Here is a 260,587-nt window from a genome sequence, read left to right as displayed (position 1 = left end):
GGCTAAGGACAATTCTTTACTTCTGGTTCTGACTGTGACCTCCAACTTTGTCTTCCCCACTTTGTCTTCCGCATAACCTATTCAGCACCACTGAATCGTTTTTCTGACTATAAATGTCCTCTGATACTACTCCTTTGTGGATGCCATTTTCCCACTACCCCATAATCTGTAAAAACAGTTCATTGGTGTTCCACTCTTTGCCAATTTTGTCACATGGTGGAACCTCCTGCCTTTAAACTCTGGACTCTGTGTTGTCTCTTTCGATTTCCTGTTTCATTTATTTAAAAAAAAAAAAAAAAATTTTTTTAATTTGCTGGTGCTCACACCATTCTGCAGGGAGAGGGACATTTTGTATTGATGGCTCTAGACCTAAGCCCATTATTTATTTATCCTCCCCCTCAGACTCTCCGATATTGCAAATTTCCCCCCTTTTGTGGCACCTCTATATGGCTCTTGCCATCAAAATCACACCCTGGACCATTACTCCTCTGGTGCTTTCTCCTTTTGAACATCTTCTCTTACTCCTTTCACCATTGCTCACTGTAGTACCAATCTGATTGCAATATTTTCACTTTCTCCTGTAGCCAAGCAACTTGTCTATCTTGACTCGTGCTCTCTTTTCTTTTCTACATGCCTGTTCTACCTTGATCTTTCCCTCCATAAAAACAACTGCATAGTTAATTTGGTTCACTCTGATTGTTGGTTCACTCTGACATGAAATTGTTTAGTGCAATGGATTCCTGGGTAAGACAATCCTGAAGGCCTGTGAGTTCCACACACCACAGACTTGGAGAAGACATTGAACAAAAATCTGTCACTTTTTTTGAGCATTTCACCACCTACCAGAGTAGGCTCTGGGTGGCAGTCAAGCATCCTTGAGCTTATTTGCAGTTGAGCATTGTTGAGCTTCTTTGCTCCACAATGATTTGTGTTGGCAAACAAATGGGTGGAAGTCATCTAGTGAAACTTCCTGGAATGCATTAACTATAGTTCATGTACAGCATGACACTGACCCTTTATGTTCCCTATCCAAAGGTAGGTCCCACCCACAGGACCAGGAAGTCCTCCACCAGTAGGGCATAGTGCAGGTCCCAAATTCATTCCAGTTAGAATGGGGACCCAACCTTCTGCTCCTGGCACCAACCTGATTCCTCACCCCAGCATCTGCCATGCTTTTGTATTGGTGCAGGAGCAATCTGTGGACTTGCTCTGAATGATTTGGGGCACAAACCTGTGTGGGGAAGAAATGGATGATCATTTTAATTAGTTAAATGGCGTACATTTTGATTGGATTGAAAGGTCCTTCACCGCAACATACATACTGATTGGTTTGAGTGGATCACCTATGGTTTGAGTGGATCGCCTATAGTATTGCTCTCAGCAAATTAGATGATCAATTCCCATAACGGCCTCCCCGAACAGCTGTCTGAACGTGGCGGCTAGGGGCTTTTCACAGTAACTTCATTGAAGCCTTACTTGTGACGATAAGTATTATAAGGAGAATCAAGCTACATAATGCACATGGGCCATAATCTTCTCCCATTCCCCCATGGCAGGTTTGATGGTGGGAGAGAGCATTGTCAGACAAGAGGTTGATGGGCCCCCTTCCCCACTCTTATTAGGCCCATGGACCCCTTTCCTGCCCTGCTGCCAATGGGATATTTAAATTGCTAATTAATGCTTACTTAAGTACCTCCTCTTCTACTGCTAGTATTAGCCCCGTAGCAAATGGGAGGGTTCACCACGCAGGAGCATAGCGAGTAAACTTGTGGAGGATTGGTTCTTGCAGAGTGGGGGCTTGTTCAAAGCCACTCAGCTTTATCAGGAAGGGGGATACCCCGCTATCAGCCGACCACTCTTGTAGCACAGGATATAGGTTGGGGTAGTGCCAAAAGCAATCACTTCCACCCTGGTGCCACTGCCATTCAGTAGCTGTCAGTGGGTGGTGCTTCAAGGGCTTTTGATCCTGGGGTCAGCCACTAGATTGTTCAAGCACCTTTGTCCTGCAAAGTGGCAACACAGGGCTTTGGCTCCAGTGGGTGGCTGCACCCTTGTCACCTAAACAAATTCTAATTGCTACCATCTCAGGGTGGCAAACTCCAATTCCAGTAAATAATGAAGGGAAACCCATAAGAATAAAGTTAATTACGACAAAGTGGGGAAGCTTTTTACACAACATCAAAACAATACATCCCACCAAACACCCTTCTCTTTCCTCTTCTCTCTCTCTCTTTCCCTCCACCCAGCCCCTTAAGCAACACTCTTTACCCCCCCCCCCCCCCGACCCCTTAAGCAACTAACAGTGGCCTGGCCTGCTCTTTGAAATACATAATAAATGGTTACCGTCTTTGAAGAGTCCCTCACTTGCGCCCCCCCCCGAGCTATAGGATCTCCATCAAATCTCCCAGGCACTGGGTGGATATGTTCAGCTCCAACCCATCAGCACTCCCCTCCACACAATCAGCGACGTGAAGGCCTGGACATTGGCCCCTACATTCGTCTGCAGCTCTGGCAAGTCGGACAGCTGAAATATGGCCACTAAGTGACATGGTTCCAGTTCGATTTTCCGAATAGCTGAGCTGATGCTAAAAAAAGGAAACTCAGAACTCCACAAGCTTAAAACACGATCTGAACATGTGCACATCATTGGCCGGACCCCTCCCACAGTGCTCGCAGTTGTCCTTCATTCCTGCAAAAAACCTACCCCTCCTGGACCTAGTCAAATAATATAATCTTTTATTGTCACCAGTATGAAGTTACTGTGAAAAGCCCCTAGTCGCCACATTCCGGCACCTGTTCGGCTAAGCTGGTATGGCAATTGAACCTGTGCTGCTGGCCTTGCATTACAAATCAGCTGTCTAGCCCACTGAGCTAAACTGACCTATACAAGGTACCTGTATCAACTTCTTTGCCGTGGGGAAATCAGTGCTTCCAGGAATTATAGGAGCGGAGTACCCTGCGATAGTCATCTCTGACCATTCTCCGCACTACGTGGATGTGAGCTTGGAGATAAGCCATGCCCAGCGCCCCACATGGAGGCTCGACATGGACCTCCTGCCCATCAAGACCTTCTGCTAGAAAACATCTCCGGCCATAGTCGATTACGTGATTAACAACCGGAATGGGGAAGTCTCACTTTCCATGTTCTGGGAGGCACTGGCAGGAAGGCCAGGCAACAGCTGATCGACTCCATCTTGGAGGTCAACAGAAAGTACTCCGGGACACTGACCGTAGAGCTGCTGGCAGAGAGGAAAAAGCTACAAATGGACTTTAAATTGCTATCCATCAGGAAAACAGTGCACCAACTCCGCCAGACACGGGGGACCTTTTACGAACACGGAGAAAAGGCTGGCCTACTGGCTCGCCAACAGAGAAAGCAGGCAGCCACGAGGGAAATAGTGCAGGTGAGGGACAACAGGCAGACTGGTTGTGGAACCAGAAGAGGTCAATTGGGCATTTGAAGCCTGCTATCGAGGGCTGTACACCTCCAAGCCCCCCCAATGGGGACTTGGGGATGATACACTTCCTAGACAGAATAAAAATCTTAGTTATGGGGGAAGATAGGCGGGGGGAGCTGGAAGCACCAATAGATCTGGGAGAAATCATGTGGAGCATCAGCCCCATGCAGGTGGGGAAGGCACCAGGACCAGACGGGTTCCCGGTGGACTTCGACAAAACGTTTGCACCAGCCCTGGCCCCATATCTAAATGACCTGTTTGCAGACTTGCTGGCAAGGGGCACTTTGCCTCCTACGCAAGCACAGGCCACAATTTCATTGATACCCAAAAAAGACAAAGACTCGATGGAATGTGGATCATACAGACCCATGTCAGTGTTGAATGTGGATGCAAAAATACTCAACGGTCCTGGCTAAAAGACTGGAGACTCCGTACCAGAGGTGGTCGCTGAAGACCAAACGGGCTTTGTCAACTGTAGGCAACTCACTGCGAACATCAGGCGACTGATGAACATAATAATGACCCCCACCCCTGGGGAGAGAACACCAGAGTTCATCGTCTCCCTGGACGCAGAAAAGGCCTTCCACAGAGTCGAATGGAAGTACCTCCTCGAGGTACTGGAACGGTTCAGGCTAGGTGCAGGATTCACCGCCTGGGTCAGGTTCCTGTACAACACTCCCAAGGCAAGCGTTCAAACTAATACTTCCAGCTATAAAGAGGCACAAGGCAAGGATGCCCATTGTTCCCGCTCCTGTTTGAATTAGCAATCAAACCTCTGGTGATAGCCCCATGGGGCACAAAATACTGGGAGGGCACCCAAAGAGGAGACGGAGAGCACAGAGTCTCACTCTATACAGGTGACCTGCTCCTGTACGTCTCAAAGCCACTGGAAGGACTGAAGGCAATCATGAAAGAGTTCAGAACCTTCTCGGGTTACAAATTCAACCTGGACAAAAGTGAGGCATTCCCTGTGAACCCAAACGGGGGAGGGACAGAGCTGGAGGGACTCCTCCTGTTCAAAATAGCCCAAAACAGAATCGGATACCTGGGGATCCAAATGGCCAGGGGCTGGACACAGATCCACAAGTGGAACCTGACCAGCCTGGTGGAGGAAGTCAAAAAGGACCTACAGAGGTGGGACGCACTCTCTCTCCCTGGCAGGGAGAGTGCCGACGATCAAAATCCACGTGCAGCCGAGTTTCCTTTTCCTGTTTGGGTCCATACTGATCTTCATCCCCAAAGTCTTCTTCCAGAACCTCGACCGCTTAATTATGGCGTTTGTGCGTGGGGAGGGAAACAAGAATCCATGAGTCCCCAAATCAACACTACAAAGGAGGAAAATGAACGGAGGCCTGGCAGTGCCAAGCCTGCAACATTACCTCTGGCCAGCAACAGCGGAAAGAGTAAGGGAATGGGTGCACGAGCCCAACCCGGGGTGAGTACAGGTGGAGGAGGCCTCCTGCAAGGGAACAATAGGGATGATAAGGGAATAGTGTAGATGGGCACCTACAAATAAAACACTTCCTCCGCAAAGAGACAGTGGGATACCCCAGAGACCACACTATTAGAGGACCTGATCACCACGGACAGTAAGGAGGGGGAACTCTGTAGGGAAATATACGGACAGCTACTGGACTGAGCCCGAACACCACTGGATGAGACCAGATGGAAATGGGAGACGAACTGGGGACAGAAATGGGGTGAGGACTCTGGAGTGAAGCACTGAGCAGGGCCAACTCCACCTCCTCCTGCACAAGGCTTAGTCTCATCCAGTTCAGAGTAGTGCACAGCGCACACCTAACCAGAACCTGAATGAGCAGGTTCTTCCCGGAGGTGGAGGATAAATGTGAACGGTGCCAGAGGGGCCTGGCCAACCACACCCACATGTTCTGGGCATGTCCTAAACTTGCTGGGTTCTGGACAGCCTTCTCCGAGTCAATGTCCAAGGTTGTGAGGGTGAAGCCATGCCCAAATGTGGCAATCTTCGGGGTATCAGAGCAGCCGGAGCTACACATGGGGAAGGGGGCCGATGCCCTAGATTTTGTTTCCCTAATCGCACGCCGGAGAATCCTGCTCAGATGGCGATCGGCAGCACCACCCACAGCTGCAGACTGGCTCGCTGACTTTTCGGAATTTCTCCACCTGGAGAAGATCAAATACGCCATCCGAGGTTCGGAGGAAAGCTTCCTAAATGCATGGGGGCAATTTGTCGGCCTGTTCCAAAACCTGTTTGAGGTCAACAACAGCCAGTAGAGGGGGAACTGGAAGGATTAGGGAAGGAAAAAATAAAAGACAAGGAGGAACGCCAGGGACACACAACCTGGGGGGGGGGGGGGGGGGAAGGAGACAGAGAGTCTGAGATGGACAAAGAGGGACAACAAAAATAACAGCTGAAGCCCACAAAGGGATAAAAGAGGGGGAGGGGCAGGGGGAAACAAGGAGAAGGGGAAGCACCAACCCCTTATCGACCAGGGAGGAAAGCAAGGGGGGGGGTGAGTGCCGGGAAGATGGGGAGGTGTTAGGGAGTACACGCCCAACTAAGCGGCAGTAATCTGTAAAAGTAATCTCAGACAAAGGCCTTTTTTCCTAACACTGTACAATAAATAAACATCGATGTACATGATGTTGAAAATGCCAATAAAAATAATTAACTTTAAAAAAAAATCAATGGTGGCATCCTCGGAGATCTCCAAGGTGGTCTCATGGGAGTCAAGCGTGGTGACCACCCCGGATGAGTCGGAGCCATCGGCTTGCAGGTCCTGCGGGAGAATGGACATGTGGTCAGTGGGAGGGATGGGTCAGTCTGTATGGCAATAACAACTCGTGTGACAGTCCATCTGGGTGGGGCCCGGTGGATCCTCACCTCTGTGCCGTGCGCTGAACTCCACGTTGGTGACCTCTCTGTCCTTGCCCACGCCCGTAACCTCCAGGGCCCGTTCCTCGATAGAACATAGAACATTACAGCGCAGTACAGGCCCTTCGGCCCTCGATGTTGCGCAGACCTGTGAAACCACTCTAAAGCCCATTTACACTATTCCCTTATCATCCATATGTCTATCCAATGACCATTTGAATGCCCTTAGTGTTGGCGAGTCCACTATTGTTGCAGGCAGGGCATTCCACGCCCTTACTACTCTCTGAGTAAAGAACCTACCTCTGACATCTGTCCTATATCTATCTCCCCTCAATTTAAAGCTATGTCCCCTCGTGCTAGACATCACCATCCAAGGAAAAAGGCTCTCACTGTCCACCCTATCCTATCCTCTGATCATCTTGTATGCCTCAATTAAGTCACCTCTTAACCTTCTCTCTAACGAAAACAGCCTCAAGTCCCTCAGCCTTTCCTCATAAGATCTTCCCTCCATACCAGGCAACATTCTGGCAAATCTCTGCACCCCCTCCAATGCTTCCACATCCTTCCTATAATGCAGCGACCAGAATTGCACGCAATACTCCAAATGCGGCCGCACCAGAGTTTTGTACAGCTGCAACATGACCTCATGGCTCCGAAACTCAATCCCTCTACCAATAAAAGCTAACACACCGTACGCCTTCTTAACAACCGGGCAGCACGGTAGCATTGTGGATAGCACAATTGCTTCACAGCTCCAGGGCCCCAGGTTCAATTCCGGCTTGGGTCACTGTCTGTGCGGTGTCTGCACATCCTCCCCGTGTGTGCGTGGGTTTCCTCCGGGTGCTCCGGTTTCCTCCCACAGTCCAAAGATGTGCAGGTTAGGTGGATTGGCCATGATAAATCGCCCTTAGTGTCCAAAATTGCCCTTAGTGTTGGGTGGGATTTATGGGTTATGGGGATAGGGTGGAGGTGCTGACCTTGGGTAGGGTGCTCTTTCCAAGAGCCGGTGCAGACTCGATGGGCCGAATGGCCTCCTTCTGCACTGTAAATTCTATGATATCTAACCCTCTCAAACTGGGTGGCAACTTTCAGGGATCTATGTACATGGACACCGAGATCTCTCTGCTCATCCACACTGCCAAGAATCTTACCATTAGCCCAGTACTCTGTCTTCCTGTTATTCCTTCCAAAATGAATCACCTCACACTTTTCTGCATTAAACTCCATTTGCCACCTCTCAGCCCAGCGCTGCAGCTTATCTATGTCCCTCTGTAACTCCTAACATCCTTCCGCACTGTCCACAACTCCACCGACTTTAGTGTCATCTGCAAATTTACTCACCCATCCTATGCCCTCCTCCAGGTCATTTATAAAAATGACAAACAGCAGTGGCCCCAAAACAGATCCTTGTGGCACACCACGAGTAACTGGACTCCAGTCTGAACATTTCCCATCAACCACCACCCTTTGTCTTCTTCCAGCTAGCCAATTTCTGATCCAAACTGCTAAATCACCCTGAATCCCATGCCTCTTTATTTTCTGCAGTAGCCTACCGTGGGGAATCTTATCAAACGCTTTACTGAAATCCATATACACCACAAAAGAACAAAGAAACAAAGAACAAAGAAATGTACAGCACAGGAACAGGCCCTTCGGCCCTCCAAGCCCGTGCCGACCATACTGCCCGACTAAACTACAATCTTCTACACTTCCTGGGTCCGTATCCTTCTATTCCCATCCTATTCATATATTTGTCAAGATGCCCCTTAAATGTCCCTATCGTCCCTGCCTCCACTACCTCCTCCGGTAGTGAGTTCCAGGCACCCACTACCCTCTGCGTAAAAGAACAAAGAACATCAACTACTTTACCCTCATCCACCTGTTTGGTCACCTTCTCAAAGAACTCAATAAGGTTTGTGAGGCATGACCTACCCTTCGCAAAACCGTGTTGACTATCTCTAATCAAATTATTCCTTTCCAGATGATTATACATCCTATCTCTTATAAACCTTTCCAAGATTTTGCGCACAACAGAAGTAAGGCTCGCTGGTCTATAGTTACCGGGGTTGTCTCTACTGCCCTTCTTGAACAAGGGGACAACATTTGCTATCCTCCAGTCTTCTGGCACTATTCCTGGAGACAAAGATGACTTAAAGATCAAAGCCAAAGGCTCAGCAATCTCCTCCCTAGCTTCCCAGAGAATCCTAGGATAAATCCCATCCGGCCCAGGGGACTTATCTATTTTCACACTTTCCAGAATTGCTAACACCTCCTCCTTATGAACCTCAAGCCCTTCTAGTCTAGTAGCCTGAATCTCAGTATTCTCCTCGACAACATTGTCTTTTTCCTGTGTGAATACTGACGAAAAATATTCATTTAGCACCTCTCCTATCTCCTCGGACTCCAAGCACAACTTCCCACTACTGTCCTTGACTGGCCCTACTCTTACCCGAGTCATTTGTTTATTCCTGACATATCTATAGAAAGCTTTAGGGTTATCCTTGATCCTACCTGCCAAAGACTTCTCATGTCCCCTCCTGGCTCTTAGCTCTCTCTTTAGGTCCTTCCTAGCTAACTTGTAACTCTCGAGCGCCCTAACTGAACCTTCATGTCTCATCTTTACATAAGCCTCCTTCTCCCTCTTGACAAGTGTTTCGACTGCTTTAGTAAACCACGGTTCCGTTGCTCGACCACTTCCTCACTGCCTGACAGGTACATACTTATCAAGGACACGCAGTAGCTGTTCCTTGAACAAGCTCCACATTTCCATTGTGCCCATCCCCTGCAGTTTTCCTCTCCATCCGATGCATCCTAAGTCTTGCCTCATCGCATCATAATTGCCTTTCCCCCAGATATAACTCTTGCCCTGCGGTATATACCTATCCCTTTCCATCACTAAAGTAAACTTAATCGAATTGTGGTCACTATCATCAAAGTTCTCACCTACTTCCAAATCTAACAGCTGTCCTGGTTCATTACCCAGTACCAAATCCAATATGGCCTCGCCTCTCGTTGGCCTATCTACATACTGTGTCAGGAAACCCTCCTGCACACATTGGACAAAAACAGACCCATTTAAAGTACTCGAACTATAGCGTTTCCAGTCAATATTTGGAAAGTTAAAGTCCCCCATAACAACTACCCTGTTGCTTTCGCTCCTATTCAGAATCATCTTTGCAATCCTTTCCTCTACATCTCTGGAACTTTGCGGAGGCCTATAGAAAACCCCTAACAGGGTGACCTCTCCTTTCTTGTTTCTAATCTCAGCCCATACTACCTCAGTAGACGAGTCCTCATCAAACATCCTTTCTGCCACCGTAATACTGTCCTTGACTAACAATGCCACCCCTCCCCCTCTTTTACCACCTTCCCTGAGCTTACTGAAATATCTAAACCCCGGCACCTGCAACAACCATTCCTGTCCCTGCTCTATCCATGTCTCCGAAATGGCCACAACATCGAAGTCCCAGGTACCAACCCATGCCGCAAGTTCACCCACCTTATTCTGGATGCTCCTGGCTTTGAAGAAGACACACTTTAAACCACCTTCCTGCCTGCCGGTACACTCCTGCAACTTTGAAACCTTACTCATGACCTCACTACTCTCAACCTCCTGTATACTGGAGCTACAATTCAGGTTCCCAAGCCCCTGCTGAACTAGTTTAAACCCTCCCGAAGAGCATTAGCAAATTTCCCCCCAGGATATTGGTACCCCTCTGGTCCAGGTGTAGACCATCCCATTTGTAGAGGTCCCACCGACCCCAGAATGAGCCCCAATTATCCAGAAATCTGAAACCCTCCCTCCTGCACCATCCCTGTAGCCACGTGTTCAACTCCTCTCTCTCCCTATTCCTCGTCTCGCTATCACGTGGCACGGGTAACAACCCAGAGATAATAACTCTGTTTGTCCTAGATCTAAGTTTCCACCCTAGCTCCCTGAATTCCTGCCTTACATCCCTATCCCTTTTCCTACCTATGTCGTTGGTACCTACTCCCCCTCCCCCTTAAGGATCCCCGAAACACGATCCTAGACATCACGTACCCTGGCACCTGGGAGGCAACACACCATTTCTCTTGTTTCCACTGAATCTCCCTCGTTCCCACAGAATCTCCTATCTATCCCCCTAACTATGGAGTCTCCAATGACTAATGCTTTACTCCTCTCCCCCCTCCCCTTCTGAGCAACAGGGACAGACTCTGTGCCAGAGACCTGTACCCCATGGCTTACCCCTGGTAAGTTCCCCCCCCCCCCCCCAACAGTATCCAAAGCGGTATACTTGTTACTAAGGGGAACGACCACAGGGGATTCCTGTACTAACTGCTTCCTCCCAGCCCCTCTCATCGTCACCCATCTATCTTGATTCTTCGGAGTAACTACATCCCTGAAGCTTCTATCTATGACCACCTCTGCCTCCCGAATGATCCGCAGTTCATCCAGCTCCAGCACCAGTTCCCTAACACGGTTTCTGAGGAGCTGGAGATGGGTGCACTTCCCACAGATGAAATCAGCAGGGACACTGACGGCGTCCCTCACCTCAAACATCCTGCAGGAGGAACATTGCACTACCTTCCCTGCCATCCCCTCTAGATAAAAAGAAAGAGCTTACCTGTTATTCACTCCCCTTCTCAGCAAGCACTCATTCGATGGTGGTGAGGATGCTAATGTCTGGCCCCCCACTACCCATTTGACCCCTGTCCTAATGGTTGTGGGACAACCTCTCCTGTGGAGACACAGAGGGGGCATCGTGAGCTGCACATGTGGTTCACCATGGAGGTGGGGATGGGTGGGAAAAAGGAGGTTTGGTGGGGGGTTGGGGAGGGGGCTTGGGTTGGAGGGGTGGTTCAAATGGGGGGTGGGGGGAAAGAGATTTAAAGGAGAGTTGGGAAGTGGGCGGCATTAGTGGACCAGGGCATGGCATAGTGTTGGGCAGGGGCGGTTCCAGGAGCATTCCCGTGAGGGGGTGGGCCGTGCCAACTCCCCATTGCAGCCTGGTGTAGGTCATTGACCTTCTTGCAGCACTGGGTGCCGGTCCTCCTGGTCACGCTGCCCAAGCTGCTGGCTGCTGTCACGTCCTTCCAGGTGGCACTGGCTGCCCTGTGGCTTACTGTCCAGGACCCTTGGGGGAACAGGATATCCCTCCTGGCCTTGCCCGGCTACAGGAGCCTCCCCACGTCTGCATCCCCAAATCGTGGGGCTGATCATCTCGGAGCCATGGCTGCGAGCTGCTTGGGGTTGGCTGTGCAAGTGCAGCTTAAGTGCTGCACTACCTTTTAGGAGGGGCACAGTAAGAAGTCTTACAACACTAGGTTAAAGTCCAACAGGTTTGTTTCAAATCACTAGCTTTCGGAGCACTGCTCCTTCCTCAGGTGAATGAAGAGGCAGGTTCCAGAAACATACATATAGACAAAGTCAAAGATGCAAGACGATACTTTGAATGCGAGCATTTGCAGGTAATTAAGCCTTTACAGATCCAGAGAGAGGCGTAATCCCAGGTTAAAGAGGTGTGAATTGTCTCAAACCAGGACAGTTGGTAGGATTTCGCAAGCCCAGGCCAGATGGTGGAGGGTGAATGTAATACAACATGAATCCAAGGTCCCAGTTGAGGCCGTACTCGTGTGTGGAACTTGGCTATCAGTTTCTGCTCGGCGATTCCGCGTTGTCGCGCATCCTGAAGGCTGCCTTGGAGAACGCTTACCCGAAGATCAGAGGCTGAATGTCCTTGACTGCTGAAGTGTTCCCCAACTGGAAGGGAACATTCCTGCCTGGCGATTGCCACGAGATGTCCGTTCATCAATTTAGGTGGGGGGGTTGGCGAGCACGGTCCTGCCGAATCGGCTGACGAGACATGATTTATGACATGAAGCCCTTGGCACCTCCTTAAATTGACCAATCAATGTTGAACTGCAGTGCAGACTGAGCGGCAGGAAGCTCGTGGCAGTTCCCGCTCACCACCACACTTAGGAACATTTTCATTGAATTGAGCCCTTAGGGCGTGATCCAATTGCCATGCTGCAATTGAAGGTGTGCTTGCCGCGTGACCGATACAACCCAGGAGACTCCACTCCCAGGATCTACCCGCTTGTAATGCCCCATGGGACCTAACACATTGTGGGCGGGATCACCTTTTGGCTAATTTGCATATTAAAGCGAGACAGCCAGTCTCACTGTAATGTGCAGGTTTCCGAGGTACCTTAGGCTTTGGGATTTATCCCCTTTGCCTTGGAGACCTTAGGTGAGTGCTGTTTGGTATGGGTCTCCACAAATGGGGACCAGATGGAATGGCACTTGTGGGGTCTCCAAGGAGATTGCAGGCCCTGAGCTGCAAGCCCTTTGGGTAGGGTGGTGCCATCTGGGTACCAGTCTGGCACTGCCAAGGTGCCCATGTAACACTGCCAGCTGGTGTGGGCATTGCTAAGGTGCCAGGCTGGTATTTGTTGCACATGTATGATCTGGCCTGGGGTGTCCTGCATGGGTTTGAGCGGGTTGGGCTGGGGACTCTCCCATAGTGTGTTGGGTTGGAGGGATGGTCAGTGGTTGCTTTGGGGAGATTGGGGTGACATTTAAAAATGGGTCCCAAACTCTCGTTACATGGTGGAGTTCTGGTGAGTGGAACTCCTCAGTGTACAAAATGGGGTTATGTGCGACCTTGGCTGCGTGTTCCCCATTGAAGCCCCTTATACAACGCGAGTAGCTGTGAGCGCCAAGAAACATGCGGCTAAACACACTCTCTATGGGACTTTGTTCGCACCCATAGTCTTCCCCATGTTTTTCTGTCCTCTGCCACTATTTCCAATATCTTCCTTCAATTCTCAAGCCATGCTACACAGATATGTGTCTCTTACTTTCTGAAGATGTCCCTTGACTGGTCTGTGTGCCTTTTCCTAATTACATTCAGCAAATTTCTTTGTCCGTCCATTTTCCTCATGAAGCCATGGGTTACAAGTGCATTGTTGTAAAAGATGAAAGAACGGAAATAATAGAAGACTATCAATGCTGAAGAAGGCAAGCGGCAAGACAGACACTTGAAAAACAAGAAGCGTAACAGAAAAGGCATTAGAACAATGATTAAACAAGCAGTGTCAGGGGAATTAAATTTCTAGAAATCTCTGAGAATCATTCTCAGTTTCCCCTCTTCCTGCCTCAGTATTCCCTCTTCCCTGCCTTCGGTCTGCCTTCTCTCCCTCCTGTTCACAAGTAGCCTCCTGATTTGCAGAACTTGTCAAACGACAGCTGCTAAAATAACAAACTGCAGAGGAGCCAACCTTTCTCAAGTAAATGGAACAATATTTGTTGAAGCCAAATGATCAGATGCCATGTGGCACGGCATCACATGGTCGGATAACATGTGATCAGAATGTCACATGGTAAACCTTTCTGGAATGCCTCCAACCAGAGTTGACATCCTTACATTTCTGTGAATGCCTCCATAGCCCTCCAACCTGCTAAGTTACATATGAAGAAGGAGTCGGCCATTGAACCCCTCCGCTATTCAATAGGATCATGGCTGCTCGGATAGTAACCTGAAATCTGCATCCTGCCTACTCCCGCTAACCTATCACCCTGTTGCTTACCAAGTATCTATTCATCACTGCCTTAAAAATATTCGAAAACTCTGCTTCCACTTCCTTTTCAGGAAGAGAGTTCCAAAGAGTCACAATCCTGAGAGAAATGTTTTCGCTTCATCTCTGATTGAAATCATAGAATCATAGAAGTTTACAGCATGGAAACAGGCCCTTCGGCCCAACCAGTCCATGCCGCCCAGTTTTTTACCATTAAGCTAGTCCCAGTTGCCCGCACTTGGCCCATAACCCTCTATACCCATCTTACCCATGTAACCATCTAAATGCTTTTTGAAAGACACAATTGTACCCGCTTCTACTACTACCTCTGGCAGCCCATTCCAGACACTCACTACCCTCTGAGTGAAGAAATTGCCCCTCTGGGCCCTTCTGAATCTCTCCCCTCTCACCTTAAACCTATGCCCTCTAGTTTTAGACTCCCCTACCTTTGGGAAAAGATGTTGACTATCTACCTTATCTATGCCCCTCATTATTTTATAGACCTCTATAAGATCACCCCTAAGCCTCCTACGCTCCAGGGAAAAAAGTCCCAGTCTATCCAGCCTCTCCTTATAACTCAAACCATCAAGTCCCGGCAACATCCTAGTAAATCTTTTCTGCACTCTTTCTAGTTTAATAATATCCTTTCTATAATAGGGTGACCAGAACTGCACACAGTATTCCAAGTGTGGCCGTACCAATGTCTTGTACAACTTCAACAAGACGTCCCAACTCCTATATTCAATGTTCTGACCAATGAAACCAAGCATGCCAAATGCCTTCTTCACCACCCTGTCCACCTGCGACTCCACCTTCAAGGAGCTATGAACCTGTACTCCTAGATCTCTTTGTTCTATAACTCTCCCCAACGCCATACCATTAACTGAGTAGGTCCTGGCCTGATTCGATCTGCCAAAATGCATCACCTCACATTTATCTAAATTAAACTCCATCTGCCATTCGTCGGCCCACTGGCCTAATTGATCGAGATCCCGTTGCAATCCTAGATAACCTTCTTCACTATCCACTATGCCACCAATCTTGGTGTCATCTGCAAACTTACTAACCATGCCTCCTAAATTCTCATCCAAATCATTAATATAAATCACAAATAACAGTGGACCCAGCACCGATCCCTGAGGCACACCACTGGTCACAGGCCTCCAGTTTGAAAAACAACCCTCTACAACCACCCTCTGCCTTCTGTCGTCCAGCCAATTTTGAATCCAATTGGCAACCTCACCCTGGATCCCGTGAGCTTTAACCTTCTGCAACAACCTACCATGCGGTACCTTGTCAAAGGCTTTGCTAAAGTCCATGTAGACAACGTCTACTGCACTACCCTCATCTACCTTCTTGGTCACTCCCTCAAAAAACTCAATCAAATTTGTGAGACATGATTTTCCACGCACAAAGCCATGCTGACTGCCCCGAATCAGTCCTTGCCTCTCTAAATGCTTGTAGATCCTGTCTCTCAGAATACCTTCTAGCAACTTACCTACTACAGACGTTAGGCTCACCGGTCTGTAGTTCCCAGGCTTTTCCCTGCTGCCCTTCTTAAACAAGGGCACAACATTCGCCACTCTCCAATCTTCAGGCACCTCACCTGTGGCTGCCGATGATTCAAATATCTCTGTTAGGGGACCCGCAATTTCCTCCCTAGCCTCCCACAACATCCTGGGATACATTTCATCAGGTCCCGGGGATTTATCTACCTTGATGCGCTTTAATGGGCATCCCCCTATTTTTAAACAGTGATTCCTCGTTCTAGATTTTTCCACAAGAGGCAACATTGTTTCTATATCCACCCGGTCAAGAAAGACCCATCAGGATCCTATATGTTTTGGTCAAGTCACCTCTTAATCTTCTGAACTCCAGCAGATACAAGTCTAGCCTGTCCAAGTTTTCCTCATATGTTGGTTCATAGGAAGGTCAAACAGCAAATTGGAAGACGTACTGGTGCCTAAAATGCTCTGAAAATGTTGTGTACTCTTTTTAATCCCACTGATCTGCCCGTCGCCACACCAGGAAGTCTTAAGGGACTCACCCAAAATAAGTAGGAGCCTCATTAATGTCCAAAGAAGCAGACATACTTTTTTTTAGATTTTAGCTGATGTTGGTGGCTCTGTTGAGCCTTGTCCATAATACAAGCCAGAAATGTCATCAGGTCTTTTGCATTGATAAAGAGCCTTTCATGACCTCAGGAATCAAGGTTATGGGGAAAAGGCAGGGAAGTGGAGTTGAGGATTTTCATTTCAGATCAGTCACAATCTCATTGAATGGCTGACCAGACTCAATGGGCCGAATGGCCTACTTCTGCTCCTACGTCATATAGTGGCCCCAAGTGTATTACTGGCAATTAAGTATTTCTGAAGTGTAGGAAACGCAACACTCAATTTGTGCACAGCAAGCTCCCACAAACAGCACTGTGATATTGGAGTCCTGTAAGGACTCCATCCCAATCTCTCAGTTCCTTCACCTCCGTCGCAGAGAAACGGTTCTTATGATATTAATTGAGGGATAAGTATTGACCGGGTCATCAGGGATAATGCACTTGCTGTTCGTCAAAATAATACAACGGGGTCTTTTATATGCTGCTGATATGTTGCCAATATACTGTGCAAGGAAAACATCATTTGTTGGTAGCACAGTGGTTCGCACTGTTGCTTCACAGCGCCAGGATCCCAGGTTCGATTCCCAGCTTGGGTCACTGTCTGTATGCAGTCTGCACATTCTCCCCGTGTCTGCGCGGGTTTCCTCCGGGTGCTCCGGTTTCCATCCACAAGTCCCAAAAGACGTGCTTGTTAGCCAATTTTGACATTCTGAATTCTCCCTCGGTGTACCCGAACAGGCGCCGGAGAGTGGCGACGAGGGAATTTTCGCAGGAGCTTCATTGCAGTGTTAATGTAAGTCTACTTATGATACTAATAAAGATTTGTATTATTATTCTCCCAATCACATCCTCTCAACCCTTGCCATCAGGAACCAAGGCCATAAACTCTACTGTAGCCTTCCTAAACATTTTGCCCTTTTACCACTTCCATCTCCGTTCAGACATTGATTAAAACCTATCTTGGCAACTATTCTAATATCCATATGTGGCTCTGTGCCAAGATTTGCTCGATAGCAGCCCCGTGACATGCTGTGGGAGTTAAAGACAATATGTAAATGTAAGTTGTTGCTGAGGTAACTAACTCAGGCCAAATTACATATCAAATTTGGATAGTGCTAGTTACAGTATGCAACCCCATTGCTCTCTAAACGAAGGAATTTCTGAAAGAACAAGTGTATAGTCATAGAATTATTACTACATCTCTGTAGGCCATTCCGCTAATCTTGTCCAAGCAGACTCTCTGCAAGAACAACTCAGCTTGTTCCATACCACTACCTTTCCCCCCTCCCCGTCCTGAAATTATTTTCCTTCAGATAATTATCAAAATTCCTTTCGAAAAAGCCAAGATTGAATTTGCCACTACCACATTCTCAGGCACTTAATTCCTGATCTTACGCACACAGTGGATGAAAACGTTTTTCTTCATGCCACAAAAACAGAAAATATTGGACAATCTTAGTAGGTCTGACAGCATCTATGGAGAGAGAAGGGAGCTGACATTTTGAGTCTGGTTGACTCTTTCTCAAAGTTGGAGAGAACTGGATCAGGTTTATAGTGGGGGGAACGCGGGTGGCGGGACTGGACAGGAGGCCAGCGATAGGTGGAGATTGTCACAGATGTCGAGGATAGAAGACAAAGGGAATGTAAATGGGGGTGATTAAGGCTAAGAAGGGTGCTGATAGTGGCACATAAAGAGATTAGAATGTGGGAATGGTGAACAAAGGTGAAGTGTACAGGTACAGACGGGAACATGAAGCGACACTGAAACAGTCGTCGATGTACCAATAAAAGAGTTGTGGGAGGGGGCTGGAGTAGGACTGGAACAAGGAATGTTCCACATACCCCATAAAGAGACAGGCAAAACTGGGGCCCATGCGGGTACCCATAGCTAAACCTATGGTTTGGAGGAAATAAGACAAGTTAAAGGAGAAATTTTTGAATGAGAGGACAAGTTCAGCCAGACGGAGGAGAGTGTTGGTGGATGGGGATTGTTCAGGCCTCTGTTCGATGAAGAAGCGGAGAGCCATCATACCATCCTGGTGGGAATGGAGATATGGAGGGATTGGACATCCATTGTAAAGAGGAGGCGGTTAGAGCCGGGGAACTGGAAGTAGTTGGTATGACGTGGGGCATTGGAGGAAGTACGAATGTAGGTAGGAAGGGACTGGACAAGAGAAGAGAGTATGGAGTCAAGATAGGAAGAAATGAGTTTGGTTGGGCAGGAACAGGCTGTCACATTGGGCCTCCCAGGACAGTCCTGTTTGTGGATTTGGGGGAGGAGGCAGAAGTGGGCCACCAGGAGATTAGAATGTGTGAATGGCACAACAAAGGTAAGCAGAGTGTCAAAGGGCAACTAGGAACAGTTGGCCCAGGTGGAGTGAGGGGATGGGGGACAACAGTGAGGGACCGTGCGACATGGCGGAGTCGCACCGCGGACCTTGATGCAAAAAGAAGGTCCCCCTGAGATTGCACGTGCCCGCGGATCGGTGCCACCGATCGCATGCCTGGCCGTCCATGAGGACCCTGCCTGATGAAGGAAACCACCGCCACCTCACCAGGGCGGCAGCGGACTGAGTCCTCAGCCGCCACCAGCCGTTCCCGACAGACAAACATGGTTAGAACCATGCCGTCGGGAACTCGGCCAGTTTTCCTCAGAGAATCATGGGGGGGGGGGAGCGGGGGGCCTCCGCCAATGGCATAGATCGCGTACGCGGGATTCGTGGCGATTCTCCGGGGATCGGACCGGATATCGGCGGAAGCGCCCAATTCTCCAATCGCGATTTTGGCCTGGAGGCTCCGAGAATCCAGCCCACGGCGTCTGGAACTCCTCTCCCCGGAGTCACTGTGTCTGGAACTCCTCTCCCCGGAGTCACTGTGTCTGGAACTCCTCTTCCCGGAGTCACTGTGTCTGGAACTCCTCCCCCCGGAGTCACTGTGTCTGGAACTCCTCTTCCCGGAGTCACTGTGTCTGGAACTCCTCCCCCCGGAGTCACTGTGTCTGGAACTCCTCTCCCCGGAGTCACTGTGTCTGGAACTCCTCTCCCCGGAGTCACTGTGTCTGGAACTCCTCTCCCCGGAGTCACTGTGTCTGGAACTCCTCTCCCCGGAGTCACTGTGTCTGGAACTCCTCTCGCCGGAGTCACTGTGTCTGGAACTCCTCTCCCCGGAGTCACTCTGTCTGGAACTCCTCTCCCCGGAGTCACTGTGTCTGGAACTCCTCTCGCCGGAGTCACTGTGTCTGGAACTCCTCTCCCCGGAGTCACTGTGTCTGGAACTCCTCTCCCCGGAGTCACTGTGTCTGGAACTCCTCTCCCTGGAGTCACTGTGTCTGGAACTCCTCTCCCCGGAGTCACTGTGTCTGGAACTCCTCTCCCCGGAGTCACTGTGTCTGGAACTCCTCTCCCCGGAGTCACTGTGTCTGGAACTCCTCTCCCTGGAGTCACTGTGTCTGGAACTCCTCTTCCCGGAGTCACTGTGTCTGGAACTCCTCTCCCCGGAGTCACTGTGTCTGGAACTCCTCTCCCCGGAGTCACTGTGTCTGGAACTCCTCTCGCCGGAGTCACTGTGTCTGGAACTCCTCTCCCCGGAGTCACTCTGTCTGGAACTCCTCTCCCCGGAGTCACTGTGTCTGGAACTCCTCTCGCCGGAGTCACTGTGTCTGGAACTCCTCTCCCCGGAGTCACTGTGTCTGGAACTCCTCTCCCCGGAGTCACTGTGTCTGGAACTCCTCTCCCCGGAGTCACTGTGTCTGGAACTCCTCCCCCCGGAGTCACTGTGTCTGGAACTCCTCTCCCCGGAGTCACTGTGTCTGGAACTCCTCCCCCCGGAGTCACTGTGTCTGGAACTCCTCACCCCGGAGTCACTGTGTCTGGAACTCCTCTCCCCGGAGTCACTGTGTCTGGAACTCCTCTCCCCGGAGTCACTGTGTCTGGGACTCCTCCCCCCGGAGTCACTGTGCCTGGAACTCCTCACCCCGGAGTCACTGTGCCTGGAACTCCTCCACCCGGAGTCACTGTGTCTGGAACTCCTCCACCCGGAGTCACTGTGTGTGGAACTCCTCTACTGTGTCTGGAACTCCTCTCGCCGGAGTCACTGTGTCTGGAACTCCTCTCCCTGGAGTCACTGTGTCTGGAACTCCTCTCCCCGGAGTCACTGTGTCTGGAACTCCTCTCCCCGGAGTCACTGTGTCTGGAACTCCTCCACCCGGAGTCACTGTGTCTGGAACTCCTCCACCCGGAGTCACTGTGTGTGGAACTCCTCCCCCCGGAGTCACTGTGTCTGGAACTCTTCTCCCCGGAGTCACTGTGTCTGGAACTCCTCTCCCCGGAGTCACTGTGTCTGGAACTCCTCTCCCCGGAGTCACTGTGTCTGGAACTCCTCCCCCCGGAGTCACTGTGTCTGGAACTCCTCTCCCCGGAGTCACTGTGTCTGGAACTCCTCTCCCCGGAGTCACTGTGTCTGGAACTCCTCTCCCCGGAGTCACTGTGTCTGGAACACCTCTCCCCGGAGTCACTGTGTCTGGAACTCCTCTCCCCGGAGTCACTGTGTCTGGAACTCCTCTCCCCGGAGTCACTGTGTCTGGAACTCCTCTCCCCGGAGTCACTGTGTCTGGAACACCTCTCCCCGGAGTCACTGTGTCTGGAACTCCTCTCCCCGGAGTCACTGTGTCTGGAACTCCTCTCCCTGGAGTCACTGTGTCTGGAACTCCTCTCCCCGGGGTCACTGTGTCTGGAAATCCTCTCCCCGGAGTCACTGTGTCTGGAACTCCTCTCCCCGGAGTCACTGTGTCTGGAACTCCTCCCCCCGGAGTCACTGTGTCTGGAACTCCTCTCCCCGGAGTCACTGTGTCTGGAACTCCTCTCCCTGGAGTCACTGTGTCTGGAACTCCTCTCCCCGGAGTCACTGTGTCTGGAACTCCTCTCCCTGGACTCACTGTGTCTGGAACTCCTCTCCCTGGAGTCACTGTGTCTGGAACCCCTCTCCCCGTACTCACTGTGTCTGGAACTCCTCTCCCCGGGGTCACTGTGTCTGGAAATCCTCTCCCTGGAGTCACTGTGTCTGGAACTCCTCCCCCCGGACTCACTGCGTCTGGAACTCCTCTCCCCGGAGTCACTGTGTCTGGAACTCCTCCCCCCGGAGTCACTGTGTCTGGAACTCCTCTCGCCGGAGTCACTGTGTCTGGAACTCCTCTCCCCGGAGTCACTGTGTCTGGAACTCCTCTCCCCGGAGTCACTGTGTCTGGAACTCCTCCCCCCGGAGTCACTGTGTCTGGAACTCCTCCCCCCGGAGTCACTGTGTCTGGAACTCCTCTCCCCGGAGTCACTGTGTCTGGAACTCCTCTCCCCGGGGTAACTGTGTCTGGAACTCCTCTCCCCGGAGTCACTGTGTCTGGAACTCCTCTCCCCGGAGTCACTGTGTCTGGAACTCCTCCCCACGGAGTCACTGTGTCTGGAACTCCTCTCCCCGGAGTCACTGTGTCTGGAACTCCTCTCCCCGGAGTCACTGTGTCTGGAAATCCTCTCCCCGGAGTCACTGTGTCTGGAACTCCTCTCCCTGGAGTCACTGTGTCTGGAACTCCTCCCCCCGGAGTCACTGTGTCTGGAACTTCTCCCCCCCGGAGTCACTGTGTCTGGAACTCCTCTCCCCGGAGTCACTGTGTCTGGAACTCCTCTCCCCGGGGTCACTGTGTCTGGAACTCCTCTCCCCGGGGTCACTGTGTCTGGAACTCCTCCCCCCGGAGTCACTGTGTCTGGAACAGCTCTCCCCGGAGTCACTGTGTCTGGAACTCCTCCCCCCAGAGTAACTGTGTCTGGAACTCCCGGAGTCACTGTGTCTGGAACTCCTCCCCCTGGAGTCACTGTGTCTGGAACTCCTCTCCCCGGAGTCTCTGTGTCTGGAACTCCTCTCCCCGGAGTCACTGTGTCTGGAACTACTCCCCCCGGAGTAACTGTGTCTGGAACTCCTCCCCCCTGAGTCACTGTGTCTGGAACCCCTCCCCCCGGAGTCACTGTGTCTGGAACTCCTCCCCCCTGAGTCACTGTGTCTGGAACCCCTCCCCCCGGAGTCACTGTGTCTGGAACTCCTCTCCCCGGAGTCCCTGTGTCTGGAACTCCTCCCCCCGGAGTCACTGTGTCTGGAACCCCTCCCCCCGGAGTCACTGTGTCTGGAACTCCTCCCCCCAGAGTCACTGTGTCTGGAACTCCTCTCCCCGGAGTCACTGTGTCTGGAACTCCTCTCCCCGGAGTCACTGTGTCTGGAACACCACTCCCCGGTGTCACTGTGTCTGGAACTCCTCTCCCCGGAGTCACTGTGTCTGGAACTCCTCTCCCCGGAGTCACTGTGTCTGGAACTCCTCCCCCCGGAGTCACTGTGTCTGGAACTCCTCTCCCCGGAGTCACTGTGTCTGGAACTCCTCTCCCCGGAGTCACTGTGTCTGGAACTCCTCTCCCCGGAGTCACTGTGTCTGGAACTCCTCTCCCCGGAGTCACTGTGTCTGGAACACCACTCCCCGGTGTCACTGTGTCTGGAACTCCTCTCCCCGGAGTCACTGTGTCTGGAACTCCTCTCCCCGGAGTCACTGTGTCTGGAACTCCTCCCCCCGGAGTCACTGTGTCTGGAACTCCTCTCCCCGGAGTCACTGTGTCTGGAACACCACTCCCCGGTGTCACTGTGTCTGGAACTCCTCTCCCCGGAGTCACTGTGTCTGGAACTCCTCTCCCCGGAGTCACTGTGTCTGGAACTCCTCCCCCCGGAGTCACTGTGTCTGGAACTCCTCTCCCTGGAGTCACTGTGTCTGGAACTCCTCCCCCCGGAGTCACTGTGTCTGGAACTTCTCCCCCCCGGAGTCACTGTGTCTGGAACTCCTCTCCCCGGAGTCACTGTGTCTGGAACTCCTCTCCCCGGGGTCACTGTGTCTGGAACTCCTCTCCCCGGGGTCACTGTGTCTGGAACTCCTCCCCCCGGAGTCACTGTGTCTGGAACAGCTCTCCCCGGAGTCACTGTGTCTGGAACTCCTCCCCCCAGAGTAACTGTGTCTGGAACTCCCGGAGTCACTGTGTCTGGAACTCCTCCCCCTGGAGTCACTGTGTCTGGAACTCCTCTCCCCGGAGTCTCTGTGTCTGGAACTCCTCTCCCCGGAGTCACTGTGTCTGGAACTACTCCCCCCGGAGTAACTGTGTCTGGAACTCCTCCCCCCTGAGTCACTGTGTCTGGAACCCCTCCCCCCGGAGTCACTGTGTCTGGAACTCCTCCCCCCTGAGTCACTGTGTCTGGAACCCCTCCCCCCGGAGTCACTGTGTCTGGAACTCCTCTCCCCGGAGTCCCTGTGTCTGGAACTCCTCCCCCCGGAGTCACTGTGTCTGGAACCCCTCCCCCCGGAGTCACTGTGTCTGGAACTCCTCCCCCCAGAGTCACTGTGTCTGGAACTCCTCTCCCCGGAGTCACTGTGTCTGGAACTCCTCTCCCCGGAGTCACTGTGTCTGGAACACCACTCCCCGGTGTCACTGTGTCTGGAACTCCTCTCCCCGGAGTCACTGTGTCTGGAACTCCTCTCCCCGGAGTCACTGTGTCTGGAACTCCTCCCCCCGGAGTCACTGTGTCTGGAACTCCTCTCCCCGGAGTCACTGTGTCTGGAACTCCTCTCCCCGGAGTCACTGTGTCTGGAACTCCTCTCCCCGGAGTCACTGTGTCTGGAACTCCTCTCCCCGGAGTCACTGTGTCTGGAACACCACTCCCCGGTGTCACTGTGTCTGGAACTCCTCTCCCCGGAGTCACTGTGTCTGGAACTCCTCTCCCCGGAGTCACTGTGTCTGGAACTCCTCCCCCCGGAGTCACTGTGTCTGGAACTCCTCTCCCCGGAGTCACTGTGTCTGGAACACCACTCCCCGGTGTCACTGTGTCTGGAACTCCTCTCCCCGGAGTCACTGTGTCTGGAACTCCTCTCCCCGGAGTCACTGTGTCTGGAACTCCTCCCCCCGGAGTCACTGTGTCTGGAACTCCTCTCCCCGGAGTCACTGTGTCTGGAACTCCTCTCCCCGGAGTCACTGTGTCTGGAACTCCTCTCCCCGGAGTCACTGTGTCTGGAACACCTCTCCCCGGAGTCACTGTGTCTGGAACTCCTCTCCCCGGAGTCACTGTGTCTGGAACTCCTCTCCCCGGAGTCACTGTGTCTGGAACTCCTCTCCCCGGAGTCACTGTGTCTGGAACACCTCTCCCCGGAGTCACTGTGTCTGGAACTCCTCTCCCCGGAGTCACTGTGTCTGGAACTCCTCTCCCTGGAGTCACTGTGTCTGGAACTCCTCTCCCCGGGGTCACTGTGTCTGGAAATCCTCTCCCCGGAGTCACTGTGTCTGGAACTCCTCTCCCCGGAGTCACTGTGTCTGGAACTCCTCCCCCCGGAGTCACTGTGTCTGGAACTCCTCTCCCTGGAGTCACTGTGTCTGGAACTCCTCTCCCCGGGGTCACTGTGTCTGGAAATCCTCTCCCCGGAGTCACTGTGTCTGGAACTCCTCCCCCCGGACTCACTGCGTCTGGAACTCCTCTCCCCGGAGTCACTGTGTCTGGAACTCCTCCCCCCGGAGTCACTGTGTCTGGAACTCCTCTCGCCGGAGTCACTGTGTCTGGAACTCCTCTCCCCGGAGTCACTGTGTCTGGAACTCCTCTCCCCGGAGTCACTGTGTCTGGAACTCCTCCCCCCGGAGTCACTGTGTCTGGAACTCCTCCCCCCGGAGTCACTGTGTCTGGAACTCCTCTCCCCGGAGTCACTGTGTCTGGAACTCCTCTCCCCGGGGTAACTGTGTCTGGAACTCCTCTCCCCGGAGTCACTGTGTCTGGAACTCCTCTCCCCGGAGTCACTGTGTCTGGAACTCCTCCCCACGGAGTCACTGTGTCTGGAACTCCTCTCCCCGGAGTCACTGTGTCTGGAACTCCTCTCCCCGGAGTCACTGTGTCTGGAAATCCTCTCCCCGGAGTCACTGTGTCTGGAACTCCTCTCCCTGGAGTCACTGTGTCTGGAACTCCTCCCCCCGGAGTCACTGTGTCTGGAACTTCTCCCCCCCGGAGTCACTGTGTCTGGAACTCCTCTCCCCGGAGTCACTGTGTCTGGAACTCCTCTCCCCGGGGTCACTGTGTCTGGAACTCCTCTCCCCGGGGTCACTGTGTCTGGAACTCCTCCCCCCGGAGTCACTGTGTCTGGAACAGCTCTCCCCGGAGTCACTGTGTCTGGAACTCCTCCCCCCAGAGTAACTGTGTCTGGAACTCCCGGAGTCACTGTGTCTGGAACTCCTCCCCCTGGAGTCACTGTGTCTGGAACTCCTCTCCCCGGAGTCTCTGTGTCTGGAACTCCTCTCCCCGGAGTCACTGTGTCTGGAACTACTCCCCCCGGAGTAACTGTGTCTGGAACTCCTCCCCCCTGAGTCACTGTGTCTGGAACCCCTCCCCCCGGAGTCACTGTGTCTGGAACTCCTCCCCCCTGAGTCACTGTGTCTGGAACCCCTCCCCCCGGAGTCACTGTGTCTGGAACTCCTCTCCCCGGAGTCCCTGTGTCTGGAACTCCTCCCCCCGGAGTCACTGTGTCTGGAACCCCTCCCCCCGGAGTCACTGTGTCTGGAACTCCTCCCCCCAGAGTCACTGTGTCTGGAACTCCTCTCCCCGGAGTCACTGTGTCTGGAACTCCTCTCCCCGGAGTCACTGTGTCTGGAACACCACTCCCCGGTGTCACTGTGTCTGGAACTCCTCTCCCCGGAGTCACTGTGTCTGGAACTCCTCTCCCCGGAGTCACTGTGTCTGGAACTCCTCCCCCCGGAGTCACTGTGTCTGGAACTCCTCTCCCCGGAGTCACTGTGTCTGGAACTCCTCTCCCCGGAGTCACTGTGTCTGGAACTCCTCTCCCCGGAGTCACTGTGTCTGGAACTCCTCTCCCCGGAGTCACTGTGTCTGGAACACCACTCCCCGGTGTCACTGTGTCTGGAACTCCTCTCCCCGGAGTCACTGTGTCTGGAACTCCTCTCCCCGGAGTCACTGTGTCTGGAACTCCTCCCCCCGGAGTCACTGTGTCTGGAACTCCTCTCCCCGGAGTCACTGTGTCTGGAACACCACTCCCCGGTGTCACTGTGTCTGGAACTCCTCTCCCCGGAGTCACTGTGTCTGGAACTCCTCTCCCCGGAGTCACTGTGTCTGGAACTCCTCCCCCCGGAGTCACTGTGTCTGGAACTCCTCTCCCTGGAGTCACTGTGTCTGGAACTCCTCCCCCCGGAGTCACTGTGTCTGGAACTTCTCCCCCCCGGAGTCACTGTGTCTGGAACTCCTCTCCCCGGAGTCACTGTGTCTGGAACTCCTCTCCCCGGGGTCACTGTGTCTGGAACTCCTCTCCCCGGGGTCACTGTGTCTGGAACTCCTCCCCCCGGAGTCACTGTGTCTGGAACAGCTCTCCCCGGAGTCACTGTGTCTGGAACTCCTCCCCCCAGAGTAACTGTGTCTGGAACTCCCGGAGTCACTGTGTCTGGAACTCCTCCCCCTGGAGTCACTGTGTCTGGAACTCCTCTCCCCGGAGTCTCTGTGTCTGGAACTCCTCTCCCCGGAGTCACTGTGTCTGGAACTACTCCCCCCGGAGTAACTGTGTCTGGAACTCCTCCCCCCTGAGTCACTGTGTCTGGAACCCCTCCCCCCGGAGTCACTGTGTCTGGAACTCCTCCCCCCTGAGTCACTGTGTCTGGAACCCCTCCCCCCGGAGTCACTGTGTCTGGAACTCCTCTCCCCGGAGTCCCTGTGTCTGGAACTCCTCCCCCCGGAGTCACTGTGTCTGGAACCCCTCCCCCCGGAGTCACTGTGTCTGGAACTCCTCCCCCCAGAGTCACTGTGTCTGGAACTCCTCTCCCCGGAGTCACTGTGTCTGGAACTCCTCTCCCCGGAGTCACTGTGTCTGGAACACCACTCCCCGGTGTCACTGTGTCTGGAACTCCTCTCCCCGGAGTCACTGTGTCTGGAACTCCTCTCCCCGGAGTCACTGTGTCTGGAACTCCTCCCCCCGGAGTCACTGTGTCTGGAACTCCTCTCCCCGGAGTCACTGTGTCTGGAACTCCTCTCCCCGGAGTCACTGTGTCTGGAACTCCTCTCCCCGGAGTCACTGTGTCTGGAACTCCTCTCCCCGGAGTCACTGTGTCTGGAACACCACTCCCCGGTGTCACTGTGTCTGGAACTCCTCTCCCCGGAGTCACTGTGTCTGGAACTCCTCTCCCCGGAGTCACTGTGTCTGGAACTCCTCCCCCCGGAGTCACTGTGTCTGGAACTCCTCTCCCCGGAGTCACTGTGTCTGGAACACCACTCCCCGGTGTCACTGTGTCTGGAACTCCTCTCCCCGGAGTCACTGTGTCTGGAACTCCTCTCCCCGGAGTCACTGTGTCTGGAACTCCTCCCCCCGGAGTCACTGTGTCTGGAACTCCTCTCCCCGGAGTCACTGTGTCTGGAACTCCTCTCCCCGGAGTCACTGTGTCTGGAACTCCTCTCCCCGGAGTCACTGTGTCTGGAACACCTCTCCCCGGAGTCACTGTGTCTGGAACTCCTCTCCCCGGAGTCACTGTGTCTGGAACTCCTCTCCCCGGAGTCACTGTGTCTGGAACTCCTCTCCCCGGAGTCACTGTGTCTGGAACACCTCTCCCCGGAGTCACTGTGTCTGGAACTCCTCTCCCCGGAGTCACTGTGTCTGGAACTCCTCTCCCTGGAGTCACTGTGTCTGGAACTCCTCTCCCCGGGGTCACTGTGTCTGGAAATCCTCTCCCCGGAGTCACTGTGTCTGGAACTCCTCTCCCCGGAGTCACTGTGTCTGGAACTCCTCCCCCCGGAGTCACTGTGTCTGGAACTCCTCTCCCCGGAGTCACTGTGTCTGGAACTCCTCTCCCTGGAGTCACTGTGTCTGAAACTCCTCTCCCCGGAGTCACTGTGTCTGGAACTCCTCTCCCTGGACTCACTGTGTCTGGAACTCCTCTCCCTGGAGTCACTGTGTCTGGAACTCCTCTCCCCGTAGTCACTGTGTCTGGAACTCCTCTCCCCGGGGTCACTGTGTCTGGAACTCCTCTCCCCGGAGTCACTGTGTCTGGAACTCCTCTCCCCGGAGTCACTGTGTCTGGAACTCCTCCCCCCGGAGTCACTGTGTCTGGAACTCCTCTCCCCGGAGTCACTGTGTCTGGAACTCCTCTCCCCGGAGTCACTGTGTCTGGAACTCCTCTCCCCGGAGTCACTGTGTCTGGAACACCTCTCCCCGGAGTCACTGTGTCTGGAACTCCTCTCCCCGGAGTCACTGTGTCTGGAACTCCTCTCCCCGGAGTCACTGTGTCTGGAACTCCTCTCCCCGGAGTCACTGTGTCTGGAACACCTCTCCCCGGAGTCACTGTGTCTGGAACTCCTCTCCCCGGAGTCACTGTGTCTGGAACTCCTCTCCCTGGAGTCACTGTGTCTGGAACTCCTCTCCCCGGGGTCACTGTGTCTGGAAATCCTCTCCCCGGAGTCACTGTGTCTGGAACTCCTCTCCCCGGAGTCACTGTGTCTGGAACTCCTCCCCCCGGAGTCACTGTGTCTGGAACTCCTCTCCCCGGAGTCACTGTGTCTGGAACTCCTCTCCCTGGAGTCACTGTGTCTGGAACTCCTCTCCCCGGAGTCACTGTGTCTGGAACTCCTCTCCCTGGACTCACTGTGTCTGGAACTCCTCTCCCTGGAGTCACTGTGTCTGGAACTCCTCTCCCCGTAGTCACTGTGTCTGGAACTCCTCTCCCCGGGGTCACTGTGTCTGGAAATCCTCTCCCTGGAGTCACTGTGTCTGGAACTCCTCCCCCCGGACTCACTGCGTCTGGAACTCCTCTCCCCGGAGTCACTGTGTCTGGAACTCCTCCCCCCGGAGTCACTGTGTCTGGAACTCCTCTCGCCGGAGTCACTGTGTCTGGAACTCCTCTCCCCGGAGTCACTGTGTCTGGAACTCCTCTCCCCGGAGTCACTGTGTCTGGAACTCCTCCCCCCGGAGTCACTGTGTCTGGAACTCCTCCCCCCGGAGTCACTGTGTCTGGAACTCCTCCCCCCGGAGTCACTGTGTCTGGAACTCCTCTCCCCGGAGTCACTGTGTCTGGAACTCCTCTCCCCGGGGTCACTGTGTCTGGAACTCCTCTCCCCGGAGTCACTGTGTCTGGAACTCCTCTCCCCGGAGTCACTGTGTCTGGAACTCCTCCCCACGGAGTCACTGTGTCTGGAACTCCTCTCCCCGGAGTCACTGTGTCTGGAACTCCTCTCCCCGGAGTCACTGTGTCTGGAAATCCTCTCCCCGGAGTCACTGTGTCTGGAACTCCTCTCCCTGGAGTCACTGTGTCTGGAACTCCTCCCCCCGGAGTCACTGTGTCTGGAACTTCTCCCCCCCGGAGTCACTGTGTCTGGAACTCCTCTCCCCGGAGTCACTGTGTCTGGAACTCCTCTCCCCGGGGTCACTGTGTCTGGAACTCCTCTCCCCGGGGTCACTGTGTCTGGAACTCCTCCCCCCGGAGTCACTGTGTCTGGAACAGCTCTCCCCGGAGTCACTGTGTCTGGAACTCCTCCCCCCAGAGTAACTGTGTCTGGAACTCCCGGAGTCACTGTGTCTGGAACTCCTCCCCCTGGAGTCACTGTGTCTGGAACTCCTCTCCCCGGAGTCTCTGTGTCTGGAACTCATCTCCCCGGAATCACTGTGTCTGGAACTCCTCTCCCCGGAGTCACTGTGTCTGGAACTCCTCTCCCCGGAGTCACTGTGTCTGGAACGCCTGTCCCCGGAGTCACTGTGTCTGGAACTCCTCTCCCCGGAGTCACTTTGTCTGGAACGCCTGCCCCCGGAGTCACTGTGTCTGGAACTCCTCCCCCCGAAGTCACTGTGTCTGGAACTACTCCCCCCAGAGTCACTGTGTCTGGAACTACTCCCCCCGGAGTAACTGTGTCTGGAACTCCTCCCCCCTGAGTCACTGTGTCTGGAACCCCTCCCCCCGGAGTCACTGTGTCTGGAACTCCTCCCCCCTGAGTCACTGTGTCTGGAACCCCTCCCCCCGGAGTCACTGTGTCTGGAACTCCTCTCCCCGGAGTCCCTGTGTCTGGAACTCCTCCCCCCGGAGTCACTGTGTCTGGAACCCCTCCCCCCGGAGTCACTGTGTCTGGAACTCCTCCCCCCAGAGTCACTGTGTCTGGAACTCCTCTCCCCGGAGTCACTGTGTCTGGAACTCCTCTCCCCGGAGTCACTGTGTCTGGAACACCACTCCCCGGTGTCACTGTGTCTGGAACTCCTCTCCTCGGAGTCACTGTGTCTGGAACTCCTCTCCCCGGAGTCACTGTGTCTGGAACTCCTCCCCCCGGAGTCACTGTGTCTGGAACTCCTCTCCCCGGAGTCACTGTGTCTGGAACTCCTCTCCCCGGAGTCACTGTGTCTGGAACTCCTCTCCCCGGAGTCACTGTGTCTGGAACTCCTCTCCCCGGAGTCACTGTGTCTGGAACACCACTCCCCGGTGTCACTGTGTCTGGAACTCCTCTCCCCGGAGTCACTGTGTCTGGAACTCCTCTCCCCGGAGTCACTGTGTCTGGAACTCCTCCCCCCGGAGTCACTGTGTCTGGAACTCCTCTCCCCGGAGTCACTGTGTCTGGAACACCACTCCCCGGTGTCACTGTGTCTGGAACTCCTCTCCCCGGAGTCACTGTGTCTGGAACTCCTCTCCCCGGAGTCACTGTGTCTGGAACTCCTCCCCCCGGAGTCACTGTGTCTGGAACTCCTCTCCCCGGAGTCACTGTGTCTGGAACTCCTCTCCCCGGAGTCACTGTGTCTGGAACTCCTCTCCCCGGAGTCACTGTGTCTGGAACACCTCTCCCCGGAGTCACTGTGTCTGGAACTCCTCTCCCCGGAGTCACTGTGTCTGGAACTCCTCTCCCCGGAGTCACTGTGTCTGGAACTCCTCTCCCCGGAGTCACTGTGTCTGGAACACCTCTCCCCGGAGTCACTGTGTCTGGAACTCCTCTCCCCGGAGTCACTGTGTCTGGAACTCCTCTCCCTGGAGTCACTGTGTCTGGAACTCCTCTCCCGGGGTCACTGTGTCTGGAAATCCTCTCCCCGGAGTCACTGTGTCTGGAACTCCTCTCCCCGGAGTCACTGTGTCTGGAACTCCTCCCCCCGGAGTCACTGTGTCTGGAACTCCTCTCCCCGGAGTCACTGTGTCTGGAACTCCTCTCCCTGGAGTCACTGTGTCTGGAACTCCTCTCCCCGGAGTCACTGTGTCTGGAACTCCTCTCCCTGGACTCACTGTGTCTGGAACTCCTCTCCCTGGAGTCACTGTGTCTGGAACTCTTCTCCCCGTAGTCACTGTGTCTGGAACTCCTCTCCCCGGGGTCACTGTGTCTGGAAATCCTCTCCCTGGAGTCACTGTGTCTGGAACTCCTCCCCCCGGACTCACTGCGTCTGGAACTCCTCTCCCCGGAGTCACTGTGTCTGGAACTCCTCCCCCCGGAGTCACTGTGTCTGGAACTCCTCTCGCCGGAGTCACTGTGTCTGGAACTCCTCTCCCCGGAGTCACTGTGTCTGGAACTCCTCTCCCCGGAGTCACTGTGTCTGGAACTCCTCCCCCCGGAGTCACTGTGTCTGGAACTCCTCCCCCCGGAGTCACTGTGTCTGGAACTCCTCCCCCCGGAGTCACTGTGTCTGGAACTCCTCTCCCCGGAGTCACTGTGTCTGGAACTCCTCTCCCCGGGGTCACTGTGTCTGGAACTCCTCTCCCCGGAGTCACTGTGTCTGGAACTCCTCTCCCCGGAGTCACTGTGTCTGGAACTCCTCCCCACGGAGTCACTGTGTCTGGAACTCCTCTCCCCGGAGTCACTCTGTCTGGAACTCCTCTCCCCGGAGTCACTGTGTCTGGAAATCCTCTCCCCGGAGTCACTGTGTCTGGAACTCCTCTCCCTGGAGTCACTGTGTCTGGAACTCCTCCCCCCGGAGTCACTGTGTCTGGAACTTCTCCCCCCCGGAGTCACTGTGTCTGGAACTCCTCTCCCCGGAGTCACTGTGTCTGGAACTCCTCTCCCCGGGGTCACTGTGTCTGGAACTCCTCTCCCCGGGGTCACTGTGTCTGGAACTCCTCCCCCCGGAGTCACTGTGTCTGGAACAGCTCTCCCCGGAGTCACTGTGTCTGGAACTCCTCCCCCCAGAGTAACTGTGTCTGGAACTCCCGGAGTCACTGTGTCTGGAACTCCTCCCCCTGGAGTCACTGTGTCTGGAACTCCTCTCCCCGGAGTCTCTGTGTCTGGAACTCATCTCCCCGGAATCACTGTGTCTGGAACTCCTCTCCCCGGAGTCACTGTGTCTGGAACTCCTCTCCCCGGAGTCACTGTGTCTGGAACGCCTGTCCCCGGAGTCACTGTGTCTGGAACTCTTCTCCCCGGAGTCAATTTGTCTGGAACGCCTGCCCCCGGAGTCACTGTGTCTGGAACTCCTCCCCCCGAAGTCACTGTGTCTGGAACTACTCCCCCCAGAGTCACTGTGTCTGGAACTACTCCCCCCGGAGTAACTGTGTCTGGAACTCCTCCCCCCTGAGTCACTGTGTCTGGAACCCCTCCCCCCGGAGTCACTGTGTCTGGAACTCCTCCCCCCTGAGTCACTGTGTCTGGAACCCCTCCCCCCGGAGTCACTGTGTCTGGAACTCCTCTCCCCGGAGTCCCTGTGTCTGGAACTCCTCCCCCCGGAGTCACTGTGTCTGGAACCCCTCCCCCCGGAGTCACTGTGTCTGGAACTCCTCCCCCCAGAGTCACTGTCTCTGGAACTCGCTCCCCGGAGTCACTGTGTCTGGAACTCCTCCCCCCGGAGTCACTGTGTCTGGCACCTCTCCCCCGGAGTCACTGTGTCTGGAATTCCTCTCCCCAGAGTAACTGTGTCTGGAACTCCTCTCCCCGATTCCCCGGAGTCACTGTGTCTGGAACTCCTCCCCCCGGAGTCACTGTGTCTGGAACTCCTCTCCCCGGAGTCACTGTGTCTGGAACACCACTCCCCGGTGTCACTGTGTCTGGAACTCCTCTCCCCGGAGTCACTGTGTCTGGAACTCCTCCCCCCGGAGTCACGGTGTCTGGCACCTCTCCCCCCGGAGTCACTGCGCCTGGAACTCCTCTCCCCAGAGTCACTGTGTCTGGAACTCCTCTCCCCGACTCCCCGGAGTCACTTTGTCTGGAACTCCTCTCCCCGACTCCCCGGAGTCACTGTGTCTGGAACTCCTCCCCCCGGAGTCACTGAGTCTGGAACTCCTCTCCTCGGAGTCACTGTGTCTGGAACTCCTCTCCCTGGAATCACTGTGTCTGGAACTCCTCTCCCCGGAGTCACTGTGTCTGGAACTCCTCTCCCCGGAGTCACTGTGCCTGGAACTTCTCTCCCCGGAGTCACTGTGTCTGGAACTCCTCTTCCCGGAGTCACTGTGTCTAGAACGCCTCTCCCTGGAATCACTGTGTCTGGAACTCCTCTCCCCGGAGTCACTGTGTCTGTAACTCCTCTCCCCGGAGTCACTGTGTCTGGAACTCCTCACCCTGGAGTCACTGTGTCTGGAACTCCTCCCCCCGGAGTCACTGTGTCTGGAACTCCTCTCCCCGGAGTCACTGTGTCTGGAACTCCTCTCCCCGGAGTCACTGTGTCTGGAATTCCTCTCCCCGGAGTCACTGTGTCTGGAACTCCTCTCCCCGGAGTCACTGTGTCTGGAACTCCTCTCCCCGGAGTCACTGTGTCTGGAACTCCTCCCCCCGGAGTCACTGTGTCTGGAACTCCTCTCCCCGGAGTCACTGTGTCTGGAACACCTCTCCCCGGAGTCACTGTGTCTGCAACTCCTCCCCACGGAGTCACTGTGTCTGGAACTCCTCCCCACGGAGTCACTGTGTCTGGAACCCCTCTCCCCGGAGTCACTGTGTCTGGAACTCCTCTCCCCGGAGTCACTGTGTCTGGAACTCCTCTCCCCGGAGTCACTGTGTCTGGAACTCCTCTCCCCGGAGTCACTGTGTCTGGAACTCCTCCCCCCGGAGTCACTGTGTCTGGAACTCCTCTCCCCGGAGTCACTGTGTCTGGAACTCCTCTCCCCGGAGTCACTGTGTCTGGAACTCCTCTCCCCGGATTCACTGTGTCTGGAACTCCTCCCCCCGGAGTCACTGTGTCTGGAACTCCTCCCCCCGGAGTCACTGTGTCTGGAACTCCTCTCCCCGGGGTCACTGTGTCTGGAACTCCTCTCCCCGGAGTCACTGTGTCTGGAACTCCTCTCCCCGGAGTCACTGTGTCTGGAACTCCTCTCCCCGGAGTCACTGTGTCTGGAACTCCTCTCCCCGGAGTCACTGTGTCTGGAACTCCTCTCCCTGGAGTCACTGTGTCTGGAACTCCTCTCCCCGGAGTCAATGTGTCTGGAACTCCTCTCCCCGGGGTCACTGTGTCTGGAACTCCTCCCCCCGGAGTCACTGTGTCTGGAACTCCTCTCCCCGGAGTCGCTGTGTCTGGAACTCCTCTCCCCGGCGTCACTGTGTCTGGAACTCCTCCCCCCGGAGTCACTGTGTCTGGAACACCTCTCCCCGGAGTCACTGTGTCTGGAACTCCCGGAGTCACTGTGTCTGGAACTCCTCCCCCTTGAGTCACTGTGTCTGGAACTCCTCTCCTCGGAGTCACTGTGTCTGGAACGCCTGTCCCCGGAGTCACTGTGTCTGGAACTCCTCTCCCCGGAGTCACTTTGTCTGGAACGCCTGCCCCCGGAGTCACTGTGTCTGGAACTCCTCCCCCCGAAGTCACTGTGTCTGGAACTCCTCCCCCCGGAGTCACTGTGTCTGGAACTACTCCCCCCGGAGTCACTGTGTCTGGAACTCCTCCCCCCGAAGTCACTGTGTCTGGAACTCCTCTCCCCGGAGTCACTGTGTCTGGAACTCCTCTCCCCGGAGTCACTGTGTCTGGAACTCCTCTCCCCGGAGTCCCTGTGTCTGGAACTCCTCCCCCCGGAGTCACTGTGTCTGGAACCCCGCCCCCCGGAGTCACTGTGTCTGGAACTATTCCCCCAGAGTCACTGTCTCTGGAACTCGCTCCCCGGAGTCACTGTGTCTGGAACTCCTCCCCCCGGAGTCACTGTGTCTGGCACCTCTCCCCCGGAGTCACTGTGTCTGGAACTCCTCTCCCCGGAGTCACTGTGTCTGGAACACCGCTCCCCGATTCCCCGGAGTCACTGTGTCTGGAACTCCTCTCCACGATTCCCCGGAGTCACTGTGTCTGGAACTCCTCCCCCCGGAGTCACTGTGTCTGGAACTCCTCTCCCCGGAATCACTGTGTCTGGAACACCGCTCCCCGGAGTCACTGTGTCTGGAACTCCTCTCCCCGGAGTCACTGTGTCTGGAACTCCTCCCCCCGGAGTCACGGTGTCTGGCACCTCTCCCCCCGGAGTCTCTGTGCCTGGAACTCCTCTCCCCGGAGTCACTTTGTCTGGAACTCCTCTCCCCGACTCCCCGGAGTCACTGTGTCTGGAACTCCTCCCCCTGGAGTCACTGAGTCTGGAACTCCTCTCCTCGGAGTTACTGTGTCTGGAACTCCTCTCCCCGGAGTCACTGTGTCTAGAACTCCTCTCCCTGGAATCACTGTGTCTGGAACTCCTCTCCCCGGAGTCACTGTGTCTGGAACTCCTCTCCCCGGAGTCACTGTGCCTGGAACTCCTCTCCCCGGAGTCACTGTGTCTGGAACTCCTCCACCCGGAGTCACTGTGTCTGGAACTCCTCGACCCGGAGTCACTGTGTCTGGAACTCCTCTCCCCGGAGTCACTGTGTCTGGAACCCCTCCCCCCAGAGTCACTGTGCCTGGAACTCCTCTCCCCGGAGTCACTGTGTCTGGAACTCCTCTCCCCGGAGTCACTGTGTCTAGAACTCCTCCCCCCGGAGTCACTGTGCCTGGAACTCCTCTCCCTGGAATCACTGTGTCTGGAACTCCTCTCCCCGGAGTCACTGTGTCTGGAACTCCTCTCCCCGGAGTCACTGTGCCTGGAACTCCTCTCCCCGGAGTCACTGTGTCTGGAACTCCTCCACCCGGAGTCACTGTGTCTGGAACTCCTCTCCCCGGAGTCACTGTGTCTGGAACTCCTCTCCCCGGAGTCACTGTGTCTGGAACTCCTCCCCCAGAGTCACTGTGTCTGGAATCCCTCCCCCCGGAGTCACAGTGTCTGGAACTCCTCTCCCCGGAGTCACTGTGTCTGGAACTCCTCTTCCCAGAGCCATGTGTCTGGAACTCCTCTCCCTGGAGTCACTGTGTCTGGAACTCCTCTTCCCGGAGTCACTGTGTCTGGAACTCCTCTTCCCGGAGTCACTGTGTCTGGAACTCCTCTCCCCGGAGCCACTATGTCTGGAACTCCTCCCTCCGGGGTCACTGTGTCTGGAACTCCTCTTCCCGGAGTCACTGTGTCTGGAACTCCTCTCCCCGGGGTCACTGTGTCTGGAACTCCTCCCCCCGGAGTCACTGTGTCTGGAACTCCTCTTCCCGGAGTCACTGTGTCTGGAACTCATCTCCCTTGAATCACTGTGTCTGGAACTCCTCTTCCCGGAGTCACTGTGTCTGGAACTCCTCTTCCCGGAGTCACTGTGTCAGGAACTCCTCTCCCCGGAGTCACTGTGTCTGGAACTCCTCTTCCCGGAGTCACTGTGTCTGGAACTCCTCTTCCCGGAGTCACTGTGCCTGGAACTCCTCTTCCCGGAGTCACTGTGTCTGGAACTCCTCTCCCCGGAGTCACTGTGTCTGGGACTCCTCTCCCTGGAATCACTGTGTCTGGAACTCCTCTTCCCGCAGTCACTGTGTCTGGAACTCCTCCCCCCGGAGTCACTGTGTCTGGAACTCCTCTCCCCGGAGTCACTGTGTCTGGAACTCCTCTTCCCGGATTCACTGTGTCTGGAACTCCTCCCCCCGGAATCACTGTGTCTGGAACTCCTCTTCCCGGATTCACTGTGTCTGGAACTCCTCCCCCCGGAGTCACTGTGTCTGGAACTCCTCTCCCCGGAGTCACTGTGTCTGGAACTCCTCTCCCCGGAGTCACTGTGTCTGGAACTCCTCTCCCCGGAGTCACTGAGTCTGGAACTCCTCTCCCCGGAGTCACTGAGTCTGGAACTCCTCCCCCCGGAGTCACTGTGTCTGGAACTCCTCCCCCCGGAGTCACTGTGTCTGGAACTCCTCCCCCCGGAGTCACTGAGCCTGGAACTCCTCCCCCCGGAGTCACTGTGTCTGGAACTCCTCCCCCCGGAGTCACTGTGTCTGGAACTCCTCACCCCGGAGTCACTGTGTCGGGAACTCCTCTCCCTGGAGTCACTGTGTCTGGAATTCCTCTCCCCGGAGTCACTGTGTCTGGAATTCCTCCCCCCGGAGTCACTGTGTCTGGAACTCCTCCCCCAGGAGTCACTGTGTCTGGAACTCCACTCCCCGGAGACCCTGGGCGCGATTCTCCACTCCCACGCTGGTTGGGAGAAGCGCCTGGGCCGCCAAAATTTCCGGGGACGCCGGTCCGACGCCCTCCCGCGATTCTCCCAAGAGGCGGGAACGGCCCGGTCGAGTTTCGCGGGCCGCAGGCCGGAGAATCGCCGGAGGCACCCAAAATGGCAATTCTCCGGCACCCCCGCTATTCTGATGTCCGGCTGGGCCAAGCGGCCTGGCCAAAACGGCGGGATACCCCCGGCGCCGTCCACACCTGGTCGCTGCAGTCGTGGGCGGTGCGTGAACACTGGGGGGGTGGCCTGCGGGGGGGCGAGGGGGGATCCTGCACCGGGGCGTACCTCAGATGTGGGGTGGCCCGCGTTCGGTGCCCACCGATCGTCGGGCCGTCCTCTCTGAAGGAAGACCTCCTACCTTCCGCGGTCCCGCAAGATCCGTCCGCCATCTTCTTGCGGGGCGGACTTAGAGAGGACGGCAACCGTGCATGCGTGGATGACGTCCGTTATGCGGCGCCACCGCGTCATCTATGCAGCGCCGCTTTTACGCGGGCGACAAGGCCTGGAGCGACGCGGCTCGATACTGGCCCATTGTCAGGGCCTGAATCGGTCGGGACCGGGGCCGTTGCGCGCCGTCGTGAACCTCGACGGCATTCACGACGGCGCGGCCACTTCGGCGTGGGGGTGGAGAATCCCGCCCAGTGTGTCTGGAACTCCTCTCCCAGGATTTTCTGTGTCTGGAACTCCTCTCCCCGGAGTCACTGTGTCTGGAACTCCTCTCCCCGGGGACACTGTGTCTGGAACTCCTCCCCCCGGAGTCACTGTGTCTGGAACTCCGACGCCCTCCCACGATTTTCCCAAGCGGCGGGAACGGCCCGGTCGGGTTTCGCGGGCCGCAGGCCAGAGAATCGCCGGAGACACCGAAAAATGGCGATTCTCCGGCACCCCCGCTATTCTGAGGCCCGGATGGGCCGAGCGGCCAGGCCAAAACGGCGGGTTCCCCCCGGCGCCGTCCACACATTGTCGCTGCAGTCGTGGGCGGTGCGTGAACGCTGGGGGGGCGGCCTGTGGGGGGACGAGGGGGGATCCTGCACTGGGCTTCACCTGGAATGTGGGGTGGCCCGCGATCGGTGCCCACCGATCGTCGGGCCGTGCTCTCTCAAGGATGACCTCCTTCCTTCCGCGGCCCCGCAAGATCCGTCCCCCATCTTCTTGCGGGGCGGATTTAGAGAGGACGACAACCACATATGCGCGGATGACGTCCGTTATGCGGCGCCGGCCGCGTCATCTATGCGGTGCCGCTTTTACGCGGGCGACAAGGCCTGGCGCGTGTAGATGACGCGGCCCCGATACTGGCCCATTGTCAGGGCCTGAATCGGTCGGGACCGGGGCCGTTCCGCGCCGTCGTGAACCTCGACGGCATTCACGACGGCGCGGCCACTTCACCGTGGGAGTGGAGAATCCCGCCCAGTGTGTCTGGAACTCGTCTCCCCGGAGTCACTGGGCGGGATTCTCCGATATTGCATGTCCGCACCGTCGGGAACGCCGCCACGTTTCATGACGGTGCGAAACGGCCGCGGGCACGATCGATTCAGGCCCTGAAACGGGGCCAGCAGCGGGGCCGCGAGAAACGCGGTGAGCATGGCACCACCGCAGCGGCGTCATCGCACGACGCGTCATTTAATGTGCGCGATCCGCACATTGGACCCGAAGGATCGAGATGGCTGAGCCCCGCCCTACCGCTCCCAGTTTCCAGGACAGTGATCGCGAGACGCTGCTGGACGCTGTAGAAGACGCGGCTGGCGTGAGGTGGGCACTGCGGTTAGCGCTGTGGGCACACACCCCGCTCTGGAGACCACTGCGGAAAGAAGCTCCACGACCTCACGGGGGCTGCCAGGGTAAGTACCCCGAGAGTTCCCCCGGGCCACACCCCACCCCTCCCTCCACCCCCACCATGTCTCGCGGGACCACCCCCGCCCACACAGGAGGGGGGGGTGGTTGGGGACACGATCCACATGGGAAACACCCCCCCTTGAGAGCTGCCATGGTGCCCAGTGTCCACCACTCAGTCATAATGTTGCCAACATCTGCGCGTCTTGATGCTGACCGCCTAACTCTGGTGCTCCCCCCCCCCCCCCCCGGTGCCCCCCCCCCCCCCCCCCCCCGCAGGATAAGACTGCTCACAACCAATGTGAGCGTGTAAGAACCGGAGGGTGATCACCTGTGATGCACCCCCTCACCGTCCATGAGCAGAGGGCTCTGGACCTTGCTGGGGGAGCCGCCACCCGGGAGGTAGCGCCATGCCAGGTTGGACCCACAGGAACAAGTGAGACTCCCCTGCCTGGCTGCACCCCCTCAGCCCATCATCTCCTCCTCCCCTCACACTGCACCCCCTACCACTGCCCCCAAGCCCCCTCTTTCAACCCACCCCATGACACATACCCCTCCACCCCCTAACACCCCCCTGACACTCCACCCCCTCACAATACCACCTCCACCCCCTAACCCCCACTGACACTCCACCCCCTCACACTGCCCACAAGCCCCCCTCTTTCAACCCACCCCCTCACACTGCCCCCTCCATCTCCTAACCCCCCCTGACACTCCCCCCTCACACTGCCCCCAAGCCCCCCTCTTTCAACCCAACCCATCACACTGCCCCCTCCACCCCCTAACCCCCCCGACACTCCACCCCCTCACAATGCCCCCTCCACCCCGTAACCCCCCGACACTCCACCCCCTCACAATGCCCCCTCCACCACCAAACCCCCCGACACTCCACCCCCTCACAATGCCCTCTCCACCACCTATCCGCCCCCCCCCCGACACTCCACCCCCTCACAATGCCCCCTCCACCCCCTCCCACCCGACTCCACATGTCTAACGATACATGCCTCATTGTCTTCCCCAGGGCCAGGAGCCGATCGTCCAGGGACGTCTCGCACAAGCCCCCTCCATCCAGCTGCAAGCTCATCCCCCCCCCACGGATCCACGGCAGAGGGGGGAAGGAAGACGGACAGGAGGGCCCTCCTCGGAGGCCAGGTCACTGGAGGGGGATGCACAGAGGACGGACAGACACGACACGGACGAACACAGGATGGACAGTCTGGACACTGATGGCCGTGAGTCGGACAAGGAGAGGGCTGCGAGCCAGGACAGTGACGGAGAGAGGATGGGGACTCTGGACAGTGACGCACAGAGGACGGCCAGACTGTCGACGGACACACCGAACATGGGCCGCGGACTAGTTGCATTGGTCCAAGGATTGACACAGGATCCCCCAAACCTGGGGACAGATGAGTGTCATGATATGCAGACATGCAGCTAATGATATACAGACAGGCACAGACAGGCAGCTAATGAACACAGAGAACAGGACATGACCAATGAGCAGGCAGGACACTCAGGGGTGGTATCTCACTATAAAAGGCACGAGGCACTCACACTCCGCCTCTTTCCACTGATGAATATCTACAGAGTGAGTCAGGGTGTATGTACAGTATCACACTCCAAGCACGTAGCTACGAGCTAGTCTGGTTCAATCAGACAGAGTAACCACACTTAGGTTAGCAGAGAGTCGAACTCATAGAGAACTGTGCTAACTGTGCTACTGGTTCAATAAATCAGATTCAACTAACTTCAAGGTCTGGAGTATCTTTTGGTTAAAGCTGCATCCAGTTGCAGCCGGTGTTATCCCAGAGTACATAACACAACATGCTACCAGGAAACTGCTTAATCTAGTTGGTTTACCTCAGTCCGTTCCATGACGACCAGCGAATGTATCCCGGCACAATGGAGAAGATTCAGACTCCACACCAGCTCAGGACCTCCAGCAATCTCAGTGCCAACTGGCGGACATTCAAGCAAATGTTTCTGCTGTACCTCGAAGCTTCAGACCTCGTGGGTGCGTCTGATGCAAGGAAGATTGCGCTTCTCCTCTCAACAGTGGGTGATCAAGCCATCGAACTCTTCAACTCTTTTCACTTCACCGATGGTCAGGACAAGATCAAGTTTCAGACCATCCTGGACAAGTTTGACAGTCACTGTGAAGTGGACACCAATGAAATCTTCGAGCGCTACATATTTAAACAGCGTCTACAAGGTAAAGATGAATCTTTCAACTCCTTAACTAACCTCCACCTGCTAGCGCTGTCCTTCAACTTTGGTAATATTGCTGATTCCATGATCAGAGACCAAATCGTTTTTGGAGTTCACTCTGATCCTCTGAGAGAGCAGCTACTGAAAATCAAGCATATGACCCTGCCAGTCACGATTGAAACATGCACAGTGCATGAGCACGCCACAAATCGCTATGCCCAGTACAAATCAGCTGAAAATGAGAAACTTGCCTCCCACGAGGCAGAGAGTGTGCAGGCCATCTCCCGGATGCAGCACCTCAGCATTGATGAAAGCGGCCATTTTGCGCGCTTTTCCCGGGACCCCACGCATGCGTAATGTGAATGGGATAACGAAGCGGCTGACACCCGCACTGAGCATGTGCGACGACGCGCGGAGCGTCAGGACGCCAATGCCATGACGTGCTCGAGCTGCGGCAATGCCCACTAAAAGAAACACTGCCCTGCAGGAGGCAGGCAATGTTTAAACTGCGGGAAGCCTGGACACTATGCAGCCTTGTGCAGGTCTGCACCACCAGTCAGGGGCCAGCGCTTCCAATTCCGACAACGCGCATTCAGAGTGTGCAACAACGATTAGAGGATTCGATCCTGGCAGCACAACGGATCCAGAGGAAGAATGTCTGGACTCTGCCTACTGTGTGGGCATCATTACCAAATGTGAATATGCCACATCCAACTCATCACAAATTCAAACCATCCGCGTTGTGGATTCTGCGGACGAATGGAGTGCGGTGATGCAGGTCAACCACTGCTCCATCCAGTTTAAGCTGGACACAGGTGCTTCTGCCAACCTCCTCTCACAGGCAGATTTCAAACGCATCAAGAAGCCCCCTAAGGTGCTTCCAGCAGCCTGCAGGCTCCTGGACTACACCGGAAATGCCACCACGGCACTGGGATCCTGCCAACTCCTTGTCTCCAACCGGAGCACCCATGCACGGTTACGTTTTGAAATTGTCAAGCTAGACAGGGCATCCCTACTTGGCGCGCATGCCTGCAAGCAGCTGAACCTCGTGCAGCGGGTTTACACAACGACATCCTCCAATGTGGAACTTCAAGCCGGCATTGACAACATCCTCGCTCAGTATCCGGATGTGTTCGACGGGATGGGCACGCTGCCATATCGATACAAGATTCTGCTACGACCTGATGCCAAGTCAGTGGTCCACGCACCACGCCGGGTCCCGGCTCCGCTGAGGGAGCGCCTGAAGGCACAGCTCAAGGATCCTAAGGACAAATCCAGCTGGATGAGTCCAGCAGAAGGCTCTGCACCTTCAACACACTGTTTGGCAGATATTGCTATAATCGCATGCCGTTTGGCATTGTCTCGGCATTGGAGATCTTCCATCGCATCATGGAGCAGATGATGGAGAGCATTGAAGGGGTTCGTGTGTACGTGGACGACATCGTCATATGGTCGGCGACCCCTGAATAGCATGTTTCCCGTCTCCAGCAGGTATTCCGCCGTGTCCATGCCAATGGCCTGAAGCTTAAACAGGTCCAAATGTTGCTTTGGCATGTCGACACTCAAGTTCCTAGGAGATCAGATCTCTCAGCAGGACATGCGCCCGGACACAGACAAGGGCAAGGCCATCGAAGCCATGAAGGTCCCTGATGACAAGAAGGCGGTGTTGCTCTTCCTGGGCATGGTTAATTTTCTGGGCAAGTTCATCCCAAACCTGGCCTCACACACCACGGCCCTACGAAACCTGCTGAAAAAGTCCACTGCCTTTGAGTAGAAGGCAGCACATCAGGCAGAGTGGTTGGAGCTGAAAGCCAAGCTTACCACTGCACCCGTCTTGGCATTTTTCGACCCAGACAGGGAGACAAAGATCTCGACAGATGTGAGCCAGGATGGCGGTGCTACTTCAACGCGATGACACTTCATCCTGGGCATCGGTAGCCTACGCATCGAGGACCGTCATGACGTCCACCGAAACAAGGTATGCGCAAATAGAGAAGGAATGCCTGGGTCTTCTCACTGGCATTCTCAAGTTTCACGACTATGTCTGCGGCCTGCCGACATTCACTGTCGAGATGGATCATAGGCCTCTGGTCCACATTATCCACAGGACCTGAACGACATGACGCCTCGGTTGTAGCGCATCCTCCTCAAACTCAGAAGGTATTACTTTGACTTAGTGTACACGCCTGGCAAGGAGCTCATCACCGCTGATGCATTGTCCCGCTCCATCACATTGCCTAGTGAACCGCTGGAAATCATCCAGCAGATTGAATCACAGGTGCAGCTGTGTGCTAGCACCCTCCCGGCGTCTGATGAGAAGGTGGTTCGTATCCGTGGGGAGACAGCCAAAGACCCCCTCTTGCAGCGTGTCATGCACCACCTCGCCAATGGCTGGCAGAAATGGAAGTGCCCTCAATTTTACAATGTAAAGGATGACCTGACGGTGATTGATGGTATCCTCCTCAAGCTGGACAGGATTGTCATTCCACTCAGTCTCCAGAGCTTGGTGCTCCGCCAAATCCATGAGGGACACCTGGGCATCAGGAAGTGCAGATGCAGAGCCAGGCAGGCTGTCTACTGGCCCAGTATTAGCCAGGACATCCCGAACATGGTCCTTAACTGTGCGACCTGTCAACGCTTCCAGCCAGCGCAGAGCATGGAGACGCTCCAGCAGCATGAAATCGAGACCTCCCCGTGGTCCAAGGTTGGCATCTACCTCTTTCGTGCGAATGGTCGTGACTATGTGTTGATTATTGACTATTTCTCCAACTCCCCTGAAGTCGTGAAGCTCTCAGACCTCACATCTCGGACCGTCATCAAGGCCTGTAAGGAGACGTTCTCCAGGCATGGTATCCCACTCACTGTCATGAGTGACAATGGCCCGTGCTTCAACAGCCACGAGTGGTCTGTGTTTGCCAAGTCATACCATTTCAAACATGTCACTTCCAGCCCACACTATCCGCAGTCCAATGGGAAGGTTGAAAAAGGGGTGCACATTGTGAAACAGCTCATCTGCAAGGCCGTGGATTCTGCTTCTAACATCTACCTCGCGCTGCTTGCGTATAGGGTGACCCCACTGTCCACTGGCATGTCGCCGGCTCAACTCCTGATGAACAGGGACCTGCGGACGACACTTCCAGCCATACTCTTGCCCAACCTGAATCACCACCCGGTGCTGCAGATGGTGCAGCAGCTCCGAAACCAGCAAAAGCAGGGCTATGATGCTCATGCCACCGATTTGCCCGTGTTATCCCCAGCAGACACTGTCAGGATCAAGATACCGGATGGTGGCTGGTCTGCTCCAGCTGTCGTTGTTCGACAGGCTGCGCCCCGCTCGTATGTTGTACGTATGGCTGATGATTCTGTTGTGCGACGAAACAGACGGGCACTGCGCAAAGTTGCCTGCCCACAACCACTTTCTTCTCCGTTTCCGTCCGTTGTTTTGCCACCTCCTGATACCTCGAACTACGAGGCCACCAGTCAGGCTACCATCCTGACTGTCAAGGTGCTGTCGTCCCCACTACCATCTCTCCGGCGGTCGACAAGGATCAGACGCAAGCCTCAGAGACTGGACTTATGAACATTTGTTTTGTTTGCTATGTTCTGTTTTCGCACATTAGACAGCTGTTTTCACATGTACATATGTTCCCATCTGCCATAGTATGTAAATAAGTTAGTTTTTCGTCCTACATATGTAAATACTTCCACATATGCTACAGAAAAACATTTCAAAAGGGGAGATGTCATGATATGGAGACAGGCACATAATGAGATACAGACAGGCAGCTAATGAACACAGAGAACAGGACATAACCAATCAGCAGGCAGAACACTTGGGGTGGTTTCCAACTATAAAAGGCACAATGCACTCTTTCCACTGGGGACATCTACAGAGTGAGTCAGGGTGTATATATCACATAACACCTCCAGCACATGGCTAAGAGCTAGTCAGAGTAACCACACTTAGGTAAGCAGACAGTCAAACTCACAGAGAACTGTGCTAACTGTGTGACAGGTTCAATAAATCAGATTGAACTAACTTCAGGGTCTGGAGTGTCTTTCGGTTAAAGCTGCATCCAGTTGCAGCCCGTGTTATCTCAGTGTGCTTAACACGACATTTGTAATGTCATCTGCAAATTTGGATATATGACTTTCTATTCCATCATCCAAGTCATTAACGAATAGTGTGAATAATTGAGACCCCAACACAGATCCCTGTGGTTCACCACTAGTCACCTCCTGTTAATTAGAGTAATTACCTATTATTCCCACTCTCTGCCACCTGCTATGCAACCAGTTTCCTAACCATGCCAAGAATTTGCCCTCCACTCTGTGGGCGGCACGGTGGCACAATGGTTAGCATTGCTGCCTCACAGCTCCAGGGTCCCAGGTTCAATTCTGGCCTCGGGTTACAGTCTGGTTGGAGTTTGCACGTTCTCCCCGTGTCTGCGTGGGTTTCCTCCGGGTGCTCCGATTTCCTCCCACAGTCCAAAGATGTGCAGGTTATGTGGATTGACCATGCTAAATTGCCCCTTAAGTGTCCAAAAGGTTAGGTGGGATTATTGGGTTATGGGGATAGTGTGGATGTGTGGGCTTCAGTAGAATGCTCTTTCCAAGCTCTGGTGCGGAATTGATATGCCAAATGGCCTCCTTCTGCACTGTAAATTCTATTTTATGATTCTTAGTTAACAGTCTCTTGTGTGGGTCTTTATCAAATGCCTTCTGGAAGTCCATATAAATAACATCCATAGACATTCCTCTATCAACCACCCTAGTCACCTCCTCAAAAAATTCAACAAGGTTAGTCAGGCATGACCTTCCCTTCACAAATGTGCTGGCTTTCCCTGATGGACCAACATTTTTAAAGGTGTTCAGTTACCCCATCCCTGATTCTAGACTCCAGCAATTTCCCCACCACAGATGTTGGGCTGACCGGTCTGTAATTCCCTGGTTTACCCCTTTCACCCTTCTTAAAAAGTGGAGTGACATGCACAATTTTCCAATCCAGAGGGACTACACATGAACCTAGGGAACTCGGAAAGATTATAGTTAGGGCATCTAAAATTTGCATCCCTACGTCCTTGAACACCCTCGGATGGAAAGAGTCAGGTCCTGGGGATCTGTCACTCATTCTTTTGGGACTTCCGGCAAGTTCCATAGATGCATTGATACATCGAAGATAGGAGCACAAGGAGGCCTTTTGGCCCTTCGAGCCTGCTCCGCCATTAATCACGATCATGGCTGATCATCCAACTCAATAGCCTAATCCTGTTTTCTCCCCATAGCCTTTGATCCCATTCTCCCCAAGTGCTATATCCAGCCGCCTCTTGAATATATTCAAAGTTTCAGGATCAACTACTTCCTGTGGTAATGAATTCCACAGGCTCACCACTTTTTGGGTGAAGAAATGTTTCTTCGTCTCTGTCCGAAATGATTTACCCTGGATCCTCAGACTGTGACCCCTGGTTCTGGACACACTCATCATTGGTAACATCTTCCTTGCATTCATCCATTTTGCAGCTGCCAGCAGTGCTGGTGTGAATTCCTGAACCTCTGAGGGGGCACACGTGCACGGAAAGCAATTGCACCGTTGGGCACTTCTTCCTTTGATTGGGAACACCACAGCGCATGGCCCCGTGATCAGGAATGTATGGCTCTACAACCCGCCCGCGACCCACCTGCGGGTCGCAACCCTGGGTTTGAAAATGACTTCTAGCGGAAAGGATAAACGTGGTGGTCACAAGGACTTTAAACTAGCAAATGGGGGGTGGGGGCGAGAAGCCTCAGGGGAACTCAATACGGTTCCAAAAGCAAGTAGCAGGTCATAGAATTAAATATTCAGAAGCTAAATTTCAAGAACTGCAGCTAATGGCAAAACCATAGGAATTATACTGGTTAAACCAAAGGTGAAAAATAATAAACAAGCAAATAAAACATCAGTGCTAAGGGACAGGTCAGGGGGAAAGGCCATATTAAGAGTTATATGTACTGTAAGGAATGAAATAAATGAGTTGCAGGTGCTGATTCAAGTTGAAGATTATGATGTAATTGCTATAACAGAGACATGGCTGCAGGATGGTCAGGACTGGGAACTAAATATACCGGTTACAAAGTTTACAGGAGGGGTTGAAAATATGACAGAACGGGTGGAGTAACCTTACTGATTAGAAATGCTATCACTTCAATGGTGAGGGAGGATATAATGAGGGGAGAGTATCCAGTGGAAATCTTATGGGTGGAACTGAGGAACAAAAAAAGGATCTAAAACTGTAATGGGTCTTGTGTATCGACCCTCTGGTAGCATTTCTGAGGTGCTAGATTGTATCAAGGCAGAAATTAGGCAAATGTGTAGCAAAGCCAGAGTAGTATTAATGCGGGATTTTAACTTGCACATAGATTGGGCGCAGGAGACAAGCAGCTGTCAGAATTGTAGTGGGCTAGATTCTCCACCCCGCCACGCCACATTTCCGTTTCCGGCGGGATGCTCTGTTATGCCGGCCATAAATGGGGTTTCCCATTCTGGTACAGCCCCACGCCAGGCTGCCAGCAAATGCGCCCAGAACACATGGCGTCAGTGTACGAGGAGCGTGACCTGCTCTCTGCTGCCACTCCAGGCAGGAAGACTCCAGCGATTTAAAAAAAAATCTGCCCTGGGTCAACATGCTGACGTCAGGAGGAGGCAGTCTGCCTCGCTGGGCCCTGGGCCTGCGCACTGCTGAGGGGGCACTCATGCGCGGAAAGAGGGTTAACCTGTTGATGTGTACATGGACCTGAAAAAACATTTAATAAAGTGCCACATTACAAGCTTGTTAGCAAAATTAAAGCCCATGGAACTTAAGGAACACTGGCAGCATGGTTACAAAGGTGGCTGAACAACAGGAAATAGGTCAGTGGTGAATGCTTGTTTTTCAAGAGTGGAGAAAGGTTTATAGTGGGGTTCATCAGGGGTCAGACCAGGACAACTACTTTTCTTGATCAATGTTAACATCAGACTTGGGGTTCCAGGGCACAGTATCAACATTTGCAGACGGCACAAAGGTTGGAAGTATAATGAATTGCGAGGCTAGTGATAGGTTTCAAGAGGACATAGGCAGACTGGGGAATGGGCAGACATGTGGCAGTTGAGATTTAACGCAGAGGGGTGTGAAGTGATACATTATAGTGGGAAGAACAGGCAGAGGCAATATAAAATCAAGGATACAATTCTAAAGGAATTGGGCACACTGGCGCCCAATTCAACCCTTGATATTCGTCAGCGGAAAGATCACACAGGGCAGCGCACAAGCAGTTACACTGTTTTATTTGTCATACGGACAACTTTAGAAAAAAACAAAAGAAAATAAAGAATGTCATGAAAACACGTTCTGTTGACAACCCAATTATGTCACTGGCTAAGGTTTTCTTCACAGCTGGACAAAGATTGTGGAAAGACCTAAAATTCACTTGCTCCTTTTCTCTCGTTTGTTCATTTTTCCCTTAAGGAGGAAAAAATAATAATCATTGCACAATTCAAAGTACATGGCCCACACAGTACATTTGCTTCCCTTTTCTTGTAAACTGAGCATTCAGGTCATTTTGTTTAATAGACAAGGTGAACATCTGGACTTCAGCTCGCTGACACAGTCAGGGCTCGTCTGTTGGAATGTGTCGTAAAATGAGAAGAAAAATCAAAAAGCTTTTTTTAAAATTTGGCATCTGCAACTTCTCAAAATTTTGACTAGCTCACTCACGGTTCATAATTAACTACAGTACAATACTGAGCGCACGGTTTAGGAATGGCATAAGAACTATTATATCTGTAAGGCATCTGGCAAGGTCGAATAGTGTTCACTGCAATTGCAGGTTCTTCAGACGGATGTCCCCTCTTTCAAACCATCCTCTGTTACCGCCCCGTCCTCTTCCTATAAAAGAAGAGCCCAGTAAACACACAAGCAAAAGCTAAGTCAACTACAGCAATTACAAAACTGGTTCACATCTTTGAAAGTTAATGCAATTTTCATTTTTAAATTGATATGATAACATGAGTTACACATGAACATGTGGAATATTTGGCTAATGGAAAAGTTCTTGAAAGTGTGGATGAGCAGAGGGATCTAGGTGTCCATGTACATAGATCCCTGAAAGTTGCCACCCAGGTTGATAGGGTGGTGAAGAAGGCCTATGGAGTGTTGGCCTTTATTGGTAGAGGGATTGAGTTCCGGAGTCAGGAGGTCATGTTGCAGCTGTACAGAACTCTGGTACGGCCGCATTTGGAGTATTGCGTACAGTTCTGGTCACCGCATTATAGGAAGGACGTGGAGGCTTTGGAGGAGATTTACCAGGATGTTGCCTGGTATGGAGGGAAAATCTTATGAGGAAAGGCTGATGGACTTGAGGTTGTTTTCGTTAGAGAGAAGGTTAAGAGGAGACTTAATAGAGGCATACAAAATGATCAGAGGGTTAGATAGGGTGGACAGTGAGAGCCTTCTCCCGCGGATGGAAATGGCTAGCACGAGGGGACATAGCCTTAAACTGAGGGGTAATAGATATAGGACAGAGGTCAGAGGTAGGTTCTTTACGCAAAGAGTAGTGAGGCCGTGGAATGCCCTACCTGCTACAGTAGTGAACTCGCCAACATTGAGGGCATTTAAAAGTTTATTGGATAAACATATGGATGATAATGGTATAGTGTAGGTTAGATGGCTTTTGTTTCGGTGCAACATCGTGGGCCGAAGGGCCTGTACTGCGCTGTATTGTTCTATGTTCTATGTTCTATGAGTGTGAATAAGAAGGCAGAGAGTACATGTATACAGAGATACACATATACATATATATATATAATGCACACAGGTATATGTGTATCCACTGATGTTAAACAGCCATTTAGCACACAAGTACTGGCGAAATGCTATCAAATTCTATCCTGGTGGATCCTATTGGAGTACAACACCAAGAGCACCAGCACTGCATCTTACTAGAGTGCAGATCGATGACTAACAGACCACCTTACTAGATTAAAATCTCACAGACCCCAACAGTATAACATACTAGTGTCCAGCTCCAGGGATGATGGTACAGTTTCATTGCACATCATTTACCACTGAAAGGCGAGGCCTACTCAGTATCCCATTTGTCTGCCATGTAACGATGTGCCCAAAAGACCCAACGCAACACAAAACAACTCTCATGCCCCTAGATTATTTATTTCTACGTGTGATATTGTGGATGGCGCACCTCAAGAAAGATCCAAATCAAACAAAAGCATTTTATGCCTGTAGGATAGTCCTTCACAGCTATATAACCTTAAAATTGGAGCTAGGCTGGACAGCACAGTAGAGCAGTGGTTAGCAGTGTTGCCTTACTGCGCCGAGGACCTGTGTTCGGTCCGGCCCTGGGTCACTGTGAAAATGGGAGTTTGCTCATTCTCCCTGTGAAAAGATGTGCATGGTGGGTGGATTGGCCACGCTAAATTGCCCTTTAATTGGGAAAAAGAATTGGGTACTCTAAAAAAAATTTTTTTAATTCTTTTTTAATTGGAGCTAGGCTATTTAAGAGTGATGCCAAGAAGCACCTTGTTCTCACATGGGCAGTGGAGATCTGTCAGTCTCCTTCCCCAGAGAGCTGCTGAGGATGGTTAATTGAACATTTCAAACCGAATATTAATAGACTCAGCCCAAAATAATAAATGTTAGAGAATCAGGGTGGTGAGGTGGAGTGAAGATACAGGTTGGGCAAGGGGCAGGATTATCCGGTCCCAGGGTGGCACAGTGGTTAGCACTGCTGCCTCACACCACTGAGGACCCGGATTCGATCCTGACCCCGGGTCACTATCCATGTGCAGTTTGCACATTCTCCCCATGTTTGCATGGGTCTCTCCCAAAGATGTGCAGGGTAGGTGAACTTGGCACTCTAATTTGGAAAAAAAAAATAATTGGGTACTCTAAATTTATTTTTTTAAAAAGCATTCCCCAGTCGGATGTTTCTCAGTGGCACATCGTTTACTGCCGGTGGAATTCCCTCCTTTCGCCGCTTCTCAATGGGATTTCCCATTGAAGGCACCACATGCCGTGCGGAAACCCACGGGTGCGCTGCCAACGGGAAAGGAGAATCCCAATGGCCGGAGAATTCCGGCTCTGATTTGACTGAATGGTGGAATTGGCTTGAGGGGCTGAATGGCCTCTTGTTTCTAACTACCATCATTGGTCAAGGAACAAAAGGCATCATCATGCCTGTGGTGGGATAAAGTGAACTTATAGATAGTGCAGAGTCAGCTCGGAGTGTCCATGAGCCAACAGATCATAATTAAAATTGTAGCTTTTCGGTCTTAAAACCAAAGTCGGTATCAATGATTTGTTTTAAAAAATGTTGAGGGTTGCACTTCCGGTGACGGCGGGCGGGAGGCGGCCGCACAATGGAGGGCTCCCGTTCGGCAACGGCATTTTCGGGGCTTTAAGCCCGGTCCCAGGGTCCATGGAGGTGGCAGAAGCAGGGAGAAGGCACGGAGGAGGCACAGTGAAGACACAGGAGGAAAAAAAGAACAAAAAAAAATGTTGAGGGTGAGCAAGAAAACGGCCGAAAAAAAAACAGCTGAAGGTCCGTCGGGGAGTGGAAAGGTCACCGCGGGGTCACCAAGGAAAATGGAGGCTGGAGCACCAGGGAAGGCCGCACTGCTTACGGCTGAAGAAATAACCAAGGTGATGGCTGCGGAATTTGAAAAGCAGTTGGCGCAGATTGTGAAATGCATGGAGACGGTGAGGAAGGAGATGAGGGAGGTTTTGAGTGTGCTGGTGGAGGAGGTGGTTTCCCCGGTGAGGACGGAGGTGGCGAGCGCAGTGGCGGAGGTGCGAGAGCAAGGGGAGGCGCTGAAGGAAGTGGAGGAGACGTTATTGCAGCGCGGTGATCAACTTGCCTCGATGGGGAAAGGGATGCGGAAGGTGATGGATACTAACAAGGATCTGCAAGGAAAAATGGAAGACCTGGAAAACAGATCCAGGCGACAGAATTTGAGGATTGTGGGGCTGCCCGAAGGAGTTGAAGGACCGAAGCCGACTGAGTATTTTGCCGCGATGTTGGCAAAACTATTGGGGGAGGGGGAGGGTCCCTCCCGATATGAACTGGATCGGGCTCATCGGTCGTGGAGGCCTGTACCAAAGGCGAGTGAGCCGCCAAGGGCAGTGACTCTGTGCTTCCGTAGGTACAGGGTGAAGGAGAAGGTCCTGAGCTGGCCAAGCAGAAGCGGGTGGTGCAGTCGGCTGGAGCTGGTATACGTGTATACCAGGACTTTACGGTGGAGCTGGCAAGGAGGCGGGCTGCCTTCAACCGGGTGAAGAGGGCACTGTACTTTAGCAAGGTGCGGTGCGGCATTGTATATCCAGCGAAGCTGAGGGTGACTTACAAGCTCAGGGACTTTTATTTTGGAACGGCGGAAGCAGCAGAGGAGTTTGCGAAAGCAGAAGGACTGTGGCAGAACTGACAAATTGAGGAATGGCCATGTGCTGATGTAACCTCATGACTGTATTTTCTTCTTTTTTGTATCACTGCGTGCGGTGTAGAGGCTAAAGGAGCCAATGTTGCATATATTTGGACAAGGGAAGGGACGGGACTTTCACTCGAAATGAGGGTTCTTTGGGGTGTAGGTGGGTATGCGGGGTTTGTGTGCTAAAAGGGGATCTTTGGGCTTTCCTAGGGCCGGGCAAGGGGGAAAGGGACCCCGGGCGGGGGCCTCCACGCTGGCCGGTTTCAGCCGGCCAGTGAACGGGAGGTGGGGGAGGGGCTGCGGCCATCGGAGCCTGGCAGAACAGGGTCCGAGTGGTCTAGCCGGGGTGGAAGGTTGGGGGGAAGGAACCGAGGTTGGGAGGAGGAGATTTACAAGAGGCAGTGGACGGGAGGAGCTAGAGACCTGGGCGGGGGTTGCTGTGTAAGATTAAGGGTGACTACGGGTAATCCCTGATTCCTTTTTGTCATTTGTTTATGTAAACATGCGGGTTGAGGTTTGGGGGTTGGTTGTTATTATGGTGACTGACCTATCTTGCTGATTATTGTTTATTGTTGATGGATGTAAATGTGGGAGAAAAATGTGAAAAAGGAGAATAAAAAAAAATTTTTTTTTTTTTTTAAATGTTGAGGGTTTAGTTCAGTGGTTGTGAAAACACAATCTCGGGGTTATTCGTGGTTGCCACCTTTTCATTTCTGAAAGAGAAAATGCGTGCTTGAAAGAGAGAGAGAGAGAGAGAATGAATATGCAGGTTTACATTAAAGAGATGTGTTAACTGGAATGGATCAGAGTTAGATAAAGGTGGGAGGAGACTGGTGTGGAGCACAAACACCACCATGGACCTGGATAAAATGGGCTGTTTCAGTATTGTGAGTACTATTTAAGATACGTCAAACAGAAGAGAATACACACACAAGAAAGAGAGGCAGAGGGGGAGATACATGTTTTTAAATAAATTCAAAGTTTGCAGGAGGCATGGCCTATCGAAAGGATCTAGATGAATGGGAGGTGGAGCACGCAAGAAAGAGAGGGAGAGAGGTATACACATATGGAGGGGGAACAAACCTTCTCACAAAACATCATCAGTAACTAAAGTGCCAGGGACCCGGGTTCGATTCCGGCTTGGGTCACTGTCTGTGTGGAGTCTGCATGTTCTCCCTGTGTCTGTGTGGGTTTCCTCCGGGTGTTCCGATTTCCTCCCACAAGTCTCGAAAGACGTGCTTGTTAGGTGAATTGGACATTCTGAAATCTTCCTCTGTGTACCCGAACAGGTGCCGGAATGTGGCGACGAGGGGCTTTTCACAGTAACTTCTTGGCAGTTTTAACGTAAGTCTACTTGTGACACTAATAAAGATTATATTTTTAAAAATTGCAGATGACTGTTTGTTATCAACTTTTTGTTATTGTACCTTCTCCTTTCGCTGTGCTTGTAGCTTCTCAACAGTTTCCTTTTCCTTGTTAAGTTGTTCCTGGGTAGCCTTTAGCATCTGCTGTAGCTTTGCAGCTGCTTGGCCCAAGTCCTTGGTCATCTTCTTTTCCTTGTTAAGTCTTTCCTGTAAGTAAAAACATGACAATGATGACAGTGTTATGTTACGATCCCTATAAAGACCATTAACTTTTAAGAATACATTTGAACTTCCAGTTAATAACTGAAAGAATTACATGTCAATATGTTAGATCGTAAAACTTTTACTGTCACAAATGACTAAAAGAAAATAGACTGAACGCTATTTTCCTTTTGCAGGCAACTTATACTTTATAGAAAGTGACGTTCCCCTTTTATATTTATCGTCCAATACACCCTCCATGATATTACAGTCCATTTAGTGAACTGTCCTCAGTCACATCCAGCTTCCAATAGGTTTCCATATCTCAGTTTCATAGAATTTACAGTGCAGAAGGTTTCACCGAGTAATAACTTCAAGTGACCTTTCCTCAGTTTTCGGAGAGTTCCTTTAATCCACCACCAGCAATAAAGCCACTTCTCCTGGAATCTTTAGAAGGCTGCAGGCTGAGTCTCATTAACTTGAGACTGTCTCCCTCTCATGTTTGACTGTGGTAGCTTACAAAACCAAGCAGCTTTTCCCTTAGCTGACCACACAGAAGCTGCTGTCTGTCTGTGATATTTGTTGATCTGTAGGGAAGCCAGTAATAAGGGGCGTCATTCTCCGACCTCCCGCCGGGTCGGAGAATGGCCGTTGGCCGCCGTGAATCCCGCCCCCGCCGAAGTCTCCGCTCCCGGAGATTGGGCGCGGGCGGGAATCGGGCCGCGCCGGTTGGCGGGACCCCCCGCTGGATTCTCCGGCCCGGATGGGCCGAAGTCCCGCCCAGGAATTGCCTGTCCCGCCGACGTAAATCAAAACAGGGGCGAAATTCTCCCCCAACGGCGGGATGTCCGCCGACTGGCGCCAAAGCCGGCGCCAATCAGACGGGCATCGCGCCGGCCCAAAGGTGCGGAAGGCTCCGCATCTTTGGCAGCCTAGCCCCAACATTGAGGGGCTAGGCCGACGCCGGAGGGATTTCCGCCCCGCCAGCTGGCGGAAATGGCGTTTGTTTCCCCGCCAGCTGGCGCGGAAATGCGGCGCATGCGCGGGAGCGTCAGCGGCCGCTGTCAGTTTCCCAGATAATGCGCGGGAGCGTCAGCGGCCGCTGTCAGTTTCCCGCGCATGCGCAGTGGTGAGAGTCTCTTCCGCCTCCGCCATGGTGGAGGCCGTAGCGGAGGCGGAAGGGAAAGAGTGCCCCCACGGCACAGGCCCGCCCGCGGATCGGTGGGCCCCGATCGCGGGCCAGGCCACCGTGGGGGCACCCCCCGGGGTCAGATCGCCCCGCGCCCCCCCACCCCCCCCCCCAGGACCCCGGAGCCCGCCCACGCCGCCTGGTCCCGCCGGTAAATACCAGGTTTGATTTACGTTGGCGGGACAGGCAATTCCTGGGCGGGACTTCGGCCCATCTGGGCCGGAGAATCCAGCGGGGGGTCCCGCCAACCGGCGCGGCACGATTCCCGCCCCCGCCCAACCTCCGGGAGCGGAGACTTCGGCGGGGGCGAGGGCAGGATTCACGGCGGCCAACGGCCATTCTCCGACCCGGCGGGGGGTCGGAGAATGACGCCCCTGGTATTTACCGGCGGCACCAGGCGGCATGGGCGGGCTTCGGGGTCCTGGGGGGGGGGGGGGGGCGCGGGGCGATCTGACCCCGGGGGGTGCCCCCACGGTGGCCTGGCCCGCGATCGGGGCCCACCGATCCGCGGGCGGGCCTGTGTCGTGGGGGCACTCTTTCCCTTCCGCCTCCGCTACGGCCTCCACCATGGCGGAGGCGGAAGAGACTCTCCCCACTGCGCATGCGCGGGAAACTGACAGCGGCCGCTGACGCTCCCGCACATGCGCTGGGAAACTGACAGCGGCCGCTGACGCTCCCGCGCATGCGCCGCATTTCCGCGCCAGCTGGCGGGGAAACAAACGCCATTTCCGCCAGCTGGCGGGGCGGAAATCCCTCCGGCGTCGGCCTAGCCCCTCAATGTTGGGGCTAGGCCGCCAAAGATGCGGAGCCTTCCGCACCTTTGGGCCGGCGCGATGCCCGTCTGATTGGCGCCGGCTTTGGCGCCAGTCGGCGGACATCCCGCCGTTGGGGGAGAATTTCGCCCCTGATCTCCAGAATGAATTCCTTGGCCCTTTCCCCATGGTGATGTGGAACACATTAACGTTGTATCTAGGTAAAAATGCTAATCAGCTATTCTTGACCTCAACTCCCTTTCAGCTTAACAGTAGATGGGCAACATACAGCTCATCTGTTTACACCTTTGTACTTTCAGCACCTTTCTGGGTCTTGGGGGAATCAGAGTCAAAGTATTGTAAACTCAGAGGCTGCTGCCATCGGGCTAGATTCTCCGCTGGCAGCAGTGCACTCACGCCCGCGGATTTCATTTCCAAATGGCGTGGGGATGCCCACAATGCAAAACCTCATTGGCCAGCTGCCAGGATGGAGAATCCTGCTGCCGGCAGGAGCGTGCCGCACCTGAAAACGGGTGCGCAGGATGGAGAATCTTGCCCTCTGTCTCCAAACGTGAATATCTTGCACCTGCTTCTCAATAAACAATCTTCTTTTGATTGCGAACAATCAAACCAGTCAGGCTTACTGTCCAGGCTGTAGCACAGGTTACATAATCCCCCTGCCCCCTCATCCCCGCACCCCTCATTCAGCTAAATTTAAAACTACAGTCCCAAAATATAATAATCTTATAAACCTCATAGTTGAAGCAGTTATCAAAAACAATCGGGGTGGGGTACTTCCTCCCGCCGCACCAGGGGCGGGAAACTCCCCTAACCGGCGGGGCAGGCTGTACTGGCGCCGAAGAGTGGCTTGAACCACTCCGGCGTCAGGCCGCCCAGAAGGTGCGGAATCCTCTGCACCTTCAGGGCTAGGCCGGTGCCAGCGGGGTTGGCACCGCGCCAGCCAACGCCGAAGGGACTCCGCCAGCCGGCGCGAGTTGGCGCATGCGCGGGAGCACCAGCGGCATCATCCCAGCGCATGCGCAGGGGGATTCTTCTCCGCGCCGGTCATGGCGGATCGTTACACTGGCCGGCGCGGAGGGAAAGAGTGCCCCCATGGGAACATGCCTGCCCACGGATCGGTGGGCCCCGATCGTGGGCCAGGCCACTATGGGGGCACCCCCCGGGACCAGATCCCCCCGCGCGCCCCTGAGGACTCCGCAGGCTGCCCGCAGAACCAGGTCCCGCCGGTAGGACCTGGTGTCATTTACGCTGGCGGGACCGGCCGGCCACTCGGCCCATCGCGGGCCAGAGAATCGCCGGGGGGGGCCACTGCCAATGGCCCCCGACCGGCATGGCGCGATTCCCGCCCCCGCCGATTCCCCCCCGGCAGGGGGTTGGAGAATCCCGCCCCAGATTTCCGGTTCAGCACGCCGTCGGGATTCTCCGTTTCGACGGCTGGTCAATGGGATTCATCATTGTGGGGCATCCCCACCCCATCGGGAAACACCCGGGCTGCTGCAAAATGTATGCCAGTAATGTAGTCCGACAGGTAAGCTAGTCACTAGTTTCCATTTGTCAGCCCCATGAAAAGACAAGACGGTCACAATTTACTGGTCGCATCCCGCTGGAATCAGACGTAGTCTGTAGATCCCGCGAGAGGCCTCTTCCGGAGTCCCAATGGTCGTTACGCCATAAGATCTCACAAGACGTCGTGATCGGGCTCCTGTCCACAATAGGCAGAATCCAGACTTGCATAGTTAAGTGAGATCTAACCAGCGCCAGGATCTACTGGTCTCACTGAGGAGTACCCAGCTTGGCACCGTTTAACACTGGTCCCCACAAACAGTGAAGAGGCAGAACGGCACTTGGGTGGGGGGTGGGGGGTTCCCAGCCGATTGGAGGCCCTGGGTGGTTGGCCTCTGAGCAGGGTGGCATCCTGGTATTGCTGATGCCACCTGGGCACCTTGGCGCTTATAGCCTGCCACCATGGCAGTGCCACCCAGGTGCCACCCTGACATTGCCAGGGTGCCCAGCTGGCACTGTCAGAGCGTGCCACGGTGCCCAGGTGGAATTTTTCCTGTACCATTAATCAGGCCCAGGGGTGCCCTGCCTGTATGAGATGGGGTGTGGGGTCTCAAGGACCTCCCAACAGGTGCATTGGGGTGTTGGGAGGGGGGTCCGGGGTCAAGGGATCGGGGTACCAAGCTGGAAGCGGAACTCCTCAGTGCATGAAATGCAATAGAGTGCAGCTTCGGCAGGGCGTTTCCCGCTGAGGACCAGAAAAATAACAGTGTGCCGTTCGAGACCGGCGTTTTACGGGACTCGTAGATGACGCCCGTCATCTTTGTCCATTAACTAACCTGAGGATTTAATGATAAATGTCACGGCCTTTCTGACTTAAACCGTAAAAATGACCTTCCTCTGACATCAGCTGATACCGTCCACTGGTCACTACACTTAAAACTAGTTATTGTCAAAGTTGCTATTGTTACGACACTCTGGCCTAGTGCACAGTCAATTCCAGCCCCATAGACCCCGCAGTCCCAACATAAGTGAATTAACTAATAATTTGTGCACTTTCCTGAAATCTTTCACCCTTGACTGCTTCAATGACTTACAGGCACCAGATTTGTAAGTAAAACATTAAAAAACTGTTTATTTATAAAAGTAGAGATAAACATATATTGGAAATAATAGAACAATGGTATACTAATCTAACTATTCCCCAAACTCCGTCCCGGCCTCCAGCCAGGCAAACACAAGGCAAAGACATGGTGGGCGGGAAGGAAAGGTTAAAAAATAAGTGTTAAAAGGGCTGAGATGAATCTTTGCTGCTGAGGTAGTAGGCTTTGTATTCGGCGATCTTGTATTCGATTGGTTGGGATCTTCTAATGTTTGTCTCCAACTAGAAACTCTCAGGCTGTAAGGCTTCCTCTGGGAAGTTACCTTCACTTCCACTGATCTGGGTTTTCACGAGAAGATTCTCCTCCAGCCGTGCAATTCAAACTGGCGTCAGCCTCACTGAGTCAAACTGCAGTTCTCACCGTGAGAATTTACAAAAGAGATTTCAGTTCACTCTGCCTCTGGAACGCTTGTCTGCTCATTCTGCAGATCGAGATTAACTTTAGTGAAGAGAAAGTTAGAGGCAGTGGGCGGGATTCTCCCAACGGGAGTCTAAGTGCCGACGCCAGAGTAAAAACCGGAGTGTTTTACTCCAGCGTCGGCGCCCGTTCCCAGACCCCTATTCTCCCCCCTCCGTGGGGCTAGCAGGGGCGTCGTGCGATTTATGGGGCCGGGGCCTCAGTGTGGCATCAGAGACCCGGCGACGCGAAAAGACGCGGGGCCTTGGGTCCCGCGCATGCGCAGTTGGGCCGGCGCCAACTAACGCATGTGCGGTGGTCATCCTCCCCCAGGCCGACCTGCACAAACATGGCAGATGGATCCAGGCTCGCCGGCGGAAGAAAGGAGGCCCGCCGACAGAGAGGCCGGCCCGCCAATCGGTTGGTCCCGATCGCGTACCAGGCCACTCCAGAGGCCCCCCCCCCCCCCCCCGGGAACAGGCCGCCCTCCCCCCCACAGGCCGCCCCTCAAGCCTTTGCGACGAGTACCCGCCAGCAGTAACCAGGTGTGGATGGCGGCGGCGGGAGAGATATTTAACAGGCTCCTGACTCAGCTACTTCTCATAATCTTCTGAAAAGTTCTACCAATCCCAGTTAAAAACAGAAAATGTCCCGGAATTCAAGGAGAGGTTTGGCTGCTAGCCAAGTCCATCAAAATAACATCACGAGTTATGCTTCACAGCACACTGCATCAAGAGGTGTGCCTGAGCCAGTTCAAATAGCAGCTTGCAGCGGTTTGGGGGTTTCAGTTCAAAATCAAATGCCTGTAGTTTTAAAACAGCCAGCAGGACAGGCATTAAAAGGAAACCAGGATCAGAAAAGGATTTAAAAGAGGTTCCCATGTACATCAGGCGTACACCAGGATAGATTTCTTCATTCTAGATAAAACACTGTTAGCAGGGGTTGAGGACACTGAGTACTCAGCAATTGTGGTCTCAGAACATGTACCACACTGGATAGACCTACGGGCAGACACGGGAATGTTCCAGTGCCCACAGTGGAGACTAGACACCGGGCTGGTAGCGGATGAGGAGATCTGTGAGCGAGTAAGAGAGGCCATTCGGGGGTACATAAAGATCAATGTCACGGGAACGACTGCAGCTGGAGTGGTCGGGGAGGCACTGAAAGCGGTCATTAGAGGGGAATGTATTTCGATTCGAGCCCACAGGGATAAAACTGAGGGGTCGGAGCTGGACAGGTTGATAGGAGAAATCTTACAGGTGGACAGAAGATATTCGGAGTCTCCAAATGCGGAGCTCCTGAAGGAGCGTCAGAGACATCAAATGGAGTTTGGGCCCCTTTTCACAGGTGAGGCGGAGGGTCAGCTGAGGAGGGTAAAATGGGCAATATATGAACATGGGGAGAAGGCTAGTAGGATGCTGGCACATCAGCTGAGGAAACAGGAGGCAGCGAGAGAAATAGGGAAGATAAAGGATTTGAGGGGGAAGACGGTGACAGACCCGGGGGCGGTGAATGAAGTGTTCCGGGAATTTTATAGCGAGCTATACGAGTTGGAACCCCCGGATGGGGAGGAGGGCATGAATCAATTCCTGGGGAGGCTAGCGTTCCCGAAGGTAAATGAGGACCTGGTGGAAGCCCTGGGGGGCCCGATTGGGCTTGGGGAGGTGATAAGAGGGACTGGGGGCGATGCAATCGGGTAAAGCCCCGGGACCTGATGGGTTCCTAGTGAAATTTTATAAGAAGTTCTCTGGGTTACTGGGGCCGCTCCTGGTAAAGGCTTTCAACGAGTCCAAGGAGCTGGGAGTACTCCCCACAACGTTATCACAGGCATCAATCTCTCTCATCCTGAAGCGTGACAAGGATCCGGAGAGATGTGGATCGTACAGGCCAATCTCCCTCTTGAATGTAGATGCCAAATTATTGGCAAAGGTCCTGGCCACTCGAATTGTGTCCCGGACATAATTTGGGAGGATCAGACGGGATTTGGAAAGGGCAGGCACCTGACATCCAACATTAGACGGCTTCTTAATGTAATTATGATGCCAGCTGGAGGGGCACGAGGCTGAGGTGGTAGTTGCCATGGATGCGGAGAAGGCGTTTGACCGAGTGGAGTGGAAGTATCTATGGGATATTTTACGCAGGTTTGGGTTGGGCAGGGATTTGTGGAGTGGGTCCGGCTACTGTACCAGGCCCGGTGGCAAATGTAAGAACTAACCGAGTTTGGTCAGAATACTTTAGTCTTTGTCGGGGGACAAGGCAGGGATGCCCGCTCTCCCCATTACTGTTTGCCATGGCCATAGAACCCTTAGCAATGGCCCTGAGAGCAGCGACTACCTGGAGGGGTATAGTGAGAGGGGGGGGGTGGAGCACAGGGTCTCTCTCTATGCGGACGATTTGTTGCTTTATATCACGGACCCGATGGGGGGGATAACCGAAATCATGGAGGTATGAGGAAAATTTGGGCGATTTTCAGGCTATAAGTTAAATATGGGAAAAAGCGAGATGTTCGTGATCCAGGCACGGGAGCAGGAAAGGAGCCTGAAGGAGCTGTCTTTTAAAGTGGCTGGGAAGTGTTTTAGGTATCTGGGGATTCAAGTGGCAAAGGATTGGGGGCAGCTTCACAAGTTAAATTTGGGCAAAGCAGTGGATCAAATGAGAAGGGATTTTAGTAGGTGGGACATGCTCCCACTGACGCTGGCGGGGAGGGTTCAGACGGTGAAGATGACTGTCCTTCCGAGGCTGCTTTTCTTTTTTCAGTTTCTCCCGATTTTTGTCCCAAAGGCTTTATTCAGAAGTATGAATGTGGCGATATCGAGGTTTATATGGGCGGGTAAAACGCCGAGAGTAAAGAGGACACTCCTGGAACGGGCCCGCGGAGAAGGGGGATTGGCTCTCCCGAGCTTTATTAACTATTACTGGACTGCCAACATATCGATGGTCAGGAAATGGGTAGTGAGGGAGGGGTCGGTCTGGGAGTGGATGGAGGCAGCATCCTGCAAAGGTACGAGTCTGGAGCCTTTACTGACGGCGCCCCTGCCATTCTCGCCGACTCGGTACTCCACACGTCCTGTGGTGGTAGCAGCCCCGAGGGTGTGGGGGCAATGGAGGCAGCATATGAGACTGGAGGGGGGGTCAGTGTGGTCACCGATCTGTGACAATCACCGCTTTGTCCCGGGGGGGGGGGCTGGATAGGGGCTTTAAGGAATGGCAGCGGGCAGGGATTGAGAAGTTTGGGGATCTATTCATACAGGAGGGCTTCCCGACCTTGGAGACATTAGAGGAGGAGTTTGATTTGCCGGGTGGGAATGGGTTTCGGTATCTTCAAGTGCGGGACTCTGTACGGAGGCAGCTTTCCTCGCCTCCCCCTGAGGGGACTACAGGATAAAGTGCTGTCAAAAACAGGGGTTGGAGGTGGGAAGGTTTCGGACATATACAGGGAATTGTTAGAGTGGGAAGGGCCCCTATCAGAGAGATGAAGAGAAAGTGGGAAGAGGAGCTAGGAGGGGAGCTGGAAACTGAACTGTGGGAAAAAGCCTTGAAAAGGGCAAATGGATCCTCGTCCTGTGCTAGACTTAGCTTGATTCAGTCCAAGGTAGTCCACAGGGCCCACATGATGGTAGCTCGGGTGAGTAGGTTCTTCGAGGAGGTGGAGGACAGATGTGGACGGTGTGGGGGTAGCCCGGCCAACCATGTTCATATGTTTTGGGCATGTCCGAAACTGAAGGAATTCTGGCAGGGATTTGCAGATGTTATGTCGGAAGTCCTGGAAGGTAGGGTAACTCCAAGTCCAGAATTAGCAATATTTGGGGTGTCAGAAGATCCGGGGGCAAAGGGGGGAGGGAAGCCGATATCCTGGCCTTCTCCTCCCTGGTGGCCCGGAGATGGATCTTGCTGAGATGGAGGGACTCGGAGTCCCCAAAATCAGTAGTGTGGGTCAGCGATATAGTAGAGTTTCTCAGTCTGGAGAAAATCAAGTTCGCTCTAAGAGGATCAAAGAGGGATTCGCCCGGAGTTGGCGGCCATTCATCGATTTCTTCAACAAAAACTGAACGTCAGCAGTAAGGGGGGAAAAGGGAAAAAGGGGGGGGGAGAAAAATTGGAGGCATGGTAATATTAAATAAGGACAGGGAATTTAGTAAACGGGTAATTGGGGATAGGAGAAGTGGGGTATGTGGTCTATTGTTTGATGTTATTTTAGGGGGTATTTTGTGCGTCGACCCGCGCGGTTGTTTCAGAAATGTCAATATGTTAAACTGTGAAAATTACAAATGGTTCAATAAAATATTTTTTAAAATTTTTTAAAAATTGGTCCAATTAATGAGGCCCTACAGGATTCACACTGTGAATGAAGGCTCGCCAACTGATTCGCCGGGACCGTGCTCACCAGCCCCCCACTAAGAAGGTCGAGCAGCACTTAAACAGCACTTGCACAGCTGACCCCACTCAGCTTGCAGCCATGCCGCTGAGACGTCCGGTCCCAAGGCCAGGAGGGATTTCCTGTTCCCTCGAGGGTCCCAGAGGGTGAGGTCCCCAGAGGGCAGCCAGTGCCACCTGGAACGAAGTGGCAGTGGCCGACAGCTCTTTCCGCCCCCACGCGAGTATCCACCCCCCGAACCGCCATGTGCCCCCCAACCGTCCCTTCACCCCTCTCCCTCCTCTCCCTTCAACTCCCCCAAGCCTTTCTTCATCACAACCCCTCCCCATCACTGTGAACCACGCGTGTGAATAAATATGCCCTCTCTGTGTCTCCGCAGGAGAAGCTCTCCCACAATCGCCAGGAGAGGACCCAGATTGGTGAAGGCATGTCGGACATAAGAATCTTCACGACCTTTGAGGAACGGACCTTAGAGAGGATTAGGGTGGCCAAGGACAGAGTGGTCACAAAGCGAAAATTGACGCACGTCACAGAGCCCCACCTGGTGGATCCTCATTACCATACAGACTGACCCATCCCTCCCACTGGCCACATGTCCACTCTCCCGCAGATCCTCCAGACGATTGCGCTGGCCCAAATGGTGGCCCCATCCCCTCCCTCCGATGTGACGACCTCGGAGAAGAGTTCCGAGGAGGATCATCCCCGCCCTCCACCAGCGCAATACACACACCTCTGTGGGCAACATTAGTGGTCAGGCTTCTGGGGCACAATCTGGTGAGCACCTCACAGTTGCTGATGCACATCAGGTGGAGGCAGAAATGCCCAGACGAGACAGCAGTCGGACGTCTGCTGGATCCCAGGACCCGCTGGGTCCCAGCCTGATGCTGAGCGTCTGGAACAGGCTACTGATAGAGATGCTAGGCAGCGGCCGGGACATTCAGAGGGAGATGTCAGGGTCACTCAAGCAGGTCTACAGCTGATTGGAGTCCCAAAGGCTAGGGGTGCAGGAGTTTGGACCGGCAATGCGGGCACCGAGGCCAACACTGCTAGGGTAGCGACCGCAGTGGAGAGCCTGGTGCACGATGTCAGCACCATTAGTAGAGGGGTCCAAGGCGTGGCGCAGTCAGTGAAGGCCATAGCTGAGGGCTTTGGCAGAATGTCCGATTCCCTGGGGGACATGATCCAGTACCAGGCTGACCTTGATGAGGTTCTGCGGGACATGTCCCGCTCTCAGGTGGAAATGGCTGAGGTGCTGCGGAGCTTGCTCCAGTCGCAGGTGGTCATTGCTGAGGCACTGCAGGGCATGGCCCAGTCACTGAGGAGCATCGCCACGGGCGTCGACACCATGGTACAGACCATGGGGAATCGACAAGGCTGCCAGAGCCAGATGATGCAGGGGCAGCCAGGTCTCGAAACAGCTGCCTCTCCGTCCCAAGGTGAACCATAGGGCCCAAGGGGCACCGACCGGAGTAGGGGGTGCTGGGTGCCAACCTGGATCCATCTCATGGGGTGGGGATGGTGACCACCAACTCCCCCGAGTTCCACCCGCTGATGAGGCCGCGACTCGCAGTCAGCACATGGGGCAGGGCTGCGTGGTGCCGCCGTCAAGTGCGTTGGGGCTCTCCGGCCTCAGAGCCCCCTGAGGACACCTGCCAAGGGCATCGAAGACCACAGGATGTGGTAAGCAGTTGGCTGACTCCACCTCTGATGTGCATCCTGGGGACGCCGAGATGTAGCGGTAGAGCCAGGAAGGCTAAGCAAGTCGAGGATCACGGAGGGTGCTGGGGGAGGGGCATAGGTAGGGGTTGAGGGGCGGGTGAGTTGGGTGGAGGGGAGTGTGGGACTACACCATCGGGGGAGTGGGACATTGTTGGACATCTGTGAAACATTAAAAACCCTTCACCACAACCGGTATGACGCCTCTGTCACTTCCTTCCGAAATACCGGCTGACCTCGGAACCCTTGGCCCTTCTTTCAAGGCATTACCCCCACCCCACCGGGCACACCACATGCAGGTGATGGGTGTGAGCGAGCACTCGGCAGATAGGCAAAGGTCAGACTATCGCATAGTCTGGCATTGAGGAGCACTGGTGCTCAGCTCTCTGCTGTTATTATGCCCCTCCCACCCCTCGACAGTGACCCGTTGATGCCGGCACAGTCTCAGCACCCTGGAGTGATGTTACACAGACCCTGGGAGAGTGGGAAATGGGGAAAGGGAGGGTTGGGAAAGGTAGTGATGACAGACCAGGCCACGTCCTATGTGAAGCGGGCGAGTATGACGGCCTCCCTGACCTTCAGGGCTTGCCCGAACCTTGCCTCTGCCGTCTGTCCTGCAGCCTCCGGCTGGTTCTCCGGTTCCTCCCCTAGATCGTTATCCAGCCCCTGCTGGTCCGGCGCCTCCTCATCACCCTCATTCCCATCCTCCTCCTCCTCCGAGTTGGTCACATGTTCCTCATCCATCACCTCCAGCACGTCGCCCCGCTGCTGTGCCAGGCTGTGGAGGACATTGCAGATCACCACAAGGCGGGCGGCTTTCCAGGGGGTGTACTGCAGGGCACCACCGGAACGGTCGAGGCATCGGAAGCACATTTTAAGCGGTTCAATGCATCACTCAATGGCAGCGTACACACACTGATCTGCATGTTGTGGGCACGAGCTGGATGTTCGGGGGATGGAACCCTGTTGATGTAGGGCACTCCCAGCTGGTCTGGTGCGTGCAAGGCAACGTATCTACAGTCTATCAGCTCCTGGACCTGGGGCATCCTGGCAATGGCGGAGAATCCTGCTGCCCGGGCATCTTTCTGGGCTTAGCCCATGTCAAAGTTGATGTAGTTTTCCATCCGGGAAAACAGGGTATCCATGACCTGTCGGTGGCACCGTCAGGGTGGCAGGCTGGCATGTCTGTGCTCAGGTGCCATAAGAAGTGCAAGGGTTCCACCCTGCCTGGTCCCCAACCACATGAGGGTCCCCAATGACCTGGGAGACCCCCCTCCCACCCCGGTACTGTTAAGCTTTGCCCATGTTTGTGTGGACCAGTACTAAATGGTGCTCTAGCGAGGTCTCCCAGGCGCGACCGGGAGTCTTGGGCACTGGGGGAATCCGCTGTCCAGGTGAACGAGGCGGGTGACTCGGGATAGTCCCGGTGCCCGGCGGAGCCTGATTTGGGGCTCGTACGCGATGCACCCACTGGGCCCAGATCTGCGCCGGGTGCAATGGGGTTGCTGAATTATGCCAGGGAGTCTGAAGGTCTACTGATTTTGAGTTTCAGGTTACTCAAACAATTAGCAGATGCAAATTCCACAAATAGTTGTAAATAGTCCGCGTGTGCCAATCAAGGGGCAGGCCTCATCCACGTTTAGTCAAGCATGAATTTTTCAAAAGGTTTGAAGCAGAAATTTCCAAACATCCCTTGAGACTTGGCGGCCATCTTAGCCACCATCTTAGTGTCCATTTAAAAAATAATAAAAGACAGTTCCAGAAGCTTCTATACAAGCACAGTCCAGGTTTGAAGTTATGAATGTGACATGCCTTCCCTGGGCATGTCACACTGAACAAAGATACTGGAGGACTACAGGAATTCCTGCACCTGTTCTCTTGGCAGGAGCCAATAGTATCAGGATAGCAGAGGGAAAAATGGCAACAGAGCAAGCCCTGAACATGACACTTTAGTTTTAACCTCTGGGTCATTTTTAAGTGGGTGCTTCATGTCGCTCTGCAACTTCTGCGGTTGGTATGACCAGGTGACTTCACCCCACCGTAACTGTGTATGATGCTTCACATTTGTAGGGTGGTACAGCACAGAGGAAAGCCATTTTTCCCATCGTGCCAATGCTGACTCACTGGTAGAGCTACACAATTAATTCTGCCTCACTTGATCCTCCCCATAGTCCAATAAATGTTTCACATCTAGTATTTATTCAATTCTATTTTGAAATCCACTATAAAATCTGCTTTCACCACTCTTGCAGGCAGTGCATTCTGGATCACAACAAATCACTGCAAACAAAATGTTTTCTCGGGTCACTTTTGTCTTTTTGCCAATCAGCTTAACCGACGTCTTCTGATGACTTACCCGCCTGCAGCTGGAAGCAGCTTTCCTTATTTATTCTGTCAAGACCATTGATGATTTTGAGCACCTCCATCCAATCGTCTTTTGACTTGCTGTTTTAAAAGAACAACCCTAGCTTCTCCAGTCTCTCTGTGTAACTAAAGTCCCTCAGCCCAAGCAAATGAGCCATTCCAATCTTTTGACTTCACATCCTTCCTCAAGGGTGACAATAAAAGACTCAATTTAATTGGGTCTCTGTTCAATCTCAGCCCCTCAGCTCACACAGAGAGATGAACAGACAAAATTCAAATTGCGAACTGCAATGGCTAGAATTTATTTTTTCATTTATCCTTTCACCAGAACGCGAGTGTTGCTGGCTAGGCCAGCATTTGTTGCTCATCCCTCATTGCCGTTGGGAAGGTGGTGGTAAACTGCCTTCTGGAACCGCTGCAGTCCACAGGTGTAGGTACACCCACAGTGCTATTTGGAAAGGAGGATTCATTGTCCTGTGTTAGGGCCTTCAGGAAAGGAGGGGTGAAATGATATGAAAATGCATGAAGTAGGCAAAATAAAAAGAAAGCAACATCATGATGACCTGAAACTTTAAGAGGGGTTAAACAACCTTAAAGTCATGAGGTGTCCTACCTTTGAATAGCATAAGTCAGGTAATATATTCAGCATATACAATAGGTGGCACCGGTAACTCTTTTTTTGCAGGGATAGTAAAATACATTGAAGAGTACACATGTAGAGTAGAAACTACACGATGCATCAAGACTACCTTTAGTTGAACAATGTCGTCTCCATCAAAGGTGATACTGTCCCCAGCTGCTCTCAACTTGTCCAGCTCTTCCTGCAAACTGAATGCTGATGTCTGGGCCTAAGATAGAGAATTGTACAGGCTCAGTTAGAAATCACTGATATAAGATATGCAGCACACAAGTGAACGCATCAGATAATTTTTTTGAAGCACATTACATAACACATGGTATGGAAATCATCTGTCCCACATCGGGGGATAGTACAGTTCAGCACCAGAGATTTACAGAGGCTACTAATCAAGTGGCTGCTGGATGGCATTCAGTTTCTTGGTGGAGCTACACACATCCAGGCAAGTGGGGAGACTTGTGCCTTTTAGGTGGGGAAAGTGTTTGGGGAGTCAGGAAGTGAGTTACTCGTTGCGTGTTTCCCAACCTCTAACCTGCTCTTGCAGCCACAGTATTTATATGGTTGGTCCAGACTCCAGTTAAACATCTGGTCAATGGTAAACCCCAGGATGTTGATGGTGGGGGACCCCAGCAGGGTAATGGATATCGAACATCAGGGGTGATGGTTTCGCCCTTGTTGTCATTTTGTGGCACTTGTGTGTTATTTGCCACTAATCAGCCCAAAGCTGAATGTTGTCCAGGTCTTTCTGCATTTGTACATGGACTGCTTCAGTATCACAGCAGTATCAAACGGCAGATTAGGTGGCGTTACAGGGATAGGACAGGGGAGTGGACCTGGGTGGTTGTTCTTTCAGAGGATTGGTGCAGATTCAATGGGCCAAATGGCCTCCTTCTACACTGTAGGGATTCTATGGCACTGACCACTATACAATGATTAGCAAACACTTCTAACCTCATGATGGATGGAGAGTCATTGAAGCAGCTGAAGATGGTTGGGCCTAGGACACCACCCTGAGGAACTCCTGCAGAAATATCCTTGGGCTGACATGATTGGCTTCCAACAACCACAACCATCTTCCTTTGAACCACATATGACTCGAGCCAGTGGAAAGTTTTCCAACTCCTCCGATTCCCATTGACTCAAATTTTGCTAGATCTCCTTGATGCAGCACTTAGTCAAATGCCACCTTGATATGAAAGACAGTAACTCTCACCTCACCTCACCTCTTGAATTCAGCTGTTTTGTTCTGTTTGAATCAAGAGGTCTAGAGCCATGGCCCTGGAGGAACCCCAAAACTGAGCAACAGTGAGCTGGTTATTGCGGATTAAGTGCTGTTTGACAAGTTGTTGACGACAGCTTCCATTACTTCATTGATGATCGAGAGTAAACTAATTGTAATTGTCCAGATTGGATGTGTCCAGCTTTTTGTGGACAGGAGATATCAGAGAAATGTACTATTTTGAGTAGGTGCTGCACTGGAACAGCTTAGCTAGGAGCATGGCTAATTCTGAAGCACAGCGAGGATGTTGTCAGGGACCATTGCTTTTGCTGTATCCAGTGCATTCAAACCTTACTTGATAACACTTTGAATAGATCAAATTGGCATCTGTGATGTTGGAACCCTTAGGAGAAGGTTGAGATGGGTTACCTTCTCAGCACTTTTCGCTGAAGACAGCTGCCAATGCTTCAATGTGCTGGGCACCCCTATCATTGAGGTTGGGGTTATTTCTTTTTAAAATTTAAAGTGCCCAATTCTTTTTTTCCAATTAAGGGGCAATTTAGTGTGGCCAATCCATCTACCCTGCACATCTTTGGGTTGTGGGGGCGAAACCCACACAGACACGAGGAGAATGTGCAAACTCCACACGAACAGCGACCCAGAGCTGGGATCGAGCCCGGGTCCTCGGCTCCGTGAAGCAGCAGTGCTAAACACTGCGCCACCGTGCCGCACCCAGGTTGGAGTTATTTGTGGAGCCTCCCCCTCCTGTTAGTTGCTAAATTGTTCACCCCTATTCAGGACTGGACTAGATCTGTTCTGAATCTATCCCATTTAGCACAGTGGTAGTGCTACACACCGCCCTCAGTGTGAAGATGGAACTTTGTCGCCACATGTCTGTGCAGTGGTCACTCCTACCAATACGGTCATCTGCGACAGGTGAGGCTGAGGTCAGGTTATTCCCTCATGCTAGTTCTCTTACATTTTGTCACAGGCCCTGTCTGGCTGATATGTCCTTCAGGACCTAGTCAGCTCAGTCAGCAGTCGTGTTAGCGAACCATTCTTGGTGATGGACATTGAGAACTATGTAAAGGGGTTAGCAGTGGTTAGCACTGCTGCCTTATGGCGCCGAGGACATAGGTTCGAGCTTGGACCACGGTCACTGCCCATGTGGAATTTGCACATTCTCCCCACGTCTGCCTGGGTCTCAACCCAACAACCCAAAAAGGTGTGCAGGATAGGTGGATTGGCCATGCTAAATTGCCCCTTAATTGGAAAAAAAGAACTGGGTACTCTAAAATTTTTTTTTAAAGCACTGTGTAAATGCATGCTATTGTTGATTTCTTCCGATGCCAACATGCACAAACTAAACTCATGATTAATTGAGTAGGATGTCCATATCCTGACGCACAACCATTGTACTGCTCCAGGTGAGGACCTGACTGATTCTTGAGAAATAGAGTGTCGTTTCTTCAAGAAGATATGAGCACTACAGTATCTGCCCACAATCTGAGGGGTGAATATTAAGCTTGATTCCAGCTTCAATGATCGCCAGATCTAATCAAGTCTAGTCAAGATAAAGCCATGATGACCCTTCATCAGGAGGAGGAAACAAGGGAGTCAAAGGTCCCTAAAATCTTTTGCTGACCAGGCAGAAGAGTGTTGTAGAAAGTCACAGTGCAGGCATACCTCTCGTAAACTCCCCCCCCCCTCCCAAACACCCACATAGCTCGGCTGCCCCCACCCCCATTGCCCCCACCCCATTCGCCGCATCCCCTCTCCAGCAGAGATGTCTCAACCAGGTAGGCCGACAACAGGAAATAATTTACCAGGGGAGAAATAAACTAATAAAATATTGTCAGAGTTTTGTTTTTTTTAAAAACTCATCACCTTTTCAAATTCTTCAGCCAGCTTCTGTCTCTGTGTCAGCTCATTGATCACAGTTTCTTCCAACTGGGTTTTAAGCTGCACCAAAAAATACAGAAGAGTGGAATTATTTACCACAGAAGTCAGAGGTGCAGAATCATAGGCAGTCAACTCAGAGATTGAAAATTGGAGGTGGAATAAATGATTGAGGTTTAGGCAATGAAAATGGTTATTTTCAGTAGGGGAGATGTTGCGCAAACAAACATTAGACACATGGACGCAAATTAAAACTTTGGCTGTGCATGGAGGGCTACCACAGAGTATGGACATACACAATACAGCAGTGTTAAAGAAGCGTACGGTGTTAGTGATGAACTTTAAAGACCCCATGTGCTCTTTGCAACCATGCATGAGTGCCTCACTACCCAAACCTTGGCAGGCTCCTGCTCAACTTGATCAGTCAGTGACTCAATCAACTCTCCATCACGCATATGGGTCTCCATTTCACACAGGTGCTGCCTCACCTAGAATAGGGAAATTAAAACGCACTTATAATGTACAAAAGTACACCCCTTGAATAAAGAACACCCCTCCTTCCTGCCCATAACAAAATACAGCACAAAATAAGTTGAGTGTATTTTCCCAATCAAATACAAGCAAAGGCTTAAGGAGAAACAAGGGCTGTTCTTAAGTAAGCCCAACCAACCCTGACAGATCAATCCCAGCCTCTGACTATATCCCTTCGCTCTCCAGAAACACACCTTTACAAAGGGAAGAAGTTGAGGGCTACACATGCCAAACAGGCATCATTAATGAACCTCGGCAATCAGGACCTGACAAATTTAGAATAGGGTATCAGATGGACCTTGGGCCTTGGGAATAAAATGGGGCTACTGAGGGCAACGCCTACCAACAATGCCATCCCTCCCCCTCAAATCCTGGTTACACAGTTTTTAAGTGGAAAACGGGCAGTTTGAATTGAATTTCTCCTCCACAGTCTCTTGAACTCATTTATATTACTTTACTGAATGACTATCACCAGGATTTAGGGATATCATCTGATAATTTAATGAGTGTCAGACCTGGTTGCATAGGTTGCACCCGAGTCTGAAGGTTGTGGGATTAAGGCTCGAACACATGTAATCTAGGTGAAAGTTACCAATGCCAAAGGGAGTGCTGCACTGTCAGAGGTTCCATCGTTCAGACGAAACATTAAATCGAGGCCACATATGCCCTTGTAGATAGGTTAAAGATCTATGGTACTGGGTCTAAGAGTAGGAAGTTCTTCTATTCCTCGACCAACAACACGAAGAACAGATTATCTGCCAAGGTCACAGCTTTGTTTGGAGGACCTTGCTGTGTGTAACTTGGCTACTCCCTGTCCCTACAGCACAACAGTGACTAAATACTTCATTGGCGACAAGGTCCTTTGGAATGTCTCGAGATCATGAACAAAGTTTGGTAAATGTATGTCCTTTCTTTCTGATTCCACAATTCGATCGAGGGAATTTTATCTCGGGCACAATGTTTTCAGCCTTGCTCCAAGGTTGCTACCTGCTTTCTCCTTTAATTGGCATTGTTTTTAACATGTTCCCTGCATTTACAGAATTAATAGTTTGTCTCAATTAATTCTGTTAGTCCCCCTTGTAATCTAGAAACCCTTCAAAGCAAAATCAAAAAAGGGAATAAGACAAATATTTGTGTAGTGATTGGGTGCGGGATGAGGGCGATGGATGCTGACAGTGTCTGTTTTTGAAGTTCAATAAAGAGCTTCACTCACGAGTGGACAAAAGTGACTAAGGAGCAAAAACCTGACAGATGTTTTACTACATTCAAGGTACTATGCAAATGCAAGTTTTGTTTTTGTTGTTTGACAGCCTGGCATTTAAAATGGTACCTGGGTACGAGTTGCAGACAGGGCGGACAAAAGGGGTGCTCTCTGGTTTGTTTCAATTGATTTCAGCACCCCGGGGGAAGGGGAAAAGAAGAAAGAGTCTCTGTGGCTGAATTGCCTACTTAGACTCACTGGAAGAACTCTGCATTGGGCAATGTACTTTAAGGTTGCCAACATTCTGAACTACAACCCCTGCAAGAATTGTGGGCAGCACGGTAGCATAGCGGTTAGCGCAATTGCTTCACAGCTCCAGGGTCCCAGGTTCGATTCCCGGCTGGGTCACTGTCTGTGCGGAGTCTGCACGTTCTCCCCGTGTGTGCGTGGGTTTCCTCCGGGTGCTCCGGTTTCCTCCCACAGTCCAAAGATGTGCAGGTTAGGTGGATTGGCCATGTTAAATTGCCCTTAGTGTCCAAAATTGCCCTTAGTATTGGTTGAGTGGGGTTACTGGTTTACTGGGTTATGGGGATAGGGTGGTGTGGGCTTGGGTAGGGTGCTCTTTCCAAGAGCCGGTGCAGACTCGATGGGCCGAATGGCCTCCTTCTGCACTGTAAATTCTATGAATTTTTATGAAGAACTGATCCAATTCCAGAGAGAAAGGCAGAAGAGGGAATGATCTGTGAGATGGACAGAGTAACAAATCCGGAATCCCATTAGATAATCTTGGAGTTCCCTTAAATTTATACCCCTTCTTCATTTAATAATTGATCAGTTGCTTCTTAAAATATTAGTCATGTCCTTCTTAGATAAAAGTTGTGGTTTTACAACTGCATTCTCACTGTGACTACGGAGTTTGTCAACTTTTCTTGGTTGCTCTTTTTTTCTCCTTTCTGATTGGTGAGTAACAAAAGTAGAAACTAACCAATCAAATTATGCAAAACCCAAATTTAAATTCTCTGTCCGATCAAGCTCCACTAAAAGCAATCACACTTCTCCTGCAAAAAATATTGTTCCCCCTATACATTTCTATACATAGAAAATCGTAAGCTTCCCGATAATTGCCCTTTCATCTCATTTCACAAAGCATAGGATCCACACCACTCCAGGTAATGGCTTCCCTCTCTCTCTGGTCGAACTGCATAACTGATGAACACCCATTATTTCTGTGTCCCAGCGAGTGATCGAAGGCATCTTCTTTCGAAAGAAGGAGTGGTTAGATTTTAAAATGTGAATTTGGGCAGTGTTTAAAGCAGAACCTGCCCCAGCCCCACTATAAGGTGCATGAGGACAGTTAATAGTGTAGGGGTCTACAGAAGAACGAAAACCATGTTACCAGAGAGTCAAGTTGTGCACAGTTTCATTATTGAAATGCCTTCAAAACTTTCAGACCCGGAATACACCACCTTCTGGGAGATGGTCAGACTGTGGAGCAGAAATGCTCCCATTTCCCTGTTTAACTTGCCTATTACCAGGCTATGCAAGTCAGCTCAAGTTAAGATCAGGGGCGAAATTCTCCGGTATCGGCGCGATGTCCGCCGACTGGCGCCCAAAACGGCGCAAATCAGTCTGGCATCGCGCCGCCCCAAAGGTGCGGAATGCTCCGCATCTTGGGGGGCCGAGCCCCAACCTTAAGGGGCTAGGCCCGCGCCGGACGAATTTCCGCCCCGCCAGCTGGCGGAAAAGGCCTTTGGTGCCCCGCCAGCTGGCGCGGAAATGACATCTCCGGGCGGCGCATGCGCGGGAGCGTTAGCGGCCGCTGACGGCATTCCCGCGCATGCGTAGTGGAGGGAGTCTCTTCCACCTCCGCCATGGTGGAGACGTTGGCGAAGGCGGAAGGAAAAGAGTGCCCCCATGGCACAGGCCCGCCCGCGGATCGGTGGGCCCTGATCGCAGGCCAGGCCACCGTGGGGGCACCCCCCGGGGCCAGATCGCCCTGTGCCCCCCCCCCCCAGGACCCCGGAGCCCGGCGCCACCGGTAAGGTGGGTGGTTTAATCCACGCCGGCGGGACAGGCATTTTAGCAGCGGGACTTCGGCCCATCCGGGCCGGAGAATCGGGGCGGGGGGGGGGGGCGCCAATCGGCGCGGCGCGATTCCCGCCCCCGCCGAATATCCAGTGCCGGAGAATTCGGCAACTGGCGGGGGCGGGATTCACGCCAGCCCCCGGCGATTCTCCGACCCGGCGGGGGGTCGGAGAATCTCTCCCCAGAAGTTAGAACCATTTTATTTTGATTGGAGCATCCTTTAGCTGACTTTTAAATGACTGTAGGTGAGTTTTTAAGTGCAGGTTGTAAATTTAAAGACTTAAATAAGTGAAAGAGATCAATGTTACAAAATGAATTATCCTCACCTGTGAAAGTTCCTCACTGTACTTCTGTACCTCTTTATTGGCTGTTTCGAGCTGGCTTTGTGATTCTGTTAGTAGCTCACTCAACTGCAAAGGAAGGAGAAAGCACAAGCCACAACCTTCAATTTATCACAATCTAATCATAGAATCCCTACAGTGCAGAAGGAGGCCATTCAGCCCATCAAGTGTATACTGGCCCTCTGAAAGAGCACCCTAACGAGTCCCACTCCCCCCACCCTAGCCCCATAACTCCACCTAACCTTTGGACACTAAGGGCAATTTAACATGACTAATCCACCTAACCCGCACATCTTTGGACTGTGGGAGGAAACCAGAGCACCCGGAGGAAACCCACGCAGACACGGGGAGAAAGTACAAACTCCACACAGTAGAGATGCTCTCTGAAGACTTCAAAAAAAATTGTTGAACATAAGTGTGGCTACAGATGTCAGAGCGCTCCAATGGAAAGTGGTGTAATTGGATGCCCGCCTCCTTGATCGGGCTGTTCACATTCTTCCCTGTAACCCCAGGAAGGCCCCTGGAAACATAACTGTGTCAGGCAACCATCCTGATGCAGATCCCCTCAATCCTCCTGGTCTGCTGCTTCCAACCCCATCCCCGCAGGGGTGGGAAAATGAAGCACTTAGTCACAAAATCTAGTCTGACAGTCCAGTGCAGTAGAGGATGTTCTGCACTGTCAAAGGTGAGGTCTTTTGGATGAGACATTAAACTAAAGCCTCATGAGTCTTTTCAGGTGAACACAGAAGATCCCATCACACTACTTTGAAGAAAAGTAAGGGAGTTCTCCCCGGTGCCCTGGGCAATATTTATTCCTCAACCAACATCACAAAAAACGATTAACTGATCATTATCACACTGCTTTTGTGAGAGTGTTGCGCACAAATTGCCAACAGGTTCCCTATATTAACAACAATGACCAAACTACAAAAGAAATACCTCATTGGCTATAAAGCTCTTTGGGATTCCCTGAGGTTGTGAAAGACACTCTGCAAATGCAAGCCTTTCTTTTGATGCTGGTTTAAATGTATTCATGACCACGGTAGCATTGTGGATAGCACAAATGCTTCACAGCTCCAGGGTCCCAGGTTCGATTCCGGCTTTGGTCACTGTCTGTGCGGAGTCTGCACATCCTCCCCGTGTGTGCGTGGGTTTCCTCCGGGTGCTCCGGTTTCCTCCCACAGTCCAAAGATGTGCGGGTTAGGTGGATTGGCCATGCTAAATTGCCCATAGTGTCCAAAATTGCCCTTAGTGTAGGGTGGGGTTACTGGGTTATGGGGATAGGGTGGAGGTGTGGACCTTGGGTAGGGTGCTCTTTCCAAGAGCCGGTGCAGACTCGATGGGCCGAATGGCCTCCTTCTGCACTGTAAATTCTATGATATTCTATGACCAGGGAACAGAGTTCACTCATTAGTGCCCATACACACTGGCTACAGCGGCAGCATATCCTGGGCCTGTTGACTGCACACCACACTGTACATAGACCAATGAGCAGATGTCATTTATGTCCTAATTCACCCACAGTTGCTGGAATTCTGGAAAACGCTCCCTCAAATGGCTGCAGGGCCAGCATCACTTGTAACTTTTTAATACTAATATCAATGATTTTTGTTAAGGATACCAGAGGATATGAAAATGAAATGAAATGAAATGAAAATCGGGAACAAAGGTGAGTATATGGGATTTAGATTGTTATCATGAATGTTTGAATTGACTGGGAGAAACCCTAAATCCTCTTGGTCTGTGCTAGGTCAGCTGATTACGACACAATAACCTTGCGAGAAACACACAGGGACGGCAGTCAGGCCAGGCAAGGGTCAAGCTCGGCAATGTCACTCCTGGGGTGTGTCATAATATACACCAGTATATCATGGTGCAGACACACACACTGATGGACACACAGCGGGACCAATCAGCACACACAACACCGCAGCCAATCACCAGTTAGAGCACACACACTATATAGACAGAGGGCATCAGAGTTCCCGCTCATTCGGGATGCAGCCTCTCAGAAGGACAGAGCTTACAGCACAGATCCTCACCATGTGCTGAGTGCATAGACTGGTTAAGACAGGCATAGGTCTTTAGTTTAATCTGACATCGTGTTAACCCACAGTGAAAGTATGTTCAACAGTTTCTAACTTAATTAAATAGTGTTGCACTATTTTAAGTGTTGGTGGCCTGTATGTGTTCCACGGATCCAGAGCACCCAACACATCAGGTGGATTCCGCTCTGCTCTGCCCGCCGGAATATGGATCCCATCCTCGCTGATATAATCCAGATCAGCACATTTAAATGAGCCAATGGGCTCATTTAAATAACCGGATGCCACTTTCACCAACGCCTGGGAGTCAATGGCCGTGCCTACGAGGTCTTGCCAGGGTGCCGTTTAGTACTAGTTTCCACAAACATGGACCAGGTGCAATGGCACCTCGGGGGTCTCGCAAATCATTAGAGACCCCCGGGTGGTCGGGACTGGGCAGGGTGTTAGCCTGGCACTCCCCCTGGTTATGAGCTTGGTTATGAGGAGCAGGTACTTGGACGAGGTATTAACGGATGGCAAGGATCTACAAACATGTTCCCCAGTGGGGTTTTCACCCTAGAATAACACTCAGCATCTCCCTGCCAACTGCAGGGATAGGGCAGGGGAGTGGGCTGAGATATGGTACTCTTCCAGAGGTCGGAGCAGAACTGATGGGCCGAATGGCTTCCTTCTGCACTGTTAGAATTCTGCTGGAGCGGAAACACCCACATTTTACCGTCACATGTTTTTACCTTCAACTCCGTGACTGTCATTAACGGTGGAGCTCCGGGCCAGGGAATAAATAACAATTTGCCTTTCAGGTAAAGTGTCTCTAAGGGGCGGTACGGTGGCACAGTGGCTAGCACGGCTGCCTACGGCGCTAAGGACCCAGGTTTGATCCCGGCCCCGGATCACTGTCAGTGTGGAGTTTGCACATTCCTCCTGTGTCTGTGTGGGTTTCACCCCCACAACCCAACGATGCGCAGGGTGGGTGGACTGGCCACGCTAAATTGCCCCTTAATTGGAAAAAAAATAATTGGGTACTTTAAATTTATTAAAAAAAGGTAAACTGTCTCACAGTTCTTTACCAGAAAGTAAACTGGAGAAAAACTGATACTGAGCCAAAGATGATGATGTTAGGACAGGTGGCCAAAGGTTTGATTTTAGGAAGCAACTCAAAGAAGGAGGGGCGGAGAGGTTTTTGGAAGGCACATCAGAGTTTCGGATCAGCTGTAGGTACAGCTACCAATGGTGGAACAATCAAAACTGGGCAATAAAGCTTGGGTTTGAAGTACTTTTTTCCCTTTACTCGATTTTAAATTAAAACTGTCCAGAAGGTTCCTTCAGGAAAACACTCGAGCCATTTACTGGAATGTGCATTTAAACAAAAGCAAAGATTCATTATTTAACTAAAAAACTCAAATGGTGAAACCGCCCCTCAGACCGGCAGCAAATGTGCAGAACGTCAAACAAGTTGTGATTTTTAATGTGAGGAATTGATGCCTCTGATAATTGATCTGCTGCGTGTTTCCAGTAGTTCCAATTTAGTTTAAGAATTTCAGTAATTTAGTCTTTTTTCCGATTCCTGAAGATTATTGTAACTGTGAGCTGTCACAAAAATCCATGGGCTGGATTCTCTGATTTTGAGGCTAAATGCTGACACCGTCGTGGGAACTGTGGTGTTTTACGCCCGAAAAAATGGCGCAACAGCTGCACCGATCCTCTGTTTGGTGGGGGGCTAGTATGCACACAGCGTAAAGCCCCTGGCTTTACCTGCAGATAGGGCCGGAGAATTGCCGGGTTCGTGGCCGCGCATGTGCACCGTTCAACATGGCGTGCGGATCCAGCCTGCCAAAAGCTGCCCCACTTTGACCAGGCTCGCCACCCCCGGACCAACCCCCACCAGTCCCCCCAAGCCCCGCCAAAGCCCCCCCCCCCTGCCCACGGAATGGCTCTCACCCTACTGTGGTGGCGCTGGACTCAAGCCGGGTTCACGAAAGTAAATATGATAAATGTTCCACGCCGTCAGGAACTCAGCCCATCGGAGCAGAGCATCGGGAGAGGGCCTCAGGTAATGCCCTGAGGCCGTCTCAAAGGCGTGCGGTCTACTCACAGAGTATGCCATTTTTGAGGTGGCGGACCATCGCAAAAGCGGCGACACCCCCGATTTCGGCACAAACGGGGATTGATGGCCAAATGCGATTTCGCCGTCGGAGACCGGAGAATCATGCCTCATGTTTTTTTCCAGACTAGAGCACTGGAAGCAAGTGACTATTTATGTCAATCAGGTGCAAATCGAGCATTCCCAGAGTACATTAGAAGATAGGAAGTATCAGCAGGGACTGACTACATAAGACGCCTTGAAACTTCTCCGCTATTCAATATGATCATGGCTGATCTGCCTCAACCTCACTTTCTCACCCACTCCCGTAATTCCCTGAGATCAAAGCTCTATCCATCTCAGATCTGCATATACTCAACAATGGAGCATCCACAATCCTCTGTGGTAAACAATTCCAAAGAGTCACAACCCTGAGTGAAGAAATTTCTCCCCATCCAAGTGCCCAATAATTTTATTAAGTAGATCAGAGGTACAGGCTGAGTTTCCCCCGGTACGGTTAAGGGAACATCACACCAATAGTTATCCTTATGAGTTACGTCTATCAAATATGTTAACGCGCTGTATGTAAATATGTCCACAAATTCACTAGAACTAGAGGAAAATCTGTAACTGCACTCACCTCTTTTACTTCCACTGAGTATTTCTGACACTGTGTGTGTGCTGATTCTAATTGTTGTTGTAGCTGTGCCTCCAATCCAACAACCAGCTCCTTCATCTGGGGTGAAAACAGAGATTCAAATGATTTCAGAATTACCCACCATGACACTCCCGGTTGTCAAATAATGATGGGGGTCATGTGACCATCAGGAAAGGGTGGGGTCAATCCTGGCCATGAGGCCCCACAATTCAATGGGTCCTTACACCTGGAGCCAACCCTTGCATATGACCTGGACCAGTTCCTAGGCGAGGAGTCAAGATCTTCAAGGTTAGAGGGGTCGTTGACTGGGTAAATACAGAGAACTGGCGAAGGAATCAAGCACAAAAGGACATAATCTTAAATTATAGCTAGGCCACTCAAGAAATAAATCAGGAAGCATTTTTTCAAACAGGTAGCAATGGAAATCTGTAATTCTCTCCTTCAAAAGGCAGTGGATGCTGGAGGATAATTGGAGAAATCAAGACAGACTGAGCTGGATCGACTTTTGTTTGGAGAGGTTGTCAAGGGATATGGGGCCGAGATGGGTGAACAAGAGCAGAAGTACAGAATAGGCATGATTCAACGGAGGCTGAGTAAGCCCAAGGGTATGAATGGCCTCCTACCATTCCCACAGAGTAAATGGGAAACAAAATACCTGTTCCATGTCTTGGGATTCTAGCTTCATTTGCTCCAGCGTATCCTCTAACGTTTTTACTTGTGTTTGCGCCTGGAAAAACAGAAATGCCAATCAGCTGCCACCATGTCGTAGATCTACTAGTTCTCAAAAAGGCTGCAACCTAGTATATTCCCCACCAATTATAGCAGACTCATCAGTGCTAGCACAATCCACCCACTAGACAGGAGGTCAGTATACTGATGGAGCGCGATGATGGTGTTCTGTTACACATTGTAGACTGCCAGTGAAGAAATCAAACAAGGCAATGTACATTTCACATTATTTAAACAAACTGCAATCCTACATCACTTACAGCAGACTAGAGCAGTTTAATTACATAAAAAGTGGAGATGCTAATTGCTTAAATGCTAGATGACCTTTTCTGTTATAACCCGCACGTGGCTACGGGGTTTGAGCAATCATTATCGCCGTGAGTCTTGTTGAATATGAGCTCCCCCGCTGAGAGGGAGTGAGGGGAGCCCGAGGACATTCATGATTGAGATCGGTATAAAGTTGACCAGGTATGGAACTGACGGAGCAAACCTGACTGGGATCTGATGTGTATTGTAAATTTAATTACTTTGCAATGAACAAAGTTTCTTTTGAACATCTCAGTTCAGACTCTTTTGTGGCCTACAAAACTGCTGACGAATATAAAACTGGATTACTGTCGACACTACTAACCATCACCTCCCTTTCATCACTGGACTAAGATTGGGGAATTTTTTTTTTCAAATATGCCTCGGTACAGAAGATTTGATGTGTCCGACGCAAGCTTAGAGGATTGGACACAGTATGTAGAACCCATGAGTTACGTTTTCCAGGCGAACACTTTCACAGATGTTGAATGACAGACAATAATATTGCTGACTGCCTGTAGAGCTCATACTTACGGAGTGATAAAAAGCATCACATAAACTGCTGTTCCAGACACCAAAACATTTGAGCAATTGGTGACCTTAGTGGTGCAACAGTTCAACCCTAAACCATCCGTTATAGTAGAGAGGTACCGTTTTAATATGGCAGAAAGGACCCCTGGAGAGTCCGTAACAGAGTATTTTGACGAAGCTACGGAAATTGCCAAATATTTGAATATGGAACTTCCCTTTCTGATATGCTGCATGACCATTTGGTCTGCAACCTAAATGACATGGCTACACAAAGGAAGTTGCTAGCCTAACCGGCCATAGGCCTTCAGCAGGCCGTGCAAATTTTGCTTTCTGTTATAACCCGCCTACTTACCATTGGCTGGGGACTAATGACTATCCCACAATCCTGTGGGAGTATGAGCTTCCCCAATGAGGGGGGCGGAGAAACCACTAGTAAACTCCTAGTATAAATAAAGCTGGCCAGTTCAGGAACCAGCAGGAAGGAGTATGTAGCAAGGGAAGTTACTGCTACTGTTATGTATATATGTTAGAGTAAATAAATGTTATTACTTTGTATCCTTAAAACTCGTGCTGGATTCTTCGTGGCCCTTACAAAACTGGCGACGAAGGTTAAAGTGAATAGCTGTCTACACTGCTGAAGCCACCTCCCTGGATTTTTGTTGGATACAGGTTGGAAGTTGTTTTCTATTACACCATGCCTCTGTACGGACGTTTGGATGTTTCTGATGCTGCGCTGGAAAGCTGGAACCAGTACACACAACGGATGTGTTACTATTTCCGGGCAAACAATATCACCGAAAACGAGCGCCAGGTGGTCATATTGCTCACCGCCGGCGGCCCGCATACGTTTGGGGTGATTAGGAGCCTTACGTACCCAGCTGCGCTGGACACCAAAACGTTTGATGAACTTGTGAATATAGTGGGGCAACATTTTAACCCAACCCCGTCCACGATAGTCCAGCGTTACCGGTTTAATACCACTGAGAGGACCCCTGGAGAATCCCTTGCCGATTTTCTATCGAGGCTACGCAGGATTGCGGAGTACTGTGACTATGGTGAGACCTTGTCAGAAATGTTACACGACCGTTTGGTTTGCGGTATTAACAATGCGGCCACCCAGAGAAAGTTGTTAGCGGAGCCAACATTGACTTTTCAACAGGCCATTCAAATAGTATTGTCCCGAGCGAGGAGTACAGGAGCTACAGGGAATGGAAGTGCATGCCTTGGGGAGCAACCCCTTCCGTCCGAAAACGTCCCCCCGCACTCCTGCGGTACCTTGGGCGAGGCAACGTCCGGACCGACACCAGTGGCCGTCGGACATTCCTCCCTGAAGGGAGCCTTCTCCAGAGCCAATGGATGAGGAGCCATGTCCGTGTCAGACTTGTAGACGCCGACCCCGTCGCGGACGGCGGTCCTGGGGACGCCAGAGGCACAGTCGTTCTGACCGAAACTGGGACCAGCCCAGGGTCCGTAACTGGGACCAGCCCAGAGGCCGTACCTTCCATGTGGATGAACCTGCGGCGACTACTCCTGAGGACGTGGAGACGGAGAATGACTGCCTGCAGCTGCATTGTGTGGCAGCTCCCCGTGTGGCCCCCATTAAGGTGACAGTACGGGTCAATGGTCACCCACTTGAGATGGAGTTGGATACTGGTGCAGCGGTCTCCGTGATCGCCCAGAGGACATTCGACTGCATCAAGCAGGGTATACAGACCCTTACATTAACCGACTCACAGGCCAGGTTGGTCACCTACACGGGGGAACCATTGGACATTGCAGGAACGACAATGACCCCTGTTGTCTATGGACGCCAGGAGGGGCGTTTCCCACTTATCGTGGTGCGTGGCCATGGGCCCAGCCTGTTGGGTCGGGACTGGTTGCGCCATTTGCGGTTGCAATGGCAGCACATCCTCCAAACAGTTTCTGAAGGGTTGACTGAGGTGCTAGGACGATACCCAGATGTATTCCAGCCTGGTTTGGGGAAAATAAAAGGGGCCGTAGCCCGTATCCAAGTTGAACAAGGAGCCACGCCGCGCTATTTCCGGGCGTGCCCAGTGCCTTGCGCCTTGCTCGAGAAGGTAGAAGGGGAGCTCACTCGTTTGGAGAGTTTGGGTATTATCAGGCCCGTCCGTTTTGCTGACTGGGCAGCACCAATTGTACCTGTAATGAAGCCAGATGCCACAGTTTGCTTGTGTGGCGACTATAAACTTACAGTGAATACGGTTTCCCGACTCGACCGATATCCAATGCCTCGCATAGAGGATCTCTACGCGAAACTTGCAGGTGGACTCTCGTTCACAAAATTAGATATGAGTCACGCCTACCTGAAGTTGGAGCTGGACCCTGCCTCCCGACCATATGTAATGATTAATACACACCGGGGCCTGTATGAATATACACGGTTGCCCTTTGGAGTATCCTCTGCCTGCGCAATTTTTCAACGTGTTATGGAGGGCATTTTGAGGGGTTTACCACATGTGGCTGTCTACCTAGATGACGTTTTGATTACAGGGACGTCGGAGCAGGAACATTTGGAAAATCTGGAGGCTGTCCTTAGACACCATTCGGAGGCTGGAGTCCGTTTACGTCGTTCAAAGTGCGTATTTCAGGCAAAGGAAGTAGTCTACCTAGGTTATCGGGTGGACCGCGAAGGTCTGCACCCCGTCGCAGAGAAGGTGCGTGTAATTCAACATGCCCCCGCCCCGACTGACACTTCGCATCCTCGTTCTTTTCTCGGTCTCGTAAACTATTACGGGAAGTTCCTCCCCAATCTGGCAACTACGCTGGCCCCTTTGCACCTTCTGCTAAAGAAAAATCACACCTGGGTTTGGGGTCAGCCGCAAGAAACCGCTTTCCGGCGGGTAAAGCAACAATTGTCGTCGTCTGGGTTACTAACCCACTATGATCCTGGAAAGCCTTTGCTCGTCACATGTGATGCATCCCCGTATGGTATTGGGGCCGTCCTGTCCCACAAGATGGAGAACGGGGCCGAACGACCGATAGCTTTCGCCTCCCGCACATTGACTGCAGCAGAGAAAAAGTACGCGCAGATCGAGAAGGAGGGCCTGGCAGTGATTTTTGCAGTGAAACGCTTCCACCAGTACGTGTACAGCCGCCATTTCACTATCGTGACTGATCATAAGCCCCTGCTGGGACTTTTCAGAGAGGATAAGCCAATACCGCCCATTGCTTCTGCACGGATCCAGCGCTGGGCTTTGTTGCTTGCTGCATACGAGTATTCTCTGGAGCACAAACCAGGTACGCAGATAGCAAATGCTGACGCACTGAGCCGATTGCCTTTATCGACCGGCCCCATGCCGACCCCCACGACCGGTGAGGTGGTTGTAACCCTAAATTTTATGGACACCTTGCCTGTCACGGCATCACAGATCCGTGAGTGGACCCAGACGGAGCCAGTCCTGTCAAAGGTTCGGCACATAGTCCTGTATGGTGGGCAGCATACACAGCTCCCAGGCGAGTTGCGGGCATTTTCCTCCAAGCTGTCAGAACTCAGCGTGGAAGACGGCATCCTCTTGTGGGGGATGCATGTGATTGTCCCGGAAAAAGGCCAGGAGCTGATACTATCAGACTTGCACAATGGGCATCCAGGCGTGACCAAAATGAAAATGTTGGCCCGGAGTTATGTCTGGTGGCCAGGCCTCGACACCGACATTGAGAAGGTGGCCCAAAACTGCTCCATTTGCCAGGAGCATCAGAAGCTTCCGCCGGCTGCGCCCCTACATCACTGGGAATGGCCAGGGCGGCCTTGGGCACGCTTGCATGTAGATTTTTCAGGCCCTTTTCAAGGATCCATGTTCCTTACATTAATTGACGCCCAGTCTAAATGGCTAGAGGTGCATAAGATGCAGGGAACAATGTCCTGCGCAACAATTGAAAAGACGCGTTTATAGTTTAGTACGCATGGCCTCCCCGAGGTGCTGGTCACGGATAACGGCACTCCATTCACGAGTGAGGAGTTTGCGAGGTTCACGAAGATGAACGGCATCCGCCATATTCGCACTGCCCCTTACCACCCGGCTTCAAATGGGTTGGCAGACAGTGCAGACATTCAAAAGAGGCCTAAAGAAGCAGTCTTCCGGATCAATGGACACGAGACTGGCTCGCTTTTTGTTTACGTACAGGACCACCCCCCATGCAGTGACTGGGGTAGCTCCCGCAGAACTCCTAATGGGCCGGAGACTTCGCACCCGCCTTACTATGGTTTTCCCGGACATTGGCGCAAAAGTACACCGCACACAAGAACGGCAGGGACAGGGATTTTCTCAGCTTCGGCCGATTCGGCAGTTTGCGCCCGGTGACCCAGTGTTCGTTCGGAATTTTGCTGGTGGTGCCCAATGGGTTCCTGGTGTAATCTTTCGCCAAACGGGCCCTATATCTTACCAAGTGCAAGCCCAGGGTCGTCTCCAGCGAAAACATGTAGACCACGTTCGGTCCAGAAGACCATCCCCTCAAAATATTCCCCGCCCCCGGAGCTCATTTCAATAGCTGCAGAGACCAGAGACAAGGGAAGGTAGTCCTCACAATCTTCCACTGGTGCCTCACTCGAAGCCTGCGCAGGTCGTTACGGGACCGAATGGAGATAGAGACACTGACATGACGGAGGCAGCAGACTCTGACTCCAAGATGGAGACACAGGATGCATCAGAGGGGGAATCCTCGGGTCCACGGGCCGTGGATGTACAACCGCGCCGTTCATCACGGAAGCGCCGGTCTCCGTCTCGTTACACGCCGCCTGATCCAGCGCCGCGTGCAAATGGCGTCCGGCCTGGTGCCAAACGAGTCCGACGCTCCCCTTCGCCAGGGTCTTTGGTGGATTCCTTGGACTTTGGCGGGAAGGGATGTTATAACCTGCCTACTTACCATTGGCTGGGGACTAATGACTATCCCACAATCCTGTGGGAGTATGAGCTTCCCCAATGAGGGGGGCGGAGAAACCACTAGTAAACTCCTAGTATAAATAAAGCTGGCCAGTTCAGGAACCAGCAGGAAGGAGTATGTAGCAAGGGAAGTTACTGCTACTGTTATGTTATAGTAAATAAATGTTATTACTTTGTATCCTTAAAACTCGTGCTGGATTCTTCGTGGCCCTTACAAAACTTTCCCGTGAAACTACTGGGAGATCCAGGGGATGGAGGTAAACACCCTAGGTGGCGCCCCCTCACAGTGAGCAACCCCGCCCCCCCCCCACCCCAAGACGGAAACCCCACCCTGGACCGAGTACTGTAGGGGCCAGGTCCATTGGTCAAGGGCCGAAGTATCCCAGCAGGATGCCTCCCCAGAGTCTGCAGAGGAAGAGCCCAGGCGTTGCGGTGCATGTGCACACAGGACCCACAGGGAGTGCAAGGCACAAAGGCACAAGTCAGCCAGCAACCTCGGTGCCGCACCAGTGGTAGGCGGCAACCGAGGACTCGCACCTTCCACCTGAACCAGCCAGAGAAAGAATACATGCAACTGAATTGTATTAAAGCACCCCAAGTGACCTTTATTCAGATAAATGTAAATGTGCAAGTTAATAGGAATCCATTAGACATGGAAACCAGAGCTACAGTTTCAGTTATTGGGAAGCTGACATTCGACAGACTAAAGACGCGGGTACAGCAGTTAGATCTGCGGGACATTGAGGCATGATTAGCGCCATACACCGACGAACCGTTAGCCGTTGCTGGAACCACAATGACCCCGGTGGTTGTTGGGCAGCAGTCGGTGCGATTTCGTAGATCATAGTCAAGGGCCATGTCCCCAGCCTGCTAGGCCGCAATTGGCTAAAATGCCTATACCTGGACTGGATGCACATTTTCCAAATGGGATTTGTACAAAGTGCTTGGAAAATTCCCTGAGGTTTTTCAACCAGGACTGGGGGAAATAAAAGGAGCCATGGCAGGAATTCAGATCGACTCGGACGCTTAACCAAGGAACTTCAGGGCTCACCCGGTCCCTTACGCTTTGTTAGCAGCAGTTGAGGCCTAGCTCAACTGGCTTGAAGGATTTGCAATCAACAAACAAAGAACAAAGAACAAAGAAATGTACAGCACAGGAACAGGCCCTTCGGCCCTCCAAGCCCGTGCCGACCATACTGCCCGACTAAACTACAATCTTCTACACTTCCTGGGTCCGTATCCTTCTATTCCCATCCTATTCATATATTTGTCAAGATGCCCCTTAAATGTCCCTATCGTCCCTGCCTCCACTACCTCCTCCGGTAGTGAGTTCCAGGCACCCACTACCCTCTGCGTAAAAAACTTGCCTCGTACATCTACTCTAAACTTTGCCCCTCTCACCTTAAACCTATGCCCCCTAGTAATTGACCCCTCTACCCTGGGGAAAAGCCTCTGACTATCCACTCTGTCTATGCCCCTCATAATTTTGTATACCTCTATCAGGTCGCCCCTCAACCTCCTTCGTTCCAGTGAGAACAAACCGAGTTTATTCAATCGCTCCTCATAGCTTATGCCCTCCATACCAGGCAACATTCTGGTAAATCTCTTCTGCACCCTCTCTAAAGCCTCCACATCCTTCTGGTAGTGTGGCGACCAGAATTGAACACTATACTCCAAGTGTGGCCTAACTAAGGTTCTATACAGCTGCAACATGACTTGCCAATTCTTATACTCAATGCCCCGGCCAATGAAGGCAAGCATGCCGTATGCCTTCTTGACTACCTTCTCCACCTGTGTAGCCCCTTTCAGTGATCTGTGGACCTGTACTCCTAGATCTCTTTGACTTTCAATACTCTTGAGGGTTCTACCATTCACTGTATATTCCCTACCTGCATTAGCCCTTCCAAAATGCATTACCTCACATTTGTCCAGGTTAAACTCCATCTGCCATCTCTCCGCCCAAGTCTCCAGACAATCTAAATCCTGCTGTATCCTCAGACAGTCCTCATCGCTATCCGCAATTCCACCAACCTTTGTGTCGTCTGCAAACTTACTAATCAGACCAGTTACATTTTCCTCCAAATCATTTATATATACTACAAAGAGCAAAGGTCCCAGCACTGATCCCTGTGGAACACCACTGGTCACAGCCCTCCAATTAGAAAAGCATCCCTCCATTGCTACCCTCTGCCTTCATTAGACCAGCATGCTTTACTGATTGGGTGGCACCGGTGGTCGCAGCACTCAAACCGGATAAGACAGTCAGAACGTGTGGGGACTGGAAATTTAAGGTCAACAGGGCCTCCCGGTTAGACCGTTACCCGATGCCCCACATCAACGATCTTTACACAAAATTGGCCAGTGGACCGTCATGAGCCATGCTTACTTGCAGTTAGAATTGGACCCCGCCTCCCGCAAATATGTCACGATAAACACCCATAGAGACCTACATGAGCACAGCAGACCACCCTTTGCAGTGTCGCGGCCTGTGCCATATTCCAAAGGGTAATGGAAAACATGCTGAGAGATTGCCATGAATGGCAGTGTATCTGAACGATCAGTCACAGGAAAAACTGAGCAGGAGCATTTAAGGAATTTGGATGAGGTTCTCCGTCATTTCTCAGATTGGGCGTTCGCCTGTGGAGAGAAATATGTGTATTCCACGCGAGGGAGAGCTGCAAACGGCTGCAGAAAAAGTACAGGCAATTCAGCAAGCTGCTACGCCTGAAAACACCACAGAGTGGTGGTCTTTTATGAAGTTTTTTAAAAATTAACTCCTTCAGACTTGTTAATACACTATAATCCCGCCAAACAACTAAAAGTCACGTATGACGTGTCACCATACAGTATTGCCGCCATTTAATCACACCACATGGAAGCTGGCAGAGAGAGGCCGATCACTTTCGCCTCCTGGACATTGACCGTGGCCGAGCGCAATTATGTGCAAATTGAGTAGGAGCCTGTGGCAGTTGTCTTCGTCATGAAGAAATTCCACCATAATGTGTACGGTCAGCGATTCACGATCATCACGGACCACAAACTGCTGTTGGGTCTTTTTCAAGAAGATTGCCCCCGCCAGGATAGAGAGTTTTGCCCTCCTGCCGGCCGCCTAGGAGTACGCATCGTCTGGGTACCCAGATCGCTAATGGGGATGCGTTAAGCCGACTGCCTCTGCCTACGCGCCCCCCTTCTCCTTCCAGGACTGATGAGGTGGTGGCCACACTCAACCTTATGGATTTGTTGCTGGTTACAACGTCCCAAATCCATGAGTGGGCACAGACCGACCCGGTCCTTTCAAAAGTGCGACACATAGTCCTGTCTGGGGGTCAGCATACAAGACAGCCAAACAAACTGCGGGTATTTTCAACGAAAATCTCCGGGTTTAATGTGGAAGATGGCATACTTTTGTGGAGGATGCATGTTGTTTTCCCGGGAAACGACCAAGACCTGATTCTGAGGGATCTGCACAACGGGCACCCGGGAGTGTCAAAAATGGAAATGGTCACCCATTGCTACGTATGGTGGCCGGGTTTAGATGCAGAGATAGAGAGGTTAGCCCGGCAGTGCAGCATATGCCAAGAACAATAAAAACTTCCACCAGCCGTGCCCCTTCACCCATGGGAATGGCCGGGGCAACCAGGGTGTGGTACATGCCGGATCTTTCACCCCTTTCAAGGCTTGATTATTTTTCCTTCTGATAAATGCCCACTCTAAGTAGTTGGAAGTCAATAGAACGTCATCAACTACCTTGAGGACGACCATTGAGAAATTGTGCCTGTCTTTCATGGTATCACAGGTGTGTTAGTTACCGACAATGGAACGCATTTCACAAGTGAAGAATTCTCAGGGTTCCTGAAGAATAACGGGGTCAGTATGACCCCGTATCACATGGTTTCCAACAGGAGGGCAGAAAGAGTGGTACAAATGTTCAAACGAGAGCTGAAAAAACAGACGTCAGAGTCAATAGACATGAGACTGGTCAGGTTCTTGTTCCGTTATAGGACCACTCCGCGTGCTGCGGCCGGCATAGACCAGCTGAATTGCTAATGGGCCAAAGGCTTCAAACCCGCCTTAGTCTTAGTCCCTCGATATTGTTGGGAAAGTATGTCACAGCCAGGAGCAGCAAGGGCATTTCCCAGTTAGACGAAGATCATCCAGACTATTTGTATCAGATGAAGCAGTCTCTGTTAGAAATTTTGCAGGCGGCGCCCAGTGGATCTCTGCGAGCACGCCAAGCGCCGTATCAACGGCCTCAGGCCATTGTCTGAGGGGATCGGGCAGCGGGTGGGGGGCCTTATGGGTGGCCAGGGCACAAATTGGGCCGGTCTGATGCAAGGGCGTGCAGCCGATTGGGGGAGGGGCCTACATTTCAGAGCTGCCTTTGTGGTCCAAATCCGCCGTGCGCATGCGCGGACTCAAAACCGGAAGTGCGGGGGCCCATATCCGCAACTGACGCTGCATGAATTACTCCGGGTCCCTGCCAGCCCCCTGAAGGTGAATCAATTGGTCTATTTTTTTTAGGAAACTCCTGAGTGCAACATTAGTGTTTTTACGCCAGCGAGGGGACATAGCCCCATTTTGGGAGAATCCAGCCTCTTGTTGCCCACTCACTTAACCTGCCCATATCTCTTTGCAACCTCGGTGTCCCCTCACAACTTAAATTCCCACATAACTTTGCATAGTCAGCAAATTTGGATACAATACTCTTGATTTCTTTGCTGAAGTCATTAATAAAGATTGTAAATAGTTGAGGCCCCAGAAGTCATCTTTGCAGCACCCCACTAGGCACAGCTTGCTAACTTTAACATTCCCCATTTATCCCAACTCTTGCTTCCTGCCTGTTAAGAAATCCTCCATCCATGCTAATATACTACCCCAACTTCATGAACCCCTGTCTTGCATATTCATCTTTCATATGGCACCTTATCGGATGCCTTTTGGAAATCTAAATATATTACACCTACTGATTCCTGTTTAAATGCCCGACTAGTTACATCCTCAAAACAATTCAAGTAAACCTCTCAAACACAATTTCCCCTTTGTAAAACCATGTTTATTTTGTCTGACCACACTATGATTTTCTAAGTGCATTCGTAATGAAATATTCTAGTGTGTTCCTGACAACTGACAAACTGGCCTGTAGTTCCCTGCTCCCTCTGTCCTTCCTTCTTTGAATAGCGGTGTTACAGTTGTAAACTTCCTATGTGCTGGAACCATTCAGAATCTAGGGAATTTGGAAAATCAAAGCCAGAGCACCCACTGTCTCCGCAGCTCTCTCTTTTAGAACCCGAGGATGTGGGTCACTGAACTGTGGGAAAAAGCCTTGAAAAGGGCAAATGGATCCTCGTCCTGTGCTGGTCTTAGCTTGATTCAGTTCAAGGTAGTCCACAGGGCCCACATGACGGTAGCTCGGATGAGTAGGTTCTTCGAGGAGGTGGAGGACAGATGTGGGCGGTGTGGGGGTAGCCCGGCCAACCATGTTCATATGTTTTGGGCATGCCCGAAACTGAGGGAATTCTGGCAGGGATTTGCAGATGTTATGTCGGAAGTCCTAAAAGGTAGGGTAACTCCGAGTCCAGAATTGGCAATATTTGGGGTGTCGGAGGATCCAGGGAAAAAGGAGGCCGATATCCTGGCCAACTCCTCCCTGGTGGCCCGGAGACGGATCTTGCTGAGATGGAGGGACTCGGAGCCCCCGAAATCAGGAGTGTGGGTCAGCGATATAGTAGAGTTTCTCAGTCTGGAGAAAATCAAGTTCGCTCTGAGAAGATTCATACAGGGATTCGCCCGGAGTTGGCAGCCGTTCATCGATTTCTTTAACAAAAACTGAACATCAGCAGTAAGGGGGGAAAGGGAAAAAGCGGAAGGGAGGGGGCGGAAAACAGGAGGCATGGTAATATTAAATAAGGACAGGGGACTCAGTATACGGGTAATTGGGGATAGGGCGGGAGAAGTGGAGTATGTGGTTTATTGTTGGTTGTTATTTTAGAGGGTATTTTTTGCGTCAACCTGCGCGGTTGTTTTAGAAATGTCAACATGTAAAATTGTGAAAATTACAAACGCTTCAATAAAATATTTTCTAAAAAAAAAAAGAGAACAGTCACAGATAGTGTAGCTCCAGGACAATGAATTCACTTAGTAGCCATTGTCTATATAGTAATCTGTTAGTTTATTCCACGTGTTTATTAATAAATCGTCTTTCTAGTTAAATAACTAGATATTCTGTGTACATGATCGCAACGACCTTAACACAGAACACAGCAAGGACAAGGAGCGAGGAGAAGGAGTGAGTGGGAGAGGGAGTGATGGGGAAAAGGAGTGAGGGGGAGAACGAGGGAGGGGAGAAGGAGTGAGGGGGAGGAGTGAGGGGAGAGGGAGCGAGGAGCAGAAGGAGTGAGGGGGAGAAGGAGTGAGGGGGAGTGTGAGTGAGGGGGAGGAGTGAGGGGAGGAGTGAGGGGAGGAGTGAGGGGGAGAAGGAGTGAGGGGAAGGAGTGAGGGGAAGGAGTGAGGAGAAGGAGTGAGGGGCAGAGGGAGAGAGGGGGAGGAGTGACGGGGAGGATGAGGGGGAGAAGGAGTGAGTGGGAGGATTGAGGGGGAGAAGGAGTGAAGGGGGGAAGGAAAGTGTGGGAAGGGCAGAGAGGGAGGGGAGAGAAAGCCATTAAACATGAAGATAGCAAACCAGCATGCAAGACCAACATCTGCAGGACTGTTTAATGAGAATAATGTTCCAAAACCCTTTCATTTCACACAAGCATGGAATGGGAAAATCTGACACTTCGGAAACATGGCCTCACCTTCAGAACCTGTGCATCGGACTCCGCTAACTTCCCTTTCCATACATGCTCCTCCTCTTCCACGCTTTTCTGAAGGTCTCTTAGCATTCCCTCCTGTGAAATTGAGCAGGGAAAGAAAACACGCATGAAATATTCAGCTCCTGCACTGTGGCCAACTCTGGAATCTGTTGCTGACATGTGAAGGAAAGAGAGTTTGAATGTACTCACTGTCTCGGCGAGAACCGTTCTGTATTGCTCACAATCTACTTGTAAAGTGCTTTGGGCTTCTTCGGCTTCCTTTAATTTAAGTGCCAGGTCCTGAAAGAGTTTGAAGAGGAAGAAATAATGACCATCAACATTTTTTTAGGCAACAGAAAGAAAGATGTACATTTAATGACCTTGGAATATCCAAACACAGTTAGTGTGTGCTTTTGATGTGCAGACTTAGTTGCGGGTAGAAAATCGGCAGCCAATGTTTACACAGCAAGCTCCCACAAACAGCGACAAGGTATCGGATAATCAATTTGTGATGAACGGTTACTGTAACACTGTACTCTTGTCATCATGTTAAGATGATGTCCCCTTTAAGACCGGGCTTGGAACCCTGGGGAACTCCGCCTCCGCCCATCTGGGAGCCGTATATAAGGGGCCGCCTTGTGGGCGGCGTAGCTGTTAGCACACGTCTCAGCACCAATCTAGTTCTTAGTTTATTGAAGCCTTCTTTACCGTTTACACTCTAAGCGTCGTTATTGAGGGTACCACAATTTAATAAACTAAATTACATCAGGATGGACGCAGGCCTAAAACCAGAGAAACTCAACCTGGAAGCACGGACACCGGAGGCAAAGGAAATTTTTTAACACTGGCTCCGATGCTTCGAGGCGTACCTGGACTCCTCAGAGACTCCCATCCTGGGGCCGCGCAAGCTGCGTCTACTCCACACCCAGGTGAGTCACAGAATCTCCGCCACGCTCGAAAAGGCGACGACTTACGAAGAGGCGGTCGAGCTACTCCGCAAGCAGTTCGTCAAGCCTATCAACGAGGTGCATGCCAGGCATCTGCTCTCTACCTGCCGGCAGCGCTCGGGGGAATCGCTAGACAAATTCATCTAAAACCTCACTGTGTTTGCCAGGGACTGTGACCACCAGGATGTGACAGGTGAAGTCCATATGAACCTGCACATCAGAGACGCTTTCGTGTCCGGCATCTGCTCGTCCTACATCCGGCAGCAGCTGCTCGAAAACGGGGCAAAAGACCTCCAGGACACGCTAACGCTCGCCTCCTCGCTGGAGGTGGCCCGACATAACTTGGGTACGTACCCCGCGGACTCTGCGAGCCCCCCCCGGACTTCCTTAGGCTCAGCAATATTACAGGCCTACGCCACGCGGCGACCGCTCATCATGGGGGCACAACGTGCTACCTCTGCGGGCAGGGCCAGCACCCACGCCCACGCTGCCCAGCCCGCTCCGCGATCTGCAGTGACTGCGGGAAGAAGGGGCATTTTGCGAGGGTCTGCCTGGCCAGACCCAGGGGCCAGAAGAACAAAGAATAGCCGGCCCGAAAATCAGGCTCTCAGGCCCGCAGGCCTCGCAATGCAGCTGCGCACCAACCCGACACGCCCCCTTCTGACGCGTCACCAGCCTCGTGTGAATCATGGGAGCGGCCATCTTGTCAGCAGCCATCTTCTCGACCCGACCCACGCAACCGACGGCGGCAGTCATTTTACGAGTCCGACTCGGCTGAGGACTCCGACTACCCGCGAGTGGGAGCGATCACCTTTGACCAAACTCGGCCAAAACACCTGCAGAACTCTATGATGCAGGTCCAGGTCAATGGGCACGCCACTGCACGCTTCTTCGACTCCAGGAGCACGGAGAGCTTTATCAATCCTGAAACGGTAAGGCGCTGCTCCCTGCGCACCCATCCCGCGTCCCAAACCATAGCCCTCGCATCCGGGTCCCACTCGGTACAAATCAAGGGGTACTGTATCGCGGATCTCTCGATCCAGGGCGCCAAGTACACCCGTTTCAAATTTTATTTCCTTCCCAACCTCTGTGCCCCCCTGCTGCTCGGACTGGATTTCCAGTGCAGCCACCGAAGCCTGACACTGATGTTCGGCGGACCCTTGCCCCCCTCACGGTGTGCTGCCTTGCGACACTGAAAGTCGCACCCCCCTCGCTATTCGCAAACCTCACTCCCGACTGTAAGCCCGTCGTCACGAGGAGCCGGGAGTACAGTGCCCAAGATATGACTTTTATCAAGTCAGAGGTCCAGCGTTTACTGGGAGTGGGGGTCATCGAGGCTAGCAACAGCCCTTGGAGAGCACAAGTGGTGGTAGTCCGGTCAGGAGATAAGAAACGGATGGTCGTGGATTATAGCCAGACCATAAACCGATTCCTCGCATCGCGGAAATGGTAAATCGGATCGCCCAATACAGAGTCTTTTCCACGGTCAACCTCAAATCCGCCTACCACCAGCTCCCCATCCGACCAAAAGACCGCCCCTATACTGCCTTCGAAGCAGCCGGCCGGCTCTTCCACTTCCTCAGGGTCCCCTTCGGCGACACAAATGGGGTCTCCGTCTTTCAAAGGGCGATGGATCAAATGGTGGACCAGTACGGTTTGCGGGCTACATACCCGTACTTGGACAATGTCACCATCTGCGGCCATGACCAGCAGGACCATGACGCTAACCTCAAAGTTCCTCCAGACCCCCCGAGCCCTTAACCTGACTTATAATGAGAAAAAATGCGTTTTCCACACAACCCGGCTAGCCATCCTCGGCTATGTCGTGGAAAACGGGGTCCTAGGTCCCGACCCTGACCGCATGCGCCCCCTTAAGGAACTCCCCCTCCCCCGCAGCCTCAAGGCCCTCAAACAGTGCTTGGGGCTCTTCTCCTACTACGCCCAGTGGGTCCCCAAGTATGCGGACAAAGCCCACCCACTCATAAAGACCACCACTTTTCCCCTCTCAGCTGAGGCTCGATTGGCCTTCAACCGCATCAAGGCCGATATCATCAAGGCCGCTAATCGCGCGGTGGACAAAACTATCCCCTTCCAGGTAGAGAGCGATGCATCAGACATCGCCCTGGCTACTACCCTCAATCAAGGAGGCAGACCAGTAGCGTTCTTCTCCCGGAACCTCACCGCCTCCTAGGTTCGACACTCTGTTGTCAATAAGGAGGCACAAGCCATTGTGGAGGCTGTGCGGCACTAGAGGCACTACCTAGCCGGTAGGAGGTTCACCCTCGTCACCGACCAACGGTCGGTCGCCTTCATGTTCGATAACGCACAACGGGGCAAAATAAAAAACAATAAAATTTTGAGGTGGAGGATCGAACTCTTCACCTACACGTACGATATCAAGTATCGTCCAGGGGAGCTCAACGAGCCCCCAGATGCCCTGTCCCGCGGCACAAGCGCCAACGCGCAGGACAACCGCCTGCAAGCCATCCACAATGACCTCTGCCACCCGGGGGTTACCCGGCTCGTCCATTTTATCAAGTCCCGCAACCTACCTTACTCAACCAAGGAGGTCAAGGCCATGATCAGGGCCTGCCAAGTCTGTGCGGAGTGCAAACCGCACTTCTACCGGCCAGACAAGGTTCGGCTCGTGAAGGCCTCGGAGCCCTTTGAGCGACTGAGCGTGGACTTCAAGGGGCCCCTCCCGTCCACCAATCGTAATGCCTATTTCCTCACCGTTATCGATGAGTTCTCCCGCTTCCCTTTCGCCATCCCCTGCCCCGACCTGACCTCAGCCACCATGATTAAGGCACTGCACAGCATCTTCACTCTGTTTGGTTTCCCCACTTATATCCACAGCGACCGGGGTACATCATTCATGAGCGATGAACTGCGTCAGTATCTGCTCAGCAAAGGCATCGCCTCGAGCAGAACGACCAGTTATAACCCACGGGAAAACGGACAAGTGGAGAGGGAGAATGCGACCGTGTGGAAGGCTGTCCTTCTGGCCCTACGGTCAAGAAGTCTCCCAACTACCCGCTGGCAGGAGGTCCTGCCCGATGCCCTACACTCCATTAGGTCGCTCCTCTGCATGGCCACGAATGAGGCCCCTCACAACCGATTGTTTGTCTTCCCCAGGAAGTCTACCTCCGGGGTCTCGCTTCCACCTTGGCTGACGGCTCCGGGACCTGTTCTTCTCCGGAGGCACACGACGATCCATAAAACGGACCCCCTGGTCGAAAAGGTCCGATTACTCCACGCCAACCCCAGTTACGCCTACGTTGAGTACCCCGACGGCAGGCACTCTACGGTTTCCCTCCGGGATCTGGCACCCGCTGGATTCCCCACTACAGACGCCCCTCCCCGCGCCGCTCCCCTGCAGGACCCGGCACCCCCTACAACACCCCCCCTCCCGGACCCACTCCCCACTGGCACTGCCCTCTGGCCGTCCACCGGAACCCTCTCTCTCCCTCTGCTCTGTGCCCGAGTCCCACTGGCACTGCCCTCTAACCGACCACCGGAACCCTCTCTCCCTCTGCTCTGTGCCCGGGTCCCACTGGTACTGCCCATGCCCACTGTCCACCCGAGTCTTCTTTCACTTTCTCTCTGCTCTGTGAAAAATCTTTCCCAATTCTGCGGTGAGTGCTGTTTCCGGTCTGGCTTCTGCTCCCCAACTCGGAAATCCACAGTACAAATTCATGAGGAAGGGGATGTGTTTGGAGGGCCACGACGTTACTGGGGGGAATGAGGGAGGAGTGGAGTAAGTGTCTGTGTTAATTCGGGGGGGGGGGGTGGTTTCTGAATGTGCAGTAATTCTGTTATTCTGAGGAGGGTGTCTCGGTGGAGGAGGTTATCTGTGGAGTGCAGAGGGGGATATTAGAGAATGGGGGGGGGGGGGGGGAGAAATATCGATTGTTAATTCTGAACTTTGCTTTTGAATAAAATTTTGAAATTAAAAAAAGAGTATAGTAGGGGGCTGAGGACACAGCCTTGTGGGGCACCGGTGCTGAGGATGATCGTGGAGGAGGTGTTGTTGCCTATCTTTACTGAATGTGGTCTGTGGGTTAGAAAGTTCAGGATCCAGTCGCAGAGGGAGGAGCCGAGGCAAAGACCACGCAGTTTGGAGATGAGTTTCGTAGGAATGATGGTGTTGAAGGCTGAGCTGTAGTCAATTAATAGGAGTCTGACATAGGTGTCTTTGTTATCTAGGTGTTCCAGGGTAGAGTGCAGAGCCAGTCTGCTGTGCTCCTTACTTGGAAAAAAATAATTGGGTACTCTAAATTTAAAATGAAAAGTAGGTGCCCTTTAGATTTCTAGCACTGTCTTTCTTAACCATGACTCCATTGTGTGATTTTTTTTCTTCTGGCAAAGCTGAGGGAGATGTTCCCTTTTGTGCTGTCTATCACCAACTGCTGTGGCTTCCAGCTAAAACTAAAGAACAAAGGAAAGTTTTTCATTTACAAGGCCCCCTTCATGCTGTAGCTCCCTCTATCTCAGTTGGAATCAAAACCATCCCCAAAACCAGCCAGGGGCTGGTTTAGCACACTGGGCTAACTAGCTGGCTTTGAAAGCAGACCAAGGCAGGCCAGCAGCACGGTTCAACTCCCGTACCAGCCTCCCCGAATAGGCACCGGAATGTGGCGACTAGGGGCTTTCCACAGTAACTTCATTTGAAGCCTACTTGTGACAATAAGCGATTTTCATTTCATTTCATTTCATATACGAACACCTTTGTCCAGCATGAATCTAGATATAGGTCCCTTCCAGGCACAGAAACATTAATTTAAACCCACCTAAAACTATACCTTATTTCTAATGTTTATCAATACAAATATAAATCCCTTAAAACTACCTTTGTTTTTCTAACAATAGGTACTGTCTTTTGAATGAAACTTTAAACCAATGATGGTTTAGCTCAGTGGGCTGGACAGCTGGTTTGTGATGCAGAACAAGGCCAGCAGCACGGGGTCAATTCGTGTACCAGCTGAGAATTCTGAATTCTCCTTCCGTGTACCCGAACAGGTGCTGGAATGTGGCGACTCGGGGCTTTTCACAGTAACTTCATTGCAATGTTAATGAAAGCCTACTTGTGACAATAAAGATTATTTATTTATTTTATCTGCCCTCTCAGGTGAACTAAAAGCACGCATGGCAATATTTGATGATTAGCAAGGAAACCCACCCTCCAAGTGCCCTTGTCAATATTTCTCCCTCAACCTAAAGCACAAACAATTTCTCTTTGGGGGACCTTGCCCTGCGCAAACTGGTTGTTACGTCTCCTACATGAAAACAGTGAGTGCACTTCAAAATGCACTACATTTGTTGAAAAGCTTTGCTGTGAAAATGCACTACAGAAATGCAAGTTACTTTATTTTCAATAGGTAGATATTAGCAAAGATTAATATAATACATGATATACAATGATTGCAGTTTCTTTTCCTTTACAGCCAAGGCCTCTTTAATCTAGGAGATCAGATTGACTTAAACATTTTTATGGGATGGAATTCTTGCACTGAGCAATACATTTTCGAGTAAGATAAATGTTTGCTTTATATATGTAGTACAAAAATTATAGTCAACTGAGAAATCATTTTAATTACAAAAACCAGACTATTTAAAGTGGTATAACAATTCTATATATGGTAGGTGAAGAGTTATAGAGAGAAAAACATATTCCCATTCTTCTTTATGCCTCTATATTGTCCTTCCTGAGGTTGGCTGATTGTTATCTGCTTCACCTGCAGAAACTGTTTATAATCCAAGTCCATCTTAAAGTTGTGTGCATTTTCTACAATCCTTTTGTGCTTCATCTACTTTTCAGAAAGTTTGAGCTCTCTTGTGACGGGAAAATGGAAACAAACAGTCCAGGTGTGGAATGTGTGAGCCAAGGGAGAATGGATCACGTGCGAGTCCAGGGAAATCACCTGCTCCTGATCATTAACCAGCATAAAGCATCTGTATACATCAGGCAAGGACAGGACTCGGGTTCAACTGTGATGTCTGATCTGGTCCAATAGTCTGGTAATGCTAACTGCCCATGAAGAACCAGCACTCATGTGAAGGACTGAGTTATTGCTTATATCCCGTAACCAGAGCGATAAGGACCAGAGAGGATAAATCTTAAATAAAAAAACAGGCTGCATGCACCTTGTCTGCACAAAGCCATATGTTTTGTTCTGCGCCAGTACTCACTGAGGGATCTTTGCTCTGTTGGTTCAGGAACTCCAAGGCGTTCTGCTTGAACTCTTGCAACCAATCGCTATCAAGCTGAAACAGAAGATTTGCTCATCAGTACAGAATTGGGTTACACTAAACAGCAACTACTTTACTTTAGAATCATATAATCATATGAGGATGAGGCCATTTGGTCCATCCTTCCTATACCAGGGGCTGGATTCTCCGATTTGGAGACGATGTCCCCACGCTGGCGTGGGAAACGGCAGGAAAACTGGCGCAAAACGGCCAGCAATTCACTGTTTTGCTGGGGGCCAGCAGGAGAGCAGAGAATTGCCGGGTCAGTGGCCAAATAGTTCCCCCTTTCGACCGGCTCATGCGCCCCGGACCTCCCCACCACAGTGCCCCCAACCCCGAATGATGTCCCTCCCCTACCTGCGGGCCGGAGAATCCAAATTCCTGACAGAATCGGGGGCGGCGCCGCTTCCGCGATGCTCCGCCCCCTCCAAGGCCATTGCCCGAGGCCCGACTCCCGATGCTCTGCCCCCGATCGGCCGAGTTCCCGACCGGTGAGACCACACGTGACCCATGCGTCGGGAACGCGGCCGATCGGGAGCGGATCATCGGGGGACGGGCCTCAGCAATGGCCTGAGGCCGTGGATACGCGCCGTACTCACAGAGTACTCCGCTTTGGAGGGGGCAGAGCATTGCGGAAGTGGCGCACCCCCCCTGCTCTATCCTCGTAGGCTTGCAAATGTTTCCTCTTCACTCATCTTTAAGGTCATGACTGTTACTGGGGGTGACTGCGTGACTCTTGCTAGGATTTCAATTGAGGCACCGCTGAGTGGCTACCAGCAGGCCTCTGGTTGAGCCCTTTTTCCATGACTGCTAGCGGGCCTCTGAAACCTCACCCATGGGGACATTCTTCTTACCAAGTTCAGACAGTTCCAACAGCTGAGCCGGACTGGACTCACTGGATTACTGCGCATACATGTATGTTCCAGCAGGGGTCGCTGGACAGCAATCAAGTGCAGATATTTGCTTCTCAAAGTGTTTTGTGGCCCTGACCAGCCTACTGAGCACTGACTGGACCTGGAGCCCCTCATAACCTGCAATAACTTACCCTCATGCAAGGTGGTGTGAGGCGAGCTCCTTCATGCAGAGCTTTATGAAGTCAGCTCACAAAAATACACAGTATCATTGCTGACATTACAATTTTAATTCGCAAATTACATCTTTTCTGTTAAAAATGCAGCATTTGCTCATCATGCTATCCAGCTCAAATTTATAAATTCACTCACGGGTGGCAAGCGATCATCTCCTACCTGTTGTGAGGACACAGCCACCTCTGGAAAGAGACCCTGCAGCATTTCTTTGGTTTGTGTGTGGACCAATCTCAATTGGTGCTCTGCCTCTTCCTAAAGAAAATACACAAATCGATTCATTTATCAAGCGAGGATGAAGGTCTCTGGCCGGGAAGAGGAGGGCAGGGGGAATCTGTGAGCAGTTCTGCATGAGTTGTAACCAAACACAGTCCAATCATTCTATTTCCAACATGACAGTAATCGCAGCAAGGAGAAGCCATTGAAAAACAATTAAGATTGTTGGCAGGAGTTAGCAGTATATGATTCAAGATCATCATGAACCCATTCTCCTTTCTGCTCCATCAATTTGTTGAAGACTTTTGATCAATGAGCACCCAACCTATCATTAAATCCGGATTGCTGACATTGAAAAGTTATCAAGTCTGTCTCTGGGATGAAGCTAAAAGCCAAACTTGCATTAATGGCACTCTCTTGGTGACAGGAATCCATGTCCATCACAAACAGAAGCACAACTAGTTTGTTTTTGCATGTATAGGCTGATGACACTCAGCTCTCACCACTCCACTGATGCTAAATGATCAGACTGCTTATCTGAAACTCAGTACTGGACAAGCAGAAATGTTTTAATAAATATTGGGAAGCCTGATGCCAATGTTTTCAGTCCCCCCCCCCCCCCTCCAAATTCTGTCCGCTAGCTACCGACTCCATCTCACTCTCTGGCAACAGTCTGAGATTTGACCTCGGGATAAGCTTCCAACCTCATATCTGACAGTAAATTACTAAGATCACCTATTTCCACTGCCCCCAGCTCATGTGCTGCTCAACCCTCATTCATGTCGTACTTACCTCCAATCAGACTGTTCCAATGCTCTCCAGGCTTGTTTCCCACATGCACCCTCTGAGGTCATTGAAAACTGCTGCCCATCTGAACTTACACCAAGTCCTGTTTCCATATCACCCCTGTGCTCATTGACCTGCATTAGCTCCCAATCCAGCAACGTCTTGATTTTAAAATTCTCTTCCTTATTTTCAAATCTCTCTCTGGCCTTGCCTCTCTCTAGCTCTGTAATCTCCTCCAGCCCCACAACCCTTCACAGATAGCTGCGCTCCTCAAATTCTAGCCCAATGTACATCCCCAGTTGTAATCACTCAGCATTGATGGCTGTGCCTTCAGTTGCTTAGGGCCCAAGGTCTGGAATACCTTCCCTAAGCTTCTCCCCCTCACTCTCCTGACACTGACCTAAACCTACCCATTTGGTCATCTGGCTTAATAGCTCCTTATATGGTTCAGCGTTTTATAATGCTTCTGTGAGGAGTCTTGATGTGTTTCATTATGTTAAAGGCGTTACATGAATAAAAGATGTTGTTGTAATTATCTGGATAAGAATGGCAAGACAGGGGGACTTCTGGTGATGGCGGGCGGGATGCAGCTGTGCGTTAGAGGGCTCCCGTTCGGGAACGGCATTGTCGGGGCCAGCGAAGGCAGTGAAAGTTGGGAGACAGCACAGAGGAGAAGAATGTCGAAGACCTGCAAAAAAACGGCCGTGAAAAAAGCAGCTGAAAGTCCGTCGGGGAATGAAAAGGTCACCGCGGGGTCAGTAAAGAAAATGGCGGCTGGAGCGCTGGGGAGGCCGCATTGCTTACGGCTGAAGAAATAACTAAGGTGATGGCCGTGGAATTCGAAAGGCAGTTTACGAAACATATGGAGGCAATGAGGAAGGAGATGGGGTGATTTTGAAAGTGCTGGTGGAGGAGGCGATTGCCCCGGTGAGGGCGGCGGTATTGAGCGCAGTGGCGGAGGTGCGGGAGCAAGGTGAGGCGCTGAAGGAAGTGGAAGAGACATTACTGCAGCACTGTGGTCAACTTACCTCGATGGGAAGGAGATGCGGAAGGTGATGGAGATCAACAAGGATCTGTGAGGCAAAATGGAAGACCTGGAAAACAGATCCAGGCGACAGAATTTGAGGATTGTGGGGCTGCCTGAAGGAGTTGAAGGACCGAGGCTGACTGAGTATTTTGCCGCGATGTTGGCAAAACTATTGGGGGAGGGGGAGGATCCCTCCCGATATGAGCTGGATCGGACATATCGGTCGTGGAGGCCTGTACCAAAGGCGAGTGAGCCACCAAGAGTAGTGGCTCTGTGCTTCCGTAGGTACAGTGTAAAGGAGAAGGTCCTGTGCTGGGCTAAGCAGAAGCGGGTGGTGCAGTGGGCTGGAGCTGGTATACGCATATACCAGGACTTTACGGTGGAGCTGGCGAGCTGCCTTCAACCGGGTGAAGAGGGCACTGTACGTTAGCAGGGTGCAGTGAGGCATTGTATATCCAGCGAAGCTGAGGGTGACCTACAAGTTCAAGGACTTTTATTTCGGGACGGCAGAAGCAGCGGAGGAGTTTGCGAAGGCAGAAGGACTGTGGCAGAACTGAGAAATGGTCATGTACCAATGTAGCCTCATGACTGTATTTTTTTCTTCTTTGTTTCACTGCGGCTGGTGTATGGGCTATAGGAGCCAACGTTGTGTATATTTGGACAAGGGAAGAAGTGGGACTTTCAGTCGGAATGAGGGCTCTTTGGGGTATAGGTGGATATGCGGGGTTTGTGTGCTAAAAGGGGACTTCTGGGTTTTTCCTGGACTTGGGCGGGGACCTCCACGCTGGCCAGTTTAAGCCGGCCAGTGAACGGGAGTGAGGTGGGGGGAGGGGCTGCGGCCTTCGGACCCCGGCAGAACAGGGTCCGAGTGGTCTAGCCTGGGTGGAAGTTGGGGGGAAGGAACTGAGGTTGGGGAGAGGAGTTTTACAAGAGGAAGTGGAGGGGGAGGAGTTGGGGAGGGGGGGTTTACAACTCTTGGGTGTCATTTACGGTACTCTTTTGGAGGTTTGATGGTATTGAGTGTTGTCATGGGGGGGGGGGTTGGTGGGAAGGACGGACGGACGGACTCTATCGGTTAATGGTGGTCATGGGCGATTCCGGACTCCTTTTTCTTTTTCGCTTTTTTTTTTCTCCCACCGTGGGAGGGTTTGTTTTATTTGAGGCAGTTGGCAGATTGACAGTTGGGTGGGGTGGTGGGAGGATGGGATCTTTGTCGATGTTAAGGGTATTGACTTTGTATTTGTTACCGTTTGTTGCCTATTGGTGGGGTGTAAACTTTGAAGGAAAATATGAAAATGGAGAATAAAAACATGAAGAAAAAAAAGAATGGCGAGACAGAAACAATGATAACTTCCACTTAAACTGTATTTTAATCGAGAAAAATAATCACAAACTCTTCACGAATGCATGACCAAAAATAGACATTAAACCAAAACAGGAGATATTCGGACAAATGACCAAACTATTTTTCTAAAATTCATTCAGTGGTTGTGGGCATCACTGGCAAGCATTATTGCCCATCCTTCATTGTTCTTGCGAAGGTAGGTGTAAGCTTCCTCCTTGAACCGTTGCAGTCCATATGGTGTAGGTACACCTCCAGCGCTAATAGGAAAGGAATTTGAGGATTTTGACCCAGTGACAATGAATGTTTGGCTCTATGTCTCCAAGTCAAGATGGTATGTGACTTGGAGGGAACTTGCAGTTGGTGATGCTACCCTGTATTTGCTTCCCTGTTCGTCCAGGTGGTAGGGGCCAGGAGTTTGGAAAGTGATGCTTCAGGATCTCAGCCTGTTGCTGCAGTGTCCTTGTAAGAGGCTACAAACTGGTGTCACGGTGAACCAGTGGTGAAAGGGGTGAATGTTGAAGGCGGTGGACAAGGTGCTAATCAAGGGGGCCGCTTTGTCCTGGATGCTGTTGAGCTTCTACAATGTTGGAACTTCCCTCATCCAAGCAAGTTGGAAGTACTCGGTCACATTCCTGACTTATATCTTGTAAATGTTTGACATGTTTTGGGAGTCAGGAGCAGCACCAGACATGCCTAGAAATAAGATGCCCAACCTGGTGATACTACAATAAAAGGACTACATACATGCTGGACAGCAAAGTGGCATGCTGTAGTTAGAGCTACGCAATCCCATAACTAAAAGGTCAGATCCAAACTCTACATTCTGGCACACCCAGTTATGGATGATGATGGACAATTGAACTAGCCAGAGGAGGGGGCTCCACAAACATTTCCATCCTCAATGATGAGGGAGCCCAACACGCCAGTGCAAAAGACAAGGCTGAAGCAGTTACAACCATTTCAGCCGGAAGTATCGAGTGAATGATCCATCTTGGATTCTTTTTGAGGTCCCCAGCATCGCAGGGGCCAGTCTTCAGCCAATTTGATTCCCTCCATGTGATATTAAAAAATGGCTGGAGGCAAGAAATACTGCAAAAGGTATTGGCTATGACCACATCCTAGCTGTAGTTGTAATACTCCAGCTGTTGTGCTCCAGAACAAGTTGTTCCACTATTGCTACAACAACATATAGCCAATAATATGGAGAATTACCCAGTAATGTCCTGTCCACAGGAACCAGGACAAATCCAATCTGGCCAACTACCACCCCAGTCTACACTCAATTATCAGAAAGTGACAGTGTCACTGAATTACCAGTCTCTGACCTGCTCTCGTGCACACAATATTTATATAGCTAGTTCAGTTAACCTCTGGTCAACAATAAACCCCCAGCCCCTGGGAAATATCTTTAGGTATATGCAGGTGAGAGCGTTCACGAGACAACTGGTGAGAGAATTTCCGCTGCTCCCGACACAAGGAATCCAGGACAGGGTGCTTTCAGGGGTGTGGGTCGGGGAGGGCAAAGTGTCCGAGATATACCGGGAGATGAGAGAAGAGGGGGAGGAGCTGGTGGACGAACTGAAGGGAAAATGGGAAGAAGAGCTCGGGGAGGAGATTGAGGAGGGTCTGTGGGCTGATGCCCTAAGTAGGGTAATTCCTCTTCCTCGTGTGCCAGGCTTAGCCTGATACAATTTAAGGTGCTGCATGGAGCACACATAACGGGAGCGAGGTTGAGCAGGTTCTTCGGAGCGGAGGACAAGTGTGGGCGGTGCAGGGGAAGCCCGGCGAACCACACACATATGTTTTGGTCGTGCCCGGCACTGGAGGGGTATTGGAGGGGAGTGACGGGAGTGATCTCGAAGGTGGTGAAGGTCCGGGTTAAGCCAAGCTGGGGGTTAGCTATATTTGGGGTAGCGGATGAGCCGGGAGTGCAGGAGGCGAAAGAGGCCAATATTGTGGCCTTTGCGTCCCTAGTAGCCCGGCGTAGGATTTTACTCATGTGGAAGGAAGTGAAACTCCCGGCGTGGAGGCCTGGATAAACGATATGGCGGGGTTCATAAAACTGGCGCGGATGATGTTTGCGCTGAGAGGATCGGCTCAAGGGTTCCCCAGGCAGTGGCAACCGTTCCTCGACTATCTAGCGGAACGTTAGGGGGAAGATAGATAGCCAGCAGCAGCAGCCCGTTTTTGTTGATTTGTAAGGTAAAAAATTGTGTTTGAAAACTTTAATAAAATATATATTTTTTAAAAACAATAAACCCCCAGGGTACTAATAGTGGGGGACATTCAGCAATGGTAATGCCATTAAATGAAAATTGAGGAGATGGTTTGATTCTCTCTGGTTGGAGATGGTCATTACCTGGCACTTATATGGCACAAATGTTATTTGCCACTTCTCAGCCCAAGCCCGAGTGTTGTCCATGTTTTGCTGCATGCAGGCACAAACTGCTCCAGAATCTGAGGAGTTTGTGAATAGTACTGAGTATACTGTGTATTCATCAGCAAACATCCCAAGTTCTGACCTTACGATGGAGGGAAAGTCTTTGATGAGGCAGCTGATGATGGTTGGGCCTCAGACACTTTCCTGAGGGACTCTGTAGTGATGTCCCGAAACTGAGATTGCAACCACCTGAGAAATAAGGGGCAGGATTCTCCGCAATCGGCGCGATGTCCGCCGACCGGCGCCAAAAACGGTGCGAATCAGTCCGGCATCGCGCCGCCCCAAAGGTGCGGAATCCTCCGCATCTTGAGGGGCCGAGCCCTCACCAGGAAAGGCCTTTGGTGCCCCGCCAGCTGGCGCGAAACTGACTTTGCCGTGCGGCGCATTTGCGGGAGCGTCAGCGGCCACTCACTGCATCCCCGCGCATGCGCAGTGGAGGGGGTCTCTTCCGCCTCCGCCATAGTGGAGACCATGGCGAAGGCGGAAGGAAAAGAGTGCCCCCACGGCACAGGTCCGCCCCCGGATCGGTGGGCCCCGATCGCGGGCCAGGCCACCGTGGGGGCACCCCCCGGGTCCAGATCGCCCCGCGGCCCCCCCCAGGACCCCGGAGCCCGCCTGCGCCGCCTTGTCCCGCCGGTAAGAGAGGTGGTTTGATTCTCGCCGGCGGGACAGGCATTCCAGCAGCGGGACTTCGGCCCATCGCGGGCCGGAGAATCGCCGGGAGGTGCCCGCCAATCGGCGTGGCGCGATTCCCACCCCCGCCGAATATCCGGTGCCGGAGAATTCGGCAACCGGCGGGGGCGGGATTCACGCCAGCCCCCAGCGATTCTCCGACCCGGCGGGGGGTCGGAGAATCCCGCCCAAGATGTCCAACCTGGTGAAACTACGATGAAAGGACGACATACATGTTGGACAGAATTGGGAATCTCCAGGTTGCCCTTCTTACTGAAAATTCCAACATCCCTTGGCCTACCATTGCTACTCACCTACCCCCAATTTACCACTAAGGCAATGAGTGAGAGAATAAGTGGTAAAACCCAGATCCCAAAGATTTCCTCTGAAGAGCGTACAAGCGCCAGATACATGCCATTACATCACGAAGAGTACAACCTTTATTTGCTTAGCAGCACTGAATTTCTCCCCGCACATTTTTTCCGCTGATGCCAAAGCCTCCATGGCCTTCCAGTTTTTCTCTCGAAGGTCCTATTTAGAAACAGTTTTTAATGACACGCCATGCACAGATTCACAGGCAAGATACCAAAAATATATAACTCCCATTTATGTAGAGTCTTTCATAGCCTCAGGATGTCCCAAGCACTTTCCAGCCAATGTTCTACTTTTGGCAGTGTGGCCACTGTTGTAATGTAGGAAACACAGCAATCAATGTGTATATAGCAAGGTGCCACAAACAGCAATGTATAAATGACCAGATCATCTTTTTTTTTTGTTATGTTGGTTGAGGGATAAATATTGACCAAGACACCGGGGAAAGCGTCCCTTCTTCAGTTCTCTATCTAAAGGCTGGTCCGACCTGCAGCGCCGCAATCTCCACCATGGGCAGGGTAAAGAGGCAGGTCCCAAACCCAACCTAGCCAGAACAGGGATCAAACCTCATGCTGTTGGTATCAATCTGATCCACACTGCCCGTCCAAACAATTGAGCCAACCGCTACTCCCCCCATCCCCCCTACTGCCAGGAGTCCGAGTTGCTGTGGCAAGATACACCTTCACATGCATGTTGCAGTCTGGAGCTTTGGCTACTCAAGGTAGCCATCAAGCCTTGAGTGGGACTGGAACCCAGAGCTTCTGGCTCCAAGGCACTCCCATCAGAACACTCCATAACTTTCTTATTTTGCTTCAAATAGTGGCATTCAGCTGACATGCCAGGTAGCGCCTTGGTTCAGGGTCCCATGGCACCTCAGAGAGCAGCGCTCCTTCTGTGCTACACTGGGGCGGGTCAGCCTAGATTATGTGTTTAAGTCTCTGAAATGTTACTTGAACCCATGACCCTCCCCAGAGGCAAGAGTCTTGCTGCTTTCTGCACAACAACTCAAGCCAAGCTAGTGACTGAAGTTAAAGGCATGGCTGGAATTTAGCTAATTAATGTAAGTGGGTTAATACCTCATCTCAATTTGATCTGCACAGTAATGATAAGTGATTGTGATGGCTACACAGAGCAGTTACATCTAACTGAATGCAAGCAGCTGGCAGCAGACACAATAAGCAACTTGCCCTGGTTTTAGAATCACACAGCGCAGAAGATGACCATTTAGCCCACGGTGCCCACGGTGCCTGCACCAGCTTTTCGAAAGAGCTCTTCAATTAGCTCAACTCCCTCTGCTCGCTCACCATAGCACCACCAATCCATTCACTTATATTTGAAATTCCCTAATGAAAGTTCCTATCGAATCCCCTTCCGCCAACCTTTGAGCCATCACCAAAACCTACAATGTCAAGATGTTTCTGCTCATCTCTATCATTTGTTTCTATTGCCAATTATCCCAAATCTGTGCCCTCTCACAACCAACCCTCCAGTCACTGGAAATAGCTTCTCCATATTTACTCCATCAAAACCACTCATTGCTTGGAACACCTCTGCGCGATCTCCCCTTAACCCTTTCCATTCCAACACCAATAACTTCCACTTATTCAGAGCCTTTCACTAAATAAAACACCTCAGGGTGCTTCACAGGAATATTTTTTACCCCAAAATTGGTGGTCGCAGAAAAATATAGTGGGTCAAGCTATTAAACGATCGGTTGAAGAGGTTAACAGTTTTAAAGCGTGTTTGAAAGGAGAAAAGAGAGGTGGAGAAGCAGGCAGGTTTCGAGAGGGGATTCCACTACTCAGGGTCTTGGCAAGCCGACACCACGTTCACCAATGGTGGAGCAATTAAAATTGGAGATGAGCAAGAGGCCAGAATTGAAGTGGCGCAAAGATTTTGGGGAGTTTTTTTTTTAATTTAGCATGCCCAATTCATTTTTTTCCAATTAAGGGGCAATTTAGCGTGGCCAATACACCTAACCTGCACATCTTTTGGGTTGTAGGGGCGAAACCAATGCAAACAGGGGGAGAATGTGCAAACTCCACAGAGACAGTGACCCAGAGCCGGGATCGAATCTAGGACCTTGGTGCCATGAGGCAGCAGGGCTAACCCCGTGCTGCTCAAGATTTTGGATAATTAATAGTAGGTTACAGAGATATGGGAACGGCAAAGGAGATATTTGAGGGCAATCTCACCTGCGTTGCTATATCGCCACCTAACAGAAGTTCCTTATGCCTTTGTTATCTAAGCCAAACTCCAGAGCTACCCAGTAAGGGCTATAGGTGGTAAAATCACCAAATTCTGGTCAGAAATGGGCGGCACGGTAGCACAGTGGTTAGCACTGTTGCTTCACAGTGCCAGGATCCCAGGTTTGGTTCCCGGCTTGGGTCACTGTCTGTGCGGAATCTGCACATTCCCCCTGTGTCTGCATGAATTTCCTCCAGGTGCTCCGGTTTCCTCCCACAAGTCCTGAAAGACGTGCTTGTTAGGTGAATTGGACATTCTGAATTCTCCCTCAGTGTACACGAACAGGCACCGGAGTGTGACGACTCGGGGATTTTCACTGTAACTTCATTGCAATTTTAATGTAAGCCTACTTGTGACACTAATAAAGATTAATATTATTAGAATGGAGGCGATTTAGATAATTCATCTGCCATTCACACCTGGAGACCCCACTGCTGTAAGAGACTGGGATTACTTTATGCACATAATTGATTTTACATAACTATTCTTCACTCATCATATCTTGCTGGATAAATAATCCTGCTTTTATTCGGAACCTGTGAGTTTGGTTTGCAGCAACTCTGTTTACATACTCAGCTCACTGCGTAATTAGATTGCTTCTTGTGAGCCCTGCCTCACCTCCAACACTTTGGCTGATGCAGCGATATCAGGTCTCACTTCATCAAGTAAATCATGTACGAGAGACAAACACAAGAAGAGCTGCATTTTATGAATCTGTACTCCCAGCGTGGAGTCTTGCAAACTGGAAGTTCACATCACTGAAACTAACTTCAGGGGCGTGATTCTCCGACCCCCCACCGGGTTGGAGAATCGCCGGGGGCTGGCGTGAATCCCGCCCCCGCCGTGTCGCGAATTCTCCGCCACCGGATATTCGGAGGGGGCGGGAATCGCGCTGCTCCGGTAGGCGGGAATTCCCCGGTGATTCTCCGGCCCACGATGGGCCGAAGTCCCGCTGCTGTCAACCCACGCCAGCCGGCATGGATTGAACCACGGCGGCGCAGGCGGGCTCCGGGGTCCTGGGGGGGGCGCGGGGCGATCTGGCCCCGGGGGGTGCCTCCACGGTGGCCTGGCCCACGATCGCGGCCCACCGATCCGCGGGTGGGCCTGTGCCATGGGGGCACTCTTTTCCTTTTGCCTTCGCCATGGTCTCCACTATGGCGGAGGCGGAAGAGACCCCCTCCACTGCGCATGCGCGGGGATGCCGTGAGCGGCCGCTGACGCTCCCGCGCATGCGCCGCCCGGCAAAGTGATTTCCGCGCCGGCTGGCGTGGCACCAAAGGCCTTTCCCACCAGCTGGCAGGGCGGAAATCAGTCGGGCGCGGGCTTAGCCCCTCAAGGCAAAGGCTCGGCCCCTCAAGATGTGGAGAATTCCGCACCTTTGGGGCGGCGCGATGCCGGACTGATTCGCGCCGTTTTTGGCGCCGGTCGGCGGACATCGCGCTGATTACGGAGAATCCCGCCCCAGTTTCGGCCACTGGTAGCAGTGATGGATAAGTGGGGCACTGCTGCCACATGGAAACAAACTCTGACTGGAACCAGAGAACTCCCTAAAACGTTTGGATGGCTGCAGTTAAAACCTCTTGGTAAGAATCACAACCAAAGCTTGAGCCGTAGAACACTCACATTGTTTTTGTTCTTTTGCTGTTCCACTGTTTCTTTGAGCTGCAGTACCTCCTGCTCCAAAGTGGTAATCTGAACAACTTTATCCTTCAGTCTAAAGACAGAAGAATGAGCAATGGTAATCACACAACCAGCCAGCTACATATACATACACACTCGCACTCACAAGCTCACACATGCACAGTGAGTACTAAATTGGGGAGTAATAGTGAGCACAGGAATTGCAACGCGCGATTAGCCTGTGCCTGTTCAATGTAACACAGGCAAGCATGTCAAATTCACCTGAATAGTTTCTTCTTGCAGCCAGCACCAACACTGCTGTTTATTTGCCGCACACAAATGCGAATCGTATTTTGCTAGCACCAGTTAAAGCTAGCCTGCATCCTTCAAAGGGGAGCATTGTGGCTGTAAAAGGTGCTGGCATTTGTACAAGAAATGAATAAGACCTGGGAAATAGTGATGACTGACCCAACATAGGAAACAGTAGTGTGTCCCAAAAGTTTCAGACACTGGACTGGAGATTTGGTGGAGGTAATGGGAAGAAGGAGAGATATGCCCCTCCACCCCCACCCCAGACACAAATTATAAAGTCAGTGGGAGCAGACAGCCATGGAGTTCAATTGCATGAACCAAGTCCTAAGGACCTGGATGCTGAAGTTCAAAGAGACCATCAAATGGTCACGGTCAGTGAACGCATTTTCAAAAATCATATCCTACCAATTGCACCACGAGCCTCAAATTACCACAGCCCTATCACACACTTATTAACAATTTTGTTCAATCAGGGTTCATACCTAATATTAGTATGCTTCACCTCTCCCTCATACTCACACAGCATTGCCACAAAACTTGTCCACATCTCACAACCTCCACACAGAGCCAGCTCTTCAACCATGGCTGCCATGTCACTCAGAAAGCATCACTTACACTGACACACTTCTTTTTCTCTTTCAAGACCTAGTGGCACATGACTAGAGGCAATAGGAACTAATGGGGGTGGGGAGTGGGGGGCGCGTGGCAGTGCGGGGTGGAGGCAGGGAGATGGTGCTGGCCAATCTTGCAATGTTCACTGCTGGGACCTTGGCTAGCAGTGGGACGAAGGCCATCAAAGAACTCGGTAACCTTATACCTAATGTTGCTTCTCGCATCCCAACTCCCCTCATCTCAAACACCCTTCTGATTTGCAAGCTGAAAATGATGTAAGCATGCACGTCTTACTTCCACCCCTCCCGCAATCACAACCTTCCCATTCTGCCTTCTTCTTTTGATACTTAAGAAAAGCAACCAGGCCAGGCAGTGGAGGAACATCAATGGAGTGATGTTTTTATTCTCACCAGATGCTGACATGGTGTGTATCTAACATGGAGGCCTGAATCGGCATCTGGTGAGATAGTGGACACGGGTAGACTGCAGCAAGGGCAGCCAGAGTGCCAAGGAAAGCAGAGATGCCATATGGATTCTGCTGAAGAGGATTCTGATCAGGACCTCGATGGAGTAGCTTACAGAAGAGAAATATGGGGCGGGATTCTCCAGTCTCCGACGCTGAAATCGCGTTCGGCAATCAGCCGGAGAATCCCCGTTGGCACCAAAATCGGGGGCGGCGCCGCTTTTGCGATGCTCCACCCCCTCCAAAACGGGATACAGTACATCGCACGCCGTTGGGTCGGCCGCAGGACGTCACCTGAGGCTCTCCTCCAATGCTCCGCCCCTGATGGGCCAAGATCCCGACGGCGTGGGTCACTCATGCTATTTTTTTTCAGGGACCTGGCTTGGCGGCTGCAGACTGAATCCAGCACCGCTCAGTCGGGGGGAGCTGATCCGCGGGCAGGGGGGCTTTGGCGGGCGTTGGGGCACAGGTGGGGGGTGGTGAGCCTGGCCAAAGGGGGGCACTATTTGGCAGGCCGGGTCCGCACGCACCCGGAGCCATGTTACACGGCGCGGCCGTTGCAGGCAGCCACGGACCCGGCAATTCTACGGCCGTATCCACAGCTAGATCCGGGGGTTTGACGCTGCGTTCCTGCTAGCCTCCCACCAGACGGAGGATCGGATGAGGTTTTGCGCCATTTTCCCGGGTGTAAAACGGCACTGTTCCCACGCCGGCTTCAGCACTTAGTCTCAAAATCAGAGAATCCAGCCCATGGAGTTCTAAGGACATTCGCATCCCTGAAAACCAAGTGTTAATGAGCCAATTTCTTGCACACTCTTGCACACATGCAGGCATGCACAGACACGCACACATTCCCGCACAAACATACATGCAAAGACACAGTCATTCAAATGCTTTTGAAACAGTACCATACCTGTTACCCAGCTGTTCTAGTTCTACCTGTTGTGTGGCCTGAAATGTTAAAATAAATTAAAACAGGTTTAAGCACAATAACATTTGTAGAACAGATCCTTCCTCAAACTTCCACATCAGCCAGCAGATGCCCCAAACATTAATGTGTAAACTGATGCGGTTTTGATGTGACTTTTCAGAACAGATTACATTTTGCTCCCAGTCCAAAGAATTATCATTATTTTAAACAAATCTCACCTCAGTTCCACTCCATCCCTTGCCTGTGCATTTTTGACATGAGTCATGGCTGGACTCTGGGCCAGTAAGCATGACAAGAAAATAGTCAAAACTGCACACAAAATGGACTTTGCTTTTTTAAAGATAGGCAACTAAGATGAGAAAGAAGCCACATTAGGCGGGTTACAAACAGGTCAGAGCCAATTATTAGAAATGTTTGGTGACCAGCACTAGGGAGTACTGGGATAGGGTAATTAGAGGTGGCAGGTCATGCAATGAAACCTCCAGGAACATATCCAACCAGATTGGCAGCTCTATGGGAGAGGCCTCCTACTTAAAGAGTACTACTTCAAACTGTACTGCAGCTGCATGTGGACAGGGTTTAGTTCATTCTTAGTAGTGTTTGAGCGACCGCTCGATCTGCTTTGTTCCATTTTGGCAGTGGGATATCAGTGGTCCCACCCAATAGGGCAGCAGGAACCCACAGAACCACCAAAATAGCTTTCCTTTTCCCTAACCACAGGGGTACAGCTAACGTTTTAATTTCATTGTTAAGAAAACCCCACTGACTTAGCACTGCAGCAAGCTAGCTAGTTGACTCCAGTGGGACTCCCAAAAAACAAAGCACCATGTCACTACAAAGTACACTTGTACATTAATAGTGTAAATCTAGGACTTCCGGTTGCGGCTATGCGGAGCTAAGCCGCACGATTCGGCGGCTCTCGCTATTACGGACTTTCGGGCTCGCTAGAGGAGCCCCAACGGCAGTTTTTCGAAGACAACCCGTGGGGAAGGGAAGAGAGAGGCCCCCCTCCAACTTTTATGGACTGAACCAGAAGTGCAACGGCCAAAAAAGCAGTATTGGAGCAGCGGGAGAAGCGAGGGGAAAAAACCAAAATGGCGGCGGCCGGGGACAAAGCGGAGTGCGGGCCGGAGCTGCAGGAGTTCATCAAGCGCTGCTTCGAGGAGCTGTGCAAGGAGATGCTGGCGCCTATGCTTTCGGTAATTGGAGGACTAGGGATCACCCAGAAGGCCCACGAGGTAAAGATCCAGGAGGTCTTGGAAGGTCTTTGGAAGGAATAACAGGAATGCGGAATATTTGGCTAATGGTAAAGTTCTTGAAAGTGTGGATGAGCAGAGGGATCTAGGTGTCCATGTACATAGATCCCTGAAAGTTGCCACCCAGGTTGATAAGGTTGTGAAGAAGGCCTATGGAGTGTTGGCCTTTATTGGTAGAGGGATTGAGTTCCGGAGTCGGGAGGTCATGTTGCAGCTGTACAGAACTCTGGTACGGCCGCATTTGGAGTATTGCGTACAGTTCTGGTCACCGCATTATAGGAAGGACGTGGAGGCTTTGGAGCGGGTGCAGAGGAGATTTACCAGGATGTTGCCTGGTATGGAGGGAAAATCTTATGAGGAAAGGCTGATGGACTTGAGGTTGTTTTCGTTGGAGAGAAGAAGGTTAAGAGGAGACTTAATAGAGGCATACAAAATGATCAGGGGGTTGGATAGGGTGGACAGTGAGAGCCTTCTCCCGCGGATGGATATGGCTGGCACGAGGGGACATAACTTTAAACTGAGGGGTAATAGATATAGGACAGAGGTCAGAGGTAGGTTCTTTACGCAAAGAGTAGTGAGGCCGTGGAATGCCCTACCTGCTACAGTAGTGAACTCGCCAACATTGAGGGCATTTAAAAGTTTATTGGATAAACATATGGATGATAATGGCATAGTGTAGGTTAGATGGCTTTTGTTTCGGTGCAACATCGTGGGCCGAAGGGCCTGTACTGCGCTGTATTGTTCTATGTTCTATGTTCTAGGTACAGAAAAGAGTTAGTGAGAATGAGGACGAGCTCTTAGGCCTGGCGGTGAGAGTGGAGCAGCACGAGGCGCTACACAAGAGGTGGGCGGGAAGACTCGAAGACTTGGAGAACAGGTCGAGGAGAAAGAATCTGCGGATCCTGGGTCTCCCTGAAGGAGTGGAGGGGGCCGATACCGGGGCACACGCAAGCACGATGCTCGGGGCGATGATGGGCGTGTAGGCCCCTTCGAGGCCGCTGGAGCTGGACGGGGCGCACCGGGTGCTGTTGAGGACGCCCAAGGCAAATGAGCCGCCAAGGGCGATGGTGGTGAGGTTTCACCGATTCACGGACAGAGAGAGGGTCCTGAAATGGGCCAAGAAGGAGCGGAGCAGTAAGTGGGACAATGTAGAGATCCGAATATACCCGGACTGGAGCACGGAGGTTGCAAAGCGGAGAGCGGGTTTCAACCGGGCCAAAGCGGCATTGTACCGGAAAGAAGTGAAATTCGGAATGCTGCAGCCAGCGCGACTGTGGGTCACATACAGGGACCAACACTATTACTTTGAAATGCCTGAAGAGGCGTGCACCTTCATACAAACCGAAAAGTTGGACTCTAACTGAGGGTTTGTGAGGGTGGGGGGGATGTTTGAGGTTTGATGTGTGATGGTTGTTGTATATAGGGGGTCAATCACGCGCAGGAAATGTTACATGGGCTGGGGGAGAGAGACAAGGCCGCGACAGGAGCTGCGCCAGAGGGGGCGGAGCGGGCTTTGGACAGCGCGGGGTCACGGGAAAAAAGGCGGGAAGGGGAACAAAGGAACGCATATTGATTGGGAGACTCCCACACGGGGAGGTCAATGGGACGGCGGGGGAAGCCGGGGTCAGCGGGGGAGAGGGGAGGGGGGGGAAGGGGGGGAAAAAGGGTTGCTGCTGCACTGGCCGAAAGGGAATGGGACACAGAAGAGGTGGTCGGGACGGGGGTCCCCCGTCTGGGGGACTGGAGGGTGAGGGAGGCGCGGACACGGGACTGGCCCAGAAAAGGAGATGGCTAGTTGGCAGGGGGGGGGGGGGTGAGAGCCCCTCCAATCTGGCTGATAACGTGGAACGTGAGGGGCCTGAATGGGCCGGTGAAGAGGACTTGAGTGTTCGCGCACTTAAAGGGACTGAAGGCAGACGTGGTCATGCTCCAAGAGACACACCTGAAGGTGGTGGACCAGGTCAGGTTGAGAAAGGGATGGGTAGGACAGGTATTCCACTCGGTACTGGATGCGAAGAATAGAGGGGTGGCAATATTGGTGGGAAAGCGGGTGTCATTTGAGGCCAAGACTATCGTAGTGGACAATGGAGGGTGATATGTGATGGTGAGCGGTAGGTTGCAAGGGACGTGGGTGGTGTTGGTAAACGTATACGCTCTGAACTGGGATGATGCAGGATTCATGAGCGCATGTTGGGGCGCATTCCAGACCTGGAGATAGGAGGCCTGATAATGGGAGGGGACTTCAATACGGTGTTGGATCCAGCAGTGGACCGCTCCAAATCAAGGACTGGAAAGAGGCCGGCGGCGGCCAAGGTGCTTAGGGGGTTTATGGATCAGATGGGGGGAGTGGACCCATGGCAGTTTGCAAGGCCGCAGGCCAGGGAATATTCTTTTTTCTCCCATGTGCACAAAGCCTACTCCCGGATAGATTTTTTTGTTCTGGGCAGGGCGCTCATCCCGAGGGTGGAGGGGACGGAGTATTCGGCCATAGCCATTTCGGACCACGCCCCGCACTGGGTGGAACTGGAGCTGGGAGAGGAAAGGGACCAACGCCCGCTGTGGCGGCTGGATGTGGGACTGCTGGCAGATGAGGTGGTGTGTGGGAAGGTGAGGGGGTGTATCGAAAGGTACTTGGAGGCCAACGACAACGGGGAGGTGCAGGTGGGGGTGGTATGGGAGGCGTTGAAGGCGTTGATCAGGGGAGAGTTAATCTCCATCAGGGCTCATAGGGAGAAGACAGAGGGCAGGGAAAGGGAGAGGTTAGTGGGGGAGATTTTGAGAGTGGACAGGAGATACGCAGAGGCCCCGGAGGAAAGATTACTTGGGGAAAGACGACGGCTCCAGAAGGAGTTTGACCTGTTGACCACAGGGAAGGCGGAGGCACAGTGGAAGAAGGCGCAGGGGGCGACCTACGAGTATGGGGAAAAGGCTAGTCGGATGCTGGCACACCAGCTCCGTAAGAGGGTGGCAGCGAGGGAAATAGGAGGAGTCAAAGATGGAAGGGGAGCCACAGTTCGGAGTGCGATGAAAATAAACAAGGTATTTAAGGCCTTCTATGAAGAGCTGTACAGATCCCAGCCCCCAGCGGGGGAAGAGGGGATGAGACGATTCCTAGACCAACTGAGATTCCCGAGGGTGGTGGAGCAAGAGGTGGCTGGTTTGGGGGCATCAATTGGGTTGGAGGAGCTGAGCAAGGGTTTGGGGAGTATGCAGGCGGGGAAGGCACTGGGACCGGACGGGTTCCCGGTGGAGTTCTACAGGAAGTATGTAGGCCTGTTGGCCCCGCTACTAGTGAGGACCTTTAATGAGGCAAGAGAGGAGGGGACCCTGCCCCCGACAATGTCGGAAGCGACAATTTCTTTGATCCTAAAGCGGGACAAGGACCCACTGCAATGTGAATCGTACAGGCCGATCTCGCTCCTCAATGTGGATGCTAAGTTGCTGGCAAAAGTGCTGGCCACGAGGATCGAGGACTGTGTCCCGGGGGTGATCCACGAGGACCAGACGGGATTCGTAAAGGGCAGGCAATTAAAGACTAACGTGCGGCGGCTCTTAAACATGATGATGATGCCATCGGAGGAGGGAGAGGCGAAGATAGTGGCAGCTATGGACAGTGTGGAGGTCATGCAGACTCTAAGGGAGTTTGGGGAGTTTTCGGGCTATATAAGCTCAATGTAGGGAAGAGTGAGCTCTTTGTATTAAAGGCAGGGGACCAAGAAAGAGGGATAGGGGACCTACCGCTGAGGAGGGCGGAGGGGAGTTTTTGGTATCTGGGGATCCAGATAGCCAGGAGTTGGGGGGCCCTACATAAACTGAATCTGACGAGGTTGGTGGAGCAAATGGAGGAGGATTTTAAAAGATGGGACATGCTCCCGCTCTCGCTGGCGGGTAGGGTGCAGTCGGTCAAAATGGTGGTCCTTCCGAGGTTTCTGTTTGTGTTTCAGTGCCTTCCCATCGTGATCACCAAGGGCTTTTTTAAGAGAGTAGGTAGGAGTATTATGGGGTTTGTGTGGGCGAATAAGACCCCGAGGGTAAGGAGAGGGTTCCTGGAGCGCAGTAGGAACCGAGGAGGGTTGGCGCTGCCAAACTTAGGGAGCTACTACTGGGCAGCAAATGTGGTGATGATCCGCAAGTGGGTTATGGAGGGAGAGGGGGCGGCATGGAAGAGGATGGAGATGGCGTCCTGTAAAGGAACGAACCTGGGGGCGTTGGTGACGGCACCGCTGCTGCTCTCGCCGTCAAGGTATGTCACGAGCCCGGTGTTGGCGGCAACGCTAAGGATCTGGGGCCAGTGGAGACGGCACAGGGGTGCAATGGGAGTATCGGTGTGGTCCCCGATCAGGGGTAACCACCGGTTTGTCCCGGGGAAGATGGACGGGGGGGTTCCAGAGCTGGCATCGGGCAGGGATTAGAAGAATGGGGGACCTGTTCAGTGACGGGACGTTTGCAAGCCTTGGGACACTAGAGGAGAAGTTTGAGTTACCCCCGGGAAATGCCTTTAGATATATGCAGGTGAGGGCTTTTGTGAGGCGACAGGTCAGGGAATTCCCGTTGCTCCCGGCACAAGAAGTTCAAGATAGGGTGATCTCGGGTGTATGGGTCGGGGAGGGCAAGGTGTCGGCAATACACCAGGAGTTGAAAGAAGAGGGGGAAGCGCTGGTAGAAGAGTTGAAGGGTAAATGGGAAGAGGAGCTGGGGGAGGAGATTGAGGAAGGTCTGTGGGCTGATGCCCTATGTAGGGTTAATTCCTCCTCCTCGTGTGCCAGGCTCAGCCTGATACAATTTAAGGTGGTTCACAGAGCTCACTTGACGGGGGCGAGGTTGAGTAGGTTCTTTGGGGTAGAGGACAGATGTGGAAGGTGCTCAGGGAGCCCGGCGAACCATGTCCATATGTTTTGGTCATGCCCGGCACTGGAGGGGTTCTGGGGGGGTGGGGGGGGTGGGGGTGGGGAGAGTGGTGGGAGCAATATCTCAGGTGGTGAAAGTCCGGGTCAAGCCAAGCTGGGGGCTAGCAATATTTGGAGTAGTGGACGAACCGGGAGTGCAGGAGGCGAAAGAGGCCGGTATTCTGGCCTTTGCGTCCCTAGTAGCCCGGCGAAGGATCTTGCTAATGTGGAAGGAGGCGAAGCCCCCCAGCGTGGAAGCCTGGATAAACAATATGGCTGGGTTCATAAAGCTGGAGAGGATTAAGTTTGCCATGAGAGGGTCTGCGCAGGGGTTCTACAGGCGGTGGCAACCGTTCCTAGACTATCTCGCGGAGCGTTAGAGGAAGGTCGGTCAGCAGCAGCAGCAACCTTGGGACACACACACACACACACACACACACACACACGTCCTGGGAGGGGGGAGGGGGGCGGGGGGGGGGGGGAGGGAGTGGGGGGGGGGGGAATGGGGGACTGCCTGGGAGGGTGGATGAGCAAGAGATAACATGAAGGGTTGGGGAAACTAGCACGTACGGGAGAGGGTCAGTGTACAAAGCTATGTAAACATATCATTTTGCCATGTATATATCTTGCTCTGAGCGATTTCTAATTTTTTTGTTACGGGGGGGGGGGGGTTATTGTTAGTAAGGGAGAAAAATGGTGTTAAAAAACTTTAATAATTATATATATATTTGTTAAATAGTGTAAATCTAAAACCTGTCTTACTGCAGCTTCTTTTAAGTTTTTTATACAGAGAAACTGCTGAAGAGCCAAGGAGAAATAAAATGGAAGTATGTCAATAGAATCACAGAATCCCTACAGTGCAGGAGGCGGCGATTCGGCCAATTGAGTCTGCACCAACCCTCCGAATGAGCATCCCACCTGGACCCGCCCTATCCCTGTAACCCCGCCTAACCGTTGGACACTAAGGGCAATTTTAGCAAGGCCAATCCACCTAACCTGCACATCTTTGGACATTTTAGGGTTATATGGGCTACAGTGTCACTGATTGGCTAAGGGTCATGGCGATGAAGATATCAGATGCATTTGGAGCTCGAGAAAGACTTATCTTAATGTTTGGAAGAGCAGAGAACCATTCCAACATGAAGTGGCCTCTTGGCCAAAGGATTAGGGTAAAATCAATCTTTTGTACTTTATGTCTGTTCTTAATTGTGCTGTAATCATTGATGTCACTGCATGGGATGTTTTGTCTAGCCACAAGCTACAAATTCAGATCACCTTACATCAAAAGGAGTTCAATACCACTTGATCAGAAAACTAACTCAGGGACCTGATATGTAAAGTGGAACTAACCTAATTAAATCGCCCAAACCTGGCCATTTGCCAATAATGTCAGGCATTTGCAGTCTCTTCAGTTTGAATGATAATCATAATCTTTATTATTGTCACAAGTAGGCAATTAACGCTGCAACAAAGTCACTGTGAAAATCCCCTAGTCACCACTTTCCGGCGCCTGTTCGGGTACACAGAGGGAGAATTCAGAATGTCCAAATCGCCTAACAAGCCGTTTTTTGGGGATTTGTGGGAGGAAACCGGAGCACCCCAAGGAAACCCACGCAGAAAAGGGGAGAACGTGCTGACTCTGCACTGACAGTGACCCAAGCGAGAATCGAACCTGGGACCTGGCACTGTGAATACATTTGAAGGGAAGGATTTGCAGGACTATGGAGAAGAGCTGTCACAAATGCAAGAGGCCAAATGGTCTCCTCCTTGATGCTGTATGATTCTATGATAACATAGTGAATGCAACCAGAATAATCAAATTAGAACTAACCTCTATATGCGTGCCCTTTAATAATAACTTATTAAATGTCTGCCTCAACCTCTTACCCCTACTGCAATCTGCCTAGTTCGTCTTTAAAAAGAAACAGACTACCACTACTCCTCTTAAACTTTCCTTTTGGCTCGTCTCATGCTCGCTCTAAAAGACATTATCTTCTTCCTCATTGTGCTCCCTTGTGCTGCCAACAGTCCACTACAGAGACCTGAGCAGAACATTCAGGTTGGTGCTCCCAGTTCACTACCAGGGGAGTGCTGCACAAATTTGCCATTTTGCAAATGAGACTTTAAACCCCTACCAGGTGAATGTAAAAGATCCCGTGGGGCTATCCGAAGAAGAGTAGCAGGAAGTGCTTGCCCCTGGCATCTAACATTTTCCCTTACCAACCATCACCAAAACAGATGATCTGGTCACTATCCCATTGGCTACTTGGGGGGAGCTTGCTGCATGTGTGGAAATTGGCTGCAACACTTAGATTGCAACACCTTAAAAAAAACACTTCATTAAATAAAAGGAAGACTTGTACTAAGATAGAGCTTTCTATGACCATTGAAAGTTTCAAAATGCTTCACTGCCAACAAAGTGCCTTTGAAATGTGATCACTGTTGCAATGCAGGCATAGCAGCATTGATTGTAAAGCACTTTGCTGTGCCCTTTTGCTGGGAAAGCACTGTACTTTGCTTTATTTTCAAAATAATTGGTTCCAACACAGGATTTAAAATATTTTTTTTATAGCATCCAATTCTTTTTTTCCAATTAAGGGGCAATTTAGCGTGGCCAATCCACCCACCCTGCACATCTTTGGGTTGTGGGGGTGAGACCCATGCAGACACAGGAAGAATATGAAAACTCCATACGAACAGTGACCCAGGGCTGGGAATGAATCCCAGGTCCTCGGCGCCGTGAGACAACAGTGCTAACCACTGCGCCACCGGGCCGCCCTCCAACACAGGGGGCTGGATTCTCCAATTGTCAGGCTATGTCCTGACGGCAGCGTGGGAACGGTAGCAATTTACGACCGGAAAATCAGTGAAAAACGACCACCGATCCTCTGTTTGGTGGTGGGAGGGTAGCAGGCAGGCAGCGTAGAGCCAGCTGCCGATACGGCCAAAGAATTGCCGGGTCCATGGCCGCGCATGCTCACGCAGGTGGCCTGCAACGGCTGCGCTGTGCAACATGGCGTCTGCCGCGCCTGCCAAATAGTGTCCCCCCTTTGGCCAGGGTCGCGACCCCCGGACCACCCCCAAACAGTGCCCCCAGCCCCTGCCAAAGTCCCCCCTGATCGCGGATCGGCTCTCCCCTGACTGTGGCGGCGCTGGACTGAGTCCGCAGCTGCCACGCCGAGGACCCGACAAAAAATAGCATGAGAGACCCATGCCGTCGGGAACTCGGCCGGTCGGGGGCGCAGAGTATAGGGGGAAGGGCCTCAGGTAACGTCCTGAGGCCGTCGATACGGCGTGCAGCGTGCTCCTAGAGTACGCCGCTTTGGAGAAGGCGGAGCATCGCGTAAGTGACGCCGCTCCCGATTCCGTCGCAAGCGGGGATTCTCCAGCCAATCGCCAAACGAGATTTCGATGTGGGAGACCGGAGAATCCCGCCCAAGATCTGTGCTTGACCGGAAACCTAACCTGAAGTGGATGTTCTTTCTCCAGCTCTTTATTCTGTCCGGCCTCAAGCAGAGCCTCGATTGACTTGATTCTCTCCTCCAGACGTTCTTTCTCCGAGCCAGCCTCCATCAGCTGAACGCGCAGCTTCTCCAGCTCCTCTGCTTTCCTATTCAGGTCATCCTCTGTGGACACCAGTTTAGCCTGAAGATCTGCAGCCAAGAGCAGCAGAGAAAAACATGCTGTTAACATTGAATATGATGTGGAGATGCCGGTGTTGGACTGGGGTGAGATCAGTAAGAAGTCTTACAACACCAGGTTAAAGTCCAACAGGTTTGTTTCGATGTCACTGGCTTTCGGAGCGCTGCTCCTTCCTCAGGTGAATGAAGAGGTATGTTCCAGAAACATATATATAGACAGAGTCAAAGATGCCAGACAATGCTTAGAATGCGATCATTAGCAGGTGATTAAATCTTTACAGATCCAGAGATGGGGTAACCCCAGGTTAAAGAGGTGTGAATTGTCTCAAGCCAGGACAGTTGGTAGGATTTCGCAGGCCAGATGGCGGGGGATGAATATAATGCGACATGAATCCCAGGTCCCGGTTCAGGCCGCACTCATGTGTGCGGAATAAGGTCAAGGCCTGTCTAAAGAATGGGGAAACCCTGTGCAGTACATTCCACAGTTTCTGACCAGTGCCCAGTGAGCAATGCAAAGGTCAGGATATTATGCCTGGACGAACTTAAAACTCAGAATATCGCATCCCTTTTCCACACTACTGAATCATAGAGTAAAACTGTTTTGTTTGGTGATCACCCAGAGATACACACTGTTGGAAAAGTGCTGAGAATTTTCAAGTTGACGGAGAAATGGGTAGGATAGGAGAACTGCAGGCGGAGTGGTCATTTGTGAATTCCATTAACTTTGAAAATTCATTTCTATGCAGGATAAGTCTGATGAAACGCTCATAACCATTACCCCAGGATTTAACCTTCTCGCTCACTTGACCTATTGACTCACCAGTGAAGCTATTGAGAGTAGTGTGCTGTTCCCCTCTTATTTTCTCGGTATCTGTGAACAAGCTGGAATAGCTGCTCTGGGATTTGCGAAGTTCCTCGCTGACATCATCAAGCCTCTTCTGTAAAGTCCTCTCTGTTTCCTGCTGACTTGACTGCAAATACCAGAGTGTATAGGTAAATCAAGGGAAATAGTTGCAGTAAATTGACAATGGTACAGGCAAGATCAAGGCATCAGGACAGGACAAGGTCATTCAGCCTGTTTCATCATTCAATCAGAACAAAGCTGGTCTGCACCTGAACTCCATATACCCACCTTAGCTCCACATGAAATGAAATGAAATGAAAATCGCTTATTGTCACAAGTAGGCTTCAATGAAGTTACTGTGAAAAGCCCCTAGTCGCCACATTCGACGCCTGTTTGGGGAGGCTGGTACGGGAATTGAACCGTGCTGCTGGCCTGCCTTGGTCCGCTTTCAAAGCCAGCGACACATTACTTAATACCTCCTTACAATCTCAGTTTTAAAAAAAATGTTTTTATTGGTTTTCACAGTTTATGTTTCACATTTCAGTTTGTAAGTTAAGTTATAAGTTGCAGGGCAGCACGGTGGCGCAAGTGGTTAGCACGGTTGCCTCACGGCACCGAGGTCCCAGGTTCAATCCCGGCTCTGGGTCACTGTCCGTGTGGAGTTTGCACATTCTCCCTGTGTTTGCGTGGGTTTCACCCCACAATCCAAAGGATGTGCAGGGTAGGTGGATTGAACACGCTAAATTGCCCCTTAATTGGAAAAAATGAATTGGATACTCTAAATCTTTTTTTTTTAAAGTTGCATAACCACGCATAATACATAACAAACACAACCAAGGAGTAGTTAAAATTACAAATGAGGAAAACCACAGAAAGAAGAAGAAAACAGAAACAAACATAGATCCTTATCTATATTTACATACACTTGTCTCCCCTCCCTCCGTGGCCATGGTCCCCCTTTGACTGACCAGCCTTTGCTGTACTCCATGTGGCCCGAACGTGTATTAACTGGTGTGTTCTTGTTGTTCACTCTGGTTTTCAGCGTGATCTCGGGCACATCCCCTGTGGCTTTGTCGCGTCCTTCCCATTCTTTTTTGTGGGCCTTCACGCCACCCCCCCCTTTCCCCTCCCCCCCCTTTCTTTTCCTTTAAGTTCCGTGGCTCGTCCGTGTCTCCCCTTCCCCTCCCCTTTGCTCTATTGGTTTCTGGCTAATAACAAGTCTTGGAACAAGTTGGTGAACAGCTGCCACGTCTGTGGACGCCCTCTTCCGACCCATGGATGGAAAATGTTATCTTCTTAGAGGAAATCCGACAGGTCAGACAGCTAGCCTGCAGCTTTAGGTAGTGCTGCCAATCGCCAGCTGAGCAGGATTCTTCGGCGGGCAATTAGGGAGGCAAAGGCTAGGGCGTTGGCCCCTTCCCCATCAGAGTTTTGGCTACTCTGACACCCTGAAGGCTGCCACTTTTGTGCCTGGCTCCACCCTCACCCCCACAACCTTGGACATTGCCTCAAAGAAGGTCATCCATAACCTGACAAGTCTGAGATAGGCCCAGAACATGTTGGTGTAGCTGGCCAGACCTCCCTGGCACTGTTCGCATTTGTCCTCCACCTCTGGGAAGAACCAACTCATTCGGGTTCTGGTTAGGTGCACTTTGAGCACCACCTTCAGCTGCATTAGGCTCAGCCCTGCACACGTGGAGGTGGAGTTCGCCCTGTTTAGTGCTTCGATCCAGAGTGCCCCCTTCTATGCCTAGTTCTTCCTCCCATTGTTCTCTTGTCTCGTCCGGGGGGGGCGCACTTCCTCCTACAATCGCCCATACAGGCCCCCACAGTTCCCCCTCCCTAGGTTGCCCATGCCCAACAGTTCCTCAACTAGCGAATGTCCTGGTATCTGTGGGTTCATCATGGTTTCCCTGCAGTGGAACTTTTTGACCTGTATATGTCTCAGTTAATTTCCTTTGGTAGTTGGAACCTCTCCATGAGTTCCTCCAGGGTCGCTATTCTGTTGTCTGTGTACATGTCGCTAACTGTCAGTGTCGGCTTGTCCTGTCTCCACCTTTTGAAGGTGGCGTTCATTGTTGCGAGAGCAAACCTGGGGTTGTTACAGAGGGGAGCAATCGTGAAAATTTTGGTCAGACTGAAGTATTGTCTCATCTGCTACCACCACTGGGCTTCTGCAGTACTTAGTCGGAGGGGATGGGAGTGCCGTTGTGACTAGGGCTCGGAGAGATGTCCCTATGCAGGAATTCTCGTTCATCCTCACCCATTCCGCTCCCGGTTCCTTCACCCATCCCCTCATTCTTTTCTGCTGTGGCCGCCCAGTGGTAGAACTGTAGGTTTGGGAGAGCCAGGCCTCCCTGACCCTTCCTGGCCCAGTCCATCACACGAACCTGCCTCCCATCCATTGAATTGCATCTACACCTCCCGCTGCCTGGGGAAAGCGGGCAGCATAATCAAAGACCCCTCCCACCCGGCTTACTCACTCTTCCAACTTCTTCCATCGAGCAGCAGATACAAAAGTCTGAGAACACGCACAGATTCAAAAACAGCTTCTTCCCCGCTGTTACCAGAATCCTAAACGACCCTCTTATGGACTGACCTGATTAACACTACACCCTTGTATGCTTCACCCGATGCCGGTGTCTAGGTATTTACATTGTGTACCTTGTGTTGCCCTATTATGTATTTTCTTTTCTTTTCACGTACTTAATGATTTGTTGAGCTGCTCGCATAAAAATACTTTTCACTGTACCTTGGTACACGGGGCAATAAACAAAACAAATCCAATGCTTCTTCTCCTTTATAGGGCCTATTTTTGGATCCTCCCCCCTCCCACCCCGCCCACACACTCACGCACACATACATACACAAATGCCAAGATTAGTTTGTCTGCTGTGTTGAAGAAGCCCTTGGGGATGTAGATCGGGATGGATCTGAACAGGAAGAAGAACCTGGGCATTTTGATCATCTGCACTCTCCCTGCCAGTGAGAGTGAGAGTGTGTTCCACCTCTGCAGGTTCTTTTTGACTTCATCCATCAGACACATCAGGTTCCATTTGTGGATCCGTGTCCAGTGGTGGGCTATTTGGATCCCCAGGCGGTGGAATTTGGTTTGGGCTTGATTGAACGGTAATCCCTCCAGCTCTGCCCTCTCCCTTGCGGGTTCACCAGGAAGCTTTCACTTTTGCTCAGGTTGAGTTTGTAGCCCAAGAAGGCTCCCTTACCTTTTCCATGCTGGCTTGGGGGTTTGTGATGTAGAGGAGCAGGTTATCCACATAGGGTGAGACACTATGCTCTCTGTCTCCCCTCTGGATACCTCTCCACCCCTTCGTCTTTCTGAGGGCGATCGATAGTATCTCGATTGCCAGAGCGAACAGCAGCGGGGACAGCGGGCATCCCTGCCTCATGCCTCTGTGCAGCTGGAATTATTTAGATCTGGTGGTGTTAGTCCGTACGCTCGCCATGGGAGCACTGTACAGTAGTTTCACCCAGGAGGTGACCCCTGGCCTAAGACCAAACTGTTCCAGTACCTCTATGAGATACTTCCACTCAGCTCTGTCGAATGTCGTTTCTGCCTCCAGGGAGATGGTCACTTCTGGTGTTCCCTCACCAGATGGAGTCATTATCACGTTCAGCAGGTGTTTGATGTTTGCAGTTAGCTGCCTGCCCTTGACAAAGCCAGTCTGGTCCTCCGCAACATCCTCTGGCCACTTAGTCAGGGTTTTTGCCACGACTTTTGCGTCTACATTGAGTAGCAAGATGGGCCTGTAGGATCCGCATTTAGTCGAGTCTTTGTCTTTTTTGGGTATCAGCGAAATTGAGGCTTGTATTAGTGTTAGCGACAGGGGGTCCCTTACCAGCGAGTCTGCAAACATCTCTTCTAAGTGCGGGCCAGAGTTGTCACAAATGTTTTGTAGAAGTCTGCCGGGAATCCATTTGGCCACAGCGCCTTCCCCGCCTGCATGGAGGTGATACTCTCCATGACCTCTGCCAGTTCTAATGATGCTTCCAGGCCCCATCCCCTTTCTTCTCCTACGACCAGCATGTCCTGTCTGTCGAGGAACTGCTTCATCCCCGAGTCTCCTAGGGGGGGCTCAGAGGTGTACAGGCCCCGGTAGAAGGTCTCAAAGGTCTTGTTGACCTTTTCCGGTGCAGTGACCAGCCTGTCGTTGCTGACCCTAACCTGAGCTATTGCCCGCGTGGTGCCTGTTTTCTCAGCTGGTGTCTGGCAGAGTTGGTACACTGCTTTCCTCGTGGAGAGCAGGTCAAAGTCCATTTGTAGCTTCTTCCTCTCCGTCAGTAGCTCTACTGTCGGGGCCGTGGCGAATCGCCAGTCCACCTCCAGTATGGAGTCGACCAGTTGCTGCCTAGCTGCCCTCTCTTTCCTATCTCTGCGCAGCTGGTATGCAATAATTTCTCCCCTCATCACTGCCTCCAGCACCTCCCAGAACATGGAGGGTGAGACCTCCCTATTCTGCTTGTTGTTAACATACCCATCTATGACCTGTGATATCCGTTTGCAGAATGCCTTATCGGTCAGGAGGGCCGTTTCCAGCCTCCATGGCCTGTCTCCAACCTCATATCCATGTCGTGTGCAGCGAGGTCGGAGATTACGATTACGGAGTACTCCGCTCCTATTACCCCTGGAAGCCCGGCTTTCCCCCCGATAAAGGGGGGGGGGCAGAGGCCTGGGACAAGTAAGAACCCCTTCTTCCCTGGGTGTGTGAACCTCCATGGGTCCACTGCCCCCAATCTGTTCCATGAACACTCCAAGTTCCTTCTCAGTGTTTGATTTCTTTTCCCCCGATTTGGGGTTTGATCTGTCTGTCCGTGGGTCCTGTACACAGTTAGAGACCCCTCTCATAACGAGTCTATGCCGGGGATTTCTGCCATGGTTTTTTTTTTATGAACTCCGTGTCGTCCAGTTGGGAGGGTACACGTTAACAAGGGCCCTTTCAGGACACCTTTAATCATGACGTACTGTTCCCTTGGTCCATAACTATCCTCATCGCTGTAAATGCTGTCCTTTTATTAAGCAGTGTGGTCACCCTCCCACCCAGCCCTCGTCCCATAGCGTTATGGGGATAGGGTGGAAGTGTTGACCTTGGGTAGGGTGCTCTTTCCAAGAGCCGGTGCAGACTCGATGGGCCGAATGGCCTCCTTCTGTACTGTAAATTCTATGATATGATATGAATGTCCGACCTAGCTCTTTCTTACCCACAGTCAGTCCTTCTCCTTTCGGTGGGTCTCTTGGAGGAAGACTATGTCAGCTCTCATACTTTTCAGATGGGTGAAGATGCTGGATCTTTTCACTGGGTCGTTAAGTCTCCTGATGTTCCAGGTGACTATTCTGATGGGGGTTTCAATCCACCCCTCCCCCTGCAGGGTCATTCATACTTACCTTGTGGCTGCACACCTGGGTTTCCTTTTATCCAGGGGCTACCCAGGATGGCCGGCATCTATGTGTATGTGTACGCCATGTGGGTGTGCCGCTGCACTCCAGGGTTTCCCTTTTTTGGGGGGGCCTCAAAAGTGGCTATTTGCAGTGCCTTTGTGTTACTTGCTGCCATTTGCAATCTGTTCCGGCCAGCCTAGTGCCCGTCCTCCCCCCTTATCCCTCTGCTATTCCCCAGAGTATGTCTCGTCCCCTCCTCCCCTCGTCCCTGAGTGTCCCACCCAGCTTTCCCCCCTGTAGTGTTCTCCGCCCCTATCGCCAGGCACCCTCTCCCCGACAGGAGATGTATAGCGTTCCCCCCCCCCCCCCCCATACTTCCTAGTGCTAGCTTACCCGCTAGTCTGAATACCCCTTCCCGGGAACGATCTATGCCACACCCTACCAATACGTGTCCGCTCCCCCTTGTGTCTGCTCTCCCTTCTTCCTACTCAGCCCCCTCCTGTGCCCTGCTGCTCTCGCCTCCTCCTTTCTGAGGCTTAAGTCCAGAATTTCAAACAAAGCGGTTCAGTCCCGCGCAAATAGTTTCTCAGTGACTCGATACGCTGGGGTATCTGATTCAATGCTGGTTACGTTGTTGTCTTCCCAGCCCATGTTTGTGGACGAACTCATCTGCGTCCGCCAGTGCAGTGAAATAGTATTCCCTGCCCTGGAACGTCATCCAGAGCTTGGCTGGGTACAGCATTCCGAACCCACTTCTTTTTATAAAGGGCTGCCTTGGGCTTGTCAAATTCTGCCTGGCGCTTGACCAGGTCTGCCCCAATGTCCTTATACACCTGGATCGAGTGACCCTCCAGTTGCAGATCTTGTGTGTCTCGCCCAGTTTAGGATCCTTTCCCAGTCTTGGTATCCAGAGCAGCTTTGCGATGATGGGCTGCGACTGTTCCCTGGCCTTGGGCTTTGGCTGGAGTGACCTGAGGGCTTTGTTGGATTGGATTGGATTGGATTGGATTTGTTTATTGTCACGTGTACCAAGGTACAGTGAAAAGTATTTTTCTGCGAGAAGCTCAACAGATCATTAAGTGCATGAAAAGAAAAGGAAATAAAAGAAAATACATAATAGGGCAACACAAGGTGCACAATGTAACTACATAAGCACCGGCTTCTGGTGGCTTGGGGAAGCTTCCCTCCCCACCAGTTAGCCTAGTATTTGGGCCACATTCTCCATCGGTTCCTGCCCTTGGTTCCCTCCAGTAGGCCCACAATGTGGAGGTTCTGGCGGCGCGACCAATTTTCTTGATCCTTTAGTGTCCCTTGTGTCGCTACCAACCTTGTCATTTTTGTTTCCAGCACGGCGGTCTGATTGCTCTGGTCAGTCGCAACCTTCTCCAGCTCCCTGATCATCGCCTTCCGAGTCTCCAGCCGCCTTTCTGCCTTTTCCAGTGCCTCATGCAGGGTGATCAGCGCCTCTGTCACAGCCACATCTCTGTTTTGATGGCATCCTTGTGCTCTTGGGGTTCCTGTGTTAGGAACTCCGTCCATTCGTTCATCAGGGGTGGGGGGTTGGGGGGGGAGGGGTCTGCGTGAGGTCTGGCGTTCCTTCCAGATCAGGTGTGGCCGGGACCTCATCAGCCCTCATGCTTGCCATTGTCTTGGTCCTTCTCGCCAGGCTTTTACTGCCTTTGCCGTCTTTTCAGCCCCTGGAGTTGCTACTACTTGACATGTCTTATCCTGATGGTGTTGGAGGAGGGTAAGGGTTTTATCTTTATTGATGCCATAAGTAGGCTTACATTAATACTGCAATGTAGTTATTATTTAGGACTGAAAGTGCAGGAGGAGCCACCTTTCGGGCGTCCGTTCAGCACATCCCCATCACCGGACGTCCATCCAACCTCAGCTTTTAAATGTTCAGTTGTCCCTACCTTTCTCACTGGTCCATATTTCTCATGCTCTCACTCGTCCCCCAGTTTATTTCCCTCCAGTTTATATTTCTTTCCCTGTCTCGCTCCCCCAGTTTTTTTCACTCTCTCCCTCCCCCAGTTTGTGATTCTCTCGCACCCCCAGTTCGTATTTTTCTCTCTCCCTCCCCCAGTTTTATGGTGATCAGGGACAGGATTCTCCCCTATCCGGCGGGGCGGGCAGTCCCAGCGCCGAGGAGTGGTGTGAATCCTCCGCACCTTCAGGGGCTAGGCCGGCGCCGGAGTGGTTTGCGCCCCGCCGGCCAGCGCGGAAGGGGCTTAGTGTCACGCCAACCGGCGCTGAAGGGCCTCTGCCGGCCAGCGTGAGTTGGCGCATGTGCGGGATCGCCAGCGTGTGCTGACATCATCCCAGCGCATGCGCAGGGGGGTTCATCTCCGCGTCGCCCATCGTGGACTTTTACACCAGCCGACGTGGAGGAATAGAGTGCCCCCACGGCACAAGCCTGCCCGCGGATCAATGGGCCCCGATCGTGGATCGGTGGGCCCCGATCGTGGGCCAGGCCCCCCCAGGACCCCGGAGGCCGCCCGCGCAGCCAAGTCCCGCGGGTAAGTACCTGTTGTAATTCACGCCAGCGGGACCGGCCGAAAACAGGTGGCCACTCAGCCCATCACGGGCTGGAGAATTGCCAGGGGGGCCGCTGCCAGCGGCTGCCGACCGGCACGGCGCAATTCCCGCCCCCGCCAAATCCCCGGCGCCGGAGAATTCGGCAGCCTTACGGGGGAGGGATTCACGCCACCCCCCCAGCGAGTCTCCGACCCGACGGGGGGTCGGAGAATCCCGCCCCAGATGTCTCACTTTTGCCAAGGCAATTCTGGTGTCCTGAAGATTTGCTCAAAGTAGCTCTAAAGTCCCAGTTCGCCATTTTTCCTTCTTATGTGAACCATATCATATATTATCATGCATGGGGCTGGTTTAGCACAGTGGGCTAAACAGCTGTCTTGTAATGCAGAACAAGGCCAGCAGCGCGGGTTCAATTCCCGTACCGGCCTCCCCGAACAGGCGCCGGAATATGGCGACTAGGAGCTTTTCACAGTAACTTCATTGAAGCCAACTAGTGACAATAAGCGATTATTGTTATTATTTCCAACAGCACTTCACCTTTACCACAGCATCAGCATCTCTTCTTTTCACTTCCCCTCCCCTCCTGTTTACCGAGTGTTCCATTTACTGTCAGCAAACCAGAATAAACCCTCTATTGCTGTACAGCTCCCTGGGAATCAAAATGCTGTCCACTTGCCACTTGTTAAATGGCTGCAATGGAGCATCCAGAGCAGGAGGGAATTTATTTTGCCCCAAATTGTCCTCAATAGGACAGCTCTAATTGTGAAACTTTTGTGTTCTTCTGGCTATACTCCAGCACTGTCTTCAGCTGCATCAACTTTATTTACACTCCACCACTTATATCTTCCCCCTACATTTCTCAAATTCCCCAAAGATTACGCTCAACAACCATCTTCCAGCCCACAAAGAGAATAGCCGGTTCTGATTGGTCATTCGGAGTCCTCCGGCCGGTTCTGTGTGGCTCTGAGACCTGTCAATCACTCTGCAAAAGTAATAGGCACAGTTGAACTTGGTAAGTAATGGTCAAGTTTGGTCTCTGGACAATTTAAGTCCTCCTAGCACATTGCCGTTAAATTTAATAGACAGTGCTGAGAGGAGTGGCTTGTTCTGGAGGTAAACACCCTTTCCAATGCTTGAATTATTAGACGCTGTATTGTTTCTCCAAGGAGGTGTGTGGATGTGAGAGTGATTGACAGTGCTAAGGGACAATCACAAAGGCCCAAATGGGACATAGTGCTATGACAGATAGTTAGGCAAACAATGAGACCTAAGGGTCAAGGGGCACGTTCAACCTTACATCTTAATAGGCTTGCCAACTTTGACTGTACATATTCCAGGAGGTGTCATCACTTGATTTCCTATCTTGAACGGCCCCTCTCCCCAGACGCCTGCCATCAGTCATCCAACATGTCAATCAACACAGAGCCCCACCATCCCAAAGCTTTTCACTTTGTTCCAGTTTTGACTGTTGAAAATCTCTCTCTCTCTCACTCCCTCCCAAGTTGGTGATGTTCTCCCTCTACGCGAGATGGAAGCACAGGTCAGATGCACAGCTGTAACACTGAGGCACCAGTTCCACCACCTGCAGCAAGATTCTACATTATTTCCTTTCAAAAGTTACAAAGCATGGTCCAACTTAAGCTCAATTGGTGACCTCATGCATTTGAACTCCACATGCCAGGATTGCCTTTGGTGTTCGACCATGTCAAGATGGTTGTGGAGGCTGTGAACTAAACTAAACTCATACATCCTGAGCTGGGGAGGGCAATAAAACAGAAAATGGAGGAGGGGTGGTAAAAAAATGAAAAAGACTCACATTTACATGGTGCCTTTCAAAATTTCAGCAGATCCTAAAGTCCTTTGCAGCCAATGAAGTATTTTGAAAAATGGTCACTGTTGCAATGAAGGAATTAAGACACTCAACCTATGCAAAGAAGGGTCCCACAAAGATAAATATTGGTGAAGACACTGGGGAGAAGTGCCCACCTCTTCAACAAAATAATGCCCTGGGATATTTTATGTCCCCCCCCCCCCCCCCGAGAGGGCAGGTTTAATGTGTTGTCCACACGACTCTACCTCCAACAGTGCAGCACTCCCTCAGTACTGGAATGAGACTTGAACCCACAACCTTCCGACTCGGAGATAATCACTTAGACACAGCCAAAAGCAAGACTGAGAACACTCACACACAAAGAAAAAACAAAAGGGAGAGAGGAGCCTGCAGGAGAAAAGTCACAAGACGCTCAGCAAAGAGTACGAATGGCACAGCATGCAATGGAAATAGTTGGGCAATCTGCTCTCAGTCACCTGAAGCTCAGTAAGCTGCTGCTCGTACTTGCTGACTTTGCCGTCCAGCACCTTCCTCTGCTGCTCTTCCTGCTGGAGGCTCTCTGACTTCTCGCTCAGCTCCTTGGTCAGCTTGGTACACTCCTGCCGCAGTTTAGCCAGCTCAGCATTCTGCCTGTGGCAAAATATCGATCACAGTCAATCTCAAAGAAAAAATAATACCCATGGGAAAAAGATCTAGCTACGACATGCATTGAGACATGCATTAAGACAAGGGTACCAATGGTCTGAGCTGTTCCACAATCTGCTACCTGTTTTATGCTATCAACCTTCTCTGCATATTCACACAGCACTGAAAGCATACTCATACAACACAAACAGCAGACTTACACAACAAACTCCAGGACCATTGACACCAACCATGAATCCAACCCTGTGAGTACAGCCATTTGCCGCCGACAGCTACCATCCTCTTTCTCTCACCCCCCCCCCCCGATCCCGACCCCCCCCCCCCCCCAAAAAACACCCCTTACCTCCCGCCCTCAGCTCTCCCCACCAACACTACCAACACCCCTCCCCCACTCCCACCCCTCAGTGATGCTCAGCGGCCCCTGTCCCCTCGGACTCCCTAGTGCTCAGTGGGGATAGTGTTGCTTGCCTCCTTCCTCCCTCTCAAGAGGTCGTGGCACCTGGTACCCATTTTTTAAAAGGTAGTAGTAAATCCCACTCACATGATGTCACGCCTGGTAGGCGGGATGATTCAATGTGGACTGAAGATGTGATGTTAAAAGCCTGCTAAGTAGATGCTAATGGATCAAATTCATGTTAATCAGGTTCATGTCCTTCCTAGGAGTGGGCCAGATCGGGTCATCAGGGATGGCCCAGGAAGGGTGCGTTCAAAGGGTTCACCAGCCTTTGTTCCATTTTTTTTGGTCTCGTGATATTTAGCGGCTGTGAGGGGATTTGCTTCCCGAGGCTACCAGGCCCGCTGAATCCCGCCCATGGAATTTGTAACTCAGTCTCTATGGGAAGGGTTTTTTCTCGTCCCTCCAAAGTCAGTCCCTGCTAAGGGTTCCTTGGAGGCGGGGCAGGCGAGTCATGCAAAACACCGTAGGCTTCGGCGGACTTGGCACATCCCACCAGCAGCAAATGGCCAGCTGCCTCTGCCACAGGGCACCCCACCACAGGGGAGGGGGGGGGGGGGGAATTCTAACCTGTGTCAATCCAGTCCCTGATGTCTCCTTAGTTGAGTTGATACTTTAGTTGGAATAAAGGTCTTTTAGAAACAAAGGGCAATATCTAACGGTTCGGATGCAAGGCGGCCAGTAAATCATATGAGATGCCTCTCGTGGGATTTATCTGGCTCGCCATGCCTCACAAAATCTCATGGGGCGTCACGTCACGATCTGGATCCCGCCCAACAATGGGGCGCCCAGGTGGCATTGGCAGACTGGCAGTGCCAAGGTGCCCAGGTGCCATTCTGCCCATGCCGGTGATTGGGCCCAGGGGTGCCCTGCCCTTGTTAGGTGGGGTGTGGAGGGCTTGATGACCCCCTTATAGGTGAGTTGGGGCGGTGGGGGAGGGGGGGGGGCACTTTAGGCTACCCTGGCTAAACCCAGCTAAATGCGCTCGACACGGGATTCTGTTTCATTTCTGTTAGATCACACCCAAAGAGCTCTCACGGAGCTGTGAAGCCTTTTGTAGATGGCTAGCCAGGAGATTAGTTCTGAGGTGGACTTGGAAGCTGGAATAAGTACAGTAGTTTGGCTGCATTAGAAGGCTTGCAGCTATGTTTCAGCTGGTTCAGATATTTCGCCCCTGCTTCGTTCAGGATATTTGAAACTACAGTCCCTGAAAGTTAGTTTGCCACATGACTACAGCTTCATCACTACTGGATCCAGCCCATCACGATACAATCGGAGTTGACAATGGCCTTTCACTTTTATCTTTGCTCCAACTTGAGCTCAAATATTCTCCTTTGTTCAGTGTGGCACATGGAGACAACAATCTAGAGATCCCATATTCCTCAAACAGTGGTTCATCCTTAAACAATGCGATGTGTAAACTTCACAGTGGCTGCAAAGTAGCCTTATTCAGGTCCATGTTTAACTAAATATTGGCTACAGAATTGAATAATGCCCACAGTTTAAATTCCCATAGTAACATGTTAAATTGCAGCCATTTTAACAGGTCTTATAGCCACTTTCATTAAGTAGGATCTTACAGTCCATAATACCCAATACACTCACTGATTCGGGTTTTCATTTAAATATTTCATAGAAACCATACAGTGAAGAACGAGGCCATTTGGCCCATTGAGTCTGCACCGACTCTTGGAAACTGCACCATACCTAAACCCACGCACCCACCCTATCCCCGTAACCCAGTAACACCACCTAATATTTTGGACACGAAGAGGCAATTAAGCATGGCCAATCCAACTAACCTGCACATCTTTGGAATGTGGGAGGAAAACGGAGCACCCGGAGGAAACCCACGCAGACACAGGGAAAACGTGCAAACTCCACACAGACAGTGACCCAAGGCCGGAACTGAATTCAAGTCTCTGGTGCTGTGAGGCAGCAGTGCTAACCACTGTGCCACCGTGCCAAAGGTTGAAAGTGGGAGGCTAGCCAGTAGTGCCTTGGAAAAGCCAAGTCTAGAAGTGACGACAGTATGGATGAGGGTTTCAGCAGCCGATCAACTGGGGCAGGGAGGAGTCGGGTGATGTCACGGAGCCAGACTTAGTGATAATGCTGCTATGTGGTTGGGAGCTCAACCTGGGGACAAATATGACACCGAGGTTGCGAGCAGTCTGCCTCAGCCCTAGGCAGTTGCCAGGGAGAGCGACGGGGTCTGCAGCTAGGGAATGGAGTTTGTAGTGGGGACAAAAGGCAATGGCTTCAATCTTTCCAATGTTTAGTTTCCAATGTACCAACAGGTACGGTTGCGTGTGCACACAGACCTGTCCATGCACATACCAACACAGATGCTCCTGAGAGCCCTGATTGTACCCTAATGGTGAAAACAAGGAGGCAGCATTTAAATTGGATGTCTGACACCCAACCCAGCTCTTTCTTGGGGTTATGGACCTGTGCCCTGACTCTCCTCCTCCCCCCCCCCCCGAACCATCACCACCACCAATCCTCACACTGCACTGGGCCCCCCCCCCCCTCCAAATATCTTCACTTCCAACCTCACTTCCCAGAATTTGTGGATCTGAACGTCATCCAATCCAATTCCTCATTCTTTCATCCAATCAAGGAACCAGTGCCAGACTTGTATGCGAGTTCAGCTTTTAGATAACTCTGCAATCGTGAATCTTCTTTCTATCAAAAGCATTGGAGCCTTCACTGACACTGGAAATGTTCTTACTTGCTTTCAGTCTGGCTTGTGGCCTGGTTGAGGGCATCTCTTAAAATGGAGTTCTCCTGTTGCAAGCGGGCTATCTGGGCAGTGGGTCCGTTCTCCAGCTGCTCCTGGAGCCCTCGGATCTGGAATGGAAATATTTGATCCAATATTGGGAATATGCCTTACAAAAAACAATGCCTGCACTCACCAGAGATGGTTTAAGTCAGTCTTTTTATACACGTGCCCACTGATAAAGATGCTGCTCAGGTTTTGAATACCTCATACGGGTGTGATAAAAGATCATCCTAATGACAAATCTATCGAAAATTAGTTTCTACTTCCTGAAAAGACAGAAGTAAAAAAAAACTAGAAGTACACAACACTCACTACCCGAGCGGCATTCATATGGAGCAGGACCTACACTGGAACTGGGCCTGGCAATGTCTCAAATTTAAAATTCTCACACTTATCAAATGGCCTCTCATCTCTGTAATTCTGTAACCTCATCGAAGTACACTCTGTGGCCTCTTCGATTGTAAATCATCCGATATTCATCATTTTATTGGTGGCGTTGCCGTCAGCTGCATAGGCCCCAAGCTTTGGATTTCCTTCCTAAACCTCTAGCCTCTCTCCTCCCTTGCTCTCCCGTCAGACTTAAGAACAACCTTCTTGAGCAAGCATTGAGATGACCACCTGTCCTTATGACCTGTTATGGGGCTCAGAGTCAAATTTTAGTTTGATAATGAACAAATAAGCAACAGGAGCAAGAGTGGAGCATTTGGCCCTGCAAGTCTGCTCCATCATCCAATGAGATCATGGCTGATCTGATAGTGGCCTCATCTCCACATTCCCACCTGTCTCCATAAACTCTTGACTTCCTTGTAAATCCAAAATCTGTCTTGCTCAGCCACAACTATACTCGCCTCCAATGCTCTCTGGATAGAGAATTCCAAAGGTTAACTGCCCTCAGGGAGAAGAAATTCTAACTCACCTCCATCTTAAATGGGAGATCCCTTATTCTGAAACAGTGATCCCCAGTTCTAGATTCCGAGGTGAAATATCCTCTCAACTTTGTCAGGCCTCAGAATCTTCTGTTTCAATAAGATCATCTCTCATTCTTCTAAACTCTGGTGGTTGGGAGCTCAACCTTCTCAACCTTTCTTCATAAGCCAACCCTTTTGTCACAGGAATCTCTGAACTGCCTCCTCCGCAAGTAAATTGCTCCTTACATAAGATGACCAAAATGGCACGCTATATTCAAGGTGCGGTCACACTGACACCCTGTACAGTGATAGCACATTTTCTCTACCTTTATACACCATCCCTCTTGTAATAAAGGTTAACATCCTATTAGCCTTCCTAATTATTTGCTGTACCTGCATGCTAATTTCTTGGGATTCATCTTTGAGGACACCCAGATTCCTCTGTACTGCAACATGGTCGCTCTCCATTAAAATAAATTCTGCTTTTCTATTTTCCCTACCATAGTGGACAATCTCACATTTTCCCCCAATAAACTCCATCTGTAAAATTTTCAACCACTCAATTCACCTAATCTATGTCCCTTTGCAGAATGCTTGTGTCAATCTCACATGCTTTCCAACCTATCTTTGTATCATGGGCAAATTTGACTACAATGCACACAGTCCCTTTGTCCAAGTCATCAATATAGATTCTAAATAGATGTGGCCCCAGCACTGGTCTCTGTGGATGATGCTCTCTTGAAATGCCTTGGAATGTTTTATTACAATAAAGTCACTAAATAATTGTACCTTCTTGTTAAGATGCTGCCTTCACATTTCTTAGTGGTTCCATGGTTAAGTATAAGCTGTGCCGTTGCTCTCTATTGCTATCGTTCTCGACTAGTTCACTGAGAGGGCTGACTGGCAGTCACGTCTTACCCTTTGAAACCAAAAGCCTGGTCATAGGCTTGTCTCGCCTCGTAAGAGTTGTCCCTCAAGGTCGACTGAGCACAGGGTACCAGTGGTAGTCACGAAGGAGGAGGTGATAGCTTTGCCTGTGGCCCAGCTGAAAGGGATTGTGAGGGAGGCAAGAACCCATGGTGTGGGAGGAGGGAGGTGGGGTAAATAAAGGGATCAACAAATAGGGTTAATAACGGAAGAAGAAGGGGGAAGAAATTATTGAGACCATTAGTTTTGGGGGGTGGGGAACTAAGACATCTATTATTTTCTCACCACCTCCTCTATTTGTTTCCCTATGCCACACACAACTCCCAGACCAAAGGACAGAACAACCATCCCCTGCCCATTCTCTTCTATTGCTGCCCTCCCGAAACATAACCAGATTTGGACCAAGGGGACTTTCTATTAAATTTCCCCTGGCCTTGAGAGTAGATGAATTTCCGGTCATATACCATTTGGAGCACAGTGTTCCAATTTCAACACTGCGCCTCAGGAGGGTCTTAGAGGGTATGCCATGCAGATTCATCAGAATGATCCCAGAACCATAAGGGTTAAATTAAGAGGACAGGTTACACAGATTAGCCCTCTGTTCCCTCAAGTAGAGAGGCTTAGAGGCTAACTATCTGAAATGTTTAAGATGACTCAAGGATTTGACGGGGTAGGACAAAACTAATTCCTCTGGTGGTGGAGTTCAGAACAAAGGGCCTTCAAAAGTTAGAGCTAGCTGGTTGGGGTGAGGTCAGGAAGCACGGGCGGGATTCTCCGCAATTGGCGCGATGTCCGCCGACCGGCGCCAAAAACGGCGCGAATCAGTCTGGCATCGCGCCGCCCCAAAGGTGCGTAAGTCTCCGCATCTTGAGGGGCCGAGCCCTCACCTCGAGGGGCTAGGCCCGCGCCGGACTGATTTCCGCCCCGCCAGCTGGCGGGAAAGGCCTTTAGTGCCCCGCCAGCTGGCGCAAAACTGACTTTGCCGGGCGGCACATGCGCGGGAGCATCAGCGGCCATTCACGGCATCCCCACGCATGCGCAGTGGAGGGGGTCTCTTCCACCTCCGCCATAGTGGAGACCATGGCGAAGGCGGAAGGAAAAGAGTGCCCCCACGGCACAGGCCTGCCCGCGGATCGGTGGGCCCTGATCGCGGGCTAGGCCACCGTGAGGGCACCCCCCGGGGCCAGATCGCCCCGCGCCCCACCCAGGACCCCGGAGCCTGCCCGCACCGCCTTGTCCCGCCGGTAAGAGAGGTGGTTTGATTCTTGCCGGCGGGACAAGCATTCCAGCAGCGGGACTTGGGCCCATTCGGGCCGGAGAATCGCCAGGGGGGGGGCCGCCAACCGGCGCGGCGCAATTCCCACCCCTCCGAATATCTGGTGCCGGAGAATTCGGCAACCGGCGGGGGATTCACCCCAGCCCCCAGCGATTCTCCGACCCGGCGGGGGGTCGGAGAATCCCGCCCCACATCTTCACACATTGGGTTGTAGAAGTCTGGAACTCCCTCCCCAAAACGTTATGAACACGAGGTCAATTAACATCGCAAAACTGAGATTGATAGTTTTTTGTTAGGCAAGGAAATTAAGTTTTTTTCTTCTTTTTTTGGAGATGTCGGTATCACTGGCAAGGTCAGCAATTGTTGCCAATCCCTCACTGCCCTCGAGAAGGAACTGGTTGAGAAAACCTGCTGAAACTGCTGCAGTGCATGTGGTGCCGGGACACGCACAGCACTGTTATGGGAGGACGTTCCAGAATTTTGACCCAGCAACAGTTAAGGAATGGTGATATATTTCCAAATTAGAGTGGGGTGTTGGAGGGGAACTTGCAGGTGAGGTGGTGGTGTTCCCACGTACCTGCTGCCTTTGTTCTTCTAGGTGGTAGAGGTCACGGGTTTGGAAGATGGTGTTGAAGGAACCTTGGCAAGTTGCTTTCGGTAGCTGCAATAACGATACTAAATGATAATCTAAATGAATGGCGGAGCAGGGTGGAGGGGCAGAGGAGGCCCTGTCCCTACTTCCTCTCCCAAGGTGAGCCTGTTCTCCACTTGTCTCACTCTCCTTCAACAAAAACATCACTCCTTAGCCAAGAGTGAAACAACAGAGACAATGAAATGTGCAGCATCTCCCTTTTGCTATCCTGAGAACATGTAAGATCATGACAGCAAATGCGGCGTAGTAATAGTTTGGCATATGTCTATGGACTGTGAAGTACACTCGGTCCTGTGGGAGAATGGGCAGACAATGACCAGCTCTTCATTTGGTGCCCGGGGGTATGTACAAAAACATCAGGCTGGTCCTATGGTCCCTGCTTATCTCTCCTTGCTAAAAAGCAATGTGGGTTATGGGGATACGGTTGCAGGATATGGTTGCAGGGGTGTGTGTGTGTGGGGGGGGGGGGGGCATCTAGAAGCAGAATTATTTGCTTTAAGGCAAGACTTCACTTCTCGGGAGGAAGTCTGGTCTTAGAGAGCTACTGGCCAATCGGATGGCTGTCAACTCCATAACCGCGGCAGCGCCAGCTGGAAGCATGGCCACTGATGGGACTACAGGTAGTCTTACAATGCCAAGGGGCTCAGGTAAGTCCAGCCTTTGGGGTCTCAGCAAGGAAGGTGAGGGTCCGCAGGCAAGAGGCTCCTTGGAGGGTTAAATGGAGGGCTGACCTGGGATGGCAGGGTAGTGGGAGGGGTAGTGCCTCCGGTGGGCTAATGGGATTCGCAAAGGAGGATCCTTCCCTCCAACCCGAGGCCTGACGCTCAAGGGCCACAATAGACTCAATGGCTGGCAGGCCATCCAATGTCTCCCCACTATTGCCCACACAATTTGGGATAAGCTGGGGACATGTGGGTAGGCAGTGGGAAGGCCACCTGCTGGATTTTAACTGCCTGCCCCGCCTTCAAACCCACTGGTGGGGGAGTGTAAAACCCAGTCCAACAGTCCACCCACTGATGTTTCCCAAGAGGCCTTAACATCCTCATTTTGACAGATTGGACCAAATATTTTCCTCAAGCTTTGAAGCTCCTATCATGCATGCCCAACGTCCCCTTACGTTAACATTAAATGGAAGTTGCCACTCACAGCAGGAAGAACAGTTCAGTGTGGACCTGCACTAAATCCATCTCCGGGATTTAAATGTGCCCCTCTGTATTTCACAAATGCTTCCATATTTTCTATGCCTCCCTCCCACATACCCTTGATAGTGGAGTCTCCGTCATAAACCCAATGGAAGCCCACAGCTCCAAGGGATCGGCTCCTAGTACATGGCCTGGGAGAATTTTACAGTGGCTGTTTGAAAGGGACATTGGTCACTTTCAGTTCCAGCCCCTGCATGCCTTCCTCAGTGTGAAAATTGCATGACAACCAGCAAGAGATAACAAAATGGCGACCAATGAAGGTGGCCACTGTCACTCTTTACCTTGCTGGCATTGTTTCATCTAATAGAAATTCAGCAAAACGTTCTCCTGGAATGGCTTCTCAAAATAGTATAACCGGCAATCTTGGGGCTACCTTGTATCAAGAATGTGTGATGGAATATGTGAGAAATGGGGGCCAATCCTGCCTGAACCTGCGGCGAACAGATATAGGACAGTGACGTGGTACCTGGGATGTGTTAGAGCATTAACTGGTATAGGGGGTAGTATGTAACTAGAGACCTTGGTCTGCAGCTGCTGTGTTTCAGCCATGTGGTCCTGGTAACTGGCCTGCATGCGGCTCTGCATCGCATTTAGCTCCTCCTCCCGCGTCGTCAACTGCTCCTTTAGTTTAGTTTCACTGGCGGAGGCTTTGGCTTTCTCAGCTGTAAGTTCCTGAAAGACATAAAAACTGTTAAAAAATATATGTATTAGAGTGAAGTAAAATAGACATTTTCTACCTCAGCCCTTGTCCCCTTCCTTTGAATTTTTACCCCCAGTTCTTTCCCGTCTTTCAGTTAAAAGTGCAGTGTAGATTAGTGTCTGATTGGCTGAAGCTGCCCCCACCCTAATTGCTGAGAGGCAGTTATCTGGCAGTCACCTGAGGCCTGTTTAGGGGCACAAAGGTACACATTGTATTCTTCTCTTTGAAGTTTTAGTGTGAGTCATCCTAAAGTCTGTATAAAAGACAGACAGAAAGTGCACTGAGTAAGCGTTGCGCGGGTCAAAGAGACACAGCCTGAGTGAGTAAGACAAATCCAGAGTGGGAATTTGAAACTTGGTAATTTGGTGTAGTGAGGTAATTCGGTACAGAGTGGGAGAAGGTGCTTTTTCCCTACTGTTTTGTTCTCTCTCTTTCTTCGGGCCTAATTTCAGGAGCCGTTCGGAGGAGGAGGAGCAGTCTCTGTGAGTATAAAAACCTAACGGTAACTTCCTGTTTTCCACTTTTTTTTTCAAAAGTGACATCAGAGGGAAGCTGTGATCTGATTGGTTGATAGCAAATCTGCCCCAAATTCTTTTTAAAAACACAGCTAAACTCGTAAACTTAAATTAAACTAATTAATTAATTAGTGATGGCTGGTCAGGTGATGTGCTTGAGCTGCTTGATGTGGGAGCTGGCAGATCCCATTGCGAGCTGCAGCGACCACATCTGCAGTAAGTGTTGGCTGCTCAAAGAGCTCCGGCTCAGAGTTAATGAGCTGGAGTCTGAGCTTCAAACACTGAGGCACATCCGGGAGGGGGAGACTTACCTGGACACTGTGTTTCAGGAGGCAGTCACACCTGTCAGAGCAAGTAGTTTAAATCCTGCCAGTGGCCAGGGACAGCAGGGTGTGACTGCAAGTCAGGCAGGTAAAGGGAACCAGCAGTCAGGAACTCAGGAGCCTCAGCCCTTGACTCTGTCCAACAGGTATGAGGCACTTGCTCCCTGTGTGGATGGCAAACAGGGCTGCAGGAAGGATGAGTCAGCTGACCAAGGCACCATGGTTCAGCTGGCCATTCAAGGGGAGGGAGTAAATAGGCAAGTTGTAGTTGTAGGGGATTCTATTATCAGGGGGATAGATAGTATCCTTTGTGAGCAGGATAAAGAGTCCCGCATGGTATGTTGCCTGCCCGGTGCTAGGGTGCGGGACATCTCTGACCGGCTTGAAAGGATACTGGAGAGGGAGGGGGAGGATCCAGTTGTTGTGGTCCATGTCGGTACCAACAACATAGGCAAGTCTAGGAAAGAGGACCTGTTTAGAGATTATAAAGAGCTAGGATTCAAATTAAAAAACAGGTCCTCAAGGGTCATAATCTCCGGATTACTGCCCGAGCCACGTGCAAATTGGCATAGGGAGGCAAGAATAAGGGATGTTAACACGTGGCTGAAAGAGTGGTGTGGGAAAGAGGGGTTCCTTTTCATGGGACACTGGCATCAGTTTTGGGACAGGGGGGGACCTATACCCCCCTGTCTCCACCTGAACCGAGCTGGGACCAGTGGTCTGACGAAAAGAGTAAATAGGGTGGTCAATAGGACTTTAAACTAGAGATTGGGGGGAAGGGAAAGTCAGGGAACCAAGAGGTGAAGTAATCAGTGGGAAGCGTAGCTGCTTAGGAATACAAAAAAGCACGAAAAGACAGAACTTAGGAGAGGTTACGATAGTCCCCATCTCACAAAATATGACACAGTGTATGGAAAGGCTCAGTAAACCAAGGTCCACCACACTAAGAAAACAAAAAGGGACGGTCAATAGAGAATTAACGGTGCTATATTTAAATGCGCGCAGTGTACGCAACAAGGTAGATGAGCTTGTGGCCCAGATTGTGACTGGCAGGTATGATGTGGTAGGCATCACAGAGGTATGGTTGCAGGGGGTTCAGGACAGGCATTTAAACATCCAGGGATTCACAACCTATCGAAAAGACAGAGAGGTGGGCAGAGGGGGCGGGGTTGCCTTGTTAATTAGGAATGAAATTAAATCAATAGCACTAAACGACATAGGGTCAGATGATGTGGAGTCTGTGTGGGTAGAGTTGAGGAACCACAAAGGCAAAAAAACCATAATGGGAGTTATGTACAGGCCTCCTAACAGTGGTCAGGACCAGGGGCACAAAATGCACCACGAAATAGAAAATGCATGTCAGAAAGGCAAGGTCACAGTGATCATGGGGGACTTCAATATGCAGGTGGACTGGGTAAATAATGTTGCCAGTGGACTCAAAGAAAGGGAATTCATTGAATGTTTACAGGAGGGCTTTTTGGAACAGCTTGTGATGGAGCCCACGAGGGAACAGGCCATTAGTGTTATGTAATGAGCCAGACTTGATAAAATATCTTAAAGTAAGGGAACACTTAGAAGGCAGTGATCATAATATGGTAGAATTCAGTCTGCAATTTGAAAGAAAGAAGGTAGAATCAGATGTAAAGGTGTTACAGTTAAATAAAGGTAACTACAGGGGCATGAGGGAGGAACTGACAAAAATCGACTGGGAGCAGAGCCTAGTGGGAAAGACAGTAGAACAGCAATGGCATGAGTTTCTGGGAGTAATTGAGGACACAGTACAGAGGTTCATCCCAAAGAAAAGAAAGGTTATCAGAGGGGGGATTAGGCAGCCATGGCTGACAAAGGAAGTCAGGCAAAAGAGAAAGCCTATAATGTGGCAAAGAGTAGTGGGAAGTCATAAGATTGGGAAGGCTACAAAAACAAACAGAGGATAACAAAGAGAGAAATAAGGAAAGAGAGGATCAAATATGAAGGTAGGCTAGCAAGTAACATTAGGAATGGTAGTAAAAGTTTCTTTAAATACATTGAAAACAAACGGGAGGCAAAAGTAGACATTGGGCCGCTCCAAAATGACGCTGGTAATCTAGTGATGGGAGACAAGGAAATAGCTGAGGAACTAAGTAAGTACTTTGCATCAGTCTTCACAGTGGAAGACATGAGTAATATTCCAACAATTCAGGAGAGTCAGGGGGCAGAGTTGAATATGGTAGCCATCACAAAGGAGAAAGTGCTAGAGAAACTAAGAGGTCTAAAAATTGATAAATCCCCAGGCCTAGATGGGCTACATCCTAGAGTTCTAAAGGAGATAGCTGAACAAATAGTGGAGGTGTTAGTAATTATCTTTCAAAAGTCACTGGAGTCAGGGAAAGTCCCAGAGAATTGGAAAATCGCTGTTGTAGCCCCCCTGTTCAAGAAGGGAACAAGAAAGGGCAGCACGGTAGCATTGTGGATAGCACAATTGCTTCACAGCTCCAGGGTCCCAGGTTCGATTCCGGCTTGGGTCACTGTCTGTGCGGAGTCTGCACATCCTCCCCGTGTGTGCGTGGGTTTCCTCCGGGTGCTCCGGTTTCCTCCCACAGTCCAAAGATGTGCAGGTTAGGTGGATTGGCCATGATAAATTGCCCTTAGTGTCCAAAATTGCCCTTAGTGTTGGGTGGGGTTACTGGGTTATGGGGATAGGGTGGAGGTGTTGACCTTGGGTAGGGTGCTCTTTCCAAGAGCCGGTGCAGACTCGATGGGCCGAATGGCCTCCTTCTGCACTGTAAATTCTGTGCTTCTGTGAAAATTATAGGCCAATTAGCCTAACCTCGGTTGTTGGCAAGATTCTGGAATCCATCGTTAAGGATGAGATTTCTAAATTCTTGGAAGTGCAGGGTCGGATTAGGACAAGTCAGCATGGATTTAGTAAGGGGAGGTCGTGCCTGACAAACCTGTTGAGTTCTTTGAAGAGATAACAAATAGGTTAGACTAAGGAGAGCCAATGGATGTTATCTATCTTGACTTCCAAAAGGCCTTTGATAAGGTGCCTCATGGGAGACTGCTGAGTAAAATAAGGGCCCATGGTATTCGAGGCAAGGTACTAACATGGATTGATAATTGGCTGTCAGGCAGAAGGCAGAGAGTTGGGATAAAAGCTTCTTTTTCGGAATGGCAACCGGTGACGAGTGGTGTCCCGCAGGGTTCAGTGTTGGGGCCACAGCTGTTCTCTTTATATATTAACGATCTAGATGTAGGGACTGAGGGCATTCTGGCTAAGTTTGCCGATGATACAAAGATAGGTGGAGGGGCAGGTAGTATTGAGGAGGTGGGGAGGCTGCAGAAAGATTTAGACAGTTTAGGAGAGTGGTCCAAGAAATGGCTGATGAAATTCAACGTGGGCAAGTGCGAGGTCTTGCACTTTGGAAAAAAGAATAGAGGCATGGACTATTTTCTAAACGGTGACAAAATTCATAATGCTGAAGTGCAAAGGGACTTGGGAGTCCTAGTCCAGGATTCTATAAAGGTGAACTTGCAGGTAGAGTCCGTAATTAAGAAAGCAAATGCAATGTTGTCATTTATCTCAAGAGGCTTGGAATATAAAAGCAGGGATGTACTTCTGAAGCTTTATAAAGCACTAGTTAGGCCCCATTTAGAATACTGTGAGCAATTTTGGGCCCCACACCTCAGGAAGGACATACTGGCACTGGAGCGGGTCCAGCGGAGATTCACATGGATGATCCCAGGAATGATAGGCCTAACATATGATGAATGTCTGAGGATCCTGGGATTATATTCATTGGAGTTTAGGAGGTTGAGGGGAGATCTAATAGAAACTTACAAGATAATGAATGGCTTAGATAGGGTGGACGTAGGGAAGTTGTTTCCATTAGCAGGGGAGACTAGGACCCGAGGGCACAGCCTTAGAATAAAAGGGAGTCACTTTAGAACAGAGATGAGGAGAAATTTCTTCAGCCAGAGAGTGGTGGGTCTGTGGAATTCATTGCCACAGAGGGCGGTGGAGGCCGGGACGTTGAGTGTCTTTAAGACAGAAGTTGATAAAGTCTTGATTTCTCAAGGAATTAAGGGCTATGGAGAGAGAGCGGGTAAATGGAGTTGAAATCAGCCATGATTGAATGGTGGAGTGGACTCGATGGGCTGAATGGCCTTACTTCCGCTCCTATGTCTTATGGTCTTAGGGTCTTATGGTCTTCCTGCCTGAGACTGAAGTTTTGTTTTAGAAATTTAGATTACCCAATTATTTTCCAATTAAGGGGCAATTTAGCGTGGCCAATCCACCTACGCTGCACATCTTTTTGAGTTGTGGGGGTGGAACCCACGCAGACACGGGGAGAATGTGCAAACTTCACGTGTAGTGTGACTCGGAGCCGTGATCGAACCTGGGTCCTCGGTGCCGTGACGCAACAGTGCTAACCACTGCGCCACCGTGACACCCTGAGACTGAAATAAAAGGTTCAAAAGCTTTCATTGTGCTGAATATAACAACCACTGAATAAAATAATGATGATATGGAGATGCCGGTGTTGGACTGGGGTGGGCACAGTAAGAAGTCTGACAACATCAGGTTAAAGTCCAACAAGTTTGTTTCGATTCACTAGCTTTCGGAGCGCAGTTCCTTCCTCAGGTGAATCCTGAGGAAATAATGATGTTATGCCAATTTGGCAGTGGGAGTGAGATGACACAGCCAAAGATGATATACTGGTAAACAATTGGGCAGCACGGTTGCACAGTGGCTAGCACTGCTGGCTCACAGCGCCAGGTTCCCGGGTTCGATTGCGGACTTGGGTGACTGTGTGGGGTTTGCACTGTCTCCCCGTGTCTGCATGAGTTTCCTCCGTATGCTCCGGTTTCCTCCCACAATCCAAAGGCGTGGAGGGTAGGTGGATTGGCCCTGCTAAAATTCCCCTTTGTGTCCAAGTGTTGCGGGGATGGGGCAGGGGAGGACTGGGTCAGTGCAGACTCGATGGACCAAATTGCATCCTTCTGCACTGTAGGTATTCTATGATTCTGCCATAACACTCTTCTAAGGAAATTGTTGTTAATCTGTCTCAGAAAAGAATCAGGGGCGAAATTCTCCGTAATCGGCGCGATGTCCGTCGACCGGCGCCCAAAACGGCGCAAATCAGTCCGGCATCGCGCCCCCCCAAAGGTGCGGAATCCTCCGCATCTTGACCGGCCGAGTCCTAACAGCACTAGAGCAAATAGTCATTTGAGAGATTTGAGGAGAGAGGACTGGTCTGACTCTCCAAATATAGGAATGGATTAAAGGCATCTGTAACGAATTTTTCAAGAATCCACACCATGCGACACACTGCACCTTATTGACTTCCCGAAGTTTGCTTTTAACGGCACTGGAGTCCTCTTGTTCCCCCACAAGCTGCTTCTCTTTCTCATCCAATTGGCGTTTCAGGGCTGTCACTGGGTCTCCTTTCTGAGTTGCCTGTAAATCACAAAATTGTATCAAAATGAATTAGTGAGATAAATAATACAAAACAAGTGGTACATTAAGCTCTGGAATGTTAGTCTTTATTGCAAGAGGAATGGAATACAAAAGTAGGCAAGTTTTACTGCCGCTGTACAGGCCTTGGTGAGACCACATCTGGGGTACTGTGTGCAATTTTAATCTTCTGATTTAAAAAATAAATAATTGCTTTAGAAGCAGTTCAGAGAAGGTTCACTCCACTCATTCCTGCAAAGAAAGGTTGAACAAGTTGGGCATAAACTCAATGGAGTTAGGAAGAATGAGAGGTGATCTTAATGAAACATGCAAGATCCTGAGTGGACTTGATAGTGTGGATACGAGGCGGATACGTCTTCTTGTTAGACTAGAACTAGGGGACTTAGTTTCAAAATGGGAGGTCTCTCATTTAAGACAGAGATGAGGTTTATTTTTCTCCCAAAGCTGAGTTAGACAGATTTTTGTGAGGTAAGGGATCAAGGGTTAAGGAGGGCAGACAGGAAAGTGGAGCTGAGACTACAACCAGATCAGCCATGATGTTATTGAATGGTGGAGCATGCCTGAAAGGCTGAATGGCCTAGTCCTGCTCCTATGTTCCAATCCTGCCCTATTTAGCCTGACCAAACCCAAAGAGAGAAATAAAACATATCAGAGTCAACGGGGAAAAATAAAGAAAATTGTATTTATACAGGAGTTTTTCACAACTCCAGGGCATTCCCCAAGCACTCCAAAGTTTTTTGGAATTAATTAATTTTGAAGAGTAGTCACAACTTTAACGTAGGTACACATGTTTTGGGCATGCCCGAGGTTGAGGGAGTTGTGGAAGGGATTTTCAGACGTAATGTCAAAGATTTGGGGGGATAGAGTTAGCTCCGAGCCCGGAGGTGGCAATATTTGGAGTGTCAGAGGGTCCGGGAGTTCAGGTGGGGAGAGAGGCCAATGTTTTGACCTTTGCCTCCCTGATAGCCCGGAGATGGATTTTATTGGATTGGTGGGACTCGGAGCCCCCAAAGGCGGGGGTTTGGGTGAGTACTTTGGCAGAATTTGTGCATTTAGAAAAAGTTAAGTTCGCCATTCGTGGAGGAGGGGTTCACCATTAAGTGGAAGTTGTGTATCGACTTCTTTAAAGAGTATTGAGTCATCAGCGGGGGGGAGGGGTTACATTTTGTTTGGGTGGGGGCGGTGGATAGGTTGGCAAAGGGAAGCGGGTACCGGGGTGATAGAGGAATGAATGGGGGCAGTGGTTGGGGGGGGGATGCAGGGAGGGGGGGTTTTTGTTACCTGTTGCCGCGGTTGGCTTTTGTATTTTCGTGAATATGCGTATACGAAAAATGCCTTTAATAAAATGTTTTTCAAAAAAAACTTTAATATAGGAAATGCAGCAGCCAATTTGCACACAGCAAGATTCCGTAAACAGAAACACAATAATAATCAGATAATCTGGTTTTGCAATGTTGAGGGATAAATATTGACCAAGATACGCGGAAGATCTCCTCTGCTCTTCAAAATAGTTCCCTGGAATCTTTTAAATCCACCTGAAATGGGCAAAGGGGCCCTAGTTTAATGTTTCATTCGAAAGACAGCGTCTTCAACAACACAGCTCTCCCTTAGTACAGATTACAAGATCCAACGCGGTCTCCTTCAGGGACCAAGGTGCCTTTCACAGTGCCAATTTCCAATCAGGATCAGCAAAAACAAACAGGGTGGAAGTTCCACTGTCTGACACTTGCGTCTCTGGGAAATGTTGGTGCAAAACTCAAGTGAACCTCCTCCGTGGTGGGTTACACAGTCAACAGAGCATTGGTGCAGTTTGATTTACATTGTTATTTAAGGCACTTGTTTGCACAATGTTGTCAGGGCAACCGATTCTCAAAACACTCCAATTTCTACCCACAGGAATTGAAAATTATTAATACCGGTTGCAGCAAACTCACTCTCTCCCTAAATCCATCACTCAGTAACAGCAGTAAGCTGGGGGATCCAAAGGAGTCATCAACCCCTCTATAGATAATGAGATGTGAGATGGGGCTATAACCCCACTGTGTATTATTGAGAATGGGTTTGGTAGCAAATTTTACCCAAGTTCCTCTACCCTTAATCTATTGAACAAAGGACTTTAGTACCACTCTCAGATCCAGTCTGTTACCTAAACATAGTATTGATCTCCCTCAGGGCCTGCCAGGAAATGGCTGGCAGTAGTGGTTGAAAGCTCAATGATTGCCCTGGCGGGGGTTGACAGGGACCAGGTGTGGGCATTTCTCCTTGTGAGGGCAGACAGAGCTGTCATCTCCAAGTCACTGTCACATGATTGGCCAGGGGGAATGGCTTACTCTGCAAAATTAAATCATTCGAAAGAACTGTAAAGCACTTTGGGACGCCCTGAGGTTGTGTGAGACAACTTTATTTTCCTCACTCCCCATTGACACAAGAGGAAGAAGCCACTTCAACATGCCAATGCAATGTTTGGCACTAACTGAACGGGTAGCTTACCGTGTGCCAGGTGTCCTGCACAATGCCGGCCTTGTCCATCAGGATCTCAATGAGTCGCTGGACCTCACCCTCGCTGAAATCCATGCTGCTCACTGTAGAAAGCAGGGTCTTGTATGGAATGTAGAGAGGGCCATCCAAGGAGTCAGCAGGAACATTTACTGGGAAAGTGGGAAAACAATCCACTGTTAGAGCAATGAGTGCAGTGGGACTCTTAGTCGATTTCTTACCAATCGTTTCACATTTCAGCATCAACATTCTAAGCAACACTTGTTCTGCAGCCTTACTTACAAACGAGTTACAAAATAATGGACATTGTGACTACATGTAATCAGGGGCACCTAAAGCAAAAATATATACTGCCCTCTTGATCAGTTTGTGATAGGATGGATCAGTGAGTTGACACTGTAAGTAAATCAACTGTACAGATTCTGAGATGTCCCAGGTCCTCTGCCAATCAGAGTTGGGATTGGGTGGGGTAAAAATCAGGCAACACTCATTCAGCGACTCCTTTGGAGGCAAGCATTGCGTGGGCATCCGTTGAAGACAGCAGCATCTTTCCACTACATTGGAAAATAACCACTCTCAGCCATGAATGGCCACTTGAGTTGAGACCAGAAAAAAAAGCCTTGCATTTATAAAGAATCTTTCAGGACATTGCAAAGCACCTCACATCAATGAATTGCTTCTGCAGCGTAGTCACAGGCTTGGGTAAATGTAGAACCAATTAATACACAGGATGGCAACCTGCAAATCTTTCCTTTAATATTTGTATCAGTCCTGTTAATTCTGTTGTTCGATTACTTTTCTATCTTATTCATTCTTTCACTTTCATTTCATTCCTACTTCCATTCATATCCCTTGCCTTTTAATTCTGTTTTTGGTCTTCATTCCTTTGCTTTTAGTTGAGGAGTATTGTTGACCAGGCACTGGAGGACTGTGAGCTCTTCTAAAAAAAAACTGTTGTGGGATCTTTTTCATCTACCACAAGAAACTTGGCATCTCATCTTCCAACAGTGCGGGCCATCGTCATCGACCCCATGTCCTTCTGAGTCAGAAGTCATCAGTGCCTGTACAACCTCCGCAAGCATCCAGTCAATAGAGGGTCAAGAAGACAGGCAAAGGAAGAAGCATTTTGGCTTCAAGATGTTTGGCTTTCATTTTTAGCTGTTTTATATTAAGTAAAATTCAGGATAGAGGTTGTACCATTGCAAGCGCCACACTCCAAATATTTACTGTAAATGACTTAAGCAAAAATATGACCGCACCAGTGCTTACCCCTTGGGCCAGAACAAAGGTTAACCTTGGCTAGGGTGAGAGCTATGTAATAAAAACAGAAAATGCTGGATAAATCCAGTAGGTCTGGCAGAATTTGTGGGGGGGCAACAGAGCTAACGGGGGTGATTTTGTACCACGCCTTCGCCGTGAGCGCAAACGGTGATGTGGGCGCAAAATCTCGTGAGAATCAGAAAACGGGATTTTCGCTGGTGAGATCTCGTTGTCCGATTTTCCATGTTCTCGCCGGTGACATAACGAGGTTCTTGCCCTTCATTTCAATAAATTGTAATAAAATTAAATATAATTAAAAGGGTTTCCCTCCCATATATTCCCCCCACACTGCATATTCATTCCGCTGACGTGAGGATTACAACAAGTATTTTAAAACCTGAAGCAGTGAAGGGGAACATGCAGAGGAAAGGGGAAGATGGATATGCCCAGGCAGTATCCTGGCAGTGCCTGGGTGGCACTGTCAGGGAGTTCTCTCATGGCAGACCCTCTGGAAAATCTTATGCATTGTGGGGGGGGGTCGCCCCCATGCTTTTTGGGTGGAGGGGGTTGTCGCCCCAATGCTTCTGGGGGTCCCCTGTGTCTGTGGTAGGGAGTGGAGGAGAAGTTTCTTTTTAGCGCCGATCACGGCACCCCTTAAAGATGGTTCCCCGATCTCTGTGGGGTCAGGGTGTCAGCTCTTTCAGGTCCCGCCTCGCCAGGGTGACAGCAGAAAGAGATTCTGGAGAGAAAATTCGAGAGCTGCACGCCGTTTTCTCACTGAAACCGACACTCTGGCAATTCATCGGAAGATTCCACCCAACGTTTTGGGTCTAAATTACCCTTCTACAGACCCTTCTGTGAAAGGGTTATTTAGACTCAAAACTTTAATTCTGTTTCTCTCTCCAAAGGTGCTGCCAGACACGCTGAGCTTTCCAGCATTTTCGGTTTCTATTTCAGATTTCCAGCATCTGCAGTATATTATTTTTCTTTGAGATTTATGTATGTGCTTTTTATCATTAATTTTGAGCTTATTAAGCAAAACCTAAGAGTGTACAAGAAAAGCGTTTGGGCAGATTTTTCATTGGCCTGCGGAGGCGGGACTGGAGGCGGCAGAAATGGGAGGTAAATCCGTCGGGTCGGCTCCACGACATGGCGCCACCTCCACGGGATTCTGCATGAGGCAGGATGACAGTGGCTCTGGCTGCGGCGGCCTAAATCTGAGACATAAAACAGCATTCAGGAGCTGAGCCTGCACCATGCCACGGACAATACTTGGCAAAGCAACCTAGACAAAACACTTGGCAGTACATGAACAGGAAAAAAAATTGGCACCGCAGACAGCCTTACTGCCCACACGTACAACAACTACCTGCATTTATATAGCATCTTTAAACTCGCCAACTTTCCAAGGTGCTTCACAGGGGCATACTCAGAAAATACTTTGACATTGAGCCAAAAAAAGATATTAGGGCAGATGACCAAAAGCTTTCAGTCACAGAGGTAGCTTTTAAGAAGCTTAACTAACACCATGTGGCAATGATATTATATATCGGAACATGTGGTAAACATCTATCACAAGATGAGGCACTGGGACCAAATGCTACTCTTTTTCCATAAAATGTACAGTGCACTCCAGTGCTCTGAAGCAGGCTACATGCCAGGCCCAGGCCCAAGTACCTCCAATACAAAATGCACAGGAGCTTTGATATTTTATATATTTTCTCTGCTACCTGTGGCCCAGTTTTAGCAGAGTGTGGGGGCTTGCTGGTTGCAAATGGGCTGTCACATTTCCTTCATTCGAACAATGATTACACCCGTCAAAATATATTTATTTGGCTATCAAGCTGTTTGGGACGTCCTGAAGTATTTTCTTCTTTTTAATCACTCCCAATCATATGAGTATACCACTGCCGAAAGGGGGCCGAGAGCAGATTCAATGCTAACCTTCCAAAGGAACTTGGATATAAACTTGAAAAGGAAAATAGAAACGGCAGGGCTCTGGGGAACAGCTGGGGGGTAGGACTAATTGAAAGCTCTTCCAAGGAGCTTACAGATGGCACGATGAGTCAAATCGCCTTTTTCCATGCTGTAGCATCTATGATAAGCAGAATCCCCAGATTGCACACCGTTGATCCGACTGCTATCAACAGGATCAGAACACTTGGGATTCTTTTTGGTCTTTTTATCCTCTGAAGATTCGTTCTCCTTTTCCTGTCCTGATTAAGCAGTTGTTTGTTTATTTGGTACTCCTGTGCTGCACAGCTGTCAGCCAGATGTTCGGCCTTACAAACCAGTTCCCTTATTAGCGTAAGAGACCCGTGATACCAGAAGCAGAAAGAGTCAAAACGTGTGGCAGTTGGTGAATTTACTGATGTGCCAACACTCGCAGGGTAGAACAAAGAACAAAGAAAAGTACAGCACAGGAACAGGCCCTTCGGCCCTCCAAGCCCGTGCCGACCATTATGCCAACCTAAACTAAAATCTTCTACACTTCCTGCGTCCGTATCCCTCTATTCCCATCCTATTCATGTATTTGTCAAGATGTCCCTTAAATGTCACAATCGTCCCTGCTTCCACCACCTCCTCCGGTAGCGAGTACCAGGCACCCACTACCCTCTGTGTAAAAAAACCTGCCTCGTCCATCTCCTCTCCACCTTGCCCCTCGCACCTTAAACCTATGTCCTCTAGTAATTGACTCCTCTACCCTGGGAAAAAGCCTCTGACTATCCACTCTGTCTATGCCCCTCATAATTTTGTAGACCTCCATCAGGTCGCCCCTCAACCTCAGTCGTTCCAGTGAGAACAAAGCAAGTTTATTCAACTGCTCCTCATAGCTAATGCCCTCCATACCAGGCAACATTCTGGTAAATCTCATCTGCACCCTCTCTAAAGCCTCCACATCCTTCTGGTAGTGTGGCGACCAGAATTGAACACTATACTCCAAGTGTTGCCTAACTAAGGTTCTGTACAGCTGCAACATGACTTGCCAATTCTTATACTCAATGCTCCGGCCAATGAAGGCAAGCATGCTGTATGCCTTCTTGACTACCTTCTCCACCTGTGTTGCCCCTTTCAGTGACCTGTGGACCTGCACACATAGATCTCTCTGACTGTCAATACTCTTGAGGGTTCTACCATTCACTGTATATTCCCTACCTGCATTAGACCTTCCAAAATGCATTACCTCACATTTGTCCAGATTAAACTCCATCTGCCATCTCTCCGCCCAAGTCTCCAAACGATCTAAATCCTGCTGTATTCTCTGACAGTACTCATCGCTATCCGCAATTCCACCAACTTTTGTGTCGTCTGCAAACTTACTAATCAGACCAGTTACATTTTCCTCCAAATCATTTCTATATTTCAGGGCAGCATGGTAGCACAAGTAGCTAGCACTGTGGCTTCACAGCACCAGGGTCCCAGGTTCAATTCCCTGCTGGGTCACTGTCTGTGCGGAGTCTGCACATTCTCTCCATGCCTGTGTGGGTTTCCTCCGGGTGCTCCGAGTTTCCTCCCACAGTCCAAAGACGTGCAGGTTAGGTGGATTGGCCATGATAAATTGCCCTTAGTGACCAAAAAGGTTAGGAGGGGTTGCTGGGTTACGGGGATAGGGTGGAAGTGAGGGCTTAAGTGGGTCGCTGCAGACTCGATGGGCCGAATGGCCTCCTTCTGCACTGTATGTCCTATGTTCTATATACTACGAACAGCAAAGGTCCCAGCACTGATCCCTGGGGAACACCACTAGTCACAGCCCTCCAATCAGAAAAGCATCCTTCCGTTGCTACTCTCTGCCTCCTATGATCTAGTCAGTTCTGAATCCATCTTGCCAGCTCACCCCTGATCCTCTGTGACTTCACCTTTTGTACCAGTCTGCCTCGAGGGACCTTGTCAAAGGCTTTACTGAAGTCCATATAGACAACATCCACTGCCCTACCTGCATCAATCATCTTTGTGACCTCCTCGAAAAACTCTTTCAAGTTAGTGAGACACGACCTCCCATTCACAAAACCGTGCTGCCTCTCGCTAATACATCCATTTGCTTCCAAATGGGAGTAGATCCTGTCTCGAAGAATTCTCTCCAGTAATTTCCCTACCACTGACGTAAGGCTCACCGGCCTGTAGTTCCCTGGATTAACCTTGCTATCCTTCTTGAACAAAGGAACAACATTGGCTATTCTCCAGTCCTCCGGGACATCACCTGAAGATAGTGAGGATCCAAAGATTTCTGTGAAGGCCTCAACAATTTCCTCTCTAGCCTCCTTCAGTATTCTGGGGTAGATCCTTCAGACCCTGGGGACTTATCTACCTTAATATTTTTCAAGACGCCCAACACCTCGTCTTTTTGGATCTCAATGTGACCCAGGCTATCTACACACCCTTCTCCAGACTCAACATCCACCAATTCCTTCTCTTTGGTGAATACTGATGCAAAGTATTAATTTAGTACCTCACCCATTTCCTCTGGCTCCACACATAGATTCCCTTGCCTGTCCTTCAGTGGGCCAACCCTTTCCCTGGTTACCCTCTTGCTTTTTATGTACGTGTAAAAAGCCTTGGGAATTTCCTTAACCCTATTTGCCAATGACTTTTCGTGACCCCTTTTAGCTCCCCTGACTCCTTGCTTAAGTTCCTTCCTACTTTCCTTATATTCCACACAGGCTTTGTCTGTTCCCAGCCGTCTAGCCATGCCAAATGCCTCCTTTTTCTTTTTGACGAGGCTTACAATATCTCACGTTATCCAAGGTTCCCGAAAATTGCCGTATTTATCCTTCTTCCTCACAGGAACATGCCCGTCCTGAATTCCTTTCAACTGACATTTGAAAGCCTCCCACATGTCAGATGTTGATTTATCCTCAAACATCCGCCCCCAATCTAGGTTCTTCAGTTCCAGCCTAATATTGTTATAATTAGCCTTCCCCCAATCTAGCACATTCACACTAGGACCTTGTCCACCAGCACTTTAAAACTTACTGAATTGCGATCATTGTTCCCGAAATGCTCCCCTACTGAAACTTCTACCACCTGGCCGGGCTCATTCCCCAATACCAGATCCAGTACAGCCCCTTCCCTAGTTGGACTATCTACATATTGTTTTAAGAAGCCCTCCTGGATGCTCCTTACAAACTCTGCCCCATCCAAGCCCCGAGCACTAAGCGAGTCCCAGTCAATATTGGGGAAGTTGAAGTCTCCCATCACCACAACCCTGTTGCTTTTACTCCTTTCCAAAATCTGTCTACCTATCTGCTCCTCTATCTCCCACTGGCTGTTGGGAGGCCTGTAGTAAACGCCCAACATTGTGACTGCACCCTTCTCATTCCTGATCTCTACCCATATAGCCTCGCTGCCCTCTGAGGTGTCCTCCCATAGTACAGCTATGATATTCTCCCTAACCAGTAGCTAACTCCACCCCTTTTACCTCCCCCTCTATCCCGTCTGAAACATCTAAATCCTGGAACGTTTAACTGCCAATCCTGTCCTTCCCTCAACCAGGTCTCTGTAATGGCAATAACATCATAGTTCTAAGTACTAATCCAAGCTCTATGTTCATCTGCCTTATCCGTTATACTTCTTGCATTAAAACATATGCACTTCAGGCACCAGTCCTGCTGTTTTCAGCAACATCTCCCTGTCTGCTCTTCCTCAGAGCCATACTGGCCCTACTCCCGAGTTCTCCCTCAATGTTTTCACCTTCTAACCTATGGCTAGAGATAGGGGTATGACTCTGGATCGATGCACTGGACAGGGCAAACTTCACCTCCACATGCGCAGGGCTGAGTCTAACACAGCTCAAGGTGGTGCACAGAGCGCACCTAATCAGAACTCAAATGAGTGGGTTCTTTCCGGAGGTGGAGGACAAATTCGAACAGTGCCAGGGAGGTTCGGTCAACCATGGCATCAAAAGAAGGACCTGGATGGGATTCTCGGTCCTTCTTTTGATGCCATGTCCAGGGTTGTGGAGTGAAGGTGGGACCATGTCCAAAAATGGTGGTCTTCGTGGTATCATATCAGCCAGAGCTCTTCATGGGTGGAGGGGGGGGGGGGAATAAAATTTGCCATCAACTTGCAGAAAGTTGCCCAATATGGTAACTTAAAGGAAGAACGCATTTGAGGTAAAATCGTTGGACGTTGGTATCTTAAGACAAAAACATGTCCAGCCTCTTGCAGTTGATGTAACCCTAAACAAGGCTGTTTAGTTGACCAGGCAAGATGAGGTTAGGGAACAGAATCATTCAGTACTTCGAGGTGACAGGGAGACACATTTGCAAAGAAGCACTGGGTCGGTTCATCAATTCTCAAAATAAAAACGTGGCAGTACAGAAAGAGGGAACCGCGAAGAGGGCACGTTCAAGTGTTATCAGTGTGATAAGGCAACATCTGTTATCAGTGTGGCGTGATAAGGCAACATCTGTGTGGAGACTGTCGCACTAAAACAGCAGAGTGCCATTTTTGTAGGAAGATAGGGGGCTGCCGCGCCACTTTTCTGCCTCAACCCGCCGGCGGGATTTTCCGTAATTCCGGCCGGTCAATGGGGTTTCCCATTGTTGGGCAGCCCCACGCCGTCGGGAAACCCCCGGGCTCTGGCATAATGGAGAATCACACCCAGGTTATTTGGAGTCAATATGGATTTGTGATCAAGCTCATTAAGGCCAGGTCCTTGAGAAAACACAACATTCGTAATCCTATTTTGTGAAGACAGAAAATGGTATGGTGCAAAGGAACAGGAGTGTGCAATTTTCTACAATGGGAGTTGATCACGTCTTTAGGAGACCTGGAAGATGGACTGAACAGTGAACTGGTATCCTGTGGCAACGCTCACTCTGCCCAACAAAGTTTGACTGAAAGCATGGAGAGCTTGAATTCCCATCTCCTCCGAAAGAGCTGAGAACATGGTTGGATAGACTGGTTATCTCTGTGGATCAGAGATGAAGTCAGAGCACTGTGGGGGAAGATGTAGTGTGAAGAATTAATTTACATACTCACATCATCTTGGTGTAAGACCACACGATTGTCAAGATCAGGTTCACTCTGGCAGGCTCCTGGCAAGAATGAAGTCTCATTCTAGATGTAGGTATTCCTTGCTAATGTTTTGAATGAGGTTGCTGTTAAACCCAACCTCAGAAGCCTCCAACAGTAGTCATTAACACCAGGTCACGACTTCCGGTTGTGGCTATGCAGAGCTAAGTCGCATGTTCGGCAGCTCCCGCTAAAAACAGACTTTTGGGATCTTTTTAAGGCCCGTAATGGCGCTTGTTCGACGTTTCCCGGTGTGGGAAGGGGATTGCAACATTCCCCCGATAGTGTATGGAGTGGACCAGGAATGGGGCGATTAAAAAAGTGGCATTGAAGCAAAGAAAGGTGCGAGGGAGGAGGACCAAGATGGCGGCGGGCGGAGACCAGGCAGCGTGGAGGCAGTGGGCGTAAGAGCAGCAGGAGCTGTTTTAAGGAACTGAAAGCAGAGCTGCTGAAGCCAATGAAGGCTTCAATCAATAAGCTGCTGGAGACCCAGACGGCGCAAGAGGCGGCGATCCGGGAGGTCCGGCAGAAGGTCTCGGAGAACGAGGACGAGATCCTGGGCCTGGCGGTGAAGGTGGACGCGCACGAGGTGCTCCACAAGAAATGGCAGGCGAGGTTCGAGGAGATGGAGAACCGGTCGAGGCGGAAAAACCTGCGGATCCTGGGTCTCCCGGAGGGGCTGGAGGGATCGGACGTGGGGGCCTACGTGGTCACCATGTTGAATTCGCTGATGGGAGCGGGGGCCTTTCAGGGTTAGGGTTAGGGGATATGGAGCTGGAGGGGGCCCACCGAGTGCTGGCGAGGAGGCCCAAGCCCAGCGAGCCGCCGCAGGCGGTGCTGGTGCGGTTTCCACCGGTTTGCTGATCGGGAGTGTGTGTTAAGGTGGGCCAAGGAGCGGAGCAGCAGGTGGGAGAACGCGGAGGTCCGGATCTACCAGGATTGGAGTGCGGAGGTGGCGAAGAAGAGGGCCGGTTACAACCGGGCGAAGGCAGTGCTGCACAGGAAAGGGGTGAAGTTCGGTATGCTTCAGCCGGCGCATCTGTGGGTCACATATAAGGATCGACACCACTATTTCGAGTCCCTGGAGGAGGCATGGGCCTTTGTTCAGGCCGAAAAACTGGACTCAGGCTAAGGGTCGGGGATGAGGGGTCGCGGTGGAGGGATGGTTGGGGATTGTAGGGTTGTGTTTCGAGGAGGGGTTCTTTGTTTTTTGGGGGTTGATTGGGCATTGTTCTAATTTGGTCCGCCGGGCGGGCTCGAGGGGGGCGGGTAGGTAAACTGCTTGGGGGGGTTGATGGTCAGTAGGGGAGATGGGGTCCCGCGGGGGGGGGGGGGGGTGCTGCGCCAGGGGAGGCGGGGCTGAGCGAGTGGAAAGCGTGGGCTTTTTCCCCCGCGTTTAGGGCTGAAGGGGCGGGGCCGGAGCTGGGAAGCGCGGGCTTTTTCTCCCGCACTGGGAGCGGAATGGATGAGTTCCCGCTGGTGGACAGGGGTGGGGGAGGGGAAGTTCCACACTGGGGGCGGTCGATGGAGCGCCGGGGTCAGCAGGAGTCAGCTAACTTACGGGAGTGCAATGGGGGGAGCAATGCAGCTAGGGGGGGACCTATCTGGGGCGAGTGGGGGACCGGGTTGCTGCTGGAATGGCCAAGGGGGAGTTGGAGTTGGTAGAGGAGGTTGGGGCGGGGGTCTGCCGCTGTGGGGAACGGGCCGTGCGGGGGGGCGCAGGCACGTGGCTAGCCTAGGAGGGGATATGGCTAGTCGGCAGGGGAGGGGGGGCAGGTAGCCCCCTGATCCGGCTGATAACCTGGAATGTAAGGGGACTGAATGGGCCGGTCAAGCGGGCCCGCGTGTTCGCGCAGCTGAAGGGGCTGAAGGTGGATGTGGCCATGCTTCAGGAGACGCACCTGAGGGTGGCGGATCAGGGAAGGTTGAGAAAGGGGTGGGTAGGGCAGGTGTTTCAATCGGGTTTGGATGCAAAAAATCAGGGGCTGGCGATCTTGGTGGGGGCGAGAGTGTCGTTCGAGGCGTCCAGCATCGTGGCAGACAATGGCGGTAGGTATGTGATTGTAAGTGGCAAGCTGCAGGGGGAGCAGGTGGTGTTGGTCAATGTATACGCCCCGAATTGGGACGATGTGGGGTTCATGCGGCGCATGCTGGGCCGGATTCCGGACCTGGAGACAGGGGGCCTGAAAATGGGGGGGGATTTCAACACGCTGCTGGATCCGACATTGGATCGCTCCAGGTCTAGGACGGGCAGGAGGCCAGCGGCGGCCAAGGTGCTGAGGAGGTTCATGGACCAGATGGGAGGGGTGGATCCATGGAGGTTTGCGAGGCCGTGGGCCAGGGAATTTTCGTTCTTCTCCCATGTTCACAAGGCCTACTCCCGGATTGACTTTTTTTGTCATGAGCAGGGCGCTGATTCCGAGGGTGGAGGATACGGAGTACTCGGCGATAGCCATTTCTGATCATGCTCCGCACTGGGTGGACCTCAAGTTGGGGGAGGAGAGGGACCAACGCCCGTTGTGGCGCCTAGAGGTGGGGTTGCTGGCAGACGAGGAGGTGAGCGGGCGGGTCCGGAAGTGTATAGAGAGGTACCTGGAGGCTAATGACAATGGGGAGGTGCAAGTAGGGGTGGTCTGGGAGGTGCTGAAGGCGGTGGTCAGAGGAGAGCTGATCTCCATTAGGGCACACAAGGAGAGGGGGGAGAGGAGAGAGAGGGAGAGGTTGGTGGGGGAGATGGTGAGGGTGGATAGGAGGTACTCGGAGGCCCCGGAGGAGGGATTGCTTAGGGAGCGGCGTAGCCTCCAGGCTGAGTTCGATTTGTTGACCACCAGGAAGGCGGAGGCGCAGTGGAGGAAGGCGCAGGGGGTGGTATATGAGAAAAGGCGAGCCGGATGCTGGCGCACCAGCTTCGGAAGCGAGAGGCAGCTAGGGAGATCGGGGGAGTTTGGGATGGAGGAGGGAACACGGTGCGAAGTGCGGTAGGTATCAGTGGGGTCTTCAGGGACTTCTACGAGAAACTGTACCGGTCTGAGCCCCCACTGGAGGAGGGAGGGATGGGTCACTTCCTTGATCGGCTGAGGTTTCCGAGGGTGGAGGAGGGGCAGGTGGCGGGGTTGGGGGCGCCGGTTGGGTTGGAGGAGGTGGTCAAAGGGATAGGGAACATGCAGGCGGGGAAGGTACCGGGGCCGGATGGGTTCCCGGTTGAATTCCACAAGAAGTATGCGGACCTGCGTTGCCCGCTGGTGGTAAGGACCTTTAACGAGGCAAGGGAAGGGGGGGCTCTGCCCCCGACGATGTCTAGGGCGCTGATTTCCCTGATGATGAAGCGGGACAAGGATCCCCTACAGTGTGGGTCATACAGGCCGATCTCACTCTTAAATGTAGACGTAAAGTTGCTGGTAAAGATTTTGGCCATAAGGATAGAGGACTGTGTGCCACAGGTCATACACGAGGATCAGACGGGGTTCGTGAAGGGGAGGCAGTTGAATACCAATGTACGGAGGCTCTTGAATGTTATAATGATGCCGGCGATGGAAGAGGAGGCGGAGATAGTGGCGGCGATGGATGCGGAGAAGGCCTTTGATAGGGTGGAGTGGGGGTACCTGTGGAAGGTGTTGAAAAGGTTCGGGGAGGGGTTCGTCAAGTGGGTGAGGCTGCTGTATGAGGCCATGGTGGCGAGTGTGGCCACGAACAGAAGGAGGTCAGAGTATTTCCGGCTACACCGGGGGATGAGGCAGGGGTGTCCCCTGTCCCCCCTGCTCTTTGCACTGGCGATTGAACCCCTGGCCATGGTGCTGGGGGAGTCGAGGAGCAGGAGGTGGCTGGAGCGGGGTGGGGAGGAGCATCGGGTGTCACTCTATGCGGATGATTTGCTGCTATATGTGGCAGACCCGGTGGGGGGAATACCGGAGGTGATGAGGATCCTTAGGGAGTTTGGAGATTTCTCCGGGTACAAGCTCAACATGAGGAAAAGCGAGTTGTTCGTAGTGCACCTGGGGGACGAGGAGAGGGGGATTGGTGAGCTCCCGGTAAAAAGGGTGGGAGGAGTTTCAGGTACCTGGGGGTCCAGGTGGCTAGGAGCTGGGGGGGCCTTACATAAGCTTAACTTCACGAGGCTGGTGGAGCAGATGGAGGAGGAGTTTAAGAGGTGGGACGTGCTGCCACTCTCCCTGGCGGGTAGGGTGCAGTCAGCTAAAATGACGGTGCTCCCGAGATTTTGTTCCTGTTCCAGTGCCTCCCCATCCTGATCCCTAAGGCCTTCTTCAGGCGGGTTAATAGGAGCATTATGGGGTTTGTGTGGGCGCAGAAGACCCTGAGGGTGAGAAGGGTGTTCCTGGAGCGGTGCAGGGATAGGGGGGGGGGGGTTGGCGCTGCCTAACCTTTGTGGGTATTATTGGGCCGCCAACGTGGCAATGGTGCGTAAGTGAGCGATGGAGGGTGATGAGGCGGCATGGAAGAGGCTGGAGATGGTGTCCTGTGTGGGCATGAGCCTGAAGGCGCTGGTGACGGCGCCGCTGCCGCTTCCTCCAACGAGGTATACCACGAGCCCGGTGGTGGCGGCTACCCTCAAAATCTGGGGGCAATGGAGACGTCACAGGGGGAGGTGGGGGCCTCGGTGTGGTCCCCGATTCGGGGGAACCACCGGTTTGTCCCGGGGAGGATGGATGGAGGGTTCCTGAGCTGGCACAGGACAGGTATTAGAAGGATGGGGGACCGGTTTGTGGACGGGAAGTTCGCGAGGCTGGGTGAGCTGGAGGAGGCGTTTGGGCCCCCCCCCCCCCTCCGGGAAAACCTTCAGATATATGCAGGTAAGGGCGTTTGTTCGGCGGCAGGTGGTGGAGTTCCCACGGCTGCCGCCAAGCGGGGTCCAGGACAGGGTGCTGTCGGGGGTGTGGGTTGGAGAGGGGAGGATCTCGGCAACGTAAGAGGTGATGCAGGAGGAGGAGGCGAACTCGGTGGAGGAGCTAAAGGGTAAGTGGGAGGAGGAGTTGGGTGAGGAGAGTGACGAGGGGATGTGGGCGGATGCCCTAGGGAGGGTGAACTCTTCCTCCTCTTGCGCGAGGCTTAGCCTCATACAATTTAAGGTGCTGCATAAGGCTCACATGACCGGGGCAAGGATAAGCCGGTTCTTTGAGTGAGAGGACAGGTGTATTAGGTGCTCAGGGAGCCCAGCAAATCACATCCACATGTTCTGGGCATGCCCAGCGCTGGAGGACTTTTGGAAGGGTGTAGCGAGGACGGTGTCGAGGGTGATAGGTTCCAGGGTCAAGCCGGGCTGGGGGCTCGCAATATTTGGGGTGCCAGAGGAGCCGGGAGTGCAGGAGGCGAAAGAGGCCGGTATTCTGGCCTTTGCATCCCTGGTAGCCCGGAGAAGGATTCTTCTTCAGTGGAAGGATGCGAAGCCCCCAAGCGTGGAATCCTGGATCAGCGATATGGCGGGGTTTATTAAGTTGGAGAGGGTGAAATTCGCCTTAAGGGGATCGGTACAAGGGTTCTTCAGGTGGTGGCAACCGTTTCTAGACTTCCTGGCAGAACGTTAGAAGATGGTCAGCAGCAGCAGCAACCCGGGGGGGGGGGGGGTCTGTTAATTTATTATCTACGTACATGGGGGGGGGGGGTTATCTTTTCTTTCTGTATTTTGTTGCTGATATATTGTGAAAATTTGAATAAAATTTTTTTTTTTTTTTTTAAAACACCACGTCACATACTTTAACATTAGAAACCTAGCATTTTACATCATCAGTGTTTATTAGTAAGTACTGACACAAATCAGGCCAAATAGGACCCTTCGTCCCTCAGCATTGCCCCTACTTGTGTCACCCTCAGCACTGGCCCCAGCTTTCAGCTCTCAATGCTGCCCCAACCAGAGTCACCCCCTTGCCCCTCCTGAGTCCTGTAATACCAGCTAATGCCGAATGAGGGCAGGAATTCTCATGAAGAATCCCCACCTATGGTACAGAGCATTAAATCACTTCCATTAGCAATAGGACCTGAATACAAGGCAGGGGGAGTGGGAACAATGGCCACAAAGGGGAGAAGGAAGGGAGGCAGAAGCTGGGGAGAGCGTTGCAGTGCTGCGATGAGGGAGTGTGGAATTGGGACGACATCCTGAAGATTAGGGTCGCGCTCGGGTTGTCAGCTTTTGGAAACAGCTGAACACCTTTTGCTAGCTTTCCAGGTCAGATGGGTCACATTTTTTGAGGAAACACTTCAATTCAGCCGAATGAGATAAATGATCAGGTAGCCTGCCATAGTGTCAGCCCTGACTCTGTTGGTAACAGACTTGCTGCTGAGTCACAAGGTTCCTGGCTGAAGTCTCACGACAGGGCTTGAGCACAAAAATCAAGGCTGACACACTAGTGTAGCGCCAAAGGATTGCTGTCCTGTCGGAGGTGTCATCTTTGGAATGAGATGTTAATCCAAGGCCCTAGCTGATTGCTTGGGCGATGTCAAAGATCTCAAAGTCCTATTTCTAACGAGTGAACGGTAGTTATTCCCTGTGTCCTGGCCAATTTATACCCCTTAATTGACATAAAAAAAACAGATTGTGCGCGATTCTCCGCCCACGATGCGCTCAAGGGATAGCACTACGCGGCCGGAGAATCTCGGGAGAGGCCTGCCGCGAGCCTCCCGACAGGCTTCGCGAATCTCGGGATTCTCCAAAGTCAGAGTGCAAGGTGGCTCCCTGGCACTCCCCCTAGAACGTGGGCACCTTGGCACTACCAAGCTGGCAGGGGCACTGCCTGGGTGCCAGTGCAAGGGCCAGGGGGCGAGGGGAGCCATGCCCTTGAAAAGAGGGTGGAAGGGTGGTTTGAAGGGTGGGGAAGTACAGGACAGTTAAGTAGGGGTCTCCAGGAGGTTGGGTGGATGGTGGGTGGGTGTCCTAGAAGAGAGGGGGTCCTGTAAGGCTGCTTGGGGGAATCTGAGAGGGGGGACCACCAGAGATCCCATCACAGGTGTCTTCACTTGGGGATGTGGGGTAGTGTCCATTTGTGTGCGGGGTGACATTGCCCATGGGTGGGGGTGTGGAGGACCCACAAGCTCACTTAGAGATCGGGGCACCCTTTCAAAATGGCGGCCCGATCTCAAGGCGGTTCAGCTCCTGAGTGCTAAAAAAAATTTTAAGGGCTAGATTCTCCCGCCGGCGCAACAGCACGGGCAAGCCGTATACAATGGAGAACTCCATTGACCTGAGGCGGGATAACATTCATTGAAGAATCAACGTTGGCCAGGTCACTAAGGAGAACTTCCCTGCTCTTCTTCAAAAATGCCATGTGGCCTCTTACGTCAAGTTGAGAAGACAGACAAGGCCATATTATAAAGAGTGGAACCAGTGTAGTGTTGCACCGTCCGGTCTAGGTGGCTCAGTCTCTCAATTTGAACTTGAACCCTTAGCCTTCTGACTCAGAGGAGAGTGTGCAATGGCTGAGCCATGGCTATGAAGCAAAGATAACCCATCCTCTTTACAGAAAGCTTAGCAAATTATAAAAAAACACAATCAAAAGGACAATTGTGTGATTCTTACACAGGGGACATTTCCAAATGGAATCTGGATGTACCATACTGTGCCGCGTGTTCCAAGATACATTCCATTTATTATGCAAAAACGGTGAATCAGTATTACACATGGGTTTTTCCAATCCTCTTGTGCATCAACGAGGGCGGGGAGATGGCCTGAACAGTGACAGCCCCTTCTTACTGCTTCTGTAGACAAGGAGGGGGCCAAATAAAAAGTGATGAAAGAACAAAAGATTGTGGGTGGAAATTCCGCTCTCTGCACAGAGTGCTGGCTGTCCCTCTCATCCCAGGGGCTATGGTTACCTGTACACCGCTGGCGGCTCCCATCGCCTAGTTCCCGTTTTTGAAAAGCAATTGGGAATTCCAACCAACGGGGAATTCCAATGTGGGGGGGGGAACAATATGGCGGGGAAGCCTGCTAATTATTGTAAAATTTATATAAATTAGGTTCCCGTCGTTCCTGGGTGGGAACCTCATTTTGTCATCAACGGGGAACAGGCACAAAATCTCGGCAACTACAGTAAACAAGACAAAACAAATCTAGCATTGATATCGACAATAATCCTTCATGCAGCAATAGGAGTATAGGGTATTCAAAATGGATTTCAGCAGCACACCCAGCCCCACCTCAGCCCCCAGTGAAAGGCAGAAAAGGGTCAGACAAGAGCTTAATATCAAACTCCCACTGCATTCCCAGCAGGTGCAATATTTTAATGTTTACAATGCTAGTGATTGAGACCATTGACAAGATTCTGGCTATAAGCAGGGTCTCACTATAAGCAGGGTCTCACTATAAGCAGGGGTTGCCAGGCAGCGGGGGTGGGAGGAGGGGGTCGACTTACTTATGGGACGAGCCAACTGGCCAAAAGAGGTCTAAGTCAGAGGGATGTCCTTCGGTTTGAACTCATTGTGAGTCAGGAGCAGCAGGAGAGCCCCCATAAGACCTGCAAGGAATCCTTGGGCCTCCACTGGCTTGGCTTCCACCAGCCAATGCCAGTAGATGACAGATGATTTCTCAGCCCTCGCTGATCACAGACCGTGATTGTCTCCCACTTACAGCTCCAGACTGTTCCCACGTGTCCGCACTGTGGCCTCATGCGGCCACATTCCTGCATCATCCCGCCAAACAGGTAGCTAATTTGGACGGATATCAGCGGGGTTCCAGGAAATTGAAATTCAGTCAGGCCTCCAGAAACTGAACTTGCCCAAAATTGCCATCCACGTTCAGGCCCCTTTGCAACTACCATCACCCACCCGCCCACAGAAACATCATTGTCAAAGTATCACAGATGCAACACAGGAGGTTTACCCCCTACCAGATGATGGACTTCAATGATGGAGAGGTTGTAAGCATTAGGACTGCTCTGCTCAAGACACAATTTCCTCCTACTTTTAACAATTATTTATTTACTCAGTTTACCCTGTGAAAGATAGTGCTTGGAATGTAATTAAGACCATGTGCGTTCAGGGGGAGGTTGTCCATCTTTGGATTTTAGATTCGTAGCCAGACTGTTTAAAAACAATCAGCCAGTTATTAATTAAATGGACGGTTGTGTTGACAAAAAATACGACCTAACTTGGGATTGATGCCCAGACCACCCACACATAAACACACACGAGTGTTGCAAAAAAAGATGTAAAAGGGCTTCAAATGGATATTGACAGGAAGTTCTCTGTTTACAAAGAATCATGGAGAGCATACATGGTCAATGCGCAGTTCTCAGAACTGTGTATTTGGAAGTAACAATGCTAGATCCCCGACACGAGTGGTAGTCATCATATCAGTATGCTGTCAGGTACAGCAAACTGGTCAGACAATCTCGCAACCTCAGCACTCGGTCATCACCATGCCGCTCCAGCACTTTAAGTCACTATAGCCCCTGCTCTTTAAATTCTCTTTCTGAACCACATTGAACACCGTCTGATCCCTTCCTTCGGACTCCTCTTGCAAACAGAACACTCCACAATTCGGCACAGCATACCTGTGCTGGCGCTGTGAAGAGAGCTATCCAATTCGACTCACACACCTGCTCTTTACCCATAGTCTTCATCTGCTTTTTCTTTTCAGGCAGTGAATTCTAGATCATAACAACCCACCGCATACAAACAAGTTCTCCTTATCTCTCCCAGTTCATCCGCCAGTCAGCTTAAATCCCGGCACGTGGAACAATGGTTAGTACTACAGCCTACGACACTGAGGGCCCGGGTTTGAATCCCAGCCCTGCGTCACTGTCCGTGTGGAGTTTGCACAGTCTCCCTGTGTCTGTGGGTTTCACCCCCGCAACCCAAAGATGTGCAGGTTAGGTGGATTGGCCTTGCTAAATTGCCCCTTAATTGGGAAAAAATAAATAATTGGGTACTCTAAATTTAAAGAAAAAATCCCTGCCGCTGGTTGCTGCCCACCTCTATCACTTTGATGATGCTTTTGGTCCCCAAAGCTTTTGGGAGGCTTAGAACGTTTGATATTGCTGTTGCATTCTCTCAGTTCACAGCTGTTTGGACTCCAGCTTCAAGGAAGTCACTGGACAAGAGAGATAGAGCTTAGCCAGAGGAACAGAATCAAAATAAACTAAGACAGACACTCAATGATGTAGGAAATGATACACGGTACCAGGTGGGGGAGGGGAGGCAGATTATCGGCCATTGTAATTCATAGGGCTCCTACTATCAATTTATAAGATTTTAACAGGATTAGACAGGGTAGATGCAGAAAGAATGTTCCTAGTGGTGGGGGAGTCCAGAACTAGGGGTCATAGTTTGAAGGTAAGGGGTAAACATATCAGGACGGAGGTGAGGAGAAATTTCTTCACCCAGAGAGTGGTGAATCTGTGGAATTCACTACCACAGAAAGTAGTTGAGGCCAAAACATTGTGTAATTTCAAGAAGGAATTAGATATAGCTCTTGGGGCTAATGGGATCAAGGGATATGGGGGAAGGCGGGATCAGGGTATTGAAATTGATCATCAGCCATGATCATAATGAATGGCGGAGCAGGCTAGATGGGCCGAATGGCCTCCTCCTGCTTCTATTTTCTATGTATATTTATGTATCAATGGCAAATGATGCCAGTGTGTTCTCAATGAGGGCAAGCAGTGAAACAGTACTGGATTCAATTTCTACTTCAAACAGAAGCCAGAGGTCAGAGGTGATCTTTTGTTTCAATTCACAATGGCCCCACATATCCTTGAGAGGTACTGTATCATATATTTTTCTGCACACTTCCCACTGATGCTTCATCATTTTATCCAGTCACAGCATTGTCCAAGTTATTGTTGACAGTTTCTGCCTCATCCCATTGAAATCAATCAACCTAAATGTTGGAATCTGAGGAGCTGTTTCGTGTTCCTCCTTTCGAAATGCTACATTGAGCTTGATCATATTATCGTGGGCTGCCCAGTAGCACAGTGGTTAGCACTGTTGCTTCACAGCTCCAGGGTCCCAGGTTCCCAGCTTGGGGCACTGTCTGTGCGGAGTCTGCACGTTCTCCCCATGTCTGCGTGAGTTTCCTCCAGGTGCTCCGGTTTCCTCCCACAAGTGCCGAAAGACGTGCTGTTAGGTGAATTGGACATACTGAATTCTCCCTCTGTGTACCCAAACAGGTGCCAGAATTTGGCGACTAGGGGCTTTTCACAGAACCTTCATTGCAGTGTTAATGTAAGCCTACTTGTGACAATAAAGATTATTATTATGATCACTATTGGATATGTTTTCACACAGCGTTAGAGTGTTAACGAAATCTGTTCATTGTTCATTATTCAATCTAATATGGTGTTCCCTAGGTTGGTTCCAAGGACACACAGTTGCAGGAAACTATCCCGAACACACTCAGGAAATCTATGCTTTTTTGATGTGCTAGACTGCTAACACAAGAGTTAAAATTCCCTGGTAAAAACACTCTGCTTTTCCTGCATGTTTGTCTAATCCCTACATTTATACAATCTACCACTTCACAACTATACAACATTTCTACTACAGTCTTAAATCCTTTCCTATTTCTTCATCTTAACCATAAAGTCTCCACTCCCTGATTACCTCTCTGCATTCCCTATCTTACCATTAAAGTGATTCCATTCTTAATCTTTAAGGCTACTCCGCCCCTTTACCATTTTCCCTATCTTTCCTGTAGACCTTATGGGTGTGATTCTCCAGAGCCATGACTAAATGCTCCTACCAGCAGGAAGAACAGATAGATTCCCGCTAGCACTAGGAGTAACTCCAATGTGCAATGCTATGGCATTTGGAAATTATTTTGAGCTGAATTGGCTTTTCCGTGCCATTCCATGGCAGACTGTCCGTGCTGCAACTGAAAAGGGTGGGACCTAATAGAGTGTGCTGATCTCACAAGGTGCTGCAGCAACCCCCCACACTCCCCGGGTCCCTGCCAGGGCAACCCCTCCATGCTAACTGTTGGCAAATTCCTGCCCCAGAACTCCCCCTCCCAGACATCCCTTCACCCCACCCTCTCAGTACCCCCCTCAGTATTCCCCAACCTCCCCCTGCCCCCCCCCCACCTTCAGTTCCCCTCTTCAGGCCCTGCCTCTTTGCAGAGCCAACTTAGCACCTTTCAGTCCGAAGGGATGGCAGAGTGATATGTACCCTCCCAACAATTGCCTCCAGGGTCCTGAGGGGGGACCTTCATGGGAGTTGGGGATAGGGGGGGGGGCTTGTGTTGAGCTGGAGAGGCTCAGGTTGGGGTCTTTCCTGGGTTGGGGCGCATTTGGTTGCTCTCCCCACCTTCAGCCTTTAAACCCATTAAACAGTCAGTATCTAAAAATTAAAGTTTTCTCATAATAAAGTGAAAGATTCCTGATCTGTCCCCCTATACCATTTAAACAGTCACTCTGTAACTCAGAAATGCACATCCCTCATAATAGTGAAAGTGTTCTCATCTGTACCCAATCTGTACCCTCATCTGTCAGAATGCCAAATATAAAGGTCTGTGAGATAAAGGTGAAAGTAATCCCTTTCAGGTGGTGGAAATCTTTGAAGTCTTTTTCACATGTTCAATTTCATTGCCCTTAAAAGTGTAGAAATCTGCGCATGTGCCTAGAAAGGTGAAAGCTTTGATCTGCATTGTTTACATTCAATTTCATGCCTCATTGCCTGCCAATAGCTTTCTGATTGACAGGTTGAGATAATTTCAAAGGGGAGATTCAGATTGTTTACTTTGACCTGACGGTTTTGGCCCAACACAGTATTCTGCGGCTGATTGTGAATGCCGCTTCTAGCTGTCAGACCTGGAGGATCCCGGCCTATTACTTTTATTTCCCAGTCCTGACTATCTTGCAGCTATGTCTCTGTAATGGTTACCATGTCACAATCCTTCAAAATGAATTTACACCTGTAATTCATTCAATTTGTTCCTTATATTCTGTGCATTTGTATACAGCGTGCTTATATATATATCCTAATATGTCTGTCTGCTCTAATGTTTTACTCACACATTTCTCTCTTGGTTTAATTCCTTTACATCATTTAATATTTACCTGTGGTGCTTCAAGCACAATTTTGCGCTGTTATTCCATTCTCTATCCTTTTGTTTGTTTTGAAACTATTCTCTGTTACCTTTCCCCCAATAGACGCCCACTCTGCAGCAGATTCTCACCCCCCTTTTGGCGGGACTGTCCTGACACCCTGCAGTGGGTTTTCCTGCAGCCAATGCAGTGGTCCATTCAAATCCCTGTTGACTACAGCGTGACCTGATGATCTCAACAGTGGGAGGGCCCGGAAAATCCTGCCCTGTGTGTTTTGACTGCTGCTTAAACTGTCCCAGGAAGGGCCAACGATGTCTGGGTGTGTCTGGGGTGGGTGAAGGAAGATAAGGGGTTCTGGCAGTTAATGGCACAAACCCACATCCCACCAGGCTGCAGCCATATCACTGTAAAATGGCGCAAATTCCCTTCATAAAATAAAAATGATTAGTTTCTGGCCGACGAACACTGATGGGAAGGAAAATTGCCAGCTTTCTGTATCCAATTTCACTTTATTTATTTTCTTGCCAAAAACTAACTGCTGGCACATCTATTCCTTTTAAACAGAGAACATTTAGGCAATGAAACAACCAGTTAAATGATCTAACAAATATCCCAGTAATAGTCCAATTCATTACTTGTAGAAATTGTCCAGTTGAACTTTGAATCTCCCTTAGAAATAAGTCTCTCAGGCTCACTTCCAGCACCAGTATTTATCATAGAATCCCTACATGCAGAAGGAGGACATTCAGTCCATCGCGTCTGCACCAGGCCACTCCTCTGCCTTATCCCGATAACCCCACCAAACCTACATATCTTTGGACTGTGGGAGGAAACCGGAGCACCTGGAGGAAATCCACGCAGACACGGGGGGGAACATGCAAACTCCACACAGTCACTCAAGGCAAGAATTGAACCGGGTCCCCGGCACTGTGAGGGGGCAGTGCTAACCACTGTGCCACCATGACTCCCTTCCCCCCTCCCCCCCCACTTTATAAAGTGCTTTGCCTGAATCTTTTCCAAACATATCCCCCGCTGGCTCCAATAGGCCTGCTGCCATTTTACACTCCAACAAGCGTTGATTGGCGGAAGGCAGGACTCCTGTTCATCACAGGAAGCCCTGCCTTGGAGAGCTGCTGGTCAATCTGTTTATCTGGCAGCTCTCCAGGCCCATCAAGCCCACCATATTGACCTGGAGGCCAGGTAGTGGTTGGGGTCCCGGGGAAGGATAAGGAACAGCTGAGGGGATTGCGGGGTGGGGGGGGGTTGCTAATTGGTGTCCGAGGGGATAAGCACGGAGCGAGGGAAGTCTGAAGGTCATTGCACCTTCACAGGAGGGCACCCACTATCAGAAGGCTGCTTCTGATTAGGTGCCCACGCACTGCTTTCCTGCCAGAGACAGAGGTTTTTAAATGTTTCTGTTGCTCCTTTGTTCCTATCTGTCATCCATCTGCCAGCCTAGAAATTGAGGCTGGATGGGAAAATTGGGGCAAGGGCAGTCGCCCCACTAACATCCGCCACCCCACCCAGTTATGTCCAGTTAAAGAGAATTAGAGCTCATCTAAGACTGAAAGTTGATTAACCAGCCTGACAGCACAGAGGCAGTAGCGGGGTGGAGAGGTAGAGCTGGGAGTCATCAGCGTCCATGTGGAAGCTGGGTGCGTGACTGGGGCTGAGTAAACTCATTGTACCAGAAGCTTGTACTATACGGCAGCTCATTCTTTGCCACTGTTTGGCAGGCAAAGCAGGTTGATCAGCTGCCATTACACTGGCTATTGGGAGGTCCTCCGGCTGCCTGTGATTTCTCCAAGCGATACCGAAATAGCTGCAACATGTGTCGGGGAGCAAACAAAACTCTATTATAGAAACTCAGGGTGGCTTCCAACAGCAAGTTCTCCCAGCTGACTTTCAACATCCTTTTTGTTTTTATCAATCCTGTCTTTCTTTTCACCTCACTCTCATTTTCCATATTATGTATCAACCCTTTCGCTTCCCTTCCTCAGCTCAATAAATTTTGACTTGTGGGGAGCGTAAAGTTAACCTTGTGGCCAATCACTTACAGGATAAAAACAGAGGAATATTTTGAGTGCGATGCGTTAGTGAATTGTAGTCAAATAAATCCCATCATGCACTGCATTTAGCCTCTGGGCAGAAGTCACAGAGGCTGTCTCTGTGAGAAATCCAACCAATTGTATGTACACACCACGGGTAGAGGTTTGTTTTAGACGGTGGTACATTATAGATGATAGCGACTTGGCTGCTCTCCCTTTTATACCCATTGTCTGATAGCCAGTTCCATTATAGTCAATGGCTGATCAGATAGCCCCTGGATTGCACCACTGACCAAGACAAATGTCTACCCCTATATCTTCTGGTTGAGCCTCGGCACATGAAAAGCAGACACCACCACCAAATGAATTGAGCTGGCATTGCTGCTTGTCTTCTTAATGTCCAGCTGAGTAAAAAAACATCAATCAGTTCCAAAACATTTGGGAGAGGGATAGGATGGAAAAGAGTAGAGTGACGGGAATGGAAGCAGGAATGAGAGGTGGTGGGGGGAGGAAAAAGTGAGTGCAGGAGGACACGAGAGGGTGAGGGGTGGAGAAGAAGGAATAAGAGAGAGAGAGCGCGAGAGAGAGAGAAAGAAGTAAGGGGAGAGAGATGGAGAGACAGGGGCCAGGATTCTCTGTTCTGGAGCCTAAGTGCTCCCCGCAGCGGAAAATCACTACCGGTCTCCTCTGGTGCTAGGCGGGGGGCACGGTATACGAGTACCTCCCCTCCACCATGCTTTCACTTCCTCTTTTTCTCAGTAGAAAGCACTTAGCACCTTTTGATGTGGTGAGGAGCTGTCAATCACAGCAAGAGTATTTGTAAACATTGTGGTTAGCATCAAAGCAGAGTAATTAAGCTGTATTCAAGCTTGAAGAGAAAGATAAATAAACAAACCCCCTGAGCAGTTGTGTCTGGACCAATAAAACTGTCAATCACTGACTAGCGTTTTGTATTGCTCTGTGAAAATGAATGGAAGATTTGCATTTCAAAGGCTGTCAGAGGATTTAAAGCCCTTTGACGTGTACTTAGCTTTCAAAGAAGCATCCTACACTTGTAACAGCTGCTGCTTTAAACACTTTTGTCTGAGGCAGCAGATGTTAGGGAAACGTAAGTGAAAATGCAGTGATTCTTCACTCAACTACCTGGACTGGACTGCTCTTCAGCTTTTCGTTAGAAGTGACTGATGGGGGTCTCTGATTGGGGTCTCTGGTGGTGGGATTCATTGATGGGGGGTCCTCTGATGGGAGAGCCTCCGATGAAGGGGCCCCCGATGGGGGGTTCTCTGATGGGGGGGGGGGGGGGGGGAAGTCGAGTCACCCGCATGAGTGCATGCTGTGGGGGAGGGGTAGTCTGTTGTTCCTGTGGTGGGATGAGGGTGTCCCTATTTGGCTGCTTTAAACATTCTTGTCTGAGTCAGTGGATGTTAGGGAAGGGTATGTGAAAATGCAGTGATTTTTATACTGCCTGGATTGTTCTTCAGCTTTTACCCAGGGGTGACTGATGGTGGGGGGGCTCAGATGGGGGTTCTGATGGGGGAGATCGCCGATTGGGGGGTCTCTAATGGGGGGGTCTCTAATGGGGGGGGGTCTTTAATGGGGGGTCTCTAATGGGGGGGGGGGGTCTCTAATGGGGGCCATGGGGGAGGGGGGGCGACTTCCAATGAACTTTGGGCGGCAACTCAGTTATGCACTGACCCTCTCGAACCACCTTGGGGTCCATGGCGTCAGGGCCAAGTTTGGACAAACTTTCACCAATGCCCACCTGGTGGATTTCCCGCTGCGGGGGTTGGTGCAAAATAAAGGGGTGGGGGGTAGTTAATCGGGCTTCCAGCCTTCCTCTTGGCGCTGAGTGGACAGCGCGCTGAGACCACCGCTGGGGGTTGGAGCATCTCAATGGGTTTGGCACGAGGCGGTGATCGAAGCGGCATTGAATGGAGAATCCCAGCCAGGATAGGGAGAAGAAGGGAAAAATTCAGGTAAGATTTAGATCAGAGGGGGAAAGGGCAGGAGAGAAAGCAGGACAATTAACTTTCTTTGGCTATACACAGTCTTGAACTATTTCCACAATCTCCAACAGATGATCTGCTACTTCCAGCATTTATACAGATTTCCCCCTGTTTAAACTCATGTGTTGTGTGATACGTGGCACAGACCTTGGCTAAACCCAGTGGAAAGAAGGTTAACAGAACTATCAGAGCTGCAACTGGAGCAGGTGTACTAAGGACACCTTGACATTCAGCTGACTGTGTTAGATAAGTCTAATGGAGCATTTCCAAAGACTAAATGACCGTCACCTTGTCTGTTGGTTTAACATTTCACAGTGAACTAACATAGCACTGCATTTTTAAGATAACACGTTCAATGTAAACAAAAACTTCCCTTAATAAGGTTTCAGTGAAAACCCACATCTTCCACACTTGTTAACAGAACCAACTATCATTATAGCCTACAGATAGACGGAGAACTGTGGGATTATCACCCTCTGAATTGACTGCAATTAATTCCCCTTCATTATAATACCAGACAAAAGCTGCACTAATTTTAGAAACTAGATATGAAAACAATACAGTTGTACTTTAAAGATACAAGTAAAGGGACAGCCATGACTCCGTTGGTGGTACTCTCACCTCTGATTCGGAACGTTGTGGGTTCAAGCCCCAATCAAGAAGCAGCCAAGAACCAGCAGGCAATGGCCGTGAGTGCCTACGCCCCAACCCTTGATTATGAGTCTAAAGAAGGCTTCCACCCCACCATGGACACCATACCCTCCAACATTCCGAAGGAAGGTAAGATCATCCACCTTGGAGACTTCAACACCAGGAGCGGGATTCTCCGACCCCCCACCGGGTCGGAGAATCGCCGGGGGGGGGTGGGGGGGCGTGAATCCCGCCCCGACGCTGGCTGCCGAATTCTCTAGCGCCGGGGTTTTGGCAGGGGTGGGAATCGTGCCGCGCCGGTCGGCAACCGCTGGCAGCGGTCCCCCCGGCGATTCTCCGGCCTGCGATGGGCCGAGCAGCCGCCCGTTTTCGGCCGGTCCCGCCGGCGTAAGTCAAACCAGGTCCGTACTGGCGGGACCTGGCTTTCCGGGCGGCCTGCAGAATTCTCGGGAGGGTGCGGGGATATCTGGCCCCGGGGGGTGCCCCCACGGTGGCCTAGCCAGCGATCCGGGCCCACCGAACTGCGGGTGGGCCTGTGCCGCGGGGGCACTCTTTCCTTCCGCGGCGGCTGCTGTCAACCTCCGCCATGGCCGGCACGGAGAAGAACACCCCTGCGCACGCGCTGGGATGACACCAGCCCACGCTGGCGCTCCCGCGCATGCGCCAACCCGCGCTGGCCGGCGGAGGCCCTCCCGCGCCACCTGGCATGGTGCCACCCCGCCAGCGCCGGCCTAGCCCCTGAAGGTGCGGAGGATTCCGCACCTTCCGGGCGGCCCAACACCAGAGTGGTTCCCGCCACTCCTCGGCGCCGGTACGGCCTGACCCGCCGGGTAGGGGAGAATCACGCCCCAGGTTGAGAAGGACTTTCAAATCTGTAAAGAAACCATCAGAAAGGAACGTATTGGAATTGCAACTCCAACGGAGTTCTCCTGCTTGTGAAATGTGTGGAACACCAGCTTGTCATCACGGTTTTGCCAAAAAGCTAAGTTTAAGACTTCCTGGAGACACCCACGATCGAAGTACAGGCACTTGATCGACTTCATCACCATCCGATCCCAAGACCAAAAGGATGCCTTCATCACCAAAGCGATGACCATGCCGATGACTGCTGGACAGACTACTGGCTCATCTGTTCCTCATACTCCACCAGAAGCAGCGGAAGATGAAGTAACAGCTCAGAAAAAGCTGTTGCTGAAAATCTGGGGCAGCGAAGAAATTCCTGACGACTTCAGGGATGCCGTCATCGCCACCACCTTCAAGAAAGGTGACAAAGCGGACTGTGGGAACTACCGAGAAATCTCACTCCACTCCATCGCCGGTATATTCATCGCCTGAATCCTCACTGGCTACCTTCTCCCAGCCTCTGAAGAAATCCTTCCAGAAAGACAGTGTGGTTTCTGACCAAGCCGTGGAACAATGGACATGATATTCACTCCTCAACAACTTCAGGGGAAATGCCAGGAGCAACAAGAGAAAAACTTCAAAGACACCCTCACGAAATGCAACATCGACATCAATGCCTGGGAGACCTCTGCTCAGAAGAGACCTATTTGGGGAACCTCCAGATTGAAGGGACACAATTCTTCAAAGACACCCGATGGCAAGAGGAGGCTTGAGAAAGGAACACCTGTAATCTAGAATCCAAGGACCGATCCCACCTCCTGGAACATCTGCCAAGTGTGCAGTTGAAAATACGAAGACTCTTCAGCCATGCAAGAACCCATTTGTAAGAGGTTGCATTTATTGCTGAAGGGGTTAAATCTACAGCAGTGATTCTTTTCCACTATGAGCAGAGTCTAGATGAAGCGCAACCAGGCATTTTAGAAACATCAGCAAACCGAGGCAGACATCTGGCCCCACCAAGAGCTTTGATGATGTTTCCAAATGTGCACACACAGGAATAGGCACTTATTGTGAAAAGGTGCACTCTATATGTATACAGGGCAGTTATAGAGTCCTTTTGCAACTTTACATTTCAATAATTCTGGATGCACACGATAGGAGCGAACAGTAAACAGCAGATGAAAGCATCAAGTTTTTTTAATGTTAATGGTCATTTATTTCCCTTCCCATTGCATCAGACCTGTGAGAACTTTACCGGCTGGTCTGAGGGTGGACGCTGCCACATCAATTCCAGCTGGCGAGCCACTAAAATCTATGCTCGCATCAGCGGGACCGAAAGATCTCCCTGGCACGAGGGGCTGTAAATGTGCGCCCAGAAAGATCGGAAAACCAACTTGGCTTGTCCTGGGATTGGCAAAAGGAGGAGGCCTGCAATAAATAATAGGCCAATCATGAACACTCAGCCATGCCTGGGTGAAACGCACTTCTCCAGTCACCTTATCAGTTTTAAAACAAATCTTAAATTTTCCTCAATTACTGTTTGAGAGAGCATACACACCATTGTGACAAACTAAAATGTTTTTAAAATTCAAATACCTGTACCATGAAATACTTGAATAAAGATACATCTTTCTTTCACACCATAGTCTAGTGAGCCGATTAATAATGCTTTGATTAAGCCATCAGTTCTGGCTCAGTGGCAGCTTTCTCACGAGAGTCAGAAGGTTGAGGTCCAAGACCCACTCCAGAGAAATGAGGACTTAACTAGGCCTACGCTCCCACTCCGTTACTGAGGGAGAGCCCTCCTGTTCAATTGGACATAAAAGATCCCCTTGCATTATTCTGAAGAGGAACAGGGGAATTCTCCCTGGTGCCCTATCCAATTTTATCCCTCAACCAACATCATTGAAATGTTATCAAATGCTGTTTTGGGGGCTTTGCTAATGTACAAGTTGAGTCCTGTATTTCCTACATTACAGAGCTAACCACACTGCAGAGGTACTACGTCGGCGGTACCACATTGGGACATAGTGAGATCGTGAGTGGGCTATGTAAATGTACGTCATTTCTTTTAGCAGACATTCCCTCACGGTATCGATGGTCTTTTAACAATCATTGATGGCAAATCGCCTAATCCACAGGGCTGCCGCCGAACATTATTACCATTCTAACCACTTGATCTCAGCTGCATTCAAACGCCAGTCACATTAAAAATCTCAGTGGTAAAATGTCTGTAAAAACAACCCCGTCATTAGCGATCTAAACTGCCAGTCACATCTTACCATACTGTGGAGACTTTGTGGTCCCATAACTATAGAGTTGCTGGTTTGAGATTCCTCTGATTTTTATTTTAGGAAGAGGAGAAGGGGGGCCATTCAGCTCCTCAAGTAGGGAAGAATAATTTGATGATGGATGATTTGTAGCTCAGGACCCATCTCCCCAGCCTGTTCTGCTTCCCCTCCAGAGGAAATTATTTTTCTGCAACTTTTGTGACAGTAGCCAAAGAAACACTTTTTTTCTCCTTAAAAGTGAATAAGAGCGCACAGCAATCAGGCAGGCTCGGTGCTTCTGCTTACCAGAGTCTACAGAGAAGAATTCAATTAGATTGGGAAAGGGCAAGTTTGGAAGGTTGCAGCTTCAATGGATGATTGCTGCAGAGTTACCCAATATCAACAAGGACATCTTTAGGTAAGCTAAATTAGTTTCAGTGTCCCAAGGGAAATAGGGAGGAGGAAATAAACATGAGCCAAGATTTATTATTCATTGAAGGAAGAGAGACAGCACTTCAGAGAGAGAGGGAGAGAGAGAGAGAGAGATAACACATGCACATACAAGAGAGATAGAGTGCCCTCATAGAGTGAGTGAGAGAGTGAGAGAGAGCAAGCACATGAAAGAGAGACAGACTGAGAGCACGTGAGAGACAGGTCGCACTAGAGAGGGTCAACCTGGTCTAGACATCACCAGGCCTTACAAACTAAGCATCTTGGACAGTGGGAAGAATCCTATTCCTGACGTCTAGTGATTCCTCATAATGGCCAAAATTTTCCAGCCGTTCCTGCCGGCGGGATCTTCTGGTTAAGGGTCCCTCAGCGGCGAGGGCAAGAACAACAGGAAAACCCATTGACCGCGGCGGTATGGGAAGATCCTGCTCCCGGCCAATGGCGGACTGTCTCTGTCACTGAGTTCAAGTTCCATCCCGAGACATGAAATGAAGTCAGGGCTAATACTTCAGTGCAGTGCTGCACTGTCCAAAATGCCATCTTCTGGAAGCCCTCTCAAGTTGGAATAAAAATTCCAGAGCCCAATTTCAAAGAATGGCAGGCGGAGTCACCTGTCCTAGCCAATATTATCCTTCAACCTTTCAAAAGGAAAATCCAATTATTCATCTCATTGCTGTACGTAGAACCTGGATGTGCAAGAATTAACTCCGTTTCCTACATTATAACCATGACTATGTTCCAAAAACAAGTACTTTACTGGCTATAAAGTTCTTTGGTAAATCCTGAGATTTAGAAGAAGGTATGAACATCCAAAGTAGGAGCCCCTCGAGCCTGCTCCGCCATTCAATAAGATCTGATTGTATTCTCAACCTCACATTCCTGCCTGCCCCCAATAACCTGTCACCCCCTTGTTAATCAAGAATCTACCCAATTCTGCCTGAAGAATATTCAAAGACTCTGCTTCCACTGCCTTTTGAGGAAGAGAGTTCCCGAGACTCACAACCCTCCGAGAGAAAACAAATTCTCCTCATCTCGGTCTTAAATGAGTGACCCCTTATTTTTAAACAGTGACACCCGCCCCCCCCCCCCCCCCCCCCTTAGTTCTGGAGTCTCTGACAGGAGAAAACATCCTCTCCGCATTTACCCTGTCAATACTCCTTAGGATCTTAGAAGGTTTCGATCAAGTTGCCTCTTACTCTTCTAAACTCTAGTGGATACAAACCCAACCTCTCCAGCCTTTCCTCATAAGACAACCCACCTATTCCTGGGATTGGTCCAGTAAACCTTCTCTGAACTGTTTCAAACACATTTACATCTTTCCTGAAGTAAGGAGACCAGGGGCGAAATTCTCCGTTATCGGCGGAAAGTCCGCCGATCGGCGCAAAGAACGGCGCAAATCCGACTTGCGTCACGTCGGAAAAATGGGTCGATAGTCTCCGGCCCGAAATGGGCCAGCAGCGACGTAACGGGATCCGCGCTTGCGCAGTGGTTCACGCCGTGCAGTGTCATACGCGCCGCACGGCGTGACGGCTCATAAGGCGGCGCTGCTCCCCCCCACCCGACCGGAACACCCGACCGCAACACCCGACTGGATGACTGGCCGCCCGCCGCTCAGCCCCGAGGTTCGAGTCACGCGATGTGGAGGCGCTCCTGGACGCGGTGGAGCAGAGGAGGGACGCCCTGTATCCCGGGCACGGCCGCAGAGTTGCCCCACGCCACAGCCGGCGTCTGTGGAGGGAAGTGGCAGAGGCTGTCACCGCTGTGGCCCTGACACCACGGACAGGCACCCAGTGCCACAAGAAGGTGAACGACCTCGTCAGAGCAGGCAGGGTGAGCCTCCCCCATATCCCCCCCTCCCCCATATCCCCCCCTCCCCCATATCCCCAAGTGAATCCAGCCCTAACCTTAACCTCTGCAATGCACGCGCAACCGATGGCGTGCATTCATATACCTGCCTAACAGTGTTGCCTTTTACCCCTGACACCCACCGCCCCCCCCCCCCCCCCCCCGCCCACAGGAGAAGCGTGCACACAACAATAGGGAGCATGTGAGGACTGGAGGAGGCCCCGCTGATGAGAGGCCACTGACCGAACACCAGGAAAGGGCCCTGGAACTGGCTGGTGGACCTGAGGACCGGGAGGTTGCTGATGCAGAGGTCGGGGGCGTAGTAGCAAGTGAGCCACCGACAGCCCGTCCCCATATCCCCCCTCCCCTATATCCCCCTCCCCCATATCACCTGATCACTGCCTGATGTCTAACCATGCATGCTTCATTGTGTATCGCAGGACCAAACGTCCGGGGATGCGCAGATGCAGACCGCCCGCAGGATGCCCCTCGGAGGCCACGGGAGACGGAGAGACCCGGACCCTCCGGGATGCGACGCCCGCAGGATGCCCCTCGGAGGCCACGGGAGACGGAGAGACCCGGACCCTCCGGCATGCGACGCCCGCAGGATGCCCCTCGGAGACCACGGGAGACGGAGAGACCCGCACCCTCCAGCATGCGACGCCCGCAGGATGCCCCTCGCACACCACGGGAGACGGAGAGACCTGGAGCAACAGGGAGACGACACCCCCGTCACGTGCGGGAGCGACCACCCAGCGATGAGGGGGGCAGCCACAGGCCCCCGTCACATCCGAGCCAGGACACCACTACCCAGGACACCACTACCCGGGACACCACTACCCGGGACACCACTACCCGGGACACCACTACCCGGGACACCACTACCCGGGACACCACTACCCGGGACACCACTACCCGGGACACCACTACCCGGGACAGCACTACCCGGGACAGCACTACCCGGGACAGCACTACCCGGGACAGCACTACCCGGGACAGCACTACCCGGGACAGCACTACCCGGGACAGCACTACCCGGGACAGCACTACCCGGGACAGCACTACCCGGGACAGCACTACCCAGGAAGACTAAATACCGGACAGTGACTCAGAGTGGATGGGTGGAGACGAACCCCCACCCCAAAGTGCCATGGACTCAGAGTGGGACGAAGAGCACGACACAACGCCACTGCTGTCACCAACACCCTCCACCATCGCAGAAACACTCACCTCGGTTGGGCACTTTAGTGATGAGGCGTCTGGTACACTCACTGGTGCGCACAACACAGCCGTCCCGGTACAGCAGGTGGAGGTAGGAGCAGCAGAGGGGCCGGGCGGTCGGAGGGCAGCCCAGCCCAAGCGAACATCTGCCGCCCAGATGGATCCCGGGTTCCTGGAGTTACCACACCCACACATAGATCCGATGCAACCACCGACCCGGAGACAAGCGAAGAGGGTGACGGGCGGCTTGCGGCGGCTGCGGTCGCAGGTGGAGTCGTCCACCCGCGTCCAGGAGCTGGGAGTGGTGCCGGTCATGCGCGCCACCCAGGCCGACACCGCACGGGTGGCGTCCGCGGTGGAGGCGATGGGTGCGACGGTGTCAGACATGGGGAACGGTTTGCGAGGCCTGGGGCTTTCCGTGCAGGCGGCGTCTGTGGCCCAGGAAATGGCTGCCCTCTCACAGGAGGCCATGAGCCAGCGCCAGATGGCAGAGGCGCTCAACGCCATAGCCCAGTCTCAGCAGGCCATGGCCCAGTCTCTGCAGGCCATGGCCCAGTCTCAGCAGGCCATGGCCCAGTCTCAGCAGGTCATGGCCCAGTCTCTGCAGGCCATCGCTGAGGGCATCGGCGCCAGTGGCCATGTGCGAGCCGGCGTCGCACTGTCACAGACAGGGTTTGCCAACCCCCTGTGCTCCATGGCTGCAAACCTGCAGACCCCTGTCGATACCAGCACGGGCCTCCAGGACTGGCAGCGCCAGATGTCGGGGGGGCGTCGGATGGCCAGTCCGTTCGCATCCCCCACCCATGTAGAGGCCTGGGGGCCATCGGGCACCCCGAGGGAGGAGGAGGTGGTGTGGTCCGTCCCGGCTCCCTCTGTAGGGGAGGTCCCGGTACACCGCGACACCTCGGACTCCCCCCCTTCCGTCCCAGGTGCATCGGGTGGGCAACGGGCAGGACAGGCTGGCAGCTCGCCATCCCAGTCGCCCAGGCCGCAGCCTGGCCCATCTAGGCCAGGACGCCCCAGGAAACGGCCGCCAAAGGGATCCAGTGTCAGAGGGCAGGAATCACAGGAGTCCACCTCCAGTTCTGCTGTACCGTCTGGGGAACCACGTAGACGTAGTCAAAGGGCCCGTAAGGCCAAACAATTAGACACTGAGTAAGTTGGCACGGTTGCAGGGCACAGATGAGTTTTAGGGGCTAGGGCACGTGCATGAACTCCTTTGGTTATTAAAGTCAATGTTACACCTACAGAAGCTGCCTTTGTGCTCTGTCCAAAGTGTGCGGGGGTGTCATGTACGTTGAGCGCAAGTGTGTGCGTGAGGGGTGGTCTTACTTCAGCCCCAGGTGAGTCTGCCCCCTTCCCCCTGGGCCGCCATCAACATGCCCCGGGCAGAGGACGGGACCGTGCGCTGCAGTGTCACAGCCGCATGCAGGGATGGTCTGGGTGGATGGTGGTACTGTGGCCATGGGTCAGACATAGTCCAACGATATAGAGCCAGGAGCTCACCGCAGGGCGGGTTGTCATCATCCTCCATGGCCTGCGATAGACACGCGTCCACCCGCAACTGTGTGAGCCCGGCCCGTTGTGCCGCAGGTGGATCGGCAATGGGGGGGGGGGGGTGGTGTGCATGCGGGTGGGGTGGGTGGGGTTGGGGAGGGGGGTGAGGGTGCTGGGTGGGTGGATGGGTGGGGGGTGTGGGTGGTCGGCTGTTGCCATGGTGTGCGGTCTGTGGGAATCTACCCGATTCCCACGCCCATCTAGTCAGTGAAGCGGGCGTCTATCAGTCTGTCCCGTGCCCGCTGGGCCAGCCGGTAACGGTGGACAGCCACCCGCCTGTGTCTACCCCGTCTGCCCTGACCATTACCCCCATCCCCCTCATCTGGGGAGGACTGCGCCTCTTCCTGCTGCTCCTCCACTCTGCCCTCCTCTGCCTGCGGCACATCGCCCCTCTGTTGTGCAGGACGCAGCACACCACAATGATGCGGCCGACCCTATCTGACCGATACTGGAGGGCGCCCCCAGAGAGGTCCAGGCACCTGAAACGCATCTTCAGCACGCCAAAGCACCTCTCTATCACTCCCCTTGTCGCTACATGGGCATCATTGTAGCGGTTCTCCGCCTCATTGCGTGGCCTCCGTATAGGCGTCATCAGCCACGATCGCAATGGGTAGCCCCTGTCGCCCAGCAACCAGCCCCTCAGCCGGGGATGGCGTCCCTCGTACATGCCGGGGATGGATGACCGCGACAACACGAATGAGTCGTGTACACTGCCTGGGTGACGGGCGCAGACGTGCAGGATCATCATGCGGTGGTCGCAGACCACCTGTACGTTCATCGAATAGGTCCCCTTCCTATTAGTGAACACGGCCCTGTTATCTGCAGGTGGCCGCACGGCGACGTGCATCCCATCGATCGCGCCCTGGACCATGGGGAACCCGGCCACGGCATAGAAGCCCACGGCCCGGGCATCTTGGCTGGCCCGGTCCACGGGGAAGCGGATGTAGCGGTGCGCCATGGCATATAGGGCATCTGTCACTGCCCGGATGCACCGGTGCACCGATGTCTGCGATATGCCGGACAGGTCCCCACTCGGTGCCTGGAATGACCCCGTTGCATAAAAGTTCAGGGCCACCGTAACCTTGACGGACACGGGGAGAGGGTGTCCCCCGCCAGTGCCACGCGGTGACAGGTGTGCCAGCAGGTGGCAGATGTGTGCCACGGTTTCCCGGCTCATCCGGAGTCTCCTCCTGCATTCCCGGTCCGTGAGGTCCTGGTATGACTGCCTGGGCCGGTACACACGGGGCGCCCTCGGGTGCCTCCGTTGCCGTGGGGCCGCGACGTCCTCCTACCCCTCCTCGTCCTGTCGGCCGGGTGTCCCTCCAGCCTGGGCGGCTGCCGCCTGCCCCTCTGCAGCAGCCTGCGCCGCCTCTCTGGCACGCTCCTCCTCCTCATCCAGGGCAACATAGACATGAGCGGCTGCCGCCACGGCGGCCAACATCGCTGGATGATCTGAAAACATGACGGCCTGGTGGGGAGAGGGGAACGACGACATGTCATCATTGCCCATACCCCCTCCTCCCCCCAGCCAGGTGGCATGGACCGCATGGGTCCAACTGTTGGAGGCTGGCACCTGGCCAGGTGGACCAACTCACTTGCCCTCCCATCCCCCTCCCAGCAGGGACCCCCCCCCCCCCCCCCCCGGCACGGACCCCCCCATCCCCCTCCCCGGCACGGACCCCCCCATCCCCCTCCCCGGCACGACCCCCCCCAACCTCCACCCCGGCACGGACCCCCCCATCCCCCTCCCCGGCACAGACCCCCCCCATCCCCCTCCCCGGCACGACCCCCCCCCCCCCAACCTCCACCCCGGCACAGACCCCCCCATCACCCTCCCCGGCACGGACACCCCCCCCCATACCCCTCCCCGGCACGGATCCCCCCATCCCCCTCCCCGGCACGGACCCCCCCCCCAACCTCCACCCCGGACCCCCCCCCAACTTCCACCCCGGCACGGACACCCCCATCCCCCTCCCTGGCACGGACCCCCCCATCCCCCTCCCTGGCATGGACCACCCCCCCCATCCCCCTCCCCGGCACGGACCCCCCCTCATCCCCCTCCCCGGCACGGACCCCCTCCCGGCACTCCCCCGGAGCCCAGCCTAGTCTAACCACCCCCCACCGCACACACACACACACAAGCCGAGACACACCTCTCCTCACTCATTCAGACTGCGGCCACGCCATCGCCTGCCCAGAGCCAACCCCCCAGGCCGTCACTCACCTCCACGCTGGTCGGCGTGAACCTGGAGCACAGGGTCACGCCGATGAAAAGGAGGTTTAATTTACGTCGACGTGAACGGTCATCACGTCGAAGGGACTTCAGCCCATCCGGAAGGGAGAATATCGGCAGGCCGAAAATCGGCTGCCTTGCGCAGACCCGTGACATTCTCCGCGGCAGCGGCGACATTAACGCCCCGCCGACTTTTCTCCCTTCGGAGACTTCGGCAACCGGCGGCGGCGGGATTCACGGCGGCCAACGGCCATTCTCCGACCCTCTGGGGGGTCGGAGAATGACGCCCCAGTTCTGTACACAATACTCCAGATGTGGTCTCACCAATGCTCTGCACAACTGAAGCATAACCTCCCTAATTTTGTTATCAATTCTCCTCACAATAAAGGTGCTGAGTTAATAGTTAATGCAAATCCTTTCACCACTTCTTTAAAAAGCAATCTCACAGGTCTTCTGGTTACAGAAGAATGTGGTGCTGATAGGGTTAATGTGGTGCTGATAGGGTTAATGAGCTTTCATCACTTCTTTGCCTCCAATCTGTTGACCAGATGTCGCCAAGTCAAACAAACTCGCAGCTTTGCTCTCCAATGACGGGACAGCACACACAGTCATGAGCAAACACAAAGGGCAGCAGAGATAGATGACATCAACCCACCGAACATACACCTCCATCCACTGCTTGATGAGCGAGAGAGAGAGAGACAGAAAAAGTTTGTGCTGAGCCCAGTGCCAAACCAGCAAATAAAACCGGGAAGGCCTCTCGAAGTTAAGCTATGTAAACCCAAATGTGTGTCCAGCAGCCCAAAGTCCCTGCAGCCATCCCGACACATTAGTGACATCAAGGAGAACCTTATTTGAACTGCATGAGCATGGTCACACTTTGTCCAAAAGTTTCAATTAGTCTTGAATGGATCATCAGTTACCAAGCAGGCAACTAAGAGTTTATCCGTGACCTTTCACCTTTCAACATACTTAATGATCAAGAAGCTCAAGCAACGGTCAATCTTCGCTCTTCTCCTTAAAGCTTTACATGTTCTGACCAAGTTGTTTCTCTCAAGGTGAATAAGTTTGACTTATTGCGAGGTGCTCAAACTGTGGCCATCACTCTAGTATTGTATCAAACAAGGCAATCAGCACTCTGAGTCTACATTGTAACCTTACACCCTCAGACAAAAACAATAATCATGTTGGTCTAAATGAAAATCAGGGGCGAAATTCTTCCGAAACGGCGCGATGTCCGCCGACTGGCGCCCAAAACGGCGCCAATCAGACGGGCATCGCGCCGGCCCAAAGGTGCGGAATGCTCCGCATCTTTGGGGGCCGAGCCCCAACATTGAGGGGCTAGGCCGGCGCCAGAGGAATTTCCGCCCCGCCAGCTGGCGGAAACGGCCTTTGTTGCCCCGCCAGCTGGGGCGGAAATGACATCCCCGGGCGGCGCATGCGCGGGAGCGTCAGCGGCCGCTGACAGTTTCCCACGCGTGCGCAGTGGAGGGAGTCTCTTCCGCCTCCGCCATGATGTAGACAGTGGCGGAGGCGGAAGGGAAAGAGTGCCCCCACGGCACAGGCCCGCCCGCGGATCGGTGGGCCCCAATCGCGGGCCAGGCCACCGTGGGGGCACCCCCCGGGGCCAGATCGTCCCGCGCCCCCCCCCCGCCAGGACCCCGGAGCCCGCCCACGCCGCCTTGTCCCGCCATTCAAAAGGTGGTTTAATCCACGCCGGCGGGACAGGCAATTTATCGGCGGGACTTCGGCCCATCCGGGCCGGAGAATCCAGCGGGGGGGCCCGCCAACCGGCGCGGCGCGATTCCCGCCCCCGCCAAATATCCGGAGACTTTGGCAACCGGCGGGGCGGGATTCACGGCAGCCCCCGGCGATTCTCCAACCCGGCGGGGGATCGGAGAATTTCGCCCCTGGACTTTCTTTGACCTTTCCTTTGCTCCCACTAAGCTCAATGTTAAATCTGCCACCACAGGAACATTGCTGGAGACGGATGGCATTAAATTCTTCCCTTAAAGTTACTTTCTCTCATAATTTGTGATATGCCAACTGGATTATTTGCTGCGATACTACACACATCAAAGCCATACATCCCCACCAGTTGGTCAATAGATTGTCCATTAATCAAAAAACAAACAGTCCTGTTTTTCCACTGAGAAGAATATTGCCACAAATTGATTCTCCCCCACCCCATCCCCCATCTGACGATCACCCCCAAATGTATTAGGCGGCAGTACAAATGAAATTGGTATTGCCAAAACAAAGTGATGGTAAATCGATAATCCATGTTATGCTATGGAAAGTCAAAGGAAGAAGAAATTTGGTGCAAAATAAGACAAGCTGCCGACTCATGATCACCCAAGACCAATTTCACCCCCATCTGCTTTGCACGTTACCTTATGCAGGCCAACTTCCACTGGATCATTCCTCTTACTGAGCTACATCAATAGTGCACAACTCTTATAATAATATTAACCTTTATTGTCACAAGTATGAAGTTACTGTGAGAAGCCCCTAGTCGCCACATTCCTGCTCAGGTAAGCTGGGATGGGAATTGAACCTGCGCTGCTGGCCTTGTTCTGCATCACAAACCAGCTGTCTAGCCCATCGAGCTAAACCAGCCCTAAGAGCCGACAATTGACATTGGTGACATTGTAAAGACAAGGGCTGGGATTTTCCGTGGCAGGACCCGCCCTGGCAGGATGTGGCAGGCCAGCCAAAAGTCCACTGACTTTCGGCATGACCCAGAAGATCCTGGTGGCAGGCAGGGCTGGAAAAATCCCAGCCAATGACTTGCGTTTATATAGCGCCTTTAACATAGCGAAATGTCCCATGGTGAATCACTGGACTATAATCAGACTAAATTTATTACTGAACCACATATGGAGATTTTTATGCTGGTTTTCTGGTAAAAATTGGGAGTCCAGGAGCCTGGGCTCACCTGGGCCTGCCACCTATCCAACAGAAACTGGTCGATTGTTGGGTACCAAAGGAATTGAGGCATGTGGGGATAGTGCAGAAAGGTGGATCAAGGTAGATCAACCATGATCATGTTGAATGGCAGAGCAGGCTGAAAAGGCTGATTGGCCGACTTCATCATGTTTAAACTTTGAGTGACAATTCACTGGACATGGGACTCCTGCAATCAGATTAAAAGAGGACAAGGCAGATGTGTGTTTTCTCCCAGATTTCACAGCTAGAACAGTGAAAATGTTCTTATACTTTGGAGACCTCCCTGGATTTTTTGTTGGAGATTACAACTTTAGTAACATAAGTTACATCGATGACACCACTATTATTGCTGACGCTGAAGAGAAACTGCAACAGATTTTGGATAGAGTACTGAGTGAAAGTGAGGAGAAAGAGTTGGACATAAATCATTAATTGCAAGAAAAGGGGGGGGGGGGGGGAAGCACAGTGGCGCAGTGGTTAGCACTGCTTCCTCACGGCGCCAGGTCCCAGGTTCGATCCCAGCTCTGGGTCACTGCCTCTGTGGTTGTCTCTGTCACAACCCAAAGATGTGCAGAGTAGGTGGATTGGCCATGCTAAATTGACCCTTAATTGGAAAAAATGAATTGAGTACTCTGTGGTAGTATGTATTAGGGGTCATGTGGGACTGGAAGCCCTAATGTCATTGGCTGACAGATCCCGGGTCCTGGTTGGCCGTTGACCTCTAGCTCCACCCTGAAGGCGGAGTATAAGAAGCCGGAGTCCTCCCCCGCAGGCCAGTCTACTATCGAGCTGCGGGGGAACAGACACGCTTAATAAAGCCTCATCGACTTCACTCTATTCGTCTCACGGAGTCTTTGTGCGCTACAATTTATTAAGCGTGCCTAAAAAGGACTATGGAGCTCAGGATCATCCCGGAATGCCTGAGGATCAGCCCCCACGCAGTGAACGCGGCAGCAGCCTTCAAGCACTGGCAGATTTGTTTTGAGGCCTACCTCAGAACGGCCACCGGCCGGGTCACAGAAGACCAAAAACTACAGGTCCTGCACTCGAGGTTAAGCACGGAGATTTTCTCCCTCATCGAAGACGCGGAGGATTTCCAGACGGCGTTCGCAGCACTGAAAAGTCTCTACGTCCGCCCAGTTAACCAAATCTACGCTCGCTACCAGCTCGCGACGAGACGGCAAAGTCCCGGAGAATCGATGGACGAATTCTACGCCGCGCTGCTGATTTTGGGACGAGCCTGCAGCTGCCCTTCGGTGAACGCAAATGAACACACGGACATGTTAATGCGCGATGCTTTTGTGGCAAGTATTAATTCCTCCCAAATCCGCCAAAGACTTCTAGAAAAAGAGTCGCTAGGACTCTCAGAGGCACGGGCCCTAGCAGCCGCTCTAGACGTGGCCGCGCGTAATACCCGCGCCTACGGCCCCGACCGCGCGGCAGCCCATTGGGCTCCGTACGCACCCGTCGCGACAAACCCACCCCCCCCCCCCCCGGACTCCCCACAGGCTTGCGCGGTCCAAACACCAAGTCGCACCGGGGGCGCCCGCTGCTATTTCTGCGGCCAGGCGAAACACCCCCGGCAGCGCTGCCCGGCCCGCGCAGCAAACTGCAAGAACTGCGGGAGAAAGGGCCATTTCGCGGTTGTGTGCCGGTCCCACGAGGTCGCCGCTGTCCCGGGAGAACAGGGAGCCCTGCAAGCCGCTTACGCTCCCCAACCCCCCCCAGCGCCCCATGTACGACCCGCAGGCGCAGCCGCTCTGGGTCCCGACCACCGCGGTCCCGGGAGAACACGGAGCCCTGCACGCCGCTTACGCTCCCCAACCCCCCCCCGTCCCCACGTATGACCCGCCGGCGCTACCAATTTGGGTCCCGACCACCACTGTCCCCAGAGATGAGGGAGCCCCGCGCGGTCCTAACGCTCCCCAACCCCCCCCAGCGCCCCATGTGCGACCCGCAGACGCCGCCATTTTGGGTCCCGGCCACCACGAGGGGAGGAAGAGCGCCGTCATCTTGGACCACCCCAGACCTGTACGACGTGTGGGGGCGGCCATTTTGTCCACCCCCCGCCGCCATCTTGTGACCCCCAGCCATGTGCGATGTATGGGGGCAGCCATTTTGTTCATCCCTGACGCCATCTTGGACGGCAACAACGGACCCCAGTGTCGACGGCTCCACGGGGTTCGAGGAAGACGCTCCACTACTACAACCACGCTCGATCAAGCTCGGCCCCGGACACTCCAGACGACGACGACAACGGTGCTAATAAACGGGCATGAGACACCATGCCTAGTCGACTCCGGGAGCACGGAGAGCTTTATCCACCCCGACACGGTAAGACGCTGTTCCTTGACCACCTATCCCAGCGCACAAAAGATTTCCCTCGCTGCAGGATCCCACTCCGTACAGATCCAAGGTTTCTGCATAGTTACCCGAACGGTGCAGGGGAGGGAGTTCAAAAACTACAAACTACACGTCCTTCCCCAACTCTGCGCCCCCACATTACTGGGATTAGATTTCCAGTGCAATCTACAGAGCCTTACGTTCAAATTCGGCGGCCCAATACCCCCACTCACTATCTGCGGCCTCGCAACCCTCAAGGTGCAACCCCCGTCCTTGTTTGCGAACCTCACCCCGGATTGCAAACCCGTCGCCACTAGGAGCAGACGGTACAGCGCCCAGGACCGGACTTTCATTCGGTCCGAAATCCAGCGGCTACTAAAGGAAGGCATAATCCAGGCCAGCAATAGTCCCTGGAGAGCACAGGTGGTAGTAGTGAAGACAGGGGAGAAACAAAGGATGGTCATAGATTATAGCCAGACCATCAACAGGTACACACAACTAGACGCATACCCTCTCCCCGCATATCCGACATGGTCAATCGGATTGCCCAATATAAAGTCTTCTCCACCGTGGACCTCAAGTCCGCCTACCATCAGCTCACCATCCGCCCAAGTGACCGCAAGTACACAGCCTTCGAGGCAGACGGGCGATTATACCATTTCCTACGGGTCCCTTTTGGCGTCACAAACGGGGTCTCGGTCTTCCAACGGGAGATGGACCGAATGGTTGATCAACATGGGTTGCGGGCCACGTTCCCGTATCTCGACAATGTAACCATCTGCGACCAGCAGGACCACGACGCCAACCTCCAAAAATTCCTCCAGACCGCCAAAGCCTTGAACCTCACGTATAACGAGGACAAGTGCGTTTTTAGCACCAACCGGCTAGCCATTCTGGGCTACGTAGTGCGCAATGGGATAATAGGCCCCGACCCCGAACGTATGCGCGCCCTCATGGAATTTCCCCTCCCGCACTGCTCAAAAGCCCTGAAACGCTGCCTGGGGTTTTTTTCATACTACGCCCAGTGGGTCCCCCAGTACACAGACAAGGCCCGCCCCCTAATACAGACCACGACCTTCCCTCTGTCGACAGAGGCTTGCCAGGCCTTCAGCCGCATCAAAGCGGATATCGCAAAGGCCACGATGCGCGCCATCGACGAGTCCCTCCCCTTCCAGGTCGAGAGCGACGCCTCCGACGTAGCTCTAGCGGAAACCCTTAACCAAGCGGGCAGACCCGTGGCCTTTTTCTCCCGAACCCTCCACGCTTCAGAAATCCGCCACTCCTCAGTGGAAAAGGAAGCCCAAGCCATAGTGGAAGCTGTGCGACATTGGAGGCATTACCTGGCCGGCAGGAGATTCACTCTCCTCACCGACCAACGGTCGGTAGCCTTCATGTTCGATAATGCACTGCGGGGCAAAATCAAAAACGACAAGATCTTAAGGTGGAGGATCGAGCTCTCCACCTTCAACTACGAGATCTTGTATCGTCCCGGCAAGCTGAACGAGCCGTCCGATGCCCTATCCCGCGGCACATGTGCCAACGCACAAATTAACCGCCTCCAAACCCTCCACGAGGACCTCTGCCACCCGGGGGTCACTCGGTTTTTCCACTTTATCAAGTCCCGCAACCTCCCATACTCTTTAGAGGAGGTCCGTACAGTCACAAGGGACTGCCACATCTGCGCGGAATGCAAACCGCATTTTTTCAGGCCGGATGGTGCGCGCCTGATTAAGGCTTCCCGCCCCTTTGAACGCCTTAGTCTGGATTTCAAAGGGCCCCTCCCCTCCACCGACCGCAACACATACTTCCTTAATGTGGTGGACGAATACTCCCGCTTTCCATTCGCCATTCCCTGCTCTGACATGACCGCGGCCACAGTCATTAAAGCCCTGAACACCATCTTTACACTGTTCGGTTGCCCCGCATACGTCCACAGCGACAGGGGGTCCTCCTTTATGAGTGACGAGCTGCGCCAGTTCCTGCTCAGCAACGGTATAGCCTCAAGCAGGACGACCAGCTACAACCCCCGGGGGAACGGGCAAGTAGAGAGGGAGAACGGCACGGTCTGGAAGACCGTCCTACTGGCCCTACGGTCCAGGGACCTCCCAGTTTCACGGTGGCAGGAGGTCTTCCCGGACGCTCTCCACTCCATCCGGTCGCTACTGTGTACTAGCACTAACCAAACGCCTCATGAGCGCCTCCTTGTCTTCCCCAGGAAGTCCTCCTCTGGAACGTCGCTGCCGACCTGGCTGGCGGCCCCAGGACCCATCTTGCTCCGAAAGCATGTGCGGGCACACAAGGCGGACCCGTTGGTCGAAAGGGTTCACCTCCTCCACGCGAACCCGCAGTACGCGTACGTGGAGTACCCCGACGGCCGACAGGACACTGTCTCCCTGCGAGATCTGGCGCCCGCCGGCAACACACACACCCCCCCCGACACCATTCACCCAACCCCCCCCTTCCTGCCACCGTCGCAACCCGCGACCGCCCCCTTCCCAGGAGGATCAGTCCTCCTCCCAGGCCCGACCAGGAATAAAGCCCAAGCTGAAACCGTAAGGCTCCCGGAGACGACAACACCGGAACAAGCACCACCACCACCACCGGGGCCGAGGCGATCGACACGGACGACCAGACCGCCCAACCGACTCGTGGCGTCGATCTAAATCAATATATGGACTTTTCACAAGAACATTTTGCTTTTCTCCCGATACCTTCTGTAAATAGTTGAAACAGGACAAAATTGTACATACTGTATTGCCATATGAATGTTTTCCTCCCAGGACCAGCCCTGTAAACCCTTACCACCATGCGAAGCATCACCCCGCCGGGTTCATTTTTGACAAGGGGTGAATGTGCTAGTATGTATTAGGGGTCATGTGGGACTGGAAGCCCTAATGTCATTGGCTGACAGATCCCGGGTCCTGGTTGGCCGTTGACCTCTAGCTCCGCCCTGAAGGCGGAGTATAAGAAGCCGGAGTCCTCCCCCGCAGGCCAGTCTACTATCGAGCTGCGGGGGAACAGATACGCTTAATAAAGCCTCATCGACTTCACTCTATTCGTCTCACGGAGTCTTTGTGCGCTACATACTCTAAATGTATTTTAAAATAAATAAATAAATTGTAAGAAAACAAAATGGCCAGTATCATAGAATCATAGAATTTACAGTGCAGAAGGAGGCCATTCGGCCCTTGGAAAGGGCATCCCACCTAAGCCCATGCCTCCACCCTATCCCCGTAACCCAGTTACTCCACCCAACCTTTTTGAACACTGAGGGCAATTTAGCATGGCCAATCTACCTATCCTGCATATCTTTGGCCTGTGGGAGGAAACCGGAGGAAACCCACGCAGACACGGGGCAAACGCGCAGACTCCGCACAGACAGTGACCCAAGCCGGGAATTGAAGCTGGGACCCTGCAGCTGTGAAGCAACCATGCTAACCACTGTGCTACTGTGCTGCCCATGGCCAGTAGTGTCCCAAAACAAAATCATACAAGAACGGAAGATGAAAGTAAAAAATGAAAAGATCGAACAGGTTGACGAATTTTGTCACTTTGGAGCTATGCTACTTTGGCAGCCAAGAAATAAGGCAAAGGATTGGAATGGCCAAAGATGCATTTCAAAAAGTGAAAACAATTATCAACTCAAAATTTATTAAAAAGCCGAATCCTGGAATGCTACATCATGCCAACTTTGGCATGGAGAAGGGTGTGTTGGACGGTCAGTGAAGAAATGCAGAGAATAAATGAGGCTGCAAATTGTGCTTTTGAGGCGAATAATGAAGATATCTTGGTCAAGTCATACTACCAATGAAAAGATATCAGTAAAATTGGAGACCAAGAATTCTGCTGACCAAGATCAGGAAGAGAGAGATGGAATTTCTTGGGCCTGTAATGATTTTGAAAGTCTGATGCTGGGGGGGAAAGATTAATGGTAAAAGAGATTGAGGTAGACAAAGAACTTAAATAGCCTTCTTAAATAGCCTCGCACAGTGGATGAATGGACTGTAAAAGATGGTCCATGAAGCTAGAGCAAGATTAACATGGAGGTCCATGGTCATCAATGCCCACATACAGATATAGGTTGAGAGGTGGTAGATTTAAAACGGAGATGAGGTGGAATTGATTCTCGCAGAGGGTGGTGAATTTCTGGAACTCGCTGCCCTCTCTCCTCTGCCCGGTTTGTGTGCTGCATAGAACCTTTTGCTGAGTCCATCAGGAAGGATCCGGGCATAAGAGGAGTGACGATCCCAGGCAGCGGAGGCGTGCAAGTCAAGGCCTCCCTGTATATGGGCGACATCGCCGTCTTCTGCTCGGATCCCGCGTCTGTGCGCAGGCCCTTGAACGCCTGCAACCAGTTAGAACTGGCCTCGGGAGCCAAGGTAAACCGCGGCAAGAGCGTGGCCATGTTCTTTGGGAACTGGGCCGACCGGTCCTTTGTCCCCCTTCACTGTCAGGTCAGATTACCTGAAGGTGCTGGGGATATGGTTCGGAGCTGCTGGGGCGTGCACCAAAACCTGGGAGGAGCGCATCGCCAAGGTAAGACAGAAACTGGGCATGTGGGAGCAACGCTCCCTCTCCATTGCGAGCAAAACCCTGGTCATCAGGTGTGAGGTACTCTCGGTGCTACTGCACGTAGCGCAGGTCTGGCCCATCACCCGACCCTACGCCGCAGCAGTCACCCGAGCCATCTTCAAATTTATCTGGAGATCCAAGATGGACCGTGTCCGAAGGGACACCATGTACAAACCTCTGGAGAAGGGAGGGAGAAACGTACCCAACGCCTCCCTCATCCTGATGGCCACCTTTGTGTGCAGCTGCATCAAGCTGTGTGTGGAACCCCGGTTTGCAAACACCAAGTGTCACTACACACTGAGGTTCTCCCTGTCCCCGGTGTTACGAAGGATGGGCCTGGCCTCATTGCCGCGGAACGCTCCAAGTAGTTGGACCGTGCCGTACCACCTGTCCCTTGTGGAAAATATTTTGAAGAAAAACACCTTTGACCACAAGGCAATGAAGCAGTGGTCAGCACGTAATGTCCTCGAGGCCCTCAGGGAAAAGGAGACTGTGGAGGACGTTGGATGGTTCCCTGAGCAGATTGTCAAGAGTCATCTGGCAGAACACCTCGCCACCAGAACTTTCAAACAAGCACCAAGACCTAGCTTGGCTGGCGTTGAGACAGACCCTCCCCGTCACATTCTTAATGTACACTCGAAGGCTCAGCGCCGTTGCACGCTGCCCGTGGAGTGGCTGTGGGGGAAATGAGACGGTCACCCACCTCCTTCTGGAATGTGCCTTTGCAAAGAAGGTCTGGAGAGAGATGCAGTGGTATTTGTCAAGGTTCAGCCCGAGCAGCTCTGTGACACAGGACTCTGTGCTCTACGGACTGTTTCCAGGGACACACACCGAGACAAACATCAACTGCTGCTGGAAGGTAATCAACTCGGTGAAAGACGCTCTTTGTTCTGCCCGAAACTTGCTCATCTTCCAGTGCAAAGAATTGTCCTCGACCGTGTTGCAGACTGGCACATTCCAAGGTCCAGGACTACGTGCTGAGGGTCGCACTCAAGCTTGGGGCAGCTGCCGCCAAGGCGCAATGGGGAAAGACCACAGTGTAAGGTCTTTCCAGCAAATGTGCACCAAGGGGCTTTAACAGTGTAAACCCCCCTCGGTCTGGTCATTAACACTCCAATGTACAAAAGAAACATGACGATGTAAATATTTAAGAAAGAATTGTAACGTAAAGAGGGATATGTGTGTAATGTCATCCCAATTGAATGAAAGAAAGTCAAGTGAATGTGTAACTTTGATGGAAATGTACAGTCAAGACAATTCGAAATGTTCTGTAATGTTTATTAGAGATTTTATGAATAAAGTATATTTTTTGTTAAAAAAAAAATTATTTTTCTTCCAATTAAGGGGCAATTTAGCGTGGCCAATCCACCTCCCCTGCACATCTTTGTGTTGTGGGGGTGAAACCCACGCAGACACGGGGAGAATGTGCAAACTCCACACAGGCGGTGACCCGGGGCCGGGATCGAACCCAGGTCCTCAAGACAGCTTCAACCACCGAGAAATGACCGGCAATAACTCCAGGACAAGGGCAAACACGAGGAGTGAGTCGGGACCAGCCACACCCGAGCGAGCTGGGCTGCCGGGACCGAGGCCGGTCTATCCACTGATAAGTGAGTGGATGGACCTCATGACTCAGGAGCTCCAGAACCAGAGAGATGCCATCAAGCTGGAAATGATGGCGACAGTGAAGGTGGTGGTCGCGAACACCCTGGATCCCTTCAAGGCGGTGTTGGAGAAAACAGTGGCGACTGGAAGTACAGGAGGCAACCATCAGGGACTAGAAAATGTGGTGACCGACCAGAGTGACCGAATCACTTCCTTGGAAACAGAAGTGGCAAGGTTAGTTGCGACGCAAGGGGCACTGAAGGGGAAGGTCGAAGACCAGAAGAACCGATCGCGCCTCCAGAATCTCCATACCATGGACCTACCAGAGGGCATTAAGGGAAAGAACCCCATGGAATAACCCAAGAAATATGTGGCCCAGGTGCTGGGTAACCTGGTCAGGCGAGAGGGCTTCCCCAAACCCCAGAGATAGACAGAGCCCACAGGTCACTCCAGCCAAATAAATGCTGCCTCATGGCGCTGAGGACCTGGGTTCGACCCCGGCCCCGTGTCACTGTCCGTGTGGATTTTCGCATTCTCCCCATGTCTGTGTGGGTTTCAAACCCACAACCCAAAAAGATGCGCAGGGTAGGTGAATTGGACACGCTAAATTGCCCCTTAATTGGAAAAAAAGAATTGGCTATTCTAAATATTTTTTTAAATCTCCGGCCAAAACCTAAAGCAGGGGAGCAGCCAAGAGCCATAATAGCGGAGCTGCACCAACACCAGGGTCGGGCGAACGCCCTGAACTGGGCATGGTACACCCGGTGCTGCCAGTGGGAAGGCCATTCAGTCCGAGTTTACCAAGACATTGGAACAGACCTGGCCAAGAACTGCATTGAATTTAATACAGCTAAGGCGGCACTGTACCAGAGTGAGGTGCGATTTGGGCTGCTGTACCTGGCCAAATCATGGGTAACCGTCCAGGGGAAGGAATTCTACTTCTTTTTAAATAAATTTAGAGTACCCAATTTTTTTTTCCAATTAAGGGACAATTTAGCGTGGCCAATCCACCTACCCTGTACATCTTTGGGTTGTGGGGGTGAAACCCACGCAGACATGGGGAGAATGTGCAAACTCCACACGGACAGTGACCCGGGCCGGGATCGAACCCGGGTCCTCAATGCCGTGAGGCAGCAATGCTGACCACTGTGCCACCGTGCCGGCCCAGAAGGAATTTTACTTCACCACACCGGCCAAGGCGGACAGGTTTGTGTGCAGAGAAGAGCTTGGAAGGCAGCAACAACATCAGCAACAGTGATGACGAACACAGAACTGACTCGCTTTCGACCTAGCTTTAAGTACCAGGAAGGAGAGGGTGAGAGCGGAGAGGTGCAAAAACAGGTGGAGGGGGAGGGGGGGAGGGAGAAGAACACAACAGGTGGGGGAAGACAGGGATCGTTCCCAGCGTGGGCCAGGGGTGTAGAAAGCTGGCTACAACAGGTCGTACATGGTGGCAGAGAAAACACCGACACCAAGAGTGGCCATCTTGGTGGACCCCGAAACAAAGGGAAACCCCGGAGTGCAGGGGCCCAGTCACATGGAGTGACTGGCAAGGATGGCCATCTTTGATTACCCCTGGACAAAGGAAAACCCTGGAGTGCAGGGGCACATCCACAAGGTAAATATGGTTGATCCCACACGAGTGGAGGTACAGAAACCCCCATTAGGATAGATAGTCACCTGGAATGCCAGGGGACTTAATGGCCTGGTGAAAGAAGTCTTTGTCCATCTGAAAGGTATGAGCGCCAATGTTATCTTCCCCCAGGAGACACGCCCGAGGAAGAAGGACCCACTGCGGGTAAGGAAGAGCTGCGTGGGTCAGACATACCAATCGTGTTACAGGATGAGGGCTAGGGGGGTGACCATACTACTGAACAAGAGAACAGCATTCACAGCAACAAAGATGGTTATGGACCTGGGGGGATGGTATGTCATGGTCAGCGGTGCTCTGGAAGGGAGCCAATGGTCTTGGTGAACGTGTACGCTCCCAAATGGGATGACATGGAATTCATAAAGAAAACAATGGCAGAAATCCCCAACATAGATGCACACTGACTCATCATGGGGGGGATTTTAACTGTGTACAGGACCCACAGACGGACCGATACAGCCCCAAATCGGGGAAACTAACAAATATGGCAAAGGAGTTGAATACCTTCAAGGAACAGATGGGGCAATGGACCCTTGGAGGTTCACACACTTAGGTGAGAAGGAATTTTCCTTCTTCTCCCATGTCCACAAGGTCTACTCGAGGATCAACTTCTTTGTAGTGGGGAAATCGGTCCTCCCAGGGGTAGTGGGAGAGGAATACCTCGCGATCGTAATCTCCGGCCACACTCCACACGACATGAATGTGAGGTTGGAGACTGGCCGGGCTCAACACCCCTCATGGAGGCTGGACACAGCCCTCCTTGCTGATAAGGCTTTTTGCGATCAGCTATCACAGGCCATAGACGGGTACATAACAAAAACAATCAGAATGGGGAGGTCTCACGCTCCACATTCTGGGAAGCGCTGAAGGCAATGATAAGGGGGGGGGGGGGGATTATCGCATTCAAGGCGTTCAGAGACAGGGTGGAGAGGCCACAACTGGTCAACTCCATACTGGGAACTGCTGGCAGAGTTAAAAAGTTCCAAATGGACGTCTACCTGCTCTCCACCAGGAAAGCAGTCAACCAGCTCCGCCAGACACGGGGGACCTTTAAGGATCATGGAGACAAAGCCAGCAGCCTGCTGAGAAAGCAGGCAGCCACAAGGGAAATAGCTCAGGTTAAAGACAGAAGCGGCAGGCTAGTCGCTGAGCCAGAAAAGATCACCAGAGCCTTCACAACTTTCTACCAAGGACTGTACACCTTCGAGATCCCAGAGAGGCGCTCTGAGATGAAGCAGTTCCTCGACGGACTGGCCGTGCCGGTCTGGGGGAAGATAAGAAATGGGACCTGGAAGAAGCATTAGAACTGGGGAAGTCATGGAGAGTATCAACTCCATGCAGATGGATTCCCGGCGGACTTGTACAAAATATTTGCGCCAGCACTGGCCCCACACCGCAGAAGGTGTTCACATGCTCGCTAGTTAGGGCCACCCTGCCACCAACACTGGCCCAGGCATCAATATCGCTGATACCCAAAAAGGACAAAGACCCAATGGAGTGTGGGTCCTGCAGGTCCATCTCACTCGTCAAAGCGGATGCAAAGATCCTGGCGAAGGCCCTGGCGTGGCGGCTGGAGAGCTGTGAGGCAGAGGTAGTCACGGAGAACTAGACAGGCTTTGTCAAACGCAGGCAGCTAACATCGAACATCAGGCGCCTGCTGAACGTAATAATGACCCCATCCGGGGAGAGATGGCGAGCAGCTGTACTTGCGTCTGGTTCCCACCAATTCACTGTCTGCAATGCATTTGTGGCTTTCCAGTGGTGGTTTGTGATTTGACAGCTCATAAAAACCATCTGCCGCTTTGCTCCATTCAGGGCAGCACGGTAACACAGTGGTTAGCGGTGATACTTCACAGCTCCAGGGTCCCAGGTTCGATTCCCGGCTTGGGTCACTGCCTGTGCAGAGTCGGCACATTCTCCCTGTGTCTGTGTGGGTTTCCTCCGGGCGTTTGATTTCCTCCCACAAGTCCCAAAAGACGTGCTGTTAGATATTTTGGACATTCTGAATTCTCCCTCTGTGTACCCAAACAGACGCCGGAATGTGGCAACTATGGGATTTTCACAGTAATTTCGTTGCAGTGTTAACGTAAGCCTACTTGTGATAATAAAGATTATTATCTCCTTTCACACTTCAGCCGCCTAAGTGGTGAAATCCCAATGTTAGTAAACATTGCTCACATTAAAGAGAGGTGAGTGCAGTGCAATCTGCGCTTGAGGGGCATAGACAGAGTAGATAGTCAGAGGCTTTTCCCCAGGGTAGAGGGGTCAATTACTAGGGGGCATAGGTTTAAGGTGAGAGGGGCAAAGTTTAGAGTAGATGTACGAGGCAAGTTTTTTACACAGAGGGTAGTGGGTGCCTGGAACTCGCTGCTGGAGGAGGTGGTGGAAGCAGGGACGATAGTGACATTTAAGGGACATCTTGACAAATACATGAATAGGATGGGAATAGAGGGATACGGACCCAGGAAGTGTAGAAGATTGTAGTTTAGTCGGGCAGCATGGTCGGCACGGGCTTGGCGGGCCGAAGGGCCTGTTCCTGTGCTGTACATTTCTTTGTTTGTTCTTTGAGTGATTGGAATGCACTTAGTGCATTGTGGCCAGTGTTTACAAACATTGGGGTTTCACCACTTAGGCCACTTGGCAGATGGTTTTTACGAGCTGTCAATCACAAACCACTATGAAAGTCATGAATGGATTGCAGACAATAAATCTGTGGGATCCTCACCTTGGAGGAATGGACAGTGGAGCTGCAAGGTAAGTAGTACAGCTATAATGCTTCCCACAACCCCTGTCTGGACTGCTCTCTAGCTCCCAGGCAGAGGTCTCTTATCTGGGGGGGGAGGGGGGTCTTTGTCTGTGTGGGGGGTCATTTTGTGTGTGGGGTTCTGTGGAGGGGGTTCCTTCAGGTCAGAGGTCCCTTTGGGGATCTCCCTATTACAGTGGTCCCTGTGGGGGGTCCCCCTATTACAGGGATCCCTGGGGGAGATCAGGCCTTTTTAAAATATTTGTTCATGGAACGTTGGTGTCGCAGGCTGTGCCAGCATTTACTGCCCATCCATAATTGCACTTGTAGACCAGACCAGGTAAGGACAACAGATTTCCTTCTCTAAAAGATATTAGTGATCCAGATGGGTTTTACGACAACAGATAATGGTTTCATGGTCATATTGGAAGTTTTTAATACCAGATTTTTACTGAATCCAAATTTCACCATCTGCAGTGGTGGGATTTTAACCTGGGTCCCCAGAGCATTACTCTGGGTCTCTGGTTTACCAGTCCAGTGACAATACCACTACGCCTCCGGCTCCCCACAAGTGGAGGGGGGCGCCCAGGCAATCCGGGGATGGGGGGGGGGGGGGTGCTGATTTGCAGGTTGGGGAGGGAATGACCTTGGATTGTCTCTACAATCGCGGCCCCGGTGTGATGGACCTCGCAATGAGCCAAGGGGGCAACCGTCGCCTCCTTGGCCCACTGTGAGGTCCACCACGTCAAGTTCACGATTGTAGAGACCACAATTGAACCTCGTCCACGTGATTCCCGGCCACAGGGAAATCACGGGAGCACAGGGTGCCAGGCTTGCCAAATAATTTCCATGCACCCACTGGCGTGAAGCACGGAACTCGTTCATGCCTCCAGCAAGAGGTCGGAGAATGGCATTTGGATTGTGCCTGCCACCTATCCCAATTTTGACCCGACGCCCGATTCTCTGTCCCATCGGGGAACACATTCCGGGTGTCCCAGGGACGGAGAATCCCCCCGGTGTGCTGTGGAATATTGAAGTTGTGAACGATGCTACATAAATGAAGGTTATTTTCTTTATCAGAGTGGAAAAAAGTTTCAAACATTTTCAGGCATGTTTTAAGGTGACAGAGACAGGTGAATGAGGGATAACGCCAACCATTTTGATCAATTGGGAATGATGAAATATTAGACACCAGGGAACAAAGACATTTCAAGTATTCTGGAGTACTTACTAGGCTCAGACTTTTTCTTAGGTGCAATCTTCTTCTTGGCTGGGGCATCTTGCTTTGGTTCATCTTGGTTGGCAGTTACATCAATCTTTTTGGCAGCCACAGTGGATGGAGTAGTAGCGACGGGGGCAGCCTGCTGGACACCAACTGGGGGGACTGCCATCACAGGCACTTCCCTCATGACTGTCTCCACCATGGGTGCCATAGTTTGCTTAGAGGAGGTGCTGACTGGAGCATGGGCTGAAACAGGACTCGGGGCAGGCTCGACTTTGGCAACCTTTTTTTCCTTCTTCCTCCTTTCTTTGGATGCAGGGGGAGAAGACTCAGGAGGAGGAGGAAGAGGAGGAGAAACCGCCATAATGGGAGGCTCAATCGTTGGCACAACAGCGGGTTCAACTTCGACTTCTGCCTCCGATGCATCCTGCACTGGCTCAGATTCTGGAATTCTCCCGTTGGGCTTCTCATCTCTTTTCTTTGGTTTTCCTTTCTTCTCCACGGATTTCTCTTTCTTCTTCTTTTCTGATTTAACCTGTTGAGCCTTTTCCTGCTCTTTCTTCTGTTTTGCCAAGGCTTCTTCGTAAGAAGTTTCCTTCATGGAGAAGGTGGAGACCAAGAAGATTCCAATGGCCGAGATGACCATGAAGCCTCCGAACACCATGAAGCCTAGGGTTTGAGGGTCGTAGATATCCATGTTTGGTGAAAAGTTCTTTCTGTATCAAATCTGAAAAAAAAAGATGTAAGATTAGCATTGTTTTAGGCATGGACTCCTCATTTTAGCAACAAGGGGAGGCAGTGGCGTAGTGGTATTGTCGCTGGACTAGTAATCCTGAAACCTGGGAAAGATCTGGGGACCCGGGCTCGAAGCCTACCATGGCAGATGGTGAAATTTGAATTCAATAAATTAAGTTTGAATTAAAATGTCTAATGATGACCATGAAACCATTGTCAATTATTGTTAAAACCCCTTGCAAGAGGACCATGCGAAGAGATCTCAGAATGAGATCTTCCATGCCAGTGACAGAATCGATTTCCATGAATTAGCATAAATTTTAATGTGCCCAAAATGGCATAACTGGGGGGGGGGGTCACTGAAGCCCCGATACCGGCGATGATGGTGGGGGGACCTTTACTTACACTTTGAGATTGGGGTGGCCTTTAAAGATTACACCTTGATCTCTGTGTAGCCGAGCTTGCTGGCTCTATGAGCACCCCCCCCCCCCCCCCCCCCCCGAGTGATAATGCAAAACATGACCCCCTGCTTTTTTGGACAAAGTGTCAGCAGACCTGGAGAAAAAACCTGGCTGTTTCCATGGGGAAAAACATGCCGGTTTTCAGTCAGAACCTGACACTTTGCCATTTTGGGGGAATATTCCACCCATTAACTTGTCACTCACCGAACTGCTCTTTGTGAAAGTATGTCGTGCACAAATTGGCTACTGCCTTTCCTCCGTTAGTGTGACTATACTTCAAAAGTACTCAATTGCCTGTAAAATAATTTGGAGTGACCGGAGGTGGTCAAAGATGCTATATCAATGCAAATTCATTGTTTCTAATGAAATGACTCTTGAAGAAAAACACTGCAGAACCTGCTCAATTCCTTGGTTAGAACTATATGATTGTAGATACGCCACAACAGTGCTGGCGCCAGGATCAGTTTGTGAAATCTGGAGTGTTGCTCCAAGCAATGCGGAGGTGAATATCTCCCTCTCCCACAGGGTTTCTCAGTCTACTGGATTCTAGAGTCAGGGAGGGGCCAGATTCCAGATTCAGATCCCACTACACTGTAACTTGACAACTAGTAAAACCCTTGTATAATCGTGGCATAAAGATACTACAGGGATTGCGACAATGGGCTGAGACTATAAGGCAAGCCTTGCAAATTGAAACGTTTCTGCTACAATCCGAGGCTTTGTCTGAAACGCGCGTTTCGTTGCTGTGAGGCAATGCTGATCTTATAAATGAGAGAATCTAATTGTCCGTGGGCCAGGCTAATAAATTCTAGAAGCTCACAATCCATGCTCTCCAAATGCTAAATAAAGAAAATGTTCACATGTTGACGACATTTTCCAGCTCTTTCCACCCTCACTGCAGGAAAGTAAATATTTATTCTGGCCAGTGCCGTGCTGAGCCAAGCCTCCCGGTTCAGAGTCCGACAGTTCGGAATTTTAAGCCCTGGGTGCTTTCAATCAAGAAATAACAGAGGCCCCGGGGGCCTCCAACAACTCTGCTCATTTGAAAGTGGTAAAAAAAAAATCCGCTTCAGAGAGACGGAGAAGAAAGTCAACACTATTTACAAACGGGTCAACTCTTGCGAAAGAGAACAAAGCAAAGCTAGCAACCTAAGCACACATACCGAGGTCAGGATTTCTGCAAGTGGTTTTTGGACTGGGCCTCCTGAGAATTAGGGCCAACACTTCTGTACTTTGACGTGTACAATTTTTTGAAGACCAGATGATTTCTGTCTTCCCTGTCGCTAGTTTGAAGGGGGGGGGGGCAACAATGGGCATTTCTTTAAACAAAAATTTAGATCCCTGAGAGGGTACAATCAGGAGCAAGGGTTGCATTGGGTCAGACACGGTGAGTCAATATGAGTTACTCAATACTTCCATTGAACAGTGCCGAATGATTGTTAAGCCTCCAGGATACTGTTAATCATACGGTCTCGCACGGCCTCCAGATTTCACATCCACCATTGGTTAAGTGCTGGCTGGGACATTTACTAACCTTCTCTCATCTCCAGATGGTCAAACCACACATGACCCAGGATTCCACTCCCCAAAATCAAATCACTGACTGGCGGGATGCTGCATTAATCGGATTGTTTCAAACTTAAAAATAGATACATATCCCTGAATGTTACAGTTTTAAAAAGAGAATTGGTAAACCTGTCAGCAGGTTTGCAACTTTAATTTCAGAATTACTATCTTTACACTTCAATAGGATAGGAAGGAACACCTGGGCCTGCCAGTTCCCATGGTATGAAATGTCTCCCAAGTGCTTTGAATCAGCATGAGGCCATAATAGGGTGCAGCATAAAATCACACATCCTCACCGCACAGGACTGCCTAGGTCAGCTCTTTGAAAGAGCCATCTAATTGGTCCCACTCTTTCCCCTTAGCCCTGGGAATGTTTCCTTTCAAAAGTATTTATCCAATTCCTTTCCGAAAGTTACTATTGAGTTTGCTTCCGCCAACCTTTTAGCTGTGCATTCCAGATCGCAACAATTTACTGCCAGAACAAATTTTCCTCATAACCCCTTAGTTTTTATTTTGCCAATTATCCTAAATCTGTGTCCTTTGGTTACTGACCCACGGTACCGGAGGATAGTGTGTCCCGCTCAACTCTATCAAGACCCCACAGAATTTTTGAACACTTATTAAGTCTCCCCGGAACCTTCTCTGCTGAGGAGGTCAGACTCAACTTCGCCAATATCTTTTGCATAAGTGACAACCCTCATCCCTGGTGCCATAAATACAAGTAACTTTTTCTGCAACTGCAAGGTGAGTGGGACTGACAATTGTTAATCATTGGGCAGAATTTTCCAATCCGGCGCTAAGTCCCATGGTGGGGAGTAGAATGGAGAGAGTTTCCCTCCATGGAGGCCGGTGGGAATTTGCACCTTCTCGCGTGACACTTGTCTAATCAATGATGATGTTGATGGTTTCCCTTTGGTTTGGATGGTGGGACAAGCTGGGTGGCTTGTGAATGGCGGGACAAGCTGGGTGGCAGTACAAGCTGGATGGTGGGACAAGCTGGATTGGTTTAGAAATGGCGGGACAAGCTGGATTGGTTGTGGATGGCGGGACAAGCTGGAAGGTGGGACAAGCTGGATGGTGGGACAAGCTGGAAGGTGGAACAAGCTGGAAGGTGGAACAAGCTGGATGGTGGGACAAGCTGGAAGGTGGAACAAGCTGAAAGGTGGAACAAGCTGGATGACAGGACAAGCTGGAAGGTGGGACAAGCTGGATGGCAGTACAAGCTGGATGGCAAGACAAGCTGGAAGGCGGGACAAGCTGGAAGGTGGAACAAGCTGGATGACAGGACAAGCTGGAAGGTGGGACAAGCTGGATGGCAGTACAAGCTGGAAGGTGGAACAAGCTGGATGGCGGGATAAGCTGGAAGGTGGGACAAGCTGGAAGGTGGGACAAGCTGGATGGCGGAACAAGCTGGATGGCGGGACAAGCTGGAAGGAGGGACAAGCTGGATGGCGAGACAAGCTGGAAGGCGGGACAAGCTGGATGGCAGTACAAGCTGGATGGCAAGACAAGCTGGAAGGCGGGACAAGCTGGAAGGTGGGACAAGCTGGAAGGTGGGACAAGCTAGATGGTGGGACAAGCTGGATGGCAGTACAAGCTGGATGGCGAGACAAGCTGGATTGGATTTGAAATGGCGGGACAAGCTGGATTGGATTTGAAATGGCGGGACAAGCTGGATTGGTTGTGGATGGTGGGACAAGCTGGATGGTGGGACAAGCTGGATGGTGGGAAAAGCTGGATGGTGGGACAAGCTGGATTGGTTGTGGATGGCGGGACAAGCTGGATTGGTTGTGGATGGTGGGACAAGCTGGATGGCTTGCGCCCCGCCATCACATCAGGCACCATATTTACAGGCACCCAGACATTTAATCTGCCCACGCTGAAGGAGAAGATTCACTTCCTGAAGTGTCGTGAGGGACAGAACTTTCCCTGAAATCAGCAACGTCCCATATCGGGTGGGAAATTGGTATTTGATCCACCAATGGCAACGGTGGAATTTCACCCCGTATTGTGAGGAACATTTGTTCAAAACCAAAAATCACAGGCGTGGGTTTTACATTGGACTACTGACTGGGTGGCCTTTGAACTCAGAGCTTCAGTAACCTGGATGCTACATTTAAAGGCCACTCCTCCACAGAACTATAACTCTCAAAGGGATAGGAAGCTGCTGGGAACTGATGGCTGGCAAAGCTAGGAAAAACGCTGCCCCCACATTTAGCGATGCCTCCCTCGAGCACTTACTAGATGCACTAGGTGGCCACCATGGTGTCCACCATCAAGCAAGATCACCGATCCAGAATGATGGCGAGGGTGTGGTGGCAGCGGTGGTCAGCTCCAGTGCCCTCCAAAAGAGGACAGCCATCCAGTGCCACCATTCCACCAGGATAAGCCACTCTTCTTATCCTTCTCAACTCACATGCTCATAGAACAATCACACATCCACAGGGATCTCACTCACTGCCAGCTCAAGGGACATCGCCACTCACTCTCCCATACATATCTTCATCTCCCCTGTGGAGCGTGTCCTCATCCTGCCCACAGCAGCAATCGCCACCCACAAATGCCAGGAATCCTTCTCACCTGGCCTTCTGCTTACACTCTCCCCATCTGTCTTCATGCAGGACAAGCTGGCGCACCACAAATAAAAGAGATCTCAGACTGGTGAAGGATGCCCAACCTCAAGTTCCTGACAGACTTTAAAAATAGAGTAATTCGCTGGCTGGCGAATATATGGACCATTCCTGTGCCGATGGTGAGGTCGACGGCACTCAACCAAGTGAGGATTGAGCACCACAATATCCATCAGACAACCGTGCTGTGAGTAATATCTCCTGTTTCTCAGGCCCCTGCCACACATTAATGATCTCTCCTTTCTTTCACTTGCACATCCGAGAAGCAGCGGAGGGGATCCATGAGTCAGGTTCTCGACTCCAGCCCGAGAACACAATGGAAGAGGAATTCACAGAAACCAACATTGAAGATGCATCACAGTGCTCACCCACATCCTCCATCAGCGCAGAGACACACGCACCTCAGTGGGACCTAGTTGTAGAGTAGCCTCAGGATCACAATCTAGGTGAACACAGCACATTAACTGATCCTCAGCATGTGGAGGCAGGGGCATCCCAGGGTGCTGGCACTCGGAGGACTGCTAAAGGCCAGGAATCTGCTGAGTCCGAGTCAGATGACAGGCCTCTAGACTCGGTCATAACTCAGTTCTGGAGCTCCAAAGCCAAGGTTGGGAAAATCAGTGATGTCTGCTGCACTCCTCAGATCGCAAGGCACAATGGAGGAGTCCATCCACCTTCAGACCGAGATGATAGTGCCAGCAGGCCAACACACTGAGGTCAACACTGGTAGGGTAGCGACAGTCATGGATACCTTGGTCCAGGACATCAGTCCTGCACTCGGCAGGAGCTTCACTCCATCCAGTGACCACAGCAACTCTAGCTCCATAGGCTGGGGAGGGTGGCACTGCCACACAACAGCACCCTGAAAGCAGGCCGGGGTTTGCCAAGGTCATCATAGACAACAGGGCTTGGCAGTCAGCTGCCTCTACCTCTACTGTGGTGGTTGTGGGTGCACTAGGACCTGGCGGTGGGGTTAGAAAGGTCAAGGAGTTGTTAAACAAATTCGGCATGGGTGTTAACCGCTTGTACATAATGTTGACCATTGTAAATATACTCCCAAGATTGTCTCCTGGGCTGGAATTCTCCGATCCCGCCTGCAGCTGGGATTCTCCATTCCCGCTGCAGTGAATGGAGTTTTGGCTGAGCACCAAGTTCTCCATTCTCGCTGGCAGCAGTGGCGGGCGAACGAGATGGGAGAATCCCAGCCCTTCACTGTGGCTCCTTGTTACGATGAGCAGTGTTTGTGCTAATCAAGCGTGATAGTGTCACAGTCCAGGGCCTCTCCCCTGTACAGGGTATAACCTTCTGAGCACGGTGATTGTCCAACTTCAAAGTCACTCTCCAGTCAGTGATACCAGTACCTCGATGTAGCTTGTGTTTGCTGCGAGAATCTCAGACCCAAGCTAGGTTCTGTGGTGTACTCTCAGCACATAGTCATGGGGTGTGCACCCCGGGGTGTGCCCACCCCGCCCCACACCGTCTCGTCAGCATTCCTGAGTGGTAAAGTTGTGGTGCTGAAGGAACAGACAATGAAGGCTGCCAAAAGATCAAGGACTATTAAAGTCCATGTGCTCACTGTATCTCAGCAGCAACTCCATGATATGACCCGACCCTCTTCGGAAAGCATCTGTGCACTGCTCTCAGTCTGACAGGTATCAGACATTTCTAGATGCAATGTGAAAATCTTGAGTGCCGTCAGTGCATCTCATCATCATTCTCCTGGAACCTTGTGACAATGAGTGTCTCACGAGCACGCCTGCCTTGTCTGGCTAGTGCAATGGCCTCATCACCTTCATCCTCGCCTTCCAGGACCTCATCACCCTCATTCCCGTCGACGTCCTCAGAGGAGCAAACGTGCAGTTGTTCCATCTCCTCATCATCCAGGTTCCCCCCTCTTTGCATCACCAGGTGGTGTCGCGCGCAGTAAACCACAATGATGCGTGGCACACTCTGAGTCGTGTACTGGAGTGCTCCATCAGATCTGTCGAGGCACCAGAACCTCGCTTTCAGGATCCCAATGGTGTGCCCCATCAAACTCCGGGTTGCAGCATGAGCCTCATTGTACTTTCTCTCAGCTGGAGCCTGAGGCCACCATGTGGGCATCATCAGCACATCCTTTGCTGGTAGCCCTTGTTCCCGAGGAGCCAACCCTGCAGCCTAGTGTTATCTCTGGAGGATGTTAGGGATCTAAGACTTGCTGAGGATATACGAACTGTGGACACTTCCAGGGTATCTTGCCAAAAGAGAGTGAAAGCCTTTGCTATTCACTTGATGATTGTTGCCAGGGAGATACAAGAGCTACATGAGTGCAGTTGTCAACACCCTAGACCTGTGGGAATCGGAAATCTCAGCAAATCCAGGCACACTTGCTTCCTGACTTGCCTGATCTCTTTCAAAGTTGACAAAATTGTGTGCCTTGTCAAAAATGGCATCCGTGACCTCTTGGACATATTTGTGGGTGGAGCTTGCGAGATCCCACATAGATTCCCAGTGGAGGCCTGGAAGGAGCCACAAATGTGGAAATTGAGTATTGTGATCACTTTCACTGCCAGTGGGCGCCCTCGTGGCATCAAATTCTGCAGAAGGTGGCATATGTGCGTGCCAGTTCCCCTGGGATGTACAATTGCTGGCGACCCAGGTTCTTGCACATCTGCAGGTAGCACATGTGCCTTCTGTAGACCCTGGTCTTGGGATTGGCCTACAAATGATGGGGTTCATCCTCTGCTTGCAGAGGGGTTCCGGCCGCCCTTTAGTGTTGAAGGTTCTGCTCCTCCCTTGGGCGAGCCAAGGGACACCGCCTCATTCTCCTTCTTCCTTGCTGCCTATAAGCAATAAGACAGCCAAGGAGATCTTCCTGATGGTCTCCTGACTGCGGTATGAAAGGCATAAGCTCAAGGGTCAGCAATCATCTCCTAAGGACCACTCTTTGTTAAGCCATCGCCTGCAGCTGCCTTTCAAGGCCCCTTTACACATGTAGAAGAGTCCTGGCCACCACATGGATGCCCAATGTTTAGTGCACATGATAGTTGACCATGCCACCACCCCCCCCCCGCCCCCACCATCCTGCACCAAATAACCAGGTGGTGGCAGCTTCAGTCACTTAACTACATCCTGAACTCTCATCTCAGGTGCATATTTAAGGGAGCAGTTAGTTTCACTCAAATATGTCTACACCAGAGTATCCCAAGGCCCGGGATGGAATACCCGCACCTGGGAGACCTCGCCATTTAGCATTGGTTTCCACAAACGTGGAGCACGCGTAACAGCACTTGGGGGGTAGGAGTCTCCCGGCGATCGAAGGCCCCCAGGTGGTCGGGCTCTGGGCAGGGTGGTAACCTAGCACCCCCGATGTCAGCCTGGAACCTTGGCACTGCACTTGGGCACCCTGACAGTGCCATTGCTATGGTGCCCAGGTGGCACTCACAGCCAAGGTACCCGGGTGGTAGGTTGCCATGCCGCGGATCGGGCCTGGGAGTGCCCTGCCATTATGAGGTGAGGCGAGGGGGGCTCGAGGACCCCTAATTGGCAAGTTGGGGATTGGGGAGTACGGATGTCGCGGTGGGTCGAGAGATCGGAATGGCATTTAAAAAGGAAGTGTGGCCTCAGTGCCCCCCCCTCCTCCCAAACAAGGTCCTGGTTGATAGCGGAGTTGTTCTCGGCACTGCAGGCTCATAGAAACACACCGCTATTCGCGCCCAAAACGGGACTTGTTTTTTGTTAAATCGCACCCCAAGGCTTCATTGTTTGCTTGGACCATGAAGCGGACTTAAAACATTATGCAAGGAATTGGAGGTGCACCCCTCTGTCAGTGTTCCATTGCCACCTTTCCCATGTGATCTTCAAGCTGGCCCAGTCACCCAGTGGTATAGCACTCACTCGGTTTTGAATTCTGCGAGTGAGGGGTTAACTCTCAGGAACCAGTGCTGCTTCAGTGGGCACAATTGCTTGATGAGCCTGGCTCCAATCATGTCATTTCAGCTCAAGCTAAACAGTCTCAGCTGCGCAAGAGTGCTTATCTTGACATGTTTTTCATTTGCTTCACCAACCCCCAATCTCACCACTCACCCCCGCATGTCTTATGTGCAACCTGAAGTCTGTGCTGCCATGACCTTACTTGCACTGTTGCCCTTTCCCCGAGGTTTCCTTCTCTCCGGCACAGTTGCCCTTTCCCCGAGGTTTCCTCCTCTCTGGCATTATTGTCCTTGCCCGGGTACCACAAACCAGCATGTGGAAACCTACCTGTGAGCTCACATGGAGCTGTTTCTTTGCATTAGGGTCCTCATGAGCCCTGTGCAAAGTTATGGGCACTGACCTCAGACTTCCCCTCAAAGTTCAGGTTGCGGGCACATGCCTTTTAAAAGCAGCTGTAAATCACGCCATTCAAAAATCACACCGATGTGGGATTTTAATTTGCTGTGGATAGGTGATTCTGGAGTGTGGCCACAATAATTAGATGCAAAAGTATTCAAATGAAGTTCCCAATGTTTGACAGCAGGAAACACAGCCCACCATTGGCAGAGGATGGGACGGTCGCCTCCTGGATTTATGTCACAGGGCCTTCTTGTGAGATTTTCCGATCTTGCCACTGAACACACCCATCCTGATAGGGCACAGAAAATTCCGGCTGAAGTATGAAGATACATCTTTTGGAGGGACCTAAAGTTAGAAGATCCACTTGGTAGATGCTCCATCCACCCACTGCTGCGCGCGCTGTTCCAGGGCCTGGTCATTGCAGGATTCCACCTTCCCTTCTGATCTCCATGAGCCGCCCCGGGCCTCCAACATCTGCACACCACAATGGCCCAGACGTGTTCTGGAGCAGCAGGTAAAACCGCTGGCAGCATGGATAATTGGGTGGGCGGAGGGACTATTCCAGTCAGGCCTTTGTCTGTATCCCATTAACGGAATGCAAACCGGTTTCACGCTGGCCTCTGACAGGAATGGTGACTTGTCATGACAGGCAGGAGTGGAAATTCTGACCTTCATTTTACTCTAGCGGGAAACCAACTTTTCAGCTGCCTCTGCATTATCCACCAACCCCACCCCCAACACGTGCCATTAATCTCACCCAGATGTCTGGGAAAACCCACCTATTGTGTAAAATTTAAGTTTTCTGTTGTACTTAGGAACAATGGTGAGAATGAAGATTTACAGCCAATAGAGGAGACCATTTATGTCCTATCATTCTAGGATGGAGCCGCATCTACATTCCACAAGTAAAAGGATACAATACCAGCGCACTGCAATTCTTAGCTGTGGACAATTTAGACAATTGAAGTCAATGACAAAAATGCAATCACCAATTAAGATACACTGCTCCTTTCATTGTGTTGTCGAAAATGGTTTAACTTGATCAAGAGTCCAATTCCCCCCCCCCCCTTTACTCTGTCTGGAAGATGCTGACTTTCCATTTTTTTTTTAGTTAATCACAGTGACGAATTCCAGTCATCCTCTGAAGAGCTCAGAGGCTGTTTGCTGTTATCCTTGTAGCATGCGTTGGCATGGAAACCAGCTGAAACTGGAGGACATTCTCTGAAACAGTTTCTGACTCTGCGGAGATCATGGCTGCAGTAGTGTTGTTCCAGCACCTTCTGCTTTGAAGTCACTTTGATAAGATCAGACCCACCTGACCAAGGAATAGGAGCATTCGCAAGGTTCCTTTAAACATTTGCTAATTTTTCTTCCACGCATGCCTGAGAAATATTACAAAATCCATCATTAATAACTCACCGGACGCTGACTGGACCACGCCATGAATAATTATATCGTCCAAATCACTCCCCCTTGCACAGGCATATTTCCCTTAGAACATGCTATGTCAGTGCGTGGTGCTTCTGATTTACGATTCGATCCTATCACGATCCAGGAGTGTTTGACAATGCTACAGTTCAAAACCGCTTAAGTTGACTCGTGTTCAAACCAAAACAACTTGCATTTATTCATACAGTGCCTTTACAGTAGCCAAACATCCCAACTAATGTCAGCAGAGTGTGGTCAGACAAAATTAACATGGAATGAACAGAATTGACATTAGCACAGATGACAAAATGCTTAATCAATGAAGTAGGTTTTGCACAGCGGCTTAAAGAGTAGCAAGGCCAACAGGTTTGGGGAGAGAATTCTAGAATGTACGGCCTCAACAGCTGAAAGCAGAGCCAGCAATGGCTCGGCCAGCGCTAATTAATGGGGATCTAGGGCAGGGGCGACACTGGATTGTCCTTCTCACCCAGCAACAGCCCAGTCAGGACAGAACTGTACAAGGATTGCCCTCACCTACGCAATTCCAAATGGCTGTGTGTGGCAATCATCCTTCCTAAACCACGTAGAGTTAATTAAAATAAAGATTTTACAGAAGGAACGCTGGAGAGTTAGCCATCTCTCAGTGGCTGTGGAGGCCTCAGTTTTAATTATATGCCTATCAGCATCAAACATGCTGGTTTGCAGGTCCAAAAGCGATTGCAAGGCGCATAGTTGAACATTCCAGCACCCCAACCCAGTGCTGAGGGAGCGAGGGAGTGCTGCACTGTCAGAGGGGCCGTCTTTTCGATGAGATGTTAAACCGGCATGGTTTAAATGGGCGGCACAGTGGTTAGCACGGTTGCTGCACAGCGCCATGGACCCAGGTTCGATTCCCGGCTTGGGTCACTGTGCGGAGTCTGCACGTTCTCCCAGTGTCTGCGTGAGTTTCCTCCTGGTGCTCCAGTTTCCTCCCACAAGTCCCGAAAGACGTGCTTGTTAGGTGAATTGGACATTCTGAATTCTCCCTCTGTGTGCCGGAACAGGCGCCGGAGTGTGGCAACTAGGGGATTTTCACAGTAACTTCATTGCAGTGTTAATGTAAGCCTACTTGTGACAATAATAAAGATTATTATTATTATTATTAAACCGCTATCTCAGGTGGATGTAAAAGGTTCCATGGCAGTACGTCTATGAAGAGCCAGGAATTCTCCCTGACACCTGGCTATTATTTACACATCAACCAGTATCACCACTTAAAGATGATTTTATCATTTATCTCATTGCTGTTAATGGGAAGTTGCTGGGATGCAAATTTTGATGCTGGTTAGAAGCTGACATTGGACAACTGTTTGCCAACATGTGATCTTCCAGGGTATTAAAGCAGATGGAGGTGGGGAAGGGGTCAAAATCCCTGGCCTTCTCAATATAGAACAAATATAGAACTGCAGAATGTGACAGACAGACGTGTCTTACTCCCAGCCCACACCCCTCGGTCACAATCCCATCAAAGGGGAATTTCATTAAGCTTTCAAGGGCCCCACTGGAACACAGCAAGGATGCAGGGAAACGCCAGGAACACAGAGATCCTGCAGAATTTAATCCAAGCCTGGCAGCTGACCAGATTGCGAGTGTGCCCAGTGAGAAAGTCTGCTGTTCATAGAAGCAGCAAGGGAACATCACTAGGCCTAGCAAAAGAGAAGAAAGGGATGAAGAAAGAAGAAGCAAGAAAGGAATGAGATAGAGAATCTGGTGAACTGGTGTGACGACAATAATCTCTCCCTCAATGTCAACAAAACGAAGGAGATTGTCATCGACTTCAGGAAGCGTCGAGGAGAACATGCCCCTGTCTACATCAATGGGAACGAAGTAGAAAGGGTCGAGAGCTTCAGGTTTTTAGGTGTACAGATCACCAATAGCCTGTCCTGGTCCCCCCATGCCGACACTATAGTTAAGAAAGCCCACCAACGATTCTACTTTCTCAGAAGATTAAGGAAATTTAGCATGTCAGCTACGACCCTCACCAACTTCTACAGATGCACCATAGAAAGCATTCTTTCTGGTTGTGTCACAGCTTGGTATGGAGCCTGCTCTGCCCAAGACCGCAGGAAACTATAAAAGGTTGTGAATGTAGCCCAGTCCATCACGCAAACCAGCTTCCCATCCACTGACTCTATCTATAATTCCCGCTGCCTCAGAAAGGCAGCCAGCATAATTAAGGACCCCACGCACCCCGGGCATACTCTCTTCCATCTTCTTCCATCAGGAAAAAGATACCAAAGTTTGAGGTCACGTACCAACCGACTCAAGAACAGCTTCTTCCCTACTGCCATCAGACTTTTGAATGGACCTACCTCGTATTAAGTTGATCTTTTCTCTACACCTTGCTATAACTGTAACATTATATTCTGCAGTCTCTCCTTCCTTCCCAATGTACAGTATGCATTGTTTGTACAGCATGCAAGAAACAATACTTTTCACTGTATACTAATACATGTGACGATAATAAATCAAATCAAATCAAACCAAATTGGGGCGGCACAGGGAGGGAGAGAGATGGTAACTGCAGTCAGAGCTGGGCACTCCACCTCAGGAAGCATGCAGCATAGATTTACCACAACGATACGGGGGGAAATTATGGGAATAGATTACACATGCTAGGCTTGCAGCCCATGGAGCAAAGAAGATTATCAGATTATCTTATTGAAGTGTTTCAGAGTAAAGAGAGCATAACGCTAAAATTAGAGTGAAGCCATTCAGGGGTGATGCCAGGAAGCACTTAGTCACACAAAATGAAAGCTGGGATTCTCCCCCTCTCCCCCCCCCCACCCTCCCACAAACAAAATCTGTTGGGGCTGGGGCTTAATTAATTGAAAAACTCAAAACTGAATTTGATAAGATTTTTGATAGGAAAGGGTATTAAAGGCTGCAAAACCAATGTGGCTTGATTCTCTTCAGATAAAGATCCATCGTGATTTGTTTGAATGGTGGGGCTGAATGGCCGATATCTCTCCCCATAAATGGGATTTTGTAACAGAATGGAATTACTTAAATAGAATGTGAGAACGTAACAGCTTTTCATTAGAATCTAATAGTATAAAATAAACTGTCGCGTAACTGGCCATCAAAGGATGGGAAGTAAAGTCAAAATGTTATGCATTTGAATAGCTGCTCCTGCCATCATCGCCATGTCCCCAGTTCAGAGTTTAGGCACTGATGAGGGTTTCTCTGTATAACATGTTACCCAGAAAACCAGGTCAGGGGAGGAAGGTGGAGAGAAGAAGGGAGGAATAGAGAAGAAAAATCAATGGCGATTTCTTCCCCTCATGCCCAGAAGGCAGTGGGCAGGATTCTCCGGCCACGCCCGGAGATTACCGCCTGAGGTCAGTGACTTTTACATGGTCTGCGTCCCACCCGTGGCGGTAACTTCCACCAGATTGCAGTTACAGTGATTCACACAGGACGAGAGTTTCTGCAGCCCCATTGCATGTTTCACGGTGGCGGAGGCGGCCCGTCATTGGCCGGATCTTCCAGTCCCGCCATTGTCAAGGGGGTTTCCCATTTTATGGACATCCCACTGCCAGGAAACCCAGCGGAAGGTGTTCGCCGTTGGTGGGACCGGGAGATCCTGCCAGCCAGAACAGACAGAAAATTCAGTCCATCGTGTACAGGTATTTATCTAAGTATGTATTCAATTCCCATTTGATTCTATTGATTCTGCCTCAACCATCCTTTCAGGCAGCACACTCCAGATCATAACAACTCACTGTGTAAAGAAATCTTCTTCATCTCCTGGGAATTTTACTAATTATCTTAAACTTGTGCCCTCTTATAACCATCCTTCCTGCCAGTGGGAACAGTGTTACCTTTATTTTATCTGTCAAAACCCTTCATCATTTTAAACACTTCTACCAAATTTTCCCTTAAACTCTGTGCTTTGGATCCCCATATTTCCCCTTTGATAATGTGCCTACTCCAGACAATAATAGTTATATTACAACCTGGGCCTGACCATATCCTGGTCCCTCCCAGCTGGTATCATGAAACAAGAGGTTGGACTGTCTCTTGCGAACGTAGGGACCCTAAAGCCAAAGGTTCTCCCACTCAGCTACGATCAGCTAACCAAGATCACACCACACCTCAAACCTAGCACTTCCAGTCTGCAATCTGCCCCAAATTCACCGAGACCAACTAATCCACTGAGGAATTGAACAAACGAATATGATATAAAATAGTTAGTTCAAATATTAGTTACAATAATGTAGATGTGAGCCAGTCTGATAGTAGTGAGTTCACAAACAAAGGACAAAGGGATTCAGAAAGCATGGCAAGGATGGGGAAAAGGATGCTGGGTAACAAGAGGCCCAGGGTTAAGGAATGCGAAGTGAGCCAATCAGGATATATGGCCAGGTCAGGAGGTGTATAGGATGACCTATGAGAATCTTGTATGTGAAACTTGATGCCATTTGAATGAGGTTTGCAGAGATTTCTTTGTCTCCGATCTCACTCGGTTCTGGAGCTCCAGGAAACCGCTTGTGTGTTCTGAATCTCTGTGGAGCGAGTCAGCCTTGCAAGTTGGTTAAAAATAAATAATACTATACCTACAAATCCATCTCGAGTTTTATTGAGGCCAGACTGACGGGTAAAAAATTCAATATTGTCATCACCAGCAGCACCTTGAAAGGGTTAGAACTGCAAGATTATTTCCCCTCTTTACTTTGTGGGATGTGGGCATACATTGGCATGGCCAACATTTGTTGTCCATCCATAATTGCCCTTGAACTGTGTGGTTTGCAAGGCCATTGCAGGGGCTATTTAAGAGTCAACCACATTCTCTGGATCTGGAGTCACATGTAGGCCAGACCAGGCAAGGGTGGCAGATTTCCTTCCCTCAAAGACACTAGCAAACCAGAAGGCTGTTCACCACAATCAATGATAGTCACCATTACTGAGACTAGCTTTATATTCCAAATGTATTAATTGAATTCAGATTCCACCAGCTGCCTTTGTGGGATTTGAACCTCTGTCCACAGAGCATTGCTCCGGGCCTCTTGATTACTAGTCCAGTGACATTACCACTATGCCACCATCTCCCCACAAAAGACTGCAACAAGTTGCTTCTCCAAAACCAATGTACAAACTGTGCTTTATTAAAAGAGAAAACTGTATCCTCTAAAACAGTAAGCAGTAGAATCAGTCCATCCCCAAATAATTAAGAAGTCAACATTGGCAGTCAAATTATTTACCACGAGTCAATTCATATACAGTACCCATTCATTGGTTACCACCTTAAAACTAGAACTGCCATTGATGATGACAGCCATGTTAAGAGTATTGTGTATGGATTACATTTATATAGCACCTTTCGCGATCCCAAGACATCCCATAGTACTTTATAGTCGATGAGTTATCCTTTTTAAAAAAAAGTAATGCCACTGTTGTAATGTAGGAAGCGCAGCTGCCAATTTTCTCACAGCAAGCTCTCACAAATAACCAGGCGATAATCTGTTCCCGCCACATTGATTAAAGGATAAATATTGGCCACGAGACATGGTGGAACCCCATTGCTCTTCTTTAATATAATCCCAAAGGATCTTACTCATTCACCTTAGAGAGTAGACAGAGCCTTGTTTTAACACATCACTCATAGGAGAGGACAAGAAGACAAGACTTGGGAGCAGGAGTACGCTGTTCAGCCGCCAGAGCCTGCTCCACCATTCAATAAGATCGTGGCTGATCTGATTGTGGCCTCAACTCCCCCTTTCTGTCTGCTCTCTCGAACCTCAGACTCCCTTGTTGATCAAAAATCTATAGGACCCAGACGCCACTGATCTCAGGGAAGAGAATTCCACAAACGACCCTCGGTGAAAACAATTAATGGGAGACTCCTAATTTTTTAACTATATCTCCTAGTTCGACACTCCCCTACAAGCGAAACATCTGCTCAGCATCCACGCTGTCAAGTCCCCTTGGGATCTTATATGTTTCAATAAAGATGTCAAAGCGCAGCACTCTCTCAGTACAGCATTAGTTTCCCAGCTTAGATTTTGTGCTCAATCTCTCAAGTGGGACTTGGACTCATGACATTTTGACTCAGATGTGAGAGTGTGACCACCGAGCTATGGTTCACAGCTGTACTTCTATTAACATCTGTAATACTAGTCCACTCTCGGAGGAACTGAATGGGGTTCCCATTCTACATTGTATTCCAGTGATCCTTTCTGGCAAGTGCTAATCTGGAGACCTCTGGTTTAGACAGGAACTGACACAGCTATGCTGGCTGCCCGCCACTCGTCCCATAATCATCAAATCTGCGCCTTGTTTCTTAGGCTCACACATGAAGATGGCCACTTTGATGACGGTGGCTAGCACCCACAGGAGTATACCCATCCAAGCCTTCAGGAGAGGAGAGAGGGAACAAGTCAGTCATGCCAATCGCTACAATACAAGATACTGGACAGTCAACAAAAGTGCACAAATGGGCTAAACAGACTCTGGTTTCCTTGCACTAAAATTACTCTTGCACTGTGTTTTTCCAGGAGGCTAATTTGGCTGGTCTTGGGTTGCTCATCTGAGGGAGCAAAAAATCTATAGGTGCTTGGGAAGGAGTCTCAAATCCTAGCAAAATGACTGGAAATCAAATTTGACAACCTTCCTGTAAGTGGGTATAAGCTGGACCATCCCACCAAGGAGAACAGAAAAGCAGGACCTTACAGAAATGGAAAATAACAATCACAGGTTAACAAAACTTTAAGAAATTATGGAATATTCATAACCGATTTGTTAATGCAGTAAAACCTCAATGTGGATGGATTTTTCCTTTGCATTCATTAACAAAAAGCATGCACAGATCATTTAATATATATTACAGCACATTAAATAAAAACAGAAAAGTGCTGGAAAAAATCAGCAGGTCTGACAGCATCAGTGAGAACACTTAACATTAATTCCAATCTGTCTCTTCTTCATAACTGAAGAGAGGTAGAAATGTGATGGGTTTTATGCTGCTGAAATAGGGGTGGGGGGGGGGGGGGGTAAGATCAGGGGCAGATTCGAAGGTGGGAGGGATTAAATCAAATTTATTAAAGTTGTGTGGACGACACATATCTCCTGTTTGCAAACCTTCTTTCCAGTTCCCATAGTCTTTGGTCACAACTGTGCGCAAAACTTTATCGTTGTAAACTGCCAAGTCAACATTTCCGATTTAATTTGTTATGTCGACTGCCACAATGCAGTTGCAGGCTCTGGCCACTGGCAAATTTCTGTGGTCTCCTAAATCTGTCACATTTCTTACATTAACAAACGTTACATTCATTGGCAAACAATGGGAAATGCCACAAACAATTTATTAGGCGTTTAAGAACATTCAAGAGACACACAGCAAAAGCACCTGAGGAAGGAGCAGTGCTCCGAAAGCTAGTGTTTGAAACAAAGCTGTTGGACTTTAACCTGGTGTTGTAAGACTTCTTACTGAGCAAAAGCAAAGGCATTTATTAAACAATTTTTAATCTATTGCCCTACTATTTTGCTCAAATATCTTCCTTTGATGCTCTTTGAATTATACCACAAGGTCTACCTTGGCATTGATCTCTGAGTGGAGATGTTAGGCGCGATCTTCTCAAAAGGCAACAAAGTCCTCGAGCGCATTTAGCCGCGTGTTTCCCGGCACTCACAGTGCCGACAAACACATGGCTATTCAACGCAACTCGCTTTGAATAAGGGGCCTGAATGAGGAACGCGCGGCCGAGGCCACACATAGCCCCGTTTTTTTACTACGGGGAGCTCTTCTCACCGGAATCCCCATTGTAGCGAGAGATCTGGATGCCATTTTTAAATAGTGTCCTGATCTCAGAGGCCCCCAAAAGAATCCCCGACCTCCCCCACAGCCCGAATGCAATATGAAAGGGTTCCCCACCCCAACACCCATGCCAGAAGCCCCGGCCCAATCACACAAAATATGTTAGCTTGGCACCATCAACCTGCCACCTTGGCAATGCCCCTGCCAGCTGCCAGTGTACCCAGGTGGCACCAACAGTGTCAGGGCACTGCCCTGCCCAAAGGGAATGCAGTTGGGGGCCTCTGATCCCCTTGGAGACCCCCACGAGTGCCGTTCCATCTGGCCCCCGTTTGTGAAGACCAGTTTTTTTTTAATTCAAAAAAATATACTTTATTCATAAAATCTATCATAAGCATTACAGAGCATTTCGAATTGTCTTGACTGTACATTTCCGTCAGAGCTACACATTGCCTTGACTTTCTTCCATTCAATTTTGATATTATTATACACATATCACTCTTTACATTACAATTCCTTCTTAAATATTTACATTGTCATGTTTGTTTTATACATTGGAGTGTTAATGACCCAGATCGAGGGGGGTTTACACTGTTACCCGCCCCTCGGTGTACATTTGCTGGAAAGACCTTACACAGTGGTCTTTCCCCATTGCGCCTTGGCGGCAGCTGCCCCAAGCTTGAGTGCGTCCCTCAGCACGTAGTCCTGGACCTTGGAATGTGCCAGTCTGCAACACTCAGTCGAGGACAATTCTTTGCACTGGAAGATCAGCAAGTTTTGGGCAGACCAAAGAGCGTCTTTCACCGAGTTGATGACCTTCCAGCAGCAGTTGATATTTGTCTCAGTGTGTGTCCCTGGAAACAGTCCGTAGAGCACAGAGTCCTGTGTCACAGATCTGTTCGGGATAAACCTTGACAAATACCACTGCATCTCTCTCCAGACCTTCTTTGCAAAGGCACATTCCATAAGGAGGTGTGTGACCTGTCCTGCACGTAGGCGATCGTATCCCTGAGTAGCGCGAGGCTATCAGAGATCTTCCTGCCGGGTACAGCACAGGTCTGGTCAGGGTGGATCACCGACTCCAGAGCAGACCTGACCCGATTGGCGATGACCTTGGCTAGAATTTTGTAATCCACATTCAACAATGAAATGGGTCGCCAATTTCGAATTTCTACCCTTTCCCCCTTCTGCTTGTAGATGAGGGTGATGATGCCTTTCCTCATGGACTCTGACATGCTGCCTTCCAGAAGCATACTCTCGTACACTTCTAGCAGGTCTAGGCCCATCCAGTCCCACAGAGCCGAATACAACTCAACCGGTAAGCCGTCGCTTCCGGGAGTCTTACTCGTCTCGAAGGACTTGACGGCCTTTGTCAGCTCATCCAGAGTTAGTGGTTTGTCCAGGTTTTCCAGCTCGCTGTCGCGTATGACCTCCGCGATAGTCGACAGGAAGGTCTGAGAAACAGTGCTATCTGTTGGCTTCAGGTCATACAGTCCGGCATAAAAGGATTGGCTGATCCTCAGGATGTCAGACTGCGATGACTTTACAGAGCCATCTTCTTCCTTCAGGCTGCTGATCACAGAGGTCTCTCTGTGCATCTTTTGGAAGAAGAAGCGTGAGCACTTTTCGTCCTGCTCCACGGAGCGGACTCTGGAACGGAAGATAACCTTGGAGGCCTCCGAGGTGTAGAGCGAGGCTTGCTGGCTCTTCACCTCTTGGAGATCCTCCTTGACATCCACCCCCATCGACTGCAGCTGGAGCAAATTCTGCATACTTTTCTGGAGCCTGGACATGACCCCTCGTCTCTCTCTCACCTTTTGAACGCCCTTGAGGATGAAAAACCTCTTGATATTCCCCTTGATTGCTTCCCACCAGAGATGTGGGGCCTCAAGGAGCGGTTTCACGGTTCTCCAACCCTTGTAATCCCTCCTGAGTTCCTCGAGGTTCTCAGGGGTCAGCAGTTTTACATTTAGCTTCCATGTACCCCTGCCTAACCCTGGTCTTCCTGCAGGTGGCAGTCGGCCAGTAGGAGGCAGTGGTCAGAGAAGAACACCGGCCTTACGTCGGTGGACCTGACCGTGAAAGCTCGGGACACAAAGAAGAAGTCTATCCTGGAGCGGACGGACCCGTCTGGCCGTGACCATGTGTATCTACGCTGCGCTCCGTCTGCAGGGTTGCTGCAGACGTCGAGCAGCTTGGCGTCTTTTACCGTTTCCATCAGGAGTCTGGACGTAGCGTCTAGTTTGCTGTCAGCTCTGCCGGATCGTCCAGCCGCATCGATGATGCAGTTGAAGTCACCACCCAGGATGACCGGCTTGGAGGTGGCCAACAGCAGTTTGTGAAGACTAGTACCAAACAGCGTTCGCCCGAGGTCCCTGAGGTGAATGGATTGAATACCAAAGCCTCAGGTACCTCAGGAATCTGCACATTAGAGTAAAGCTTACTGCCTCGCTCTAATATGCAGATTTGCCAAAAGGTGATCCCGCCCATTGTGGGCGGGATTCACCTTGCAACGTATCGCGAGGTTGCGAGCCGGGTATATCCCAGGAGCTGGGTCTCCCGGCTTTCAACGGCCATGCTGCACTGTGACGAGCTGCTTTCCCGGCGCATTGTGGCCGGAGGATCGCGCCTGATGTATCAGAATGTGGGCCCATAATGTTCTCTAGCCTCACTGCACCAGAGGTACCATACCTTGTCCTTCCAAGTAAGTTCTGGTTTCCCCATATTTTCAACAGGCTTATTCTCATTGCTCCCACAAAAGGCTATCTCTTGCTTTATCTCATACACCCCACTCTCCCTTTTCTTTCACATTTACCCAAATAAAGGTCTTTTTACCTCCAGCTCCCTTTCACTCTGACAGGCTGGCACTATCTCTCATTCCCTCTCCATTCGAAAAACTAGTTTTTAAGAGTGTTTTTTTGAGGTCAGAATAGAAAGTTCCAAGTGCAAAACGACCAGATGCCGAATACATCCCTATCTACAGTACTGCAGGAATAATTGTTCTCCTGATTTCTTCTCCAGCCATCCAAGAATTCTGCATTCCTCCAATCTCGGGATGTTTTCCCACATTGAAGGCACTAGATAAATATAAGTTGTTGTTGTGGAGGTGTGTGTCTCTGTATAGTATGGAATGCTGTCATTTCCATGCTTAATTTGTCCGACACTACAGCAACCTTAATAAGGTAACTTACAAAAAGCCGTAGGCAGCAAGGGTTTGGAAAACCACTTAACTGTTTCGTTACTAAAGGTATCAGGAACGCAGACACCAATTTCATTACTAACACATGCAAAGTTTTAAGCTGGATATGCTCCAAATAGCTTAAGGAGCTACAACAGCCCTTAAAGGAAGCCGTCAGGTAATCTTTCTTAAGCACATACATTAATGTGGAGCCAGAAGGTGCCAGTCTTACCTCAGTCCGAAATTAGTCTGGCTCCAACTAGTGAATTACATTGGGGCACACCACAGAAGACTGCGGAGGCTAGATCAGTTAAAAACTTCAAAACCAGAGATTGATAGGTCTTTGAGGTCTCCCAAATCTAAAGTCCCAAAAGACTAGTAAGGTATATGGAACAAAGGTGAATAGGGTAGGTGAAATTAATATCCTGAACAAGCATGATCTAATTCAATGACAGAACAGGATTGAGCTCCTGAATGTACCACTCTTGTTCCTTTGTAACTCGCCATTGGTTTTGGGAATTATACTCGAGGGGGTCTTGTCAGTTTGATTTTCCAATCACGTCCTTTGAGGATAGTATGATCTGTTTGCTCCCTAAGTACTCACCAATCAACCTCTTATACAATGAGTTCTTATTGTCTCTCTGCAATGTAGTTTCTGCATCCCTTCTGTAAGGTTGACTGTAGCATCAAATGCCTTTCGAATAGATCATTCTTGACTTATCAGACATCAATAGTATCCCTTCAAACTGCTTTCCCATTTCTTATATTCTGGCAGATTTCATTAATAAAATAACATACGAAAACTGCTGAGCTCCTCGGTGAGCCCGAATTAAGTTTCTTGATTTCTTGAAGGCAACTGCTATCAGATCCACTTGACTGGCAGTGATCCAACCAAAATCTCCCCCTAAATTCAGATAAATCTGTCTTGCCTCTATCTCCCCAAAAACACTCAAGCCTGATCAGGTTGACAGAGATAAACTATTTCCTCTGGTGGAGGCAATCCAGGTAAGGGGATATCAAACCACTCGGGAGTGAAATCGGGGAGTTCATTTTCCACACAGAGGCTACTGGAAATCTGGAACTTTTAACAAATTCTTTCAAAGGTGGGCATTGCTAGCTCGCCCCCCCCCCCCCCTCCCCCTTCCACACACACTGCTGTAAAGGGCGAGAGAGAAGTTAGGGGTTATTGGAAAATCTGAAGATGGGGACCAATACGTTTTTGTTCGGTATAGGGCCAAAGGGTAGTAAATGAGGTTTGAGCCACACATCAGTCATGATCTACCAGACTGCAGAACAAACCCAAGCGGCTGACTGACCTCCTTCTGTTTCCATGTTCTGAAAACCACCAAGCATGTAAAACAAAACAGTTTTTTAAGATCTGTGGGTCGGTGGAGTTTGGCTTGGGAAGTGGAAAAGTTGAGCTGGAAGGTTCTGACAGCGAGTGAAAGTACAGGAGAGGTCTTTTTTTTACATAAGAAGATTACATTTTGCAGATTCATATAGCGGATTCTCATGTTTCACGTGTTAAATATAAGAGACGGAAGTTTCTCCCATTTAGGTAAATGACAAAAAGTGCTATTGATAAAATCTAATTTGGCTTAAGCATGAAGTATAAAGGGCAGAATCCACCCATGGTGGGTCTGGTGGTGAATCTCGCAAAAGCCAAAAAAACCTGAGGCGTTAAATCCCGTTGCAATTTTACCAAAGGTGGGTCACTCTTCCCACTGGCAGGTGGTGCAAATGACATTTCCATTCATTTGCATTTCATGAATGTTCATTAAAACAGCTACCCGCTGGCACCCTGTCAGGCCTTTCAATCTTGTGTCATGCCAGTGGGAATTTACGTTGGCATCAGAGCCGCTTGCTAATGAGTGGCACGCACAAGGCTCTTCTCAGTTCGCCTGAGACTTCAAGATGAGTGCAACAACGTTCTGCCATAGTGCTGCTCCTGATGTGCTGTTCACCACTCTGCTGGGGAAGACCAGTTCCAGCCCTCCATCTCCATGCCAAGTTGGTCTTCATGGACAACACCGTGCAGCTGGACCCACGGAACCTCCACAATCTTGGATCAGCGCCTGCGGTTAGGCAGTGTAGGGCTCACCTTGCCCTGGATGAGACACATCAGCCTCTATCTGGACAGCACTGTGCAGTGGTACTCGAGCAGCCACTGCAACAAAGGGCCAAAGTTCAACCAGGGATGGAGTGTGAGGTGAGGCCCATGGGGTGAGGCCTTTTAACGACAATGGGGGGGATGAAATGTGAAAGGAGGGCTGTGTAAGGGAGGGAGGGTAGGGCGAAGGCTCACGATGCCAGCCTGCAGGGCAAGGAGGTGTATGAAGAAAATGAACAATGGAAGGCAATGGAAAGACTGAGGCGAGGGAAGCTGGACCCTAACAAGACTGCATGAAAAGCTCACAAACAAGGGGGTCATATTGTTTATTGGATGGGGGTGCACAAAGACTCCAGATACATTGGGTAGAGGTCCAAGTGGGGCATGGGCACCTCACAGGTGATGGACTCAGGGAGAGGGTGGTTGAATCAAGAAACAGACTTCTTCTTGAGGCTGCTAGCCTTTTTCATCTGGGTTGCTGACATTGTGCACAGTCTGGTGAGACATGTGGGCTGGGCTGGAGAGTATGATATGAGTCTGCTGGACTGGTGTTTACATATGGCGCCGGGACCTTCAAATCCATCTGATAAGGGCAGGTGGACAAATCAGCTGCCGGCCCATCAGGAGAGTCGGAATGGAACTCACCTGTGCATAATTAATGAGCGTCCAAGCACTGAATCTGGTACAGGATCCTCTGCACGGCGGGATAGCTGCCGCTGGAGTCGCCTGTCACCATGCTTAGGGCGCGATTCCGCTACCCCATTGCGCCAGGCACGAATCCGGGCGCAACGGGTGAATCGCACGCAAGTCCCAAATCGAGCTCCGTGTGCGAGTCACCCAAATCCCTCCACCCGGCGTGATCTTAATCTCGCCCTTAGTAGGCGAGATCTATTTCTGAATATTTAAATGAGCATAATGGGTCCTTTAGATACCCGGTTGCTGGATTCATGCCTGGGAGACCTCACCAGAACGCCATTTAGTACTGGTCCACACAAACATGGACCAGTCATAATGACACCTGGGGAGGGTCTCCCAGGCCTTTGGAGACCCCCAGGTGGTCAGGGACAGGCCAGGGTGGCATCCTGGCACTCCCCCTGGCATCTGGGCACCATGGCACTGCCAGCCTGCCAGTAGAATTACCAGGAGTCAGGCACGGGGGATTTCCCAGTTAGAAGGGGTTGAGGAGAGGTTCCTGGGGGTCTCTCCAAGGATGGGGAGGATCAGAAGAGCATTAGGACCTTAAAGTGGAGGGGGTTGGGGGGGATTGGGGCTGCCGGACAAAATGGAGCTACGATCTGCAAGGAGCCTTTCCTGCTCAAAATCGTCAGCAGGCAATCACTCTAAGTGCAGCCTCAGCAGGGAGAACTCCCAGAGGCCCCAAAAATGGCAAAGTGCCGTTGGATAGCAGGATGTTTCTCGTCAGCGGACTTTAACTCAAAATGGGAGAATTCGACCCATAGTCTTTGTAGGTGGCTACTGTGAAAAGTGATTGTTGGTTACGTTTTTGTAAGTCAACTGCTGAATGTTACAATTAATCTGATACAAGGATGTATAATGGGGAATAACTGATCGTAGGTAAGATTGGCCCAATAAGCCTGCTCTGCTGTTCAATATGGTCACAGTTGCTCTGCCTATAGCCTTAACTCCACCTTCCTGTCTTTCCCCCCCACTAACCCCTGTCAATGAAAAAATTGTCTAACTCAGCCTCGAATATATTCAGTGTCCCAGCCCCCATTGCTCTCTGTAGAAGAGGGTCCTAAAGACCCAATGAGAGAAGAAATTCCTCCTCATCTCCATCTTAAACGAGAAACCCCTGTTCTCAACTTGTTCTTGATCTTATTTATTTGGATATGAAATTTCAAACATTATGGGGTAAGTTTAATGTTTCAACAATACAGCTAGATCTGAGACTAGCTTAAATTATACTTACATAGAACATACAGCCAGACCATTTAACCCAACAAATCCAAGTCTGTGTTTATTCTCCACACAGGTCTCTTCCTCTAACCCCACTAACATATCTTTCTTTCTCACATTCTTATATAGCTCCATATCAAATGCATCTATGTTACTCACCTACATCCAGTGATATAGTGCGTTTCGCATTCCAACCACTCTCTGGTTTGAAAATGCTATTCCTGAATCCCCCTGTCAGATCGCCCTTCTCCAAACTTGCCTCAGCTCATTTGCTGCTGAAACCTTCACCCACAACTTTATTAACTCTAGATGTAGCTTTCCAAGTGCTCTCCTCGCCAGCCTCCGAGTGTGTGAAGTTCAACCTTTGAGAGATCTTATCTTTTGTCAATTTTGCTCTGAGTTCGATGACTGATGATAGATAACAGGAAGCAGACAGAAATAGCGACAAAGAGAGCAGCATGCTGGTGCGGTGGTTAGCACAGTTGCCTCATGCGCCGAGGTCCCAGGTTCGATCCTGGCTCTGGGTCATTGTCTGTGTGGAGTTTGCACATTCTCCCCAGGTTTGAGTGGGTTTCACCCACACAACCCAAAGATGCACAGGGTAGATGGATTGGTCATGCTAAATTGCCCCTTAATTGGAAAAAATGAATTGGACACTAAATTTATATTAAAGAATGAAATGGCAACAAGTGGTAGCCAAGTGGAGGGATGTCACATAGCTACTAATCCAAGTGCTCCGTCTCATGGCATCAATTTGGACACTGTCCGTGTCAAACCCAATCCTCCCCACACCAAACATCGCATACATTTCCAGCGAGGGCACATAAATAAAAATTAAACATGATGGCACAGTGGTTAGCACTGCTGCTTCACAGCGCCAGGGACCCAGTTTTAATTATGACCCTAGGTCACTGTCTGTGTGGTGTTTGCACATTTTCCCCCTGTCTGTGTGGGTTTCCTCCCACAGTCCAAAGATGTGTAGGTTAGGTGGACTGGCCATGCTAAATTGCCCCTAATTGTTCAAGGATATGTGTGATAGATGGGGTTATGGGGATAGGGCAAGGTAGTGTGTTCTTTCAGAGGGTCAGTGCAGACTTGATGGGTCAAATGGCCTCCTTCTGCACTGTAGGGATTCTGTGGTTCTATTAAACTTTCAGAATCTCATAAAAACCCACCTGGTTCACTAATGTTGTTTAGGAAAGAATACCAGTTGTTATCCAGTCTGCTCTTTATGTATCTTCAATCTCACACCAGGGCAACTGACTCTCAACTCCCCCTGTTAGCGAGTCCCTCAATTATATCAAACATTACAGTGCAGAAGAAGGTGGTCCACCACTTCCTTGTCCAACATTTTTTTTTAAATCCTCTGGAGGGGTACACCGCATTGAAAAGAAATGCCAACTTTTCAATGTTTTCAAGATCTTCTTCTAGGCAGGTTTGTGCCGAGAAAAGGAAACCAGGAAACCTCAGTGGATACTCATGTAACCCATGACAGAGGGAGTTCTACATTCTAAAAATCAAAGTGAGTTACCTGCATTTGCCAATACCTCCAGGTTTAGTTGCTGAAGAACTTGTGATACAGTGACCCTTCTAAAGTTACCCACCAAAGGTCTTGTACAATAACCGGTTACCTCATCGTTTGAAATGCAACACAGTCAGTTCCTTGCCTGAAGGCTTCGAAATTGAGTGGAGATGTTCTTTTAATCTGTAAAGCTGCCTTTCACAGGACAGATAAGGTTAACAGTGATGTTGCTGGCCTGGTGTTCCCCACATAAAGAGAGAGAGAGGAGGAAAAAGGAGAGCAGCCAGCTATAGATTCATGTTCGTAAAAGTCAACGGTTTACGCACATACCTTTGTGGACTGTAGAAAACACAAGGTTTCTAATGATGCACTCCAATATTTTATTCATATTCTTTATCGTTCCCTTCCTCCACCCCTGCCAAGGGTTATTTCCAAATGTACCCCTCTCCCATATTATATCCCAACCACAGGTGATGGATGTTTCCATATGACCTTGTGTCAACTCCGCACCAGGGAGGGGCAGCACGGTGGCACAGTAGTTAGCATTGCTGCCTATGGCACTGAGGACCCGGGTTTGAATCCCGGCCCTGGGTGCAGGATAGGCAGATTGGGCACGCTAAATTGCCCCTTAATTGGAAAAAATAATTGGGTACTCTAAATTTTTTTTTTTAAAGTCCGCACTAGGGGGAGGATCCTGGGGCTGGAATCTCCGCCCCGCCACAATACATTTCTGTTTCACCCCGCCGGCGCAATGCTCTGTTACGCCGGCCGGTCAATGGGGTTTCCCATAGGGGGCAGCCCCACGCTGTTGGGAAACCCCCGGGCTGCCGGCAAAATGGAGAGTCCCAACGGTGGAGAATTCAGCCCCTGGTCTTCAATGATATTTAATTCTTTAATAAGACATATGCTGAAGTCCCATTTGCCCTTTATGGCAGACACAGAAGTACAGAATCCTATAGAATGGAGGAGGTCATTTGGCCCTTTGAGTCCATGCCAATTCTCTCTCCAAGATCTATCAATGAAGTCCCACTTCATGCCCTTTCCCTGTAGCTCTGCGACTTTTGTTCCTTCTTGCACTTCAGGTGCCATTCCATGACCTTGAAGAAGAACAGTGGGGTGCTCCCTGGTGTCTTGACCATCGCTAAAATGTCCCTCCAAAGCTAAAATGAAATCAGATTATCTGATCATTGTCACATTGCTGTTGCTGGGAGTTTGCTGTGCGCTAATTAACGGCTGATTTTCCCACATTATAATAGTGCCTCCACTAAAGTATTTCATTGGCTGTAAAGTGCTTTGGGATATCCTGAGATTACAATAGGCACTTTATAAATGCAAGTCTTTCTTTCTTCATGCCGTGTTTTTGCCAAGGTCAGGGGCAGGATTCTCCGTCCCGCCAGCCCCATTTTCCAACGCGACACGTCCACGCCGGCAGCGGCATTCTCCGTTCCCGCAGATGGCCAATAGGGTTTCCCATTGTGGCCACCGCATGCCGTCGGGAAACCCGCAGGCTTGGGTGCACTGCCGATGAAGCGGAGGAACCCGGCGACGGAGAATCACGCAGCAGGAGTCTATGATGATAAATTATCCGACCACTCCTTGACACAGTATATTAGGATAGAGAAAGAGTCACATAAATAAAGGCAAGGAGCTTAGGAAACAACTCCAGGATTTAGTAGTGGGAACAGAGCAAGATTTTAGGTGGGAGCGTGGGTAGGATAAGTATATCCCTCCTCATTCCACCCCCCAGCCTCCATGGGTGACACCTATATATTACTGCACTAGTCTCCTGTATCGATTATTGCTACGTTCGGAGAAGGAGGAGCAGTCTCTGTCAGGGAGAGAACCTGAGAACATCTAAGACACTCAGAAGGTAAGAAGGAAGTAGGTGATTTTTACTCATTTTTACTTTTATACCTTTTTCAAATTGTGTGTGTCGGGGGGAAACTGAAGTGACATCACAGAAAAGCTGTGACCTGAGTGGCTGGTTGGGAATCAAAACTAAATTAAGCATTGGTAACTAATTAAACATAATTACTTAATAATAATTTAGAAGGTTATTTAAGCCAGAGATCGGAGAGTACTATATTTAGCTTTCGCATTTATATTAGAAATCTAGTGCTAGGAAACAGATAGTTAACAGTAACTTTGAAAAATTTTGAAAAATATATAAAAAAACATTTTTAAAACTTTTAATTTTAATTAATTGACGCAATGTCAGTTAGAGGGGTGCAGTGCTCTGACTGTGAGATGTGGCAGGTCCGGGAGGTTTCCAGCGTCCCGGATGGCTTCATCTGCAGAAAGTGCACCCAACTGGAGCTCCTCACAGACCGCATGGTTCGGTTGGAGCAGCAATTGGATGCACTTAGGAGAATGCAGGTGGCGGAAAGCGTCATAGATCGCAGTTATATAAATGTGGTCACACCCAAGGTGCAGGCAGAGAAATGGATGACCACCAGAAAGGGCAGGCAGTCAGTGCAGGAATCCCCTGTGGTTGTCCCCCTCTCGAACAGGTATACCCCTTTGGATACTGTCGGGGGGGTTAGCCTATCAGGGGAAAACAGCAGCAGCCAGAGCAGTGGCACCACGGCTGGCTCTGATGTTCAGAAGGGAGGGTCAAAGCGCAGAAGAGCAATAGTAATAGGGGACTCTATAGTCAGGGGCACAGATAGGCACTTCTGTGGACGTGAAAGAGACTCCAGGATGGTATGTTGCCTCCCTGGATGTCCCAGGATGTCTCCGAACGGGTAGAGGGCATCCTGAAGGGGGAGGGCAAACAGGCAGAGGTCGTTGTACATATTGGTACTAACGACATAGGCAGGAAGGGGCATGAGGTCCTGCAGCAGGAGTTCAGGGAGATAGGCAGAAAGTTAAAAGACAGGACCTCGAGGGTTGTAATCTCGGGATTACTCCCTGTGCCACGTGCCAGTGAGGCTAGAAATAGGAAGATAGAGCAGCTAAACACGTGGCTAAACAGCTGGTGTAGGAGGGAGGGTTTCCATTATCTGGACCACTGGGAGCTCTTCCGGGGCAGGTGTGACCTATATAAGGACGGGTTGCATCTAAACCGGAGAGGCATAAATATCCTGGCAGCGAGGTTTGCTAGTGTCACACGGGAGGGTTTAAACTAGTATGGCAGGGGGGTGGGCACGGGAGCAATAGGTCAGAAGGTGAGAACATTGAGGGAGAACTAGGGAATAGGGACAGTGGGGCTCTGAGGCAGAGCAGACAGAGAGAAGCTGCTGAACACAGCGGGTCTGGTGGCCTGAAGTGCATATGTTTTAATGCAAGAAGTATTACGGGTAAGGCAGATGAACTTAGAGCTTGGATTAGTACTTGGAACTATGATGTTGTTGCCATTACAGAGACCTGGTTGAGGGAAGGGCAGGATTGGCAGCTAAACGTTCCAGGATTTAGATGTTTCAGGCGGGATAGAGGGGGATGTAAAAGGGGAGGCGGAGTTGCGCTACTGGTTAGGGAGAATATCACAGCTGTACTGCGGGAGGACACCTCAGAGGGCAGTGAGGCTATATGGGTAGAGATCAGGAATAAGAAGGGTGCAGTCACAATGTTGGGGGTTTACTACAGGCCTCCCAACAGCCAGCGGGAGATAGAGGAGCAGATAGGTAGACAGATTTTGGAAAAGAGTAAAAACAACAGGGTTGTGGTGATGGGAGACTTCAACTTCCCCAATGTTGACTGGGACTCACTTAGTGCCAGGGGCTTAGACGGGGCGGAGTTTGTAAGGAGCATCCAGGAAGGCTTCTTAAAACAATATGTAGACAGTCCAACAAGGGAAGGGGCGGTACTGGACCTGGTATTGGGGAATGAGCACGGCCAGGTGGCAGATGTTTCAGTAGGGGAGCATTTCGGTAACAGTGACCACAAATCAGTAAGTTTTAAAGTACTGGTGGACAAGGATAAGAGTGGTCCTAGGACGAATGTGCTAAATTGGGGGAAGGCTAATTATAACAATATTAGGCGGGAACTGAAGAACATAGATTGGGGGCGGATGTTTGAGGGCAAATCAACATCTGACATGTGGGAGGCTTTCAAGTGTCAGTTGAAAGGAATTCAGAACCGGCATGTTCCTGTGAGGAAGAAGGATAAATACGGCAATTTTCGGGAACCTTGCGTGAGATATTGTAGGCCTCGTCAAAAAGAAAAAGGAGGCATTTGTCAGGGCTAAAAGGCTGGGAACAGACGAAGCCTGCGTGGAAAATAAGGAAAGTAGGAAGGAACTTAAGCAAGGAGCCAGGAGGGCAAGAAGGGGTCACGAAAAGTCATTGGCAAATAGGGTTAAGGAAAATCCCAAGGCTTTTTACACGTACATAAAAAGCAAGAGGGTAGCCAGGGAAACGGTTGGCCCACTGAAGGATAGGCAAGGGAATCTATGTGTGGAGCCAGAGGAAATGGGCGAGGTACTAAATGAATACTTTGCATCAGTATTCACCAAAGAGAAGAAATTGGTAGATGTTGAGTCTGGAGAAGGGTGTGTAGATAGCCTGGGTCACATTGAGATCCAAAAAGACGAGGTGTTGGGTGTCTTAAAAAATATTAAGGTAGATAAGTCCCCAGGGCCTGATGGGATCTACCCCAGAATACTGAAGGAGGCTGGAGAGGAAATTGCTGGGGCCTTGACAGAAATCTTTGGATCCTCACTGTCTTCAGGGGATGTCCCGGAGGACTGGAGAATAGCCAATGTTGTTCCTCTGTTTAAGAAGGGTAGCAAGGATAATCCAGGGAACTACAGGCCGGTGAGCCTTACTTCAGTGGTAGGGAAATTACTGGAGAGAATTCTTCGAGACAGGATCTACTCCCATTTGGAAGCAAATGGACGCATTAGTGAGAGGCAGCATGGTTTTGTGAAGGGGAGGTCGTGTCTCACTAACTTGATAGAGTTTTTCGAGGAGGTCACTAAGATGATTGATGCAGGTAGGGCAGTGGATGTTGTCTATATGGACTTCAGTAAGGCCTTTGACAAGGTCCCTCATGGTAGACTAGTACAAAAGGTGAAGTCACACGGGATCAGGGGTGAGCTGGCAAGGTGATTACAGAACTGGCTAGGCCATAGAAGGCAGAGAGTAGCAATGGAAGGATGCTTTTCTAATTGGAGGGCTGTGACCAGTGGTGTTCCACAGGGATCAGTGCTGGGACCTTTGCTGTTTGTAGTATATATAAATGATTTGGAGGAAAATGTAACTTGGTCTGATTAGTAAGTTTGCAGACGACACAAAGGTTGGTGGAATTGCGGATAGCGATGAGGACTGTCAGAGGATACAGCAGGATTTAGATTGTCTGGAGACTTGGGCGGTGAGATGGCAGATGGAGTTTAATCCGGACAAATGTGAGGTAATGCATTTTGGAAGGACTAATGCAGGTAGGGAATATACAGTGAATGGTAGAACCCTCAAGAGTATTGAAAGTCAAAGAGATCTAGGAGTACAGGTCCACAGGTCACTGAAAGGGGCAACACAGGTGGAGAAGGTAGTCAAGAAGGCATACGGCATGCTTGCCTTCATTGGCCGGGGCATTGAGTATAAGAATTGGCAAGTCATGTTGCAGCTGTATAGAACCTTAGTTAGGCCACACTTGGAGTATAGTGTTCAATTCTGGTCGCCACACTACCAGAAGGATGTGGAGGCTTTAGAGAGGGTGCAGAAGAGATTTACCAGAATGTTGCCTGGTATGGAGGGCATTAGCTATGAGGAGCGGTTGAATAAACTCGGTTTGTTCTCACTGGAACAAAGGAGATTGAGGGGCGACCTGATAGAGGTCTACAAAATTATGAGGGGCATAGACAGAGTGGATAGTCAGAGGCTTTTCCCTGGGGTAGAGGGGTCAATTACTAGGGGGCATAGGTTTAAGGTGAGAGGGGCAAGGTTTAGAGTAGATGTACGAGGCAAGTATTTTACGCAGAGGGTAGTGGGTGCCTGGAACTCGCTACCGGAGGAGGTGGTGGAAGCAGGGACGAGAGTGACATTTAAGGGTCATCTTGACAAATACGTGAATAGGATGGGAATAGAGGGATACGGACCCAGGAAGTGTAGAAGATTGTAGTTTAGTCGGGCAGCATGGTCGGCACGGGCTTGGAGGGCCGAAGGGCCTGTTCCTGTGCTGTACATTTCTTTGTTCTTTGTATGATCAACTCTCCATCACCTTGGAAAATAAACAAGTGAGGGCACGCGGAGTTGCGAGAGGATCCACTGAAGGACATGCAGAAAGGCAGGGGATGCGCGGAGGAGAGGACATGCGGAGGGGCAAGAGGACGAGCAGAGGGGTGAGAGGACACGTGGAGGGGTGAGAGATTGCACAGAGGGGCGAGAGGTGTATTAAGGAGTGAGAGGACATGTAAGGGCGAGAGAATGTGTGGAGGGGCGAGAGGACATGTAGTGGGAAGAGAAAGGGCATAGTGGGTGGGGAGTTAGGACTGCGGGAGAAGAGGGTAAGGAAGGAGAGGGCAGGGGTGGCGGCGAGGGGCAGTGGACTGCAGCAGTGGGTTGGGAGGTTCAGGAATGCTGTGAGGACTGGGGCCAGAGGGATGTGATATGGGAGGACTGGGGGTGGAAGAAGAGTGAGGGGAACTGGGAGAGGCAGGATGGGGAATGCGATGGTGAAGAAAGCAGCATCACTCCCACCAACTTTGAGCAAATGGAGATGGGCATAAATAGGACATTTCCCCTTCACTCCCAGCTACTACATAAATACTGGAGGGGGCTTATAAAGACTTTAACAGACAGAAAGAGATGCAGAAGGAAAGACAGTACTGGATGCTATTGCTTTGCACTGTTAAGTCCAGTATAATCACAAGACGTTGTCAGTCTTTAACAAATATCACCTCAAATCTGCAATGAACAAACTGGAAATTACATCTATTTAATTCAAACAAGGTGACATCCCAGGACTCTATTCGTGCTAAGGAAACAGTCGGAACAAATAAATGTATGGGCACCGAAAGAATTAATTACACAAGGGTGATTAAATAGAAATCAGCTTCTCCTCCCACGTCAGTTCTTGGTTGGACCTGGGACCAGTCACAAGAGGCTGGCATAATAAAGTGGCGGCTTTAGGACCACGCGTCTCTCTCTCGGTGTCGGTGCCGGATCCCAGTGACACTCTATTAAGATGAGGCAGTTTCTGAGTGGTCAGATTTCATTGCCGGATCTTCAGCATTTCAGAGAGCCAACGTGTACACACATTCCTCAGTCTGCCCCCTCAAAAAAACCGTTAGCTGCTGAAAATAAGCTCCCAGCAGCTTCTTTTGCAGTCTGTGTCTTTACAGGGAGACTCTTTTACCAAATCCAAGGAAAGAGATCCCCGTGATTGCAATCAAAACTTCCAGACAATTAAAATAAAGAATTTTCTTTCAGCAACAAGGAAGTAGGAGGGTTTCGGAACACGGTTAATTTGAGGAATGTCTGACAGATTCTCTCTGCCTCAACCAAACTTCAGTCCCAATTCCCAGTGCTCTTAATCCTCCCAAGCTACATTCTCCCAGACACCAAAACCATTTTAATTGCATTAGAAAATGCAGCCACTGCAATCTCTTCTATCGCCCGCTTTTTCTTCTGCGGAATACTTAAAAGAACGGTTTCTCTAAATAAAAGCTGCTTCGGATTTCCCCTCGTTTGGTCAATGATAATTCCAGGAGCACGTTTGCACAACTGTTGGACCGATGGCTCAAAGGTCCAAGAACGAACAAGAAGCCCGTATTAAAAGTACTTCAAAAGCAAGCTAACTTCTTTAATCAAAGCGCAATGTCGCTGATCGTGCTGGAAACCTGAAATAAAAACAGAAAATGCTGGAAATATTCAGCAGATCGGGTCAGCATCTGTGGAGCGAGGAACAGCCAAACGTTTCAGGTCTGTGACCTTTTCGACAGATCGGTTGTATTTCTTTTAACCTGCTTTAAGTCACCGTGCTTTCAATTCTTAACCTCTGATCGGAACGTTGCGTGTCACAGGTACTTCCAACTCAAGTCGACCTGCTTATTGCAATGGCACTAAAATAAAACAGACACCGATGTACACTCGGAAAAGAAATGCAAAACCTAAATTTCAGCATAACTTAAAATAGACCCCCCCCCCCCCCCCCCAATCTCTAACGTTCATCAAAAGTTGCTCCTTTGAAAAAAAAGGTTTCACTCAGTGGATCCAGACATTTGACAGGACGTGCACTTCGCCCATCCACTTCAACACACCGCTGCATTTATTCCCAGTCAGAAAAAAACCCCACAGTCAGAAAGAAGGCTTTTATTTGTAATTAATTCCCCTCACTCCCAGTCTCGCCCCCTCCCCCAGTTGAACACGTATGCACAGTGTTCAACAGAATGAAAAGGTTCCTTAGCATCAGAGACAGTTAGTAACAGGGCAATGTTTAGGGAGGGGGTAGGGAATGGAGGATAACAGAGCCCCCCAGTCAATGCCCGCCCCCCCCCCCCCCCCCCCCAGTGAGGGGGCACAATGCCCTGCATTATATTCAATGGGAGCTTCCTTACCTCAAACGTGAGACAAGCCTGTGGGGTGGGGGGGGGGGTCTGCCTCCTGAGCTCTGGAATCTAACTGTGGTGCGGTGCTGGTCGTGCCTTCCCTGTCCTTCAACAACTCTCCCACCTTTCTATTTCTTCTTTATTTTCTTCTTCCCCCACCCCTGCCTCCTCTCCCTCCCCGCCGATTCACAGGACGAAGTGAGCTCGAGCGCCTTGGAGTCGTGGCACTTCTCTCCCTCAGCGCTGGCAACCGGCCCGATACTTACCCCCGCCCCCTCCACCGCCAGCTGACATTGGTCGCCCAGGCCCGGCGTCGGCTAATAGCCGGGCAGGGGAAGGACAAGGTGGCCGCGGAGCGTGCCGGGAGATGTAGTTCATCCCCCCCACTCTGGGAATGGAACGTGGCCCGTGTTTCGCTTACTCCCCGCTCCTCCCTGTTCCCCCGGGAATGGAACGTGGCCCGGGTTTCGTTTTCCCCCCTCCTGCCCCTGGAATGGAACGTGGCCCGGGTTTCGTCCCCGTGCTCCCCCCGGGAATGGAACGTGGCCCGGGTTTCGTCCCCGTGCTCCCCCCGGGAATGGAACGTGGCCCGGATCCACGGGCGCGCGCACTGCAGCTGCGCTCCCGTTTCCCAGCCTCGCCGCTTCAAGCTTCCCTTAAGGTGGGAGAGGCAAGACGGCCAAGCAGTCACTGAATTTGAAAGGATTTTCTTTCAGAGCGGCGGCATTTTCAGGGTGCGTTGCATCCCGGCGTTGGTACATTCCGCCCGAAACACGCAGGCACCGAGCTGGCAAATGTCACTCAGGGAGAGTGACGGGAGCGCACTGTGGTTTAAAAATCTTGAATTATGCAGGGTGCATTTATCTCAGGCGCAGCTTCAGGTTTTTAAATGGATGTGCAGCCAGCAGCAGTCCTGCATGCTGCCCGTAAACGCTTTCACAAAGTTGACAGTTCCATAGATTTTATTAAAGGGTCCCTTAAAAAGAAACGTGCGTATTTCCACTGCACAATAGCGAGTTTCTTTCAAAATCCTATATGCTTTCACCACTCTGTGGTTATGCAACCATGTCAGCGACATGTTCAGTCTTAATAACAACCCTTTATAGCTAGCGACTATGACAATGATACACTGAGATTGCTAGGGACAGGGACCCTATTTCACATTCATCATGATTGATTACAAGCAATTTTTTTTTGGACAGCTATATTGTAAACAGTATGAGGGCGTTTTCCAGCTACAGTTTGTGTGCATAATCTTAAATTATATTTGAAATCCGAGGTGTGCTGTTACAAAATCAGGACTGCTCCGGTTTCATGGTGTCAATTGTGTGGGAACAGGAGCAGGCCATTCTGCCCCTCCAGTCTTTCTGTTCGTCAATCAGATCATGGCTTAACTCTACTTACTCGCCTTCATTTCATATTCATTGATACACTTACCTAACAAAAAAAATCTATCACTCTCAATTGACTAGGGGGGTTGAGTTGTCGATATCCAGCATATGTGAAAAGTGCTTTCTGAGTTCACTCCTGAATGGCCCTGCTCGAACATTATCAGCCAGTATCATTCTGGTGAAATGGTCCTTTTCAAGGTTAAAGGGGTAGCACAGTGGTTAGCCCTGCTGCCTCACAGCGCCAGGGGCCCAGATTCAATTTCGGCCTTGGTGACTGCGTGGATTCTCCCCATATCTGCGTGGGTTTCCTCTGGGTGCTCCGGTTTCTTCCCACAGTCCAAAGATGTGCAGGTTAAGTGGATTGGCTATGCTAAATTGCTCCATAGTGTCCAGGGGTATGCGGGTTAAGTGGGGTTACAGGGTTGCAGGAATAGGGTGGGAGCCTGGTCAGGATGCGGTGCAGATTCAATGGGCTGAATGGCTTCCTTCTGCATTGTAGGGATTGTATGATCTAATATGAGGATCAGTGTCATAAACAGATTTTACATTAAATTTGGAAGGGACAATTTTTCCACTTTAATATGGTTTGAACCATAACCCTTATTACTGAATTAGGGATGAGAGTGCATATATTCTATGAATTCGATCTGTAATATAATCATACAGCTTTACAGTACTGAAAGAGACAAAAAGTGCATCACTCTTTACTCTTTGAATGGATCAGTGTACACACCCATGCATTCTACTTGCCTTGGCAATAACCGGTCTACTGTGCTGCAGGATTTTTAGCATTTAGCCAGAAGGCACACCCTAATCTTTTTCCTGTTGCACCTTATTCAACAATATAGTTCTGATTGTTTAATTGCATGTACGTTTCTTAGCACCAAAACAGTTCTCAATATTAAACCTTAGTTGACTTCCATCTGTCTGGGGTAAAATGTCTTTTTTAATAATACCCTCCTTTCTCACACTATTTAGTATTACCCACAGCCTTTGTCATTCTGATTACAATACCATAAGTATCACAAACAGTCCTCGTCCCTGGGAGATGGCGGATGTCAGCATTCAGTTAAACTTGTATTACTGGCACTTGGTTCAAATTATTCCATAGCTTCCTCCAGGAGTCTGTGAAATTCTCTGTAAAAGGATATTTTTTGATATCTTCTGGATATGAAGGTAAAATGGAGTCCTAATAACTCTAAGTTATCGGGACAGGTTACCTGCTCAATATCTCGTTGCTTTGTGCAATTTGACTGCCACCTTTCTCACATTGCAACAGCAACTACACTTCAAAACATGTTAGCTGTAAACTAATTTGGGACATCCTGGGATTGTGAAGGGCGTGATGTAAATATAAGGCTTTCTTTCTTTTGAGTCAAACTGTTGGAAAAGCTTTGGGCTATCAAGATTGGAATTTACTTTGAATCGGGATAGGGGTAAGTTGAAGGGGAGGTTCCTGTTTCTAGCACAGTCCCACTCATGTGTCCTGCACTCTCCAGAGTCTATTTCCCACACTTCATAACCTGGTCAGTGTGCAAAATGGTCAGCAGGGGTACAGATACTGAAGCAAAATATTGTGGTGTAGTGGTAAAGTACATTGGACTAGTAATTTTATAGAATCCCTACAGGACAGAAGGAGGCCTTTTGTCCCATTGAATCAGTAATAATCTTTATTAGTGTCACAAGTAGGCTTACATTAACACTGCAATTAAGTCACTGTGAAACTCCCCTAGTCCCCACATTCCGGCGCCTGTTTGGGTACATGGAAGAAGGATTCAGAATACCCAATTCACCCCTAACAAGCATGTCTTTCGGGACTTGTGGAAGGAAACCGCAGCACCCAAAGGAAACCCACGTAGACACGAGGAGAACATGCCAATTCCGCCCTGTGAAGCACCAGTGCTAACCATTATGCTACCGAGCATCCTACCTAGGCCCACTCCCTAGCCCAATCTCTGTAACCCCACCTAACCTGCACATCTTTGGACACTAAGGGGCAATTTTTAGCACGGCTAATCCACCTAACCTGCACATCTTTGGACTGTGGGAGGAAATTGGAGGACCCGGAGGAAATCCACACAGACATTTAGGGCCGCACGGTAGCTCAAGTGATTAGCACTGTGGCTTCACAGCTCCAGGGTCCCAGTTTCGATTCCCTGCTGGGTTACTGTCTGTGCGGAGTCTGCACGTACTCCCCGTGTCTGCGTGGGTTTCCTCTGGGTGCTCCGGTTTCCTCCCACAGTCCAAAGACGTGCAGGTTAGGTGGATTGGCCATGATAAATTACCCTTAGTGACCAAAAAAGGTTAGGAGGGGTTATTGGGTTACAGGGATGGGGTGGAAGTGAGGGTTTAAGTGGGTCGGTGCTGACTCGATGGGCCGAATGGCCTCCTTCTGCACTGTATGTTCTATGTTCTTATAGGGAGAACATGTAAGCTTCACACAGTAATGCAAGGCCGGAATTGAACTCGGGTCGCTGGCGCTGTGAGGTAACAGTGCTAACCATTGTGCCACCATGCCGCCCTAATCCAAACACCCAGGAGAATGTTCTGTGGGCATGGATTCAAATCTCGCCATTGCATTTGGTGGAATTTAAATTCAATTAAATGAATCTGAAATATAAAGCTGGCATCAGTGATGGCTACCATGAGGACATCATCAATGATCATTGTTCAAAACAAAAGGCTGGTTCACTGATGCCCTTTCGGGAAGGAAATCTTCTCATGTGTGACCCAGATCCACAGTAATGCGGTTGATGCCTAGCAAGCCACTCAGTTCATAGAATCCCTACAGTACAGAAGGGGGCCGGCCATTGGACCCATCGAGTCTGCACCAAATCTCCAAAAGATCACCCCACTATTCCACCCTCTCATCTTTAAAAAAAAATCTTTTTGTTCTCCACATTTTCATCAAACAACAAAGGAAAAAACAAACAAAAACAAATACAATAACAATCCCCCTAATAAAAACAGCACCCTGCTCAATATACAGGCCAAAACATCCACCCGTATATTCCAGGTAAAAAAAAATTAACAGTCAATCAGTAAACAGTGTAATCAAAAGCAACAATAACTCCAACCCTCCCTTTCTCCCATCACCACCACCCCCCCATGTTTGATGGCAACCAATTCTTGAAAGTGCATAATAAACAATCCCCATGAATTGTAGACCCTTCACTCATCCCCCTCAGCTCAAACTTTACCTTCTCAAAGCAAGGTGAGGATGTAGGCTGTGGGGCAGACACAAAGAGGCTTCTAAAGAAGTTGAGTGTGTTGGTACAAGATGGCTGATGGAGTATAATGTGGGGAAGTCTGAAGTTATTCACTTTGGTCAAAAGAATAGAAAAGCAAAATGTTTTTAAAAGGCATGAAACCTCTAAAGTTAATGTTCAGGGACACTTGGGTGTACTCGTACTAGGAACACTGAAATTAGTATGCAGGTATGGTAAGCTGGTCTCCTGAAACTGTTTCAGGGAAGTTGTTGAACAGTTTTTTATATTTTTCTTCCCTAGTTATCCTTAGGATTTCACCTGGGTTTTCCTTTGTTTCTCCAAGGTGATTACATGGACCTGGGTGGATAGGAAATGTCTCAATCGATGTAGACTGCAGGTGGATCACTTTTCTCCTGTTTGATTTTTTTTGGTATGTTGATGGAGGAGATAACCTTTTTTTATCACTTGCTCTCATATTGTCTATCCTGCATGCTGATTCAGAGGAACAGAAAGAACAAGAGCCAGATTCAGAAAAGACTAGGATTGACAGAAGAGCAAGAGCAGGCAGGTAAGTAGCATGAAGTCCAGCTCGACGGATTACTGCTGGACAGATTACTTGTTTAACTTGGGGAATTTGTTGAGTCGGAAAATTTAAGGGTTGACCTCTTTCTAAAATATAGTCAAGTCTGCATTTAGCGTTTAACTTAACTTTAACATTAAATTGTAGTTTCTTTCCGCCTAGGGGATAAACAGGTTTCCTACGCAGTGAGTTAATTTGGTGGCTTGGTAGAACTGGTTCCCTAGCCAACATGGTCTGACTCTGGCCTCTGGAATTTCAGTTAGTATAAATAGGGGCGGGATTCTCCATTCCCCGATGCCGATTTCGTAATCGCCGATCGGGCGGAGAATACCTTTTGAAAATGGGCCGGCGCCTGTTTGACACAGGTTTCGTATGCTCTGCCCCCTCCGAAACTGCATCATCACGGCACGCACCTCATGGCGTTGGGACGGCCTCTGCGCGTCACCGGAAGACCCTCGCCTGATGCTCCGCCCCCGATAGGCTGAGTTCCCGACGGCGCGGTTCACTCATGGTCCCCGACAGCGCGGTTCACTCATGGTCCCAGCCGTGACCTTAGACTAGGTATTTGAAGTTTGGTTCTTGGTCAGGGACAGTAAGGTGTGACTATGAGTTGAGGATACAGACGATAGCCCTGCAAGAGCGTCGCCACTTGCAATTGTCCAACAGGTTTGAAATTCCTGCAGCCGGGACTGGAGGGGGGATGAGGAAATAGACTGCACCGCCGCTCAAGTGAGGGGGAGTAAACAGGAATGTAGTAGTAGTGGGAAACTGTACAGTTAGGGGATAGATACTGTTCTCTGTAGATGAGAGGGTGAGTCCTGCTGGTGGTGTTGCCTTTGTAGTGCCAGGGTGAAGGGCATCCCCTCCAGGCTGGAGAGGAAATTAATAATAATAATATTAATAATAATCTTTATTATCACAAGTAGGCTTACATTAACACTGCAATGAAGTTACTGTGAAAATCCCCTAGTTGCCACACTCTGGCGCCTGTTCGGGTACAGGAGGGAGTATTCAGAATGTCCAAATTTCCAAACAGCATGGGCGGGATTCTCCGGGAATCGGCAGGGCGGGCAGAAACGGCGCAGTGGAGTGGCGGGAATCACTCCGGCGTCGGGCCGCCCCAAATGTCCGGAATCCTCCACACCTTCAGGGGCTAGGCTGGCGCCGGAGCGGTTTACGCCCCGTCGGCCGGCGTGGAAGGCCTTTGGCGCCCCGCCAGCCGGGGCTGAAGGGACTCCGCTGTCCGTGCATGCGCGGGAGTGTGCTGACGTCATCCCCGCACATGCGCACATGGAGTCACTTCCGCACCAGGAATGGCGGATGATCACGGCCTCCGGTGCGGAAGGAATAGAGTGCCCCCACGGCACAGGCACGCCTGCGGATCGGTGGGCCCCGGCCGCGGGCCAGGCCACCTCCCGGGGCCAGATCCCTCCGCGACCCCCCAATAACCCCGGAGGCGGCCCGCGCCGCCAGGTCCCGCCGGTAAGGGACCAACTCCAATTTACGCTGGAGGGATCGGCTACAGGCGGGCGGGACTTCAGCCCATTGCGGGCCGGAGAATTCAGGCAACCCCGGGGCCCATTGAGTCGCGCTGGACCCCGCCATTCTCCGAGGCGGGCGGAGCGACTCCCACCACGCCGGTTTTTGTGGGGTGGGAGAATTCGGAGGCCGGCGGGGGCGGGATTCACGCCGACCCCCGGCGATTCTCCGACCTGGTGGGGGGGTCAGAGAATCCCCCTCCTTATCTTTCAGGGCTTGTGGGAGGAAACCGGAGCACCCGGACGAAACCCACGCAGACACAGGGAGAACGTGCAGACTCCACACAGACAGTGACCCAATCCGGGAATCGAACCTGGAACCCTGGCGCTGTGAAGCAACTGTGCTACCCACTGTGCTACCATGCAGTGGGAGGGGAAGTAGCCAGTTGTGGCCATTCACTTAGGTACCAATGACATAGGTAGAGCGAAGAAAGAGGTTCTGCTGAGGGAGTATGAGTAACTAGCGGCTAAATTAAAAAGCAGAATCACAAAGATAATAACCTCTGGGTTACTAGTTGAGCCAGAAGCAAATTGGCATGGAGGAAATAAGATCACACAGTTGAATGCATGGTTCAAAGAATGGTACGGGAGAAATGGGTTTCGATTTCACAGAATCATAGAATCCCTACAGTGCAGAAGGAGGCCATATGGCCCATCGAGTCTGCACCAACTCTTTGAATGGGCACTCTACCCATGACCCCCCCCCCCCATAACTCCAGCTGAGGTGAAGACCGCCCTAACCTCCCAGACGGTGCCCAAACGATCCTGGGGGTCGCCCTAGAATGGACGGGCAGCTGGAGTGAGCTCCAGGGGCCTCTGCGTCATCGATCTGCTGGTGCTGGCGCATCCCTGTTGTCTGCACCATGCCTTGATGCCCTCGGCGATGCTTCTCAGTGACTGGGACATGCTCTGGAGAGCGTCGGCAATGTCCATCTGCACCTGGAACATGTCTGGTCCATGATGTTGAGGCTCTCAGCCATGGTCGACACAGACTGAGCCATGCCTTGGACACCACTATTTTTGATGCAGACCTCATGCTGCAGGTTGCAATCCTAGCAGTGTTGGCCTCGATGCCACGCATCGCCAGCACCATGTCCTGTGCCCGTAGCCTTTGAGACTCCTCCAATCGGCAATGCGCTCACCGAAGTGTCGCTGACATCCCCTCCTGAATGTCCCTTGCAGCCCGGTGGAGGCCGTTGGTCTTCTTCCGACATTGTACGGCGGTCCTCGTGGTCACGTTGTCAGAACTGATGGCTGCTGCCACTGTCTCCCAGGTGGCATTGGCGGCCCTGTTGCTGGTCCTCTGCCCACCTTGGGGGAACAGGGTGTCCGGTCTTCCATCCACGGCATCTAGCAGGTGGTGGCCAGAGGGGAGTTGTGGGGTTGGGGTGGACGGGCATGGAACACCATTGCCGCAGCCGGCAAGGCAGCCATGCAGCTGCGCACACCGCTAACAGCCCACTGGGAACTTAGGCCAACGGGTCATATAGGTGTCCCGCCCATCCACCCACCTCTGGCTCCAGCCAACCCATCAGCTGTATGGGCACGCTCCAGCACAACCAGTGCCATCTTGTAGGCTGGGGTGAGTGTGGGTGGGGAGTGTAATGTGTATATGCAGCTGCAGCTTATAAGCCTCCCGAGTGTCAATCATGGACTCGGCAAATCCCGCACTGTTTTTCATTGGAATCGATTGTGTTCCACGCGGTGCCGATATTGGTCCCTCCACAGCCGCTGAATCGATCCAGGTTGAGTGGCAGTTTTGCTGTCGTGAAAGTCCACGAATCCTGCCTGGGCGGCAACACTTCGGGCGCGATTCTCCAGAAACATTTCTAAGTGTGATAACGAGTGGGAATTACTGCGAGCTTCCCGGTGCTCGGCCCAGCAAGGCCGGCAATGCAATTCAATGTTAATTGGTCCCCTTAACGAGGCCTCAGGGGCTTCTCGCCGCAAATGACGGCTCGCCAGCCGATTCGCCGGCACCGCAATCGCCAGCCGCCCACTAACAAGGTCGAGCAGCACTTAGGCTGCACTTGCTCAGCCAACCCCAGCCAGCTCGCAATATTGGCGCCCAGGAGACCACCCCAAGATTCGGGGATGCTGATCTGGGGATGCTTCTGGACGCGGTGGAGACCAGGAGGGATGTCCTATTCACGCAAAGGTCCTGGAAGGGAGCCACAAGGCAGCCAGTGCCACCTGGGATGAGGCGGCAGCAGCTGTCAGCTCGGGCAGTGTGAGCAGGAGGACCAGCCTCCAGTGTCGGAAGAAGGTCAATGACCTACACTGGGCAGCACGGGTGAGTAGACACCAATGCCCACCGCTCCCCTCCTCTGCCACCGAGACATCTCGCCGCCGCCCCCCCCCCCCCCCCCCCCCCCAACAGGGGCGTCCACCCCCCTCCTCCTTCAACTCCCCCAACCCTTCCTCCTCTCCTTCCCCCCTTCAATTCCCCCAATCCCTCCTTCACACACCCCTCTCCCACCACTGAGAACCACGCTCGTGGCTAATGATGCCCTCTCTGTGTCTCCTCACAGCTCTTCCACAATCGCCGAGAGAGGGCCCAGACTGGCAGTGGGGTGCCGAACATCAGAATCCTTACCTCCTTCGAGGAGCGTGCCCTGGAAGTGACTGGGGTGGCCGAGGGCAGATCGGTCACCCATACTGAGGATGGTGGACGCGACAGAGGTGAGGAACCACTGGGCCCCACCCGGGGGACCTGTCAAACATGAGTAGTGATTACCTTACTGACTGACCCATCCCTTCCACTGACCACATGTCCATTCACCCATAGGTTCTCCAGCGACTGAGCCGGCCCATCCGAACGGCACGCTCTCATGACTCCAAGGACAACACCTCTGAGGTAAGCTTCAAGGCTGCAACTGTAATAGTCGCTGTCATGATATCCACATCAGCATATCATGGTGCAATCACACACACACACTGATGGCCAGGCAGTTGGACCAACCAGCACACACATAACATCGCAGCCAATCACCAGTTCCCGCTCATTCTACCAGGAGATAGCTCAGAGCACAGAGCTCACAGCGTGCCACTCAGACATAGACCATGTGCTGAGTGCCTCACTAAGATAGTGCTAGGGCTGGGTCCACAGGTTAGCTGGTGAAGCACGTACTCAAGCCAGCAGTTAGTAGTTGTCGTTGTTAAGACAATAAAACAGAGTTGTACCATCTACAGCCGTGTTGGATCATTTGTGCATCGGAACACCCAACACGACATGATACCAGTAGTGGACGCTAACCAGCGACTGTGAGACCTACCTGCATCCTTTCAGAAATCCGCCATCCTGCTCCATGGAAAACATCAGCCCGCCGCAGCCGCTCCGAATCGCTGGAAATCTTGGCGTCAACTGGAAGTTGTTTAAACAGCGCTTCCAGCTCTTCGTAGAAGCCACAGACAGGGAGAATGCAACAGACACCAGGAAGATCGCCCTCCTCCTCTCCACGGCGGGGCAACACGCCATCCACATCTACAACTCCCTGGCATTCGCAGAAGGCGAGGACAAGACAAAATATAAGACGGTGCTTCTGAAGTTCAAGGAACACTTCCGCGTGGAAGTCAATGAGAGCTTCGAGAGGTACCTCTTCCAGCAGCGCCTGCAGGGTAAGGATGAGCCTTTCCAATCTTACTTGACACAGCTCCGTATCCTCCCGCAGTCCTGCGGCTATGAGGCCACCTCCGACTCCATGATACGGGATCAGATAGTTTTTGGGGTCGTCTCGGACACCCTACGCCAGCAGCTCTTCAAAATAAAGCGCCTCACCCTAGCGACTGCCATCGAGACCTGCACCCTCCATGAGAACGTGACCAGCCGGTACTCTCAAATCCAGGCGGCCGAAACGGCACAGCACGGCATGGGTCCTACAAGGCGGAGCGGGTCCAGTCGATCGAGTTCCTCCCGGCCCCCGGCCCGGACGAGGGCGGCCATTTTGCGCGCTTTCCGAGGCCTCTCGCGCTTGTACACGGCAAAAGAGGGGACGTTGACGCAGAGGGACGTGATGCGCAGGCGAGCTCTACGCAGGACCGCACCGCACATGCGCGGTGGCGCAACGAACGCCATGATGTCACAACGTGCGGCAACTGTGGCTCCGCCCACTTAAAGCGGCAATGTCCGGCCAAAGCGCGACAATGCCTCCGCTGTGGCAGGATGGGCCATTACGCTGCCTGCTGTCGAGCAGCTCAACCTGCCAACTCCCAACAATTCCGCCAGCCTCGCAGGGACGTGCGGGCCATTCAGCCCCCATACACTGAGTCATATCCTGATAGTATGCAGACCAGCGATACCGAAGACAGGGAGCCCTTCCGCGTTGCGGTAATCCACAAGAATCAGATGTCCCCAAGTGGGAACCACCAGCCGCTGCCAGTGCACAGCATTGATCCGGGCCATGAGTGGTGTGCTACCCTAACGGTCAACCCGAATTCGGCGCCCACCTGAGAGACTTGACTTATGAGCCAGTTAGCACATTGGACTCTTTGAATTGTTTTACAGTACTGTTAATGAGTTTCTTTTCTTGTCGTTCATTGTTCCAGAAGTTTTCTCTCATCGTTTGCTGATTGCATTTGTTCTGTTATTGGTACAACCTCGTTGCTCTGTTGCACCTGACACCTTCCTCTGTATATAGTTTAGCCTCCTGTACATGTTGTAAATATTGCACACACATACTCAGATGCACTCAGTGCACATTTCTATTTATTAGCATGTAGGCACATACCCTTGTGAAAGGGAGGGATGTCATGATGTCCACATCAGCATATCATGGTGCAATCACACACACACTGATGGACAGGCAGTTGGACCAACCAGCACACACATAACATCACAGCCAGTCACCAGTGAGAGTACACACACTATAAAACAGGGAACACCACAGTTCCTGCTCATTCTACCAGGAGATAGCTCAGAGCACGGAGCTCACAGCGTGCCACTCAGACATAGACCATGTGCTGAGTGCCTCACTAAGATAGTGCTGGGGCTGGGTCCACAGGTTAGCTGGTGAAGCACGTACCAAAGCCAGCAGTTAGTAGTTGTCGTTGTTAAGACAATAAAACAGAGTTGTACCATCTACAGCCGTGTTGGATCATTTGTGCATCGGAACACCCAACACGACAGTCGCGGCACAGCTCTCATCCCCACCCTCCACCAGCGCATATACACACACCTAGTGGGCAGGCTTCTGTGGCACAATCTGGTGAGCACCACACTGCTAACGATGCACATCAGGTGGAGGCAGGAACCCCCAGGCGAGACAGCAGTCGGAGGGCTGCTGGATGCCAGGATCCAGCTGGGTCCCAGCCTGATGCTGAGCATGTGGAACAGAGTTACCCGGAGCTGATGGAGACTATAGGGAGGGGCTGGGACGTTCAGAGAGAGATTTCAGCATCCCTCCAGCAGATCCATAGGCACTTGGAGGAGTCCCAGAGGCTAGGGACTCAGGAGGTGGCGCCCGGCAATGAGTGGCACCGAGGCCAACACTGCTAGGGGATGGCGACCGCGGTGGAGAGCCTGGTACACAATGTCGGCACCATGAGTGAAGGTGTCCAAGGCGTCGCACAGTCGGTGATGGCCATGGCTGAGTCATGGCAGAATGTCTGCCTCACTGGGGGAATGTCACCCAGTACCAGGCCGACCGTGATGAGGTTCTGCGGGACATATCCCGCTCCCAGATGGGCATGGCCAAGGCGCTGCGGAGCTTGTCCGTGTCGCAGGTGGGCATGGCTGAGGCACTGCAGAGCATGGCCCAGTCACTGAGGAATGTGTTCCAGTCACTGAGGAGCATCGCTGATAGGTCGGCATCATGGTGTGGACCGTGGCAAACCACCAGGGCTGGCAGAGCCAGATGATGCAGGGGCTGCCTGGGCTCAGTAGGGGGTGGGGAGGGGGGGGGATATTGGGTGTTCAGATGGGCTGCACCACCGGGAGTGGGATATTGTAGAGCACATTAAACTGCTTTTTGCACAACCATTATGATGCCTCTGTCACTTAAGACCACAATGCGGGCTGACCCTCCCCCCCCCCCCCCGGACCCTTTGCCCATCTCTCCAGGCATCTCTCCTCCTCCCCGTGGCACCCACCCACCCTTCAGCCGTGGACATGTCCCCGGAGCTGTGTCCCATCCCCTGGGTGTTCAGATGTTGCGTGTGTGGTGTTGCCTCCCTCAGTGTTCAGGCACAGTGTCCAGGCATCAAGGTGTGATTGGGATGCTAGGTAATGACTCCAACGTGCTACATGGACCGCCCAACCACGGAAATCCACTTGGCATGTGTGAAGTGGCCACTTAACCACGATTTCCAATTCCCGATCAGCAATAGCCTTCAGACGTGCAGCCAGAGGCCTCAGCAATCTATGAGGGTTGGGGGTCATCGGTGGGGCAGACGGGCAGGGACTAGGGTTGTCCCTGGAACGGGAAGACATGATCCAGGGGTTGGCATGGTGGTGCTGCGACCGGTGCCCCCAGGTTGCCCCCCCCCCCCCCAGCGCCTAACCCGTACCCACCCTCCCATGGCTACCACCCTTGCGGAGGGTCCCCTAACCTCCGCCCAGCCCAGGGGTGGCAAACCCAGCACCCCTGGGCTTTTTGCCTGTGAGCAAAGATGGCTACTCATCTCCTCAGCTCCCCACTGAAGCCCTTCCGCCCAGTTCATGTTTTTAATCGGCACCCGCGTGACCACTTGCTGGGGAGACCAATCGCTGAATGACGGGATTGGGTGGCTCGTGTTTATTGAATAGAAACGGAGCTTAAGTGGTGATAATTTTGCCTACGGTGGCGGGCCGGGTGCATCGCAAACTGTTTGCCGCCCAGTGCGGATCTTGTTTTTGGCCTCTCCCACTATTCACCGGCCTCATTACGCTCGAGCGATAATCCTGCCCCTTATGTTTCACCACTCATTCTCCTAAACTCCAATAACTTGGCCCAATCTGCTCAACCTTTCCTCCTAAGACAACCCTTCATTCGAATTCGGCCTAGTCACCCTTCTCTGAACTGCCTCTGATGCAAGTATATCCTTTCTTTTGTGACTATGTATCCTGGAAGACGCCCAGCCAGAGTTGGCTAATCCTATGATGCTGGCATCTTCTGACCACATCCATAATCCAAAATAATATAGCAAAATGAATATCATGCAATAAACACACATGAATTTTGGCAATATTTGAAAATCTCTATATTAACACCAGAAGTCACCCCTTTGGGCATTTAATTTCTCTTGGCAATGGACTGCTTATTAGTCCACATTAAAAATTATTTGTGTGCCTCTTGACGCAGCCTTGAAGCTATTTACTTTTAACTGTGCCCTCGTCGTATTGTATGTTCATACTTCTCCCTCCCTCAGGTTATACACACGCTTGGCATCGTTGTTTCATTGACAAGATCTGTACCTTTGCAGGACTCATTGGTATGGCAGCAATCAAGGCGTTGCCAGGTTGGTCATGGCTCGGAGGGCTAATTTTAGATCGGTTAATGACTATGCTAAACAGCATGCATGGAAGCTTTAGCTGCCTAGCACCACCAGGGGACTTCAGCAGTGTGTTCAAACGTGATATTTCTGCTGCCAACATGCAGTGGGAGATTGTATTGGTCCACCTCTTTGGAGTAAACCAAGCACAATAAGCAACAGAGCTTTAAACATAAAACAGGTGATAATGTCACTTTGGTCATTCACTACTCATGGCAGATTCCTGCAAATCCCATTGTCGCGGAAGGCCTCAAACATTCTGATGGGAAGATAATCTGTTTTGATGGTGTTGGATGACAGATCAATGCTCTCCTCGCTGCCATCTTGTTGGCTGGGGTGATGTGTGTGGGGAGTGAAGTGTGTATATGCGGCTGCAGCTTGTCAGCCTCTTGAGTGTCAATCGTGAAACTGGTGAATCCGGCACCTTTTCTCATTGGAACCGATGGTGTTCCACGTGGTGCCAGTGCGAGCCCCTTAATAGTAGTGGAATCGGTCCAGGTGTGGCGGCAGTTTTTCTGTCGTGAAAGTCCACGAATTCTGCTTCGGCGTCAACATTTAGGGCGGGATTCACCGTTCCCTGACGCCAATTTCGTAATCGCCGATCGGGCAGAGAATCCCTTCTGATGCGAAATCGGGGGCGGCGCCTGTTTAACGCAGGTTTCGTATTCTCCGCCCCCTCCGAAATGGCGTCATCACGTTGCGTGCCGCTCGCCGTTGGGACAGCGTTAACGCATCACCTGAAGACCCTCCCCTGATGCTCTGTCCCGGTTGGGCCGAGTTCCCGACCGCACGGTTGATATGTGGTCTCAACGGTCGGCAACCCGGCGTGGCGGCTGCGGACTGTGTCCAGCGCTGCCATATTCGGGCGGGAGCTGCGCTGCTGGCCCATAGAGCTTCCGCGTGGGATTGGGAAACTGGTGGGGGTGGCCAGGGGGTCGTCAGGGGGGCACTATCTGGCAAGTCTGGCCGGCGCACGGCCGGCGCCATGTTTTATGGCGCCACCGCTGCAGGTCATTGCCGTGCGCACATGTGGCCACAGACCAGGCCATTTTCCAGCCGTTTTTATTGTGGGAGCTCGGCGTTTTACGCGCTGTGGCTGCTAGGCTCGGTGAGGGGTCGGCGCCAATTTTTTTGACGTAAAACGGCACGGATCCTCTGCACTAAGGCTCAAAAACGGTGAATCCAGCCCTTAATCTCAGAAACAGAGGACTGGATTCTCCAATTCTGGGGCTATGTCCCCACGTCGGCGTGGGAACAGTGGCGATTTATGCCAGAAACAATGAGGCAAAACGGCCAACGATCCTCCGTTTTACTGGGGGCTAGCAAGGTGGCAGAGTAGAGCATTCGGCTCTAGCTGCCGATACGCCCCGGAGAATTGCCGAGTCCGTGGGCGCGCATGCGCATGGCAGCGGCCGCGCCGTGCTACATGGCGGCGGCCGATATTAAATACTGGAGTAATAGTAGCCATTTCCCAGCTTTCATATGAACTGTTCACAGCTCACAATTGTCCAGAATGACTTTACCATGTCCTTGTCTGAGACATCATTACTCACCCTTGAAGGTTAATTGTTCTCTGCTTGTTGCTGACATGCTTATTGTATTCTGCATGTGAGAGTGGCCCAGGATAAATATTCCTGTCTTTTTTCTTCTCTTCTTTTAGAATAGCATCAATTACCCCCCTCAATGGCACGCCCAAGACTGGGAAATCGCTCTATCTGTAACCACAGCAAGGTTATCACTGCCTGTCCAGGACCAGTGATGTCCCACTGTCACAGTTGTGAATCCACTGCTGACTATGAAGAACCTGATACTATCCGTAGGCCAAATACAAGTTCATGCTCTCTTTAATCCTGGAGGGCTACAGGCCAGTTAGATGGATGGGGGCTGGGGGTGCATGGTGAGTGCCTCTTGCTGAGCTCCTGTTGCCAAAATGGAGGCCCCTCCCCACAAGTTTGCCTGTCCATGTCTATCCTCCCACTGCCCTGTCCAACACTCCCCTGTCAGGGCCCCTGTCAGCTTAATTCCAGAGAGTCCCTGGATGTATATTGGAATGTCTGGGTAAATCGCTGAATGGACCTATTTGACCTACCTGTAGTACCAACAATGGCCACTGCAATGACTGGTGTCGCCAGTGTGCAGAGCTGCTGGCCTCCGATTGACCAACAGCTCAATGAGGCGGGACTTCCTCCTGGAGAGGGACGGAAGCCCCCACTCATACTCATTAATGGACCATCACCTGAAAGATTAAAGTCGGGTAAGCCGACTAAGTGAAGGCGGGTTGACCCCCCTAATTTACGCTTGGGTGTGGGGAGCCTCCCGTCACTGTGAAATCCAGTCCTCCGATTCTATGGGCGTGATTCTCCGGAAGAATTTCTAAGTGTGGTAGCAAGCAGGATTTGCCGCCCAGCAAGGCCGGCAATGCAATTCAACATTAATTGGTTCACTTAATGAGACCTCATGGGCTTCTCGCCGCAAATGAAGGCTCGCCAGCTGATTCGCTGGGACCGAGCTAGCCAGCCCCCCACTAACAAGGTGAACAGGTCTTGCTCAGCACAATGAAGCGGGAGAATCACACCCGATGTTGCTGTTAGAATGGTGTTAGGTTGGGAGTTTCAAGGTATTGACCCTAACCAGGATTTTCCAACCCCCTCGCGGCGGGTTTCCCTTCAATTGCCCGTTGACTTTGGTGGGACTGGAAGACCCCATCAGCGGCAGGGGCCGGAAACTTCCAGCACATGTAGCAATGAGTGAACGACTTCCCAATCAGGATGGTGTGT

The 260,587-nt window shown here is 51.2% G+C and overlaps 1 protein-coding gene and 1 long non-coding RNA gene across 4 annotated transcripts; one reads left to right on the top strand and one right to left on the bottom strand.

The window, feature by feature from the left end:
- Nucleotides 1–48,798: 48,798 nt before the first annotated feature.
- LOC140420007 (ribosome-binding protein 1-like) lies at nt 48,799–243,837 on the bottom strand. 3 transcript variants are annotated; one of them, XM_072504038.1, is made up of 24 exons: nt 243,635–243,836; nt 207,500–208,217; nt 154,010–154,167; nt 151,379–151,501; nt 145,043–145,195; nt 139,508–139,626; nt 136,154–136,307; nt 125,890–126,040; nt 124,894–125,081; nt 115,269–115,306; nt 112,972–113,062; nt 109,168–109,260; nt 102,406–102,498; nt 101,099–101,173; nt 94,173–94,262; nt 93,966–94,058; nt 81,363–81,434; nt 80,690–80,785; nt 75,910–75,993; nt 72,162–72,254; nt 71,755–71,829; nt 68,761–68,859; nt 54,398–54,541; nt 48,799–49,416 (listed from the first exon to the last, which is right to left on the bottom strand). In XM_072504038.1, exons 2-24 carry the CDS (start codon nt 208,185–208,187, stop codon nt 49,363–49,365), a joined length of 3,024 nt encoding a protein of 1,007 aa, XP_072360139.1. In that variant the 5' UTR covers nt 208,188–208,217; nt 243,635–243,836; the 3' UTR covers nt 48,799–49,362. The 3 variants fall into 3 exon arrangements, with proteins under 3 accessions (XP_072360139.1, XP_072360145.1, XP_072360143.1); XM_072504044.1 differs by lacking the exon at nt 72,162–72,254 and having other exon boundaries at nt 243,635–243,837; XM_072504042.1 differs by lacking the exon at nt 109,168–109,260 and having other exon boundaries at nt 243,635–243,835.
- Nucleotides 243,838–248,739: 4,902 nt separating this feature from the next.
- LOC140421073 (uncharacterized) lies at nt 248,740–253,200 on the top strand. The gene is made up of 3 exons (XR_011947651.1): nt 248,740–248,793; nt 252,875–253,025; nt 253,132–253,200. It is a non-coding gene; the product is annotated as an uncharacterized lncRNA (long non-coding RNA).
- Nucleotides 253,201–260,587: the final 7,387 nt, after the last annotated feature.

The sequence above is a fragment of the Scyliorhinus torazame genome, chromosome 1 (assembly GCF_047496885.1).
Source record: "Scyliorhinus torazame isolate Kashiwa2021f chromosome 1, sScyTor2.1, whole genome shotgun sequence".
NCBI lineage: Eukaryota > Metazoa > Chordata > Chondrichthyes > Carcharhiniformes > Scyliorhinidae > Scyliorhinus > Scyliorhinus torazame.
Note: the sequence above shows the minus strand (reverse complement) of the source record. Positions and strands in the feature narration are given on the sequence as shown.

Bases quoted from the DNA above. Each gene is read 5' to 3' on its own strand.
- LOC140420007 (XM_072504038.1), bottom strand. From the start codon at position 208,187: ATGGATATCTACGACCCTCAAACCCTAGGCTTCATGGTGTTCGGAGGC. The intron at 94,059-94,172 runs GTGAGTACATTC...TCAATTTCACAG, and splicing joins GAACGGTTCTCGCCGAGACA to GAGGGAATGCTAAGAGACCT. The intron at 54,542-68,760 runs GTAGTCTTGATG...TTTTACTTACAG, and splicing joins ACGACATTGTTCAACTAAAG to GAAAGACTTAACAAGGAAAA.